The 243,391-nt window shown below is 43.6% G+C and overlaps 2 protein-coding genes across 4 annotated transcripts; both read left to right on the top strand.

The window, feature by feature from the left end:
* Window positions 1-88,537: 88,537 nt before the first annotated feature.
* SGIP1 (SH3GL interacting endocytic adaptor 1) lies at window positions 88,538-218,308 on the top strand. The gene is made up of 25 exons (XM_066597670.1): window positions 88,538-88,678; window positions 129,321-129,384; window positions 130,678-130,702; window positions 134,675-134,731; window positions 135,264-135,321; window positions 140,102-140,277; window positions 151,161-151,172; window positions 158,077-158,088; window positions 160,554-160,578; window positions 165,695-165,746; window positions 166,779-166,846; window positions 166,975-167,067; window positions 168,620-168,694; window positions 169,595-170,290; window positions 171,295-171,416; window positions 171,856-171,982; window positions 176,135-176,191; window positions 177,056-177,115; window positions 193,757-193,868; window positions 195,798-195,953; window positions 198,756-198,888; window positions 207,135-207,337; window positions 210,728-210,792; window positions 213,154-213,318; window positions 217,541-218,308. Exons 1-25 carry the CDS (start codon window positions 88,669-88,671, stop codon window positions 217,561-217,563), a joined length of 2,646 nt encoding a protein of 881 aa, XP_066453767.1. The 5' UTR covers window positions 88,538-88,668; the 3' UTR covers window positions 217,564-218,308.
* Window positions 218,309-225,525: 7,217 nt separating this feature from the next.
* DYNLT5 (dynein light chain Tctex-type family member 5) lies at window positions 225,526-236,041 on the top strand. Of its 3 annotated transcripts, none has more exons than XM_066597668.1 (5): window positions 225,526-225,651; window positions 229,604-229,750; window positions 229,900-229,991; window positions 232,159-232,283; window positions 234,662-236,037. In XM_066597668.1, the coding sequence occupies exons 2-5, from the start codon at window positions 229,629-229,631 to the stop codon at window positions 234,863-234,865; spliced, it is 543 nt and encodes a 180-aa protein (XP_066453765.1). In that variant the 5' UTR covers window positions 225,526-225,651; window positions 229,604-229,628; the 3' UTR covers window positions 234,866-236,037. The 3 variants fall into 3 exon arrangements, with proteins under 3 accessions (XP_066453765.1, XP_066453763.1, XP_066453764.1); XM_066597666.1 differs by having other exon boundaries at window positions 225,563-225,651; window positions 229,627-229,750; window positions 234,662-236,041; XM_066597667.1 differs by lacking the exon at window positions 225,526-225,651 and adding an exon at window positions 225,723-225,747 and having other exon boundaries at window positions 229,627-229,750; window positions 234,662-236,040.
* The last annotated feature ends 7,350 nt before the right edge of the window (window positions 236,042-243,391 follow it).

The following is a 243,391-nucleotide window of genomic DNA, read 5'->3' as shown; positions in this document are numbered from 1 at the left end:
TTTCTCACGGCACTCAAGCTACCGACGGTCTCACTACCAGAATGGCCAAAAATGGGGGCCCCTTCACTCACCCCCCCCTAGGGGGCAATGGCAACCAGTGAACAACAACCGCAAAAGGTCAAATGCGAACAACCAGGAACACCCCCTAAAGACCCGCACTTAATGAAACAGAAACAGTACGTACCCAATACGGGTCCCCCCCGAGGAGCACAAGGCAGCCCTGAAGAGACATAAACAAAGGGACATATATCTCAACAACCACTCCACAAGAAGCTACTGACTCTGGGTGAATGGGACTTATATCCCGCTTCAGAGTTCGGGACACACTACGAATTTGGCATCGGAGTAGACGGACTCTCTCACCAGGGACAGTCAGACTAGCAGTGACAGCATACCCTCATATCCTGAGATACTTAAATCCCTTTCACCTCTCGAATGTTTAGTCTGGTTTGGCTTCCCTCCTCGGGGGGGGTCCTCCCCTATATTTCGTTACTTTGTCTTCTCTCTCCCATCGCTTGAGTTTTTTCTTTCCTTTTTTTCTCTCCTTTTTCTTTTCTACAAAGGGATGGATGCCCAACATGTTGTTTTCAGCCGCCGTGGGGGAGGGGAGCGGGACTCAGATTCGACCGGACCCAGTCACCCCCCCCACTAGGGACTACAGCCGCACACGGCTGTACAGACGATAGTCGTTTGTTAGTAACCAAATCTTGTCCACCCATGAGACCAAAGCCGGCAATGTTAATGTATCTTCAAAAGTGGATGCTTGTTTTTTATGTTTCCCCTCACCCCTTTACCCTTATGTGTGATCCCTTCCCCCCCCTATTTCAGGCCACCCTCCGAGGTGAGATATTACCTCCAAGAATTAGAAGACCACCAACACAACCTCCTCATACTATGAGATGGCCCGACTAAATGTCTGCTCGTTCAACACAAAGGGTCTGAACTGCCCTAATAAGCGTAATCAGGTGTTGTACAGGCTCCACAGGAAAAAGGTAACAATTGCTTTACTCCAAGAAACGCACTTCCCACGTACGGGTCCCCCGGACTGTGGGAGGAACAAATTTTACCCGGTATGGTTCCATTCCACACACCCAGAAAGCAAAACCTGTGGAGTCTCCATAACATTCCATAAATCCCTGAACCCCGTAATCTTGTCACAAGAGATAGGGGATGACGGGAGATACATTTTCCTTAAGGTATCCATGGCCAATAGAAGTCTCACAATTGCTAACATGTACTTCCCCAACCAGGGTCAAGTGGGCTTTGCTTTGGAGACTCTCCAGAGACTACAGGAGTTCGCGGAAGGTACACCAATCATCCTGGGAGGTGATTTTAATATGTGTATGGACCCCCGGCTAGACTCCTCCACGGGACGCTCCGCACTCACAAGAGCAGCTATACGTAAAGTTCAGAGAACACTTGTGAGTATGGACCTGATCGACTTATGGCGCACTCTCCATCCGGGTAAGCGTGATTACAGTTTCCATTCCATGGCACACAATACATATAGTAGAATTGATTATATTTTCATATCGCATAGTTTACTCGATGGGGACCCTCTATGTTCCTTAGATGTATTTTTGTGGTCAGATCATTCACCAGTGTTTGCATCCATGGGCCCGGGAGAGGGGGAAAGGGGCATACCTACATGGCGTCTCAACGACAGCTTACTCAGGGACACCATATGCTTAAATGAGATAAAAAGAACAATAGAAAATTTTAGAGTTGATCACGCAGTGGACCCCACACCAGCCCCAATAAAATGGGAAGCCCTTAAATGTGTGTTAAGGGGCGTGTTCATCTCCCATGGAGCCAGGATCAAAAAAGAGCAAACAGCTAGACTCACCGAATTAATAAGGGACCTAAACGCCAAAGAAACATCAAATAAATCACGGGCTACTGCTGCCCTACAAGTCGAAATTTCGGAATTGCGACATAAAATATTAGACGTTCTAGATCAAAAAGCCTTGGGGAGGAAGGATAAACTTAAAGCGGGTTATTATGAATATGGGGATAAGAGCGGTAGATGGTTAGCTAGAGCGTTACATCCTAGGACGGCACACCCACATATTCACCATATCAACTCAGCGGAGGGCAGACGGTTGCATTCTCCGAAAGATATACTAGAAGAGTTCCGCCTTTATTACTCAAAATTATATAATATTCCCGAGACACAGGCCACATCAGATGCTCAACAGAGACAGAGGATAGAGGGATATCTTGATCTCCATCTATCGAGGCATCTCTCCTCGGAGGAAACTTTGGCGCTGGAAGGGGATATGGAGGCAGAGGAGCTCAAACAGGTGATTCAAGGAATTAAAACTGGGAAAAGCCCGGGACCTGATGGGTTCTCACCGGGATTTTACAAGGTTTGCGGAGACTTACTTTCAGACTTACTCTTGAGGGCCTTCAACACTATTTCCCGGGACCATCCCTTACCACCCCAGGCTCTTCAGGCCCACATTGTACTAATCCCTAAACCCGGGAAGGATCCCTTGGCGTGTGGCAATTACCGACCGATCTCGCTCATTAACTGCGACCTCAAAATCTTCTCAAAGATCATAGCCAACAGAATAAATACCTTGATACCACGACTCATACTTGGGGACCAGGTGGGTTTTGTCCCAGGAAGGGAGGCTAGAGATAATGCGGCCAAGACCCTGTCCTTGATCGATTGGGCAAAAAAGAAAAGATCTTCACTCTGCCTGCTTTCTGTCGATGCAGAGAAAGCATTCGACAGGATCAGTTGGAGATTTCTAGAAACAACGCTGGAGAGGATAGGTCTGGGGCCTAGAGCCCTGGCTTGGATCATGGCGCTTTATAGGAACCCCTCGGCCCAGGTCAGGGTCAACGGCAAGCTGTCTACTTATTTCAGGATTAGGAATGGTACACGGCAAGGGTGTCCCCTTTCCCCCACGTTATATATAATGGTGATGGAGTCTTTGGCCAACGCCATTAGGAATAATCCCTCAATAAAAGGGATGCGGGTGGGAAGGGGAGAACATAAGGTCTCACTCTACGCAGATGACCTACTAGTTTACATCACAGAACCACGAATAGGCCTCCCTAATATCATGCAAGAATTTATAGCCTTTGGCAAATTGAGCAATTACAAAATTAATGCCCAAAAGTCAGTGATCCTCAATGTGTCGATTCCTAAAAGGGAAGCGGATGAACTGGCCTCAGCCTTCCCGTTTCTATGGAAAGATGATTCATTTAAATACCTAGGGATACAAATTCCGACGGATTTGACTAGGATATACGAGCTAAATTATAAGCCAATCCTACGGACATTAGCAAGAGATTTAGAGAGATGGTCGGGGACGCCTATGACGTGGTTTGGGAGATTGAGCGCAATTAAGATGGACATACTCCCGAGACTGTTATATATTTTCCAGACCGCTCCGTGTAACCCCCCGAGCACCTTCTTCGATAAACTGCGAGGCCAATTGCTTAAGTTCATCTGGAAAAGTGGTTCTAAAAGACTTAGTCATAAAAGTCTAACCAAACCAAACGGGGTTTCCCGATTTTCGCTGGTATCACAAAGCGACAATTGGAACTTTCATATTGGATCTGTTCCATCACAGGGAGGATAAACTCTGGGTGCACATAGAAAACAATAACAACATTTCTGAAACCAGAGGGGTGTTCTGGATTCCGGGTAAGGTACACTGGGAGAAGGTAGAGATATCATTTATGATGAACACATTGATAAGGGCTTGGAAAGGGGGATGCAGGATCTCGGTCCCGGGGCCCCTTACCCCTCTGGCTGGAAACCCAAATCTACGGGCAACTCTAATGACACGAAACCTGGAGTTCCTACCCCCAGGAGTAGAGGCTAGGGTGGGGGAAATAATAGAATCAGGGGACACACGGGATCTGGGGTCCCTGAGGGGACCTGGAGGGGCGGCCCCGGGCTCATGGATGCAATACCTACAGATACGTAGTTATATGGGTGGGATTAAACCCTCCCAGGGTTGGAACATGACGCATACTCCCTTCGAGAAACTTTGCTGTGCCTCGGAAACTCCTAAACACACGGTATCAATACTCTACAATCTACTAGTAGAGGAACATCTTGGAAATCACCAACCCAGATGGATAGGCGCGTGGGAGGAGGCACTGGGCAGGTCTTTCCCGGTGGAGGCATGGGGTAAGGCATTTCAGCTTACCCACAAAATGTCAATATCCAGCAGGCTTCAGGAGCTAAATTTCAAGATCATCTCAAGATGGTACCTGACCCCGGAGAGATTACACTCCTTCTTTCCCGCAACTCCGAACATCTGCTGGCGTTGCAGAGCTGACACCGGTTCAATGCTCCATATTTGGTGGGACTGTCCCATGGTCACACCCATATGGCAGGATGTGAAACACCTATACGAGAGAGTGTGTAGAGAGTCATTTTCCCTGACACCCGAGTTGGCACTTTTGTCCATCGCTCACGAGAAAGTTCATTTGTTCAAAACAGGTTTGCTAAAATTCTTTATCATAGCCACAAGGCAGGTGATTCCTAGATTTTGGAAACAGAGTGTAGAGATTCCCAGAAGTGCATGGGTGGGAGCGATGGATGAGATTGAGAGATTGGAGAGACTCAGAGTGGCGGAAGATCCAACAGGATATGATAAGTTCTATCGTACTTGGGCAACCTGGATAGATATACGAAATACACCTAGGTTTTCGAGATGACTAGCAACAGGCAATTGTGAGTGAACGTGTGGTATACATACAGTACATGTATATAACAGCTGATACAATTAAGAATGGATCCTGGATGGCCTCCCCCCCCCCCCCCTCCTTACCCTTCTCCCCTTTTCCTTTGTTGTCTTCCACCCGTCGGTGTGTACCCAACCCCCCTTGGTTATCGTTAATTATGAGTATCAATACACATAGGAAGTTTATTCAGTTCAAGAAGGTTTATTGGTGATTTTGTACAAGATATCTGAAAACGTTAAAGGTTGCTTTTTTATATGATTGAGGTGTACAATATCAGAAAGCCTTCCTTTATGTGTTATAATCTTACGTGTTATGTTTATGAAAAAGCAATAAAATGTCTTGGAAGAAAAAACTTTCTGACAGTCAAGGTGATAAATGAGTGGAACAGGTTACCACAGGAGGTAGGGAGTTCTCCTTCAATAGAAGTCTTCAAACAGAGACTGGACAGACATCTGTCTGGGATGATTTAGTGATATTGTATTGAGCAGGGAGTTAGGCTCGATGACCCTGGGGGTCCCTGGAGGTCCCTTACAACTCTACCATTCTAGGATTATATGAGTCGGAGTCCCATTTTGGTGGAGTTGGAGTCAGTAGAAATGTACTGATTGTGGTTTATAAAATATATTATTATTATTATTGTATAATTAATCCAATGTAGAATTTGTTGCATAGTTTCTTTCATAGAAATTTAGGAAACTTTTGAAATATTCTATAAATATATGTTTTATTCATAAAGCCCCTTATTACCAAAACATTAATACCTATGATGTGGAAACAGCAATAGAAAATTAGTCATTGCCTTTCCTCTCTATAAGGGCAGCTTCACACAAGTGCAATTCGCTGTGTGCCACCCACATGAGACTGTCACGTAGCACGCAGCAAGTACGCAATGACATTGCGTACTTGCTGTACGCCGCTATTCGCCATGCACTATTCTGCAATCTTTATTGTGTGTGTATTTCATGCAATATGTGTGAGCAGTAACATGGGAGCCTAATGCAATTACAGCGTATTACAAGCAAAACCTATGCAAATAATACAATATCACCACGCGTTCATGTGAAGGAGCTATTCGGCTACGTATCCTTCTGCTGCTTCTTCAAGGCTTTTAGTTGAGATGCATCTGTGCTGCACTATCTGCACATGCTCAGTAGTGAAGCTCTGCCTCTACAGAAGAAGGGTCTGCCTGCACTCATCTCAGAACTGCTAGGGAGAACAGCAAACACGTACAAGATAGAGGAGGCCATATTTTTTTGTGCCCATGAAAATAGCGGGTGCAAAAAAAAAGTGAGAAAATTCTTATTGAAATCAATGGGTTTTATTCTCCGCGTTTTGCAAGCTGTTTTTTCCCGCACGCAAAATCGCGGTAAAACCCGCTTCTGTGTTTAAAGGGGTTGTCCCGCGGCAGCAAGTGGGTCTATACACTTCTGTATGGCCACATTAATGCACTTTGTAATGTACATTGTGCATTAATTATGAGCCATACAGAAGTTATAAAAAGTTTTTCACTTACCTGCTCCGTTGCTGGCGTCCTCGTCTCCATGGTTGCCGTCTAATTTTCGCTGTCTAATGGCCAAATTAGACGCGCTTGCGCAGTCCGGGTCTTCTTATCTTCTCAATGGGGCTCCGTGTAGCTCCGTGTAGCTCCGCCCCGTCACGTGCCGATTCCAGCCAATCAGGAGGCTGGAATCGGCAATGGACCGCACAGAAGCCCTGCGGTTCACCGGGTAAGTAAGAAGTCACCGGAGCGCGGGGATTCAGGTAAGCGCTGTGCGGTGATCTTTTTTAACCCCTGCATCGGGGTTGTCTCGCGCCGAACGGGGGGGGGGGTTGAAAAAAAAAAAAAAAACGTTTCGGCGCGGGACAACCCCTTTAAGCCCTGAAAGTCGGACTGAGAAGTCAGAGTTAGAGGTTTGGCCCTGTGCTGAAGGTATGTTCTATCACGATTCAATGACATATCCCAAAACGAAAGCACATCCACATATTTATGCAACGCTGTGATTACGCAAAACTGATTTTAATAAAGTGATGTTCATTTAAAAGTACGTTGCATCATTCTAGAAACTTACCAGATGAGTTAATTCGATTATTTCATCATATATGTACAGTCCATGTTTTGTACGCTGTATTTACAAAAAGTGCCATCATTAATTTTCCGTCTTTTCGGCTTTGTACGTGCCCCCTGCCTGTGTTTACATATACAACATGGGATTTGTACTCTACAGTGTAAACACAAGAGCACGTTTGACTTCTGTGAGCGAGGAGTCTGGGTTGTGTCACTGACAATCTGTAGAAGCAGATCCGAACGCTGGAGCCTGTCTGAAGGGACCCGGGATCTGTGATTTTCTTGTGTTTATTTTGCATTCCTCCAGATTTACCTGACCTGACCCCGTCTGTCCTCTCTCAGCCCCCCCACATTTACTACCGCGGTTTTGGCATATTTGGAAACATAAGCTGCAGGTTTACAATATAGTTCTTTTTACTTCACGTTGAGACAGAAATCTACTTAATGTGACATATTTGATATATGTTTTTTTACGCCAAACTATTAGAGATTGATGCCGGGCATCACCCTGTGTGCTAACAGCATAAGGCTGACTGTCAACGGGCGTTGCGGTATCTCGGAGCAGGAGCCGGCAGACCGATCTCCGCTGTTAGCCTATTTGACAGATAGGCTGACCGCGGAGAATCGCGGCAATTCGCGGAATTGCCAGCCGTGAGCGGAGAATCGCTATGATTCTCCGCTCGTGGACAGGGGGAACTATGCTGTCCATAGCAACGCTATAGAAAGCGTGTATCGCTGCAGGGAACGCAATTCAAAAACGCTTGTGGACAGGCAGCCTTAGACCAGTGGCCCAAACTCATTTAATACTTGCAGGAATGCCGGAGAGCAGCAGCAGGGACCCAGACGGCGCCTGCTAAGTGAGTATTCCTTTTTTTTCCCTAGGTAGTGTGGCTAGGGCATTTAGCGCTGTCAATAATGCGGCACCAAGTTGTGCCGCATTTTCTGCAGCACTGAAAACTCTGCCCATTCATTTCAATGGGCGACGCACAGCATTTAAAAACGTTGAAACGCCCAAAAATAGAACATGCACTGCTCGAAATTTGAGGCGCTGAAAAGCACTGCGATCATGCGTCTGTCTGTGCCTGTGAAAGCGGTCCTATTGAAAAGAATGGGAGCGTTGTACCGCAATTAGCGTGGTGCTGAAAGCACCACGCTAATTGCGGTAAAAAGAGGCCTGTAGGGGAAGGGCCTAAGTTGAGTTGTGCAGTTTGTGGCGACCGCAGGTAATACCTGTATACTGTAAAAAGGAGTATATATCGGTTTTCTGTTAAAGGTGAGGTTCCCTTTTTTGCGGTTCATTACATGCCCTGGACCTCTATAGTCAACATGAATATACTTACAGTTTCTCTTCTATGAGGTTACATTTTTGGGGTTGCTTCATCACCAATTTTTGAAAAAGTTTTTTTAGGTTACTACAGTCTGTTTCTTTTCTGTTATATAATCTGTTGATGTTTTTTTTTTTCGCTGTTTATGTTCCTTTGAGATAATTGAAAAAATGTATAAAATAAAGAATTTTAAAAAGCGCTTAGTGAAAGTGCTAGAGATTATAAAGAGCATTTGTTCTCCTGTATTAGCATAGGATAGTGGGAAGCAGCAAGATGCTTTGTGATTGGTTAAACCAATGAAGGTCCTGATTGGCTAGTGATGGATGTCTAGAAAGACTTAAAGGGGTTGTCCCGCGCCGAAACGGGTTTTTTTTTTTTTCAACCCCCCCCCCCCGTTCGGCGCGAGACAACCCCGATGCAGGGACGTACAGACAGCTTACCGGAGCGCTTACCTTGATCCCCGCGCTCCGGTGACTTCTATACTTACCTGTGAAGATGGCCGCCGGGAACCTCTTGCTTCGTGGACCGCAGCTCTTCTGTGCGGTCCACTGCCGATTCCAGCCTCCTGATTGGCTGGAATCGGCACGTGACGGGGCGGAGCTACACGGAGCCGCTCTCTGGCACGAGCGGCTCCATAGAAGACTACAGAAGACCCGGACTGCGCAAGCGCGGCTAATTTGGCCATCGGAGGGCGAAAATTAGTCGGCACCATGGAGACGAGGACGCTAACAACGGAGCAGGTAAGTAAAAAACTTTTTATAACTTCTGTATGGCTCATAATTAATGCACAATGTATATTACAAAGTGCATTATTATGGCCATACAGAAGTGTATAGACCCACTTGCTGCCTCGGGACAACCCCTTTAAATACCTGACGTTGCAGGAAGTACGCCTCTTTGACCTTCTTCAGCAGTGAAGAAGCTTAAAGCCAATCTACGCTCCTTGAATGCTCCAATTGTTAGGTCTTCTGGCTTAGGGTACCTTTATATGGGGTGATTATCACCTGAATTATTGCTGGAAACAGCAAATTCGGGAGCTAGTTGTTCTGTGTATAAATGGTTGCCGATAGGTGAGCGATTTCTCGCTCAGTGTCCTATCGGAGTTGCTTGGTCTTTAGCAGAATTAAAGACTAAGTGACAGTCAGTCCGTGTAAACGGGAGACACTTAATCCTTGAGCAACTCCTGCTCACTGCGAATGGAGGTGTGCAGCCGTAAGGATCCCCAGCCTGCTCCGCCTCCATTCACTTGAGCGCTCTTTTGTAAAACAGTAGTTGGGCAGTAGTCCATACGACGTCTTCCAGGCGCTTATGTGCCCGACAGTCCGCCCATGTAAAAGTACCTTTAGTTGTTTGCTTTCTTGTCTTGCAGATGTCACCACCTGGCAGGAAGACCGGCCCTGAAGAAGGTGTTGGGCACTACAACTACATGCCCATTACCTGGCAGCAGCTCGGCATTCCAGTATTTTGCAATAAAGGTTAAAGCAGGGCAAGCTTAACTAAAAAGAGTTGTTTCATAATGGATAATAAAACTGTCCAAAATACAATTGTTGAGTGCCTTCTTTACAGGTATGTGTTTAATAAGGCCGGCTTCACGCCAGCCTATACGTATTGTGTTGCTCCTCTACGCGTTTCACAGACTGAATTAAATATAATTTGATTGATATTTAATTTAGTCTGTCAGCCTCATTTAGGCTCCCATATCTCCTGAAGATCCGCCATATTGGCGGTGAAACGCGTAGAGCTAGAGGAGCAACACAATTAGTTGGCAGAGTTAGCAATCGAAACTATGAGCTAGAGGAGCTGCAACAAGTTGGCAGCATTGGTAATCACAATTATCCGAGCCATTGAGTGGACAGTACTATAATCTCGGTGTCTCTATAGTAGACACCTTGAGTTTATCAGGGTTCTCACCTCTCTATCTCAGCTGAGAGCTGTTGCTCTCCCCTTTATGTGTGTCTGAGTTTTCTTGCGGTTTCCCTTACGTCTGGATACCCCACCCCAGCTGTCCAGCCCTAGTGTATATGTTTTTAGTAAGCTCTAATAAAGAGTATCAATAGTGATCTTTTAACAAGTCTAACCTGTGAAGGGCTATTAATTACTATTTAGGCTTTCTGCACTCTGTGAATTCTTCTTAGATTATAACAGTGGTTCAGTCTCTGCAGTGCATGAAACTGATGTGTGATACAGAACATGTCCCAGTCTGTCCAACTTCTGTAAATACTGGCTCCTATGTCTAAGGCTGTGTGCGCCTCAACAAACATTTTGCTAATACTCAATTCATCTACAATGAAAAATGAAGCAACTATAAATTGCAAACAGTCTCTTTCAGCTTCATATACTGTGTTTCTCCGAAAATAGGTCCTACCTCGACAGTAAGACCTATTGGGTTTTCGAGGCCTCCCAAAAAAAATTGGACCTAGCTAATGTGCCCGTAAAAAAAAAAATGCTCGCCTGGTCCGCGGCGTCCCGATTCCTCCCGATGGTGTCCGGCGGCGGCGCAGCGGCCTCCTCATCTCACAGCTGATCTTCTGCTGGTGACAGGGCTTTGAATACCCCTTCTTCTAGGCATACTTATACAAAGTCAGGGATTTGTAGGATTGCAGTCAGGGGTTACAAGATGTGCTGTACAAGCTCTTTTGAAGAGGCACAAAGAAATGAGCAACGTTTGGGACCGCAGATCCAGTGTGGTCGGCTAAGGAAACTTAGTGCAGCACATGAAAGGTGCAACATAATTACTTCTCTTTGAAACTGGAAGATGTCCAGCGGTGCCATCCCCTCAGAAGTACAACCATCTACTGTTCAGAGAAGTCTGGCCAGAAGATGTTTTCATGGAAGAATTGCATTCTAAAAACCATACCTTCTACATAGAAACAAGGCCAAGCGACTCAGCTATGCACTAAAACATAGGAACTGGGGTGCAGAAAAACGGCAGCAGGTGCTCTGGGCTGATGAGACAAGATGTGAAATATTGGACGGTAAGAAATGGCAGTTTGTTCATTGAAGGGTCCAATAAGGACTGTCTGCAAGCAACAGTGAATTCTGGTGGAAGGTCCTTGCAAATATGGGGCTGCATTTCAGCACATGGAGTTGGGGATTTAGTCAGGATTAAGGGTGACTACCCACTAAAGTTTTTTTTTCCCTTCGAAATTCGCAGCATTTTTTTTCTGCAGGGGTCTATGGGACTTGTAATGTTAAAATCGCGATCGCGCAAAATCGCAATTTACCGAGAAATCGCAGTCCCATAGACCCCTGCAGAGAATAAAATGCTGCGAATTTCGCAGGGAAAAAAAAACTCTAGTGGGTAGTCACCCTAAGGCCTCATGTCCACGGGGAAAATCAGATCCGCTGCAGATTCTCCATGGAGAATCTGCAGCGGGTCCCTCCTGCCCCGCGGACATGAGCGCTGAAAATAACAATAAATAATAAACTCACCTCCCATCCGCTCCGTTTCTTCTCTTCGCTGCGGCGTCATCTTCTCTGCGTCGCGGCCGGATCTTCTTTCTTCGGCTCGGCGGATGTGCAGGATGATGTCGGTGACGTGCCCCGCGCATGCGGCGGCCCGAAGCAAAATGATCCGGCCGCGACTGAGAGAAGATGGCGCCGCCGCGAAGAGAAGAACCGGAGCGTGTGAGTAAACTCTGATTTTTGTCTCCCGCGGATCCGGACGGCTTCCATAGGCTTCAATAGAAGCCCGCGGGAGCCGTCCCAGCGGGAGACCCGCACGAAAATGGAGCATGGTCCAGATTTTTTCATGCTCCATTTTTTTTAAAATTCCTTTTATTGACGATCCGCGGGTATTTATCTACCCCGCGGGTGGTCAATGCATCCCTATGGGATGCGGATCCGCGGGCAGGAGAAGAGTTAAAATCCGCTGCGGATTTTAATTCTTATTTTGCCCGTGGACATGAGCCCTAAAGGTGCCCTCAATGCTGAGAAATACCAGCAGATACTCCCAGTATCTATCACACAATACCATGAGAGAGGTGTCTGATTAGCTCCAAATATATTCTGCAGGACAACAATATAGCAAGAAAGTGTGGCAGCATCAATGGGTGTAGAGAATAGCAATGAGTTTTATTCTCCCATGCTACAAAAACAGGCGGCATTTCGGTCCCCGATTGGACCTTTGTCAAGCTCAAGAGGATCCAACCACAGGAGTAGTATAGTTTATGTGCTGCTGGGACTTCTATTTATACATGAAACATCCCGCCAATGTCATTAAGAAGTATCTTCAGAGTAAAGAGGAAAGTCCTCAAAATGATGATACGGCCCCACAGAGCTCTGATCACAACACTAATCTGTCTGCAATTACATGAAGAGACAGAAGGATTTGAGCAAGCCGAAATTCACTTAAGATTAGAGATGAGCGAGCGTACTTGCTAAGGCAAACTACTCGAGTGAGTAGTGCCTTATACGAGTACCTGCCCGCTCGTCTCTAAAGATTCGGGTCCCGGCGGGGGCGGGGAGCGGCGGGGAGAGCAGGGAGGAACAGGGGGGGAGATCTCACTCTCTCCCCCCAGCTCCTCCCTGCTCACTCCCGCAACTCACCGCTCACCCCCGCCGGCACCCGAATCTTTTGAGACGAGCAGGCAGGAACTTGCATAAGACACTACTCGCTCGAGTAGTTTGCCTTAGCAAGTAGGCTCGCCCATCTCTACTTAAGATCTGTAGTTAGCTCTCCAAGATGTTTGGAAAACCGTCCTACCGAGTAGCTTCAAAAACTATGTGCAAGTGTACCTAGAAGAATTGCTGCTGTTTTGAAGGCAAACGGTGGATTAAACCAAATATTGATGCGATTTATATTTCTCTTTTGTTAATGCCCTTTGAATTTTTCACTTCTATTTTTGAAAGCATTCTTACTTGGCTTTTTTTCCACACCTGCCTAAAAGGTTTTCACAGTATTGTATATTTAGTAGGTTTGTAAGTTGCTTCTCCACAGTCTGGACCTTTAAGTATTCACTATAGTGGACTGAAAAATATAAAACTCCATGCTGTTTCACATTTTTATCACCAGGTGACAGCAGAGTACACAACTCCTTGCATTTTGCTAGAGGATTATGACTAAATAAGGCTCTGTCCATATCACAATAGGGACATACGGTTGAGATATGCATAAAATATATTGCAGAAAAAAAGGACACAAGCTCGGATTGCAAACAGGAAGAAAAAAGAGAGGAAATACCCAACGACCTCTACAACCCATCCCAGGATAATACAGTCTACATTCTTCTTATAGTGACCTCTGCTGTTCATCCAGTGTGATAACTGAACCACAAGGAAATTTTGTCTATAGCGATGAAGCATCACTTGACCACACTAATTGTCCCCCCCCCCCCCCCCTTCTAATACTGTAGCCATCGTAGTTTTCCACTGCTCATCTGGACTTTAGCTATGGGACCACAATAAGATGTGATGATGCAACTTACTGTATGTCACTTCACATCTCCTTCTCTAAATACAGCCTACAGAATAATGCCCATGCACATCACAGGCCGCACTTATCTATAGAGCTGTTTCACACTGGCTTTGTACATGGTACCTATAATAGTAAGCAGTTTATATGTACTGTAGAACAGTATTTGTAGGATTACAGTCAAGTGTATCGTTAACCGATTATACTAAATAGGTGATAATGATCATCATTTTCAAATGTAGGTTGTAATACAGTCATTTACTGAAACAGAGTTGCGTAGGAAGCTTTAAACTAGGTGAGGAACAGTAAACTCTGCTGCAAAGGTGAGGGTGTGGAAGACAGTTACATGTCACAGGTCATACACCATGGGAGGTAATATAGTAGTTATATTCTTGTACATAGGGGCAGTATTATAGTAGTTATATTCTTGTACATAGGGGGTAGTATTATAGTAGTTATATTCTTGTACATAGGAGGCAGTATTATAGTAGTTATATTATTATACATAGGAGGCGGTATTATAGTAGCTATATTCTTGTACATAGGAGGCAGTATTATAGTAGTTATATTCTTGTACATAGGGGGTAGTATTATAGTAGTTATATTCTTGTACATAGGGGGCAGTATTATAGTAGTTATATTCTTGTACATAGGGGGCAGTATTATAGTAGTTATATTCTTGTATATAGGAGGCAGTATTATAGTAGTTATATTCTTGTACATAGGGAGCAGTATTATAGTAGTTATATTCTTGTACATATGAGCAGTATTATAGTAGTTATATTCTTGTACATAGGGGGCAGTATTATAGTAGTTATATTCTTGTACATAGGGACAGTATTATAGTAGTTATATTCTTGTACATAGAGGCAGTATTATAGTAGTTATATTCTTGTACATAGGAGGCAGTATTATAGTAGTTATATTCTTGTACATAGGAGCAGTATTATAGTAGTTATATTCTTGTACATGGGAGGCAGTATTATAGTAGTTATATTCTTGTACATGGGAGGCAGTATTATAGTAGTTATATTCTTGTACATACGGGGCAGTATTATAGTAGTTATATTCTTGTACATAGGGGGCAGTATTATAGTAGTTATATTCTTGTATATAGGAGGCAGTATTATAGTAGTTATATTCTTGTACATAGGAGCAGTATTATAGTAGTTATATTCTTGTACATGGGAGGCAGTATTATAGTAGTTATATTCTTGTACATGGGAGGCAGTATTATAGTAGTTATATTCTTGTACATACGGGGCAGTATTATAGTAGTTATATTCTTGTGTATAGGGGGCAGTATAATAGTAGTTATATTCTTGTACGCAGGGGGCAGTATTATAGTAGTTATATTCTTGTACATAGGAGGCAGTATTATAGTAATTATATTCTTGTACATAGGAGGCAGTATTATAGTAGTTATATTCTTGTACATAGGGGGCAGTATTATAGTAGTTCTATTCTTGTATATAGGAGGTAGTATTATAGTAGTTATATTCTTGTACATAGGGGGCAGTATTATAGTAGTTATATTCTTGTACATAGAAGCAGTACTATAGTAGTTATATTCTTGTGTATAGGGGGCAGTATTATAGTAGTTACATTCTTGTACATAGGAGGCAGTATTATAGTAGTTATACTCTTGCACATACGGGGCAGTATTATAGTAGTTATATTCTTGGGTATAGGGGGCAGTATTATAGTAGTTATATTCTTGTACATAGGGGGCAGTATTATAGTAGTTCTATTCTTGTATATAGGAGGTAGTATTATAGTAGTTATATTCTTGTACATAGGGGGCAGTATTATAGTAGTTATATTATTGTACATAGAAGCAGTATTATAGTAGTTGTATTCTTGTACATGGGAGGCAGAATTATAGTAGTTATATTCTTGTACATAGGGAGCAGTATTATAGTAGTCATATTCTTGTACATACGGGGCAGTATTATAGTAGTTATATTCTTGTACATACAGTGCAGTATTATAGTAGTTATATTCTTGTACATAGGGGCAGTATTATAGTAGTTATATTCTTGTACATAGGAGGCAGTATTATAGTATTATATTCTTGTACATACGGGGCAGTATTATAGTAGATATATTCTTGTGTGTAGGGGGCAGTATAATAGTAGTTATATTCTTGTACGTAGGGGTCAGTATTATAGTAGTTATATTCTTGTATATAGGGGACAGTATTATAGTAGTTATATTCTTGTACATAGGAGGTCGTATTATAGTAGTTATATTCTTGTACATAGGGAGCAGTATTATAGTAGTTATATTCTCGTGTATAGGGGGCAGTATTATAGTAGTTATATTCTTGTACATAGGAGGCAGTATTATAGTAGTTATACTCTTGCACATACGGGGCAGTATTATAGTAGTTATATTCTTGGGTATAGGGGGCAGTATTACAGTAGTTACATTCTTGTACATAGGGGGCAGTATTATAGTAGTTATATTCTTGTACATAGGGGGCAGTATTATAGTAGTTATATTCTTGTACATAGGGAGCAGTATTATGGTAGTTATATTCTTGTACATAGGAGGCAGTATTATAGTAGTTATACTCTTGCACATACGGGGCAGTATTATAGTAGTTATATTCTTGGGTATAGAGGGCAGTATTATAGTAGTTATATTCTTGTACATAGGGAGCAGTATTATAGTAGTTATATTCTTGTACATAGAGGGCAGTATTATAGTAGTTATATTCTTGTACATAGGGGGCAGTATTATAGTAATTATATACTTGTACACAGGGGGCAGTATTATAGTAGTTATATTCTTGTACATAGGGGGCAGTATTATAGTAGTTATATTCTTGTACCTAGGAGGCAGTATTATAGTAGTTATATTCTTGTACATATTGGGCAGTATTATAGTAGTTATATTCTTGTACATAGGGGGCAGTATTATAGTAGTTATATTCTTGTACATAGGGGCAGTATTATAGTAGCTATATTCTTGTACATAGGAGGCAGTATTATAGTAGTTATATTCTTGTACATAGGAGTAGTATTATAGTAGTTATATTCTTGAACATAGAAGACAGTATTATAGTAGCTATATTCTTGTACATAGAGGCAGTATTATAGTAGTTATATTCTTGTACATAGGGGGCAGTATTATAGTAGTTATATTCTTGTATATAGGAGGCAGTATTCTAGTAGTTATATTCTTGTACATAGGAGCAGTATTATAGTAGTTATATTCTTGTACATGGGAGGCAGTATTATAGTAGTTATATTCTTGTACATGGGAGGCAGTATTATAGTAGTTATATTCTTGTACATACGGGGCAGTATTATAGTAGTTATATTCTTGTACATACGGGGCAGTATTATAGTAGTTATATTCTTGTACATAGGGGCAGTATTATAGTAGTTATATTCTTGTACATAGGGGCAGTTTTATAGTAGTTATATTCTTGTACATAGGGGGTAGTATTATAGTAGTTATATTCTTGTACATAGGGGGCAGTATTATAGTAGTTATATTCTTGTACATAGGGGGCAGTATTATAGTAGTTATATTCTTGTACATAGGGGCAGTATTATAGTAGTTATATTCTTGTACATAGGAGGCAGTATTATAGTAGTTATATTCTTGTACATACGGGGCAGTATTATAGTAGTTATATTCTTGTGTATAGGGGGCAGTATAATAGTAGTTATATTCTTGTACGCAGGGGGCAGTATTATAGTAGTTATATTCTTGTACATAGGAGGCAGTATTATAGTAATTATATTCTTGTACATAGGAGGCAGTATTATAGTAGTTATATTCTTGTACATAGGGGGCAGTATTATAGTAGTTCTATTCTTGTATATAGGAGGTAGTATTATAGTAGTTATATTCTTGTACATAGGGGGCAGTATTATAGTAGTTATATTCTTGTACATAGAAGCAGTATTATAGTAGTTATATTCTTGTGTATAGGGGGCAGTATTATAGTAGTTACATTCTTGTACATAGGAGGCAGTATTATAGTAGTTATACTCTTGCACATACGGGGCAGTATTATAGTAGTTATATTCTTGGGTATAGGGGGCAGTATTATAGTAGTTATATTCTTGTACATAGGGGGCAGTATTATAGTAGTTCTATTCTTGTATATAGGAGGTAGTATTATAGTAGTTATATTCTTGTACATAGGGGGCAGTATTATAGTAGTTATATTCTTGTACATAGAAGTAGTATTATAGTAGTTGTATTCTTGTACATGGGAGGCAGTATTATAGTAGTTATATTCTTGTACATAGGGAGCAGTATTATAGTAGTCATATTCTTGTACATACGGGGCAGTATTATAGTAGTTATATTCTTGTACATACAGTGCAGTATTATAGTAGTTATATTCTTGTACATAGGGGCAGTATTATAGTAGTTATATTCTTGTACATAGGAGGCAGTATTATAGTATTATATTCTTGTACATACGGGGCAGTATTATAGTAGATATATTCTTGTGTGTAGGGGGCAGTATAATAGTAGTTATATTCTTGTACGTAGGGGTCAGTATTATAGTAGTTATATTCTTGTATATAGGGGACAGTATTATAGTAGTTATATTCTTGTACATAGGAGGTCGTATTATAGTAGTTATATTCTTGTACATAGGGAGCAGTATTATAGTAGTTATATTCTTGTGTATAGGAGGCAGTATTATAGTAGTTATATTCTTGTACATAGGAGGCAGTATTATAGTAGTTATACTCTTGCACATACGGGGCAGTATTATAGTAGTTATATTCTTGGGTATAGGGGGCAGTATTATAGTAGTTACATTCTTGTACATAGGGGGCAGTATTATAGTAGTTATATTCTTGTACATACGGGGCAGTATTATAGTAGTTATATTCTTGTACATAGGGAGCAGTATTATGGTAGTTATATTCTTGTACATAGGAGGCAGTATTATAGTAGTTATACTCTTGAACATACGGGGCAGTATCATAGTAGTTATATTCTTGGGTATAGAGGGCAGTATTATAGTAGTTATATTCTTGTACATAGGGAGCAGTATTATAGTAGTTATATTCTTGTACATAGAGGGCAGTATTATAGTAGTTATATTCTTGTACATAGGGGGCAGTATTATAGTAATTATATACTTGTACACAGGGGGCAGTATTATAGTAGTTATATTCTTGTACATAGGGGGCAGTATTATAGTAGTTATATTCTTGTACCTAGGAGGCAGTATTATAGTAGTTATATTCTTGTACATATTGGGCAGTATTATAGTAGTTATATTCTTGTACATAGGGGGCAGTATTATAGTAATTATATTCTTGTACATAGGGGCAGTATTATAGTAGCTATATTCTTGTACATAGGAGGCAGTATTATAGTAGTTATATTCTTGTACATAGGAGTAGTATTATAGTAGTTATATTCTTGAACATAGAAGACAGTATTATAGTAGCTATATTCTTGTATATAGGGGGCAGTATAATAGCAATTATATTCCTGTACATAGGGGCAGTATTATAGTAGTCAAATTCTTGTACACAGGGGACATTATTAAAGTAGTTATATTTCTGTACATAGGGGGCAATATTATAGTAGTTATATTCTTGTACAAAGAGGACAGTATTATAGTAGTTATATTCTTGTACAAGGGGGGCAGTATTATAGTAATTATATTATTGTAGATAGGGGGCAGTATTATAGTAGTTATATTCTTGTACATAGGGGACAGTACTATAGTAGTTATATTCTTGTACATAGGGGCAGTATTATAGTAGTTAGACTCTTGTACATACAGGACTGTATTATAGTAGTTATATTCCTGTACATAGGGGGTAGTATTATATTAGTTACATTCTTGTACATAGGGGGCAATATTAAAGTAGTTATATTCTTCTACATAGGGGATAGTATTATAGTAGTTATGTTATTGTACATAGGGGCAGTATTATAGTAGTTATAATCTTGTACATAGAGGACAGTATTATAGTAGCTATAGATAGTGGATAGGAGATAATTGTAATTGTGATATAAACCCTTTAAGGAATTTCTCTTACGTGTTTTTGTACATAGGGGGCAGTATTATAGTAGTTATATTCTTGTACATAGAGGACAGTATTATAGTAGCTATATTCTTGTACATAGGGGCAGTATTATAGTAGTTATAGTCTTGTACATAGGGGACAGTAATATAGTAGTTATATCCTTGTACATAGGGGCAGTATTATAGTAGTTATAGTCTTGTACATAGGGGACAGTAATATAGTAGTTATATCCTTGTACATACGGGGCAGTATTATAGTAGTTATATTCTTGTGTATAGGGGGCAGTATAATAGTAGTTATATTCTTGTACGCAGGGGGCAGTATTATAGTAGTTATATTCTTGTATATAGGAGGCAGTATTATAGTAGTTACATTCTTGTACATAGGGGACAGTATTATAGTAGTTATATTCTTGTACATAGGGGGCAGTATTATAGTAGTTATATTCTTGTACATAGGAGGCAGTATTATAGTAGTTACATTCTTGTACATAGGGGACAGTATTATAGTAGTTATATTCTTGTACATGGGGGCAGTATTATAGTAGTTACATTCTTGTACATAGGGGACAGTATTATAGTAGTTATATTCTTGTACATAGGGGGCAGTATTATAGTAGTTATATTCTTGTACATAGGGGGCAGTATTATAGTAGTTATATTCTTGTACATAGGGGGCAGTATTATAGTAGTTATATTCTTGTACATGGGGGCAGTATTATAGTAGTTCTATTCTTGTACATAGGGGGCAGTATTATAGTAGTTCTATTCTTGTATATAGGAGGTAGTATTATAGTAGTTATATTCTTGTACATAGGGGGCAGTATTATAGTAGTTATATTCTTGTACATAGAAGCAGTATTATAGTAGTTATATTCTTGTGTATAGGGGGCAGTATTATAGTAGTTACATTCTTGTACATAGGAGGCAGTATTATAGTAGTTATACTCTTGCATATACGGGGCACTATTATAGTAGTTATATTCTTGGGTATAGGGGGCAGTATTATAGTAGTTATATTCTTGTACATAGGGGGCAGTATTATCGTAGTTCTATTCTTGTATATAGGAGGTAGTATTATAGTAGTTATATTCTTGTACATAGGGGGCAGTATTATAGTAGTTATATTCTTGTACATAGAAGCAGTATTATAGTAGTTGTATTCTTGTACATGGGAGGCAGTATTATAGTAGTTATATTCTTGTACATAGGGAGTAGTATTATAGTAGTCATATTCTTGTACATACGGGGCAGTATTATAGTAGTTATATTCTTGTACATACAGTGCAGTATTATAGTAGTTATATTCTTGTACATAGGGGCAGTATTATAGTAGTTATATTCTTGTACATAGGAGGCAGTATTATAGTAGTTATATTCTTCTACATACGGGGCAGTATTATAGTAGATATATTCTTGTGTGTAGGGGGCAGTATAATAGTAGTTATATTCTTGTACGTAGGGGTCAGTATTATAGTAGTTATATTCTTGTATATAGGGGACAGTATTATAGTAGTTATATTCTTGTACATAGGAGGTCGTATTATAGTAGTTATATTCTTGTACATAGGGAGCAGTATTATAGTAGTTATATTCTTGTGTATAGGGGGCAGTATTATAGTAGTTATATTCTTGTACATAGGAGGCAGTATTATAGTAGTTATACTCTTGCACATACGGGGCAGTATTATAGTAGTTATATTCTTGGGTATAGGGGGCAGTATTATAGTAGTTACATTCTTGTACATAGGGGGCAGTATTATAGTAGTTATATTCTTGTACATAGGGGGCAGTATTATTGTAGTTATATTCTTGTACATAGGGAGCAGTATTATGGTAGTTATATTCTTGTACATAGGAGGCAGTATTATAGTAGTTATACTCTTGCACATACGGGGCAGTATTATAGTAGTTATATTCTTGGGTATAGAGGGCAGTATTATAGTAGTTATATTCTTGTACATAGTAAGCAGTATTATAGTAGTTATATTCTTGTACATAGAGGGCAGTATTATAGTAGTTATATTCTTGTACATAGGGGGCAGTATTATAGTAATTATATACTTGTACACAGGGGGCAGTATTATAGTAGTTATATTCTTGTACATAGGGGGCAGTATTATAGTAGTTATATTCTTGTACATAGGAGGTAGTATTATAGTAGTTATATTCTTGTACATATTGGGCAGTATTATAGTAGTTATATTCTTGTACATAGGGGGCAGTATTATAGTAGTTATATTCTTGTACATAGGGGCAGTATTATAGTAGCTATATTCTTGTACATAGGAGGCAGTATTATAGTAGTTATATTCTTGTACATAGGAGTAGTATTATAGTAGTTATATTCTTGAACATAGAAGACAGTATTATAGTAGCTATATTCTTGTACATAGGGGGCAGTATAATAGCAATTATATTCCTGTACATAGGGGCAGTATTATAGTAGTTAAATTCTTGTACACAGGGGACATTATTAAAGTAGTTATATTTCAGTACATAGGGGGCAATATTATAGTAGTTATATTCTTGTACATAGAGGACAGTATTATAGTAGTTATATTCTTGTACAAGGGGGGCAGTATTATAGTAATTATATTATTGTAGATAGGGGGCAGTATTATAGTAGTTATATTCTTGTACATAGGGGACAGTACTATAGTAGTTATATTCTTGTACATAGGGGCAGTATTATAGTAGTTAGACTCTTGTACATACAGGACTGTATTATAGTAGTTATATTCCTGTACATAGGGGGTAGTATTATATTAGTTACATTCTTGTACATAGGGGGCAATATTAAAGTAGTTATATTCTTCTACATAGGGGATAGTATTATAGTAGTTATGTTATTGTACATAGGGGCAGTATTATAGTAGTTATAATCTTGTACATAGAGGACAGTATTATAGTAGCTATAGATAGTGGATAGGGGATAATTGTAATTGTGATATAAAGCCTTTAAGGAATTTCTCTTACGTGTTTTTGTACATAGGGGGCAGTATTATAGTAGTTATATTCTTGTACATAGAGGACAGTATTATAGTAGCTATATTCTTGTACATAGGGGCAGTATTATAGTAGTTATAGTCTTGTACATAGGGGACAGTAATATAGTAGTTATATCCTTGTACATAGGGGGCAGTATTATAGTAGTTAAATTCTTGTACATATGAGGCAGTATTATAGTATAGTCTTGTACATAGGGGGCAGTATTATAGTAGTTATATTCTTGTACATAGGGAACAGTGTTATAGTAGTTCAATTCTTGTACATAGGGGGCAGTATTATAGTACCCTGTTTCCCTGAAAATAAGACATAGCATGATTTTCCAGAATTTTTGAGGATGCAAAATGATTTTTCAGGCTTTTTGAGGATGCTTGAAATATAAGCCCCACTCCAAAATTAAGCACTGCTAGCAGTTAATTAAAAAAGTCAATTTAAATAGTGTCCAGGCAGCTATACATGTAAATAAATTAAACCTTTTTGAACAAAAATTAATATAAGACACTGTCCTATTTTCAGGGAAACATGGTAGTTATATTCTTGTACATAAGGAGTAGTATTGTAATAGTTATATTATTGTGCATCGGGGGCAGTATTATAGCATTTATATTCTTGTACATAGGAGCAGTATTATAATACTGCTCCTAAGTCTTCAGGAGACAATTGCTGCATTGAAACTTATTAAAGAAGGTGAGGATTTCCTTGACAGAGTAGTAAGTCTTCAAAAAGCTAAAGGAAAAGAAATGTCCAGTGTACCTGCAGAAGCAAAGGAATGGAAGCATGTTACCCAAAAAGGTAAGAGGATCAGAAGTCAGCCAGCATCTATACTGCTTGGGAAACCAGTACAAGGTTCTCATGCAGGGGGGCCTGGTACTGGTTTCTGAGCAGAAGGAGAAAGAGGTACAGCAAGATATTACTCTACCCACAAAGAACAGAGCAGAGGAGAAAGAGATACAACAAGAAATGACTTTAACCACAAAGAACAGAGCAGTGGAGAAAGGGATACAGCATGAAATGACTCTGCCTACAAAGAACTAGTAAGCACACAGAGTACTCTTGAATGGAGAAAAGGAAGTGCTGTTGTGAAGAAGAAAAGGAGAGTAGTGGTTGTGGGGGGTTCCTTACTGAGAGGAACAGAGACCACTGTCTGCAGACCTGACACCTAATGAGAGGTGTGCTGTCTTCCAGGTGCACAAATCAAAGATGTGTCTGATAGGCTGTCAAGGCTCTTCAGTCCGACAGAACACCACCCATTCCTACTAATACATGTAGGGACAAATGACAGTGCAAAAAAGGACCTTGCAACTATCTGCAGAGACTCTGAAGACCTCGGAAAGAAGGTGAAGGAACTAGGAGCACAGGTGGTCTTCTCATCCATCCTCCCAGTGGATGGCCATGGAATAAGAAAATGGAACAGGATTCTAGAGGTGAACAACTGGCTACGTCGATGGTGCCATCAGCAAAGATTTGGATTTCTAGACCATGGAGTGAATTACATATATGATGCACCTTACAAAAACAGGTAAGCATATATTTGGTGGGCGCCTTGCTTAACTCATTAGGAGAGCTTTAAACTAGAATAATATAGGAAGGGAAGTGAAAGGCCAGGTATTATACAGCTAATTAATACATTTGAGAACCTTGTTATTGGAAGTGGAAAGAAAGAACACAGACAAAAAATTCAGAAAGAAAATAGAGGAGCAAGAGACACTGATCACAAACTAAAATGTTTTTACACAAATGCACAGAGCAATGGAAACAAACAATGAGAATTGGAGCTCCTAACACAGGAAGAGAAATATGATGTCACAGGCATCACGGAAACTTGGTGGAATGATACACATGACTGGAATACAAGGCTTGAAGGATATAGTTTATTTATACGAAACAGACCAAGAAAAAGGGGAGGAGGTATTGTGTTGTATGTTAGGAAAACATTCATCTCCACACAGATTCAAGCTTCAGAGCTGGGAGTTCTGTAGAAACTGTTTGGGTAAGAATACAAGAAGAGAACAACAGAGAGGACACCATTGTGGGCATTTACTATAGGCCGCCTGGACAAGCAGAAGATATGGATGAACTCTTTCTACATCAGATGGCCAAGCTCTCAAAAAAGCACAACATAGTGATCATGGGAGATTTTAACTATACAGACATTTGTTGGGAATCTCACTCAGGTAAAAGTAATGGATCCAACAAATTCTTATCCGCTCTTGCTGACAACTTTATCTTCCAAAAGGTAGGAGAGAAAACAAGGGGATCTGCTATCTTGGACCTAATTCTTACCAACAGGGAGGAAATGGTTAAGGAAGTAAGGGTCGTTGGGACCGTAAGAGGCAGTGATCATGCTATCCTTGAATTTTAGATAAAAAAGGGGAGGAAGACCTGAGAAAACTCAGACCTCAAGGTTGGATCTCAGAAAGGCAGATTTTAATGAACTCAGAAAGAGGGTAGAAAGAATCCAATGGCTGGATGTTCTTAAGGACAGAAATGTCCAAGAAGGTTGCGAAATATTGTGAAATGAGATTCTCAAAGCACAATCGTTAACAATCCCTAAAAGAAGGAAGAATGGGAAGAATTTAAAGAGACCAAGATGGATGAACACAGAACTTGCACACATGTTAAAAACAAAGAAAAATATGTTTATCAAATGGAAAGAGAGCAGAATATCTAAAGAAGAATATAATGCAGTATGCAGAAACTGTAGGGCAAGTGTCAGAAAAGCTAAAACTGATAATGAATTGATGCTTGCAACAGAGGCCAAAAGCAATAAAAAAAGGAATTGGGGGGGGGGGGGGGGGTATGTCAAAAACAAAAGAAAAGTCTAAGATGCTATTGGATGCTTGCAAGGTGAAAATAGTGAATTGGTTAGGAATGATGTTGAGAAGGCCGAACATTTAAATTCCTATTTTGTATCTGTTTTCTCTCAGAAAGTAGATAGAACATCAACTGATTTTCCTTGTGCTATTGAAGAGATAAAAGAATGCACGCTATCTATAAATAGAGAGATGGTGAGCGAACACTTAGCTAACTTAAATGAATTCAAGTCTCTAGGTTCAGATGAATTACTTCCCAGGATACTGAAGGAAGCAACAGAGGTAATTGCTGAATCACTTGCCATAATCTTTGAAAATTCATTGAGAACAGGAAAAGTCCCAGAAGATTGTTTCCCTATCTTCAAAGAAGTGAAGAAGGTGAACCCAGAAAACTACAGACCTGTGAGACTGACTTCCATACGGGCAAAGATCTTTGAACAAATTATATTATTATTAACAGCAACTATGGAAGTAATTGGATGAGAATGGAGTAATTAACTAGAGCCAGCATAGGTTTGTAACAAACAAGTCATGCCAGACTAATTTCCTTCTATGACAGAATCACTGACTGGGTTGATCAAGAAAAAGTGCTAGATATAATATATCTTGGCTTTAGTAAAGCATTTGACATAGTATCTCATACTATCCTTATTGAAAAAATGACCAAATATGGGATTGACAAGGCAACTGTTAGGTGGATTCAGAACTGGCCGAGTGATCGTATTCAAAGAGTGGTCATAAATGGCTGCACATCCAAGTGGAAGAATGCATCAAGTGGGGTACCGCAAGGTTTTGTCCTAGGCCCAGTGTTGTTCAACATTTTTATAAATGATCTGGAAGAGGGAATTAATGGAAAAGTAATCAAATTTGCCGACGACACAAAGCTAAGAGGGATAGCTAACACTAAGGAAGAGAGAGAGAGGATTCAAAAAGATCTAGAAAAACTTGAACAATGGGAGGTGACTAAAAGGAGAAATGCAAAGTCCTACATCTGGGCAAGAAAAATGAAAAAAGCACATACAGAATGGGAGGAATTGGGCTAAGCAGCACATATGAAAAAGACTTGCGTATACTAATAGATCATACACCGAACATGAGTCAACAATGTGATGCAGCTGCCAAAAGGCAAACACAATTCTGGGATGTATTAAGAGAAGCATAGAGTCTAGATCACGTGGGGTAATTATTCCCCTCTACTCTTCCTTAGTCAGACCACATCTGGAATCCTCTGTGGGAGGTGTGAGGGCCGCTAGCGCAGGTGGTGCAGCGGACAGTGGAAAGCAGCCTGGAGATTTCTTCCTCTGTCGTTTGTTCTAACATAGAAAGTGAGTAGGTGCTGGATGCAGTGCTGAGGAGACTGGAATCGGGGCTAGCCATGCAGGTTTAAGAGATTTCTCTTTGGATGTTGTCGATTTTTTCTTTGAAATAGGCAGCCAGTTCTCCAGCAGTCATCCATCACGGGGGGCCTGTTCTTTGGGGCTGAGAAGGGAGTGGAAGGTCTCGAAGAGTCGTTTGGGGTTGTGGGATATTGAGGAAACAAGGGAGGTGAAATAAACGTGTTTGGCATGGTGATTGGCTAGGTTATAGGTTTTAAGCATGAATTTGAAGTGGAGGAAGTCTGCAAGCAGCTTTGATTTTCTCCACAGCCGCTCGGCCTCCCCTGAAAACCCGATAGGTCTTACTATCGGGGTAGGAGCTATTTTATATATAACACGGTATAATACTGCCTCCTATGTACAAGAATATAACTACTATAAAACTGCCTCCTGTGTACAAGAATATAACTACTATAATACTGCCCCTATGTACAAGAATATAACTACTATAATACTGCCCCCTATGTACAAGAATATAACTACTATAATACTACTTCCTATGTACAAGAATATAATTACTATAATACTACCTCCTATGTACCAGAATATAACTACTATAATATTGCCCCCTATGTACAAGAATATAACTACTATAATACTGCCTCCTATGTACAAGAATATAACTACTATAATACTGCCCCCTATGTACAAGAATATAACTACTATAATACTGCTCCTATGTACAAGAATATAACTACTAAAATACTGTCCCCTATGTACAAGAGTATAACTACTATAATACTGCCTCCTATGTACAAGAATATAATTACTATAATACTACCCCCTATGTATAGGAATATAACTACTATAATACTACCTCCTATGTACAAGAATATAATTACTATAATACTGCCCCCTATGTACAAGAATATAACTACTATAATACTGCCCCCTATGTACAAGTATATAACTACTATAATACTGCCCCCTATGTACAAGTATATAACTACTATAATACTGCCCCCTATGTACAAGAATATAACTACTATAATACTGTCCCCTATGTACAAGAATATAACTACTATAATACTGCCTCCCATGTACAAGAATATAACCACTGTAATACTGCTCCCTATGTACAAGAATATAACTGCTATAATACTGCCCCCTATGTATAAGAATATAACTACTATAATACTGCTCCCCTATGTACAAGAATATAACTGCTATAATACTGCCCCCTATGTATAAGAATATAACTACTATAATACTGCTCCCCTATGTACAAGAATATAATTACTATAATACTGCCCCCCTATGTACAAGAATATAACCACTGTAATACTGCTCCGTATGTACAAGAATAGTATAGATATTCTGTATGACATATAAATGGTGCATCATATAAACTTTAATCTGTCAACTTTTGTATCTTTTTCATTGTAGTCTTCATAACCCTCCAGCTGCCTCCCCATTCTTTGGCAGCATCCACTGTAGATTGTCAGCTCTTCTTAGTCCATTGTTCTGTCTCTACATGTCTGGTATTTTCTTCTCTCTTGCCCAAGCTTTTTTGGGTACTGACCATGAATTTCTGTCCAAGCTATCCCAGCTGTGGAAATCAGATTGTCCTTGGTAAATTGAAGAAAGTCCCTAATGAAATCATTTTGAAATCCCCTAATGAGATTTCTGCAACTTTCCACCTATATAAATATCCAGAGCTGCCAAGTGAAATAATGGATTGATGTCATTTTGCGTTTCGTCTTGGACGCAACTAAGAATCTATCAGTCTAGACAGAACTTCACACTGGCCTCTTACAATTAACCCTGACAGCTGCACGTATTGTGGAGACATTTTGGTGTCTATTCAACACAGTCTGTCTGCAATAGAACTGGGACAACCGATGCCTAGATGAATGCAGAATATGGGAGAAAGGGCAAAAAAACTTAGATAGCAGGAAGCACTTTGATACAGAAGGCAGCAATTGTTGTAGAGGAGAGATGGAGAAAATACAGTAGAAATTCTGGAGGTCACCTCATGCAACACGCTGTGTGGTCATAACTTTGTGTTTCGTAGGGAATTACTTAAGTTATTTACAATCCATAAACTCTACAAAAATCCAAGATTCACAATATCACTCTGTATAACTTGATTACAGCATTGTTCAACTAGCATAAGAAATCATTGTACCTCCACCTGTTCTACACGTAGTGCTGCAGTCTGTGGGCCTGGCTACATATGCTACCTTTTCACCCCCTACAGCAGGAGTTTCGAATCCATGGCATGCATGCCAGTAGTGACACATAATCTTTCTGACACATGCCACATCATTCAGTGTCTGAGACTTCAGGTGAGTGGTAATGAGGGCAGGCACTGACGTAACTATAGGGGACGTAGAGGATGCGGGTGCCTTAGGGGCCCATAAGGCCTCTCTTCTCAATATAGGGAGCCCAGGACTATGAATAAAGTATTATAATTGGGGCCCTGTTACAGGTTTTGCATTGGGGCCCAGGAGTTACGCCTCTGCGTTAAGGGGTTAGGAGAAGTTGGGGGGGCCCCTAGATAAACTTTTGCACCCGGGCCCATGAGCCTTTAGCTACGCCCCTGAGGGCAAGTACTGCAGCACTGAGGGATATCCAGGTTGCGACTGCTCTGACTGCTCTGTTCCTGTCTTTTGCATCAAACCACATGATAATTATGATAATTAGCTTAAGTCATGATATTTTGTCATGATCACATTTATTGGGGTACAGTGTTTGGCACTGTATTTCAGGGGTCCTCTTTTTGTCACTATTATGTGGGTTCTATGGCTGATACTGTATTTTAGGGGTCTTCTTGCTACCACTGTTATGGGGGCCTCGGGTGTTTCATTGTTATGAGGCTCCTGTAGCTGTCACTGTTATGGGGGACCTGTGGCTGTAACTGTTATGGGGAAATATGCTTTAAGTTATTTTTTTATGTTCATTTTAGGTATACCATGGAGGTAGACAATCTTAGCAAATGGCTGTAAGATCCTGTTGGGAATTTTTGCGGTTGGCGATTTACAAAAATTTACGGTCACCATGTAGTTTCAGGACTGGAGTTACATGTTGTAGCCGGGAAATGTGGTCAATGAAGAAGCCGGGGTCTGGTACACAAGAAAGATGGTGCAGCACAGAGGGTTTAAGCAGTAACGTAGTCAAGAGGAATAGCCGAGGTCTGGTAAACAATATGGACGGTGCAGCACAGAGAGTTTAAGCAGTAACGTAGTTGAGAGGAATAGCCGATGTCTGGTACATAAAATGGACGATCAGTTGTAGAGGAGCAGGTATGTGGGGGTATAGCTTGGTTAGAGACACAGGTCACAATAAACACGTAAGGAAGGAGGGAACGGGGCCAGGTTTATACAGGAGACTAATTGGGGAAGGTACAAGACATGGGGTGGACTAGAAAGGGAAGACATGGAGCCAGGAACAAGGAACAGGAGACAAGGGAAGAAGCACAAGGTATCAGTACTCAGGGGAGCTATCCAACATGCTGAACAACTCAATCGGTTGGGCTACTCGAGGTGCAGGAGGTTGCTGGTTCGAACTCTGACAATATCCCCCTTCTTCCAGGATAGCCTTAGGACGTCCCAGGGGCTGGGTATCTTTGGTGAAAGTTTGCAGTAAGTTCAATAGCGTGAACAACCCCAACCAGCTCCCACGAATTCTCCAGCACTTTCCATTGCCCGAGGTACTGTAACAACCCTCTCTGGATTCTGGAGTCCAAGATTTTCGCTACCTCATACTTCTTGTCTCCTCAGACCTTCACTGATTGAGGAGCTGCTTAAGATCTTCCAGGAAAGGAATATTCTTTAAATGGTTTTAGGAGGGTTGTATGAAACATCAGATGGATCTTTGGATTGCTAGGGAGGCCCAGACGGAATGCTACTTGGCCCACCTTTGCCGTGATTGGAAATGGCCCCATGTATTTTGGTCCGAGCTTGGAAGAAGGGACATGGCTCTTCAGGTTCTGTGAAGACAGCCACAGCTTGTTCCCTATCTGAAAGGCAGGTGCCGCCCTGCAATGGTGATCGGCAGCTCGTTTGTAGTTCGCTTGAGCCTCCTGCAGTATTTCATTCAAGTTGTCCTGAGTTTTCTGTAAGGTTACTAGTCTGTGGTTGGCCGTGGGGACAGGGGTCTCGACCAGGAAGCCCGGAATGAACACTGAATGTAATCCATAGTTTGCAAAAAATAGACTCTACAAGGTAGAACAATGTTTGGCGTTGTGAACTCAGCTGTTGGTAGACAGTTGGTAGACAGTCCATCCAATCTTCCAGGAGATGGGAGATGAAGCACTGGAAATAATATTCCAGAGTCTGGTTGGTCGGTCTGATCATTGGACTGGGGTGAAATGCCGAAGATAGGTTTACAGTGATGCCCAGGGCCATGCAAAAGTTCTTCCAGAACTTTGATGTGAACGGTACCCCACTATCAGAAATTACATTAGCTGGTATTCTATGCAGTCTGAAAACTTCTCTGATCACCAGTTCTGCAGTATATTCTGCTGTTGGGATCCCTTTGGTGGGGGAAAAATGGACCATCTTAGTAGGCCGGTCTACCACCACTAGAATGGTAGTCATTTTTTTTGACGAAGAGACGTGCACAATAAAGTCCATAGATATGAATCTCCACAGTCTAGATAGTACTGAAAGTGGCTGTAATAGTCCCAGTAGACAGGCTCAGGGTATTTTATTTCGTGTACATGTATCCCAGGAAATGACATACTCCCTCACATCGTCCTTGCAACTGGCCCACCAGTAGAAGCGAAGAAGGAGCTCCAAGGTCTTTGTAATCCCGGGATGGCCAGCAAGTTTGGAGTCATGGATCTGTTTTAGGACTTCGATTCGGCCCCCATCTGGAACGTACAGTCTGTTTTTTTGCATCCAGAACCCCTTTTTCTAAGAAAGATGTGTTTCCCTGGAAGGTTGTTTGAGGAAAGGGTCACTTTCATACATTTTGTTTAACTCTTCTTAGCAATTCTCTAGGATTAAGAATTCCCAAAACATTTTTAGGTAGCAGAATAGTACTATCCATCTCAGCCTCCTCCCCTGATTCACTCAGAATCCTCAACAAGGCGTCGGCCTTACTGTTCCTGGAACCTGGTCAGAGGGAGACAATGAAATTAAATTTAAAAAAGAATAAGGCCCATAATGCTTGTCTCTCTGATAGTCTTTGGCTATACAAAGAAACTCTAAATTCCTATAGGCCGCCTGCAGACGGGCAGAAATTCCGCGGCGGGATTTCCGCCCCTGGAAGCTGCCATAGGATTGCGTTAACAAACGCAATCCTATGCAGACGGCCGCGATTTGGCCGCGCGAGATTGCTCTATTTCTGCTCTATTCCGCACAGAAGCGTCACTCACCGGCCGCCTACTCCGCTCTGCGCATGCGCCGGCGCCCCGGCAGCCGGCACATGAAAGAGCCGGGGCCGTGGGAGCAGGTGAGTGTCACACTGATCTCTGCAGACACTCGAGTCGTGTCCCGCTGCGAGAATTTTGCAGCCGGATCCGACCCGGCCGTCAGCAGGCGGCCATAGTCTGTGAAAACAGTCACCGGATGATGAACTCCCTCCAGAAGGTGTGTCCATTCAGAGAAAGCTAAAAGATACTTTGATGACTGGAAGTTCCTTATTCCAAATGTCGTAGTTTCTTTCCACAGGTGATAAGATGTATGATAAAAATGCACATGAATAAAGCAGCATTTTGTCTCCAACTCGTTGTGACAGAATAGCACCCACTGACACATTCGAGGCTTCAACTTCGATGACAAAGGGCAATTCTGGATTTGGATGGACCGGTACTGGTGCAAGTGTAAAGAGAGTCTTTAATTTTTCAAAGGCATCCTGTGCCTCAGGGGACCATGAAAACGCTTGTGTTTTCTTTGTGAGAGCGGTGATAGGCAAGACGTTTATCTTAAAAAGTCCTAAATGAATTTTCTATAAAAGTTTGCAAATTCGACAAAGCGTTGTACGTCTTTTAAACTTTTGGGAATGGGCCAATCCACAACCGCCTTAATCTCGCTAGGATCCATGCTCAGACCACTTGGAGAGATGACATACCCCAGAAATTGCATCCAAGTCTACTTAAATTCACATTTCTCCAATTTGATATAAAGACAGTTCTTTCAGAGTCGCTTCAAAACCAACCAGACGTGACTACTAGAGATGAGCGAGCACCAAAATGCTCGGGTGCTTGTTACTCGGGACGAAATTATCGCGATGCTCGAGGGTTCGTTTCGAGTAACGAACCCCATTGAAGTCAATGGGCGACCCGAGCATTTTTGTATTTCGCCGATGCTCGCTAAGGTTTCCATTTGTGAAAATCTGGGCAATTCAAGAAAGTGATGGGAACGACACAGCAACGGATAAGGCAAGCGAGGGGCTACATGTAGGGCTGCATCTCAAGTTCCCAGGTCCCACTATTAAGCCACAATAGCGGCAAGAGTGGGCCCCCCCCCTCCCAACAACTTTTACTTCTGAAAAGCCCTCATTAGCAATGCATACCTTAGCTAAGCAGCACACTACCTCCAACAAAGCACAATCACTGCCTGCATGACACTCCGCTGCCACTTTTCCTGGGTTACATGCTGCCCAACCCCCCCCGCACGACCCAGTGTCCACAGCGCACACCAAAGTGTCCCTGCGCAGCCTTCAGCTGCACTCATGCCACACCACCCTCATGTCTATTTATAAGTGCGTCTGCCATGAGGAGGAACCGCAGGCACACACTGCAGAGGGTTGGCACGGCTAGGCAGCGACCCTCTTTAAAAGGGGCGGGGCGATAGCCCACAATGCTGTACAGAAGCAATGAGAAATATAATCCTGTGCCACCGCCATCAGGAGCTGCACACGTGGGCATAGCAATGGGGAACCTATGTCCCACACACTATTCATTCTGTCAAGGTGTCTGCATGCCCCAGTTTGACCACGGTTTTTTATAAATAGTCACGGGCAGGTACAACTCCGCAATGGGAATTCCGTGTGCACCCACAGCATGGGTGGCTCCCTGGAACCCACCGGCTGTACATAAATGTATCCCATTGCAGTGCCCATCACAGCTGAGGTAACGTCCGATTAAATGCAGGTGGGCTTCGGCCCACACTGCATGCCCCAGTCAGACTGGGGTTCTTTAGAAGTGGACACATGCAGTTACAACTCCCTGTGGACCCACAGCATGGGTGGGTGCCAGGAATCCACCGGCGGTACATAAATATATCCCATTGCATTGCCCATCACAGCTGATGTAACGTCAGCTTTAATGCAGGTGGGCAAAAAATTAATTGGATTACACTGTAGGCGAGGGCCCCAAAAAATTGGTGTACCAACAGTACTAATGTACCTCAGAAAAATTGCCCATGCCCAACCAAGAGGGCAGGTGAAACCCATTAATCGCTTTGGTTAATGTGGCTTAATTGGTAACTAGGCCTAGAGGCAGCCCAGTTAAAATAAAAATTGGTTCAGGTGAAAGTTTCAACGCTTTACTGAGCATTGAAACGTATAAAAATTGTTTACAAAAATTATATGACTGAGCCTTGTGGGCCTAAGAAAAATTGCCCGTTCGGCGTGATTACGTGAGGTTTCAGGAGGAGGAACAGGAGGAGGACGATGAATAGAATACACAGATTGATGAAGCAAAAAGGTCCCCGTTTTTGATGGTGATAGAGAACGATGCTTCCATCCGCGGGTGCAGCCTACATATTGCTTACGTATCGCTGCTGTCCGCTGGTGGAGAAGAGAAGTCTGGGGAAATCCAGGCTTTGTTCATCTTGATGAGTGTAAGCCTGTCGGCACTGTCGGTTGACAGGCGGGTACGCTTATCCGTGATGATTTCCCCAGCCGCACTAAACACCCTCTCTGACAAGACGCTAGCCGCAGGACAAGCAAGCACCTCCAGGGCATACAGCGCGAGTTCAGGCCACGTGTCCAGCTTCGACACCCAGTAGTTGTAGGGGGCAGAGGCGTCACTGAGGACGGTCGTGCGATCGGCTACGTACTCCCTCGCCATCCTTTTACAGTTCTCCCGCCAACTCAGCCTTGACTGGGGAGCGGTGACACAGTCTTGCTGGGGAGCCATAAAGCTGGCAAAGGCCTTGGAGAATGTTCCCCTGCCTGCGCTGTACATGCTGCCTGATCTCTGCGCCTCCCCTGCTACCTGGCCCTCGGAACTGCACCTTCTGCCACTAGCGCTGTCGGATGGGAATGTTACCATCAGTTTGTCCGCCAGGGTCCTGTGGTATAGCATCACTCTCGAACCCCTTTCCTCTTCAGGTATGAGAGTGGAAAGGTTCTCCTAATACCGTGGGTCGAGCAGTGTGTACACCCAGTAATCCGTAGTGGCCAGAATGCGTGTAAGGCGAGGGTCTCGAGAAAGGCATCGTAACATGAAGTCAGCCATGTGTGCCAGGGTACCTGTACGCAACACATGGCTGTCCTCAATAGGAAGATCACTTTCAGGATCCTCCTCCGCCTCCTCCTCCGGCCATACACGCTGAAAGGATGACAGGCAAGCAGCATGGGTACCCTCAGCAGTGAGCCAAGCTGTCTCTTCCCCCTCCTCCTCATGCTCCTCCCCCTCCTCCTCAACGTGCTGAGATATAGACATGAGGGTGCTCGGACTATCCAGCGACATACTGTCTTCCCCCGCCTCCGTTTCCAAGTGCAAAGCATCTGCCTTTATGCTTTGCAGGGAACTTCTCAAGAGGCATAGCAGAGGAATGGTGACGCTAATGATTGCAGCATCCCCGCTCACCATCTGGGTAGACTCCTTAAAGTTTCCAAGGACCTGGCAGATGTCTGCCAACCAGGCCCACTCTTCTGTAAAGAATTGAGGATGCTGACTCCCACTACGCCGCCCATGTTGGAGTTGGTATTCCACTATAGCTCTACGCTACTCATAGAGTCTGGCCAACATGTGGAGCGTAGAGTTCCACCGTGTGGGCACGTCGCACAGCAGTCGGTACACTGGCAGATTAAACCGATGTTGCAGGGTCCGCAGGGTGGCAGCGTCCGTCTTGGACTTGCGGAAATGTGCGCTGACCCGGCGCACCTTTCCGAGCAGGTATGACAAGTGTGGGTAGCTTTTCAGAAAGCGCTGAACCACCAAATTAAAGACATGGGCCAGGCATGGCACGTGCGTGAGGCTGCCGAGCTGCAGAGCCGCCATCAGGTTACGGCCGTTGTCACACACGACCATGCCCAGTTGGAGGCTCAGCGGCGAAAGCCAGCGGTCGGTCTGCTTTGTCAGACCCTGCAGCAGTTCGTGGGCCGTGTGCCTCTTCTCTCCTAAGCTGAGTAGTTTCAGCACGGCCTGCTGACGCTTGCCCACCGCTGTGCTGCCACGCCGCGCGACACCGACTGCTGGCGATGTGCTGCTGCTGCTGACACATCTTGATTGGGAGACAGAGGTTGCGTTGGAGGAGGAGGAGGGTGGTTTAGTGGAGGAAGCATACACCGCCGCAGATACCAGCACCGAGCTGGGGCCCGCAATTCTGGGGGTGGGTAGGACGTGAGCGGTCCCAGGCTCTGACTCTGTCCCAGCCTCCACTAAATTCACCCAATGTGCCGTCAGGGAGATATAGTGGCCCTGCCCGCCTGTGCTTGTCCACGTGTCCGTTGTTAAGTGGACTTTGGCAGTAACCGCGTTGGTGAGGGCGCGTACAATGTTGCGGGAGACGTGGTCGTGCAGGGCTGGGACGGCACATCGGGAAAAGTAGTGGCGACTGGGAACCGAGTAGCGTGGGGCCGCCGCCGCCATCATGCTTTTGAAAGCCTCCGTTTCCACAAGCCTATATGGCAGCATTTCCAGGCTGATCAATTTGGCTATGTGCACGTTTAAAGCTTGAGCGTGCGTGTGCGTGGCGGCGTACTTGCGCTGGTGCTCAAACAGTTGCGCTAGCGACGTCTGGACGCTGCGCTGAGAGACATTGCTGGATGGGGCCGAGGACAGCGGAGGTGAGGGTGTGGGTGCAGGCCGGTAGGCACTCGTGCCTGTGTCCTCAGAGGGAGGTTGGATCTCAGTGGCAGGTTGGGGCACAGGGGGAGAGGCAGTGGTGCAAACCGGAGGCGGTGAACGGCCTTCGTCTCACCTTGTGGGGTGCTTGGCCATCATATGCCTGCGCATGCTGGTGGTGGTGGCTTCCCAGCTGATCTTGGCGCGACAAAGGTTGCACACCACTGTTCGTCGGTCGTCAGGCGTCTCTGTGAAAAACTGCCACACCTTAGAGCACCTTGGCCTCTGCAGGGTGGCATGGCGCGAGGGGGCGCTTTGGGAAACAGTTGGTGGATTATTCGGTCTGGCCCTGCCTCTACTCCTGGCCACCGCACTGGCTCGGCCTGTGCCCACACCCTGACTTGGGCATCCGCGTCCACGTCCTCTAGGCCTACCCCTACCCATCAGCATGCTGTATTACCAGTAGTGCAGAAACAGAACGCTGTAATTAAATGTGCCGCTTATTGGCCTGTGGTTGGAGGCTGGAAAGAATTTTGAGCAAGCCTGCTGTAACACTTAGCTGGCTGCGTATGAATTAGGACAACTACCCCCAGCAGAGACCCAGTACACTTGTGGACAGGAATACAGCGGTGATGTAAGAGGCAACACAGAGGCAGGAAAGAATTTTGAGCAAGCCTGCTGTAACACTTAGCTGGCTGCGTATGAATTAGGACAACTACCCCCAGCAGAGACCCAGTACACTTGTGGACAGGAATACAGCGGTGATGTAAGAGGCAACACAGAGGCAGGAAAGAATTTTGCGCAAGCCTGCTGTAACACTTAGCTGGCTGCGTATGAATTAGGACAACTACCCCCAGCAGAGACCCAGTACACTTGTGGACAGGAATACAGCGGTGATGTAAGAGGCAACACAGAGGCAGGAAAGAATTTTGCGCAAGCCTGCTGTAACACTTAGCTGGCTGCGTATGAATTAGGACAACTACCCCCAGCAGAGACCCAGTACACTCGTGGACAGGAATACAGCGGTGATGTAAGAGGCAACACAGAGGCAGGAAAGAATTTTGCGCAAGCCTGCTGTAACACTTAGCTGGCTGCGTATGAATTAGGACAACTACCCCCAGCAGAGACCCAGTACACTGAGGACGGTCACAGGCAGCCCAAATAGATTTTTTTTCCCAAATGTTTTTGGAAAGGCCCACTGCCTATATACACTAAATATGTCTTCTGTCCCTGCCTCACCACTACTGGCCCTGGACAATGTAAAATTACTGCAGGACGCAATGCTCTGCACGGCCGATATACAAAAAAAAATGTGCAACACTGCAAAAAGCAGCCTCCACACTACTGCACACGGTTAGATGTGGCCCTAAGAAGGACCGTTGGGGTTCTTGAAGCCTAAAATAACTCCTAACGCTCTCCCTATAGCAGCTCCGGCACCAGCAGCACTGTCCCTGATCTCTGTCAGAATGCATCTGTGGCAAGCCGCGGGAGGGGCCGATTTATATACTCGGGTGACACCTGATCTCACCAGCCACTCACTGCAGGGGGGTGGTATAGGGCTTGAACGTCGCAGGGAGAAGTTGTAATGCCTTCCCTGTCTTTCTATTGACCAGAAAAGCGCGCTAACGTCTCAGAGATGAAAGTAAAAGTAACTCGAACATCGCGTGGTACTCGTCTCGAGTAACGAGCATCTCGAACACGCTAATACTCGAACGAGTATCAAGCTCGGACGAGTACGTTCGCTCATCTCTAGTGACTACGATGTTCCTCCAAGTTGTCGGAGAAAATAATGATGTCATCAAGGTAAGCCACCACAAATTGATCCAACAGATCAAATAAAATATTGGAATAAAATAAAGTGTTGGAAGGTGGCAAAAGCATTGCAGAGCTCGAACGGCAAAACTAGAGATTCGAAGGGTGTCAATATCTTCTTCTGAAAGCCGTTTTCAATTCATCTCCGGAGTGGATTCGTACCAGATTATAAGCTCCTCCGAGGTCCAATTTGGTATAGACTTTTGATAGTGATTGTTAATAGTAATGTTGTTAAGTTCCTGATAATTAATCAATCTACGGTCAAAGAGTGGAATCTTTCTTTTCAACGAAAAATATGGGTGGAAAGGAAAAGGACCGGGTGAAGCCCTTCTTCAGATTTTCATCTAAATACTCCCAAAGGGTTTTTAACTCTGGTTCCGAAAGGTTGCAGATGCGCCCAAATTTAATAAAAGATCCAGGGAGCAGCTCAATCGGACAGTTATACGGCCGATGAGGGGGCAGTTGATCGGTGTTCTTTTTGCTGCAGACATCGTTGAATGACTGGTATTGTGGTGGCAACTTCTCATTTTCTAGAAGAGTACTTTTGGGGTTTTGCCCCTGACTTGAAGGGGGCAGTTCGTATCGGCAATTCTCCTTACAATGCTCTGAGGGGAAGGTGATAGTTCTTGATTCCCAGTTGATGGCCGGATTGTGAGTAGAGAACCAATGGATCTCAAGGATAACTGGAAATTTCAGAGGGAAGATAGGATGAAAACTTATGATCTCATGATGATGTGACTCTATGTGAATATCCAGTTCACTTGTCTGCTGGGTGACAGACCAGAAACCGGGGAGGGGGGGGGGGTGAAACCATCCACCATTTCCATGTGAACAGGTTCAGTTTCAGCTCTGGTTGAAATACGGTTATCAGGAGCATATTGACAGTCCATGAAGTTCCGTCCTGCTCCTGATTCTAGCATGGCAGTGCCTAACATTTGCGGCTCCCCATCATGTTCCTGATAGGGATAAAGAAATGGAGCGATGGGTTATGCCTCTATTTGTCTTCTTGGGTGACGAATGAAATGCAGAACAGTATCTGCCTCTTTGGGATGGCAGATTTAGTTATGGTCTTAGCATTTGTGAGGGCAATGGTCCTCTGGGACTTATTAGAACAGTTTGTAGCATAATGACCGGACCGTACGCAGTATAGGCGTAAATTCTCAGAGCGGCGCCTCTCTTTCTCTGCCATGGAGAGGGGTTTGCGGATAGTGTCGCTCTGCATTGGTTTGGTTGACAAGTCTGTCCTTGGTTGAGGTTTGGTGGAGGGACTGAACGAATAGGATGGGTGATTTCTGCACAGCTGTAACTTCTCCTTTCACTGGTCTGTAAACCTCTGATCTATGTGGATGCTTAGTTGGATAAAGTCTCCTAAATCATCCAGGGTCTCCACTCTGGCCAGCTCATCTTTAACCCCTTAGAGTCTTAGAATGGTAGAGTGGCTCCAACCCACTACTCAATGCAGGATTTACTAAATCATCCCAGACAAATGTCTGTCCAGCCTTTATTTGAACACTTCCATTGAAGGAGAACTCACCACCTCCCATGGTAACCTGTTCCACTCATTGATCTCCCTCATTGATAGAAAGTTTTTCCTAATATCTAATTTGTGTCTCCTCCCTTTCAGTTTCATCCCATTGCTTCTAGTCTTTCCATGTGCAAATGAGAATAGGACTGATCTCTCTGCACTATGACAGCCCTTCAGATATTTGTAGACAGCTATTAAGTCTCCTCTCAGCCTTCTTTTTTGCAAGCTAAACATTCCCAGATCCTTAAACCATTCCTCATAGGACATGATTTGCAGGCCGCTCACCATCTTGGTAACTCTTCTCTAAACTCCAGTTTGTCTATGTCTTTTTTAAAGTGGGGTGCCCAGAACTGGACACGGTATTCCAGATGAGGTCTGACTAAGGAAGAGTAAAGAGGGATAATTACCTCACGTGATCTAGACTCTATGCTTCTCTTAATACATCCCAGAATTTTGTTTGCTTTTTTGGCAGCTGCATCACATTGTTGACTCATGTTCAGTCTATAATCTATTAGTATACCCAAGTCTTTTTCACATGTGCTGCTGCTTAGCCCAATTCCTCCCATTTTGTAAGTGCTTTTTACATTTTTCTTGCCCAGATGTAGGACTTTTCATTTCTTCTTGTTAAATACCATTCTGTTACTATTTGCACCTTGTAAGTAGCCAATAGCATCTTTGACCTTTTTTTTTGCTTTTGACATACCTCCCAAATCCTTTTTTATTGCTTTTGGCCTTTGTTGCAATGCCTCCTCCTCTATATCATAGTTTGGCTAACTACATTCTATTAGGGTTTACAGCGATTGCGCCTGCCCTACGACGATTGTGCTCGTGGTGATTGTGTCTGCCTAATGGCAATTGTGCCTGTAGCTACTGTGCCTGCTCTGTGGCTACTGTGCCTGCTTTGCAGCCTATCAAGCATTGTATTTTTGGCTTTTTCAGTGAATGTCTTTGTTTTTTCTCTCACCTCTGTGATTTTAATGTAGTTAATAGTGAGTTAGTGTAGGTTCTGACGTACGCATGGTGGCCTTGCCGTTGGCCCGTCAACTTATGCATCTTGCCCAAAATGCAGTACTACCACCCGCATTTATTAGTGTGTATCAGTATTTTTTTGCATGCGTTTGCCATAGATTTTGGGGGATCCCAAGATGTCAGCCAGTGCGTCCCAGTGAAAGTTGATATAGTGGGCCACCTTCATCTCTGGCTGGCCTCTTTGGTATTGTTCACATGTGAAGGCTATGTTTGTTTGCACTTGCTGCTCTCCAATCTGGGCTGGGTTGAGTGGGTGACTGCACAGTAGTCTGGATGTCAGCCAGTGCGGCCAACTTTGGAGATACAGGGCAACACACTGCTATATCAGTGAGAGTTGATAGGCTGTATGGTGGGCCATATCCATCTTTGGCTGGCCTCTTTGGCATCGCTCATATGTGCAGGCTATGTTTGTTTGCAGTCGCCCCTCCCTATTCTAGGCTGGGTTGAGTGGGTGACTGCACATTAGTCTGCAGTGAACAAGTAGCTCCTCCATATCATAGTTTGGTTAACTACATTCTACTAGGGTTTACGGCAATTGTGCCTATGGCAACTGTGCCTGCTCTGCGGCTATTGTGCCTGTCTTGCATCCTATCAGGTATTGCATTTTTGGCTTTTTCAGTGAATGTCTTTGTTTTTTCTTTCACTTCTGTGATTTGAATGTAGTTAATAGTGAGTTAGCGTAGGTTCTGACGGACGCATGGTGGCCTTGTCGTTGGCCCGTCAGCTTAGGCGTCTTGGCCAAAAATGCAGAACTAACACCCACATTAATTAGTGTATATCAGTATTTTTTTGCATGCAGTTTGCCATAGATTTTGGGGGAGCTCAAGATGTCAGCCAGTGCAGCCGACTATGGAGATACAGGGCAACCCACTGCTATATCAGTGAGAGTTGATATGTTTTATGGTGGGCCATATCCATCTTTGGCTGGCCTCTTTGGTATCGCACATAGGTGCAGGCTATGTTTGTTTGCTGTCGCTCCTCCCTATTCTAGGCTGGGTTGAGTGGGTGACTGCACATTAGTCTGCATTGAAGACGTAGCTCCTCCATATCATTGTCTGGCTAACTACATTCTATTAGGATTTATGGCGATTGCGCCTGCCTTATGGCGATTGTGCTAGTGGTGACTGTGAATTTTTGGCTGTTTTAGTGAATGTCAAATCATTATTAGCTTTAGCCCTGTCACATTCGCCCTACAGTTTCTGCAGACCACATTATATTCTTCTTTAGGTATTCCTCCCTCTTTCCATTTGATAAACATATTTTACTTCGTTTTTAACATGTGTGCAAGTTCTGTGTTCATCCATTCTGGTCTCTTTAAATGCTTCCCATTCTTCCTTCTTTTAGGGACTGTTAACGATTGTGCTTTCAGAATCTCATTTCGCAATATTTCCCAACCTTCTTGTACATTTCTGTCCTTAAGAACATCCAGCCATTGCATTCTTCCTACCCTCTTTCTGAGTTCATTAAAATCTGTCTTTCTGAAATCTAACCTTGAGGTCTGAGTTTCCCTTTTTATCCAAAATTCAAGGATAGTATGATCACTTCCTCCTAAAGTCCCAGCCGTCCTTACTTCCCCAACCATTTCCTCCCTGTTCGTAAGAATTAGGTCCAAGATAGCAGATCAGGTGTCAGCAACAGCGGATAAGAATTTATTGGATCCATTACTTTTACCTGAGAGAGATTCCCAACAAATGTCTGGATAGGTAAAATCTCCCATGATCACTATGTCACGCTTTTTTGAGAGCTTGGCCATCTGATGTAGAAATAGTTCATCAATATCTTCTGCTTGTCCAGGCGGCCTATAGTAAATGCCCACAATGGTGTCCTTTCTGTTGTTCTCTCCTTGTATTCTTACCCAAACAGTTTCTACAGAACTCCCATGCTCTGAAGCTGGAATCTCTGTGGAGATGAATGTTTTCCTAACATACAACGCAACACCTCCTCCCCTTTTTTTAGGTCTGTTTCTTATAAATAAGTTGTAACCTTCAAGCCTTGTATTCCAATCATGTGTATCATCCCACCAAGTTTCCGTGATGCCTATGACATCATATTTCTCTTCCTGTGTTAGGAGCTCCAATTCTTCTTCTTTGTTTCCTATGCTCTGTGCATTTGTGTAAAAGCATTTTAGTTTGTGATCGTTGTCTCTTGCTCCTCTACTTTCCTTCAGAATTTTTTGTATTTGTTCTTTCTTTCCAATTCTAATAACAAGGTTCTCAAATGTATTAATTAGCTGTATATGTTTACCTGGCCTTTCACTTTCCTTCCCATATTGTTCTAGTTTAGAGCTCTCCTGATGAGTGAAGCATTCTGATAGTCCTCTTCAGAAATGACTCAGCTGCGCAGCGGGGTTCCACGAGGTGTCATTGGCCCAACACCGAAATTTCGCTATATACTCTGCAACCGAATGCAACCATGTCAGTGTTTATGCAATCTTCTTTTGGTCATTGCATAGCGGTTGAGGTCGTCGAACACTTGATCCATAGCCCCAATGAAAGTGCGGAGGTTATCAAGGTGCTGTCATTTTCCACATAAGGTGAGGCCCAAGCAAGCGCCTTTTCTTCCAGCAGATTAATAATAAACATTACCTTCTTTTGGTTGTTGGTAAATGTAGGAGGTATCATCTGGAAATAGATGCAGCATTGGTTCAGAAATCCTCTGTATTGGAGGCAGTCCGCACCAAATCTTGATGGTAATGGTAAGCGAACATCGGCCTCTAAATTGTGTGAATCACATACTTGTCGCTGTAACAGTTCTACCTCTTTTTCTATGGTAGAGACCTTCTCCTGGTACGTGGTGCAGAACTCTTGTAATTCCACAACTTCTTTTCGTAACGTGTCTACAATGGACTCCATTTTTGTGATGTTTATTCTGTAAAAATCTGGTATGGGACTGGAGTCACTTGTTGTGTAGCCACCGCTGGAGGGAAACATGGTCAAGGAGGCAGCTGGGGTCTGGTAGACAAGATGGACGATCGGTTGTAGATAGGCAGGTATGTGGGAGGATAGCTTGGTTAGAGGCACAGGGCACAATAAGCACGCAAGGAATGAGGGAACAGGGCCAGGTTTATATAGAAGACTAATTTGGTAATGTACAAGACACGGGGTGGACTAGACAGGGAAGACACGGAGCCAGGAACAAGGAACAGGGGACAAGCAATGAAGAACAAGGTATCAGGACTCAGGGGAGCCATCCAGCATGCCGAACAGTTCAATAGGTTGGGCTACCACTCAGGGTGCAGGAGGTCTATGCAATGTGATTGCTGTGATTGGTTCCTCAAGCGCTGCATTGATCGGCTGAGTCACGGTGCTAAAGAAGCAATCAGAGCCATTGCTTGCTGGAGGCAGGGTTTACAAACTCTATTACCAGGAAGCGATGTTCTGCAGGCGGCTTAGGACTGAAGCAAGAGGGCCGGAACTCCGGAGACCAGCGGGAGGGACCTGGACGATGCCTGCTAGGTAAGTATAAGACATCCCCCCAAAAAAGGACCCTTTGCCTCTTTTGTGGCAAAAATTAATATAAAACAGGGTCTTTTTTTGTGGAAACATGGTAGGAGATAGTATTAGAATAGTTATATTCTTGTACATAGGAGGCAATATTTTAGTAGTTATATTAGCTGTCCACAAATATCTGAAGGGCTGTCACAGTGCAGAGGGATCAGCCCTATTCTCATTTGCACAAGGAAAGACTAGAAGCAATGGGATGAAACTGAAAGGGAGGAGACACAGATTCGATATTAGACAGTGAGGGGGATCAATGAGTGGAACAGGTTACCACAGGAGGTGGTGAGTTCTCCTTCAATGGAAGTGTTCAAACAAAGGCTGGACAGATATCTGTCTGGGATGATTAAGTGAATCCTGCACTGAGCAGGGGGTTGGACCCAATGACCCTGGAGGTCCCTTTCAACTCTACCATTCTAGGATTCTATAGGCAGTATTATAGTAGTTACATTCTTGTATGTGGGTGGCAGTATTGAGAAGGTACAGGCTCATAAAATGGAAGAATCTGTCTCAAAATGGCCGCCAGATACAAAATGGAGCATTATAATATATAAATAAGCTTGTGCGTAGTGAAACAATAATTCAAGCAGAAATAACTTTAGAGCATGAGATTCGGTGCAATGTCTAATGATTTGTTTTTATTCTTCCGAGAACCAAGCCTGGAACAATCCTTATCAGAAGAAACTCCTCCACGCCATGAGGTTTGGAAAAAAAGAACAAATTGTGCTAACGAGATATTACAACCGTCTAGAAGCACAAGGGAGGACCAAGGAGGATGAGATAACGCCGGGAGAAACAGACATTTGAAGGATATTACACATATATTCTCACGTTACGCTATTACTGAACAATGCATGATTCTTAATGTTTGTCTAAGCCAATGAGATTAACGCTGTGACTAATGACGTATTCCTTTCCTGTATTAGAACTATACCAAAGTGAATAAACTTTCAGAGTACGTATGCCTTAAGCAGAGTGAGCTATATACTTGCCGGGGCTCTCTCTACGTATCTGAGGAGAACTGGAAACCGACTCTTTGTGTGGTTCTTGGCCTCCGTGGTGCACCAGATACAAATTAATTTGGAACCCAAGGCTTGAAAGGTTAATGTAACCGGTCATGTGTAACGGTCCTTAACAACTGGCGTAGTCGGCAGGATTTATTGATTGACGCTGATGATAACCATTGGACTACGACACAGACCTGGGTTGATGATATCAGCCGTGCCAAAGGCCGGGGACTGATCAACCCCATACAGCGCGGTAAGTCACATATATACATATATATGATGTCTACCGTGGTCTGTTTTGGTACGTTTGATTGTAGTCTGTCCTGCGGTCAGTCGTTACTCCAATGTACAATTGTTAAGTTGTCATCAATAGACATTGTTACCTCAGGTCTTGGGTAATCTTAAGTGACACCAAGGGACAGAATCGATAGATATAGGTACCTAAGTTGTTGTTGCACATTTATTGTGTATTTAAAGATATCCATGAGTATAGGTTCCAGGGGGCGATTCTGACCTCCAGTGGAAAAAGGGCTCGGATATTAGGTGTATTTAAAAATATCCATGAGTATAGGTTTCAGGGGGCGATTCTGACCTCCAGTGGAAAAAGGGCTCGGATATTAGGTGTATTTAAAAATATCCATGAGTATAGGTTCCAGGGGGCGATTCAGACCTCCAGTGGAAAAAGGGCTCGGATATTAGGTGTATTTAAAAATATCCATGAGTATAGGTTCCAGGGGGTGATTGAGCATAGGGCATTAGACGTGAAAGTCTTTGAACATCACGTGATTGAGCATAGGGTGTCAGACCTCCAGTGGAAAAAGGGCTCGGATATTAGAAACATGTTGAAGTTCTTTAAGAAGAAGTCCAGTGTTACTGGTCTCCTGGATCCTGTCCACTTGGTGTCATGTAGAGGAGGGAAGGAGTATGTGAAGAAGGTTAAGAAGTTATGTGAGATAGTGGGTATTCCGTCTGGTGGCAGGCTACAACCTGGATTGTGGTCAGAAATGTTGATTAAGTGCAGAGGGTCAATGAATGATGCTGGTTTATTGAAAGACGCTGAAATGTGGCATAAGGTTTCTGTACAGTTGAAAGCTGAAGGTTATGAGGAAGCTGAATGGATTGAAGAACATGTAAAGTCTTACAAGTACCGTAAGCCTGTCAGACCGCCTCCATATGAGGGCTCTGATAAGACTGATGATGTTCTACATTGGATGTGCACAAGGTGTGGAATTCAAAACCCAAAACGGAGGGAAACTTGTTTTAACTGTGGCGCCCCCAGACCCTGCGCCACTGACACTGTCCCGAGTGAGAAGGAGTTGAAAATGCAGAACATGTGGCGTTATCAGAAGGTGCCAGCATATGTGTTATTTATGAGTCTAAATGCAGGGAATAGTTCATATTCAAACATACAGCTGTTCTGGAAAGGTGGGGGCTGACGGTTTTAGACTTCACTCCTTGTTCAGGCCCACAGACAGAGAAGGAAAAGTGTGTTAGCTGATAATGAAGGAATTTTGGTTGATAGACGATTGCTCAAGTTTGCAGAGAAAAATGTTTCAGTAAGTGACGTAAAGTTGAAGTAAGAAAGTTGCAGTTTCAAGATGGCGATTATTCATATGCTTTGAGTTGAAGACAAAGGAAGGCAGCCCTTCTTCACCATCTGAGGGCACCACCCCGGCCGTGTCATGGATGATGTTTTTCTCCCTTTTGCCCTGCCCCTAGATGGCCGTGTTGTTATTGGGGCCAATACCAGTCGGTATATCTTGATACGTGTCTAGTATGTAGTATTCCTGGACCCTCCCGTCACCATCGCCCAGTCAGGCCACACCTTCGGTGGCCATTTCAGTGCCAGCCATAGCCCAGCAGCCATTTTAGCATATGTTGCAATAATACCTTCAGCTGCCGCTCAGGTGTCATCTTAGCTCCGCAGCAGAAATGAGCTGGCCTCTGACCTCCCATCTATGTATGTTTTTACCCGGCATACCAATTCTTTGCACTGCAATGACGAGTGCCTTTTCTGAATTTTGCATAGGGATATTCAAGTTCCCTCATCGCGCCTGCAAATAGCCTCCTCCCGATTATCTGTTCTGCAGTCTGTGTTTAGCACCCCCATCCAAAGTAGGTTTGTGCTTAAAATTGTCCACAAATGTAGTTGTTGCTGAAAAAATCTTTTCCACTTTGCAAGGGGGAAAATGGAGAAGAAAGGGTATCCTCTAGTCTGTGTCCCCCTATGACATGAAGCAAGTTCATGCAGAGTCTGCAGACAATTATGTGACAATTAACCACCGTGCTGTTTGTCCTGTATGTCTTAATGTCCTAACATTGTGTCATTGCTGTACGTGTTGTCCATATCTCATAAATCAGATACTGCTGAGAAGAAAGGTCACTATAGGTGCTAGGATCACAAACGGCAGTAGAAAAGCTTACAGAAGGAAGGAGAGGGTCAATACGTGATTATATATATATATATATATATATATATATATATATATATATATAGATATATATAGGAATAGATAGAGGGTTAACACTTGATTTGTGTAAAGCTCTGTTCCCCCTTGTCACCCCCCCTTCCCTTCAAAGTTTAATGAGATTGAAGTGAAAGCCTTGACTTCTCAGAGAAGGAATGTGTGCTTCTCAAGGCCAAAGATTAGAGCTGAGAACCCTAGACAGTAGCCTTGTTTGCTTGAACAGAATTGAATGCATTTGTATGCAAGATGAGGACAGTTGCATCATACGCGTTATCTCCTGGTGTGAACGGTGTGCATCCTAGTGCAATGTATCCACAATTTCCTGAACTCTGTAACACAAACATTGTGTGTGTGGTGAATCATAGGCATTTGACTGAGAGAGCCAGATTTGATCGCATGAACAGATGAGTTAGTGACCCGTGTTCAGACTGTGATGAATGTAAGATGTGTGATGCAGATATTAACTGGGGATAGAAGTGTCCTTCTGCATGAGACTTTACTTGTTTGTGATGTGGATGGGAAGACTGGAGTTTGAACGAAAGTGTGAAGAAAGATGCAATCGGCCAGTATCAAAGGGGTGGAGCTGATGATGTAAAAGTACGTAATGGGAGGGGTTGAGAATATTGAGCAGCTAGTAAAAGTTTTTTTTTGTTTCCTCAAATTTGATGAGACATTGCAAGCAGGACCAGATTAATAATGAATTTGCTTGAAGAATATCACATTCCAAATATTAATAGTTGTTTGTAGATTATTCTGCCCTGATGTAATTCATGTCTCTGTTATTGGCACTGATATCTTACAAGCCTTATCTGCATCCATCAAATTCTCACCGGATGGATCGGTACGGGTTGAGACCTCAGGTGCCGGTTCAGAAGAGTCTTGTAAACTAACTGCTTCAACAAACACCCCTCTTTTTCCAGACCAGAAAAGACGCTGAAGGGTCAGCCAGGCGCCTACCGCATGTAGGCGCTGTGTGCTGTCGGCGCTGTGTGATGTAGGTGCTGTGTGCTGATGAGGTGTCAGTCAGCCACCTACCGCATGTAGGTGCTGTGTGCTGATAATTTGGAAGCCTACCAACAAGCCACAATTACCCTGTTAATTTTTCTTGCAGAAAATGTCTGTAAAGCCTCTAAAGACAAACTCTAGTTCTGCAAAACACAGGTTGTTCTCTTGGGTCATTGCTTAGCCCAAGGAACTGGTCATCTGACAGAGGAACAAAAGGCTGCTGTCCCGGCCATACCTGTACCTACATCTGTTGCCAAACTCCGCACCTTTCTGGGCCTTGTTTCATACTGCCGCCCATGAATGCACTCAGTTTCCTCTCTTATGCAACCACTCTATGACTGTCTTTCAATCATTCTTTTCTCTCTCACCCCTGAAGCAACTCTCTAGTCTTGGGTATTCCCAACTACACTTTACCCTTTACTCTTTTCTGTACTGAACTTTCTAGCCTTTTCTGTACTGAACTTTCTAGCCATGTAACGGCAGTGTTGACACAAAAGCACGGAGGACAACCACAGCCACTTGGATACTACTCCATGAAGCTGGATCCAGTGGCTCGAGGAGCTCCCTCATGTGTTTGTGCGGTGGCAGCAGTACAGGCAATGGTTGACAAACCTTCTGAGTTGGTATTGGACTACACCCCCCCATTCCTTAGTGGTCCTCACCCCTCATGTCATCCGGAGCATACTCACGCAAGTGCAACCCAAGAACTTATCTCTGGCCTGTCAGATCCGGCTACAATGTGCTCTTTTGAACCTGGCTACTCTTCTTTCAATTGAGTATCCTGGTTCACAGGGGGGAGGAGAAGGCATAGGTGATCTAGGTATTGCAGATCAGTTATTTTTAAATTGTTTGCAACAAGGTTCTGATTAGAGATGAGCGAACACGTTCGGCCCCGCCCCTTTTTCGCCCGAACACCGAACTTTGCGAACACCTCGGTGTTCGGGCGAAAAAGTTCGGGGGCCGCCGTGGCAGCGCGGGGGGGTGCGGCGGGGAGCGGGGGGGAGAGGGAGAGAGAGAGGGCTCCTCCCTGTTCCCCGCTACTGCCGCCCGCGCCGCCGCGCATCTCCCCGCCCCCCGGCGGCACCCGGACACTTACGCGCGAACACTCCAGTGTTCGCTAAAGCCGGTGTCCGGGTGCGGATGTGTCCGTTACGGACACGTTCGCTCATCTCTAGTTCTGATCTATTTGAAATAGAATATCATCATGATTGTTTAGCAGTGATGCAACAAGAAAATGTAAGTTTTAAGAGGTTACTGAAGCCCCTATTAATAATGCATATTTTGAGTTGTTTTTTATAGATGGTCCCAGGGTGAGGATGAACGACTCCACATCGGATATGCTGTAGTCACACAACAAGATGTCCTAAAAGCAGAATGCCTCCGCATGTCTCAGCACAAGAAGCGGAACTGAAGGCCCTCACTGAGGCGTGTAGAGTGGCGAGAGGTAAAATGGCAAACATTTACACTGACTCCCGGTATGCATTTGGCATAGCTCATGATTATGGCCCAACATGGAAGGCCAAACAGTTTTTTACCTCACCAGGACTGCCAATTAAGAATGGTGCAGCGGTACAGAGTCTCTTGGAAGCGCTACTTCTACCTGACAAAGTGGAGAGCTCACACCGATTCCTACGCCGGAAAAGCAAGAGGCAACGCCATCACAGACCACACAGCAAAGGCAGTGGCCCTCAAGCCGTGGAAGAAAAGAAGAAAAGAAGAATTTGACAAAAATCTTGGACATTGACTAAACTTTGGACTTTGATAAAAACTTTGGACTTTGATATGCTAAAGACTTTACAGTTACAAGCCAGCAAGGAAGGAAAAGACAAATGGACTTAATATGGGAGCAGCAGAACAGGGCGGCGTATGGCGGACAGTCAACAGAACTTGCCTACCACGGTCCCTGTGCCCCATGATGGCCCAGCTGATGCACGGAAAGACGCACCTCCCAAAGCAGCAATGACGTCGACGCTTGAACAAGGACGGGTGGCTCCTGGGTTTTCTGTAGCTGCTGCATCATTTGTCCAATTTTGCACGATCTTTGTGCCGTAATCAGCAGGGCAGAAGTAAAATTTGCCACATAACACTTGCCTAGACCACTCTACCCATTTCAGGGATTGCCAATTGGCTACATTCAGCTCCCACTTGTTGGGAAGTATGAATATGTGCTTGTTGTTGTTGATTTCTTTTCAGGTTGTAGACCTACCCTGTTACCAAAGTAAATAAGCAAGTAACCGCACAGAAACTCATGAATGAGGTAATCCGCAGATACGGGGTACCGGAAGTGATTGAGTCAAACAAAGGTACACACTTCACAGGTGAAATAATGCAATACATCATGTCTGCTTTGGGTATATTCCAGGCTTTTCACACACCCTACCATCCACGGATTAGTGGGAAAGTAGATCCATGGGCAATGAAGGAAACGGGCAAATCTTGAATTGAGTGTCTTCTATTAGTTTTTCTTTTCCTCAGGAGGGTACATGCCGCAGTAGCCGAGTTTGGGGAATGATTCTCTTGTTAATTTTGTCATAGGTCTCTCTAAGGAATTGTCAATAACGCATTCTGTGGTCTCTGCTTCTCTCTCAGGTCCTACAGACGAGTGTCACAATCTGAAACCAGGTGGCAGGTTTGATCCACATGTGTATATATATAGATGCAATCAGAGTGCCAAGGGGGGGTGTCAGATGAGTTTAAAGCCAGGGATCAAGTTAAGGCCGGATTTGAGTCCCTGTTTGGAATAGTAACCATCAATAAAAATGTTGATATATATTACAACTAACAAAGGTTTGTGAACTATACAAGAGATGCACTTCAAGGGCTTGCTGATCAATTAGGCCCCACAGCCACCATGACTTTCCAGAACCGAATGGCTCTGGATATGATACTAACCGAGAAAGGTGGTGTTTGTAAAATGATTGGTGAGACTTGCTGTACATATATTCCAGATAATACAGGCCCCACAGGTAAAGTGACTAATCGCAATAAAGAAATTGGCCACATTGTCAGAAGTGCTGAAGCGTAATTCTGGGATAACTAACCCCTGGGATGAGTGGTTTGCATGGACCGGACAATGGAAACAATTCTTGATGCAGATAGGAATAGGGATTCTGGTTACTCTTATCATACTCCTGCTACTTTCTGTCTGTATTGTGCCCTGCATAAAACGCTCCTGTGCTAAGCTTACAGATCAAATGGTGCCTATTGTTCCCATATATGTTGATAAAGAGACCCCGGGCAATACAACAGAGCGATTTGTCCCCTTATGGATCTGTCTCAACAGAAGCAGGGGAGACCACTCTAGTTTCCCAGCCATTAGAATAGAATAGCATGTGTGTTGTAGATCCCTTCTGTGTCTATTAGGTCTTCGCGTTTAGTTAGTTAGGATTAGATGTCGGGGAAGGGATTAGCCCTTGAACAGCTGACCAACAATGATAGGTAGGGCATAGATCATAAGCTAGAGATAGGGAAAGCAAACCTTACTCCGTCCTGTAGAAGTTATAAAGTATTGTTTATTTAGAGACAGTTTCTAGGGGGGATTGAGAAGGTACAGGCTCATAAAATGGAAGAATCTGTCTCAAAATGGCCGCTAGATACAAAATGGAGCATTATAATATATAAATAAGCTTGTGCGTAGTGAAACACTAATTCAAGCAGAAATAACTTTAGAGCATGAGATTCGGTGCAATGTCTAATGATTTGTTTTTATTCTTCCGAGAACCAAGCCTGGAACAATCCTTATCAGAAGAAACTCCTCCACGCCATGAGGTTTGGAAAAAAAGAACAAATTGTGCTAACGAGATATTACAACCGTCTAGAAGCACAAGGGAGGACCAAGGAGGACGAGATAACGCCGGGAGAAACAGACATTTGAAGGATATTACACATATATTCTCACGTTACGCTATTACTGAACAATGCATGATTCTTAATGTTTGTCTAAACCAATGAGATTAACGCTGTGACTAATGACGTATTCCTTTCCTGTATTAGAACTATACCAAAGTGAATAAACTTTCAGAGTATGTACTCCTTAAGCAGAGTGAGCTATATACTTGCCGGGGCTCTCTCTACGTATCTGAGGAGAACTGGAAACTGACTCTTTGTGTGGTTCTTGGCCTCCGTGGTGCACTGGATACGAATTAATTTGGAACCCAAGGCTTGAAAGGTTAATGTGACCGGTCATGTGTAACAGTCCTTAACAGTATTATAGTAGTTATATTCTTGTGCATAGGGGGCAGTATTATAGTAGTTATATTCTTGTCCATAGGGGGCAGTATTATAGTAGTTATATTCCTGTACATAGAGGGCAGAGTTTTAGTATAGTCTTGTACATAAGGGCAGTAATATAACATTTATATTCTTGTACATAGAAACAGTATTTTATTAGTTACATTCTTGCACATAGGGGGCAGTATTGGATCCGTTATAGTATTGTTTATATGTGAGAGCATTATACTAAACAGTAATTATTTTGTTTGCTACAAAGGAAAGCCTGTCAGAACAATGAGTGAATAGAATAGAAAAGTGACAACTACTTATTTAAACCAGAACTATATTCAGAATACTTGTCACTTCCATCTACATAAATGGCTAAATAGAATGTATAACAGCACTACAGAAGTACTGCAGATTAATGAAGGACCTTGCAATTACTGATGATACTTTTGTAGTGACCATACTCTTTACGGCTGCCTGTCTTCTCCATCTGTGAATCTTTAGTTAAGTATGGACACTTCAATACAGACTGTGGAGAGGATGGCAGCTATATAGAAAGGAAGACCGAATACTACAGTGTAACATGGTTGATGCTTTTTTCAGCAAATGTCATTGGAAAAATGCATGTGATGTCAGCATCGGCAACCTTTCTCCTGTATCCTGATAAAACACAAAGCCAGGAAACTGCTGGAATTCTAAGTATCTGTGTGTTCCACTTATCAAAGTAAAGCACAGACACATTTAACTCTATGACCAGGCACACAAGGCACAGGGCCGTGTCCAATAATTAGATGCTTTTGGCATTAACATAGGAATATATCATGGAAATGCACTGCTTATGCTACTGTCAAAATGCTAATGACTCCCTGTCTGTGGGTCATGAGTGACCATGTGAGATAAATGTGATCAGTCACCAGGGCTCTGATCTCCGCCCCTGATCACATGATGGTGATGTCATCACAGGTCCTAAAACATGCAGAGCCTGACAGCAGCCGCATGCTTACAGAACCTGTGATGATGTCACCATCATGTAATCAGGGGCAGAGCTCAGAGACCCAGTGACTGATCACATGACAGCGACATCATTACAAGTCCTGTAAGCATACAGCTGCTGTCCGGCTCTGCTGGTTTAGGACCTGTGATCAACTCCAATCCCTTTCACTATTTTATATTAGTAAGTGGCGCGTCACACCACCAGAAACACTAGTATTAGTATAATGAGTGTAGAAACTAAAATTTGCAGTGTATTGTAAAATATATAGAGGATCATTAAAGAGACTCTGCCACCTACTTTAAGCCCCATAAGCTAAAAGCATTATACCTACCTACCCTGTGTCAGCGCTGGAAGCTGCTGCTTAGTGCATTCTAGTCCTAACTAGTCTGCCAATTCTAATGTTATAATGGGAGAATTACTTAGCAGTGCTGCTCAATGCACTGGGGGTGGCTTGTAGCGCTGACACCGGGGAAGCGATAGGGAGATAAGTATAACACTTACATCCCTGGAATCAGCGGGTCACCTACCTTTAGCCCTTAAGCTTAGTTTATAAGGCTAGAAGTAAGTAAAAGTCTCTTTGATTTCAATGTGTGGAGCAACTGCCAACTGCAGCTTGGATCCGTTAGAAAGTGACTCATACAACTAAAGGGTAATCAAAGCTACTCTTCTTGTATTCATTGAAATCAGTTGCCTAAACCTGGAGCTCTCTGTCTATTGTAGCATTTAGTACTACAACATCCAGCATGTCTTCACTTAAAGACCAGAGCTGGGGAGCAGGAGTAATGATCATCTGCAGCTTTAGTATGATCTGCCTGCCTACTTAGAAATTTTATCTGAAGCAAATGATCACTGTTACCTAAATCCACATACATTTAATATTATGAATGATTATAGCATCCCCTAGTGGAAAAAGAAAGAATTGCTAGGTTTGATTAAAAAAAAAATTGATCATAGTCTAATAAATTTGTGCTTTGCCAAGTAAGATGCACTTTACTAAGTAGCCTCCTAGCAATCTGCAATATATAAAGTAACATTGCAAAATGTAGTATTTCATATATATATATATATATATATATATATATATATATATATATATATATATATATGATGAATCATTTGAGATATATTTCCACCTTCAATGTGACCTGTTATCTGTAAACTCAAATAATTTATTAATAGGGTGGAAAAATAAAAATAACGAAAGTAGAATGATGTGGTTGCATAAGTGTGAACACCCTCTTATATTTGGAGATGTGGGTGTGTTCAGAATTAGCCAATCACAGTTAACCTCATGTTAAATAATAGTCAGTCCTCCGCTGCCATTATTACAGTGATTCTGATTTACCCCACATGAGGTTCAGCTCTTCTAGGAGGATTTTCCTGACATTTTCTTAGTTTGTAGGTAAAGATCTGATTGTTGGAAGGGATCAGTCAGGAGAAGGGGAACAAAACATTTCCAAGGCATTACATATACCATGGGACACAGTGAAGATGGCTATCAATAAGTGGATTACATTTGGCACAAGAACTAGATGTCCCTGAAAACTTGATGAAAAGACCTGGAATGTTCAGGTGCTGGTTCTGAGCGTTGTGTTGCAGCCCCCGAGCGGACAGAAGGCCTCATCAGTAAAGCCAGAGGTTGGTACCAGTAGGACTCTGTCGCAGTACAAAGAAGCAAGCAGGTGGCGTAGCCAGTGGAATGCCAGGCGTTGGTAACGGCAGGTATCAGTTCAGTTACAGAGGACCAGGTGGTGGAGCTTAACTATGGTGCAGTGAAAGGGCCAAGTTTATATAGAAACTCTAATCAGGAGCAGGGCAGAGCCAAGACAGGGAACTGGATCATGGGTATCAGAACCAGGCTAAGGTTGAAGAAGGGAGCTGTCTAGATGGCTGGATAGCTCAGCAGGGAGAGTTGCCACTTGGGGCACAGAAATTCCTTGGTTCGAGCCCTGACAAGACCGGAAGAAAATTGGTCCGGGAGTTGCAGGAGTTTCTGGCAAGTCCTAGTTGTGTAGTGCATGTGAACCATCTCCTGTATTCATATGTCTGGGCTGTGGGGTGGGAAGATGGAAGCCTTTTCTAACAAAAAATAACATCTAATGTTGTGCCAAAACCTACATCAAGTCTACAAAAAGTATGTGTGAGAACGTGTTATCGTCTCGTGAGACCAAGGTTGATCTTTTTGGCCATAATTGCAAAAGGTATGTTTGGTGGACAGCGAACGCTGCACATCACCTAGAGAACCCCATACCTACAGTGAAGATGGTGGAGGCAGCATTATGCTTCGGGGCTGTTTTTCTGCTGCTGGAACTGGAGCTTTGGTCAAGATGGAGAGAATTATGAATGGTTCCAAATATCAGTCCATTTTGGCACAAAACTTTCAGGCCTCTGCTAAAAAGCTGAAGATAATGCCACCTGGTAAAAATGATCAGTTTCCCAAGACTCCTATACCCACTACAAACAATCCCGCTTTTGCTCCAAAGCTGAGATCTGGCAAAACTACACAAAGCATTCACGGCTTTTGTGTGGTTGCGGAAAAGACCACACATTGCCCTGAAAAAGAATAGAGGAGGCCTAAATTTCCCTGACATCAGATTATACAATGTTGCCAGTCTTATGAGGCATGCCCTGGACTGGTTGAAAGAATCCAACGAATACTCAAATTTAACACTGGAGACAGAACTGTTCGAACCATGGAGCATTAATGCCCTCATACACACAACTTACACTAACCTCCCTAAGGAATGCAAACAATCTATAATGGCAAGAGACACCATAGCGGCCTGGAAGATAACCCGCAAATCGCTCGGTCTACCATTCAAAATCTCGAAACACATGGATATATGGAAACACCCGGAATTTAAAGAAGGGAGGGAAAATAAAATGTTTAAAATATGGAGACATAGAGGAATCACAAAAGTTCAACACCTTCTTCACCCAGAAAACCCCAGGTATAGAACCTTTGAAGAACTTTGTAAGGAATACAACCTACTGACAACACACTTTCTACCCTTCGCACAAGTGCGAAATTTTCTGAAAGAAAGATTAGTAGACATTTCAAAAGAAAAAATATCTAACCCAATTGATAGAATGATAAATAACCAGGCAGGCAAACAATCAATATCTAGCCTATACAACGGATTAAGAGAAAGGTGGATGAAGGATAACGACATGGGACTGTTTAAAAAATGGGTGAAAGAATTAAGTGACCCAGAAATTCCGGAAGGAATAATTAAAAGCTGGAACGCAGTAAGGCAAGCGACATCAAATGAGCGGTGACGAGAAACGTATTTTAAATTAATACATAGAGCAATATACGGGTTTGATAAACCTCAGAACCCCAACGGCCCAGACAGAATTCAAGCATGCCCACGATGCTCCCAGGCACACTCAGATTTTCTGCATGGAATCTGGCAATGCCCTAAAATCAAGAAATTCTGGGAAGAGATCCAAAAGCTAACCAAAGACATGGGGTGACAGAATTTACACTTAACACCGCAAACCTTTATACTCCACCAATTACCAGACAGCGCGAGAAGGACCAAAATGACCCATAACATCCTATTAATAAGTAAAAGATGTATTCTAAACAACTGGTTGATAGCCAGACCACCAGAAACAAAAAACGTCATACAACAGCTAAAATACCTATTGAAAATGGAAAGGCTAGAGATAGAAAGGTGTGCAGAATCTCACACAAAGAACTTCTTCAAAAACTGGAGAGAATTCATAGAAAAGTTTCTTGACTCTAACGAAATCAAAGAATGCATGCACCAATTTACCAATACGACGTGGTACCACGAGCAAAACCACATGAACAAACTGGGAATTCTTAAAATCACGTGACAGAATGCGGTAGGAAAATGATGCGTCCTGCGGATCAACTCAACAAAATAATAGTTAACTGCATTTATTATGTTTTCACAGTAAAGTATTAAGATTTGGGGAGTTGAGGGGGGGAGGGAATAAATAAAAGGGGAAAAAATGAGGCATCAAATTGTTGTGAACAGAGCGTAACAAATAGAAAATGTCAAGATGAGAAACAAGATGTATGTAAAACTGCTAACTGTCAACTTATGTTTCTACTATGTACAAAAATTGCCAATAAAAAAGAGTTATAAAAAAAAAAAAAAAAGCTGAAGATGAATTGGAATTTCACCTTTCGCCACAATAACGACCCAAAGCAGACCTCCACATCAACAAAACAATGGCTTTGCCTAAAGATCAAGGTTTTGGGATGGCCGAGCCAAAGCCCAGACTTGAATCCCATTGAATATCAGTGGGATGACCTAAAGAGTGTGGTACACAGTGTGACAGATTTGGAGCTGTTTTGCGTGAAAGAGTGGACAAAGATTGCCAAGTAAAGAAGTGCCAAGCTGATAGACACCTACCCAAAAATACTGCAAGCTGTCATAAAGTCAAAGTTTTCGTATAGGGTGTGTATATATTTATGTGGATATATAAATAATCTTTTAGAATGGAAAAATAAAATAAAATAATGTAGTTGCAAAAAAAACCCTAAAACTACCGTATTTTCCGGATTATAAGGCGCACCGGATTATAAGGCGCACTTTCTATGAGCGCCTTATAAGCAATCTTGATAGCGATGAAAAAAATAAGAAAAAATAGCTCTTGCGCCGTCTCAACAAACAACTGGAGTTGACAATTTGATATTGTCTAAAAGATTTAATGAAGTACAACGCGTTTCGTCGCACAAAAACGACTTTATCAAGTACATCTTGATGTACTTGATAAAGTCGTTTTTGTGCGACGAAACGCGTTGTACTTCATTAAATCTTTTAGACAATATCAAATTGTCAACTCCAGTTGTTTGTTGAGACGGCGCAAGAGCTATTTTTTCTTATTTTTTTCATCGCTATCACGTTTCCGTGGGTCCAATTTACCATTTGGACACAGAGGCTCTGCAGCAGACTCCAACAACTCAGGAACCAGGACGACACCAGAGGAGTAAGACCCTTTAGAGGTCTGACAAGCCAACTTGGACTAGGAGGTGTTGGTGGGACCCCTCTCCACAGGGGTTTCCACCAGACACCGGGTAAGTCCCATTTTATTTTATTTTATTTTACTTTATAGTATTATACCTTTTAAATTCACTTATTCGGATCACCCAGTGACACACCCCCCAGATAACCAGTTGAAGCGCCTCCCTGACCATCTTTTTATAAGCAATCTTGTTTCATATATAAGGCGCACTGGATTATAAGGCGCAGCACATTACCGTTAAATAAACCATTGCTCAGACTGCAAGTCAAAATTTATTACACTTTTTAACAATAACTTGCAACTGGTTCAGCTGTAATTGCAAATCAAAACGTTTACCGTACTTTTTCAGTTCATTCCTCCACCAGAAATCCATCAAATCCGTCATCTTCAGTGTCGGAGTTGAACAGTTGGGCGATTTCGGCATCAAGCATGGGGTCCTCCTCTTCATTATCCGAGTCGGTCTCGTTGCTGCTGCTAGGCTCTTCAGTGGTGATTCCAGCCTTCCTGAAAGCTCGGATGACACTGGAGACTGATACATTCTTCCAGGCATCCACGATCCACTGGCACATAGTGGCATAACTCGCACGGCGTTGCCTCCCTGTGTTGGTGAATGTGTGGTCACCTTCTGTCATCCAATGCTCCCATGCAGCTCGCAATTTAACTTTAAATGACCTGTTGATGCTGATATCTAGCGGCTGGAGCTCTTTGGTTAATCCACCAGGGATGACAGCAAGCTCCGAATTAGTTTTCTTCACTTGGGCTTTGACAGTATCGGTCACGTGGGCGCGCATCGAGTCACAGACCAATAGGGATGGGAATTTGTGAAAAAAGCCACCTGGTCTCTTGACGTAGACCTCCCTCAGCCACTCACTCATCTTCTCCTCATCCATCCAGCCCTTTGGGTTAGCCTTAATGATGACACCAGCAGGAAAATTTTCTTTAGGCAAAGTCTTCCTCTTGAAAATTACCATGGGTGGTAGTTTCTGGCCATTAGCCTGACAAGCGAGAACTACAGTGAAAGATGACTTCTCATTTCCTGTGGTACGTATAGATATCGTACTGGTCCCTGTTTTCTCAACAGTACGGTTTACGGGGATATCGAAAGTGAGGGGAACCTCATCCATGTTAATAATGTGTTCTGGCTGGATATTTTTTTCATTTATCTTGGTTATGCAGTAGGTGCGAAAAATGGCCAGCTTCTCTTCATAATCCTTTGGTAATTGCTGGCACACAGTAGTTCTGGTGCGAATGGAGAGATGACGCCTTTTCATGAAACGAAAGCACCATGAAGGACCTCCTCGAAAGTCCTTGATCTCCATGTCACGTACTAAAGCAGTGGCTTTGAGTCGAATAGAGACAGTGGAGACGCTTCTACCTGCGTTTCTCTGTTCCATAACCCACTGTTCTATTTTGTCCTCCAACTGTGGCCACCTTGCTTTGTTTCCTCGGAAACTCATTTTGGTCTTCTTTACTTGGCGGAGGGCATCTTCTTGTTTTCTCCACTTACGCACCATGGATTCATTAATGTTGAATTCTCTTGCAGCTGCCCTATTTCCATGCTCTACTGCATAACTTATAGCTTTAAGCTTGAAACCTGCATCATAAGCATGTCTCTTAACAGGAGGCATTTTTTGGGGTAGTGGGTATAGTTAACGCTAAAGCACAGATATATTGCAAGGATCCTGCGCACAGAGCTGTAAGTATCACTCAGTGTGGCTCCTGACTACGGTGGCCGTAATGCTCAATCCATTTATGGATACTGTAAAAACCCAAGTGAAGAATAAATTCATAGGCGCACGGGGGGGGGGGGGGGAGGAGCATGGTGTGTGCTGTGGTATGCCGCCCACGATAGAGGTAAAGGATCCTGTATGAACCCCTTTCTTTACTGTCGGGTTCATATATAAGGCGCACCGGATTATAAGGCGCACTTTCTATTTCTGAGAAATTCTCAGCATTTTATGTGCGCCTTATAGTCCGGAAAATACGGTAATACTTTTACTTTATGACAACATTCAGTCTTTTTTGGGTGGTGTCTTCAGCATGGCAGATCTTGACTTGGCGATCTATATACACAGTACTGCAGAATGTGCAGATAATCTCCGTGATTCTGCCCATATAAGGCACAGTTTATCTGGACATGCGTCAGTATCCAACCTCATGGCGCAGGTGTGACAATTTACAAAGATGTGTGAATGATGTTTCCAACATTATCCACGTCAGAGAAGGCTAAAAGGGTGGGCTTTTTGGTTTTACATGCAGCTAGTAGAGACAGTCCGGCCCACCCACCAGACCTATGCCGTGCAACATTTTTTCAAAGTTCAAATTTTTAGGTAAGTTTGCACCAGGGGCATAACTAAAGGCTCAGGGGCCCTGATGCAAAACGTGAGCTCGGGCCCCCCTCTATCTGTATCTGTACCCGTACCCATACCTAATTCATGCTGCACAGAGACATAACTTGAAGCTTCTGGGCCCCAATGCTGCTAAACCTGTAACAGATCCCCCAACTATAATGCTTTATTCATAGTACAGGGCTCCCTATATGGAGAAGAGAGGCCTTATGGGCCCCCTAAGGCTCCTGGGCCCGGGTGCAACCGCATCCCCTGCACCCTCTATAGTTACGCCCCTGATTTGCACACACGGTCATTGCAAAAACATTGTTGTAAAGATACATGCTATATTACTGGTAATTTACTGCTATTATTGGTCCACATGGATAAAAAATACTAACAGCTTTTTTTTTTAGAAAGGGTGAAAAATGCAAGTGTGCCATTGTGTTCTGGATTTTGTTTTAAGCGATCACGGTGTGTTAAAAGTCACATGATCACTATATTCTGTTATTTTTTATGTAGTTGTTATTGGTACGATTTCAGCTCGCTTACAATATTTTAAGAGATATTGTTACCAAATAAATCTACAGTTCTGACACTGTCTACTTTTTTCTGATGGCGTTCACTGTTCAGTGATACCAATTATGTTCACATTTTTTATTGCTTACATTTTTTGTGGTAAAAATTAGAAAGTGGGGAAAAAGTATTAAACACCTTCTTATGTTTTTTAATCATAGTTTGTATAATATCCTGTAATACATCTGTACTTCAGTATATTGTTCTTTTCATTCTTACCTATGTAACAACTTAAAGGGGTTGTCCCGCGCCGAAACGGGTTTTTTTTTTTCAATAGCCCCCCCGTTCGGCGCGAGACAAACCCGATGCATGTGTTGAAAAAAAAAACCGGATAGTACTTACCCGAATCCCCACGCTCCGGTGACTTCTTACTTACCTTGCGAAGATGGCCGCCGGGATCTTCACCCTCGGTGGACCGCAGGTCTTCTGTGCGGTCCATTGCCGATTCCAGCCTCCTGATTGGCTGGAATCGGCACACATGACGGGGCGGAGCTACGAAGAGCAGCTCTCCAGCACGAGCAGCCCCATTCAACACGGAGAAGACCGGACTGCGCAAGCGCGTCTAATCGGGTGATTAGACGCTGAAAATTAGACGGCACCATGGAGACGGGGACGCTAGCAACGGAACAGGTAAGTGAATAACTTCTGTATGGCTCATAATTAATGCACAATGTACATTACAAAGTGCATTAATATGGCCATACAGAAGTGTATACCCCAACTTTGTTTCGCGGGACAACCCCTTTAAGGGTTTTTTTTTGGTGATGGCAATCATGAGGATTGCCATCTCCAGAGTAAAATGGTTGCCAGAAGGAGCAATACTCTTAGGACTGATCATCAATGTCAGATCAGTGGAGGCCGACTACCCTGCTATAATCAGCTGTTTGAAGAGGCTGCAGTACTCAGGCAAGTGCTGCGGCATCTTCATTTGCCTGTGATGTCAGATCCATTAGTCACATGGTCTATGTGCAACTTAGTCCCATTCGGGTGATTGGGACTGAGCTGCAATATCAGACAACGTTGCTAAGAATTGTATGGTGCTGTGCCTGGTAAACAGTGAAGAGGTCACAGTCCTTATCCAAAATGTCTTGGCCTCTTCAAACAGTTGATCGCTGAGGGGACCGGGAATTGGTGTCCTACCGATCTGATATTTTCAATATTTTAGTCCCAGAAATCCTTTTAAGGCCTCTTTCACACGGGCGTTGCGATTTTCGGCCGCCTGCATTGCAGCCAAAAATCACATGAACAGAAGAAAGCCACGATCAAGTCGCGGCTAAATCTCCTGTTTTCTCGCCTGTTCACATGGCTGGGCTGCAGTGTATATACGCCGCAGCCTGGAATTCTATGGCCCGGGGGAAGAGACCTCAGCGCTGCTAGAAGCCTATGGGAGCTGCTGGCAAGAGGAGGGGGAGGGACTTTGACAGCCCTTGCCACTGCTATACTCCTTCCCCCTTCCCTTTTCTAACGGCTCTCATAGGCTATGGGAACAGCTGGCATATTTCAGCAAAAGATAAAACAAGTCCTATCTTTTCTGACCATGCGTAAAATTGGCCAGCTGGAATGCGCACCATATGCGCTATCTTTTCTGGCAGGCCGATTTTACGCACCGAAAAATCGCCATCTGAACAAGTGCATTGCAATCCAATGCTTCAGATGGTCGCGATTTTCGGACGGCGTTTTATCATGGCAAAATAGCCACTCTAAAACGCTCATGTGAAAGAGGCCTCAACAGTCATAACTCAGCAGCCATAACAGTTTAACATTCCTTAATGTATCCCACTGGCTCACAATGTTTTTGTCAGGAATCCATTTTTTTACAGCAAGAATAGTGCTCCACTCAGAACCCTGACCCCCTAAGTTAATTAGAACCTAGACCAGTCATTTAAGCTCCAAACCCCTAAACTCATTTAGACCCCAGACCAGCCCTATAAATGAATTAAACCCTCAGATTAGAACCCAAAATTATTTAAGACCTCAGATCAGACCCCTCAATTTATCAGACCCTAGTGCTGTGATAGACATGATGATTATTTATAAAATGTCTATCGATTAATATAACCCAAATGTATTTTGCTGTTGTAATGACTCTAAGCTCTGAGGAGTTTAAAGGACACACACACAATCTAATCATAGTATTTGCTAGACAATGGATGTCTGATGTAAATGTTAGTTAAGTACATAGAAGTTACACAAGAGACCTCTAAGAGTTAAGGGCCATAGTGTCGTGTATATCCTGTGTTTAACACTGAGTGTTTACCTAGCCCCCTTCCACTCTTTCACACAAGCTAGTTAAACAATGATTCATCACTACACGGAGCTGACTTCATGCTAAAGAAGACAAAGTCCATACTATGGCGGACGTGAGAGAGGGTGGGCAGAGAGGTGGGCAGAGAGGTGGGGGATTCTATATGATCCGACAAATGAGAATCTTATATGTTACTGATGTAATCTGTTGCACGCCCATTGAAGGGCGGTTGTCATGTGTTATAATAAAAGGCTTGAGCCTCTACACATTGTAGAGACTCTCCTGGTTTTAGACCAGCATTTGTGTCTGATTCTGGTCGACGATGTGTGCACACAATACTCAATTTGGAAGCGACAAAATACCCCAAAGCCTGCTGGAGAAAACCGTAATCCAGCACAATTGGCGTCCCTGGGTGGGCCGAGTTAAGAGATTTTGATTTCTTTCATTCTGGAAAAATACAGAGATCGGCAGACGGCACGCAGAACTCAGGGGCCCGAAAATCTACAGAACACGGTAAGATTGCTTTATGTAAATCTACCGATGTGATCTGGGTTCTGACTGCTTTTCTGCCTGTTCCTGATCCAGAGTGATAAATCAATGAAAGGCAGGTAATATAGTTCTTTCTTACTCGGAAAAAAGACCACCGTTTTAACCTGCTCAAGGGGTATTTTGTATGCTGTGTATATTATGTCTGAGACGGTTAAAAATTGTGTATACAAGACCAAGAGATAAATTCTGTGAGGGTTAATGTGTCGGGAGGGCGGACTCGGCTGTTTAAGTCTGAGGGAACACGCCAGTGACACGTGCTCCTAGGTAAACTAGTGTGAGGTTAGGAAGATTTATGATACGTATACTTACATTTATGATTGAGCGTGTTATGTTCTCATATGTGGAAAGGTATATACGCGGGAATATAGCCGTGGTGTCTCCAGAATATTGTTGAAGTTTTGGTCATTGAAAATAATCGTCAGTCTCTGTGTATAGCTAAATGTCCTGTCTAGATCGTGTACAAGGAGTGCTCTTGGGGATTACTAGTATACGGTGGGCTGTTATAAAGGTAGATGAGATATATATATACCCTGAGCCGTTGTGGGTATTCTCCAGTAATCCCGTCTGTCTGGTACTATAGAAAGAATGTGCAGTGTTTATTGTTGGGGGGAGGGCTGCTGATAAGAGTGAACTGAAAGCTTTTTCCAATTAACCCTTTCTGTTTACTTTGTCGTTCCCTGTGTCTTGTAGAATTAATGTGCATTATAATTCTGAGTGGGAAAGAGAGGTTATATGGGAAGGATTTGAAGAAAGCAGATTTTACAAGAGAAACACTACTGTGTCTTCGAATAGAATGAATAGAAACTTCGAATAGAATAGAGTTGAGCAAAGTGAGCAAGGACAAAGGTCATAGAGCTTGTGATTTGGTTGCTGATGGGAAAGGATCAGGGAAAGTTGCAGAAAGAAATGTCAGGTCATGGACAGGTAAGATAGACTGTAGAAAGTTTTCAGAAGATGAGCAGGAAGCCCAGCAGAAAGAAAGGTGTTTTTAGATTGCTAGGAGGAGGTATAACGTAGTTAAGAGATTGAAGAGGGGAAAGCATGTAGTGGGGTATGTGTATTGCTTATGAACAATGTAATGTCTTTGTGTTGACTACAGCCCCTCCCTGTAATGGCGGCCGTGCTGGCAATGTTTACAATCCAACATAGTGTGACTCTGCAGTAAAGGTAGTGAGGCCTGCCCCCACCCTGAAGTTACTTCCCCCCATGTGCTCACTTTCAGGGTGTGTGATGTTACTTCCGGTCCCTCCCCATCCGGGACAGGACCTGGCCCCGCCCATTCCTCCAGCGGCCATTTTGCCTCACCTGGGAGATCTGTAGCCCCGCCCCTTTCTGCCTCTGGCGGCCATTTTGCTGCATTTGGGAGGCCTATATTCCCCCAATGCCACTGTATCCAGTGCTAACATCATGATTGTCTGAAGTAAGGTTTTGTTTGACCAGACTTTGTTACGCTCCAAGATGTGGCCACTTTGGATGTGTGATAAGTTCAGGGAAACAAACCTTTGTGAAGATGCAGCTTGGGACATAGTAGATGACTAAGCTGCTTTATAGTGCATGGAAGATTGGAGTTGATGCATGGGGGGCAGAGACCAGGAATACATGACAGGGGACGCTCTCTCATGTTCCCAGGGGCTCTGTTTTCCACTGCCCGCTTCTCCAATGGATACTCAGACCGATGATGTTATGGAAGGCTCCTACAGATGGAATAATTTCCCTATAGTCACCCAGCAAACTTTTTCATGCAATTTGGTGAAGTAATTTAACTTTTTATATGAAGAAAGAGGGATTGAATTGCCCAGAGTAGGATGTTAAGTCATCCGTATTCTTTAGTTTTTCTTTAAGTCTTTTGTATATTCTAGTGTCAGTCTACACTGAAGCTATAATTATATTTCGACAGGAGAGTAAAAGCTAAACGCTGGCCATACCCTGAAATACTATTACACTGGGTGACGTAAAATTTGAATTGTGTGGCGCCCCCTTGTGTTAAAAAATACTAACTGCGACCTGAAAGGAAAAAAAAAACAAAACAATTTTTTTGTAAGGAGCTTTTCGCTCAGACTTCGTTGCATACAATGTCACCTTGACCTACAAAGTGCTTGTTTTTGTGCCTCTTGGTTTACTAGTTTGAACGCAATGACTCTTTTTCCATTGAGTATTTCTGTTCAAAAGGGGGGAGGCAGAGGTGATCTGGGCCATAGATGATCTAGGTGTTGTAGATCAGCTATTGGGTTTGGAAAAAAAAATAAATAAATGGAATAAGATAACAAGATTCCGAGCCATGTGAAATAGAACATCAGCACGATTATTTAGTACTAATTCAGTAAGAAACTGCAGGTATGCAAACAGTTATCAGAACCTCTGTTGATAATGCATATGTTGAGCTTTTTGCAGATGGTACCAGGGTGAGGATTGATGACTCCACATCGGATATGCAGTGGTCACACAACAAGATGTCCTAGAAGCAGAAGCTCTGCCTCCGCATGTCTCAGTACAAGAAGCGGAATTGAAGGCCCTCACTGAGGCGTGTAGAGTGGCGAGAGGTAAGACGGCAACCCTTTACACTGACTCCTGGTATGCATTTGGCATAGCTCATGATTACGGCCCAATATGGAAGGCCAGACAGTTTTTTTACCTTAGCAGGACAACCAATTGAGAATGGTGCAGCGGTACAGAGTCGCATGGAGGCCCTGCTTCTACCTGACAAAGTTGAGAGTTCGCACCGAGTCCTACACTGGAGAGGCGAGAGACGACACCCTCGCTGACAGCGCAGCAAAGGCAGCGGCCCTCAAACCGTGGAAGAAAGAAGAAAGATACTGACAGCATGAGTCAGTGGTAAAAAACTTTGGACATTGACAAAAATTTGGACTTTGATATGCTAAAGACTTTTACAGTTACAAGCCAGCAAGGAAGGAAAGAATAAATGGACTAATATGGGAGCAGCAGAAACAGGACAGCGTGTGGTGAACAGTCAACAGCACTTGCCCACCACAGTTCCTGTATCCCATGATGGCCCAGCTGATGGATGGAAAGACCCACCTAGTAAAGCAGCACTGACGACGACGCTTGAAAGAAGTTGGGCGACTTCTAGGTTCTCTGTAGCTGCTGCATCATTTGTCCGGTTTAGCATGATCTATGCCATGGGTAAGTCAGGGCAGAAGTAAATTTGCCACACCACACTTGCCGGGACCACTCTACCCATTTCAGGGATTGCAAATTGACTACGTTCAGCTCCCACTTGTTGGGAAGTATGAATACGTGCTTGTTGTTGTTGATGTCTTTGCAGGTTGGAGGCTGACCCTGTTACCAAGGCAAACAAGTAGGTAACCGCAAAGAAGCTCATGAACGAGGTAAACTGTGAATATGGGGTACCAGAAGTGATTCAGAGTCAGACAGAGGTATAAACTTCGCAGGTGAATGTAACATGTCATGTCTGCTCTGGGTGTATCCCAGGCCTTTTACATACTGTACCACCTTTAGAGTAGTGGAAAGGTGGAGAGACGTAGTGGCACGCTAAAAAGTAAGATACTTAAAAATGATGCCACTTTGGAAAGACTGTCATCCAATAGCCTTATACAGTGTTAGATATGAACCCAGGGGGGAATATACATTATCTCCCTACGAGATTGTTTGGGCTAGCCCCAAGGCTAGGTCTTTACTATCCTCAGTGGTTACAATTACAATCTGATGTGTTGACTGAGTATGTGATTTCCGTTGTTAAAGAACTAACCAAAGCCTATGCACAGGTGTTCTCTTCCAGACTCAGAGGCAGACACTGGGACACATATCTTGCAGTCTGGGGATTGGGTGTGCGTCAAGAAGTTCCTCAGGAAGCACCCTCCTGAGCCCCGATTTGATGGCCCCTACCAGGTGCTTCTGACTACTGCCACAGCTGTGAAACTAGCCGAAAGACTTACATGGATCCATGCTTCATACTGTAAGAAAGCTTCAGATCCGGGAGACCAGTCTTAGTTGTGCCAAAGACGTTACTCTGGTTAAGGCTAGTGAGAGAGGAGGGTGGCAACTGGAATCCTTAGTCGGAAGAATATGAGGGTATGGTTACCTTCTAGTATAACTCGTCCAATGCTCAAGTAGCCGCATATTCCTTCGACTATTGTACTGTGGTCCCGTGTCTAGGCGCAAGATCCCACCGCAGGCCAGATTTAGCTCAGTCCAGCTGGTTATATGACTTATATACCCGGGGAATACAATACGTTTGCACCACTGATAACGTCTGGGGAGAAGACTGCCGTTATCGGGGATTAGTGGGATGTAACACAGGAATAGACTGGTGCTATAAACCGCGAAGTGCCTTAAATAAGAAAAATAAGAGCGGGAAATCCCTAATTAGTCGTATAACCCTCCTTGAGAGTAATAAGGACAGCAGGTATTGGAAGGCTGAACTTAGTATGCTGCTTGGTTTTAATGCGGTTGTTACACTAACCATGGGAGATCCAAGCCCGGGGGGACGGGGGAGACTTATAGTCTGGGGACATACCGGTACGGGAGGATAGATCCCTTAGGGAAGTTTAAAATAAGGGGTATGGTAGATGCACCCGAATGGAAGCCTTCACTTAGTCCCGTGCCCATAATTAACCCCCTCCGCCGTAAGATAAAGACCTTGACGAACATGATGATCATAGCCGACCCTACCTTTTGTGGACACCTTGACAGTAGCGACTGGCTACTCTGACCAGAATCTCTGGTTGGAGTTGATGAGGTACAATGCTAACAGGAGCAACAAGTCTAACTGTTGCGTGCGCGGTAGTGCCCGACTACACTCGGGGATGGTCCCCCTAAATCTCCCTGTAGATGCTGAAGAGTGGTTTATTAGTCTCTTCACGAACATTTCCGCTAATTACACTGTCCGTGAGAAATGGAAGAAGGAATACTCTATAACTACTTAAGTGTTTTGCACTGGAGAGAGTATTACTGACTACCCTGGAAACTACACCTGCCAGGCAATTAGGCAGGGTGGAGGGAGATTTTTGGGGAACTCAGCAATATTTCCCTTGTTTAAAAAAGATGAAGAGCCAGTTCCGATAATGCCAACCACATACGCTACCAAAGAAAAGGAGAAATGTACTAGTACTGTGCCTGCCCCGATCTCCTAAGATGGATTGTCAGTGGAATTCCCATTTGCCAAGGGATAGTGCAGAAGACCTTAGGTTCCGGCGAGGGCACACCCTGTGGGGTGTTAACTTGTACAGATAGAGGGTATGGATGCCCGGAAATGAGCCCAGGGAATCCATGGCCTCCCTCTGAGGTGAGGTAGGGATCCCCCCCTCCTAGGAGTAGGGACTTACGGGCAGTGGGAAAACCCTGACGCAAGGGTGAGGCGACTTGGACGTGTTCACCATTAGGACTATCTCCAGGAGGGACATTGGTGTGAGTGAAGATTAGGGAGTCCCACGCCGTGCGTACCAGTGCACGCTACTAGTATTGTAACATTATGCTAGAGCGAGAAGAGAGACCCCTGGTGGTAGTTTTGATCTACACGTGTACATTGACGTCATAGGATAGCCAAGGGGGGTACCTGACAAGTTTTAAAAATTAGAGACCAAGTTAAAACTAGAATCGAGTCCATTTTCCTGGTCATTATGGTAAAATAAACGTTGACTGGATTAATTATGTTTATTATAATTAGCAGTGGTTTATAAATTATACTAGAGACGCCTTATAGGGACTAGTCGACCAATAGGACCTACCTCGACTATGACTTTTTCAAAATAGAATGACCTTAGATATGACTTTAGCTAAAAAGGGGGGTGTCTGTAAAGATGATAGGGGAGACTTGTTGTACCTACATCCTAGACGACACGTGACCCGCGGGTAAAGACACACTTGCCATTAAGAAGCTGACCGCACTGACTAAAAAGAGCTAACTTTTGGGACCAGCACTCGCCATGGATGAGCGGGTGGTAAAGGATCCTGGCACAGACGGGCGTCGCTGTTGTATGTGAACTGATTATCTTTTCTGTTCTAGTCTGCTGTGTTATCCCCTGTGTCAGAGAGACCTGTGAAACTGATGCTGGAAAAGCCGCCCCCACCATGAGTTTGCTGAATGCATCCCCAGAAGGAGTGGACAAGTCCTACACCCCCTTGAAGACTCTAAAACGAACCTTCAACGCGCTCCAGTTATAGGCTCATGCGCAGAAAACTGTGAAAATTAGATAGAGAATTAGAGGATAGACATTTTAAGGGGGGATTGTGATAGACATGATGATTATTTATAAAATGTCTATCGATTAATATAACCCAAATGTATTTTGCTGTTGTAATGACTCTAAGCTCTGAGGAGTTTAAAGGACACACACACAATCTAATCATAGTATTTGCTAGACAATGGATGTCTGATGTAAATGTTAGTTAAGTACATAGAAGTTACACAAGAGACCTCTAAGAGTTAAGGGCCATAGTGTCGTGTATATCCTGTGTTTAACACTGAGTGTTTACCTAGCCCCCTTCCACTCTTTCACACAAGCTAGTTAAACAATGATTCATCACTACACGGAGCTGACTTCATGCTAAAGAAGACAAAGTCCATACTATGGCGGACGTGAGAGAGGGTGGGCAGAGAGGTGGGCAGAGAGGTGGGGGATTCTATATGATCCGACAAATGAGAATCTTATATGTTACTGATGTAATCTGTTGCACGCCCATTGAAGGGCGGTTGTCATGTGTTATAATAAAAGGCTTGAGCCTCTACACATTGTAGAGACTCTCCCGGTTTTAGACCAGCATTTGTGTCTGATTCTGGTCGACGATGTGTGCACACAATACTCAATTTGGAAGCGACAAAATACCCCAAAGCCTGCTGGAGAAAACCGTAATCCAGCACAGTGCCGTCAAAAAAATAAAAATTCAGATCCCAGACCAGACCCAAATATAAGTCCTCTTCACATCAGGTCACTTCTTCACACACACAACACTGTCTGTGCAAGGCATGGCGCCCTGTGGCTTGGAGCTTCCCCTCCCCATCCATGCACACTTTGTACTATATATGCTACAACTCATATGAGTAGCTAGCCAGCGACTGTTCACATGTAACTTCGTCATCAAATATTATCAGAAGGTCAGTATAGGAAGAGGAAGATACATCTTTGGGGTGGGAGATCTGTACTGACGGTTCCTTCTGATACAACTACATCAGTACATTTCTGAACATCATCTATACTTCTTCTATGTCCAAACTATATTATATTTCACCTAAACTAAATACAAGCTCATCATCAACTGGAATTTCATGTATACTTCACAGCGGAGTCACTTATGTCCATTGATAACAACTGACGAAAAATAATGGATTTACTTGTGGCTTAAACCATTAGAGGAGTAAAATCAATATGATTTCCTTGTGGAAACTCCCTTAACAATAAACTAGTTGCAAACCATTAATGGGCTCATGCAGGGAATGCAGCCTGCTGAGATACAATGTATCAGCGCCTGGTTGTGTCTTAGTAACGTAGAGCATCTACTTACTCTGCAGATAGTGGAGAGTCAGACCCGGCATGTGCAGATTACCAATTAGACGGCTTTCACAGGTTTCTATTTTTAGATACAGAAAAAAAAACTTTCAGGTGGAAAAAAAACTGAAAAAAAAGAAGCGAAAAAAATAACAGCTGGATTGTTGGAATGAATCATCTAACGAGGAGCCCGATGCACATTCTGCAGGTAATGACCATGCAATGTGTACAGATTATACAGCAGAGACATGACTGAGAATGACTGAGTATACGGTACATCTGGATGCCACTTACTCACCGGACAGAAAACTGCAGTCTGCTACTTTTTTTTGTCCTGGCAGCATCACCGGATGAAATGGAAAAGACTTTATTGCCCCATCACCATGACAACAACGTTTCGGCCATAATGGCCTTCCTCAAGCTTAGCAGGGGAGGAGGAGGGCTACTCAGTTTTATTGCCCAATGTGCCCATCCCAACCAGGCCTCTATAATTATCCCACTTTTGATACATACCACACAGCTTTACATTATTACTTTTATCTACGATTTAGGGAATGCCAAAAAGGTAGGGGGGGATTCTTTTTAGGGAGTCGATTATTGTATTTCTTTCTGCACAAGTGTGCAATGGGGCCTTGAATTTATTCAGTACCCTGAAATCCAATGGGTGTTCCCTCCATTATAGGCCTACCCATGTGTTCTAAAGGTAGAATGGGGCTATAATTGGGGGTATTGTTGAACAGAGAACAACTAATTTTATAAAATTTGGGCATATTTGGAAAAAAATGCAATTTTATTTATTTTTCACCTGCTTTATAAAAATGTTTGCAAAAAAATCTGTGAGGTCAGAATGCTCAGTATACACTTAGATATAGAGACTAAGGGGTCTTGATTTCAAAATGAGTCATTTCTGCGGGCACTCTTGTGTTTTGGCAGCTTTATGGCTCTACAAGTGAGAAATTGAGCCTGGAATTTATTCAGTTGTGCCCTGAAAGTTGAAGGGTGTTTTCTTTAATATAGGCCTAGCCATGTGTCTTGTAAGCAAACTGGGGCTACAATGGGTATGTTTCTGAACACAGGATGAACAGGAGTATCCACCTCTGGGTACAAGTCTTCATTCGTAAGTGTGCTGTACAAAAAACTTATTTTAAAATTACGCAGTTGCCCAAAAAATTAAAAAACTTAATTTTTCCTTTCTGCTTTGCTTAGATTCATTCAAAGACTAGGGGTCAAAATATGCAGTACACTGCTAGAGGAATTTGTTAAGGGGTCTAGTTTTCAAAATGGCATCATTTGTGGGGGATTCTCTATCATCTTGGCAGTTCAAGGGCTCTACAAGTGTGCGATGGGGCATTAACCCATTCCCGCTGCAGGGCGTAAGTTTACGTCCTGGGAGCGGGGTACTTCCCGCAACAGGGCGTAAACTTACGTCTTGGAGATAGCGCTGGATCATATGTGATCCAGCGCTATCCCGCAGCGGGAGCCGGCTGTCAGTCACAGCCGGCGTCTCGCTGCAGCAGCGGGGGGACATCGGAGATGCGCCCGCCACTTTTAACCCCTTCCCTGCCGCGATCTAAGTAGATCGCGGCAGGGGAAGAGTTCACAGCGGGAGCGCGGCTCCCTCTGTGTCTCCGGCCGGAACTCGCGATGTCATCGCGAGAGCCCGGCCTGTCACCATGGCAACAGGACGCCAGACACTGGCGTCCTGTATTGCCTATGCCTGAGATCGCTGTATGAGCGATAAGGCATGGGAGAGCAGTAGCTCTGCCATGCCTTATGACAGCGATCATCAGGGCAGTGATTAAAGTCCCTCAGAGGGACACAAACAGTGTAAAAAAAAGAAAGATTTAAAAAATTAATTTAAAAAAGTGTAAAAAAAAAGAGTAAAAAAACATTTTTTATGCTTTTTCTCAGATTAGCATAAAAAAAGGTAAAAAAAAAATTAAACCCCACATATTTGGTATTGTCGCGTCCGTAATGATGCGTACAATAAGTTGCACATGCTTTTGACTGTGCACCGAAAAAAACGCTAAAAAAAAAGCTAAAAAACTGAGGCAAAATGCTCATTTTTAGCATTTTGCCTCACTAAAAACGCAATAAAAGTGATTTAAAAAGTCGTATGTACGCCAAAATGGTACCAATAAAATCTACAGCTCGTCTCGCAAAAAATAAGCCCTCATAGAGCTCTGTACATCAAAAAATAAAAAAGTTACGTGACTTTGAATGCAGCAATTTAGAATAGAAAAAAGATTTCCAAAAAAAAGGGTTTTTATTGCAGAAAAGTGGGAAAACCTAAAAAAAATGTTAGAATTTTGGTATCGTTGTAACCGTACCGGTCTGCAGAAAAAATGGAAAGTCTCATTTATGCTGCATGATTAACGGTGTAAAAAAAAAATAAATAAATCTATGGCAGAATTGATGTGTTTTCTCTCTCTGCTATCATTAAAAAAAAAATAATAAATTTACAATATAGTCTATGTACCCAAAATTGGCATCGATAAAAACTACAGTTCGCCACGCAAAAAACAAGCCCTTATACGGCCGCGTCCACGGAAAAATAAAAAAGTTATGGCTTTTGAAAAATGGAGATGGAAAAATACCAAAAAATCGCTTGGTCCTCAACGCCAAAATAGGCCATGTCATGAAGGGGTTAAACACCTTCAAGCAAAATTTCTGTTCTGAATGCCACCGGCTCCTTTAGTTTTGAGCTCCGTTGTGCATAGAGACACACAAATAGGGCTACAATTGTTATATTTCTGAACAAAGGACAAATCGGGGTATCCTTTTTGGAGTGCAAATCCTCATTTGCATGTGCACTATAGGAAAAAATGTCTTTAAAATGACATATTTGCAAATATATGATATTTTACTTTTTCTTCTCTAAATTGCATTAACTCCTGAAAAAAAATTATAGGGGCAATATACTCATGACACTCCTCAGTGAATACATTAATAGGGGATTTCTTAAAATGGGGTCATTTGTGGGGGTATCTATCATTCTGACACTTCAAATATTCCTCAAAATGTAAATAAGTAATGTTACATTTGTGCGTTAAAAAAAACTGAAGTTTTTCAAATGTGCTTCCAGAATAAAGTAAACAGATGTATATATTTTATCAAAAATTTGTACAGTATGTTTGCACATATTTGACATATTGCAGTTGAAAAAATGACAGTTTTTTCAAAATGTTCCCAATTTTGGCGCTTTTAGTAAGTACACACAAATTCTATCAGTCTACTTCTACCACCTAAATGAAGTACAATATGTGGCAAAAAAAGACAATGTCAGAATTACTTGGATATGCAAAACCTTTACAGAGTTATTCTATGTTAAAGTGACACATGCCAGATTTCCCAAATTTGGCCTGGTCATTAAGGCACAAATAGGCTTGGTCACTAAGGGCTTAAAGGGAAAATGACGTATTGTGTAAATCCGGTTTATATTTTAAACATGTTATTTAAGAATTTGGGGTGATTTTTATCAATTTTCACTGTCACAATCTATATTTAAATAATCCTAAAATCCTGCAGTTTTTAAGGGGCATTAACTTTTAAGCCAATTTATGCTCATCTAATAGCCTGTGTGGGTCTCAATTTTGTTACATACTTTCAATAAAACGTTCTGTGTTTTATCCATGTCAATTAAAGATGAAGTGGCTGCCACTAGGGGTCTCCCTTTCAGCTATGTTGCAATCCACTGACTGTTAGTTATTAAGCTTCTGTAGTAACTTGAATGCTTTATTAGCTGTGGGGGAAGGGGTTATCTTCACAGACTGCTTCCGTGTGCTCACAGGCTGACAGATCTGCAGACACTGTGTAAATAATCTCTGCATTATCCGCCTCTCCTGCTGTTACAGGATGTGTGTGTGTGCACATTACTTTGGATTTACTAATCATTTGGTCAGTATATCTCTAAATGTCAAACTTCCACAATTGTCCAGGGACAGCAGAGGGGTGGGCATTCAGATACTGCCTACCTGCTGACTGGACCAGAGACTGTGCAATGCAGCATAGGAAGTAAGGGAAAGGAAGTACAGGACAGTGAATTACTGGCAGAATGATCGGCTTGTGACACGCTCCCTGCCTGAAAGTGGATTGCAAACAGCAGGGCAGCAGAAAAATGGGGAAGACCACCTAAAAAATGAGAGCGCAAAAACATGAAACAGGGTGCACACTGTGGCAAATGAGTAGTTAAGAGAACCTATTATATTTTAGAAAACTTGTTGAAAACTCAGGTACGCTTTCACTCTGCCCACTGAGCCTAATAAGAATCTGACACTCCTCATTCTGTAGGGAAAACTTCTTAGCAGTCACCTTATTATCATTACAGGCAGGATTACAGTGAAAGGTGACACCTATTTATACGTAACACAAGATCTACCATTCACAAAAGGTCATAGCCACAGCTCACCTCCTACCCTTCCTGCAATATAAGCTCTTCACAGGTCACAGAACATGCCTGGAACAATCTCCCATAGAAGTCAATGGGTGCCTTGTCCATTGTGTGAATGCCCCATAAGGCTGCTGTAAAACATATCTCTAAGGCTGCATTCCCACGAACGTATATAGGCTCTGTTTTCACGCCGAGCCAATATACGTCCTTCTCATCTGCAGGGGGGGGGAGGATGGAAGAGCCAAGAGCAGGAACTGAGCTCCCGCCCCCTCTCTGCCTCCTCTCCGCCCCTCTGCACTATTTGCAATGGGGAGAGGTGGGACGGGGGCGGGGCTAGGTTCCGAGAATTAGACCCGCCCCTGTGAAAACCGAGCCGATATACGTTCGTGGGAATGCAGCATAAATACTGCTATAAAGCATATATCTGCAGCAAAAACAAGATGGCCACCCCGATACTCATGTGCAGAAGACAGAATAAAAATTTCTGCAATCACAAAATAAAATATTATAAAAATTGAATAAATTTCACCTGGTTTTAATTAGTAAAATATATATACGTTAGGTGATACATTCCCTTTAGAGCATATAGAGGAGACAACCAGGATGTCTAAAAAGAACTATTCCTAACAGCGTCCCTTAAAAATAAGTGTCCATAAGATGAGATAGATCATCTGCCCTGAGAAGGGCAACTCTATACAGGATCCTCACCGTAGAGCACTAGATCATCTGCACTGAGAGGGCAACTCTATACAGGATCCTCACCGTAGAGCACTAGATCATCTGCACTGAGAGGGCAACTCTATACAGGATCCTCACCGTAGAGCACTAGATCATCTGCCCTGAGAAGGGCAACTCTATACAGGATCCTCACCGTAGAGCACTAGATCATCTGCCCTGAGAAGGGCAACTCTATACAGGATCCTCACAATAGAGCACCCTCACATATTCCTCATAAACACAGAAACAAAAACTGTTCTGAAAACAGTGAGAAAATACTCATTGTGGTGGAATGAAATAAAATAAGCTTCAGACAGCCTTCACACAGGCGAGAAAATCAAGCGACTTTCTTGCGATGCGAGACTGAGTGAAAACGCATGATTATGAAACCAATGCATTTCAATGGTTTCAGTCTCATTTGCGATGTTTTCACTCCTGCAATGCTGCATGAAAAAAAAATTGCAGCATGTCCATTATTTTGCAATATCACCCATTGTTCCCAAAGGCAGCAGCGCCGGCCTCATTGAAAGCAATGGGAGAAGATAGCGATCCCCTGCTGCAGCTGTAACAGCTGCAGCAGGGGATTCTTACAGCCGCAGGGGGATGAGAGGTTGTCGCATCCAGGGGTTACAACATGCTCTCATTGCAGCAACAACGCCAGACCCATTGAAAACAATGAGAGAAGATTGCAGTCTCCTGTCGCGGCTGTGACAGTCACGGCGGAGACGGAGGGAACTTCCGCACGGATGTGAGGCGGTTTCTTTGAGAAAATGCCTGACATCCAGGGGTTTTCAGAAGGACTGGGAGTGCGGTATCGGACCGTGATTCTTGCAAGTGTGCAAGAGCCCTTACTCAACTCACTTCATCAGATCTTCCACCACTACCGCTCCAATAGCGCCAAGTGCCCCACTGCTCTCTACTTCTGGCTGCAGTGGTGATTACATCCTGACACAGGGACTTGGCTGAAGCGATCACATGTCCCTGGCATCTGTGATATCATTACTGGTTTGATGCAGCCGTAAGTAGAGAGTAGCATTGAATCAGGCACCAGTGAAATTGGGGCGGTGGGGAAGAATGGCTCTTTTTTTTCTGTTATTTTACCACAATGAGCAGCTTTGCAATACATAGATAACTATAGTAACATAGTATGTAAGGGCTCCTTTACACGGGCGCTGCGATTTTTGGCAAAGGGAGGGGGCAGGATGGGGCGGGAGATTAGCAGAGCTAGTCCCTCCCCCTCTGCTTCAGCTTATGGGAGCTGCCAGCAATGGGGAGGGGGCGGGACATTAGCACACTAGCTCCCGCTCCGTCCCACTCCCTCCCTTTGCTGGCAGCCGGCAAAGGGTGGATATGGAAAGGAAAGGGGGAGGGAGTTTAGTAGAGACACTGCTAAACTCCCTCCCACCTCTCTTTTCCGGCAGGTCTAATAGGCTCCCATAGGAGTCTATGGGACCGGCCGGCGTATTCCGGCAAAAGATAGGTCCAGACCTATCTTTTTTGGTCAGCGTAAAAGCGGACGGCTGGAATGCGCACCGTATGCGCTATCTTTTCCGTCCGTCCAATTTTACGCACTATAAAATCACGCATCTGAACAAATGCATTAGAATCCAATGCATCAGATGGTCACGATTTTCAGCTGGCGTTTTATTATGGTAAAATTGCCCATGATAAAAGGCTCCTGTGAATAAATCCTAAGGCCTCCCTCACACAGGCATTTGCAGAAACGCAGCGTTTTTCAACACTGCGTTTACTGTGGTTTCAGCAGCACTGGCATACGTTTTGCCAGCGTTTTGAGCATAGCTGAAAAAAAAAGCAACACTCACCTAGCAGGCACCGTCTGGGTCCCTACTGCTGCTGTCCGGAGCTCTGGGCAGGCTTCCGGGCACTTGTCAGTGCCGACAGATCATCTTTTGCTAGTAACAGAGGGACCGGACGGCGCCAGATAGGTGAGTATTGCTGTTTTTTTTAGGTAGTGTAGTTAGGGCTTCCCATTAGCGCTGTCAAAAACGCGGTACCAAATCGTGCTGCATTTTCAGAAGCGCTGAAAGTGCTGCCTATTCATTTCAATGGGCATCGCACAGCTGAAAATGGCCAAAAATGGAACATGCATTACTGTCAAAGTGCAGCGTTGAAGACGCTGCGTTTTGACGCTTGTGTGAGCAGCCCTATTGAAATCAATGGGAGTGTTTTACAGCGTTGCCACTGAAAAGGCAGTGATAAATGCAGGATAAAAACGCCTGTGTGAGGAAGGCCTAAGGGCGCATTCAGACGACCGTATATCAGCCGGGTATTCACGCCGACCGATAGACAGTGTCTCTCTCTGCAGGGGGAGGAGGCTGGAGGAGTCAGGAGCAGTGCTCTGAGCTCCTGCTCCCTCTCTGCCTCCTTTCCACTCCCTTCACTATTTTCAATGAGGAGAGGTGGGGTGGGGGTGGAGCTAATTCCCAACACTTAGCCCCCCCCCCCTCCTCTCATTGCAAAGAGTGCAGGCGGGCGGAGAGGAGGTAGAGAGGGGGCGGGAGCTCAGAGCACTGCTCCCAGCTCTTCCAGCCTCCTCCCCCTGCAGAGAGAGACGCCGTATATCGGCTGGCGTGAATACCCGGACGATATACGGTCGTCTGAGTGCACCCTTAATGAGCAATGCTTATAAGGACGGGGGTAACAACAGATGGATGAGGTGAACAAGGCTTTGCATATAAGCTGAAACACGTACTCTGCGTTATGGATTTTAATCTTTGTAACAAGCACTGAATAAAGGCATATAGGATTTCTTCATAAAGTCCGAGCTCCCGAATTTCATTTTCCTGTATAAAAAACACACCCTTTTGCCATATTTGTAATAAAAGAATCTAAATAATAAAACAAAAATACATATTCAGTATCGCTGCATCCGTAAAAGTTTGCATTATTTACCCCGCACGATGAACGCCGTCAGAAAAAAAAAACAAAGAATGCTAGAAATGCGCTTTTTTGGTCACCCTGTCTCCAAGAAAAATTACAATAAAAAGCGATCCAAAAGTTGCATGTATTCCAAAATGATGCCAAAGCAAACTGCAGGACGTCTCGCAACGAACGAGCCCTTGCACAACTATGTCGACGGAAAAATAAAAAAGTTACTGCGTGCAGAAGATATTTAAAAAATTAAATATCATTTAACAACACAAGTAGTATCCCCGTTCCAACCTGTTGATGTTATTTCTGCCCGTAGTACATCGGCGGTCTATACTTCCAATTGGCTGTTTATGCATTATAAATAAATCATATAATTGTATAACAGTCACTTATATTTTACCACTACCTATGGAACAATAGATGATGTATTTAATGGAGAATTTAAGCAGGATTTTTAAACTAATTATTCTAGGAGAGAATTACGGTACACATATAAAAAAAATGTATGTATTGTGTAAGACCAGAATGATGAATGGTCTTTTAAATGATTTTATGTATTGCTATTTATAATGCATTAACTGCCAATTGGAAGTATAGACCGCAGATGTACTACGGGCAGGCAGAAATAACATCAACAGGTTGGAACGGAGATTCGTTGTTCCATGGTACTGCGTAGAAATAGATGCTCTGAGCCAACAAAGACGATGGTTAATAAAGTTTAGTGAAACATTGGAGCGCATGATGAGCTCCACTACTAGGTCACGTGATGTTCTCAATCTGAAGCAGGAAACTCCCCTCCACTAATTACGTCAGTATGCACCGAGGAGGACACATGACGGGCGCTCCAATGTCATGTATTGTGTTTTTAAATATACTTGAAAAAGGTACATTTGTATAGTGCCGAAACGCGTAGCAATAAAATGGTTGTATGGAACTAACCAATGTGTGGTTCCACATATTGCAAGCTACTTGTAGCAAGAAGCAGCTTTGTATTCCACTGAGCGCAGGGCTTTTTTTACATTTCATCGGTTAGTATACGAACCGTCGCGCATGCGCAGTCTCGGCATTAGCCCGACATAGCATCCAGCGGGTCCTGCTAGGCAGTGAATGCTACGTTGCCTACATTGACCTGCAGGAAGAAGACTGCACGGGCACTTTGTCACCAGAAGACGAAGAATCGGTTGGCTGGAGGTGAGGTAAGCCGGGGGTCTGCAAGAGCCAGGAGAAGATCGGCGGGGAGGAGGTGCGGTAAGTAAACTGTCTGGTGGGGAATAGGTAAGTATTGATTTTTTTTTTTTAATGACAGAATTCCTTTAAGTTTGTTCTTTGTTTAAAAACTATACATACACATGTCTGTCAGATGAATAAAAGGATTTCAGTGGATTTCACCAATGCGGTGTGACCTGTAATTCTTCGAGCAGCTCGAACACTTAATATGAATTTGGAACAGCAAGCATCTATATGTATATAAATATATAGCGCTCCCTTCTCGCTAACATTGGTGTAGAAACCTTCTTTCTTATAAATGTAGAGGGCGCCCCCTTGTTAAACTCACAGTCCTGGGTATAGATAATGGCATATATCTATGTATTGACTCCTGATTAGAGATGAGCGAATATACTTGTTTTGAGTCATTAATCGATCGAGCACCGCAATTTTCGAGTACTTCTGTACTCAGGTGAAAAGATTCGGGGGGCGCCGGGGGGCGTGGTGGAGCGGGGGGTAGCAGCGGGGAACAGGGGGGAGCCTTCTCTCTCTCCCTCTTCCCCCCACTCCCCGCTGCAACCCCCCACTCACCCACGGCACCCCCCGAATCTTTTCACCCGAGTACGGAAGTACTCGAAAATCGCGGCGCTCGGGCGAAAAAGGGGCGTAGCCGAGTAGGTTCGCTCATCTCTACTCCTGATATATACCACTTATACATAACTATGCAGGGCATCCAAAAACGGAGCTCCGACTGCTATAAAGATATTTTAAGAAAACAATCAGCAGAACATTTTAGTTCTATTTAAAATAGTGGTGAACGTCTGTATCATGTCAATGGAGAACTATAAATTGAAACCGAACTAGACATTTTGAAGCATAGAGAAATGGGAAATAAAAGCCCATCACTTACCTGCATTCCCACAAAACCATTAGTTTATCTGTTAGTCAGTAGATCTTCTCTCTTGCTTGGAACATGAATGTTTTGTTTTCCGACATCTAAGTGCACTGTCGCCAGTCTTTAGTCATGATCACCACATTGTTTCCATACAAGCTTGGGTGACGTTCTCCTAAAACCAGAATGACAATGCGGTTCCTGTCAAACTGATGTGGAAATATTCTGTTGTGATCTGAAACAGAATTAAAAGGAACCTGTCAGAATCGAACAGCACCATAAGGTAAGTTATGCTGCTCTTTCAGAGGGTGACGGGGAGCCGGCAGACGTATTTGTTATGGTCCTCCGTTCCTGCGCAGTCTACCGGTGAAGTCTGTGCACGGTCTGAAAATCTGACTCTTGCGAGAGAGCGTGTGCAAAGCGGTCTGAAAAGAGCCTGATTTTTAGACCACAGGCAGACTTCACAGTACAAGAATAGGGGAGAGAATGAGTGAAAAAAATACATCCCCCGGCTGCTAGAGATGAGCGAGCACCCAAATGCTCGGGTCCTCGTTATTCGAGTCGAGCTTTTTTGTAAAACTCGAGAGCTCTACTCGAGTAACGAACCCCATTGACTAGAATGGGAGACTCGATCATTTTTGTATGTGGAACGCAGGGTCCCGATCTTTCTCTCTCTTCTCCTTTTTGCCAGACCAAAAATTTTCAAATCACGCGCACTGCATCGTGGTGAGGAGGGGCCAAAACAGGCACGTCACAGCGGGGAGGAGCCAAAAGCTGGGGCGGGGTCGAACATGATTTGATGCTCGTTCGAGTAACGAGCACCATCGAGTACGCCAGAGTACGTTCGCTCAACTCTACCGGCTGTCCATCACCTTCTCGAACAGCAACATTAGTTTACGCTGCTTGGTGGCAACAGGTTCCCATTAGGCCTCCTTCACACGGGCGACAAAGTCGTGCGATTTTGTAGCGTTGCTATGATGCTACAAATCGCATGTATGAGAATCCCATGGTTTCCTATGGGTTCCTACACACATGAGATATTTTGTAGCATGCTACAAAACGACACACAAACCTCGCAGGTCCGGCGATATGCCCGCGACACACGAGGTTTTGTAGCCCATGTTTCTCTATGGAGCCTTCCTCTCTGTTGCGTCGCATCGCACAGAAACGCGGTTTGCATGCGATGCGATGCAACTTTGACAGTAGCAGATGCTACATAGTCGCGTGATTTTGTAGCATCACATGCGACTTTGTAGCGCTACAAAATCGCGGTATTGCTGCGAGAAAATTGCAGCGATATCGTACGGTGCAGCGATGCGATATCGCTGCGATTTTCTCGCAGCGATGCGGTGTCGCCCGTGTGAAGGAGGCCTTAAAGGAGTTGTACTTAATTTTAAGTGTACCCCCTCTCCACAGGATAAGAGAAGTGTCAAATCAGGAGAGAGCTGACTGATCATGAAACCAGAGGTGTGTGTCCCCCATTTGAATGCAGCAATGGTCAAGCATGTCTGTTGCTGCTCTTTTCCTGTATATGAGACATCCAGGGGAAAAGTTTAAAACTTGGTACAACCCCTTTAATTCAACAACAGTGTTTCTTTTGGGATGAAACAAAAAATCTGCAGTACACAGAACCACATACAAAACTTTCCATGAAGATAAGCTTTGCTAATATTCCCTCTTAAGGGCTTTTTCAGACGACCGTATATCGGCTGGGTTTTCACGCCCAACGGATATACAGCGTCTCTCTCTGCAGGGGGAGGAGGCTGGAAGAGCCGGGAGCAGTACTCAGAGCTCCCGCCCCCTCTCTGCCTCCTCTCCACCTCCCTGCACTATTTTCAATGAGGAGAGGCAGGGCGGGGGTGGAGCCAATTCCCAGAACTTGGCCCTGCCCTGTTCCGCCTCCTCTCATTGCAAATAGTGCAGAGGGGCGGAGAGGAGGCAGAGAGGGGGCGGGAGCTCAGAGCACTGCTCCTGGCTCTTCCAGCCTCCTCCCCCTGCAGAGAGAGACGCCGTATATCGGCCGGCGTGAATACCCGGACGATATACGGTCGTCTGAATGCACCCTTAATGAGCAATGCTTATAAGGACGGGGGTAACAACAGATGGATGAGGTGAGACGTTGTATATCAGCCGGCGTGAAATCCCAGCCGATATACGGTCGTCTGAATGCACCCTAAGACATATGGACATCTAGACAGTAGTCTATTACACTTCGGAGGACTCAGCCCGGCTGTCTGTTACATGCTTGCCAATTCATTTGAATGGACACCATGCATTGCTACATTTTCCATTTCCTCTACATGAGGGCTGCTTTTTTAATGGTACCATATAATGTATTGGAAGACTTTTAAAAATCTCTAAATGGGTTGAAATGGGAAATAGATCTGCAATTGCACCATTTTTAAGGGAGGGAGGTATTTTTATGGTGTTCATAGTGCAGTAAAATGACATGTCTTTATTCTGTGGGTCAGTACAATTACAGCGATACTAAATTTATATACGGTAGCTATATTATATAATGCTCACAAGTAAAATACCTTTAAAAAAAAAGAATTTCTTTCTGCTTGCATCTTTTGACAGTCACCTTTTTTTTTTTCCATTGATGGGGATGTAAGAGGGCTTGTTTTTTTGCAGGACGACCTGTAGTTTTTATTAGTAGCATTTTGGGAAACATACAAGTTTTAGGCCTAATGCACACGGCCATATTTGCACTGTGGGATCCGGAGCTGAGGATCCCGCAGCAAATACAGCCCATAGGACATACATTGAAAAATGCATTTGCGTGCTCACGAGTGGCAATCAACTGCGATATTCCGCTCGTGGGGTGGAAATCCCAGTATGTCCTATTTCAGTGTGAGCCTCACACATCGCTGATGTGCCGGCTCTTCACTGCGCATGTACGGCTGTGCGCCAGCCAGCACATTCGCATATCAGAGCGAAGACGCCGGACAGATAAGCCAGAGGTCACTGCAGGAACACAGGGTCGCATCCCGCTGTGAGAATCTCGCAGTCAGAATCCGACCCGGCCGTCTGCATTCGGACTTAGATCACTTTTTATTGCATTTTTTCTTAGAGATGAGGTGAGCAAAAACAGCGCAATTCTGACATTGTGGTTTCTTTTTTCTGATCGCGTTAACCATGTGGACTAAATAATGTAACATTTTAATAAATTGGACCTCTGCAGTGATGCCTATTTTTACATTTTTTGATATGACCTTCAGCAGCAGACACCACAAGAACCGGGAAGCGGTGAGTAACCTAACAACACCATGTTAGTTTATGGTGCTCTAGGTAGGTGACGGGTTTTCTTTAAATCCTGATCAATCGGGACATTTAAATGCTGATGTCAGAACTCACAATGGCATTTAACGAGTTAACAATTAGAGTTAGGGCTCATACCCACGACCATATTTTCATCGTATATCACACGTGCGTTGCACGTAGTCATCATATGCGGTGAATGGAATCAATGAAAGTCAACGAACTTGTGTATGGGCAGCGTTTTCATATGCATCCCCGCTCTAAAACGAAGGGGGAATTAAAAAAAAAGAAGTCACACTGTGCGTGTGATACGTGGGCATGCGCAGTGCCATATGTGGTCTCTGCCGGCAAAGCGTGTGGTTGAAAAATGGGTAAAACACTGTGGGGAGAGCGTGTTTTATGCATACGCCCGTGGGCATGAGTCCTTCTCTCCGATCGCAGCTGTTGCGATGAGGTGTCAGATGTCAGAGATAGGCGATAACAGCCGTGTGTGGTGCAGGTTTATCTCCTGAGCCCGCTCCATGCGCAGAATATGGGTTTTATTGGCGCAGGGAATTGCGTATTGTTCCATTTTTGCATGCGAATGAACAGCGTATTTTACGCACGCGATCACGCACTGGCTCCTGGTTTATTTTTTAAAATTATTTTAACTAGCAACACGCGTAAAAAACGCCGTATATTCCAAACATATAGTAGACAATAGGGCCGTATGTGCGTAAATACGTGCTGTGCTCTAATTTACGCGTGTAATTTATGCAAGAAATATGCCCAGGTGTGAATGATCGATGCAAATCAATGTACTTTCATTGACTCCATTCACCCTGTATTAGGCCTGCGTAAACGCTTGTGTGGGCCCGGCCTTTGGCAGAGGCACTTGTGGGGGCATTTACTGTATTGCAGGCACTAAAGGGAACACCTATTAAGGCACTTATGGGGCATCTATGGCCAAGACACGAGCGTGGGAAACTATGGCTGGCGATGAAGGGTGCACTGATGATTTTGACACTTAAAAGGGCACCGGTGGAAAGAAACAAAACAGGCACCTATGGTTGAGGCACTAATGGGGGCACGTTTGGCTGAGGCAATTATGGCGCCATCTATGGCAAGCACCTATACGGCTGAGGGACTTATGGCTGCACCTTTGGCAAGACCTAAAGAGGGCAACTTTGCGTGCACCTATAGCTAAGGGAATTTATGGGGTCACCTATGGCAGGTAATAGAGGGTGTACCCATAGAGCTGAGGGACTTATGGGGTCACCTACGGCAAGTAATAGAGGGTGTACCTACTGCTGACATATGGGGTCACCTATGGCAGGTAATAGAGGGAGCACCTAAAGCTGAGGGACATGTGGGGTCACTTATGGCAGGTAATAGAGGGTATACGTATAGCTGAGGGACATATGGGGTCACCTATGGCAGGTAATAGAGGGAGCACCTAAAGCTGAGGGACATGTGGGGTCACTTATGGCAGGTAATAGAGGGTATACGTATAGCTGAGGGACATATGGGGTCACCTGTGGCAGGCAGTAGAGAGTGTACTTGTAGCTGAGGGACATGTGTGGTCACCTGTGGCAGGTAATAGAGGGTGCACCTATAGCTAAGGGACTTATGGGGTCACCTATGGTAGGTAATTGACCATGTACCTATAGCTGAGGGACATATGGAGTGACCTATGGCAGTTAATAGATGATGCACCAATAGCTGAGGGACTTATGAGGTCACATATGACAGGTAATAGAGGGTGCACCCATAGCTGAGGGACTTATGTGGTCACCTATGGCAGGTAATAGATGATGAACCTATAGCTGAGGGACTTATGGGGTTACCTATGGCAGGTAATAGATGATGCACCTATAGCGGAGGTACTTATGGGGTCACCTATGGCAGATAATAGATGATGCACCTATACCTGAGGTACTTATGGGGTCGCCTATGGCAGGTAATAGATGATGCACCTATAGCTGAGGGACTTATGGGGGCACCTATGGCAGGTAATAGAGGGCGCACCTATAGCAGAGGTACTTATGAGGTCACATATGACAGGTAATAGAGGGTGCACCTATAGCTGAGGGACTTATGTGGTCACCTATGGCAGGTAATAGATGATGCACCTATAGCTGAGGGACTTATGGGGTTACCTATGGCAGGTAATAGATGATGCACCTATAGCGGAGGTACTTATGGGGTCACCTATGGCAGGTAATAGAGGGTGCACCTATAGCAGAGGTACTTATGGGGTCACCTATGGCAGGTAATAGATGATGCACCTATAGCTGAGGGACTTATGGGGGCACCTATGGCAGGTAATAGAGGGTGCACCTATAGCAGAGGTACTTATGGGGGCACCTATGGCAGGTAATAGATGATGCACCTATAGCTGAGGGACTTATGGGGTCACCTATGGCAGGTAATAGAGGGTGCACCTATAGCTGAGGGACGTATGGGGTCACCTATGGCAGGTAATAGAGGGTGCACCTATAGCTGAGGGACGTATGGGGTCACCTATGGCAGGCACTAATGCTCGCTGACATATTTAGGACATTATATTACCTCACACTTCGGATTTTACTGCACAGAAAGGCATTGAGGTAAGAAATGATGCAACTATGGCGACACCCCGAGCCTATGTGACTGAATGGACTAACACCCGGTGTATAGGGGCTGCAGCGGCCCGCGGTGGGTGCCGTTACCGGGGAGCGTGAGGGAAGTGCGTCAGCGCCGGGCCCGGTGTGTGTGTATTGTGTGAGGAGACGGGTCACGTGACGCGCGAGGAGGGCGGGAATTGGCCGGCTGCTGGCAGCGGTGATCCTCCGTCTCTCCTCACAGCATCCTCCTGAGCCGCCGCTGCTGCCAAGCGGGGCCCTCAGCACCGAGAGCCGGGGCCCCTGACTCCTCACACTGCCCCCTCAGCCTCCTGGGAGATTAAGGAATGATATTGTGCCACCATGATGGAAGGTAAGGGTGTCTTCTCCGCTCTGCACCACGCCGTGCCCTCACCCCTCCTCCCAGATCTGGGCTTCACGTTCACCCCCTCTCTTCTGAATGTCAGGTCACCCGCCCTCCGGCTCCTTCATTCATTCATCCTTGCCCTTTTCATTCATTTCTTCACATTGTGAATTAATGAGGTCAGCCCTGCCCCCTCAGCCCTGGAGGATGGAGGGGCCGGTATGTGCCATTGTAGGATGACCCCCTCTGTGCCAGCCTGAAGACCCCCAATGCCCACCGCTCAGGTTGTGCTGTAGGACTGCCAGCCTAGAGGAAAGCATTGGACATGTCCCCGGGCCTGTATGTCCAAATATCCAACCCCCCCTCCTAGTATATAAGCCATATGCGGGGTGTGCAGCCATTCACAGGCTCTTCATGCCTGCCATCACTGGCAGCACTAGAAAGTCCTGTCACCCTGTTATACCAGGTGCCTTATGGTGCCTTGGCCTGAAGGGGTTAAAGAAGCTTGACATAGATTATATATATATATTCAATAATTGTATCTGTTGTGGCAAATTCACATTTTTTTTTCTATATTTGAGGCCTTTTGTATGTGGAAATGTCACATTCCTCCCTCTTCCCACTACGGTATATAATCCCCATCATGCAGGGTGTGCATACTTATGCAATTAGCAGAACATGAGTTATCAACCTGTTATACAAATTGGCTCATTATCCCTTGCCTGGCCTGAAGGGGTTAAAGAAGCTTGCACTATATATATATATATATATATATATATATATATATATATACACCGTGTTTCCCCGAAAATAAGACAGTGTCTTATATTAATTTTTGTTCAAAAAGGTTTAACTTTTTTACATGTATAGCTGCCTGGACACTATTTAAATTGACTTTTTAAATTAACTGTTAGCAGGGCTTAATTTTGGAGTAGGGCTTATATTTCAAGCAACCTCAAAAAGCCTGAAAAATCATTTTGCATCCTCAAAAATTCTGGAAAATCATGCTATGTCTTATTTTCAGGGAAACAGGGTGTATATATATATATATATATCCCCCTGAGGTCTAGATCTCTGCACTGGTGCCAAAGGTTCTATCCTGCTTGTTGGCGAGTCCGGCCGCGGACGTACCAATGATCCGTCCTGATGTTGGCACCTCGTTGTTTCTGTCGTTGGGAATCTCAATAATTTGTGCTGAATATCTCTTTTATGGAGTTTACGCTTTTTCTGCTACTTGTTGGCATTGTACAGCGATTATTAAATATCCACGCACTCCCTACGTGGGACAATGCAGAAGTCAGTTGTAGCAGTTTTGGTGTCATTGTTTCAGTTTGGCAGAAACTCGTACTAGAAATCACTAAGGTAAATCTTGAGTCCTGGAAGGCTTGTACAGCTCTAACCTGTGTGGGGGCTAAGTGAAAATGTCAAAAGACCCCCTTAGGCCTCCCTCACACAGGCGTTCGCAAAAACGCTGTGTTTACTGCATTTTCAACAGCGTTGGCATGTGTTTTGACAGCATTTTATAAGCGCAGCCAAGCTAGCTGCCAATGCCAGAACTGAAAAATGGCAGCTGAAAGCGCAGTCAAAAACGCAGCAACCACATTCTACCGTGTTTTCAGCAGCGCTGAAAACGCACTCCATTCATTTCAATGGGCGACGCACGGTGTTTAAAAACCCTGAAACGCTCAAAAATAGAACAGACGGTGCTTCCAAATCGCTGCGTTTTAACGCTTGTGTGAGAAGCCCCATTAAAAATAATGGCAGCATTGTACAGCATTTAGCGCAGCGCTAAACGCTTAGAAAAAACCTGCCTGTGCAAGGAAGGCCTTATGGCCTATGCATGAACCTTATCTAGGGGTGTGTACATTTATGCAATCTATATTTTTTTGCATTGTACATAAATTATTTCCTTTTTGCAAAACATCACTTTTTTTCCCCCTCCTCCCATGGCTGTGGTGGCTCCATGACACGAGGAGTTAAAGAGGCCGGGTGCACGCCGCTCCGGTAATGAATGACCTCCCCTTGAGGTCTGTTCCAGGCTAAAATCTCAACATTGATTCCCGACAGGATTATTCCCTTAGATCGCTCACAAGTCTGCCCTTAGGATGTGGATAGCTGGTTGATTTATTAACCCATTGTGAACACATTTCAATGTCATGCGTGATACGATGGAGGTTTTCTGTTTTGCGTCTTCCATAGGTGCATGTGATATGTACATGCCAGATTCTTGCATCCACTATGGCTTTATTGACCTGGTTGGGCCTATATAGCACCGAACGGATCCCCAGCCTTTGGCGTCTCGCTCGCTCCTGGCTGAGATTGTTCTCCTTGCTTTGCATGTCAGCGGGAGCTTAATTCACTTTGGGCATGTTGTATACCAGGATTAAAAGGCGGCCTTTATCGGCAGTGAATGAATCACACATGATGTCAGCGGGAGGACCCTCGGCTTCCTATCCGTGTCTGCAGTGCACACACCGAAAGATGGATCCGACCTTCCCACCAGAGCAGAAGTGTCACAGGATGCAGCATTGCCTCGTCTTCATAGATATGGTGCACTTCTGGCATATGCTTATACCCCCCTCCTCCCTGGGAGTGCCGATCCACCTGAATATGGACATTTTGTAACAACTTTGTGATCTACATAGCAGTTATAGAAAATGTTACATGCTATCAATCTCATATCTGTCTGCTTTATAGATGTTTACCTGATCTTGTCTCCCTCCCTATGAGATTAAGAGATAAAAGTATTCGACATGAGATAAGCACATATATAGGATGATATTACACGAGTGCCGTAATGCTCACAATTTACCTGCAATTGTTGCACTGAAGTCTAGGTGCAGCTCTGCAAGTAATGATCAATTCAATGTATTAGCGGTGCCCATGTAATGGCACCCATAGGCCACCTGCAGACGGCCGGGTCGGATCCCGCTGCAGGTGGTCTATGCTCCCCCTGCACAGGCCTGCGGCTTACCCGCTCCCTGTGTCTTCTGTCTCTACTATGTGCCAGCCGGCGCATGCGCAGAGTGGAGCTGGCCTGGCACTGCTGACATTTCTGTGCGGGCCTCTGTGAGACCCGCACATAAATAGAACATGCCGTGATTTGTTTTCTGCGTGTGTTTTCATGCGGACAAATCGCGGCTGTGTGCATAGGATTGCGTTTTGCAAATTCTGCGGGAAATCCTGCTGCAGAATTTCCGCCCGTGTGCATGGGGCCATAGAGATATTATCTCCTTAGCCCTACCAAAAGTATTTGGAGGCCCCTATTAGTTGAGTGATCATGTCTTATTAGAATATCATGCGTCCTATGCCATGCTACATAAGATGCAGACCATTGGAGGTGTCCGCCATAGTTTGTGATGGGAACTGCACGCTATTGGATATATGAGTTATGCCACTGCACATAAGCAGTCCATCGTGAAGTGCAGTGTATCGGCCTATCTACAGTGGTGCAAAGAGTGTTGTCATTGGACAGTTGAGCAATGGAAGAGCGTTCTATGGAGTGACGAATTGTAGTACTCCATCTTCACATCAGATGGGTCTACCAGGGTGTGGAGGATCCTGGGGAATGCCTTCTGCCGGAGTGTGTTGTGCCAACAGGTAAGTATGGCGGAGGTTTCATTATGGTCTGGGGATATTTGACGTGGTATGGTCTTGGTCTATTGGTTGTAGTGACAAGAATCAAGAACACGGAGGTGTACCCTGACATTCTAGACAATAATGTGCTGCCGACAATGTGGTAATACTTTGGAAATGGTCAGCAATACTTCCAATAGAACAACGCCCCTGTCACAAATCCAGTGCTATTTTATGTTGATTTGAGGATTTTGATGTTTCACAATTGGACTGGCTTGCACGGAGTACTGAGATGAACCGTAACATCGGGTTAGGAAATATGAACAGCCTCCATCTTCATTGAGAAGACTCGCCAGACATTTGCGGGTTGAATGGAGGGAAATACCAGCTGAAGTGTATCAGACGTTATTAGAAAGTATGTCACGAGAGTATCTGATGTCATTAGGGCCAAAGCAGGCCCCACTGAGTATTAACATCTGGAAGTAAATACAACTTTTTGATTCTTGCTCAGATGTCCAACTGTTTTTGGTAGCATGAAAGAGTTCAAGTTTTTTTTGTTTTTTTTTAAATCATCTGACATGCCACCGTCACATCCAACCACTCTCACTGAAGATGGCATGCCTGGGATGGCACAAGGTTACCACTAATGTATATAGTAAAATTCCTTTCACTGAGACTTGATGTATGCTGGATTTTCAGATTTCTGGATTATTGGACTGCCATAGAAAACCACCCTGTAGACTTGGGCTCTTATCATACCGTGTCTTCCTTGTGCAGCCAAAGTTACCATTAGGAGGATTTCTGATTTAAATGTATACTCCTAACATTTAATAGAGTTTGAAGGGGTTGTTTTAACACCCCAGCCCCATACCCCACACCAAAAAAACAACAAAACACACTTCTCGCCTCTTCCATTTCCCAGGATCCCATTACTGGTGCTCCAGCGATCCTTGTTTGCACGCTATCAGTAATGATGAACTGGGGTTGCATGTGATTACTGCAACTAATCAGTGGCTTCCTCGGTTATGCCTACTTACTGGCATCACCGCTTACGATATTGAAAGGAGCGCGGCTATGACTGAAGTGAGAAAAGCAAAGTGGCCTCCTTCCTCTACAATACAAGCCGATCACCACTGCAGTTCAGGGCTGACGCCATCATTATCGGACCGTGTTGATGAACGTTTAAGTGCAGATGCAATGCAAATTGCTAGTAAGAGCCCGACCCAATCAGAAGACTATGCAAATTTCAGTGTGACCGCGTGGATTGGAATTTGGTGCTATCGCCTTGTTGTTCATTCCAGGGACTCTCAACGCGGATCGGTACCTGAATCTCCTGTAGACGACAGTAGGTGACTCCCTGGATGATCTGCCCCTATCGTAGCTGATGACCACTTTGAGTACACTTTCCTTACTTCAGCCATTGCAGCTGCCCCATGGGACTTAGAGATAAGGAAAGTGGATTTCTGCTTTTTACATTCTACTCTTCAACCTTGCAATTGGGTTTTACTCTGCCTCTCAGAGCCATTACACAAAACTGAAAATCTATGTTCCCAGGGGCCGTGCATCATACCATCGTGTAGCGCATCCATGCCTTACCGTTCAAGTACACTATTATTTCCATATAGACCACCAGTAATGAGCTACAGTGCTGAATCCATCTTTTTGACTAAACTCTCTAGTAATGAGCTACAGTGCTGAATCCATCTTTTTGACTAAACTCTCTATATAAGAAGCCTACACAGGTGGGCTACATGCGTCTACCAGAAAGTGCTGCAAATCCTCTGACAATGTATGGAAGCTCCAGCCTTTCCTCACAGAAACACAGGCAAATGTATGGAAACACAAGCTTTGTACCTATGATAACACAGACGTTCATGGAGCTCAATCTATATTTGAACATTAAGTGCACTTAAAATATTCGCCCCCGCAAGCCTAAACATTATGACGGTTTATTGCTTCATATCAATAATGCCTAATAATAATCTCCGGCTTCATCTAGAATTACATAACATTACATAGCATGGCAACATTTATGATTGCATGACTTTACTGTTGTTCGTTTTATGGCTGCTTGCATTATTGTTCAAGATTAAAGGCGTTTTCTAACTTAAATAATCCGGGGGTAAAAGTGGTTATAAAAGAGAAAGCTACAAGAAACACTTCTTAAATAACCTCCAGCTCCTGGACCTCCAGTCTGTGTAGTGTGCATCCCATAGTCAGAGAAGCGGCGTGGCCATCTTTGCTTGTCAAGGCCTGAAGGCTCACTACAAGAGGTGAGTCTTGATATATTTTTTTTCTTCTCATTTTAGTCACTTGTCTACCCATTTCTGATTTTTATTTTTTTAAAGGTAGAAAATCCCTTTTAATGTCCTCTTAAAGAGGATCTGTTGTGTCTTCTGATAGGCTGATTTCACGCTGGTGAGCGCGATATTGGGAAGTGAAACTTGGCCTGACATCACGCCAATGTGTGCAGTACCTGCGCATGCGAGGCGTTTTTGTGTCAAAACCACCTCCCATCACTTCAGTACATTTGCAATCCTTAGGTGATGCTTCAATGGAAAACCTCATGGTAAACTCGCATGCACCTTGCCGTGCTGTGTGTTCTGTTTCCATTGAAAACGATAGGCAAGGTGTTCCGAGGGAATGCCCAAAGATAGGACATGCTGTAAAGGGGGTTCAAATTAATCTGAGATTTGTGCTTCTCGCAACACACGAATCTCGCACAATTTTTTTGGCCGTGGGAAAGCGGGCTTAGTAAACATTTGTATCCTCCACAAAATATCAATGATGAAGCAATTTGCCATAGGACTTTGTGCTGTTCCATTCGTCTGCTATTCCTGCTGGAAATGTATCAATAAATTGACATCTGGGTGTTACCTTTCCCTCTGTGAATGGGGAGTGTCCCTACAAACTAAGACACAGGCCAACCACCGCTGACAATATCAGATGGTGCAGGGATACGCCTTATAGACAGGGAATGGCAGCACTCAGTTGACAGTTTAGTCATACATTTCCAAGAGGAATAATGCAAGTTCTAAGAACAGTTGCTCCACCATTGACATTCCATGGGATAATACAAGTCTTCTCTCAGAAAAATGAACTGTTTGTTGCTGGTGTCAAGAACCGAATCCATGAAGATCGTCTGCAACCTAATAAAGGTTATTGCATTATTGGTGGGGATGACTAAAGGGGTGTTCCTGGACTTTTAATGACTGATATCCTATCCTCCGGTTAGGTCATCAATGATTGATCATTCGAGTCCCGCTGATCGCTCAGCCCTCTGTCACTGCAGTGGGCTGGATCTCATCATAAATGGTCGGGGAGGAAGTCTACACTCCCATTGAAATAAATAGGAGCGATGCGTCCTATTTCACTTCTAGCTCCTCATTGCGGTAGGGATCGGATGCCTGGTCCTGACCACAATGAGGAGCCGGAAGCGTTACAGGATGCATCGCCCCTATTCATTTCAATGGGAGTGTAGCAAGCTGTACAGTTCCTTGCCTGATCACCTATGACGACGTCCAGCCCACTGCGATGAAAGCAGGCTGAGGGATCAGCTGATCGGCGGGAATCCTGCACGTCCCATTTGACTAACTAATGATGACCTATTCTGAGGATAGATCACCAATATGTAAAATCCCCAAAGACCCCCTTAACTATCACAGCTGTAATCCCTTATTTCCTAGTGTGCATTTCCATTCTTTCATAGTATAATTTAGAATATCCCCATGTATTGTACTAAGTAATCTTTAGCAAGGATCAGAGACAAAAAAAATAACCCCCAGTGAGCTCCCTCCTTCCTTGGCCTCTTTTTTTTTTTTTTCACTTGTCATTGCTGTAAGTTGAAATTTGCGTTTGGCTCTGTGATGACAGGAAGCCAGAGGGGATCGCAGTCAGAGCCGGAGAGAGACAGATCGGGAGAGCACGAAAATCAGGGAAGTACACTATACAAGACTTCTATACCGGGAGCTCGCAACCCCTACGTGAAGGCCAGAATCCGAGGAGATGGCCTCTAAGCCGTTATTGATATTGGCTGGTTTTCATGGGAGGCCTTTGATATCTGGCAACAGTTTTGGAAATTGTAGTATTTGGGCTGCATGATGGCTTGCGATCATTCTTAGCTGTAGTAATATTTTGCAAGTGCTGGATTTCTTGTGTCCATGGCTTTCTCCTTCTCTGCACCTTCTTGTAATCTACAAGTATTGGATTAGGTGATCTACCCCTTTTTTCTTATCGGGTTGATGATGGTTTTCTGTTTCTGATCTACAAGCTCCAGAAAATATGAAGCACGTGGGGATTTTGTAAGCAGCTTTTGCATGGAGATGGCTTCAGCACCACGGTCAGCTCCGCTGCGCAGAAAGTGGCTCCATACATACTTTCATTCACTGTATCAGTTACCTAATGATAGTTTGTGACAGTTTAAATAACTTTGGAGCATAATATGTTTTGTTCTTTAAAGCTACAGTATATTCTATAGACCTGTGTACAGTGTGTAATACTGTCATAGGTGATTGCATGCAGCAGAGCTCATACATTAATCTCCCTATTTTACCCAAACATAGTTTAGGTCCTTTTTCATGTGATACTAGTGGGACACTTCAGTGTGTTTTAGAGATAAAGAAGAAACTAGATACCAGTAATAAATCCATACAAGCTTGTGTAGAACATAAAGAATTGTCCCGGCTTTAAAGCCCTAGTACTGCAATATACCTTAAGGCCGAATGCACACGGCCGGGTTGGATTACGCATGCGGGATCCCACAGCGGAATCCAACCCTGTGCCCGGCCGGTGACCCCTGCGTACCTGTCCGGATTCTTCATAATCTGTGGATGTGCTGTCGCTAGGCAATGATCCGCGCTGAAACAGAACATGCCACGGTTTTTCCCTCCGCGAGTGGAAAATTGCAATTGATTTCCATTCGTGGACAAGGAAAAGAGATTTTCAATAGCATGTATTTGCTGCGGAATCTGGAGGTGGACGTAACTCTTTCTAAACCAATTTCCCTGCCACCTGAACACTCCTAAAGCTCTTATTTCTTTTGGGTGGAAAAATTTGTTGTGGATTCCTTGGAATTGCTCCACAAAAACACATAAAGATGACTTGTCACGATGGGTTTATTAGCATTTTTTTTTTAATAAACAGTTTCTAATCCAGTGTTGGCACTTGTCTGACATTAAAGGGGTTGTCTCGCGCCGAAACGGGTTTTTTTTTTTTGTTCAATAGGCCCCCCGTTCGGCGCGAGACAAACCCAAAGGATGGGTTAAAAAAAAAATATATATATTACTTACCCGAATCCCCGCTCTGCGACAACTTCTTCCTTCCTTCTCCAAGATGGCCGCCGGGATCTTCACCCACGATGCACTGCGGGTCTTCTCCCATGGTGCACCGTGGGCTCTGTGCGGTCCATTGCCGATTCCAGCCTCCTGATTGGCTGGAATCGGCACACGTGACGGGGCGGAGCTACGATGACGACGCAGGACCAGCTCTCCGGCACGAGTGGCCCCATTCACCAGGCAGAAGACCGGACTGCGCAAGCGCGTCTAAAAACGCCAGAAGACAGCGAATTTAGACGGATCCATGGCGACGGGGACGCTAGCAACGGAGCAGGTAAGTGAATAACTTCTGTATGGCTCATAATTAATGCACAATGTACATTACAAAGTGCATTAATATGGCCATACAGAAGTGTATAACCCCACTTGCTGCCGCGAGACAACCCCTTTAAGGTTTACCTGCATCGCTCCAATGTCGGATGAGGTCAGACACGGGTCTAACAATATGCAGGACAGCCCTCCGATATGTTGTTACAGCTCATGCCCACAGTGTATGCGTTAACGTATTGCGTATGGACAGTGTATAGAGCTCATGCTGCGATTTATTTTCCTTGCGTAGCGATTCGCGGTGTCTACATGCCGGTGTGCATGGATTGATGCAAGTCCATTGACTTTCATTGACTCAATTTAGCGCGTATCAGGCGTCCGTGCAACACACGCATGAGACATGGTGAAAACACGATCGTGGGCATGAGCCCTTAAAAACATGTGTCTGACCTTGTCCGATATGGGAGTACACGGGGAAATCTTAATGTCGGACGAGGGCCGACACTGGATTGAAAAGGGTTAGCGGTATTAAGGGGGTTATCCATCCTTTAAAAACTGATGGCCTGTTTTCATCCATAGGTCATCAATACCTAATCGGTGTGGGTCTTCTATTTGGGATCCTCACCGATCAGCTCATTCAGGGGGTTGCAGCACACGATTTTTTACGTGGCCAAAAAACACGCATGATATTTGTGTCTTGCAAGGCGCACAAACCTTGTGCGAATAGGAACTCCATATTTTTTTTTCTTTTATGGATTCCTATACACCAAAAAATAGTGACATGCCCTATTTTATTGTGTTCCTAGGAACGCAATACCCATTGATTTCAACGGGACCTTTAATGCATCGCATGGCTCTCACATGCCATGCGAGTGTGATGCGAGGTTTCCCATTGATTTCAATAGGAAACACTTCCAATCCTCAGAAAAATCGCAGCATGTGTTATATTTTCGAATTCCTCGTAATGCGTTGCCCATTGTTTTCAATGGGACAGTAAAACACATCACATGGCATGCGATGCAAGGCTTCCCATTGAAAACAATGAGGAACACAAGCTGATCCTCTAACACGGCTGAAAGCTGCGCTGGAGGATCGCTATTTCACAGAAGTGATGGGAGGCGTTTTTGCCAGAAAAACGTCTCACATCGCTGTGCAAACGCACTCTGGTGAGTTTCTTGGCCTGGTATCGCGCTCGCTTGTGTGTAGGAAGCCTTAGATGTAAACATTGAAACGGCTAATTCCTTCAATCAGCTGATCTGTGGGATCCCCAACGGCAGACTCCCACCAATGATTTGGCCTATATTGAGGGTATGCCACTGACCGATTTATTTATTTATTTTTCCTTAAAAAGCCTGAATAACCCCCTTAACATCTTTGAACAGAAGGAACCCTGTTATAGTAAACTTAGTGTTTCCTGCTGATGGGATTCAGGCCTCTTTCACACTGGAGACAGCGATATCGCCACAAGAAAATAGGAGCTGTGTTCCTGCGATTTCTGTGCGATATAGCTGCATTTTCTTGCGGCGATGTCACGATTTTGTCATGCTCCTTGGCTAGGATTTGGGGGGGGGGGGCGGTAAAATATAAGTCCTACCCTGGCTGCGTTAAAGCAAAAAAACAATACATTAACAGGAGCTGTCGGTCTCCACCCGAAGCTCTGGAACACTTGGAGTCTTCAGCTGCCACTTCCTGGTTAGAGGGTTCATAAATCCCGCCTCCAGGAAGAGCTGGCTCTGATTGGTTCTCGAGCGCTGCTGTTCAGCCAATCACAGCCATTCAATGCTAATAATAGGTAAGATCCTCCCTCAGAGATAATTTGGTGTATGTATGTAATGAATTGGACCACATATGGCCGGCTGGTCCAGGTGGGACTAATGGCTGAGCGCTGGACGGAGCTCCTATATATCAGCCGCAATATTTGCAGAGCTGTGCAGCCAGTGATTTGCACAATGTTTGGTCACTGCAGGAAGATCCTAATCATGCTGGACATTCACATATAGATTCTATTTAGGGGCAATTTACCAGTCCCTCAGTCTAATATGTAAAATGTGTTTACTGAGCATTAGAGGAAACCACATCTCCACTGGCCATCTGCCAAGGGAGCAGGAAAACATTTCTCATTCAACCTGAAATTAAATTCACTTTCTTAATCAGTGACTGCGGCTCTAATTTCCATCCCAGATGCTCTAATATCAAAGTTGTTTTCAAGCCCTTGTCCAGTTGTGACTTTAATAATTTATTACCTTTGGGCCGATGCATTCCTGGTATTTATTTCATGCTTGGCTAATTTTTAGTTCTTTCCCTTTAAGGCAAACCTCTGATTAATGGGCCCAGCACAGCTATCTTAAAGCAACACGAAGGTCTGATTTACACAAGTGTATACGTATGTCCACCGCATTTCTGCAAAATGGGAGTTTCATATTTGTGCGCAACTGCTTTTTACTGTACTTTTTGCACGTACAAAAAAATTATGCAACGATGCTCTCGGCCATTAAAATAAAGGAGTTTCATGACTGCACAATGTTCTCATTTCCTGCGCAAATACTCCGGAAAATAGGACATGCTGCATTTTTTTTCTTGCGTGGACGAAATGCACACACAAAATATGCACGTCAACAAATTTGCGCACAAAAAAGAAAATAGAACCCTATTATACCAATGGGTCAATTCAAGTGCTTGTATTTGGCGTGTGCGCAGTTTGGTCGGACAAAAAGATATGCCGAATGCTTTTATTTTCCTGCGCATTTGTGTTGGAAAAGAGAACATTTTGGACTCGTGAAACTATTGGGCTGAGAGCATTGGTGTGTGTGGTTTTTTTTTTTTGCTTGCGCAATTGCGCTTGACTTCAAGCAAAGGTTACAGTAAAATACGCTGATGTGTTCAGATACACAACTCCCAGTTTGCAAAAAACGTATGCAAATACATGTTTGTGTGAATCAGGCCTAATGTGGATGCGCTGTAGGAAAAATTGCGGCATGTCCTATCTTTGGGCGTTCCCTCGCACCACCTCGCCCATTATTTTCAACGGGGCTGGAACAAACATTGCACGGCGTGCGAAGTGCACGTGAGTGTCATTCGATTCGAAGGTTTCCTATTGAAAACAATGGGAAAAACTTGCCGATCTCCGGAGGATCGCTGCTTCCCTGAAGTGATGCGAGGCGGTTTTGATACAAAAATGCCTTGCATCCGCCGGGATATCGCACTCACCCGTGTGAAATCAGCCAAGGGCCGGCGATTGACTGCAGCGGTCATTTTTTGTATGTGGAATGTCACTGCTGCAGCCAATGTAAAATAAGAGCGGTGTGAGGACGGGGGCGGTGGCACTCGACCAGCGGGGAATCGGAACAGTGAGTATGGCTTACTTTTATATGTTTAACTATTTCATGCCTTCTGTAAGTCAGAAAACCCTTTACGTTTAGCCTCCATCTCTTCGGAGCCTTATGCTGCTGCTCTGTTTTACCTCCATGCTTCGCTGCAGGTGTGCTTGGGCAAACTGGCCCTCCAGTAAGCAAGTGCAAGAGTGGGGCTATTTCTTGAAGATAGCAGTCATGTCTTTCTTAAGACTTCTTCACACGGGTGTATTTTCACATGCAATAGCAGAGAATAGAACATATTGATTTCAATGTGTTCATTCACACTTCCTTTTTGGCGCGCGCATTTCTCGTGTGCACTAAAAATAGAATATGCTGTATTTTGTATCCATTTGTGCACCAAAGGGTCCCATAGAAGTCTATGAGGATGTGCGTGATATGCATGGGGATGCGCAAAATACAGCGTAAAACCGTGGGGAAAAGAACACACATGGACCTCATTAGGCTAAATAGCCTTTTAAATCAGGACAGGGTGTGTTGTGTGCATATATGAACGTGCAAAAAAGGACATTAAAATGCACAGCGCCTTGTTCATAGTGTAAATACGTACCGCTGAAGTGTGCGCATTTGCGCATACGCCTGTGTGATGAAGGCCTTAGGGTGGTTTTTCATGGCCTGATAGTCGCCCGAGTATCGTATTTTTTTTGGACTATAAGACACACCCCAGATATAGACAACAGAAAATGGGGAAACAAAATCACAATAACTTCAACGTCTCTTGGGGTCTAACAAAGCGGAGGGGCTACTGTCATAAACATTGGTGTTTGTAGTGTAGATAAAGGTAAAGTCCCTTGGTGCAAGCACCGAATCGTGACTGACTCCTAGGATGACGTCACATTGTGATGTTTTCTTGGCAGACTGTTTTTGCGGAGTGGTTTGCCATTGCCTTCCTCAGTTATCTTTACCCCCCCAGCAAGCTGGGTACTGATTTTACCGACCTCGGGAGGATGGACACGGAGTCAACCTTGAGACGGCAACCTGAACCACGCAACCTTCAGGTCATGAACAAGAACTTAAAGGGGTTGTCCCGCGCCGAAACGGGTTTTTTTTTTTTCAATAGCCCCCCCGTTCGGCGCGAGACAAACCCGATGCAGGGGTTAAAAAAGAAAACCGGATAGTGCTTACCTGAATCCCCGCGCTCCGGTGACTTCTTACTTACCTTGTGAAGATGGCCGCCAGGATCTTCACCCTCGGTGGACCGCAGGTCTTCTGTGCAGTCCATTGCCGATTCCAGCCTCCTGATTGGCTGGAATCGGCACGTGACGGGGCGGAGCTACGAGGAGCCGCTCTTTTCGTCATGAGCGGCCCCATTCAGAAAGGAAGAAGACCGGACTGCGCAAGCGCGTCTAATCCGGCGATTAGACGCTGAAAATTAGACGGCACCATGGAGACAGGGACGCTAGCAACAGAACAGGTAAGTGAATAACTTCTGTATGGCTCATAATTAATGCACAATGTACATTACAAAGTGCATTAATATGGCCATGCAGAAGTGTATACCCCCACTTTGTTTCGCGGGACAACCCCTTTAAGACTGCATCCGGCTGTTCTAATGCTCTGTGCCACAAGAGGCAGTGCAGAGAAGGGGTTAATAATTAGCAGCCAGCTGATATTAAACCTAGTTTGTCCATTCAAACAATGGTACAAACACATAAGTTCACATTATAAAAAGCACTGCTGCATGCACATTGTACATGCACACCCACAGCTCTGCTTCACACACCTGCCACAGGCATGCTAAACACTGATTTTATTAACACTATATCCCCACATACAAGTGTAGTAATCCGTGACCCCCTCTAGCTGCTTCCCGCTCACATGGTTATGACCTCATCAAAGGTTCTGCAGCTACTGCAAGACTCTTTGATCTTTTTTTCTGTCCCTGCACCCTGGGGATGATGTGAGTGATAGTAGTAAACTATCATTATCTGCTGGAGGGGACTGATTGGGCAGGGAGAGGGAGGACTGTGCAGCCGTGGTGTGTATGGCTGCAGAGTTCTCCCGATGGTCGGGCAGCGCACTCCTGGATAATTAAGTCAGGGGTCTCTGGATCTACGAATTGCATATTCCGCGAGCAAAGGAAAAATCGCTGCATTTTCTATTTTACCGTGAAATCCACACGGATGGCCAGCATCAATGTCAGTGGAGGTGTGCAACCTATAGGACTGCGAGTACCCGCATCATCGCTAGATCTGTACTGTGCATGACCGCCTGCGTGCCTCCGCGGTCATATGCAATGCAGTTACTTGCTGGACACGCAGCCAGAATCCACTGCAGCCCTCCTATATGCAGAATGGGACCGACTCGCATGAGCCCAACCTGAGGCACAGACACTAATCAACAAGATTGTCTTGCTGAAAACAGCGTCTTATAATCAGAAAAATACGGTAATCGCCTCAAAGAGTGATTATGGTCGACATCCCATATAAACACAGGACCCCACAGCACAAGTATCACTCACTTGTCTGAGTCGCTTGCTTTTTAGCTCCCCTAAAAACGAAGCAGCTATCGGACCATGTAAACAGGTAATCGTTTGCCTATGAATGGAGGCAGGCGGCCAGAGGGGGTTTCCAGCACACTCCGCCTGCATTCATTGAGCTAGGAGCTGTCATTGGCGGAGCGACTGTTAGGCGCTTCAGTGCCCAACAGCCTCATGTGAGGCCTCATTCACACAAGCCTTTTTACATGGCTATTCAGCCACGATAAAACGTTGGCTGAAAATCACAAACCCCCTGAAGCATTGGATTCCAATGCATTTATTCACATGGGCGATTTTAGGGTGCGTGAAAAAATTGCACCCTAAAAATGGTCACCGATTTTTCTCGCTGCGTGAAAAGATGGGCCTTGACCTATCTTTTTGCCAAAAAACGCAGGAAGCTCCAATAGACTCCTAAAGAAGTTTGGGGGAGGGGGGGTGGTGTTTACCTGCGTTCGGCGCTCGGAAAAGAAGACAGCTGGATTTCTACCCACCGAAGAATTTCCGCACGGCGGTGTATTTTTCCTGCTATACAAAAAAACGCTAATTAAGCTCAGGACACAATCACGGCTATTCATTAATGTAATTTTATGGCGCCTGCAGGTGGCTGTAAAAACGCATATGCTTATATGAATGAGGCCTAACCCTGTAAACTGATGTAACAGGACTCCCTTCAACTTGCTGATCGGCAGTGGTTGAACTTTTGGGACCCTCGCTGTCCCTGGAGCAAAGGGGCCACCGCGAGTAAAGCACAGCAGTTCCTTGCTATGTTTCCCTGCTCAGCGCCCGGTGACCCAATACTGTTCTACAAAACAACCCCACGTCATTGGGAGAGGCACTAGGAATATGCTGCGGGGCCTCAGCCCCTTCTTCTAGTTATCCGTGTGAATCCTGGCAGTCGGACTGTGGCTCAGTAGCAGTCCATGGACTTCCTTGGTGATGGGCCATCATGCACTACGGCGTCAGATATCCCAGTGACGCTTAAATCTACCTGAACACATAGGTAATTATAAACTGCAGAATAAAAAGATAGGCCGACGTCAGAACTTGTTCTCGTAGCATTGATGTTCTCGGAAATACATATTTGCCATTGTTTTTTTTTTTGTTGTCCTCAGCGTTTCCTGTTACCATGACGATAAGACAAGGTCTTCTGTTTTGCTGTACATACAGTTGTGTAACGTACGGGAATTGTGGATTGTAAAGGACTGATGAATAGAGATGAGCGAACGTACTCGTCTGAGCTTGATATTCGTGCGAATATTAGGGTGTTCGGGATGCTCGTTACTCTTAACGAGCACCACGCGGTGTTCTGGTTACTTTCAGTTTCCTCTCTGAGACGTTAGCGCGCTTTTCTGGCCAATTGAAAGACAGGGAAGGCATTACAACTTCCCCCTGTGACGTTCAAGCCCTATACCACCCCCCTGCTGTGAGTGGCTGGGGCGATCAGATGTCACCCGAGTATAAAAATCGGCCCCTCCCGCGGCTCGCCACACATGCCTTGTGACTTAGCTGAGGGAAAGTGCTGCTGCTGGTGATGCTGTAGGGAGAGCGTTAGGAGTCAGTGTAGGCTTCAAAAACCCCAACGGCCCTTCTCAGGGCCACATCTACTAGTGTGCAGTACTGTGTTAGCACAGTATTTTTTTTTTTTTTTGTCCAAAATTGGATCTGCAGAGCATTGCGCCCTGCAATAGGGACAGAAGTGGGGGTTAGGCAGGGAGAGTGTTAGGAGTTAGTGTAGGCTTCAAGAACCCCAACGGTCCTTTCTAGGGCCACTTCTATCCGTGTGCAGTACTGTCCAGGCTGCTGTTAGCAGTGTTGCATATTTTTTTTTTTTTTCTCAAAACCGGCTGTGCAGAGCATTGCACCCGGCATTAATACTACAGGGATAGAATTGTGTAGGCAGGGCCAGAAGACATTTATTATTCATTGAATATACGCAGTGGGTCTTCCCTTTGCTAAAAAGGAAAAAAATTATATTTGGCCTGCCTGTGTCAGTCCTAAGGTCTCCGTGTACGTGTGTGCTGCGTGTACAACGTACAAAAATCAGACGCAACCAGCTACGCTTTACTGCAGCCTAGCGCCATTGTCTTTCCTGACTGGCAAATACCTGCTCTGCTAGAGTTAATAACTCTGCTACACTATACTTGTGTGACACTTTTTGAGGGCCACACCACAAATATTAAACTTCTTGTTCATTGAATATACGCAGTGGGGTCTTCCTTAAGCTAAAAAGGAAAAAAATTATATTTGGCCTGCCTGTGTCAGTCCTAAGGTCTCCGTGTACGTGTGTGCTGCGTGTACAACGTACAAAAATCAGACGCAACCAGCTACGCTTTACTGCAGGCTTGCGCCATTGTCTTTCCTGACTGGCAAATACCTGCTCTGCTAGAGTTAATAACTCTGCTACACTATAGTTGTGTGACACTTTTTGAGGGCCACACCACAGATATTAAACTTCTTGTTTTTCATTGAATACACGCAGTGGGGTCTTCCCTAAGCTAAAAAGGAAAAAAATTATATTTGGCCTGCCTGTGTCAGTCCTAAGGTCTCCGTGTACGTGTGTGCTGCGTGGACAACGTACAAAAATCAGACGCAACCAGCTACGGTTGAGTGCAGCCTTGCGCCAATTTCTTTCCTGCCTGGGAAATCAAATCACTGGTAATACAGCATGCTGAGGGGTAGGGGTAGGCCTAGAGGATGTGGACGCGGCCGAGGACGCGGAGGGCCAAGTCAGGGTGTGGGCACAGGCCGAGCCAGTGCGGTGGCCAGGGGTAGAGGCAGGGCCAGACCGAATAATCCACCAACTGTTTCCCAAAGCGCCCCCTCGCGCCATGCCACCCTGCAGAGGTCAAGGTGCTCTACGGTGTGGCAGTTTTTCACAGAGACGTCTGACGACCGACGAACAGTGGTGTGCAACCTTTGTCGCGCCAAGATCAGCTGGGGAGGCACCACCAACAGCATGCGCAGGCATATGATGGCCAAGCACCCCACAAGGTGGGACGATGCCCGTTCACCGCCTCCGGTTTGCACCACTGCCTCTCCCCCTGTGCCCCAACCTGCCACTGAGATCCAACCCCCCTCTGAGGACACAGGCACTACCGTCTCCTGGCCTGCACCCACACCCTCACCTCCGCTGTCCTCGGCCCCATCCAGCAATGTCTCTCAGCGCAGCGTCCAGACGTCGCTAGTGCCACAGTTTGAGCGCAAGCGCAACTACGACGCCACGCACCCGCACGCTAAAGCGTTAAACATGCACATTGCAAAATTGATCAGCCTGGAGATGCTGCCGTATAGGCTTGTGGAAACGGAGGCTTTCAAAAGCATGATGGCGGCGGCTGCCCCGCGCTACTCGGTTCCCAGTCGCCACTACTTTTCCCGATGTGCCGTCCCAGCCCTGCACGACCACGTCTCCCGCAACATTGTACGCGCCCTCACCAACGCGGTTACTGCCAAGGTCCACTTAACAACGGACACGTGGACAAGCACAGGCGGGCAGGGCCACTATATCTCCCTGACGGCACATTGGGTGAATGTAGTGGAGGCTGGGACAGAGTCAGAGCCTGGGACCGCTCACGTCCTACCCACCCCCAGAATTGCGAGCCACAGCTCGGTGGTGGTATCTGCGGCGGTGTATGCTTCCTCCACTAAAGCACCTTCCTCCTCCTCCTCCTCCAACGCAACCTCTGTCTCGCAATCAAGATGTGTCAGCAGCATGTCGCCAGCAGTCGGTGTCACGCGGCGTGGCAGCACAGCGGTGGGCAAGCGTCAGCAGGCCGTGCTGAAACTACTCAGCTTAGGAGATAGGAGGCACACGGCCCACGAACTGCTGCAGGGTCTGACAGAGCAGACCGACCACTGGCTTGCGCCGCTGAGCCTCCAACCGGGCATGGTCGTGTGTGACAACGGCCGTAAGCTGGTGGCGGCTCTGCAGCTCGGCAGCCTCACGCACGTGCCATGCCTGGCCCATGTCTTTAATTTGGTGGTTCAGCGCTTTCTGAAAAGCTACCCCCACTTGTCATACCTGCTCGGAAAGGTGCGCCAGCTCTGCGCACATTTCCGCAAATCCCACACGCACGCTGCCACCCTGCGCACACTGCAACATAGGTTTAATCTGCCAGTGCACCGACTGCTGTGCGACGTGGCCACACAGTGGAACTCTACGCTCCACATGTTGGCTAGGCTGTATGAGCAGCGTAGAGCTATAGTGGAATACCAACTCCAACTTGCGCGGCGCAGTGGGAGTCAGCCTCCTCAATTATTTACAGAAGAGTGGCCCTGGTTGGCAGACATCTGCCAGGTCCTTGGAAAATTTGAGGAGTCTACCCAGGTGGTGAGCGGTGATGCTGCAATCATTAGCGTCACCATTCCTCTGCTATGCATCTTGAGAAGTTCCCTGCAAAGCATAAAGGCAGACGCTTTGCGCTCGGAAACAGAGCCGGGGGAAGACAGTATGTCGCTGGATAGTCAGAGCACCCGCCTGTCTATATCTCAGCGCGATGAGGAGGAGGGGGAAGAGACAGCTTGGCCCACTGGTGAGGGTACACATGCTGCTGGGCTGTCATCCTTTCAGCGTGTATGGCCTGAGGAGGAGGAGGAGGATCCTGAAAGTGATCTTCCTAGTGAAGACAGCCATGTGTTGCGTACAGGTACCCTGGCACACATGGCTGACTTCATGTTAGGATGCCTTTCTCGTGACCCTCGCGTTACACGCATTCTGGCCACTACGGATTACTGGGTGTACACACTGCTCGACCCACGCTATAAGGAGAACCTTCCCACTCTCATTCCGGAAGAGGAAAGGGGTTCGAGAGTGTTGCTATACCACAGGGCGCTGGTGGACAAACTGATGGTAAACTTCCCATCCGACAGCGCTAGTGGCAGAAGGCGCAGTTCCGAGGGCCAGGTAGCAGGGGAGGCGCAGAGATCAGGCAGCATGTACAGCACAGGCAGGGGAACATTCTCCAAGGCCTTTGCCAGCTTTATGGCTCCCCAGCAAGACTGTGTCACCGCTCCCCAGTCAAGGCTGAGTCGGCGGGAGCACTGTAAAAGGATGGTGAGGGAGTACGTAGCCGATCGCACGACCGTCCTCCGTGACGCCTCTGCCCCCTACAACTACTGGGTGTCGAAGCTGGACACGTGGCCTGAACTCGCGCTGTATGCCCTGGAGGTGCTTGCTTGTCCTGCGGCTAGCGTCTTGTCAGAGAGGGTGTTTAGTGCGGCTGGGGGAATCATCACGGATAAGCGTACCCACCTGTCAACCGACAGTGCCGACAGGCTTACACTCATCAAGATGAACAAAGCCTGGATTTCCCCAGACTTCTCTTCTCCACCAGCGGACAGCAGCGATACATAAGCAATACGTAGGCTGCACCCGCGGATGGAAGCATCGTTCTCTATCACCATCCAAAACGGGGACATTTCTGCTTCATCAATCTGTGTCTAATATTCCTCCTCCTCCTCCTCCTCCTGCTCCTCCTCCTGAAACCTCACGTAATCACGCTGAACGGGCAATTTTTCTTAGGGCCACAAGGCTCACTCATAATTTTTCTAAACAATTTTTATAAGTTTCAATGCTCTTAAAAGCGTTGAAACTTTAACTTGAACCAATTTTTCGTTAAACTGGGCTGCCTCCAGGCCTAGTTACCACTTAAGCCACATTAACCAAAGCGATTAATGGGTTTCACCTGCCATCTTGGTTGGGCATGGCCAATTTTTTGGATGTACATTAGTACTGTTGATACAGCAATTTTTGTGGGCCCTCGCCTACAGTGTAATCAAATGAATTTTTAGCCCACCTGCATTACAGCTGACGTTACATCCGCTGTGTTGGGCAATGCAATGGGATATTTTTGTGTATCGCCGGTGGGATCCAGGGAGCCACCCATGCTGTAGGTGCACACGGAGTTTAACCTACATGTGTCCACTTGTAAAGAACCCCAGTCTGACTGGGGCATGCAGTGTGGGCCGAAGCCCACCTGTATTAAGCACGACATTACTACCTCAGCTGTGTTGGGCAATGCAATGGGATATTTCTATGTACCGCCGGTGGCTTCCTGGCACCCACCCATGCTGTGGGTCCACAGGGAATTATAAATGCATCTGTTTCCACTTGTAAAGAACCCCAGTCTGACTGGGGCATGCAGTGTGGGCCGAAGCCCACCTGCATTAAGCACGACATTACTACCTCAGCTGTGTTGGGCAATGCAATGGGATATTTTTATGTACCGCCGGTGGCTTCCTGGGACCCTCCCATGCTGTGGGTCCACAGGGACTTCACAATAGGGAGTTGTACCTGCCTGTGTCTATGAATTAAAAACCGCTGTCTGACTGGGGCATGCAGACACCTTGACAGAATGAATAGTGTGTGGCACATGGGTTCCCCATTGCTATGCCCTCGTGTGCAGCTCCTGATGGCGGTGGCACAGGATTCTATTTCTCATTGCTTCTGTACAGCATTGTGGGCTATCGCCCCGCCCCTTTTAAAGAGGGTCGCTGCCTAGCCGTGCCAACCCTCTGCAGTGTGTGCCTGCGGTTCCTCGTCATGACAGACGCACTTCTAAATAGACATGAGCGTGGTGTGGCATGAGGGCAGCTGAAGGCTGCGCAGGGACACTTTGGTGTGCGCTGTGGGGGGAGAGGGGGGGGGGTTGGGCAGCATGTAACCCAGGAGAAGTGGCAGCGGAGTGTCATGCAGGCAGTGATTATGCTTTGTTGGAGGTAGTGTGGTGCTTAGCTAAGGTATGCCATGCTAATGAGGGCTTTTCAGAAGTAAAAGTTTTTGGGAGGGGGGGGGGCCCACTCTTGCCGCTATTGTGGCTTAATAGTGGGACCTGTGAACTTGAGATGCAGCCCAACATGTAGCCCCTCGCCTGCCCTATCCGTTGCTGTGTCGTTCCCATCACTTTCTTGAATTGCCCAGATTTTCACACAAGGAAACCTTAGCGAGCATCGGCGAAATACAAAAATGCTCGGGTCGCCCATTGACTTCAATGGGGTTCGTTACTCGAAACGAACCCTCGAGCATTGCGGAAATTTCGTCCCGAGTAACGAGCACCCGAGCATTTTGGTGCTCGCTCATCTCTACTGATGAACAATAAGCCGGATTCGTCATGCGACAGAAACAAACGGGCACCAGATGCATACAATTAGCTATAATGGGGTTTGCCGGGCTTCCATCATGTCCTCCAGCGTGCTGCGCTACTTTGTCTGGGATTTCTGGATGGATGTGCGCTGGAGGCCCTAAATGGAGCCTTTGATGGAGACGTGAACAGAGCCTTACTAGATCTGAAGTCTGTGAACAGAGTAGCAAATCTCTTTGCATTCCTTATTTTTGTTGATTTCACTTATTTTTTAGTTTAATTGCATGTAGTGTAAAAATAATTGCTAGTTGGAAACCAGCAGCTGTCCTGTGTGTCTGTAATTGGGGCTGTGGAGTCGGTAAGTCAAATCTCCGATACTGACTCTCTCATATATATGGTATACAGTGATAACCTTATATATACACTCATTGTAAAAAAAACAAACATCCCTCCCCTAGAAATAGTCGGAATTAAATTAAACTATCTCTGTGATTATAACGTTGATATAAATGATTACAATATCAGAGCAAAGGAGCATTTATTGCAGAAAACTGATCCCTTGAAGGGAGGCTCTAGTACCCTGTTGTGCCGGCTCTAGCTTGGATACATGATGTGATACAGACGGGTATGGAGGCTCTAGTACCCTGTTATACCGCCTCTAGCTTGGGTACAAGATGTGATACAGGCGGGTATGGAGGCTCTAGTACCCTGTTATACCGCCTCTAGCTTGGGTACAAGATGTGATACAGGCGGGTATGGAGGCTCTAGTACCCTGTTATACAGCCTCTAGCTTGGGTACAGGATGTGATACAGGTGGGTATGGAGGCTCTAGTACCCTGTTATACCGCCTCTAGCTTGGGTACAAGATGTGATACCGAAGGGCAAGGAGGCTCTAGTACCTTGTTGTACCGGCTCTGGCTTGGATACAAGATGTGATACAGGCGGGTATGGAGGCTCTAGTACCCTGTTATACCGCCTCTAGCTTGGGTACAAGATGTGATACCGAAGGGCAAGGGGGCTCTAGTACCTTGTTGTACCGGCTCTGGCTTGTATACGAGATGTGATACGGAAGGGCATGGAGGCTCTAGTATCCTATTGTTCCGCCCCTACCCTGGATTCCAGTTATCATACGGGGGGCATGGAGGCTCTAGTACCCTGTTGGGCTGACTCGAGCTCGGATGAAAGATGTGATACAGGGGGGCATGGAGACATACAGGTTCTGTATGGTGTCCTGTGGCATATCGCTCCACACATGCTGTAACTGAGTCTCTAGATCGTGTAAACACGTAGGCTGTCGTAGTTGGAGTCCTAGATGGTCCCATAAATGTTCTATTGGTGATAAATCTGGTGACCGGGCAGCCACAGAGATGTGCCAATGTTGTGGAGACATTTCTGTGACCCCCTTGTGTGTGCGGCCGGGCATTATCCTGCTGGAAGCCTCTTGGAAGCTACGAGAGGAACACATGGCTGCAGGATGCCCTGACCATATCACTACTAGGGGTGACTGACTGTCATATGCGATGGCCCCCCAGAAAATCACACCAGCAGGGGGAAATGTGCCGCTCCACAGCAAAGGCAGGATTGAGGCTCTCACCCCGAGGTCTCCAGATACGCACACGGACGTTGTCAGTGCCCATACTTAACCTGGATTTATCGCTGAAGACAATCTGATTCCACTCCATAGTGTCCGGTTTTGTTGTTCACAACACCATTGCAAACAGAGGCGACGGTGGATGTCAAAGGCCGTACATGTAATCTGTCCAAATGTCCTTTAGCCAAGTGTCTGGAAATGGTTTCAACAGACACAAGGGTGTAATGATGGTGCCCGCTGTCTTTGAATGGTGGACAATGAAACAATTGGAGCTGTTCGTGCTTGTCGGACGATCAGACGCTCCTCTCTATTGGTGGTCTGTAAGGGGCGTCCTGAGCCCGGTCCCCTTGTGTGCCCTCCACTGGTCCCAACACCTCCTAACAGTCTGGTCAGACGCTCCTCTCTACTTGTGGTCTGTAGGGGGCGTCCTGAGCCCAGTCCCCTTGTGTGCCCTCACACATCCACTGGTCCCAACACCTCCTAACAGTCTGGTCAGAATGGCCCAGTTGGGGACAATTCAGCGATACGACCATCCAGCTTCCATCCCAGTAATGCACCTCTTCTCAGACTCTGGTAAGGGGTGAAATCTCTTCTCTGCTTCGTAGAGGCGTCCAGTGGTCAACAAGTGGAAGAAGAGGTCACTGCACACAAGGAGCCTCCGAGAGCCTTTTATAGGCCGAGGGGGGAACCACTTTTAGGATCTCCAGTGACAAGACCGTTCATCTAATCACCACAACTCTCATCATTTACATATCTGCCTGAGATGGAACTGCAGGACGGGTCTTGCAGCAAAACAACAATTTCTTCTAGGGGCGCGATTTTTTTTGTTTTGTGTTTTTTTGTTTTTTTTATACAAAGGGTGTAAATATTTACAGTGATACATTTACTGTAATAAAATGGTAACATAAGTCTTTCCATCAACATTATGATAAAATATAATCAAGGTATTTAGATAGAACATAAAATATATTTATTGGCATACAGAACAGAAAACCTCACTATGAAAGCAAATATGCAACAAATTCTGCATTTAATTAATTATACCATATTTATAATACAGACTCCACCAAAATGGGGCTCTGACTCCACGACTCTGATTACACAGCCCTGCCTGTAATCGGCTGCCTCTTCCTGTAGTGCTTGCACCTATGCAAAAGGGATAAAATCGATTTTTACAATTTTTTGCAAAAATCTGAATCGTGCAGTAATGAGATGGAGAAAAATTGAATCAATTTGATTCATAACCTAGCCCTATCGGTCCATATTACCCAGTAGGATGTATGGATGCCATAAACTGGTAAACATGTATTACATTCATTTAAAGGCGCATTCCCATCTGAGACTTTTAAGTGGTTAAGCCCACCCAGCTGTTTCCAGACGTCCCACTGGCCACCCTACTCAACCGGCTGGTCGTGGCAGGGGTCACAACAAGAGATGGATGCGGACCCCAGAGGTGCAGTTTGGAACTATCAGACTTCTATAACATGTCCTGTGGATATGCCATGAAAGTCTCCAATCAGAATACCTCTTAAGAACCCAGGACGTTGGTGTACATCCTGGGTGCATCGAACTTTATGCAACCGGATATAAGCTTACATTCTGTGGATAGCACATGCTCGGAAATGAGCCCGCACCATCCCACAGTGGGAGCCAGCTATGACTGACAGCTGGCCTCCTGCCGCAACATTGCAGAAGTACTGCAATGCATTATCATAGCGATCATAGCTTTTCTGGTTAAAGTCTCCTACAGAGACCTAAAAAATGTAAATAAAATAGTATAAAAGTTATGGGACTTTGAATGCAGTGATGCAAATAAAGCCCCATAGCATAGTTTATGGGGCTCAAAAGTGCTGACAGATTCCCTTTAAATGGGCACTATGTAGTAGTACATTGCCACTGCCAACCAGGAACAGCAAACCACTATTCCTCATGCCAACTATTAAATAGATGCACATAATAAGATCAGATAAAAGCTGCTTCTTGACAATTTCCAGTTACCAACATGGCTCAGAACAAAAATCACACGAAATGCATTGCAATAATCAAGTTACATTTACCTAATGTATTTGTGTGGTGAGTCAGAGCATGAAGGTAAATGTTAGAGCTTTGTGGTCGGGCGCCACATCCTCTATACTCTATAGTTACATTTGCACCAAAGTTTATTGGTGCAACTTTCTGCTACAACATTGCAGCAGTCGTGCATGCCGCATCCGCGCATACCTATATTTTCTTCTTGGATGGTCCGCACGCCTCGCTGCCAGACATGCGCAATACAGATATATATTTTTCCCGCGGCCCGTGTGCAATATCCATTGTGGACGGGCCGTGGCACGGGCGGCTTCCAATTACTTCAATGGAAGACGTCTGTACAGAAACCGCAGGAAAAGTGACCATGTGATGACTTTTTATCCACAAGCTGAAACTGCAATTGGTTTCCGCCCGTGTGCCTGAAGAATCCCGTTTGATTGTATTTTATGGGCGGGGTTTGCTGCGGAATGCGGATGCCTACTTCAGATTCCTGAATTCAAATCCGCCCGTGTGCGTGAGGCCTTTAATGGAAGCAGCTGAAGTGTCTTAAACTAATGGTGCATACTAGTACACACTGTATCAGGGAGTCAGAGAAGCTGATGCTGCCATTTTTGTTTGTCCAGACCCAGGGTCACTTTAATCTGCCAAATAGATATAGTGATGTAGAGCCCTAGCACAGGGCTGGACAAATCCCAGGTAGCCAATTGCCACTTATACCTAACTTTTTGGGTTGGTTTTTTTATATCTTATGCCCTTAGAACTTGATAAATATTTTAAAGAGGCTGCCTCTAATTTGGGAGTTACTTAAAACTAGTTAATCACAGGGGTCTTATTGGACTGGGAGTCTTTAAAATCAACTGTTTCGGGCAGTGGTCCATTAGAGCAGAGAGCCCTGTTCGGTGTAGCTTCTAACTTAAAGGGGTTGTTCAGTTATAAACTGACGTCCTATCTGCAGAATGGACCATCAATAGTAGATCAGCAGGGGTCCCCCACCCAAGAGCCCCTCTGAACAGCAGTTCGCTGGGACGGTGTACATGTGCACTGAGTGGATTTCTGCAGACAGCTCTGTTCCCACTTCAGTGGTCATGCTTGGTATTACAAGGAAACTTCAATGAGAACTTTGCAATACTAAACCTGGCCACTGCAGAGAGAACGGAGCTGTCTTTTTTTTTCTGTAGAAGGATACTTGCACATGTAGCACATTTTAGTGCAGATATGCACCCAAAACCCCTATTTGTTTTGGATTTTGAAGCGTTTTTTAATCCGATCCGCAGCAGATTTTACCCCTTCAATTGAAGGGGTAAAGTCTGCTGCAGATTTGCATCAAATGGTGTGGATTTTGACATGGTTTTGGGCGTGAATTAGGCGGGCTTCCCACATGATCTAACATTACTACACAAAGCACGGACACCCTGGGTTCCCCCGATTTTTGTCAAGAGCAGACAAAGTCCTGCAAAAATAATAAGCACAAGGTATTAGTTGATATTTTGGCTAAGATGCATAAGCTTGCAATCCGCATCAAGGGCCGTCATTATCTTATTAGTCGCTACATTAACTTTAATAACTAATTACTAGATCAATAGGATCAAATCTACTTAAACTCAAACAAAAAAGCCACAAGGGTATAAAGGCCTCAAGCTGTTCTAGAAGGCAAAAGCCCCTGCATACATGGAGCTTAATACATCATAGTCTGTGTGATGCTGTTACATGCACCCACCATAGAAACTGCCTACAGCGGGACACTAACACTTCTATCACAGTTACTGAAGATGATTACACAGCTCCTGTCACACAGTCATAATAGAGGAGATCACAGCCAATTCTCCTGACTGTATGCTCATGGTTATAAAGCAATTATTAACCGCTTTTTGTGTTCTCCTCCCTCAGCTGTCTTCTCTGACCACCCAATCTTCTCCTGCTGGATTGCAGGAGCTTTAAACCCCCACCGTATATTTACAGTGGTGCAAGGCCTAAGCCCAGGACCATGTGCCCTATATTTACAGCACTTGGTCCCTATTGGGTTAAAGTAATGCCGGAGAGACGCATCTGACAACGGTACAGATAATGGTCAGCCAACACTGTGTTAAGAATCCTACCTGATACAACCCTGCCTGGAGATTTGCTACACATGGTGTCCTCTGTTAATGAAATATAGGCTTGAAGTCTATCCGAATCCTATAAAACAGTCAGCAGGGGGTTTAAATGACATTTTTTTGACTAGGGTGCACTGTTTATAGAAACATGGAGGACGTGGGTCTATATTATCAGAGGAGTTGCTAGGGAAAATGTATACAATGTCGATAAATCTAAAAATCTTTGAGAATCCATTAATATGCGGCATAATTGGAGCATGTTATGTCATATAGAGTATAATGTGTATCTCCCATATATACTATAATGTGCATCCCCATTGGGCAGCGAACCTGGTGTTACATATGTCATCCCATCACTGGATCCATCCACACAGAAGATGTGACAAGTGGTGATGTCATTCATGTGTGATATCATCAACCAACATGTCACTCACCAGTGTTGTATCTTCTCATGCAGACCTCTCTATACCTCTCAGGGCTCTCTCACAAGCGTATCCTACTGCGTATTACACAGTACCAATCTCACACTCGCTATCAATTGTACTTTTCACACACAGCGCGCAAAATGTGCCTGCAAAAAAGAATGCGGCATGCACTATCATGGCGCATATTACAAGATAGTGTATGAAGATTAAAAGCACGCAGCAAGTACGCAATTTGCGAGTTATCGACCTAGCCACAGGATAAGGGAATAACTTGCGGATCAGTGGGGGTCTCTGTGCTGAGACACCCATCAATCTCGAGAATGGGATCACCATGTCCCACTCTAACTGTAACTGCAGGAGTCGCTTCTCCTCCCCCTCAGTGACATCACTGTGAATACAGCGCTTCCAGAGCATGCACAATCAGCTCTCCATTCATTTCAGTGGGGCTGACGGAAATACCCAAGCAGGTGCCACTTGGCTACCTCCGCAGTACCGTTGTAAGTGAATGGAGCCTAAGGCTGGGTTCACACTGGGCGGATTTGCCACGGAAATTCCGTCCGGAATTTCGCCGCGGCAAATCCGTCTGCAGCCGCTAATTAGCCAGCCATGTGGATTGAGATTTCTCAGAAATCTCGTCTAAATGGGACGGCAAATCTGCCGCGACAAAGCCGGCGCTGCGCCGCGGATTCGCTGGCCGCAGCATGTTCATTTTTTTTCCTTCCACTACGCCCACGCTCTCCTCTATGGGGAGCACCGTCCGCAGCGGAAGAGCGTGCGACCAGGCTGCTTTGAAACCCGCGGCTAAGTGCCGCGGGTTTTGAAGCAGCAGATTCCCGGCGGAAATCCAGCGGTTTTTCTCTGCAACCAAACTGTAAGATTTCTGCCCGGAATCCACCCAGTGAGAACCCACCTTAGGGCTCTTACGTGACCAGCGCTCTCTTCAGTCTCCTCCTTACTGCAAGGAGTGCGGTAACCCCGCAGTGAGAAAGATGCAGGACATGGGATCCCCTTTCATTGCCTCCATTCACAGTGTATCAGGCGGTGGAAAAACTACTTTGGACAGTAGACCTTACCTGAAATGTCGCAGTTCTCGCATTTTTCTGACTTTCTTAGCTAAAATACAACAAATTATCGCAACTGACCTTTTCTACTTTCAAATTCAAATCCAATGATGCAATTGGCTGCTCTGGAATGCTGTTACCATGGTGAAAAAAGATTTGTGTGTGTCTTCTATTTTCTGTGTATATCTAAATAATGGGCCATTTATAAAAGTGTTTACGCTAGATTTCAGGGGTAAAAAAAAAGCAGCAGATTTTCGAACAAGGGCTTCTTGCACAAAAGTTAACTACTGAATTCTCCACCTGCATCACCACATTTATGGGGGGAAATGGGCGGGGCTTGACTGGAGTGGGCGTGGACTGCAGGGAGGGAGCTCTCTGAATTTGATTATCATACTACAGGTGACAGCCTTGGATCTGAATATTATATTACAAAAGGGGACACTCTGGATGTGATTATTATACTGTGGGGTAAGGCTCCGGATGTGATTATAATACGAGAGGGTTCTGGTTTTGTATATAAGGGTGTGCACTCTATATGAATACTGGGGGCCTTACTCTGGATGTGTAGATTACTGGGACGAGAGCTTTTTATTATCTATTTAGATTATTCTTGAAGTTGCCATTTATAGTACAGTAGGGCCCTTTCACATTCACCGCTTTTTGCCGCACTAACAGCAGTCGTCATTGATTTCATTGGGGGCTTTGCATATCCGGGCTGCAAAAACGCTGCGATTTTTCAAGCGTTATCTGTTCTATTTTTGTGCATTTTTTTAAATGCACCTCATCACCCATCACAATGATAGGGTGTGTTAAAAAGCACTGTCAAACTCTATACAATGCGTTTAAAAACACCGCTCGAAATTGTGGTAGAATGCCGCGACTTTGTGCTGCTTTCTCTGAACACGTGAGACTGGCCTGAGTGTTTGTTAGAACATTTAAAGAAACCGGAGTTATTCCATGACAAGTCACCCAAGGATTAACACCTGAATATCTTTGATTTTTCCGAAACTTTGCAGATTTGTTACTACAAAGTATCTAAAAATTTCAATTTTCACACCCATCTGGTCAAGAATTACTGGGGAGTCAATTTTTCAAGGGTCACCGAGAACCATAATTTGTGATAAATCATATGTTGGAAAAAATTGGATGTAGGAAAACGTGCAAGGTGTCATTCTCTTAGCAATAATATGTAGATTTATAAACTGTTGTTGCAATAGAAGTTAAAGTAAAATTGAAACATTTTTTGGAACAGAGCAATATTTGCCTGAGTATGAGGCCTCCCTCACACAGGCGTTTACAGAAACGCAGCATTTTTACTGCGGTTTCAGCAGCGTTGTCATGCATTTTCTACGTTTTGGCTGCGTTTTGAGCGCAGCTGAAAAAAGCAGCCAAGGCTGCTGAAAAAGAAAAATCCGTACTCCCCTCGCAGTCACTGCCCAGGTCCGTGCAACTGCTCTCCGGAGCTCCCGACGCTTGTCATGGCTGACAGGATCTTTTGCTAGTGACGGGATTTGAAGACTCCGCCTCCAGCAAGAGATTGCTCTGATTGGCTGAGCGCTCTGAGTGTCAGCGGGCTCAGCCAATCACAGCCAGCACTGGATGCACCAATCACAGACATTCATTGAATGGCTGTGATTGGTGCATCGAGCACCGGCTCTGATTGGCTGAGCCGGCGCTCCTGAACCAATCAGAGCAATCTCTCACTGGAAGTGGGGATTTTAATCCCCGTCACTAGCAATAGATGCTTTGTTGGCCTGACAAGTGCCCGTCAGCCTGTACGGAGCTCCAGAGAGCAGTGGCGCGGGGCCTTGACGGTGCCTGCTAGGTGAGTATTTTTTTATATTTTTTTTAGGTAGTGCAGTTAGCGCTTGCGTTTAGCGCTGCCAAAAACGTGGTACCAAGGTGTGTCATGGTTTTTAGCAGCGCTGAAACCGCTGTCCATTCATTTCAGTGGGCGACACAGTACTGAAAATAGCCAAGGATGGAACATGCATCGCTGTCAAAGCACAGCGTTGAAGACTGTTTTGACACGTGTGAATGAATGAATGGGAGAGTTGTGCAGCTGAAAAGGCAGCGCTAACCGATGTACAAAAACGTGTGTCTGATGGAGGCCTAAGAGCTCACCTGGGCGTATGTGCCCAGCGTATTACGTGCATACAGTACACAGTAAATATGTGTGCACATGGGGTTCCCTACAGTTCTTTCCTGGCAGCACGGGACAGGAATATCCAGTAACATCTCTGTATTCTTTTTGGCCTTTTCTGAAGAAGGGGCTGCATTCCCAAAGTGCGTTATTTGTGCTGGCTATCAATTAATTAATAAAGAAGAAATTGGGTTCATCCATTTGCTTTTATGTGCTTTACATTACAAGGCTTGCACAGTGTCTCATTTTCTCCTTTTATAAAATAGGCCCGTGTGCCTGAACCCTTAAAACACATTTTTTAGTAAGAGTAAGTCTTGCTAAAGTGTCCGTGCGTCTTATACTGTGAATGGTCTTCCCCCCTCCCTGTCTGTTCTGTGTCCAGCCCACAGAGCAGTGATAACATGGCTCCCCTCTCCGCAGCGAGCTGAGCTGTCACCTTGCTTAATCCTTGGGTGACTAGTCCTTGTCAGCTGCAGGTATTGTCAAAACTTTTTCTTCTCCATCTCTCTCCTAATTCTTCACTTTCATCATTAGTCTGCTGAATCGTGTCTCCATTCCCCAGAACATAGGCAATCTGCCACACTGAGATGAGGCTGAACTTCTAGACAGAGTGTAATGAGAGGATCCTATGCTGTTTAATGTGCAGTTATTTGGGCCGGAGCAATATTGAGGAGGGGGTTAAGCACTGAGAGATGATGTACAAGTGAATGGAGAGTAAGTGGTGAGAGGACATAACTACTCCAATGTATCAAGAATGCAAGTGTCCAGTTTCACAGTGAACTCTCAGTGCACAGAGATGGCAGGGGTGAACGTACAAGTGTGCAGGAAGATATATACTAGTATGTGGTTCTCATTTCCACGCTGTTTGCCAGTGCAGTCCGCATGAGATTTGAAATTCGGACTTTTCTCAAACCGCTGAGCACGCGCACTCCTATAGCAGTCGGAAAAGAGTCAGGTTTTCAGATTGCGCTTTTATTTAATCAGCAGGAACGGGTGCATATAAAAAATACGTCCCCTAGGTCCTGTCACCTCCATAGACAGCACCATAACTTAGTTTATGGTGCTGTTCAGCGGTGACAGGTTTCCTTTATTTGGGGATGTATGTATTTATATGCGGCAAGGAAAAATTTCATTTTGGCTCCTAAAATTTTTGGATTAGGGGCCGATGGCTTCTAGGTAATTTTTTGAGCCTGGAGCACTGGCCGTACCACAGATTTTGTTGAATGTTATTCTGCAGATTGTGTTTGGCAAACTTTAAGGCCTCATGTCCACGGGCAAAATATGATTTAAGATCCGCAGCGGATCTCCCGCATGCGGATCCGCATCCCATAGGGATGCATTGACCACCCGCGGGTAGATAAATACCCGCGGATGGTCAATAAAAGGGATTTTTTAAAAAATGGAGCATGAAAAAATCTGGACCATGCTCCATTTTCGTGCGGGTCTCCCGTGGGGACGGCTCCCGTGGGCTTCTATTGAAGCCTATGGAAGCCGTCCGGATCCGCGGGAGACCTAAAATAGGAATTTAAAAGTATTTACCCATCCGGAGCGGACCGGGAAGGTCTTCTCTTCCTCACGGCCGCATCTTTCTTGCTTCGGCTCGGCGGATGTGCCCGGCGCATGCGCGCGGCACGTCGACGACGTGCCGCCGGCGTGATGAATTCATCCGCCGGCCGAAAAAGAAGATCCGGCCGTGAGGAACAGCAGACCTTCCCCGCCCGCTACGGATAGGTAAATTCTTTAAAATTCTTATTTTCAGCGCTCATGTCCGCGGGGCAGGAGGGACGCGCTGCAGATTCTACATGTAGAATCCGTAGCGGGCCTGATTTTCCCCGTGGACATGAGGCCTAAGCCAAAACACCAGTCAGAGTCAAAACGAGAAACAGCTATGGCTGAACTGCTTCTCTGACTACCTGATGCTCACTGTGCATAGTATGCATTGGTAGGCTAAGGTTGGCTTCACACGGACGCAGAGAAGGGAACCCATTGATTGCAACAGTTTCATCAATGATGTATGCTAATACACAGTGGGCATCAGGCGGTCCGTGAAGCTGGTGTGGCCATCTTTGATTCTCCAGGACTGGACAGTCTCTTTTAACGTCCCCCAAAAAATCGACCTGGTGTGTTTGATGTAACTGGAGAGCATGAAGTCACTTCCATACGTCTCTCCTTGTGCAGAACCCGCTCACGTCACCATTTAACCCCACGGTGGAGCATCAAGTCTGTCAGTCCTGCAGCTTAATCCAGCTAAAATATTGATGAAGGGATCGTGTTTGCTTTTCTTGCAAGTATGCTGGAACGGGTCGTGTTACCTGCATTAGTACACAGCAGTACGCCACCGCTTTCCCCATTTACCGCTGCAGTGTGTTGGCATCGGCGTCCGGGTAGCAATTACAACTTTTATTGGAAAAGAAACATGCTGGGGAATCCCTTACATATATAGAGTATGTGGAGAACATAACGATCGATCTAGATTCATTCTACACGAATGACTCTCTTAAAGGGTATGCACCTTTTTGCAATATTTTCTTATTGCTCCAATCAAAAATAAAAAGTGAAGCCACTTTGCATGTAATCTTACATGAGAATCTCCTACCGTGTTGTGTTTACAGCGCCTATGCAGATCTGTTGGTCTCTGTAGTAACATGCTGAGCTGATTTCAGCAGGAAGCAGGCGGCTCCTGCCGGTAGTCCATCAATAGTTTACAACTGGACAACCCTTTTAAAACGGAAGGGCATTTTTAATCAAGACTATTTGGAAAGTTGCTTCATTATTATTTTAGCTGCATTGGAGCAGTGAGAAAAAAAATGGTTGCAAAGTTAGGCGTACCCTATAAATATTCAAAATCCTTCGGTACCAGAAGAATCTATGTAAGTAGAAGTCGACCTCAATGAGCCACACAAGAACTTGCATTGCTGTTGAAGTCACCAATACTTGTTGCTCGCAGCCACCCAAGCCGTTGTACCTAGTAAGTGTTGGGATTGCAGAGAGTATGGAGGTGGAGCTAAGCAACCCACCCGCCTCCTCCCATTGATGGCTATGAACAAGGGGCGGGGAGAGGGCGGTAGCTTGCCTCCACCCACGCCCCACCCCTTGTCCATAGCCATCAATGGGAGGTGACGGGCCAGCGCTTAGTCCTGCCAGCTTCCATTGTACAGAACGAGCTGGGAGGAGAAGAGAGTGAGCCTGCACCTGAGAGGGGGAGAGGAGAGCAGAGGGGAGGGAGTTTAGCAGCCACACTGCTAAACTCCCTCCCACCTACGGCCGCTACTATAGGCTCCCATAGGAGCCCATGCAGCAGCAGACGTATTCTGGCCCAAAAGATAGTTCCAGGACTATCTTTTGGGCCCGACGTGCGCTTTTACGTTTCAGTAATACACCCATGTGATCTGATGCATTTTAATCTAGTGCATCAGATCACAGCGCATATCAGCCGGCCGTAAAAAAAAGGCCGACCGATATGCGCTCGTGTGAAAGAAGCCTTATGCTGTGGCTATTTTCTGCAGGGAAAATAGAGGATCTTGCGGATTTTCAAAATCTTGTCAATGCTGTATTGGATTGTGTGAGGTTTTGTTGCGAATTGATTTCAGTAGGAAAGGGAGGAAAAAAAATACACAATCGGTGTGGTGTTGCAAATTTACGATGAATTAGGCTATTTTAACATCTGTGTTAAGAACCTCCGTTCTGAGCTTCCATCGCAGATCCAGCACAAAATACTGGAAGAACCGTCCTGCATGACTGGCGGACAGCTGAGCAGAGACCCAATGGACAGTATTAAAGTCAATAGGTTCCGTTTGGTTCCGACATAAGACGGAGCAGGAAAACAATAAAATCCGAACACAAGTTTGAACATGGACTTACTCGTAGCTCTGCAGGAAAATCTGAAGTGGATCCTTTTTTTTTTTCTTCTATCTTTAATCATGCACAGAAATGCCTGCAGAAGCAAATCCACACCAAAATCTGCACATAGCCGGGAACCCTGCGTACCTGTTTAAACTGTATTGCAGATGATCACAGAAGCTCGCCGCCAGTCATGCTCAGTACAATTTTCTTTTTTATTTCTTTGTTTGTGTTTCCCGTGCATTCACTTAGCGATGACGTGGGCACCCGCAGCCCGTATGCAATGTTAATTACTTATAGGCTACAGGTCAGACACCGCCATTGATTTTAATGGAGGTCCTCTGAGCGGAGTCCGTGGCAAAATAGAGCATGCTGTGATTTTTCTTCTGCTTGCAGAATACACCATTCGCATCCACGAGTGTAAAGGAAAAATCAAAACAACGCGCCTTTCAATGCCTGCATGGAAAGTCCGTGTGGGCGGTGATCACGGATTCCACAATTAGAGACCGTTTGTTTGAGGCCCTTCTGAATTCTGTGTGTAATTTCTTCCACATTTTCTGGTCCGTTTTTTGCACAAATGATCCGGTGAAAATCCAATCCATGTGAGCTTAACTAAAAAATGCAGTTTAAACACAACATGGGAATGCACTTTGAATGGCATATAAATTAGCATTTTCATGCAGACTTAGGGCGTCTTCAGATGACTGTATATCTGCTGGGTGCCAATATATGGCGTCCCTCTCTGCAGGGGGAGGAGGCTGGAAGAGCCGGGAGCAGTGCACTGAGCTCCCGCCCCCTCTCCGACCCTCGCCACTATTTGCAATGGGAGGGTGCGGGGCGGGGTAGGTTCTGCAACTTAGTTCCGCCCCCTCCCATTGCAAATAGTGGCAAGGGGCGGAGAGGGGGAGGGAGCTCAGTGCACTGCTTCCGACTCTTCCAGCCTCCTCCCCCTGTAGAGAGAGACGCCGTATATTGGCACCCGGCCGATATATGGTCATCCGAAGGCGCCCGTAGAATGCCATTATATGAGGCAACTATTATCCAAATACTCGCTTGATAGAGAGACAGTTGTTCCATGTAAACATGGCCCCCAGTTAGTTGACAAGCATGAATTCATCTACTAGTCGCCACTTTTCAGCTCTTCTGATTACCTATCATCTGGCGTAAACAGGTACTCGTTTGTCTTTCAGCGACTGGCCAACAACCTTGCAGGGAGGTGTGCCCTTGCTCGACGTGCGCCTACCACCAAATGCTGATTGGCTTCTGCTGTTTTTTTGAACATTTTGGCCTTCCACTTAACACTCATTGGTTCCCGAAAATGCACAGATACGTGCGAGCGATCCTCGACTGAAGTTTCCCGGCCGCCCTTCGAAAAAACACTCCCTGCTATGGTCTCTGTTGTGTGCGTTCCCATGACTCGACAACCGATGAGCGTGTTAAGGAATTGGAATTTCGCATACACTCCCACCAAAGATCCTACACCCTAATCCTTGCTTCTAGAACAGCTGGGCCTACGTAAATATCAGTCATTGCATTTTCTTCATGAAGCAGGTCTTTGGGGGATTCGATGAATATATTTGTATTTCACTTCACTTCTGGTTTTGTAATATTGTAACACTTGTATTCTGAAAACAAGTCAATAATGTGCCATCTGTCATTGGGTGATGTCTTGCATCATCCCAGAGGTCGGGCACCATTGATTTGCTGTGTGAGAAGAAGGGGCATATAGTAATGTAAAGACAATATTTGTCTTCCTGCCGGGCCCAATGTGTGTCCCCCGGGGCCCGGGCCACAGACAAGCTTTTTCTCTGTCCTAGATAGCAAGTAAATTGTAGCTCTACAGCTGAGCTCTGTATTCTTCATTGCTCAGCCACAATAAGCTGCGTAATTAGCATATGCCAATAGAAGTCAGGTACCTGATTGTATCTCAGAGGTGGGACCTGCAGCCACCAGGCAGCAATGAATATGCAGTAAATGTGTAGGATGGAAATACGCCATTAAGACTCATCAATTAAAAAAGGGAAAAGTTGGATTTTCAACCATACAGATGTTGGTGCGCTTCAGGCCTTAAAAATTAAATGTCACGTGTGAAATTTATAATTAGTAATTGTAGGCAGAGTCTCAGTACCTCCCATGCTTTACACTGCAGCTATGTTTGGCTGTTGCTTATAACACATAGAGCCTTTTTGAAATTTTGTCTACGAACTTCACTTAAAAACTGAGCTTCATTGTTGTGTTGGCTACTGTTGCAGAGTAGTGTGGAGGGAGCAGATTGCACCTCATTAAAAGGGATGTAGCACAAACAACTGTTATCACCTCTCCATAGGATAGGTAATAAAAATCTAAATGGTGGGGGATTCATGGCTGAGACCACTACCTGTTTTAAGAAGGGGATCCTTTGTCGCCCTCTTCTCATCCCTGTGAGATCAACTGCATGGACCTGTAGTGACGTTCGTTTGAATGCAGCTGTATTCACATATGGAGACGTGCAGGACAACATTCATCGTCCATCGTTTATGCTGCAAAAACGATGGATGATGAGCAGATCGCCGATCGATCAGTGTAAATAGCAGCCGTTCAGTACTGAATGGCCATTATGTTAAGTCAATGGAGAGGGGTGGTGGGGAGCGTGAGGAGAGAAATCTCTTGCAGCCTTCGCGCTGTGAGCCAGCGATACTAGCTCCCGTGCAGGGGGCTAGTCTAAATGGGCTTTAAAACTGGTGACATTTACTGGAGAGTTTACTTGATCACTCTGCATCTCATCTGACATTGCATTTTCCTCTGTGAATACTCTGGAGAAAAAAACTTTAATATATTTGCTTTCTCCTCTTCACGCTCTACAATTTCTCCTACATTATTTATTAAACGGCCAACACTTTCTGTATTAATCTTTTTGCTATTTACAGTGGGGGAAAAAAGTATTTAGTCAGATCCCAATTATACAAGTTCTCCCACTTAAAAAGATGTGAGAGGCCTGTAATTGACATCATAGGTGGACCTCAACTATGAGAGACAACATGAGAAAACACATCCAGAAAATCACATTGTCTGATTTTTAACGCTTTTTTTTTTTTTTAATTATGGTGGAAAATAAGTATTTGGTCACCTACAAACAAGCAAGATTTCTGGGTCTCGCAGACCTGTATCTTCTTCATTAAGAGGCTCCTCGGTCCTCCAGTCGTTACCTGTAGTAATGGCATCTGTTTGAACTTGTTATCAGTATAAAAGACACCTGTCCACAACCTCAAGCAGTCACACTCCAAACTCCACTATGCTGAAGACCAAAGAGCTGTCGAAGGACACCAGAAACAAAATTGTAGCGGTCCTGATAAGCAGGAAAGACAGTTTTCAAGCTGGCTTGAAGTCAGCGATGAATGAAAAGTGCACGATGGGCGTGTTTAAACCCAGCGATTATCGCTCAAAAGATGGCTTTTGAGCGATAGTCGTTGTGTCTAAATGGGCCTTTACTCTGTTTGGCAACAAGTCTCTCCCCACCTTTGCTGCTTTTATCTGCTTTTTACATAATTGATTTTTATTTCAATGGGGCTGATAGAATTAGCCAAGTACAAGTTCTAGGCGATTTCTGACAGTTCCATTGATGAAGCTGCTCTGCACATGTGCAGCCGCACCATTCAATCTCCTTCTCACTGCAGGAAGTGTAGTGAGACCACAGTGAGGAAGAGGGGGAAACCTGGGACCTATGGATATGTCATAGCTCCCATCGCCGAGTGGTGATGCCAACAATACTGCACTTAACTGCTGAAGCCAGTGAATCGTTGTAGCAGTCACTTGATGCCTGCTTGTAAACAAGGAGCTGGAAAAAGGGAGCACAGGATCGCTGGGGAAGCCAGAGGGGAGTACTGGATATTTTTTCTTTGTTTGTTTTACACCAATGGAATTTTATATTTTTTGTTTTTGCTGAGTTGGCTGACCTCTTTTTAAACTCTGTACGGTCACTGGGGATACAATAAAATATTAATGGGGTTTTCCGAACAATTTCTATTGCTGACCTATCCTCTGGATAGGTCATTAGTAGTTGATGGTAATTTACAGTTTCAGCTGTCATTGATTTTAATGGGAGTTACCCACGGGTCGGAGCAATCAGCTTCCGCTCCGTAAATTGTCTTGTGGGGCTGACAGCAGGCGCCTAAACAGCTGATCGTCTGGGGTCTCAAGCGACGGACCCCAACCGATTTAGCTATTCATGACCTATCCTGAGGATGGGTCATCAGTAAAAATTGCGACCAAAAAAAAGCACATTTCTGGTATTTTTTTTTCCTGACAACATTCATCATGCGGACTAAACAATGCATTACTTTGATAGATCTGAGTTTTCCGGACGCGGCGATACCAAATACGTATTTTTGTTCTATTTAGATTCTTTTATTATAAATATGGCACCAGAGTTTTTGTTTTTTTTTACTTTTATAACTTTTTTAAAAATAATTAATAAAACTTTATTCTTATTTTTGCTTTAGTTTTTTTTTTGTTATTCCTCAGAGCGGACAACAACTTGTGCAGCTTTGATCGCTCCTGCAGTATGATGTAATGCCATAGCATTACATCATACTGCGATAGGCAGGCAGTCCATCTCTCTTCATACATGGACCGCCGATACAGGCCGTCAAAAAGCATATCGGCGGTCGTAAAGGGGTTAACCCTTTCCAATCCAATTTGTAACCTGTTTTGTTTGGGTGGCTTACTCTTTTTCTGCCATTATACAATGGCGCTATATGCTGGCTAAAGCCAGTACTGCATGAGGTGACACGTTGGATAGGCTCCGACAGCAGAGAGGCTGGCAATATACAGTAAGAGCACCCCGACGGATGTCTTATAACATCGGAGCTGTACAGCCTTAAATCATAATGTCTTTAGACGTCAGACAGTGGATTGGAAAGGGTTAAGGCCTTGGAGCCTGAGAGCTAACAGAAAGCCAGCAGTATTCTCTACACAGCTCTTGAATTGGATGTATATTGTAAGCCACTATAATTCGAGGTCAGCGCAATATAAAAAAAAGTGAAGAATAGTGCAAGGTTGCTGAGCCTCCTATGCAGATTATTTTGCGGTTACATGTGCCATGTCTCTTCCATCTTCTAGCAGTAGCTGCAATTAGAGGTGAAGTGTTCGAGCCTCCTGACCCAGGTGACTGACATCCGAACCTCATCCAGTCTGTTCACAGATGTCTGTAACAAGAATGAGTAATTATCTTATTGATATTCTGACAACCTTTTCAGACACCGACCAGACACTCGGGGCATATTGCCAGGATATATCATCAATATCTGATCATTGGGGGTGGGGCTGCTTATCTTTAGAATGAGTTCATAGATAAAATGTTAATACTACAATTTTATTTTATTTTTTGTAGGACTGAAAAAACGTACCAGGAAGGCGTTTGGCATACGGAAGAAAGAAAAGGACACTGATTCTACGTAAGTCTGTCCAGCAGTCGCCAGTATGGTACTTTGATAGTTGTGCAATATTTGCTCTTGACTCTTAGTGGAGAATGAAAGGAAGTCACGTGGCTGGAGATGAGAACCATAGAAGATTTGGTTCCCCAACTTTGGCTTAGATTTCACAACTGCGGTCTTCATTCTGCATAACTGCAAAAGAGCAACATCCTAAGGTCTCATGCACTTGGTTTATTAAGTGCATGGGACTTGTGCAATTGCGCATGGAATCCCTCAGACATATTACACAGAACTAGGAGAGACTATATCCAGTATACGGCATCTGAGGAAGCATTTTATGATTTCTATCAGTTTTCAAATCTAAAAAATTGGATGCAAATGGAGGTACAGCGTCGCACCTCAGAGTTTGTACTGAGCTATAACATGCTCCTGTGTCACTTCTACCCACTGCTCAGATATTCAAGGAAACCATGCATGTGTGCCCAATGTTCTTGGGAGTCTCCTAAGGATGAATGAACATATTTTGGATTTGCTGTGGATTTTACCTGTGGCTTTGCGCAGTTAAAATCTGCAGCGGATTGCAGATTGAGGCAAATGATTATAGGGGTTAATCAATACTTGATCATCTGGGGTCTGCCACTTGAGACCCCAGCCGATCAGCTGCCTGCTGTCATTGCTGCTAGATACTGGGTCACTGAGCAAAAGCTGCTGCTCCGACCCCTGTGTAGTGGCCAGTGCTTTTTAACTTGCTCCTATTAAAATCATTGAGCGCTGCGGCTACAATTACCAGCACCAACCACTAACGGGGCGGAGGAGCAGCAGCTTTCACTCTGTATCGCTTTGTGTTATGGTGCGGACAGCTGATCGGCCAGGGTTCTGAGCCGTGGAACCCCAGCTGATCAACTATTGAGGACCTATCCACCTATCCTGAGGATAGGCTGAAAAAAACTCTAGAATCCATGTCTGATGCTGGGAATAAAGACGCTTCAGTTAGGATATATCTAGAGGAAGCGCAAAATTTCCATTGCGGATGGCACCAGAAATCTGATTGTGTCACGTGGATTTTGCTGCAGATTCATTGCAGATCTCACTCTTACTATATTAAAAGCGGAGTAACCAGCAATGAAAATCCACGGCATGCTTCTAACCCCCCGCAAAAAATATTTGCAGCATGTGAATGAAATTTGTAAAACCCCACAGGGCTTTTTCAGAGAAATACATTTGATGATCTGTTTTACTTAGTGACAGGAGCTTTTGTAATGAATTTTGCCTTTGTAGCAATTACTACTTAACTTCCTCTTTTCCATCCTGCAGGGGATCACCAGACCGGGACGGCTCTGTAAGTCTTCCGTATTCATCTTTATTTTGTTATCGTTTTGTGTAGTTTTTGAATATCCACCAAATGTATTTTACGTCTTCCGTACAAAAGTAAATCTGCTGCAGAGACCAATACAGCAAAAATATTACCGGGGAAATGTATCCAAACCGGTGCCAAGGTAAAGATGTGCACCTAACAACAATTCGGAGCCTAGCTTCCATTATTAGAGGACTTACCTTAGCCCCTGAGCAACAACTGCTGTACCTGTATGTCGGATGGGTGTGGGATTTGCATGGAGCAGGCTCAGGAGCTGGGCCCATTCCATACGCAGAGGAAGTCAACTGTCAAAGATGGCTAACAGCTGGGAATAGGGATAACCCTTCAGATAGGGTTATAGGGAATAGGGATAACCCTTCAGATACTCACCTCAGCATTTAAATGGTTTGACAAAAGTAGGGGGCTTCCTCGGTTTCCCAAAGTACCTACCCACTACAAGATTGTGTCATGCTGTTAGATTACTATGGCAGCATGGGGCATTGTTAAGGCTTCAAGGCCTGCCATGTATTTCTTCCTTTTAAGCCCTGCTCTGTATTTCAATATAATCAAACAATCATAAGTTAAAGTTCTCTATGGGGACTAAAAAAGTAAAAGTTAACTTTGTCAATAAAAACATATCAAAAGACATATGTACTCAAAAATGGTGCCAATAGAAAATACAGATCGTCCTTTAAAAAAAAAAAAAAAAAAGCCTTTGCATAACCCCATCGATGGAAAACTAAAAGTAATGAGTAGAGATGAGCGAGCGTGCTCGACCGAGCTTGATGCTTGGTCGAGCATTAACATACTCGGAACTACTCGTTACTCGAGTGAGCATCAGGCAGTGCTCTGATGCTCGATCAAATTTCGTGAGGGAGAAAAAAAAATGCTCAAGTCTCCCATTGACTTCAATGGGATTCGTTACTCGAACAGAGCTCTCGAGCATTTCAAAAAGCTTGGCTCGAATAACGAGCACCCGAGCATTTTGGTGCTCGCTCATCTGTAGTAATGATGTTTGTTTTGTTTTTTTGTTTTTTTAGATCAAATTTTTTTAAAGCTAGTACAATAAAAAGACTAGAAATTTGGTATTGTAGTCACACTGACCCAGAGAAATTATCGTGTCATTTTTGCTGCACCCCGTTGGACATAAAAACAAGACCCCTCCAAAACAGCGGAATTGTGTTTTTTATTTTCCATTTCACTTTGAAACTTTTAAAAGTTTTTCAGTATATTACACTCATTGGCAAAAATAATCAAGCAGCTAGGAGTTGTTGGAATCAAATGAAACATTCTCTGTGTCTGAAGGTGCACTTATACGCTGGAACAACATGGTAGCATTGTATTTTTACCTGTTTAAAAAAAAAATAGGTAAAAAATGGATGTGCGGGAGTGGCCTTAGACTTGATTGTCTGTAAATGTGCCAGATGTATCACAGGGACTCTGCTGAATGATAAATATATGGTCTCTTTAGACTTTATCTTCAGGATAGGATATAAATAGTAGGTTATCGGGAGTCTTCCACCAGGGACTCCCGGCAATCAGCAGTTCACCAGGCCAGTATGCTGGTGCACATAGCTGATGTGTGCAGGAAGCAGACAGCTCTGTTCCTACTGACGTGGCTCAGCTTGGAATTACAGGTAAAATCTAAGACGGTCCACAACAGTGTGAATTGAGCTTTCTGCTTCCTGCACACATTGGCTCTATGCATCGGCCCAGTGAACAGCGGATCAGCACACGTCCCTAGCGGCAGACCCCCAGCGATCTACTATTGATGGCCTATCTTGAGGATGTGTCATCAATAGATTAAAGCTAGACAACCCCTTTAAAGAGTGAATGCACTTTTGCAAACACATTTTTTAATTTCTCAATGCATGTAAAATGAAAAGGGAAGCAACAAATTAATTTCTTACACACTTAGGTCTGCATAGGATGTATAGACACGTGTCTCCATGGTAATAGACAATAAACAAGCCCTGAATACTGTAATCCTGAAGTCCAACTCCATTCTATCTGTTCCTAAATTAATGTGCACCTACAATCGGTGAGCTCGGAGAAAGTACAGGACAGATAGACTCTGACTATTCAGGGCTTATGTATTGAATGTCACCATGGAGATGCATAGGTCTGCATAGGAGCTGTAGAAATCTAATTATAAAAAATGTGTAATTTAAGCTTATTGCAAAGTTTTGCATTTTTTGGCTTAGAGAAAAACTTGGTTGTGAAAGTGGACAGACATTGGGTCCCCTCCTTTGTTACCCAGAGTTGTTACTTTAAGCAATTCTTGCTCAGGAGAATCTGTACATTGATCCCAGCAGGTTCCATTTATTCCAGTGTTAACGGTTGATCATGGAGTTTTAAGCAGTGATTACCTCCCTCACCCCAATGATCAGTTAGTGACCCATGGACCAGAATGTATGTATAAAACTTTTCCAGTGACCGTGCACAGCCCGCAGTCATGTAAAAAAATCAATCTTTGCATAAATTAAATACCGTAATCACTTAGTACAAGTGAAAGTGTTAACACTAGAGATGAGCGAACACGTTCGGGCCCGCCCCTTTTTCGCCCGAACACCGAACTTTGCGAACACCTCGGTGTTCGGGCGAAAAAGTTCGGGGGCCGCCGTGGCAGCGCGGGGGGGTGCGGCGGGGAGCGGGGGGGAGAGGGAGAGAGAGAGGGCTCCCCCCTGTTCCCCGCTACTGCCGCCCGCGCCGCCGCGCATCTCCCCGCCCCCCGGCGGCACCCGGACACTTACGCGCGAACACTCCAGTGTTCGCTAAAGCCGGTGTCCGGGTGCGGATGTGTCCGTTACGGACACGTTCGCTCATCTCTAGTTAACACTCTACTTGTAGATCTTACAACATAATGGAAAGTTTTTATTGTGCCCCAATTCGGACTTTTACAGTGTATCCACAGGATATGAGATAAACGTCTGGTAGATGCAGGTACCACTTCTATCTCTAGATCTGACCTTCCCTGACCCAGTCCCATCTGTGTGCAGTGATTGGGAGTACGGAAACAATAGAGCGAGCTGCCTAAACAAAGGCCAATGAGCTGTGTGTAAATAGTGTAAATAGTAGCCGTTCAGTATTGAACGGCCACTATGTTATGCCAATGAAGAGGGGCGAGGGAGCGCGAGGAGAGAAATCTCCTGCAACCTCCCCGCTGTGAGCCAGCGATACTAGCTCCCATGCAGCAGCACAAGAGCTAGTATGTGCTGGAACGAGTGTTAGGTATCATTTGCCCGACGCTCGTCCCGTCTAAATGAGTCTTTATGCTGTTTCTGTAACTCCCATAGAAGCAAAGTTATGGACACGGCATAATGCAGCCAACTCGTAATCCTGTCCACCCACACCATGGAGTACAGAAAAGTATATTTGGCCACGATGGACCAAGATGCGAAGACCCCTTTAAGGGGACACACTATTGTTGTCAGTGAGACGGCACCCCCTACGGCCACCAATGCTCAGCAGCAGTTGGTAACAATATATTTATTATAGATTGACCCGTCGCTACGCAAACCTACAATGTTTGGAAAAAATAATTGTAAATGTTTTAAGAACTGTCGAGCTGAGGATTTGGCTTAACCGTTCGCCATCGATGATTTGGTCTTTCACGTTTTGGGGATGTGGCAACAGTCAAACTGGTAAGCACTTAATATGAACGTCGCTCAGCAATGCTTGACTCTCCCTAGCGACGCTGTTGGCTGAAGCACAGCAGCGCCGCTAGGCTTAACAAAGGAACTTTGACCTCGCCTGATGGGTCACTCCATGTATCAAACTCACATCTTATGATTTTACGGTGGTGGTGAGGATATAATAAATCTAATGACTCCAAAATCATCCATCAAAGGTCACGCTAAGGGGTCAAAGTGTGGTGCAGGAAAACACTTGTAGGCTTTTTTTTATATTAGATGTTCTGTCTAACTGTAAGATTTTTATTTTTTTTTTCATTTTTAGAAGAAAGCGAATGGAGCACCAAATGGATTCTATGCAGAGATTGACTGGGAGCGATATGTAAGTTGATCCAATGAGGTATATACTTGATACAATTCCATATTGGGCTCTGATTTGATATCCTCACGTGATTATGGCAAAAAGAAGGGTAGAAACTAGAGATGAGTGAGCACGCTTGTTTAAGGCTGATGCTCCAGCGAGCATCGGTCTTTTCGAGTAACTGATTACTCGTCCGAGCTGATCTCTCTCAATCTCCCCCTGCCGCCCCCGCAATTGCTTGAACGTGTAATCAGTTACTCGAGAAGACCGATGCTCGCTCGAGCATCAGCCTTAAACGAGCGTGCTCACTCATCTCTAGTAAAAACCAATGTGAGCTTTTACGCAGTTTCTGACTGACTGTGCTTAACACTAGGGGGCACCCTATAAGACCTCTGTGTTGGAAAAGTCACCGGCTGGACTGATGACATCTGTTACAGTAACGATCATGAGATGGAACAGTTATTATTACATGTTTGAGTCTTCTCTAGAAATTGCATAATCTACAGCCAAATTAAGAGACAAACTGATAATTCATTGCATTTCTGTTTTTCAGACTTGTCCGGAGCTGGATGAGGAGGGCTACAGCATCAGACCTGATATGGAACCTGGCTATATCCTTTTGTTGCATATTCTCCAGAGCTGAAATCTGAGTATTTCTTGCTAGCTCAGTATCTATAGAACTTGCTCTAGTGATTGTAGCTGTAAGGGCGCTATTATATGGCAGCATTTTAGTCACCGAAAAACGCATGCAAAGACGCATTTGCTTTTGAGAAAAGAACACATTTTGCATTTTTAAAAATTGTTTATTATTCTCTGAGATATAACTCAAAAAGCTTACATTCTTCAAAAATTTGCATTTTTCGAAGCACATTTTGGTACCTTTTTTTAACACACACAAAACTTCTGCCGTGTAATAGCAGCCTTAGGTCTCATTTACACGTCCGTATATCGGCCGGGTTTTCACGCCCGGCTGATATACTGTGTCCCTTTCTGCAGGGGGAGGAGGCGTGCTCCCACCCCTTTTCCGTCCTACGCCACTGTTTGCAATGGGAGGGCGGGACAGGGGTCGAGTTAAGTTCCGCCATGTCCCGCCCTCTCCCATTGCAAATAGTGGCAAGTGGCGGGGAGGGGGCAGGATCACTGTGCACTGAGCTCCCGACCCGCCTCCTTCCCCTGCATAAAGGGACACCTCATATTGACCAGGCGTGAAAACCCGGCCGATATACGGACGTCTGAATAAGCCCTTAGGCTGCTTTCACATAACCAAGAAAGATGTGAGACATTGGTGAGTTGCGAGAAGCACAAATCTAACGCGGAGATGAACGCCAGATGTGTCTCCTCCTTTTCAGTTTCATCCCATTGCTTCTAGGCTTTCCTTGTGCAAATGAGAATAGGGCTGAACCCTCTGCACTGTGACAGCCCATCAGATATTTGTAGACAGCTATTAAGTCTCCTCTCAGCCTTCTTTTTTGCAGGCTAAACATTCCCAGATCCTTTAACCGTTCCTCATAGGACATGACTTGCAGACCGCTCACCATCTTGGTAACTCGTCTCTGAACTTGCTCCAATTTGTCTATGTCTTTTTTAAAGTGGGGTGCCCAAAACTGGACACGGTATTCCAGGTGAGGTCTGACTAAGGAAGAGTAGAGGGGGATAATGACCTCACATGATCTACACTCTATGCTTCTCTTAAAACATCCCAGAATTTTGTTTGCCTTATTGGCTGCTTCATCACATTGTTGACTCATGTTCAGTCTGTGATCTATCAGTATACCCAAGTCTTTTTCACATGTGCTGCTGCTTAGCCCAATTCCTCCCATTCTGTATGTGCTTTTTTTCATTTTTCTTGCCCAGATGTAGGACTTTGCATTTCTCCTTGTTAAATACCATTTTGTTAGTTGGTGCCCACTGTGCAAGCTTTTCTAGATCTTTTTGAATACTCTCCCTCTCTTCCCTGGTGTTAGCTATCCCTCCTAGCTTTGTTTCGTCAGCAAATTTGATCAGTTTCCTATCAATTCCCCCCTCCAGAGCATTTATAAAAATGTTGAACAACACTATGCCTAGATCAGAGCCTTGTGGTACCCCACTTGATACATTCTTCCACTTGGATGTGCAGCCATTTATGACCACTCTTTGAGTATGATCACTCAGCCTGTTGTGAATCCTCCTAACAGTTGCTTTGTCAATCCCATATTTGGTCATTTTTTCAATAATTATGGTATGAGATACTTTGTCAAATGCTTTACTAAAGTCACGATATACTATATTCATCGCATTTCCCTGATCAACCCAGTCTGTGATTCTGTCATAGAAGGAAATTAGATTAGTCTGGCATGACTTGTTTGTTACAAACCCTTGCTGGCTCTGGTTAATTATTTCATTTTCATCCAGGTACTTGCATACATGCTGTTTAATGATTTGTTCAAAGATCTTTCCCGGTATAGAAGTCAGGCTCACAGGCCTGTAGTTTCCTGAATCCAACTTCTTGCCTTTTTTGAAGATAGGGACAACATTTGCCCTTTTCCAAACTTCTGGGACTTCTGTTCTCCAAGAATTTTCAAAGATTATGGCGAGTGGTTTAGCAAGTACCTCTGCTGCCTCCTTTAGTATCTAGTACTAGGATGTAATTCATTTGGACCTTGAGACTTGAATTCATTTGTTAGCCAAGTGTTTCCTCACCATATCTCTGCTTTATAGATAGCCTGCATTGTTTTATTCCCCCAATAGCACAGGGAAGATCAGTTGATGTTCCTTCTACTTTCTGAGAGAAAACAGATACAAAATAGGAATTTAGGCTCGGCTTTCTCAACATCATTCTTAACCAATTCACCATTTTCATCTTGGAAGCATCGAATAGCATCTTTGGCTTTTCCTTTGCTTTTGACATACCCCCCCCCCCACCCCCCCCCAATCCTTTTTTATTGCTTTTGGCCTGTCTTGCAAGCCTCAATTCATTATTAGCTTTAGCTTTTCTGACACTTGCCCTACAGTTTCTGCAGACGGCATTATATTCTTCTTTAGAAATATCCACCCCCCCATTCACCCCTTCCGTTTTTAACATATGTGCAAGTTCTGTGTTCATCCATCCTGGTTTTCATTTAGGGATTGTTAATAATTGGGCTTTAAGAATCTCATTTCGCAATATTTCCCAACCTATTTGGACATTTTTTTATATTTTGCGTTCTTCGGAACGCATCGGCCATTGATTTCAATGGAATTTTTAATAGATCGCATGGCTTTCGCATGCCGTACGATGTGCATGTGAGTGAGCTACTAGGTTTTCCATCGAAATCAATAGGAAACCCTTCCAATCTTCTAATGCGTGTGAAACTCACGTGCAGAGATTGGAATTTCACAGATACAATGCATTTTTGCCTGAAAATCGCCTCCCATCCATGGGCGATTCACACTCGCCCATGTGTAGGTAACCTTAGGCAAATGTCCGTTAACAAGCTTGTTGACTGTTTCCAATAACAGCTAGGAAATTTCACAGCTTACCTGTAACCCCTTAACTGCCAATGTACCTTTTTGCCATGACCATTAAGGGGCCTTAGGACTCATTCACATAGACTTATGCAGTTTTGGTCCATAAAAAAGTCTGATTTCAATGTGTATGTGCTTGTTGCATGTTTTTTTTTTGCGTGTATGTGTTTTTTAATGTGTGCCATCCAAATGTCACCGGTTTTTCACCTGCGCAAAAAAAGAAAAAAAAATGCAAGAATGCTCATTTGATGTTACTTTTTTCACTGTCTCCTGACAATGCATGTAACATGCATGTTAGCTGCATATATTTACACTCCCATAGACATGAGCAATTTTGGTTCAAGAATATGGACCAGAATAGGACATGCAGCAATTTATTTTTTTACCCCAAACAATCCTTGTAAAAAAATGTATTTGAGTACAAAATAGAAGAAAAGGTTCTCAGCGCTCTAGTAATGACCCAGGGTGAAAGAATGGATGTAGGTAATAGAAGTAAGTAACTTCACGGAGGTGCCTGTGCTCAGGCGTCCCCCACTCCAGGTAGATGTATCAAAGAAATCGGCAGCGGCAACAAAGATTCCAAAATTTAATGGTAGTGCAACGCGTTTCGGCCGTTTAACAAAAGGCCTTTCTCAAGGATGTTCAATTGAATTTCAAGTATGTACTTGAGAAAGGCCTTTTGCTAAACGTCCGAAACGCGTTGTGCTACCATTAAATTGTGGAATCTTTGTTGCCGGTGCCTTCTTTCACCCTGGGTCATTATTAGAGCGCTGAGAACTTTTTCTTCTATTTTGTACCCATCTTCCCCTCTCCATCATTGATATGATTGGAGCTTTCTCCAGCAGCTCTCCTACATTGCATAGGATGTCCAATTGAATCGATCCATTAAGAGAATCCATTAACAGTAATATACTCCTCTACCACACATGCCAAAAATCCTTTTGGTCATCTAACTAGTGAGCGCCACCTGTTACCCTCTCTTCAAAAAAATGTATTTGTGAATAGCCCAATTTACTTTAATATGTCCCAGCGCTGTTCATATTTAGTCATTAGCAAAAGCACCCAAATGAGCCCTAATTCTAATAGGGACCTCCCCTTCATTCAGAATGGTGCAGTCAAGGACAGGGGATCCCTATGCAGTTCTTGTTGTTCTAACAGCAGTTGGAGTGACACATTAAATATGCCAATACATGGTAAGTTTAAAAAAAAAAAATATATATATATATATATATATATATATCTATAGCTCTGTGTATGACCTGCGGGAAAAAAGCCTGCAAAAAAGTTACATAATTACACAGTAACATGTATGCACCTCTGATTGATTAAAACTCCCCAAAAATTACAATTTCTTCAAATTCAATAAGGCCTTGTACAGCCATTTCAGTGAAAAACTAAAGTTCATGTAGAGAGGAAAAAAAGTTTAGTTTCTTATTAAGGTCCAAACTGGCCTATTTATTAAAGGCTTGTCCGATGAAACTGTTACTCCCTATCCACAGGATAGGGGAAAACTAGCTCTTAAATTGGGGTCCAACTGCTGGGACTCCCACCAGTTTTGAAGGCACTCCGATGAATGGAGTGACAGTTGAGTATGTGCACCGCTGTTCCATTCATTTCAATGGGACTGAAGGAGATTGCTGAGCGCTTGAACTCTGACAATCCCATTGAAATGAAAGGACTGGCTGTTCACATATTCAAGCAGTGCTTCATTTTTTGGGGACCTTTCCTCTGGATCACTGGGGGTCACACTGTCATCGATCAGATAGTTATCCCTTATCCTATGGATAGGGGGTAATTTTGGTTCATGGGACAATCCCTTTAAGGGGTTAACATTATTAGTATGTGGTGTATTCTGGTGACTTGAATGTAGTTCCATCCTAACATGAGTGATCTTTAACTGTGATTCACCTACCAAAGGAAAACACTTCTATTCATCCAGTGAATCTGAGGAAGAACAAGAGTCTCGCAAGAAGTTCAATATCAGGATAAAGCCTTTACAGGCCAAGGATAGTCTGAAGAGTGCGGCGACTGTGGATGAGCTGAAAGCCTCGATAGGAAACATCGCACTTTCCCCTTCCCCTGTGGTGAGTGCCTTTATGCTAACAATACTATGAATGACTAATGATATAAATCCCCAGCGCCAGTTACATCTTCTGTCCTGTGAAAAGCTTAAAGAAGTTGTTGGGTTAGAAATTAACTTTTAAAATTTAGAGCAATATCACTTAAAGCACTAAAACAAAAAGATACTTGCCCTCCTCAGCCCCGGCGATCCAGCTCTGCAGCACTGCGCTTCACCTGATCTCTGACAGCGGAAATCAGGCGACCCTCTGCCAATCAGAAGCTGGAGCATCACTGTTCGGAACTCCTGGCATTGTGGCGCCCAGAATGAGCATGCTGATGCCTGCACAGCAGGCGGTGATGCTGTGGCCTCTTACTGGCAGGCAGCAGTCATGTGACCTCCGCTGTCAACTGAGACTGGGTGAATGGCAGGGCTGCAGCGCTGGATTGTCGCGGCTCAGGAGGGCAAGTACCCATTTGTTTTAAGTTATGTGGCTCTCTATTTTAAAAGTTAAATTCTAATCAGGCATCCCCTTTATAACTGTATTTTCTCTGCCACTAGTTTTATTTTCTGTGCTCCTAGAATGGACACTAAAATCTGCATAGAAAGGTGCCGTTTGTTGGGTTTGCTGTGCTTTTGGATCATTGTAGGTGATATGTTTCTGTGTAGGTTTATGTAGGAAGTAGTTTGTAGCTTGTTAGGTTTGTGTAGTTGAATAGAGATCTGTCCTTGTTCAGCGCTCTTTATGTCATGGCATACAGTATAATAACCTTACGCAGCACTCTACATCACTTGATATTGATCCAGTATATTACATACTCTCACATGCATCTCTGTTGGAGGTTCTGTGCAGAAACCTCCGTTGCAGATTTCCGCTAAATTATTGGGGGGGGGGAAATAGCACAGCATGCAGCGCTTTTTTCCCCCCCCAGTAAATTGTCAGACGCTATGACAGAATCCAGACGGACCCTGCCATTAGTTTCATTGTTCTGCTTGTAAATCAGATCAGTACAGTAGGAGGTACCACCAGACCCTCAATTAGGGCCATGCTACATGTACAACAGGCCTTCACGATTGGTCAGTTGGTCAAAAGAAATCGCATAACCAACTTCATAGAGCTGCTCAGAAATTCAGGGGAGAAGGCACTTATCAGTGGGTGCGGTTGTGCCCACCATCATATTAGTTTTAGTTTATTTATCATAGATTGTGTTCCTAATGTGGCTGCAAACTATACTAGGACCCTATGGTATACAACATTACATTACATGACCAGGGTATAGTTTAAGGGATTGTCTGCCGTCTGTTCCACTGATGATCTGTCCTCTCTATAGGTTATTAGTAGTTTATGGATAAAGGGGTCCACTGCTCGGGACACCCACCCATAAGCTGATTGTCTGACCAGCTGTCCAGTGTAGTGGACCTGACATTGTCATCAGCGAACAGGGGAGAAAGTGCGGGCGCCGGTTTCATTCCCTTTGGGAGTGTCGCGCTGCACTTCTCCTGGTCAGATCAGCGGGCCAGACAATCAGCTAATGAACCACTCAGACCCCCGTCCATCAACTACTGATGACCTATCCAGACAACCCCTTTAATGGAAGGCAACGATGGATCAAATGGAATAGCAGCAAGTAGAGATCTTGGCTCTTTAATTACCAACTATTTTTCGGGTTTTTGTTTTCATCTTTTTTCTTATTTTCCTATTGACATAGCCATTTTCTGGGGTTTCTTTTTTTGCAGAGGAGTTGCATTTTTAATGGTACCATTTAATGTATTGAAAAACGTTTATAAGTGGAAATTTTTGTTTAAGCGTAAACGTAAGTGGTGTGAAATGGAGAAAAAAATTGCAGTTGCGCCATTTTGCTTTTGTGGCATTCATGATGCAGTAAAAATGTTGACTTCCTTTTAAGAAAATGCTTTTTGTTGTCCTATTCAGAGCCACATAACTTTATTTTTCAGTCAATAGGGAGGTGTGAGGGCTTGTTTTTTTTTTTATGATGCGACTCGAAGTTGTTACCATTTTTGAGTACACAGCTTTTTTTTTAATTTATTTTATTTGACCAAAAAGGGGTTTTCCAAGACTTAAAAGTTAAATGGCATTGAAATAAAGAAAACTTAAATACTGACCCGCGGCTTCCAGTCCAGTTCTGTAGCCCTGGTGCCCACCACACAGAACCTGGAAGAAGTGGCTTGTGGTCACATGTGCTGTTCATTGTGCACATAACCATTCAGTCACTCGCAGGCTTCAGCGGTGATTCTTCTACGTCCGCTGAAACCTGCAAGTGACTGAGCGCTTACGTGTACAATGAACTGCACGTGACCGCCCACTGCTTCTTCTGCTTATGTATCTCATAAATTTGATACAATGTATATTGCAAAAATGTATAATTTTTCATTGTATTAAAAAAAAATGTTAAAGCTCTAATATCCCTTTTAATAAGCATCTGCTTCCATATTATAGCTAACAGTTATGGTGGGATCTATGGGCACCGCAGCACAACAGCATTTAAATTACCGCAGTATACATTGTATCTCCCCGCGTCAGCTTTCTCTCTCTTGCATGCTGGCGTCCTAATACTGTTCCTGTGCTCTTGCTAGAACAGAGATTAATCCTTGTGCCCACACACGGAGGCCTAACACCCACTTGTCACAGCTGTGTCACTGCCTGTCCGCTCCAAGCCTGGTGCACATCTCATTCCTGCCAGTCTCCAGTGATATTGCTGCTGTATTTGCCAATGGGCAGAAAGATCATTCAGACAGAATAATTTTTTTTTGCTACAGGTCATTTTCTCTATTTTTGGAAATGCCTGAAGCTCAAAATTTTATATCTGTTAATATTTCCTCATATATATATATATAATTTTTAACTGCATGTAAGACCCCGGCGGTCCAAACCCACCATTGATTTAAATGGCTGGTTAGTATACCTTCCCCAAGAACATGCTGTGCAGCACGAGCAGCAATTCAGCTCAAGGCCGGCTCCACGCAGGTACATGGTATGTTTGCAATGTTCCGGCCCCCATCGTAAAATACCTATGTCCCTTTTGTTACAAGCTCCAAGTTTCTATGGTAACTACTTTGACAAATGCAGTTACTATGGTTACATCAAACTTGTCATTTAGTAAAAGGGTCAACTGCTACGAGGAAAAGTTGTTAGGAGGGTGTATAAAGACAGACACACTTGAGGTTAATTGAAATTCATAGTAAAATTACAAGTCGCTACTATTTACTCCTTAGTCTCATTGGTTGTCATTTAATTTGCTCTATTCCTTGAGCATAAAGTAGCAAAACGGCCACCGAGGGGCTTTTAAGATTTCACCAATCTCAAATTATGTATGATGCGTCAGTCTGGAGAACTCGCAGTAGAGGGTAGACCCTAAGGGCCCATTCACATGGGCGTATTTTCTGTCCAGATTGGGCTGTCTGTACGCTAGCAATTTTTTAAAAAATTATCTTGAAATATTGGTCTGATTTTCATGTGTTTTTTGCAATTTTTTGCACAATATACATCCGTTATTTTCACACTCGTATAAAAAAAAACCAGAACAATGTCCAGGCTCTGTACTTTCTGGTTCTCTTTTTATGGTTCCCATGGTTACATGTTTTAAAGATGGATCGCACTTGCATCCTTGTTGGGTTTTTTTTAACGCACCCATTGACTTGAATGGGCAGTTTTCATCAGAGAATCATACAAGCAGTGAAAATAAATAAATAAATCATCATGCCCTTAACCCTTTCCAATCCACTGTCTGACGTCTTCCTACATTCTGATTGAAGTTTGTACAGCTCCAATGTCAGAAGATGTCCGACAAGGTATTCTTACCATTTATTGCCAGCCACTCCACTGTCGGAGCCTCTCTGGTGCACACACATTGGCTTTAGCCAGCAGATGGCACCGTTGTATAACAGTAAAAAGAGAAAGCCTTTTAAGAAACCCTGAATCCAAAATTGGATTGGAAAGGGTTAAATCAAGGCCAATTTCAGCTCCTTTTAGTGAAGAGGATGTCATTAAGTCCCCTTACAGTGTAACATCTGGCTCCTACAGACACTGTAAGGTGCTATAATGCCTGAAACGCCTTTTGGAGAACTACAAGTCTCATTGTGCTCTGATTAGCTGTTCGTAAGAAGATAGATGTACAGGACAGCTAGTGCAAAAGAATTAGGAAATGGGTAAAACAAGTCAAATAAGGCACCACAATTTGCAATATACTAATTTTGTGATAATGTAGATATTGCAGCGTCATATGCAGATCAGAGCTAGTCGTCCTTCAGCATTGCACCATTTACCTTTAAAATATATGCCTCCAATACTGTCAGAATCTGACAAGAAAATTTGTGTCTTGCTCCTTTTGGATACTGTCTTACGGAGGTAATGCTCCTTCTAAGCCTTTTTAGCTAGTTAGCCAGGCAGTAGAGACTTGAGCGCTGCTCCTTATAAGGTGGATTATACAGAATCGCATCAAATTATATATTTATGTACAGTGTCAAAATATTTAGCTATAAAGCAGACAAATGTACAGAGCCACACAGCATTCATGGCAATAGTATTAAACCGCATTGGCGCACTGAAGGTTATTGTTTATATATCTGGTGGTCTAGGGCAGCAAAGGGATTATTGTGTATATAACTGGTGGTCTAAAGCAGTAAATGCGTTATTATCAGTACCTTTGTTGATCTAGGGCAGTGAAAGGATTTGTGATAATATTCCTGGTGGTCTAGGGCAATGAAGGGATTAATGTCAGTTTGTTTGGTGCAGTAATGAGATTAATGTCAATATACTTGATAATTGAGGGCAGTCAGGATGTTAATTCTAGAATCCATAGTGGTCTTGGGCAGTGAAGGGGTTAATGTATGTATCCCTGGGGAGTAGTAATTGGGTTAATGTCAGTATATTTGGTCTAGGGCAGTGAAGGCACTAATTCCAGTATCTCTGGTGGTCTGGAATGTCAGTATATCTGGTGGTCTAGGGCAGTGATGGTGCTTTTGTAAGGATCCCTTGTGGTCTAGGTCAATGAGATGGTTGATCTTAAGATTCCGGGATTAGTACTGCATACCTTTTGGTTCAGTGGTTATTCACCCCTCCAGTATTCTCCTGATTGCAACAGGAGTCTGAACTCTGATTGTGCAGCTGCTTGTTTCCTCTTTGCACTGATCATAGACATGAGTGCAGGGAGAGGATGGCTAGGACTGTGCAGCTCTAACTACATGGCTGTACAGTTCTCTTCATGATTGGGCAGAGCACTGAGCGCCATTAGAGATGAGCGAACGTACTCGGTAAGGGCGATTTCGCAATCGAGCACCGCGATTTTCGAGTACTTCACTACTCGGGTGAAAAGTACACGGGTGCGCTGTGGGTGAGTGGGGGGTTGCAGCGGGGAGAGGGAGAGAGGGCTCCCCCCTGTTCCCTGCTGCTACCCCCCGCTCCGCCGCGCCTCCCCCTGCCCCCTGGCGATCCCGAGTAGTGAAGTACTCGAAAATCGCGGTGCTCGATTGCGAAATCGCCCTTACCGAGTACGTTCGCTCATCTCTAAGCGCCACCATCTTTCCCTTGGTGATAGGCAGCCTACTTCCGCATCACCTGAGCAGCAGTGGCATTCAGTAGCGGTTGTTGAGTGACGATGTGCGCTGCTCTCTTGGTGCCAGCAGTGAGCGCTCACCGCTCAGTATTCAGAGGTGAGAGGAGCGCTATTATGTGATGCCAGTGAGCGGCTATTTGTAGGTGTGTTTAGCTGCTCATGTCAGGTCCTAGCGGTAGCTGAAGGGCTGAAATCTGTTACATATCCGCAACTGAATTTTGATGCGGTAATGATGCGGTTTTTGACATGAATCTTCCGCTGCAGAAAACCCGAAGCATTTTCGCCATGTGTTAACTTACCCTAAGGCCTGGCTCACATGAGCGGGTCGGATTCTGCATGCAGGAGACCTGCAGTGGATACCATCTGTGAGCCCGGACGGTGTCCCTGTGCACCTGATCAAACTGTATTGCGAATGACCATGTTGGCTCGCCGTCGGTCATGTGCAGTACTTTTTTTTTTTTTTCCTCTCCTCTGTACCTCCTGCTCCATTGCTTAGCGATGGTGTGGGTAACCGCAGCCCATACACCTCCATGGACATCAATGCAGACCGTCCTCACGGAGTCTGCAGCAAAATTGAGCATGCTACGATTTTTCTTCCACTCGCAGAATACGCAATTCTTATGTGTGAGTGTGAAGAAAAATTTTAAATTACATGCCTTTCAATGCCTGCATATTGCCTTGGAAAGTCCGCATGGACGGCGATCGCGGATTCCGCAATTCTCGCAGCGGGATGCGGATCTGTGCCCCTGCACAGCCCTGTGGCTCACCTGCTCCCAGCCTCTCCTCTCTGCGCTGTGTGCCGGCTGCAGGCCAGCCGGCCCATGCGCAGAGAGGAACCAGCCCGTCACCACTGACATTTCTGTGGGGGGCCTCTGCGAGACCCGCACAGAAATAGGACATGCCGCAATTTGTTTTACGCATGTGTTTTCCTGCGGACAAATCACAGCCGTCTGCCTAGGATTTTGTTATCTAATGCAATCCTATGGCAGCGGGCACGGGCGGAAATTTTGCGGGAAATCCCACTGCAGAATTTCCGCCCGTGTGCAGGGGGCTTAACGGAGAACCCGAGAAGCCTGTACAGGTGCGCGATTTTTTTCCTAGGTGAGGGCAGCTTCCGAGCGCTGTTGCTGCACAGCATTGCATTACTTTTTATCTCCATTATACATGGACCTATGGAGGCTCAATATAATGGCAACAGGACTCTGTGTGCCTCTATACGGCTTCATTCACAGAGCTCTGTACGGTATGAATGTGCTTATTCCGTGTGCAGACAAAAATCACATGCTTTTACTATATTAATATTGGGGTTTCGTAGCCAAAGGCCTGCACTCTTGTGAGGGTAACCTACTAATATGCACCATCGCTCTGTAATGGAGTCCCTTGTTATAAGAGGAAGCTCGGGCCGTCTTATTACACAGGAAGCCAGTCAACAGGATTACAGGATTTTCTTGTCCTCTAGAACATCTTGTCTGCTTTGAACAATACTGAATAGATATTACTGAACTCTGTGACTCCCCAGATTATTCTCTTTTTTGCATGTAAAAATGTTTACATTATACAACATATTGTCCTAAATCGCAGACGATCCCTTTAACTATGAGTGAACATTTCACTGTTGTGTTGGGAGCTCTAATTTTAATGGGATTATGTTATGTATTTAAAGTATGTCTTACTCATTATATGTAAGTCTGCAGAAGAGAAATCATAAGTTTGTTAGAGGAAAAAAAAAGTTTTAAAAACTTTTCAGGGGCGACCATATTGGAAATTTACACATTATTTTCTATATCGTTTCTCTAGACAGCACAGCAGGATGTATGTGGCAGCTGCAATAAATTGGAGCGGATGGACATAGGCTAATTACAGTTACAGACCCATCCCAGTGACAAGAGAGTCGCAGAAGAGCTGCATACAAAGCCTTTTTTGTGTGTAGTATTGCTATCCTGCCTTATCTTGGCCACTAGTAGGGCTGTTGTCTGTCATTAAAGGGCTTTTCAGCTACACCAATATTGAGGACTTATTCTCAATATCTGATTAGTGGGGGTCTGCTACTCTGATTAGCTGTCTGAAGTGTCCGCGGTGCCCAGGAGAGTGCTACTGTCACTTTATTGCATAACAGGTACAACGCCGTATATTTCAATGTGAATGGCCATGCAGGGGTCACAATCTCACAGATCCACACCAATCCGATATTGATGACCTATCCTGAGGGGCTCTTACATTAGCTGATCGGCAGGGTTCACAAGCAAGTTTACCACCTAATGTTGAGATATTGAGGATAGGTCAATAATAGTTTAGTCCCAAAAAATCCCTTTTAAACTCCTTGAGTGGCACAGCCGGAAATTTTCCTGGACGAACTCCACTGCCTGGATTTCCGGGCTATGTATCACTATGGAACCTGCAGAGCACAATGCCATAAGCTGTGGCATTGTGCTCTGCACAGTTCCACACAGAACAGTGCAGGACTTTGAAATAAGAAGCATTAAGATATTACAGCTCTACCGGCAATCTCCCGCTTCTAATTTCAAAATCCTGCACTGCTTTGCTTACAGGTTGCCATGGAGACCACCGGCTGACAAAAATTATAGAAAAAATAAAAACACTTTTCTCCCTTTAGGGCTCCTACCCACTAGCGTTTTTTTTCACTGCGAAATTCACAGGGGGGGTTTTTTCTACAGGGGATCTATGGGACTTGTAATGTTAAAATCGCGAAATCGCGATTTTAGCTTTACAACTCCCATAGCCCAAAGACCCCTGCAGAAAAAAAAAACACTGCGAATTTCGCAGAAAAAAAAACGCTAGTGGGTAGGAGCCCTTACTTTGCAAATAATTAAAAAAAATATTACACATGTGGTATCCCTGCATCGTAATGACCCAGGGAAGGAAGTAAGTACATTATTTAACCCCTTAATAAAGTGCCTCCCCCCTTTCTTTTTTTCCTCCCCCCCGTTTAAAAAAATCATAACTCCTTTATTTATCCATCGACGTCCCTGTATGATGGCTTGTTTTTTGCAGGACGAGTTGTATTTTTCAATGGTGCTATTTAAAGTACCATATAATGTACTGAAAACTTTTACAAAATACTAAGTGGAGTAAAATGAAAAAAAAAGACATTCCACCATCTTTCAGTGCGTTTTGTTTCTACGACGCACAAATTGCAACAAAAACGACATGATAACTTTATTCTATGGCTCAGTACGGTTACTACGATACCAAACTTGTATAGTTTTTCTTTTTACTATAGTGCTTGTATTTTTTTTCAGACATTTAATTTTTTTAAATTATTTTCTGCTGCATCTTCTGCGTTCAATAACTTTTTTTACTTTTCCATCGACGTAGTTGATCGAGGGCTCATTTTTTGCGGGATGTCCTGTAGTTTACGTTAGTACCAATTCGGAATACATACGACTTTTTGATCGCTTTTTAAAGCATTTTTTTCTGGAAGACAGAGTGACTGAAAAAGGGCATTTCAGGCAGTTCTTTATTTCATTTTCGGACTACGTTCACCGTGCGGGGTAAATAATGCACCACTTTGATAGATCGGATATTTACGGTCGCGGCAATACCAACTATGTATTTTTCTTTTATGATTTTAGATTTTTTCATAATAGATATGGCAAAGGGGGGGGGGTGATTTAAATTTTTATTGTTTTTTTTTTGTTTGTTTTTTTTAAACTGCGAAAAAGTCGCAAAAAAGAAAAAAACTATTAGCAGTTGGTATTGGCATAATCGTACTGGACTGTACAATTACTCTAATATATCATTACCGCTCAGAGAATGCGGTGAAAAATAAAAAACAAGCCAGAATTACAGATTTTGTTAATCTTGCGACTAAAAAATGGAATAAAAAGTGATCAAAATTTTACATGTTCCTAAAAATTACATAAATGTATAAACTTGGTATCGCTGGAATCGTGTTATCACATTATTTCTTCTACACGCTGAATGCCGTAAAAATGAAATCCAAAAAACAAATGGCAGAATTTCTTTTTTCCCCCAATCTCCCTACACATTTTTTTTTACAAAAGTTATGCAATACATTATATATACCCAAAAATGATGCAATCAAAAAGTGCAACTTCTCCAGCAAAAAACAAGCCCTCATATGGCTGAGTCAATGGGAAAATGAAAAAGTTATGGCTCTTGGAACGCAACTGCAAAATTAGTTGAAATTAAATGATTAGACCATTTAAAAAACCTGCCCTGATGGGCACGACAGGGTGGTAAGAAACCCGCCACGTAAGGGGTTAAAAGAGTTGCCCACTTACAATTTAACCTTTTAAAATTTGAGCTGAGTGGGTCCAAACAATAAAACAAAGGGTACTTACTAGAGATGAGCGAGCGTACTCGGATAAGCACTACTCGCTCGAGTAATTGGCTTTATCCGAGTATCGCTGTGCTCGGGGCTAAAGATTCGGGTGCCGGCACGGAGCGGGGAGCTGCAGGGGAGAGCGGGGAGGAACGGAGGTAAGATCTTTCTCTCCTTCTCTCCCGCCCGCTCTCCCCTGCTCCCCGCTGCGACTCGCCTGTCAGCCGCAGCGGCACCCGAATCTTTAGCCCCGAGCACAGCGATACTCGGATAAAGCCAATTACTCGAGCAAGTAGTGCTTATCCGAGTACGCTCGCTCATCTCTAGTACTTACCTGTCCTCAGCTCCGGCGATCTATTGCTGCAGTCCTGGGATTCTCCCTGTCTCTGAGAGTGGAAATTATGTAACCAGTGCCTGCTAATCAGAGGCCATAGCATTACTACCTACTCTCTTGGCAGCAGTGCTCACATATTGGGCACCATGATGCCAAGAGTTCTGAATGGTGACGCTGCAGCCTCTGATTGACAGGCAATGGTCACTTGACTTCTACTGTCAACAGAGACTAGGAGAATCGTGGAGCTGCAGTTTTTATTACTCTAACTCATGTGGCTAAACTTTTTAAAAAAAAGTTAAATTGTAACCTGACAACCCCTTTAAATCCCCTGCCCTCTAATGGTAATGAGATGACACTGTTGACCTTGTCCCATGTTAAACAGCAAAGCCATTAAATGAATAGCAGGAAATGTCAGCCAATTTCTCTGTGCCCCAGTGTGAAAACGGAAATGCTTCAGGATTTATCTTTTTAAATCTGGTTGGTAATGCAGTGTTATTTTCTGCAGATACTTTCCAGTTAAAGTGCCAAATACTTTGTATATGTATAGAAGTGATTTGTTGATTGACAACGTAACTCCATACCTCAGATATGTCATTCGGATTAGGTCTTGTCTGCAGGTGGGGTTGCTAATTAATGAATCATGTCTAATTTTGTGTGCTTATTTTTTCTTTATTTTAATATGCTTCATTTTGTAGAGGAAAAGTCCGGTAAGCTATAAAATCTTTGGTTTTCATTCATTTTTAGAGTAAATCTGTCTCAACAAAGTGTAACTTAATTTTGCCCACATTGTGCACCTACAGCACTGCTTTGTATTTGAGATTTTGTTCACACTTCCCTACAAAATCACTTGAGGAGAAAAAGAAACACTCTGTACAAAACTGATACATTGTGTTATGCCTGGTGCAGGGCCTGAGGGGGCGGAGCCTGACATGAGTTATGCTTTGCCCCTTTAGGTCCTGTACCAGGTATGAAACAATGTATCAGTTTTGCCTAAAGTGTTCCTTTTTAATGTGTGCACAAAACAAGCATGGGATAATTCTAGTGTTCTGCCAAATGATGCAAAGAAAGCTGGCTAGGAGTCTTAAAGGGGTTTTGTATGGAAATACTATTGATAACCTGTCATCAATAGCTGATCGTCTGGGGTCCCCCACTCAGTATCCTGACCGATCAGCTGATCAGACGCCCGCTGTAAGCACCACAACACACTGGAGTACAGAGCAGAAGCTGTTGCTCCGACCCCCTATGTAGAGGCCGACACTTGTAACTGCAGGTGCAGTTTCCATTGGTTTTACTGACAGCTATGCCTGTCATTACAAGTGCCAGCCACTACACAGAGGTCAGCACAACAGATTCCGCTTCGTACTGCTGTGTGCTGTAGCGGACCCCAGACGATCAACTATTGATGACCTATCATGAGAACAGGTTATCAATAGTATTTTTATGGAAAACCCCTTTAAGTTGACGTGAAGTGATTCAAAAAATAAAAACACAGCTATATTTCATGTCCTATTTTTTTTTTCCATTGGCAGAATGCTATCTAAATATAAATCTGTGTATTGATGTGGAGGGGTGTTGGTTCTGCTCCCCTCAGCTTTACAGATCATCCTTAGTGCTCTCATTGAGCCTTTATTGTAAACAGTCTACAGAACTTTGGTGTTTGCTTCCAGTGTATCAGACATGGCCGAGTGATTCTCAGGACAGATAAGTTACAGAAGTCAGCAGATATATTTGCAGGGAAAATGAGAGGCTGGCCATGACTTCCCCTGCGGCAGAATGAGCTGTTTGCCAGGAGCAGGACGCAAGCAGATCAACTGATTTTTGAAAGGGATTGTCTCAAATGATGCAACCCCTTTAAATCTACACAATATGTTGAATTTTTTTTTTTGCAAATACTTTGTTTGCCTTGATATGATGATTTATTCTCCATTTACATAGAAAGCTCCCATCAGGCTTTTGCAGGATTGTGTGACAGTCAGAGCTCAGCCCTGGTCACATACTCAGTAGCGCTCAATCGAACAAGAAGGACCCAGCAGATAATTTTTAAAGGGCCACTTCAAAGATCTTTTTATGCATTTGCTATGTAGCTATGCCCCTAGTATATGTTAGTTGGCTAGTGTTACCTTGGTTAGTTATTTCTTTCTATATGAATATCTCAGCCTCTTTTTATTTTTTTTTCTCAGATGGCCATGTGATCTCAGTTCTGACCAGCTCAGATCTACTTGGGTATTATGAATTTGCAGTTACTGATGATGATCACATAGCTTATGTCGCACAGTTATAATAGAGGAGATCACAGCTCATACTCTTGACTGTATACGTATGGTCTTTAGCTTATATAAGTGAATATAGAAGGTAGTGAAGGTAGTGATAATTAAAATGCCCCTTCCCCCTGTAGGTAGAATGGCATAACCTTAGCTAATGTTTGGCATGGGATAAATGTGAAACTGAGAGTAAAAAAATCTAACTCTCAAAATGGTGTCTGATAAACATCAGACAGGGAGCTGCAGTTCAAGGAAGTGACTGGAATACACAGAGGAGACCCCAAGAGTGTGACCGACAAGGTCTGGGGAAGCATGGAAAAATGTGTTTTTGCCGGAGTGGCCCTTGTCTAGTTGTAGAGCATTAATGGCTATCCTTGGGAAAGGCCATCAATAGTAGATGCACGGGGGAACCACTGCTGCTCTGCAATTTGGGAGGCCAGTGCACTCATGCACTAAGCTGATTTCTGTAGGAAGCCAATGGCTTCATTCCCACTGCAGTGTCTAGGCTTAGTATTATTGGCAGAGTTCCTATTCACTTTAGTGGGAACTTTGTCTGTAAATACCAAGCCTCGGCACTGCAGTAGGAACCAGAAATCGACTTAGTGCACAAACACACTGGCCCAAAGAATACCTGAGCAGTGGGGAACCACTGCTGATCTATTGATTGCCTTTCCTGCGGATAGGCAATCAGTAGTTTGCAACTGGACAACTACTTTAACTTGGTTGCGAATGGAGAATGAAACATTATGTAGCTCAAAATCGGCAAAAGAAAAGTTTTATGAAGTTACTCAACTTTTTATGTAGAGCCTAACTGTAAACATTACCATTATTACAGTATATTTTAGATGTTTTCTTCACCAGTTGTCTCCAACCTGTGGTTGTTGTGAAACTACAAGTCCCATACCATGGCACACTAGATATTGTTGTTTCTTACAGGGGTTTTCCAGGGAAATACTATTATTGATCCGGCTGGGGTACACCGCTCTGGACCCTTCCGATCAGTGAATCGGGTGCCCGCTGTCAGCCTCACAATATACAGAGGTACGGAGCTAAAGCTGCTGCTCCGACCCCAGTGCAGGGGTTGGTGCTGGTAATTGCAAGCTTATCCCCCCCCCCCCCTTGATTTTAGTGAAAGCTGCACCTGCAATTACCGGTGCCGGTCACTATACAGAGGTCGGAGCTAACTGCTTCCACTCCTATCCCTGTGTGTTGTGGTGCTGACAGTGGAACCTGATCAGCTGGGATCCCAAGCGGCATATACAAGCTGATCAACTATTGATGACCTATATTGAAGATGGCTTATTCATTGTATTTCTCTGGAAAACCCCTTTTAAGAGCTGCAAAAAAACTGGTTAGAGGTCACTGGCTTAAACTAATAAGCACACTGAATATAACTGAAATCACTGTATGTAGATACACCTTCAAATATTGGTAAGACCCCATTTACACTGACAGATGACTGCTTAAAAGTTGCTCAAACGATAGTTTGAGTGACAGATTTGAGCAATCATCTTTGCATAGTCTATTGTAGCTAAGTAGCTACTAAAGAGCTATGCAGGCGGAGCGGAACACCAACGCTATCATTCGGCTAACAATACAGCTGTTCTGCATAAGCAATCAGCTGCATTCTTCTCCGCGATTATAGATCGCATCCCGCTGTGAACTACCAGTGGGATACGAGCTGAAAGAATCTTATCAGCGCTGCCGACTGTGATAACAGCCTGCACTGCTGATAAGAGTTCATTGCTCAATTCAAGAAAATTAGCATTAAACGATGAACAACTCATGCACGAAAACTGCACAATGTCCGTGCATTTAGACACGACGGTTATCGCTCAAAAGACTGCTTTGAGCGAATTTTGAGAATCGTTGGGTCTAAATGGGCCTTAAGACTAGTAAATGTGCAGTTATTTATCTGAACGGCTTTGGAATGGCGCGTGTATTCACCCCTTCCACTGAGTCTTCAGTATAAAGAATCACTGAATATCATATGCAGTAATATTCCAATAGTCCGGTACTGTAGATTGTGGGCATTTTTAAAATAGCCATTTTATCTACAGTCCCTCCAGCAATGCTGCCGATCTATCCTAGTCTCTTTACTTCTCCAGTAAGACACTAAAAATTCCAGGATAACACACAATGACAGCTACTTAATCCTGAATTGTAACCGCAGATCCTGGACTAAGGTTTTATCGTAAAAGTTGTGGTTAAAGGAAAGAATCTGATAATTCAAGAAAAAAAAACTGTGGGGCAAGTTTACTAATCCTGTCAGACTTTGTAAATTTAGACCAGACAATCTAAAAAGGTGCTAAATTGATCACAGTGACTCATGCTTAATGAAAATTTGGCGCATCTTGATACAGTTTTGTCTATCTTCACATCTCTTGGTTGGCTTAAAGGGGTTGTCCGGTTACCACACAACCCAGTTTCAATAGGCCTGGCTGTCTAGTAATACAGTAGTGCCTTGGGTTAAGAGTTTAATTTGTTCCGTGACAAAGCTCTTAACCCAAAACACTCGTAAATCAAATCAATTTTCCCCATTGAAATGAATGGAAAAGCCATTAATCCGTTCCGGATCGTGAAGCTCCCCCACTGATTTCAATGGGGATGGCGTTGCCCTGTTGAAATCAATAGGACGCCGACATCCTTGCAGTGATTTTCGGGGAAGGGCTTTAAATATAAGCCCTTCCCTGAAAATCTTCCCTAGCTGTAGTAAAAAAAATATATACTCGTCTGCCGGGACTCAGGCGCGTCTAGCCGCCACTTGTTCTCGCTGCACTGCTCTGAAGCTTTTTAACAGGCGGTGATTAAAAATGCAGAGACAACAAGCATTGGCTAGACACGCCTGAGCCCCCGCAGCGGTGGACAGGTGAGGATATATTTTTTACTACAGCTAGGGAAGATTTTCAGGGAAGGACTTATATTTAAAGCCTTTCCCCTAAAATCACTGCAGGGGTTGCCAGAAGGCTATTGCTTTCAATGGGGCCACCATCAGCAGCGGCAGCCCCATTGAGAGCAAGGCTCTTATCCCAAGCTTTTGCTCTTAAATCAGAGCAAAAATTTGGGAGAGAGCCTCCTCTCAAGTCAAAAAGCTTGTAAGCTGAGGCACTCTTAACCCAAGGTATCACTGTATGCTGAACTGTACTTGCCTCTCCACGGCCGCCGGGATCCAACGCTGCAGCCCCGCTGTTGTCAGGACGATTCTTGTGAATCCAGCAGATAAAGCGGTGACTCTGCAGCCTCTCATTGGGTGCAGCAGTCACCTGATTTCCATTGACCTCATCTGTCACAATTGCCTGCACCACAGTGGGGCTGCAGCGCTGGATCCCATCAGTGACCGAGGGGTAAGTATAGTTCAGTATGTTATTTTAACACTGCCAGCCCTAATGAAGCAGGTTTGTTCAGTAAGGGGACAACCCCTTTAATTAGCCAAAATTATGGTGCTCATTGATGCATTTAAGACCCTCCCTCTTTCCCATTACTGCTAAACCCATGCCTCCTTGTCAAGCAAGAAACTGTGGTTTATTCTTTTTGCTGGATTTGCTTTATAAATACATTTAAAATGTAAAGCAACATTAATGCGCCAGAAAAGCGACAAATTTTTACCACAACTAAACCGCATAGTATTTACATGTTATCGCTCTGTGTTTAATCTCTTCTGCACCATTGCTGCCTCCTGTGAATGTGCTCTAAGGTCGCTATTACATAAGCACCAACAGCACGTTTTACAGGTAATTGCCGGGTTGATCTTGCAATTGTTGGTGCAGCCTGGTAACTAGCTTTAAATTGTTAGGGTTAGCATGCTGTTTAATAGCGTCCTTAGGTTGTGGTCCCACAGTGCAGAAGCTCCACTTACCCAAGGGGCAGAAGGTTTCATCTATACGAGGACAGTATTGTCATCAAAATCTGCAGCCATTGACCGCTGCGGTTGGGCAGGGCTTTGGCGGCATTGTGCGACTGACCTATCCTAAGTGTTTGAAAGCAGTGTCCCGTCCCCACCTCCCCTCCCGACTGTAATATTGATTGGGTGATTGATTCCAGATTTAATATCTAATGGCTTTTAACCTATTATTGCCCATACCTGTTATGATTTTTATTTGATTCTGTTCTTGCTTTCTAAAGAGCAATTTCACCAAAATGTATAAATTCTTACTAATGCCCCACCACCACCACCTCCTATTGTATACTGGTTTGGGGAGGATGGACTTAAAAAGGCACAAACTCTGCACTGAGTGAAGGGGAAGGGGACTTGAAATAGTTGTACTTAATTCTATGAAGTCCTGAATCAAGGCAGTTCTTCTTTATTTTGCCTCTACTGTAATGCTGATGATAGAAATACATTTGGGTGAAATTGCCCCTTAAGATGACATACAAATGTGCATTTTCAATAGGAGAAATCAATTACCCATGTCACCAGAAGTCTGTCTGTCTGTGATCATATCTACAGCGAATAGATCTGCAGAACGGATCATGGCAAATGTTCTAATGTTTTCTTTGAATCCTTACAGTAATGTCATTATGTAATTTCTTCTCTATAAACCAAGAAAAGCCGTTTAGGTAAAGGCAAAATTCCCCAGAGTTGTTATAGTGTCCAGCAGCCATAGTTCTTTAGGATGCAATGCCTAAGAGAAGTAGTTTGGGGTAACCACTAATACTGCAGTCGAGCTGAAAGCTAATGTACCCACTATAACATGTAAGGCAAAAAGGACGAATTTAAAGGGGATTTCCTGGCATTTACTATTGATGACTTATTCTCAGGATAGGTCAGCAATAATTGATCGTTGAGGATCCACCCCTAGGGATTCCGGACGATCAGCTGATCTTCCAGCCCACAGTGCAGCAGGGCCGGACGTTTCATTGGGGTTGGAGCTGGAAGCATAATAGAAGGCATCGTTCCCATTGATTTAAGTGAGAAGTAAGCCTTTATATTACACTTAGAGTTCGGACCCCAAAAGTATTGGTGGTCTATCCTCAAGATAAGTCATCAAAAGTAGATCAGCTGGGGTCTGTTGCCCGTGACCTCCACCAATTAATTGTTCGCCAGATTGGTACAAATTCTTCAAATATACCCTCAGGTCCAGTCTGGTGGCAGCCCCACTCTTAGACATATCCAGCCTGCTACCATCTATGTTTCTCCTCAGAGTTTCATTTACGGTTCTCCTGGTTTGCAGCAGTATATGATATGCAGGTCTGGATAAGAATAAATGATGCTCAAAAGCAGGCATACACTTTTTACTCGGATACTCATGTGTTATTGCTGGTAGAGACCCAGTGGTTTGTGTGTTAGTGATCACTCATGTATCACTCTTTGACTAGGTCTGTCTTCTCTCTTCCCTTGTGCTGGCCGCAGAGACGTAGCCCGGTAAGATAAGAGTTGCTACATATCTCTGATATTTTAATTTCTTTTGTGTCTTTTACTTTCTTTAGCCGTTAGTTTAGAATGTTTCACTGAACGTTTTGCTTGACTATGCTAAACCAGAGTTTGATTTCCTTCCTTTGCAGCATCTGAAGTGCAGCTTCTTTCTGCCTCAAAGTCAAAATGCTTAAAATGTTTTCAGGACACTAAATAAGCCTCATAAGCCATGCTCCCAGCTGTATATATGAATGGCTTCATCTCACGTTACCAGTTATACCTCTGTATAGCTTGACAGTAAGCCACCATTTAGCAAATGACTGTATGCTCCCAGATTGCTTCACATATGACCAGTTATAGCTTCAGATGCATTAACTTGCGTGCTACCATGTGGACCATTAACCCTTTCCAATCCACTGTCTGACGTCTAAAGACATTCTGATTGAAGGCTGTACAGCTCCGATGTCAGAAGACGTCCGGCAGGGTATTCTTACTGTATATTACTGGCAGCTCTGTTGTCGGGGGCCTCTCCAGCATGTCCCATACCGCAGTACTGTCTCTAGTCAGCAGATGTCGCCATTGTATCATGGCAGAAAGAGAACGCCCCCTAGGAAACCCTAAATCCAAAATTGGATTGCAAAGGTTTAAACTATTTCCCATGTTGCCTCACAGCCAGTCATATCTCTTTATGGGTTCTTGATACCCTTTCATCAGTTTTGCCTCCACTATTTGGAAGGCTACACATAGGACTCATTCACACAAGCGTATACTACTTATGCCCGAAATTCTCAGGCACAACCCGCTTTGGACAGCAGACGGACACATGTCCATGTGCTGTCTGATCCTAGTGGGCAAAGGACATTGCATGTCTAATTCTGGTCCGTGATGCAGGACCATCGGATCCTGGATAAAACCTCTTTAGTGCATAGCCTAATTGGCTATAATGGGTCCGTGTGCTATTCGTAAAATACATGGATCTGTTCCGACCACCTTCCCCCATTCATAGTGAATAGGCAGTCTTTCAACTATGAACGACTGCCTGTTTGCACTGAGTGAGAAGTCACTCGTTGGTTGCTTCGTTGCAGTGAGCTAAAGCCACTAGCGACTAATAAGGGATTTCTTGCTCAGCATCCTGCCGGGTCCTGCTTTTACTCGGTCAAAATTGCTCGTCTGAGCAATTTTTCAGCTACTAGTCGGCCCGTGTAAAAGTACCCTCAGAAATAACATAACACCTGATCATGCAGCGACTTATATCTCTAGATGGATATCCTTCATACCATGCAGCCAGTTGTAACACTACATAGCCTCAACTGTCCCCAGTCATGCTAGTACAGTATTGTCACCATTATACTTCCAAATAGCTTCACATATTACGCTAGTTATACTTCCAGATGGATTTTCTCTACACCCTGCCACCAATGACACCTGTAAATGGCCTCCAGACACCATTTATATCTGTCGATAGCCTCCTAGCACCAGTTCTACCTGTAGATAGCCTCTTGACACCCTGGCACCTGTTACAATCCTCTTGAGACCCTTATACACCAATTAGGCCTTGATCACATGGTTTAGTTTCACTGTGGATTTGCACATGGAATCCACACCTGAAATTGTGGCAAAATCCACACAATTTTATCATTCTTTTAAATGTTATCAAAATCCTTTTTTTCCGCACGTGGGTTTTAAAATGTATCTCGTTCACAAACGTTGTCAGGTTAGTTCTTGGCACGGTTTCTTCACGGAATCCTAATCGGGCACTCATTCAGATTTGCCCCATTGTCAACAGCTAAATCCGTGTATGGATCCACATAAAAAGTTGCATCAGAACTCCAACACTCCACAGTTCTCCCACGGATTAATCTGTCAGATCCAAATTGGAAAAATCCTACAGATCCAAATTGGACAGTTTTAGCCCATGTCGCATACCTTATATATTCATAAGTGTAATCTCGTACAACACTAAAAAGATACTTCTATTTTAAGGGAGAACTTCTATTAAACCAGATTGTCCTGGAAGATGCATCTAACCCGGAATATAGTCTACTGTAATGGGCAGCTCTTCATTTAGTTCGGACCAGTTTTTGGTTCTGTTTTGCAGCGTCCGTTCTGCTCACTGTATGCAAAGTGACTTATAAAACTAAGATGCTTTAATTTCCTCATGTTGCAAATACTCATAATTCTGCGTTTGCTAACACAAGCAAGCTATCCTCTTGTAGTTCTTTATGGTTTAGTGTGACGGTAAGAGTTGTTATGTGTCTTAATAACCTTGTACTCTGCTTCCGTCCACTAAATAATCAACTGGTTTTACTAAAATGTAGCGCTTGGATCTAATGTTTCTTCTGTCACAATAATCTTTACTATTCTGCGCTGCCTAATATAACAAGCTTGATATTGCAGTAATGCGTGTCTGTGCAGAGTGCATGTATAACCAGTGCATGCTGTGTGCCTTAACAAGTGTTTGTTTTTATTAATAGGGCTCAATTAAGAGAAACTTGTCAAGTAAGTAGAAGGATCTAGTTGAATATATTGATAGAATTGTATCAGCATAGCTTAAAGGGGTTTTCCAGCTCTAAAAAAAATAATTAAAGTGACCCTTTAGTTTCAGGACAAAATTCTGCCCTAGGATCCCGTGAGGGTAGATGATATATTACCTGTAGTTTTTTTGTTTGCCGCCTCTCCAGTCTGCCTGTTCTAAGCTCATTTTCAGCTGTTGAAGATGGCTGCAGCACATTTCTAACTACCTACAGCACACTGTGCCTCGGTTCCTTGATTGGCCAGAGATGATCATATGATCAACTCTGGCCAGAGATGATCATATGATCAACTCTGGCCAATCAGAGAGCAGCTATAGTGCATTGGTAGTCTGACACTACCAATGCACTGTGTGAATTAGTTAGGCTGCATGTCCACTGGCGTGAATCATCGCCGGCGGATCACGCTGTGTGAAGCTTTTCATAGCACAGCCGCAGCGTCCACAAGCAGAGAATCATAGCGATTCTCCGCTCACAGTATCTAAATTGCGGCTTGCCACTATTCTGCGCGGTGAGCCTATCTGTTAGATAGGCTCACCGCTGAGACCTGGCAGTGCCCCCCCTCCACCTCGTCTTCCGTGCCAGAATATCGCTGGCAATATTCCACAACAGCCATGGACTGGGGGCCTAAGTGTGAAAATTGTGTTGGGCATCTTGGATGGCCAAAAATGGGACCTGGAACCAGTGGGTCAGAGGTACAACAGAGATGAACAACTGCATGTAATATACCCCACTCCGGTCCTGGACAGAATTTTTTCCTGAAACCAGAGGGTCGCTTTAATGACCTATTCTCATGATATTTCATCAATAACTGTTCAACGAAGGTCCAACACCCAGTGCTCCGTCAATCGGCTGTTTGCCAGAGTCACTGTCACAGTGTATGGGGTAGGAAGCAAATAACTTGGTACATTGTGCAGTGGCCTGGCATGGTATTCCAAGCGCAACTCCCAGTGAATAGGAGCTGTATCTGCAATAGCTTGCGGGTCCACTACGTAGTATACAGAGCTATCTGCTTCTTGCTCTGTACACCATGACAGTAGCTCCTGAAAACCGTTAATTGGCTGGGGTCCTGAGTCGTGGACCCCAACAATGAACTATTGGCGACCTATCTCAAGGATCGCTCATCAATTTCTTAGAGCTGGAAAACTCCATCAACTATTATCATAGTATATAGTTATCCTAGTGTATTACCGTAATACTGTATATACGGAGTGTACAGAACATTAGGGACGCTATGACACATTTATTGAACACTCAGCATGCTATGCAGTGTCATGCCCAAGCGAATGTTTTTCATAGTTGTATGGCACTTTCTAGTGGTGGACCTCTATTACATCTTATCCCTGCATCCAGGTCGGTTCATGAAAGCATTGATTGCCAACCTTTTGATTAAAAAATACCATTTACCAATTGCAATCGCTCTATTTTTGATCTCTAGGACTCTTGGGGACACTTGAAATTTTACCGACCCTATACTTAGAAAGTATCTAGAGAGAAAGTGAAAACAAATCACCTGCATACCCCACTGAGGGGAACAGACAACCTAATGAGGTCTTCACCAATTTATACCCATATGCTGTGGGACAACCTACTCCTACCACGCTGGACATTGTTATTTCAATGGAAAAGTCAAAATGTGCAATAAAATGTATTGTTGCAGATTATACTCTGGATTTCCCTGGAACTACAGAAAGATCTGCAATTCTAAATTTCAAACCGTTGGATTTTTTTTTTTATATTGTTCTTTTTTTTTTTTTCTTTGCATAATCCGCTAAAAGAATCCTCAGCATAAACCCGCACCAACCTTCTCACAATTTGATGCATATTTTGTCTTTCACGTGTGCCTTTTGTGAAGAAAGAAAGCATTCTTCAGGGTACTTTCACACGCTGCTGACTTTCTGCAGATTTCCTTGTGGATTGCAGATCTACAGCAGATTTCAACCCTTCAATTTGAATGCAATGAAACTACATGGTTTTGTGAGGTCTGCACTTGAAGCGCCTTTTTTTATTTCCTAAGGGTGCCCACCCACTAGCGTTTTTTTTCACTGCGAAATTCGCAGGTTTTTTTTTCTGCAGGGGCTCTATGGGACTTGTAATGTAAAAATCGCGATCTTGCGCGATCGCGATTTTAGCTTTGCATGTCCCATAGCCCAAAGACCCCTGCAGAAAAAAAACCCGCGAATTTCGCAGTAAAAAAACGCTAGTGGGTGGGCACCCTTAGGGTGGATTTACACGAGCGTGTTAATGTGTGTACAGTTCTGCGCACAGAAACACTCTCCTATTAGAAACATTGGTTCCCTATGGTGTGTTCACATGTCCGTGTTTTACAGGCGTGCAAACGCAGTGTACCCGAAAAACATAGGACATGCATGCACCATAGGTCCTTGGTGCATGTCAATATTGCCCGTGGGGAGTCCCCTTGTCACTGAACACTGTGACAGCACTGTCACATGATCAGTGCCAAGACGACTCCACACGGGAGTAAAGAATCCCCTGCCACAGCTGTGATGGCTGTGGCAAAGGATTTCTTCATCTCCGCGGGGAGCAAAGAATTCCCCGCCACAGCTGTGACAGGGGATCACAATGTTCTCCCATTGCTTTTAATGGGACCTGTACTTCTGTAGTCCCATTGAAAGCAATGGGCTGCTAGCAAACCCTGCAGGGACTTTCAGGGAAGGGCTTTAAGTATAATTCATCCCTAGAATGTGTAAAAAATAAATAAATTACACTTACCTCTCCTCAGCTGCTGGAGCTCAGGCGTATCTAGCCTGTCTTCTCCCTGCACTGCTGTGACTAAAAATCCCTGCCTGCTGAAAGGACTGTATCTGATTTGGCTGAGTGCTCAGCCAATCACAGGCAGATCTCAGCCATTCATTGAATGACAGCTGAGTGCTGCCTGTAATTGGTCACAGCACTCAGCCAATCACAGGCAGTGCTTGGCCATTCATTGAATTCAGATACAGCCCTTTCAGCATGCATGGATTTTAAATTACCCGTCTGCTGAAAGAGCTTCAGAGCAGTGCAGGGAGAAAGACAGGGTAGATGCGCCTGAGCCCCCGCAGCTAAGGTGTGTATATATATTTTTTTTTAACAAATTCTAGGGATGGTTTTCAGGGAAGGGCTTATATTTAAAGCCCTTCCCTGAAAATCCCAGCAGGGTCTGCCAGCAGCCCATTGCTTTCAATGGAACTGCAGAAGTGCAATGGGAGAACATCGCGATCCTCTGCCACAGCTGTGACCGCTGTGGCGGGGGAGTCTTTACTCCCCACAGAGATGAAGAAATCCTCTGTGACAGCTTTATTTTTACACAAACAGGGATGATTTTCAGGGAAGGGCTTATTTTTAAAGCCCTTACCCGAAAATCACTGCAGGGGTTGCTGGCAGCCCATTGCTTTGTAATGGGGCCGTCTGCAGCAGCCGCAGCCCCATTAAAGGCAATGGGCACGGACCTGCATTCACACGTGTTTGTGCATGTACATGCACATGCTCGTGTGTAGCCACCCTTATTTTGCACGTGCTTCAGGAAACTGGCATCCCTAATGTTTTGTTCATAGAGTTTAGCTAAGTAGATTGATGGGGGTTTTTTTTGATACATTGTAGAATTGAGTTTTTTCTCGATACTGAAGTCTTGTATTAATACATTTGTATAACCCGTAACAATAACAACGGCTAACTCAGTACATTGCATCTCATTTAAAGAGTAAGGAAAGCCAGGTTTTGTATTGTGAAATTTTCCAGATGCCCGAGTCAGCTGAAGTTCCAGTATCACTGACTGTTTCATGCATCTAAAGCTTTAAAAAATGAAAAATCTGTTGTTTTCTGCACAGCAGTCTGGCTGTGCAATCTGGACAGCCAACACCTTTAAATACCCTGAAAGAGCTGAGAGGGGGCAGTCCATACTGCGCTAGTCAGCAGACTCGGGCTGTCCTGCCTGCAGCCTTACTTAGGTATTGATGCTCTGCTTACCCCTATCGATTCCTGAATATGAAGGGGTCATGGGGCTAATTTAGTACTGCATACCCTCTAAGTTTTCCCTGTACAGTGACACTCCATCCAACTATGCCGTGACTTACTACTGATCCCAGCCAGGAGGGCCACTGTGCAAGAAAAAAACGTGAAGGGGACATAGCAGTAAATCAGCGCTGTATCCCCTTCATTCCTAGAATATTTCAGACCCTCCCCAATCATAAATTGATGGCATTTTCTAGCGATCCGCATGCCTTTTGTAAGATTGGAAAACCCTTGAAGTGACTTTTCCTTTAAGTAAAACAAAAAAAGGTTTGGTACGGTGTTAGCCAGTAGAGCAATGTGTGATTGTTCTCAGTAAGAGAAACCAAGTAATATTGTAGATATGATACCTTTTAATGGCTAACAAAAATACATGATGTTACAGCAAGCTTTCGGGGATATCTCGCCCCCTTCGTCAGACTAATGAATGAAACTAGTTTGGATGGCAGATAATTGCAACATGCAACTTCATAAAAATTCAGAACTTAACTTGTAATAATATTGCCATCCAATAGGTGGTGCTGCAGCTCCTTCCATGTGTAGGTTGAAGGAGAGATAAGACACATCATAAAACTGTCCTGAGCTCAGTGGACTGATTGAGGATTTATGGCTCAGCTCAGTTTGTCTGTTTTAGGTTTTGAGCGCAAAACAGTCTCAAATTTCTGTCTGTGAACATTTATTTAGATCAAGAGGAGTGTGTTCCCCTCTATATATTATAATTATGTACCATCCAAACTAGTTTCATTTATTAGCCTGACGAAGAGGGCGAGATATCCCCGAAAGTTTGCTGTAACATCATGTAAAAGGTATCATATTCACAAGATTACTTGGTTTCTCTTACTGAGAACAATCACACATCAGTTTTTCCTTTCACACTATTCTTTAGCCAAAATTCGCATCAAATAACATGCTGGATGGAGGAAATCACTAATACCAAAAAATATTGGGTAAATTATAGCAAATGTACAGTAACCTGTTTAGAGTGTGTAGGGATATTGGGTGTGGACATACTGCACACCGGCTGAAAGGGAAGTGTTTCACGTCTATCAAAACTGGATAATGTTTAATTTCTACAGGTGAAGAGATAGCAAGGCCAAGGCGCTCAACTCCCACCGCTGAGATTGCAAGGTTAGTGCTAGAAATGTAGAATATACAGTGCGCCAAGCAAAGTGCCAATGATTGCAGACTAGAGCCAGCGAAGTTCATGTTAAACACCATCCATACTTCTTGTACAGTTCTTGTCACCTCTCCGTACTTCAACCTCCAAACGGTCACATTAAAATTTGAAAGACCCCTCTTGAAAAATGTCACTTTTTTTTTTCTTTTAACTTTACTATAGAGTTTGAATTTATGTTGGGTACATATAATCTATTATATAACGTTTATTATTTTTGTTTTTTTGGTTTTTTTTTTTACAGAATTTAACATGCTAAATAAATAATGTAATAATGTAATTGGTATAGAATGTTATGGATGCGCTGATTCCAATTTTGTGTAGGTTCCCCCCCCCCCCCCCCTCAATATTTAAAGCATTGTCTTAGGGGAGAAAATGTTTTTTAAAAACAAAATTCTGTAAAAATGTTAAGCTGCTGTGGTCAGTAATGACTGTGGCATTTTGCAGGCTTAAACAGCATAAAGGAGTGATTAGATGAGCAAGTGTTCATCTTCTTAATCCTTTTCTGGGATGAAAAAAGATTCCCAATCTAAGACAATCAGACAGCTAATATGTCTGAAAACAGTGGTGATTACAGGAACAAAACAACATGTTACCCTCTCCAGGGACTGGGAGAGGCAAGAACAGAACTTTTTTACCGCCTGCTTGTGCACTTCCCCTTAGCTTTGTACTCACACTGAAATAACCATTGTAAATTCAGCATTCCCATCCCCACTTCAAATGGCTGTAGCTACAGTCCGTTCAGTGCTATAGACAAGACTCTTGCGTTTAAAATGACCCCAACAGCATGTCGGTAGCACTGACAGAATGAGAACTACAGCCGTTTGAGGTTGAATTAACCTCTTTGTGTCCAAAACTGTAATGTCATTTACAATTTACAACAAGCTCTGTTCGTTCTACAAGATAAGGGTATTGGGGGGTCAAAGTTCTAAGCTGTTTCAAGTGAGTAAAATAATCAATTTTTATGTTTTCATCATAAAATGTAGTAAGAAAGCTCAGACTGAATTATTCGGTCCTCCCTTGGAGTCTGCCTTTGAGGATCCAAAATCTGAAGGTAAAATTAGTCTTTTTGACCCTAAAAGAAAACAATGACTAACTTTTCATTGCATTTATCGTACTGCTTGGAAACCTCTTTAAGTAGTAAGAATACTTTATCATTTTTATTTTTCCTTTTTCTTCCAGTTCCTCTAGAACAATCTGAAATATGGGGAGCAACTCAAATAAGTACCACAACTTCAGAATCCCCGAAGCTGTCAAGACCATTCCCAACTGGAAGTAAGTAGTTCCTGCATGCCATACCACAAGATGATTTTATAGGGCAAGTGAAGGGAAACTACAAACTTCAGACTCCCTTATGCATAACGTTTTCTCTTTACTTTCATTGATGACTTTTCATTTTTTAGAATACCTCTTTATCGTGATGCATTTTTGCTTGTCGGAGTAAATTTGACTGGTTTCTATTAGGCCTTGTTTTTGCCAAAAAGAGCCCCTTCCTCATGTGCTGTACTTGTATGACGCTGTGCAGAAAAGGGCGGAAAGTGTTGAAATTAGAAAAATGCTCACATGAGGAAAAGTGAATGGGTCCAAGTTGCAGTACTGTGTAATGCTATGGACAAGAGTGACCCTGTCTCCTGATCCCATACATTGTCCTGCCAAAAGTAAGCATCTGAGCAAGAATCAAAAGTAATAATTATTCCAGTATGTTAATTAGCAGCCCTTCTCTGCTCCTAATGACCTTGGATACTCTCTGTGGCATACTTTCTATGAACGTCTAATATGCTTCAGATAATATTTCCCTCCATTCATCCTGCAAACATCTGGCGAGTTCTCTCAAGGGAAATGGCTGCTCTTTATATTTCTTGATGCCTCAGTTTGTCCCAAGGATGTTTAAAATGTTGGAACTTTGTACTGGCCTATCCAATTGTGGAACATCCATATCCTCAAACTAGCGTATAACAGTGTTGGATTTGTAAAAAGACACTTTCTCTTGTTGGTCGTATTGATGACCATTCCCGGAATACTACCACATTGTCCGCAGCACATTATTGTCTAGAACAGTGTTTCCCAATGCTAGTTCTCAAGGCACCCCAGCAGTCATGTTTTCAGGATATTCTATAGTAAGAACAGCTATGGCAATGTCTGAGGCACTGAAAATAATTATATTGCCTATGTAATGCTGAGGAAATCCAGAAAACATGACCTGTTGGGGTGCCTTGAGGACTGGAGTTGGGAACCATTGGTCTAGAATGTCCAGGTACACCTACAAGGTTGATGTCGTTACACCCAACGAACCAAGGCCATGCCACAGAAAAAAAAGAATCCCCAGACTATAACAGAACCTCCACCATACATAACTGTTGGCACAACACGCTCAGGCAAAAGGCGTTCCCCAGGATCCTCCACACCAAGATTTGAAGATGTAGCAGCGTGATTCATCACTCCATAGAACATTCTTCCATTGCTCAGTTGCCCAATGATGACGCTCCTTACACCATTGCAGATGGACTGATGCATTACACTTTTGATGGACGGCTTGTGTGCAGCGGCAGAGCCCATTTATCCAATACCGCGCAGTTCCCATCACAAATTGTGGCTGACGCCTTCAAGAGTCTGCATGTTGCATAGCATGGTTTAGACATGTTATATGCTAATAAGACACAATCCATTATACAGATAGGGGTGTCCAAATATTTTTGATAGGATAGCGTACAACAAAGAAATAGTTGGAACAGCATTGTGTAAAGATAAGAGTCCTACATTGTGGTCATAATTTGGTTGGTTATGGTATATCAAGCCTAAATACTTTCTTCATTCTCTCTGTTTTTAGCACCTCCACCCATCCCACCAAAAAATATTCCAGCCACGCCACCTAGAACTGCTTCACCATTACCAGCTGGCATTGGTGAGTACTAGAACTCTTTATTATTGTATTTTTATATCAAACCTCAAAAAAAATCTGTAATTTTGAAATAAAAATGTTTGAACTATAGGAGTACTTATCACCTAATCCCAGATAGCTCAGTTCTTTTTTGATCTTTGAATCCAAATGTATACAGTAAACTTAATATCTTTTTACCCACTTCTTCCACAGTTCATCTAAGCTAAAAGGAAAAACCGTGCACAATTTATTACTCGTTTCTGCAGCTTTGATCCTCCTCTGTGTCTTTGCAAACACGAAAAAAAGTTTGGTACCGTGTTGGGCAGTAGAGCAAAATGTGATTGTTCTCAGTAAGAGAAACCAGGTAATCTTGTAGATCGGATACCTTTTAATGTCTAAGAAAAATACATGATGTTATTGCAAGCTTTTGAACTTCTCAGGGAGCGAGATAAATACATAAATAGTCCACTGATCAAGATGTGAAGGGCTTTATGGTCCCTGAATTAGTGTTAGGGGGTCACCAGGCCAGCAGTGTTATCTGTGCTATAGATGTCTTATACTTCGCAGTCATGCATGAATCCTCTTGATGAATTTAATCCTCTGTTGTGTCAAAAGTTATTAAACGTTTTCAGTTTTTGTCCTGTTTCTCCAACATAAAGGGCCCCAACAGGACCATTTACTGCACAGGATCAGGTATATAAGCGAGGATGAGATTTCATCGCCACACAATTAAAGAGAGAAAGACAGAATTACCTGTGGCCGAGCACTTTTCTAGTCACAGACACAACATCATGTATTTTTGTTCGCCATTTAAGGGATCATATCTGCAAGATTACTTGGTTTCTCTTGCTGAGATATTGCAAAAACTGAAGTCCTCTTGCATTTCTGCATTGTGATGTATATTATATATTTTATCATTTGCAGATCAAGGATTGGCTGCAGGAGGAGAGCAGAAAGAAACCGTCACCTCAGAGGAGCGACCTGTTTCTATCAGTGATGTGGACAGTATTTTCGGCCCTATTTTATCCCCCAAGTCTGTGGCTATCAACTCTGAAGAGAAGTGGATCAGATTTAGTGACCACTCCCCCGAAAAGATTTACTCCTCTTCTCCGCCTCTTCCTGCTTCACCACGTCCTCCTCGCTCCCCCCCTCCTCCTCGTTCGCCACCTCCTCCTCTGTCTCCTGCTCCTCCTCGTTCGCCACCACCTCCTCTTTCTCCTCCTCCCCCTCGTTCGCCTCCACCTTCTCGTTCTCCTCCTCCTCCTTCTCCTGCTGCTCCCCCTTCTCCACCTCCACCTTCTTCTCCACCCCCCTTTCTTTCTTCACCTCCCCCAATTTCCACAACAATTATTGAATCAACGCCTCCCGAAGAACCAGCGAGCCCCTGTGAATTACTGCCTCCTGTTGAAACTTGCCGAAATATACCTTCACCACTCAACTTGGAGGAGGTCCACAAAAAAATTGCAGAACAGTCATTCATTAAAGATGAAATACTGGAGACTGCTGCATCCCCTAAAGATTTTGGCCTTGGTCAAAGAGCTACACCACCCCCACCTCCACCACCTACATACAGAGCTGTGGTGTCATCTCCAGGACCCAGCGGCACAGGAAGTGCAAGTGGTATGTTGTATCTCTGGTCATTAACCGAGATTGACATCATTGAAATTCTAACATTGTAGAAAAAAACAGTCACATCTACGGGCTGTATCAATTATTATACTGTGGAGAGGGGAGGAAACCTGTGTATAGGGTTACACTGCAGGGGAGGGGGAAAACTGTCCATGTATATAGAGGGCAGTATTATAGTAGTTATGCTTTTGTGCATAGGAGCAGTATTACACTAGTTATATTCTTATACATACTGATTGCTTTTGAGCGATAATCGTCTAAATGGGCCTTTATATATTATAACATTAAAGGAGTCGTTCAGCTGTACAATAAAAAAAAATGGCTGTGAAGGTGTTAAAACAATAAAAGAAGCATTATTCACCTGTTCGTTCACCTGGCAATACAGCACTGCGGCTCCCTTGGTCCTCCTAGACTTTATTACAAACTGCTACCACCTGATTGCTGCAGCGAATCAGAGGCCGCAGCAGTCATGTACTGTTTTCCTGGCATGTTTGCCCCCAGAATCTGGGTGTTGATAGAATGGCGCCTGACTGCAGCTACCTCTGATAGGCTGCAGCGGTCAAGTGCTAGCCGCTTGTAAACAAAGACCACAACGGCCGCAGGAGCTGGAGCTCTGGAGAACAAACCAGTGATTAGGATTTATAGTTTTAACGCGTTTACAGCCATTTCTCAAAAATATTCTACAGTTGGACGACCCCTTAAATTATTTAAGTATTTAAATTTGTTGACCACTTGTATTTGGCTCCTGAATTTGAAAGTTTAGCAGCCAATAGCTCTTAGGTAACTTTTTTTTATTCTGGCCTGATCCATATATAAACTAGGGGATAAACGTCCTTGATCTTCACTACCGTCCACCCAGTAACAATATCAAGTTCTAGAATAAAAAATATTTGTACAAATGTTATATATTATTTAGGAAGTGATGGTACCACCACAACATGAACTCGTGGCTGTTACAGCAGCATTTCATTTTGTCTAATTTCTTTTCCTCTAAGGAACGTCGTCTCCAGCTCGCCCTGCCACGCCTCTTGCCGCGTCCAGTACAACCCCACCACCACCACCTCCTCGTCCACCATCTCGGCCTAAAGTTCCCCCTGGAAAACCTGCAGTAACAGACGTGAGTTTTCTCCTTCAATGTATTTTAAGGGGCTAACCAGAAATAAACATTGATGAAGATTAGAGATGAGCGAGCTCGCTCGGTTAAGGCAGATACTCGAGCGAGCAAATGCGGGGGGACGGCAGGGGGGAAGGGGGAGAGTGAGAGAGAGATCTCTCTCTCACCCCTGCTCCCCCCCCCCCACTTCCGCATTTGCTTGGACGAGTATGCAGCTACTCAAGAAGAGCGATGCTCGCTCAAGTATCTGCCTTAACCGAGTGTGCTTGCTCCTCTCTAATGAAGATCCATTGATAAACTGGGAATATGTAATAATTTGAGTCTGACTACCGATGCTAAAATAGGGTTTTATGACATGACAATAGGGGCCTAGGAGAGCAGCTGGGTGATCGTCTGTCGTGTGTGTGTGTGTGTATCAATAACTTTACTTTTTCTTCTGCAGTCACGACCGTTCAGTCCACCCGTCCATTCCTCCAGCCCACCTCCAATCGCCCCCCTGGCCCGAGCCGAGAGCACTTCCTCTATTTCATCAGCAACATCCTTGAGTGCAGCCACCACACCAACAGTCGGTAAAGACTTTGCTTTTGTTACATTTTTCATGTTTATTTCTGTGCATTTCATTCTAAACATAGTAAGAACATTTTACAAAACGCATCCATTCATCATAAACCGCAGTAGAAATGGTTTTATGGTGCTTAGATGGTTGTTTAGATTGGTAGATCCTCCTTCCTGAACAGATTGAACCTAGTGAGCATATCTTCTTATACTAAACCGCCCCGAACTTCACAGTATTAAAGAGCAGTGTGCAAATAGCTGCTGCCTTTCAATGCCTTCAGATTTTCCACAAGGGTTAGGCCACCTGCAAACGAACGGGTCGGATTCCACATGAGACAGTATGCGAAGTCCGCGACCTGTCCACACTGTCAATTGCAGTTTGGCCACGCATCGGACGGCTTCTGTTGACTTCAATGGAAGCCGTCTGTGTGGACACCGCATAATAATAGAGCATGCTGGGATTTTTCCTCCTCTCGCGGAAATCACAACCGCGGATACTGCAGTGCAAATCCGTTCGTGTGCAGGCGGCCTAATTGTGGCAGATTTACTTTTGCTCGCATGACAGATAGATAGCCATAAACTTCAAAGTTTTTGACTGTAAGTGGTAAATTTACTTTGCTAGAATTACCCCCGCCCCCTCATTCCCCCCCCCCAAAAAAAATAATTCATGTGTGGGAATTGAAATGCATATTTCCTTGAGGTGGTCTGATTTGCCCTATTTAAGACCAGACACCGGTGTGTAGTCCTGGACTTTAAATCCGCGTCATTGAAAAAATGCAGCACACGTTTAAAGCTTCCTGTCCTGCAACCTAGGAAGGCCGGGTCAGGTGCCCAGCTGTCACTAACTGCCCTGACAAGACCACGCAGAACAGTTGTCTTCTCTTTTGCCGACTGCATACATATTAATTACCGAAGGAGTACTATGTCGTGAGTAGAGACAACACTGCTGCCTCTTGGACCCAGCAATCTCATGATGCCCCCTTCCTTCAGCATGGCTGAGCTGCTGGGTCCTAGCAGACGTAGATCGGCTGTGCCAGTGCTGAATGGCACCACTGTGGAATCTGTTTTTTGCCCAGTGGAAAATGAAAGCAAATGCTGATGAAATATGGATGCAATTTCATCTGTAATACGGCCGTATACAAGTACATTCATGGGAAACTGGCCTAATTAATATACCAAGTAGTCCATGTGTTTTATGACCGATGACTTAATTCACTTTCCATATGACACTTATGGTCTTGCTTCGATTTTATTTTTTGGTTGCTGCTTGGACCTTGAGCAAGTTTTTCTACTTTCTTTTCTTGCTTTCTTTTAATCATTTCGTATTTTGCTTTGGGTTTAAGGTGGTCTTGCTCGGCTGACAGGACTTGTTCTTTCTTTTCAGTCACACGTTTAACAGCTTCTTAAAGGGTTAGCTTTCAAGCAGAAACTAGTCAGAGGTTTAATATGATTTTACATTGATCCTTAGGGTGGCCATCAATGTATGATTGGCAAGGCTTCCGATACTGTTTGCATCCTCTTTAGCGCAGCACCCAACATAGCAATGCTCATACACGAGTGTCTAGTATTGTAGCTAAGCCACGTTGATGGGTTGAGTGGAACTGAGCTGCATTATGACACAGCAGGACCATGAGGATCCCTATGGGTGAGATTTACTAAGCAAAATGCTCCAGAATTCAGGCTCAAATAGCACCAAGAAACTGACATACATGCAATGCACCAAATTATGTATTTATGGTACTTTTCAATATTTTCTAGTGAGATGTATAAAGTGTCTAGACAAGTGGAATTGTAAAATGCACCAGGTTTATTAATGACATATGCTATTGCTTTGGCACAAAATACTGGCATAAAGCAAGCCAGACAAGAAGTGACTTAAAGGGGTTGTCCCACTTGTAGCTGTTTTGCTGCAGGAAGCGGACACCTCCATACATTCCATAGTGGCCTGGGTTGGTACTGCAGGCTGAGCCCTATTGAAGTGAATGCAACTCCGTAACCAACCTGGGCCACTGTGCAATCTACGGAATTGTCTGTTTCCTGCAGAAAAACAGACAAACTTGAGGCAAGCCCTTTTACGGAATAAGAGAGAAGTGTCCAACATGACCAGCAAAATGCAGGAAATTCATTATGAAACTTGCGCCAATGGGATACATTTGACGCAGCTTCTGCCAGTCTAAACTGGTTTTATGCTATTTTTTTTATATAGGATAATATTTATAAATCTACGCCATTGTGTCACAGATTGCAGTGAAGGGGCCTTGATAACCCAGCAAGTGGCTATGCGCCTTCATTCAGCTGATCCTTAGGGGTCGGACCCCCACCAAGCATACCTTGATGGCCCTTATTGTTTATCAGTGTAAAATTAAGACAAACACTGACATCAATGCAACAGATTCTGCCATTTCATTGTAATTCACTGACTATGTGATGCGTAATTAGGCTCTCAGACATCATTGGATGGCAATCGTCACCCATTGCTGTAATAAAACAATGCAGATGACACCCTTTTAGCATAGACTGGATGCATGAGGACATGGAATGTAATAGAAAAATGTAATGTCAACGACTGTCACCAGACCTTAACTTTATGAGGGCCTGGACAGCATTGGATAATTTATCTTGTATTGTGACCATGCCCCACTATGTTACTTTATGGTCCCTGTGAATGGCTAGAGTTTTATCTTTCTCTCCGTTTCCATTGTGATGATAGAGGCTTTTCTTATCACTGGGTTCCCTCGGCTTCTGAGCATCATTGGGCTCTTTAGTGCAAACGGACAACAGTCCCAAATTTTTCTCAGATTTTTCCAGTCTGTCTTATCACTCAGTCTGTATTACAGTGTGATTTCTTGTAGCTGCATACAGTACAGAGACCCCTCATACCAAGGTGAAAAGGGGCCTCTGCAAAGGTCTTGGATAACATATTGGCAGAGGCTTAACCGAAGGTTATTGTTACTAATCAGCCTTCATGAGAATATGTTATCATCTGAGATGAGCATTAGATAAGTCCTTCTGTCGTCTTCTTCTGTCAAGTTGATGCTAATCCTATTAATCCATTTCATATGTTTCCTGGAAAGTTGGATGTCTACCAGTAAAGTTTATTTTATATAGTCTCCAGTTGTTCTTAATTAACATGCTGTGTTATTTTTACCTGTTAGCATGCTTTGCTATTCTTAATGTCCAGATGTAGAACTTGCTATATTTATTTAAACCAATTACGGTTTTCATATATAATTAATCTACATCTCAAGTTGAGTTACTTTGTAAATACATTGCATTACTTATTCTGCAGTGATCCTGTATTATACTCCAGAGCTGCACTCACTATTCTGCTGGTGGAGTCACTGTGTACATACATCACTTATCCTGTACTGATTCTGAGTTACATCCTGTATTATACCCCAGAGCTGCACCGACTATTCTGCTGGTCGATTCACTGTGTACATACATTACGTATCCTATGCTGATCCTGTATTATACTCCAGAGCTGCACTCACTATTCTGCTGGTGGGGTTACTGTGTACATATATTACTTATCCTGTCCTGCTCCTGAGTTACATCCTGTATTCTACTCCAGAGCTGCACTCACTATTCTGCTGGTGGGGTCACTGTGTACATACATTACTTATCCTGTACTGATCCTGAGTTACATCCTGTATTCTACTGCAGAGCTGCACTCACTATTCTGCTAGTGGGGTCACTGTATACATACATTGCTTATCCTCTGCTGATCCTGAAATAAATCCTGTATTATACTGCAGAGCTGCACTCACTATTCTGGATGCTTCACAGCTAAAACAATTATTATTCCCTTCTGGTTCAATGTCTGCATATGGGGATTTGCAGCCTGTACATCAATCACTTTACAGTACTGCAAAAAGCATGCCCACCCTTGCATTATTTCAGTTCAATTAAACTGTCAGATGTGTGTCTGTTAAATACATTATACTACTTGAACTAAGTTTTATATGTAGATTATATGTATATAATGTATAAACTGTATGAAGTGATAAACTAGGCTATATAATACAGTTGGTATAAAGTTCAATGTTGCTGGCATCTTTCTCTCTGCTTATGTGATTGATCATAGTATGTTATCACTTTATTGCATGGCTTGGCTTTTCTTCTTTGTTTTTACTTACCCCTCGTTCTTTTGATCATGATATCAGAAGGCGATGCGTTTGCTGACAAACGGCCCCCGTTTGACAGACGAGAGACTCCTGCAGGTACTGTACTTTAGCGAGGGTGACTTTGGAGGTCATAGACTGTGCGCTGTGTTCTGTAGTAGAGACCAGATCTAGAATGTACGACTCTTCCAATATTACAGACCTCCTTATGCCGACTGGAAATGAGAAAGGAAAGATCTTGTTAGGGATGGAGAATCGGGGAACACAGTAAAATTACTTTAACATAATCTATCTTAAAATTTTTCATTTTTCTCCTGATATTTGCTTTATAACAAGACTCTTGATACAGTAGTTGGGAGCCTGACTTATTGCCACAGGCTCACCGGTGCATCAGTAGAGTATTGTTCATTGCATGACAGTTTCTCTGTTGCTTTATAGGAATTCACATGTTGAGTTGTCGTATACCCTTACAGGTCATGCAATCAAAATACTGCCTTGTAAGGCCATGTTTCAAAAATAATTGGGTTCGGTTATGCAATACTGAATATAAAAACTTGTTGTTTTCTCTATAGCAGTCAATGAAAATGTTAAATTGGAGCGTTTTGGGGTGGTAAGATTGTAAAATGAAGCTCTGGTGGTTGCAATACCAATAACCACCTGTGGTGGTGCTGTATACTATGGTATTCCATATGCGGTTTTTGACAGTAATGAGAACTCTTCTCAGGGACTGAGAGGGATATTGCCTTTTGCAGGTGGATATAACATGTGCAGGACTAAAAAAAAAAAAAAAAAAAAGTAAAGTAGCTTTTCAATGAGTTGTCACACCTCACACCAAACATGTAGCACACATGGCTTGCAGTACCATTTCCCTACCCATTATTGTAGTTTTATCCTGCTCTGACTGTTATGTCCTTCTCTCTCCTCTCCCAAAACCTTTTCCCGACCCGCTTCCAATCCACACAGAGAATGAACAGCCTTCCCTCATTTGGTTTGACCGAGGAAAATTTTATTTGACTTTTGAAGGTAAGTAGTACATAGCATACAAACCAATATGCCCCCTTCCCTCTCACCCACCTGCCCTGGCAGTTCCCGCCTGCATAGTGTAGATGCTGTCTAGCTGACCCTACGCTGCTGTTGATGGGGCTGATAACGGCTTTGCAGTCACAGCACATGGACCACTTTGGCTAGCCACTAAAGCCAAAGCTTACATTGCTGCTACACTTTCCCCTTTCCCATACAGCATCCAGTCTGCATGTCTAATTGGTCATCTCTCAGCTCCATCAGAAATGATATGACTTCTGCTTAGAAGGCCCTGTGGTAATCTTGGTATCTTTGTAGATTCGGTGAGGGGAATGCATATAAATGCAAAATGCTAATAAATTCTAAAAAGAAAATGCCAGTAAATATAAGCTGGATGACAACTGCTATGGGAACCGCTTCGGCTTTCCCAGTCTTCTGAATGTTTTAAAGGTTCCATAAAAAGTAATTTGGAATAAAAGCGGTCTCAGATTCTGTATGGTATGGTTGCTTTTCAGAAAGTTTATTGACCAAACTAAGTGAAGCCATTTTGTATATAAACCCAACATTTAAAAGCCATGTCCACCTTCACAACTTAGTTTTATTTTATTGCCATAATGCATGTAAAATTAAAAAAGATGCAGCTTTAGAAACAGTTTTCATTAAAAATTTCCTATCGTTTTGTGTCTTTATGTCTTCTCCATGGTAACAGACTACAAACAAAGCCTGTCTACTTTAATTCAAAAGTCGAACTCTCTTCCATCCATCTCCTGCTTTTTACTAACTGACCGAATGTGCAGTATGTTAGTAAGAAGTAAGGGGAAAAAATTAAATAGAAGGGATCATGACTGCAGGGTCAGACTACACACAGTTTGTTTGCAGTCTGTTACCATGGAGACTCTTAAGTCTGAATAGGAGCTGTAGACACAGTAGGACTTTTCTAAGTAAGACTATTTGAAAGGTTTAATTTTAGATGCTTAAGGTAAAAGAAAAGTTATAAGATGGACAACCTTCAAGATTGCCATGAGGTAAGGGAAAAAAGCCACCGTTAGGCCATTCTCACATAGGCGTTTTTTACAGCGCTTTAGTGGACGTTTGGAACTCCTGCTAAAGACACTATACTGAGCCTCCATTGATTTCAATAGGGCTTCTCAGACGAGTGTTTTAGCTAGGTGTCTCTATATCTGTTCCATTTTAGTGCTTTGCAGGTCTTTTTAACACGCCTCACCACTCATTGCAATGATGGGTTGCATTAAACACACTGATTAACTCGTCTGGAAACGTTGTAAAACGCCTGCGTGAGATTGGCCGTAGACGTCTCTGTCAGCTGCTTATCTCTTACATCTATAGATCAGATGTACTGAAATCCAACTTGCCTGATTCTTTCACATACCATCCAACTGTAAGGACAGCTTTAACCACCTAAGGTTCATTATACTAGAAAACTCTAATTTCAAAATTACATAGACAGTGATAGGAAATTTCACATAGCAAATTTTTTATTTGCACTATTAGTCTCCTGTAGAAGAATTGCTTACTTGTGATACTCAGGAGCTGCACTTGTTTGCCTTTCTGTCCTGCTAGAAGAGCAAGGGAACAGAGTTCAACTCTGCTACTCTTTGAAAAAAGAAATGCCATGCTGAACAAGGTCCTGTAAACTTCACCCATGTGTTTCCAATGTACCTAAAGGCCCAATTAGGACACAACGATTATCGCTCAAAATTCGCTCAAAAGCAATCTTTTCAGGAAAACAGCTGATAATCAGGACCGCATGCTGTGTTCTGCCGGGGGATTGCTGCTAACAGCTGATTGCTGTGTCTCAGCTGTAATCCTGGCCGGCAGAACAAAGAGAAAGTAATCGGGGAACAGCAGGAGGTCTGTTCCCTGATTACAGCTACAAGAATATAACTACTATAATACTGCTCCTATGTACAAGAATATAACTACTATAATACTGCCTCCTATGTACAAGAATATAACTACTATAATACTGCTTCCTATGTACAAGAATATAACCACTATAATACTGCCCCCTATGTACAAGAATATAACTACTATAATACTGCCCCCTATGTACAAGAATATAACTACTATAATACTGCCCCCTATGTACAAGAATATAACTACTATAATACTGCCCCTATGTACAAGAATAGAACTACTATAATACTGCCCCCTATGTACACGAATAGAACTACTATAATACTGCTCCTATGTACAAGAATAGAACTACTATAATACTGCCCCCTATGTACAAGAATATAACTACTATAATAGTGCCCCCTATGTACAAGGATATAACTACTATAATACTGCCCCTATGTACAAGAATATAACTACTATAATACTGCCCCCTATGTACAAGAATATAACTACTATAATACTGCTCCCTATGTACAAGAATATAACTACTATAATACTGCCCCCTATGTACAAGAATATAACTACTATAATACTGCCTCCTATGTACAAGAATATAACTACTATAATACTGCTTCCTATGTACAAGAATATAACCACTATAATACTGCCCCCTATGTACAAGAATATAACTACTATAATACTGCCCCCTATGTACAAGAATATAACTACTATAATACTGCCCCCTATGTACAAGAATATAACTACTATAATACTGCCCCTATGTACAAGAATAGAACTACTATAATACTGCCCCTATGTACACGAATAGAACTACTATAATACTGCTCCTATGTACAAGAATAGAACTACTATAATACTGCCCCCTATGTACAAGAATATAACTACTATAATAGTGCCCCCTATGTACAAGGATATAACTACTATAATACTGCCCCTATGTACAAGAATATAACTACTATAATACTGCCCCCTATGTACAAGAATATAACTACTATAATACTGCTCCCTATGTACAAGAATATAACTACTATAATACTGCCCCCTATGTACAAGAATATAACTACTATAATACTGCCTCCTATGTACAAGAATATAACTACTATAATAATGCCCCCTATGTACAAGAATATAACTACTATAATACTACCCCCTATGTACAAGAATATAACTACTATAATACTGCCCTCTATGTACAAGAATATTACTACTATAATACTGCCCTCTATGTACAAGAATATTACTACTATAATACTGCCCTCTATGTACAAGAATATAACTACTATAATACTGCCCCCTATGTACAAGAATATAACTACTATAATACTGCCTCCTATGTACAAGAATATAATTACTATAATACTGTCTCCTATGTACAAGAATATAACTACTATAATAATGCCCCCTATGTACAAGAATATAACTACTATAATAATGCCCCCTATGTACAAGAATATAACTACTATAATAATGCCCCCTATGTACAAGAATATAACTACTATAATAATGCCCCCTATGTACAAGAATATAACTACTATAATACTGCCTCCTATGTACAAGAATATAACTACTATAATACTGCCCCCTATGTACAAGAATATAACTACTATAATAATGCCCCCTATGTACAAGAATATAACTACTATAATAATGCCCCCTATGTACAAGAATATAATTACTATAATACTGTCTCCTATGTACAAGAATATAATTACTATAATACTGTCTCCTATGTACAAGAATATAACTACTATAATAATGCCCCCTATGTACAAGAATATAACTACTATAATACTGCTCCTATGTACAAGAATATAACTACTATAATACTGCCCTCTATGTACAAGAATATTACTACTATAATACTGCCCTCTATGTACAAGAATATTACTACTATAATACTGCCCTCTATGTACAAGAATATAACTACTATAATACTGCCCTCTATGTACAAGAATATAACTACTATAATACTACCCCCTATGTACAAGAATATAACTACTATAATACTGCCCTCTATGTACAAGAATATTACTACTATAATACTGCCCTCTATGTACAAGAATATTACTACTATAATACTGCCTCCTATGTACAAGAATATAACTACTATAATACTGCCTCCTATGTACAAGAATATAACTACTATAATACTGCTTCCTATGTACAAGAATATAACCACTATAATACTGCCCCCTATGTACAAGAATATAACTACTATAATACTGCCCCCTATGTACAAGAATATAACTACTATAATACTGCCCCCTATGTACAAGAATATAACTACTATAATACTGCCCCTATGTACAAGAATAGAACTACTATAATACTGCCCCCTATGTACACGAATAGAACTACTATAATACTGCTCCTATGTACAAGAATAGAACTACTATAATACTGCCCCCTATGTACAAGAATATAACTACTATAATAGTGCCCCCTATGTACAAGGATATAACTACTATAATACTGCCCCTATGTACAAGAATATAACTACTATAATACTGCCCCCTATGTACAAGAATATAACTACTATAATACTGCTCCCTATGTACAAGAATATAACTACTATAATACTGCCCCCTATGTACAAGAATATAACTACTATAATACTGCCTCCTATGTACAAGAATATAACTACTATAATACTGCTTCCTATGTACAAGAATATAACCACTATAATACTGCCCCCTATGTACAAGAATATAACTACTATAATACTGCCCCCTATGTACAAGAATATAACTACTATAATACTGCCCCCTATGTACAAGAATATAACTACTATAATACTGCCCCTATGTACAAGAATAGAACTACTATAATACTGCCCCTATGTACACGAATAGAACTACTATAATACTGCTCCTATGTACAAGAATAGAACTACTATAATACTGCCCCCTATGTACAAGAATATAACTACTATAATAGTGCCCCCTATGTACAAGGATATAACTACTATAATACTGCTCCCTATGTACAAGAATATAACTACTATAATACTGCCCCCTATGTACAAGAATATAACTACTATAATACTGCCTCCTATGTACAAGAATATAACTACTATAATAATGCCCCCTATGTACAAGAATATAACTACTATAATACTACCCCCTATGTACAAGAATATAACTACTATAATACTGCCCTCTATGTACAAGAATATTACTACTATAATACTGCCCTCTATGTACAAGAATATTACTACTATAATACTGCCCTCTATGTACAAGAATATAACTACTATAATACTGCCCCCTATGTACAAGAATATAACTACTATAATACTGCCTCCTATGTACAAGAATATAATTACTATAATACTGTCTCCTATGTACAAGAATATAACTACTATAATAATGCCCCCTATGTACAAGAATATAACTACTATAATAATGCCCCCTATGTACAAGAATATAACTACTATAATAATGCCCCCTATGTACAAGAATATAACTACTATAATAATGCCCCCTATGTACAAGAATATAACTACTATAATACTGCCTCCTATGTACAAGAATATAACTACTATAATACTGCCCCCTATGTACAAGAATATAACTACTATAATAATGCCCCCTATGTACAAGAATATAACTACTATAATAATGCCCCCTATGTACAAGAATATAATTACTATAATACTGTCTCCTATGTACAAGAATATAATTACTATAATACTGTCTCCTATGTACAAGAATATAACTACTATAATAATGCCCCCTATGTACAAGAATATAACTACTATAATACTGCTCCTATGTACAAGAATATAACTACTATAATACTGCCCTCTATGTACAAGAATATTACTACTATAATACTGCCCTCTATGTACAAGAATATTACTACTATAATACTGCCCTCTATGTACAAGAATATAACTACTATAATACTGCCCTCTATGTACAAGAATATAACTACTATAATACTACCCCCTATGTACAAGAATATAACTACTATAATACTGCCCTCTATGTACAAGAATATTACTACTATAATACTGCCCTCTATGTACAAGAATATTACTACTATAATACTGCCCTCTATGTACAAGAATATAACTACTATAATACTACCCCCTATGTACAAGAATATAACTACTATAATACTGCCCTCTATGTACAAGAATATTACTACTATAATACTGCCCTCTATGTACAAGAATATTACTACTATAATACTGCCCTCTATGTACAAGAATATAACTACTATAATACTGCCCTCTATGTACAAGAATATAACTACTATAATACAGTCCTGTATGTACAAGAGTCTAACTACTATAATACTGTCCCCTATGTACAAGAATATAACTACTATAATACTGCCCCCTATGTACAAGAATATAACTACTATAATACTGCCTCCTATGTACAAGAATATAACCACTATAATACTGACCCCTATGTACAAGAATATAACTACTATAATACTTCTCCTATGTACAAGAATATAACTACTATAATACTACCCCCTATGTACAAGAATATAACTACTATAATACTGCCTCCTATGTACAAGAATATAACCACTATAATACTGACCCCTATGTACAAGAATATAACTACTATAATACTTCTCCTATGTACAAGAATATAACTACTATAATACTACCCCCTATGTACAAGAATATAACTACTATAATACTGCCTCCTATGTACAAGAATATAACCACTATAATACTGACCCCTATGTACAAGAATATAACTACTATAATACTTCTCCTATGTACAAGAATATAACTACTATAATACTACCCCCTATGTACAAGAATATAACTACTATAATACTGCCTCCTATGTACAAGAATATAACTACTATAATACTGCTCCCATGTACAAGAATATAACTACTATAATACTGCTCCACTATGTACAAGAATATAACTACTATAATACTACCCCCTATGTACAAGAATATAACTACTATAATACCGCCCCCAAAATATACAAAATAATGAGAAAAAGAATATGAAATTATCTTTATTCAGTGGCTTGTGTTTTCTTTATCTGCCAGTGATATTTTTAATCGTCACACATGCAGTTTATATAGTTTTGTAGTCCAACCTCTCAGTAATGCATTGAGTCATTTTGGACCCCATGTTTAGACCTATTTTTGCTGCCAGGCTTGTGTCATGATCTTGCAGACTTCAGCACTTAGATCTCCTTTGTTCCAGAATAAAAACATTGAATTCTACATAACTATAACGGAGAGGCCTTCGTCAATGAATAAGGGAGCGTCCATAGGAAACCACTGAAATATATCAAAGCATAGACTACACAAATTAAGTCTGTTGTGTTAGCCTGGCCAAGGGAGTTCTGGGAAGACTCCTCTTAAATGGAAACTTCAGGGCAAGTTTCAGTAACAATGTTACAAATCTGGAATATCCCATCATAAGTTAAAGGGGAAACTCTTCTAAATCTGGTATGGATGTGCAATAAATGTCTATTATTTGAGTAACCAGGGGAAGCTGTGGCCTTGCAAAGAATGGCAATAGACTCCTCCTATGGCTGAGAATGTATAGCAATTTTTAGTTTATTGAAGTTGGGGCGTATGTGAAATGTGAAGTTTATAGGTAGTAGATTTGTCCATTTCTTCCAAAACAAAAGCAAAAACTAACCATGTATGTCATGGCATAATGAAAATGACATATAAATTATTATGTCTGTGTGCTCACGAAAGCTGTTGCCACGGATGACATACATAGCTATGTGATCTATACTGGTAAGGACTGAAACTTTCTTAGCATGCCATATGCATCCCCCAGAATGTACGGGGCATACACAGCATCTTATTTGCATTTCTTCAGTTTCATAAGCCCCCGACACGTGTTCAGGCCTTGTTCACACTGGTACTTTGCTATTGTTTTTTGCTTTATCAGATACCTACAGTAGTTTTACCAAAAAAAAGTGTTACTGTTTGTCATCAGTTTTGATTCATTGCGCTGGAGCCCTGTTTATTTTTTAAGTAGTTATGGTTTGGACAATTGGTGCAAAAAAATCACATTTTGCTGTCCCTTTCTCAGTGCTTTGTGCATTAAGTTTTGAAAGGGGTTGTCTGCTTTGGATTATCCCTTTATGTTATACGGGACCCCTAAAAATAAGCTGTGGGAACCCTCAACAATTAGCTATAATCCGTAGTGCCACCACAGGCGAAATGAAGCATTACAAATGGACTGCACACATGCTACATAGATGTGGTCGGCTCTCCACAGTGAGAAACACTCTTTGTAACCAGCTTCCAGTCTTTCTAACTGGTGAAGATCTTTAGTGAGTAGCCCCTCTCTTGAAGGGGTTCTTTCGTGAAGACAACCCTTCTCTGTCTTTCTTCGTAGGACATATAGACATCACGGAGGGCAGTCCACTCAGGATCTCCCCTCTAACCCATTATCGAGAGCTGCTTTGCATTTATCACATGGATGGCTATTCATCTAAATAGCTACTATATTCCGTTGCACAGGCTCCTAGTTGGCTGCAGCTTGTCCTGCTGCTTGCTATGGGTTTTGGTTCCAGGAGCCAGCCTCGGGAGGAGATCAGCTGATTTACCTCTGAGAGAACCTGTGTAACTCAAGATCACCTGATAGGATTTAAAAATTAATTTTCTAAACCAGACAACCCCTTTAATCCTTAATTTTTTTGTATTGTGCTGAAAGTCAGGTGACCTTTTTATCAATTGGCCAATCCATCTTGATCATTTAATATAAGAAGAATATGTTTCCAAGTAATGCAAGTGTGAACCTCGCCTTACACACCCGCACACTTCTACCTTGCTGTGCCTTGATCAGTTTGCGCTGCATAGCCATATCTGTACACATGGAACCCTGAAGATGGGCATACAATTAAAGGGTCACTCTGGTGGAATTTCTTTTTTCATTCATTATGTAACTGGTCGTTTTTCTACCTGAAAATCCCTGGAATTCTTCTCTTCAGGTGGGTCATGGGATCTTATTGTGAACGCCTGAGAGTTTCTTAGTTTTGTGTTTTTCTCCAGGATGCTAGGTGGTCATTAGTATTCCATAGTAACTGAGGCCGCAGAGGTTTGTAGGGGATGTAATGATGTCCTCGTCATGTGATCAGGGGCGGAGCATGTAACTCAGTAACGGACAGGTGGTTGTTAGTATCTGCACAGGGATGAAAGACCTGTTATACCATCATGTGATCAGGGGTGGAGCATGTAACTCACTCAGTCACGGACAGTTGGTCGTTAGCATCTGCACAGGGATTAAAGACCTGTGATGATGTCACTGTCAGGTGATCAGGGGCGAAGCATGTAACTCACTCACGAACAGGTGGTCGTTAGTATCTGCACAGGGATGAAGGACCTGTGATGACGCCACCGTCATGTGATCAGGGGCGGAGCAATTAACTCACGGACGGACAGGTGGTCATTAGTATTTTGACTATTCATGATTATCGTTCAGTTTCTTGATAGTTTGTGCAAAAACTTGAATGATAGCAGTTCAGTGTTAACACTGCCAGCAACTAAATGACAAACCCATTTGCTTATTTTTCATCGTTCAGTTTGTGAATAGAAATCAAATAACAGTCGGCCCAAATAAACAGGCAGTAGTTCAACTTTGAATGACTGCTTGCTCACTAGGAATGGAGGAGGACAGCCAGAAGCAATCTGAAGGCACAGGAGCGATAATCGTTGGGACGACTGTTGGGCATTTCAGCATCTGACAATCGTCTGGTATAAAAGAACCCTAACTGGTGATGATTTGAGACCCCTGTCTCACCGTTATAATAAAGCAGATGACCGTTCATTCTCCATGACTGTGTACTTATGGTTCGTAGCTTCTTTACGAAAACATAGAAGGTAATGATCATCACATTGTCCTTCCAGCAATCGGAGATGGTACTACCTCTGTCTGGTCATGTGATGCTGTGTTGATGGAAAAATGCAGTGAGAAATCTTTAAATCAAAATGGGGTCTGCTAAGCATGAGACAGGAAGCTGCGCTGCAAGGAAGTGACTGTAATATAGGTAGGAGACAGCCAGAGTGTGACAAGCAATCAGAGGAGGGGGGTAGGGGTGGGAAAATGTGTTTTTCACTGGAGTGCCCCTTTAATAGTGGATTAACACAGACCAGACCTATGCAAAATAATATCAGTTTCAATCTTCACAAGCATGCAACTGGTGGAGCCGAGGCAAATTGTTACAATGTCATTCCAATGAAATACAGAATACCTATTCTTGTGATTGGGTTAGTCAGACAGCACTGCTCCTCCAGTATAAGATCCACACATCAGAGAAGAGCAGCCGCTGTCGTTAAGGTAGTCACAGCTCCAGCCACTCACTATCCTTACAGACTAAGGATAATTCCATCCAGACCAACTATTTCTTAGGGAAATCAGGCCCCCAAATAAATGCACAATAATATTCTAATGTGAAAAGGTTGGATGAGGCCCTAGACCTTTCATTCACGTGAATGGGACACACTAATGTGTGGAATTATTCTCTTGCTCTCAAAGGCTGAGAGTTTGGATGTCGTTGACCTGAGATCCCTGCATACATCCCATTATGCATGAGACCCTGGGGAATCTTTTAGGTCACATCCGGCTTTTACAGCATTCTACACTGCCAGCTTTTTTTTTGCCTTGGAGGTTTTAGACAAGAATGTTGGACGGCTAGTCTTGATTTGTCAATATCAGACCTTTGACCTGAGGAGCTGTATTATATAAGCCATACATGAGTTCATGCTATTTTACTTCATCACTGTAGAAATAATCTATGACCAGAGGTGGTCATATTCACGCCCTTATTGCTGGCATCATTGGCTAGTGGCATGATCTTGCTCTTCTCTGGCTGCTCTGCCTTTCTGCTTCTAGTCCCTATCTGTAATCCTTCCTCTCCTGTTCCTTCCTTACTCTTCTTGCCTTTCATGCCCTGCCTAAAATAACGTGTTAGCCAGAAAAATCTATGTAATGGTAAATACTCTTGTATATAGGCGATTCTCGTATAGGCCAACCAGAAAAATGATATTTGCATTATGACGCCTTACATGGATACTTCACACCCTTCAGGCTGAGACCAGATCTGTGACCCGAGTCTTCGCCCTTTCATCTTTTTGATGCGGAATAGTGTGTTAGCAAGAAAAATCTATGTGATATGAAATACTCTTGTATTAAAAAGATTAATGTGTATATTGGTGATACCTTTATTGGTTAACCAGAAAAATTATATTTGCAAGCTTTCAAGCCTGATGAAGGGGTCTAAGCAGCCTTGGAAGTTTCCAAATATCATTTTTCTGGTTAACCAATAAAGATACTTTTGTAGCTTTTATGCAAGAGTATTTCACATCACATGCTTGAACTACAAGTTTGTTTTTCAGTCATTTAGTTATTTTATCAGTGCAAGGCATCATTGGAGTTCTTATGATGCAAGTGATTAGTTAGTTTTAGCAACTTCTTAACTAAGGGCCCATTTACACAGGAGGACTGTCGTCCCAGCGATCATTTACACTGAAGATTATCATTCAGATTCTCGCAATCTGGCAAGAGTCTGAATGATGATTGTTCAGTATTAAAGGGCCCTTGGTTACATAAGTGTTTGCTTATCTCCTTCGTGCTGAAGCTTGCTTGCGCCTTAATGGCCAACTAATTTTTTCAGTTTTTTTCATCGGCGCAGTCCAGGAGCCATAATTTTTCCGTCGACCTAGCATTATGAGAGCTTGTGTTTTGCGGGACAAGTTGTATTTTTTTAATGGCATCATTTTTGCATACATATATAGGTATTATATAAATTTTTTTGTGTTCTTTTAGGGGGATTGGGTGAAAAAAAAAAAAAAAGAAATTCTGTCATTTTTGTTTTTTTGGACTTCATTTTTATGGCGTTCAGTGTTCAAAAAAAATAATGTGATAAATGTTATTCTCTGGGTCAGCACAATTCCGGCAGCACCAAGTTTATACAGTTGTTGTTTTTTTGTTTAATGTTTTGCTATTTTTGTCCACAAAAAACACTTATAATAAAAAATAAATAATAGATTTGCTTTTGTGTTGCTAAATTCCAAGAGCCATAGCATTGTTATGGGGTGGGCGAGCGTACTCGGAAAAGCACTACTCGCTCGAGTCATTTGCTTTATCCGAGTATCGCTGTGCTCGTCCCTGAAGATTCGGGTGCCGCTGCGGCTGACAGGTGAGTCGCAGCGGGGAGCAGGGGAGAGCGGGCGGGAGAGAGGGAGAGAAAGATCTCCCCTCCGTTCCTCCCCGCTCTCCCCTGCAGCTCCCCGCTCCGTGCCGACACCCGAATCTTCAGGGACGAGCACAGCGATACTCGGATAAAGCAAATTACTCGAGCGAGTAGTGCTTTTCCGAGTACGCTCGCTCATCTCTATTATTGTCCCATCGATGGAGCTCTATGGAGGCTTGTTTTATATGCAATGAACTCTAATTTTCATTTATTTAATTTTTGGGAACATTAATCATTTTGATTGCTTTTCATTCCATTTTTTTTTCTAACGGCAAGACTAACAAAATCTGCAATTCTGGAATCTTTTTAAATTTTTAACAGCGTTCACCTTGCAATATAAATGATTTGTTAATTTAATTCTGCAGGCCGGTACGATTTATGTCAATACCAAATTTATATAGGGTTTGGTGGGGGTTCAACTTTTTTGCACTTAAACTAAAAATGCATTTTTTATTTATTACCTACTTTCAAAAATCATTTTTAATCGCACAATTTGTTGATCCATGCAAAGTTTTGATCACTTTCAATTCTGTTTTTTGTAAGGCGAGCTATTTTCACCATGTTTTTTGCATTTTTTTTTTCATGGCATGCACTGTGCGAGTTAAATAATGTACTAACTTTTTGGTCTGGATCATTAAAAATGCAGTGATACCACATGTGTGATTTTCGATTTTTTTTTTTTTTTTATTTATTTTTTTTTCATAATAAAGGGAGAAAGGTGGGCTTGGATTTTTTTTAATTTTTATTACTTTTTTTACTTTTTTTTTTCCCACTAGGGAACTTGAATATCTGCATCTTTTTTCATCTAATACACTACTATACTTCTGTATAGTAGTGCATTAGAAAGCCCATGGGTCAGCCAGTGGCTGAGCCTAATAGATCACTGTAGCTGGCAGACGCAGAGGCTATATCCAAGCCTTCAGGTGCCATAGCAACCCATCAGGACCCCGCAGTCACATTGCAGGGGTCTGATGGATGACAGGGAGAGCCTCTTCCCTCTATCTGCTTTCTACATGCCACGGTAGCACTGACCGCGGTGTATAAAGGGTTACGTATTGGGAATTGAAGGTTTCTTCAGCTTCCACTGTTAGAGCAAGTACCCGACTGTCATCTGGCCTTCTAGTGCAGGTCCATCTTTTGACGATCTGTCAAAAGTCGTATGGGTGATCGTTAAGGGGGTTAAGAAAACTGATTAACATTGTGACAAACTGAGTGGTATTTTACTTCAACAAGCAATTTGCTCCATATATCTTATAGAACCAGAATATTTTCTACTATTATACAGTGGAAAACAATTGCGAAAACATTCTGGGCAAATCGAATTCATGGCGTTAGACCTGAAGCGGAGGAGGATGACACAGTTGGTCACTTTTCGTTGCTCTTTGAATCCTTGTATGTTATGCAAATCCTCTGTGTTTTCAGGCTTTGCACTAAACAAAGCACATTGGGAAGATTTATGAACTGTGTAAAAGGACAGCTATCGTTGATGCCCATAGTAACCAATCACTATGAAGCTTTCATTTGTTAAGAGCACAAAAAAAATAAAAGCTGCTTCGTGAATGGTTGCTATGGACAACAAAGGCTTTTTTCTTATGGACAGTTAAAGGGAAGCTTTACGATCTATTTGCACATAAAGTCTAAATGGCCATTAACACTTTTTCATCTTCATTTGCATGTAAATGGGCCTCCAGGAGCTGTTTGCAGAGCCCAGTGAGTGATTAATCGCACGCCCAGCTGTGCAAACAGCTGCATTGTTCTCTTCATGGCTGCCTGCAGATTACAATGTTATCTGCGGGCTGTTGTGGACATAACCGTGGGCGTTCTGTTGAGAGATACTTTATCTCTCACTAGTGGAATGATAGGTTTTAAGTTCCCTTAAATGCCTGCGTTTACATGTAACGATTAGCACTCATTTTCGGTCATTTGAACAAATTTTGAGCGATAACAGTTACATGTAAATGGGCCTTAAGGTTATGGGTTCGTAGGACAGGAGACACTGAGTGTGGGGGGGTGAGCTTCACTGTGTGCCCTGAAAGTCACCACTCTGCACATTGAGTGGATGTCTTCTCTGCACAGCGTGTGCACACATTCCTGCCCTTAATAAGTGTACACACTGTCCTCACTCACACAATGAAAAATGGAGTCCACTGAGTGGCTTTGGAGGTAGACAAAGAGGGAAACGGGACACGGGTGAGTATAAAAATTTACACCACCTCCCCTTCCCTTGGACTCAGCAGCCCCTGTCCTATGAGCCCATTACTTTAGTTTATTGGGCTCTTAGTGTGTGATAGGCTCTCTTTAAATAATGACCCTCCTCTATTAAGCAGTTTAAAAAAAATAGCAAATGATTAAATAAAACAGAAAATTTAAATTTTTCTTGTTACTAGCCAATTTTAAAATATTAGAAAAGTGGTCTCCACGTAGTTTGATTGAAACATAATAGAAAGTGGCGCAAATTTTGGTGCAAATATACAATTGTTCATAGCAGCTTAGGGAACCTTTTGCCGGCTTTGAGCACCATAAACTATGTTATGGTGCTCATTGGACATATTCCCAGGAGCCCAGGGAGGTATTTTCTTTGTACTTACACCCCTCCCGTTGCTTGTGCGGTCACCCCTGAAAGTAAGCGTGGCAATAATGGCACATCAGCTCTCAGCTTGCAGCGGGCTTGTGCTTCTACATAGGTGCCAGTCTGAAGAAGCAGAGCTGCAAGGTAGAATGGGTGAGCAACAGAGTAGCAGCACGGACTGCCAATAGACAATGCACCTAAGCTGCAGTCACTGGTCATAGCTGACAGCAAGGTAGTGACTGGATGTACCCTTCACTGAATCATGCATTCAGACTTGATTTTTTGGATCTGTATAAGGCAGGGCAAATGGAACATAAATGAAGTCTGTAGCATTGCATCTGATGATCATTATGCCTTCACTTCGCTTGCAAAAAGTGAGATGCAGGTATGCAAGACCCTAAGGTTTTTCGAAACGTGAGCGGGCCTACAGGTCCCACCTAGTACTTCCAGCTGGGAGACAGATCATGGCACACATCTATAAGCTAAATTTTCTCTGAAGCAAAAGGAAACTGTCATGCAATTGTAACTTACAGAAATGCAAAATATCTTAGAAGCGATTTCCCTAAGTGCTTGGGGGTTGTAATATGGAGAACGGTCTGCCATAAGAGCATGTGAAATATACAGTATGTCAAAGGAGGATCAAAATATTTGTAAGCAAAGTATTGTGCATGTAGTTGTTATAAAACATTCAGGTGTATTTAAAAGTCTAGTACATAGTTATTTGCAGGTCACATTGGTGGGGTTGTACAGCAGAGGCTACTGATGATTTGAACAAGTGGGTCCTAGTAGGTTTTTTTTTTTCCCTGTGGAAAAGTACCCCCATATACTCATCCTCCGCTCCATTCATTATGGAAATTGGAGTGTGTGATCATCTCTCTCTCACTAGGATCTGCTTGTACAATGCATTATCAAAGGATGTTTCCTCTATCACTACGATAGCTTATGCCGCCTCTTTATGGTCAGTAAAAGTCCGACCTCGTGAGACCCCCACCAATCCTGAGAAAGAGGGGGCTACAAAACTGATTTAGTGCTGGGTCACCCTCACTGGTTTTCTTTGCACAGCGGCTCTCCAGTCACCCATTGTGCAGGGAACTGCAGCACGGCCCCATTCAAGTGATTAACCCTTTAGTTGCTAGTTTATAGTTGTTCTTGTTCATTTAACCTGATTGTTCGGGATTAATTTAAAAATATGGCTGCAAACAGCGCCACACTTGTCCATTGTCTCTATCTGGTATTGCAATTCAGCTCCATTGAAGCTGATGGGGCTAGTTGTAATACCACACAACCTGTGGATAGGAGTGTGATGTATCTAAAAGAAAGCAGCTATATTTTTCTACTTTCAGACAACTTTAATACAGTTTTACAACTTTCTATTACACTTCTGTGTTTCAGCTCTTCACTATTCACAAGATCTCTACTTGCTGTAAGTGAATAGAAACCGTAAGCGAATATTTATATTCAGATACTGGAAACCTGTATAGGCTTACTATTCACAGCCAACAGTTTGTTGCATCCAGACAATCCTCTATGAGCAAATTAGACCAAATTTCGGGCTGATACATTTTACCTGCACTGATACATTGTACATCAGGAATGAAGAGAGGTTTGGCCAATATTCAGTTAGAAAATTGTCCATACTGGATACAATTAGGGCAGTTTTAGCATGAGAACCTCAAGGTATGTACTGATGATCAGGCTCGGGATGTTTTCTTTCACTGACAGCAAGTAGAGATCTTGATAATGGTGGGAATCTGAACATCTAATTTAAAATGTATTTTGGACTTTAATGAGAATTTGGACAAATGTTTTTCAGTTAGCATCTGTCTTGTTACTTTGTGTTCTATACATTGTAAGTGTAATATTCTATGAATATCCCCTTATTGTGCATTCTATTTAAACCCCCACTTATGTTACCATTATTGTATGTCTTGCTTGCAACTTGATATTTCTACGTCCATAACAAGAGATCAGCTGCCCCTTGTTTTGCAGGATCTTCTAGAGGACCAAGCCCCCTAACCATGGGGGCCCAGGATACCCTGCCAGTGGCAGCCGCCTTCACGGAGACGGTCAACGCTTACTTCAAAGGGGCTGATCCCAATAAGTGAGTTTATAGCTGTGTAACATGACGCGGTCTAGTAGAAGGATCGTATGACATGGCACTCTGCCAAACCTGTAACCAGGCCTCTGCTTTTTCCCTCTTTCCATTTGGGTCATAACAGTCAAAAGGGCAGAGAGATGTATCAATGTCCGAGGAGAAAAGATGTGCAAGATGATAGTGCAGCTTTATCAGGGGCTTTCCACTGTTTAGATGTATTTGGCACACTCGGCTTCCTTTATAAAATGTAAGGAAACCTCGTAGGCTTTTATCAGCTGCATACATGTTTAGAGGGAGAGGGATACTTGTAGAGACAAAGTTTCCATTTGTTGATAGAATCTTGTTAACTTTTGACACGTGAGAGTGATGTGTCAAAAGTTTTGATAAGTGGACTGTCATCCAAGAAATTGGACCAGAAGAGGACATGCTGCAAAGTGATCAGAAAGAAATTTAAGAGTATTCCCATGTATGACTTTTATGGCATATCAACAGGGTAGAGTATGGGATAAAAGTCTGAAAACGGAAAAAAAGGTTTTGGTATGGTGTTAGCCAGTAGAGCAAAGTGTGATTGTTCCCAGCAAGAGAAACCGAGTAATCTTATAGATATGATACCTTTTAATGGCTAACAAAAATACACGATGTTAATGCTAGCTTTCAGACTTACAGTCCTTCGTCAAGGCATAATGAAATGGATCCAAAGAGGCATGCGTATATATACACACCTACTTATGACAAGGAACAGACGGTGGGATAAATTTGCACTTAAAAGAATACCACAACAGTAATACAAACATAGATGTGAAGGTTTTATGATCTCATCACCACACAATAAAACCGAGAAAGACAGAATTCCCTGTGGCGGAACACTTTTTTATTCATGTACACAACTTGAAGACATGTAAGTTATTGTATTGAAAGGCAATTTCAAGTCACAGCGGCACAGAACAATTTGGGAATACAAATTTATAACAACTTTTGACACTTGCAACACTTTCAACAGAGGGTTAACTTCTTCAAAAGGATTTATACGTGACTAGGAAGTATGAGGCCTCTATAACACTGATGACCTGATGATCTCTTAACACTAATTCAGGGACCATAATACCTTTACATCTATGTTTGTACTTCTCTTGTACAATTCTTTTAAGTGCAAATTAATCCCACTATGTCTGTGCCTTGTCATAACTGTGTGTGTGTGTGTGTGTATGTGTGTGTGTGTATATATATATATATATATATATATATATATATATATATATATATATATATATATATATATATATATATATAATAATGCGCATGCCTCTTCGGATCCATTTCAATTAGCCTGATGAAGGACCCTGAGAGGTCTGAAAGCTTGCATTGACATCATGTATTTTTGTTAGCCATTAAAAGGTATCATATCTACAAGATGACTTGGTTTCTCTTATTGAGAACAATCACACATAAAAGTCTGATAGATGCGGGTCCCACCTCTGAGACCCACACATATCTGCAGAACAGTCCCAAGAGACCCATCCCACCTATATGCAGTGACTAGGTGTGGTCACAGTTGGGGCTGTCTTAGGGTGTATACACATGGTAGATGATTTGGTGTAGATTTTAGTGTAGGTCTGATGCAGACTTCACCCTTTCAATGAAATCTACTGCAGATCTACATGAAAATCTGCACCCTTGCTATATAGCCGTAACTCCCATAGTAGGGAATAGGAGTTACGAAAATGGCATATTTACTGCAGTAGAATTTTAAAATTGGCTTTCAATGTGGATGGAGAAAAAAAATATATAAAATATGTAAAACAAAGATACTCTTGTTACACAATGTTATTTTTATACTACAGTAAGACAAATCAATTCATGTGAAATTTTGGATATTTCTGAAATAGCCAAAGTGATGGCCAAAAACATTTATATTGTCTTCTCTGTGTGTTTCAGGTTGATAGTGAAAATCACAGGAGAAATGGTCTTGTCATTCCCAGCTGGAATCACCCGTCATTTCTCCAACAACCCAGCACCAGCCGCACTGACTTTCCGCATCACAAACTACAGCCGGTTAGAACATGTTCTGCCAAACCCACAGCTCCTCTGCTGGTCAGTGTCAGTACTGCATCCTCTCTGCAAAACATAGACTTTCCTTATGATCCTGCCCTTGACCCTTACTTGTACTCTCAGAATCACTGTGTAGAGTTAAAAGCAGAAATGAACTGCAAATAGAGCAAGATGATGACGGTGGAGAAATCCGTTTGCCGCAGTTGTCCTACAAGTCTGTCAGAAATATACAGGTTTACATTATGTGTATAATAGCAGACCAGGAGATCATTAACCCCTTAATAACCTCCGATGGTAAATTTCTGTCTGGAGGTCATGAAGAGTATATAGAGTCGGGCTGAGGACAGTAACTGCCTCGATTTAGAGTTGGCTTTGATCGCAGTAGGTAATTGATTATATGCCGCAGTCAAAGCCATCCGCATGTCTAAACAGTCAGCAGGAGGGAAGTGGGGTGCCGATGGGCTAGCATGGCAGCCTAAAGCCTACTGAAGGCTTCCAGGGCTGCCATGCATAGATGTCTATCCAACCTTGCCCGCAGCAAGACTTGATAGGCAATATCAAAAATCGCTATATACTATTCTGAAGAAGAATTGTAGTATATACTACAAGCAATCAAATAAATGCAAGTTCAAGTCCTCTGTGGGGATTAAATAAAATTAGCAAAAATGGTTTGATAAAGTTTTTTTTTAAGAGTTAAAAAAAAGAATGTTAAATATTATAAGTACACAAAACCCTTGTTATCCCCATAGAAACCTAAACAATTAAACCCCACTTATTTGGGATCGCCATGTACGTAAAATTCCAAGGCGTTAAAATATCACAATATTTATCCCGCACAGTGAATGCCATAAAAAAAGGCTAAAATTGTTATTTTATCTATTTTTTATTTTTGTTCTCCCACCTCCCAAAAATTTGAGTAAAAAGTGATCACAAAGATGTTTCCCAAAATGGTGGTAATAAAAGCCACAGCTTACCCTGCAAAAAATGAGCCCTTATAGAACCCAATTGACGAAAAAGTAAAGTTAGAAGTCTCAGAATATAGTGACCAAAAGCAATTTTCGTTTATATTTTTAAAAAAAACAGAAAAACATCAAAAATAGAGATGAGCGAACCTACTCGGCCACGCCCCTTTTTCGCCCGAGCGCCGCGATTTTCGAGTACTTCCGTACTCGGGCGAAAAGATTCGGGGGGCGCCGTGGGTGAGTGGGGGGTTGCAGCGGGGAGTGGGGGGGAGAGAAAGGGCTCCCCCCTGTTCCCCGCTGCTACCCCCCGCTCCGCCACGCCTCCCCCCGCCCCCGGCGCCCCCCGAATCTTTTCACCCGAGTACGGAAGTACTCGAAAATCGCGGCGCTCGATCGAGTAATTACTCGAAACGAGTATATTCGCTCATCTCTAATCAAAAAGCTATATAAATTTGGTTTTAACATAATTGTCCTGAACCATAGAACAAAGTTCATATGTTGTTTTTACTGCGCTGTGAACACAGTAAAAACTGCTTTAAAAAAAAATTTACATTTCCCCACTTAAGTTTTAAAACCTTTTTCTGTACATTAAATGGTACTATTTAAAAAGTACGACTCATCCTGCTTTAGCTCTCATACGGCTAAGTCAATGGGAAAATTAAAATCTCTGGTCCCGAAGGGGTGAAACAGTCTGTGTATTCTTATGGCCTAATAGGGAAGCAGCTTGCTCAATTTGGTTATTGCTGCCCCTCAAAAATAATGCTAATATACTATAGAATTGCTCTATGCAATTCTTGAATATTCATATACCAATAACCCTATTCTTTAATATACGACGTGCGGTCCTGATTTTTAAAGGGCATCTGTCACCTACTTTTAAACCTGTAAGCTAAGCTTATGGGCTAAAAGTAGGTGACCTGTAGAGTCCAGGGATGTAAATGTTAGGCCTCTTTCACACGGGCGTCAGCGATATCGCCGCTGCGATATCGCAGTTTTGTAGCGTCAGTGATGCTTCTTTTTTCTTTTGTTAAAATGCTTGAATCGCTGCTGCCCGCGATTTTGTCGCGAGAAAGTTAATAGCAGTTTCTAATTTTAAAAATTTATCGCATTGCAGGAAAATTGCAAGTTTGTGCGATGCAATAAACAAGGAGGCTCCATAAGGAAATGTGAGCTACAAAAAATACCACATAGCAGAAAGACAGGTCATGTCACAATTTTTTTTTCTCGCAACATAGCATTAGTAAAAACATAGCTAATGTGAAGGAACCCATTGGAAAGCATGGCTTTCACAAACATGTGTTTTGTAGTTCTATCGCATCGCCGGAAAATCGGGAGATTTTGTAGCTCGTGTGAAAGTGACCTTCTCTATCGTTACCCTGGTGTGAGTGCTGAAAGCCGCCATTGCCAAGTAGTCCGCCATCTCTAAAATTAGAATGGGTGGACTACTCAGCAGTGCCTCTCAATGCATTCAGCCAAGCCTTCCAGTACTCACACTGGGGGATCAATAGGGACCATTTATAAAAACTCTTGCAATAAGCACTTTGGCATTGGTTTCGTTTAAAAAATGAAGCAAAAAAAACTGTCTGCCATTTCTCAAAGTTTAATGTATGCAAAATGTTATAAAGCAAGTGCAACATTTCCTACAGTAAAACCTGCAACATGTAAAGTTTTTTCCTGAAGAAGAAATCCTGCAGATGCCATATAGCAATCACTTTGCAAAATTTCTAGCTTGAATGAGTATGCTCCAAATTTGTAGTGCTTGCCCCAAATTACCAGACATGCGCACCCGATACACATAATGTACAATTTGCACTATTCTTGCAGACAGAAAGCTTAAACATTGCAGGTGTCATTATTAACTCTTTGTTGTTTTTACTTACAGCGACAACACGCAGCCCACCCCTAATGCAAAAGAATTTTGGGTCAACATGCCAAACTTGATGACGCATTTAAAGAAAGTCTCAGAACAAAAGCCACAAGCAACGTATTATAACGTAGACATGTTGAAATATCAGGTAATGACGACAGTTACTGATAATAAGTCTATCTCCAGCTTTGTACACAGTTTTCCTGTCTGATTATTGGAGTCACCGTGTAAATCCACTGGGTTGTGAAACGGCACTAAGATTAAAGCCATAGGTGCACATCTAGAGATGAGCGAGCACCAAAATGCTCGGGTGCTCGTTACTCGAGACGAAATTTTCGTGATGCTCGAGGGTTCGTTTCGAGTAACGAACCCCATTGAAGTCAATGGGCGACTCGAGCATTTTTGTATATCGCCGATGCTCGCTAAGGTTTCCATTTGTGAAAATCTGGGCAATTCAAGAAAGTGATGGGAACGACACAGCAACGGATAGGGCAGGCGAGGGGCTACATGTTGGGCTGCATCTCAAGTTCCCAGGTCCCACTATTAAGCCACAATAGCAGCAAGAGTGCCCCCCCCCCCCCCAACAATTTTTACTTCTGAAAAACCCTCATTAGCAAGGCATACCTTAGCTAAGCACCACACTACCTCCAACAAAGCACAATCACTGCCTGTGGGACACTCCGCTGCCACTTCTCCTGGGTTACATGCTACCCAACCCCCCCCCCCCCCCCGCACGACCCAGTGTCCACAGCGCACACCAAAGTGTCCCTACGCAGCCTTCAGCTGCCCTCATGCCACACCACCCTGATGTCTATTTATAAGCGCGCCTGCCATGAGGAGGAACCGCAGGCACACACTGCAGAGGGTTGGCACGGCCAGACAGCGACCCTCTTTAAAAGCGGTGGGGCGATAGCCCATAATGCTATACAGAAGCAATGAGAAATCCAATCCTGTGCCACCGCCATCAGGAGCTGCACACGTGGGCATAGCAATGGGGAACCCATGTGCCACACACTATTCATTCTGTCAAGGTGTCTGCATGCCCCAGTCAGACCGGGGTTTTTTATAAATAGTCACAGGCAGGTACAACTCCGCAATGAGAATTCCGTGTGCACCCACAGCATGGGTGTCTCCCTGGAACCCACCGGCTGTACATAAATAAATCCCATTGCATTGCCCATCACAGCTGAGGTAACGTCAGGTTTAATGCAGGTGGGCTTCGGCCCACACTGCATGCCCCAGTCAGACTGGGGTTCTTTAGAAGTGGACACATGCAGTTACAACTCCGTGTGGAACGACAGCATGGGTGGGTCCCAGGAAGCCACCGGCGGTACATAAAAATATCCCATTGCATTGCCCAACACAGCTGAGGTAGTAATGTCGTGCTTAATGCAGGTGGGCTTCGGCCCACACTGCATGCCCCAGTCAGACTGGGGTTCTTTAGAAGTAGAAACAGATGCATTTACAACTCCGTGTGGAACGACAGCATGGGTGGGTCCCAGGAAGCCACCGGCGGTACATAAATATATCCTATTGCAGTGCCCAGCACAGCTGAGTAACGTCAGGTTTAATGCAGGTGGTCTTCGGCCCACAGTGCATGCCCCAGTCTGACCGGAGTTTTTAATACATAGACACTGGCAGGTACAAATCCCTAATGTGAAGTCCCTGTGGACCGACAGCATGGGTGGCTCCCTGGAACCCACCGGCGGTACATAAATAAATCCCATTGCAGTGCCCATCACAGCTGAGGTAACGTCAGGTTTAATGCAGGTGGTCTTCGGCCCACACTGCATGCCCCAGTCAGACTGGGGTTCTTTAGAAGTGGGCACATGCAGTTACAACTCCGTGTGGACCGACAGCATAGGTGGCTCCCTGGAACCCACCGGCAGTACATAAATAAATCCCATTGCAGTGCCCATCACAGCTGAGGTAACGTCAGGTTTAATGCAGGTGGGCTTCGGCCCACACTGCATGCCCCAGTCAGACTGGGGCTCTTTAGAAGTGGACACATGCAGTTACAACTCCGTGTGGAACGACAGCGTGGGTGGCTCCCTGGAACCCAGTGGCGGTAAATAAATATATCCCATTGCAGTGCCCAGCACAGCTGAGGTAACGTCAGCTTTAATGCAGGTGGGCTAAAAATTACTAGGATTACACTGTAGGCGAGGGCCCCAAAAAAATTGGTGTATCAACAGTACAAATGTACTAAAGAAAAATTGCCCATGCCCAACCAAGAGGGCAGGTGAAACCCATTAATCGCTTTGGTTAATGTGGCTTAATTTGTAACTAGGCCTGGAGGCAGCCCAGTTAAAATAAAAATTGGTTGAGGTGAAAGTTTCAACGCTTTATTGAATTGAGAATTGAAACGTATAAACATTGTTTACAAAAGTTATATGACTGAGCCTTGTGGGCCTCAGAAAAATTGCCCGTTCGGTGTGATTACATGAGGTTTCAGGAGGAGGAGCAGGAGAAGGAGGAGGAATATTATACACAGTTTGATGAAGCTAAAAGGTCCCCGTTTTTTATGGTGATAGAGAACGATGCTTCCATCCGCGGGTGCAGCCTACGTATTGTTTAGGTATCGCTGCTGTCCGCTGGTGGAGAAGAGAAGTCTGGGGAAATCCAGGCTTTGTTCATCTTTATGATTGTAAGCCTGTCGGCACTGTCGGTTGACAGGCGGGTACGCTTATCCGTGATGATTCCCCCAGCCGCACTAAACACCCTCTCTGACAAGACGCTAGCCGCAGGACAAGCAAGCACCTCCAGGGCATACAGCGCGAGTTCAGGCCACGTGTCCAGCTTCGACACCCAGTAGTTGTAGGGGGCAGAGGCGTCACGGAGGACGGTCGTGCGATCGGCTACGTACTCCCTCACCATCCTTTTACAGAGTCCCGCCGACTCAGCCTTGACTGGGGAGCGGTGACACAGTCTTGCTGGGGAGCCATAAAGCTGTCAAAGGCCTTGGAGAGTGTTCCCCTGCCTGTGCTGTACATGCTGCCTGATCTCTGCGCCTCCCCTGCTACCTGGCCCTCGGAACTGCGCCTTCTGCCGCTAGCGCTGTCGGATGGGAATTTTACCATCAGTTTGTCCGCCAGGGTTCTGTGGTATAGCATCACTCTCGAACCCCTTTTCCTCTTCGGGTATGAGAGTGGAAAGGTTCTCCTTATACCGTGGGTCGAGCAGTGTGTACACCCAGTAATCCGTAGTGGCCAGAATGCGTGTAACGCGAGGGTCACGAGAAAGGCATCCTAACATGAAGTCAGCCATGTGTGCCAGGGTACCTGTACGCAACACATGGCTGTCCGCACTAGGAAGATCACTTTCAGGATCCTCCTCCTCCTCAGGCCATACACGCTGAAAGGATGACAGGCAAGCAGCATGGGTACCCTCAGCAGTGGGCCAAGCTGTCTCTTCCCCCTCCTCCTCATGCTCCTCCCCCTCCTCCTCCTCAACGCGCTGAGATATAGACAGGAGGGTGCCCTGACTATCCAGCGGCATACTGTCTTCCCCCACCTCCGTTTCCGAGCGCAAAGCGTCTGCCTTTATGCTTTGCAGGGAACTTCTCAAGAGGCACAGCAGAGGAATGGTGACGCTAATGATTGCAGCATCGCCGCTCACTATCTGGGTAGACTCCTCAAAGTTTCCAAGGACCTGGCAGATGGCTGCCAACCAGGCCCACTCTTCTGTAAAGTTGGTATTCCACTATAGCTCTACGCTGCTCATAGTGCCTGACCAACATGTGGAGCGTAGAGTTCCACCGTGTGGGCACGTCGCACAGCAGTCGGTGCACTGGCAGATTAAACCGATGTTGCAGGGTGGCAACGTCCGTGTTGGACTTGCGGAAATGTGCGCTGAGCCGGCGCACCTTTCCGAGCAGGTCTGACAAGCGTGGGTAGCTTGTCAGAAAGCGCTGAACCACCAAGTTAAAGACGTGGGCCAGGCATGGCACGTGCGTGAGGCTGCCGAGCTGCAGAGCCGCTACCAGGTTACGGCCGTTGTCACACACGACCATGCCCGGTTGGAGGCTCAGTGGCGAAAGCCAGCGGTCGGTCTGCTCTGTCAGACCCTGCAGCAGTTCGTGGGCCGTGTGCCTCTTCTCTCCTAAGCTGAGTAGTTTCAGCACGGCCTGCTGACGCTTGGCCACCGCTGTGCTGCCACGCTGCGCGACACCGACTGCTGGCGACGTGCTGCTGCTGACACATCTTGATTGCGAGACAGAGGTTGCGTAGGGGGAGGAGGAGGAGGGTGGTTTAGTGGAGGAAGCATACACCGCCGCAGATACCAGCACCGAGCTGGGGCCCGCAATTCTGGGGGTGGGTAGGACGTGAGCGGTCCCAGGCTCTGACTCGGTCCCAGCCTCCACTAAATTCACCCAATGTGCCGTCAGGGAGATATAAGTGGACCTTGCCAGTAACCGCGTTGGTGAGGGCGCGTACAATGTTGCGGGAGACGTGGTCGTGCAGGGCTGGGACGGCACATCGGGAAAAGTAGTGGCGACTGGGAACCGAATAGCGCGGGGCCGCCGCCGCCATCATGTTTTTGAAAGCCTCCGTTTCCACAAGCCTATACGGCAGCATCTCCAGGCTGATCAATTTGGCTATGTGCACGTTTAACGCTTGAGCGTGCGGGTGCGTGGCAGCGTACTTGCGCTTGCGCTCAAACACTTGCGCTAGCGACGGCTGGACGGTGCGCTGAGAGACATTGCTGGATGGGGCTGAGGACAGCGGAGGTGAGGGTGTGGGTGCAGGCCGGGAGACGGTCGTGTCTGTGTCCTGAGAGGGGGGTTGGATCTTAGTGGCAGGTTGGGGCACGGGGGGAGAGGCAGTGGTGCAAACCGGAGGCGGTGAACGGCCTTCGTCCCACCTTGTGGGGTGCTTGGCCATCATATGTCTGCGCATGCTGGTGGTGGTGAGGCTGGTGGTGGTCGCTCCCCGGCTGATCTTGGCGCGACAAAGGTTGCACACCACTGTTCGTCGGTCGTCTGCACTCTCAGTGAAAAACTGCCAGACCTTTGAGCACCTCGGCCTCTGCAGGATGGCATGGCGCGAGGGGGCGCTTTGGGAAACAGTTGGTGGATTATTCGGTCTGGCCCTGCCTCTACCCCTGGCCACCGCACTGCCTCTTCCAACCTGCTCTGCTGCTGCACTTGCCTCCCCCTCTGAAGACCTGTCCTCAGTAGGCTTAGCAAACCAGGTGGGGTCAGTCACCTCATCGTCCTGCTGCTCTTCCTCCGAATCCTCTGTGCGCTCCTCCCTCGGACTTACTGCAATTACTACTACCTGAGTGATAGACAACTGTGTCTCATCGTCGTCGTCCTCCTCACCAACTGAAAGCTCTTGAGACAGTTGCCGAAAGTCCCCAGCCTCATCCCCCGGACCCCGGGAACTTTCCAAAGGTTGGGCATCGGTCACGACAAACTCCTCCGGTGGGATAGGAACCATTGCTGCCCATTCTGGGCAGGGGCCCGAGAACAGTTCCTGGGAGTCTGCCTGCTCCTCAGAATGTGTCATTGTAATGGAGTGAAGAGGCTGGGAGGAAGGAGGAGCAGCAGCCAGAGGATTCAGAGTTGTAGCAGTGGACGGCGCAGAACTCTGGGTGGTCGATAGATTGCTGGATGCACTTTCTGCCATCCACGACAGGACCTGCTCACACTGCTCATTTTCTAATAAAGGTCTACCTAGTGGACCCATTAATTGTGAGATTAATCTGGGGACGCCAGAAACGTGCCTCTCTTCTAATCCCGCAGCAGTCGGCTGCGATACACCTGGATCAGGAGCTCGGCCTGTGCCCACACCCTGACTTGGGCCTCCGCGTCCTCGCCCGCGTCCACGTCCTCTAGGCCTACCCCTACCCCTCAGCATGGTGTATTACCAGTAGTGCAGAAACAGAACGCTGTAATTAAATGTGCCGCTTATTGGCCTGTGGTTGGAGGCTGACTTCGCTTACGGAACGCACAGCAGAGCCAGGAAAGAATTTTGCGCAAGCCTGTAGTGAGACGTAGGTGCGTATGACTGAGCTAGTGGAATTCACAGCGCAGAAGCAGTCAAGTGTCCAAAGGCCACTAGTAGGCCTTAAGTATTTTGCTTCTATTTTTTTAAAGGCTGAGCTGAGACAGCAGACAGATACTGTAGGCAGCATATATATATGAATACTGTTTCCCTCTGGACGGGATGACGGCGGTGATGTAACGGGCAACGCAGAGCCAGGAAAGAATTTTGCGCAAGCCTGCTGTAACACTTAGCTGCGTATTAATTAGGACTACTACCCCCAGCAGAGACGCAGTACACTGAGGACGGTCACAGGCAGCCCAAATAGAATGTTTTTTCCCAAATTTGTTTGAAAAAGCCCACTGCCTATATAGACAGTATATCTCTTTCACCTTTCCCACTGTCCCTGCCTCACCAGTACTGCCCCTATACTCTGTACAATGACTGCAGACTGAGGACGCAATGCTCTGCACGCCCGATATACAAAAAAAAAAAAAGTGCAACACTGCAAAAAGCAGCCTCCACAGTACTGCACACGGTTAGATGTGGCCCTAAGAAGGACCATTGGGGTTCTTGAAGCCTAAAATACTCCTAACACTCTCCCTATAGCAGCTCCGGCACCAGCAGCACTGTCCCTGAACTATGTCAGAATGCATCTGTGGCGAGCCGCGGGAGGGGCCGATTTAAATACTCGGGTGACACCTGATCTCCCCAGCCACTCACTGCAGGGGGGTGGTATAGGGCTTGAACGTCGCAGGGGGAAGTTGTAATGCCTTCCCTGTCTTTCTATTGGCCAGAAAAGCGCGCTAATGTCTCAGAGATGAAAGTGAAAGTAACTCGAACATCGCGTGGTACTCGTCTCGAGTAACGAGCATCTCGAACACCCTAATACTCGAACGAGCATCAAGCTCAGACGAGTACGTTCGCTCATCTCTATGCACATCTCTTCAAGAAGCTTGATCCAAAACTTCAGATGTAGCCAACCATCATAGAAGAATCACTGAGACAGTACATCCCAAAACGACCTGTTTATTCACCCATTGCAATATTTCAGTTCTCTTGAACCTTTCTCAAGTGCATTCAAACATATATAATATATATATTCCATGTAAGGGATATTTAATACACGCTTCAATAGGCATAAACGTGGTCATGAAGTAATAACCTACGTATTAACATAATTAAAAACACCTTTACAATATTTAATTAATAACTGTAAAAGATTACTTAGAAGTAGTTGGACCTGTTTCTTCCCGCCTTGATCTTGGTGTGTTCTAAACTCATAGCTAGAGATGAGCGAACGTACTCGGTAAGGGCGATTTCGCAATCGAGCACCGCGATTTTCGAGTACTTCACTACTCGGGTGAAAAGTACTCGGGGGCGCTGTGGGGCGGGGGGTTGCAGCGGGGAGTGGGGGGGAGAGGGAGAGAGAGAGGGCTCCCCCCTGTTCCCCGCTGCTACCCCCCACTCCCCTCTGCAACCCCCCACCCCACAGCGCACCCGAGTACTTTTCTCCCGAGTAGTGAAGTACTCGAAAATCGCGGTGCTCGATTGCGAAATCGCCCTTACCGAGTACGTTCGCTCATCTCTACACATAGCGCATGTCCATTCTCCTCTGACTTTGTGTCATAGCACTAGAACCTCGGTATCTAGCACAAATGTGCAAGTATATCAGCGCTATTTTTAAAACTGACAAACCCACATAATCATATATAATATAAATTAGATGTTGAGTTGCCAGTACATATATGTGTGTGTGTATATATATATATATATATATCTGCAGGTATAGCCTACTACCACACTGGGCATAAGGGAAGGCGGTGTCAAACAAATTATCATTCATTGTTCAGTTGCTGCGGGCATGTACATGGCCCGATCACCGTTCAGATTCCTGTAACCCAGCAAAAATCTGAACTGTGATTGGGCCATGTAAAAAGGCCTTTTATTCTGTATTATACAGGGATCAGTACACGACAAGGGGCTAACCACACTGTCTTTAGCTCCATCCGTTACACGGATGGAGTTCTAAAGTGTGTCCCGGCCAAAGTGCGTATTTAAAAACAAAATATACCCTGTTTCCCTGAAAATAAGACATACTCTGAAAATAAGACCTAGCATGATTTTCCAGAATTTTTGAGGATGCAAAATGATTTTTCAGGCTTTTTGAGAATGCTTGAAATATAAGCCCTACTGCAAAATTAAGCCCTGCTAACCGTTAATTTAAAAAGTCAATTTAAATAGTGTCCAGGCAGCTATACATGTAAAAAAGTTAAACCTTTTTGAACAAAAATTAATATAAGACACTGTCTTATTTTCGGGGAAACACGGCAGTTACTAGTGCTGTTAAATTTCAGCATCTCCTGAGAGGTCAGGTTAGTAGTGACACTCTCTTCTGTTGAACCAGGTATCTTCCCAGGGGCTCCAGTCTACTCCTCTGAATATTGCAGTGAACTGGAGGTGTGATCCTACCAGCACAGATCTCCGGATAGACTACAAGTACAACCCTGATTCCATGGCCTCACTGGTAGCCCTCAACAACGTCCAGTTTGTTATCCCTATAGATGGTGGAGTAAAGAAACTCCAGGCCGTCCTTCCTGCTGCTGTATGGTAAGCTTAACATAGTAAAGGACCCGGAGTTGTTTAATTGCAAAATTAACACCTTTTGTTTCAGACTGACTCATCTGCATAATAATGGGGAACATTTTATAGGGTCAGAACTGTAAAAAAAAATACTAAGCACAGGAGGATTATGGTAATAAATGCCTGAGCGGTGTCACTACTGCGTAATAAAGTAATAGTGTCCACCTTGGAGATAAATATAATTTGAAATAACTTCCAATTTGTTAAAATAAAACAAAAAGTTTAGTACTGCGTTAGCCAGTGTGATTGTTCTCAGTGAGAGAAACCAAGTAATCTTGTATATATGATGCTTTTTAATGGCTAACAAAAGTGCATGATGTTATAGCGAGCTTTCAAACCTACTCGAGGTTCTTCCTCAGGCAAATCTAAAGATGTATTTTAATATATACACATGATCACATGGGAGGGCACTAGCATGGTGCACTTATTTGGCACTTAAATACCAGAGACAGGATAAGAGAGCACAGACAAGTTGTGATTAATAGCACTTCGATAAATACCAGGGAGGCATGAGCATAACAGCAAATAATTAGTCCAGTAATAAGGAATGTCAAAGTTTTATAGTCTCTAAATTGATGTTAGGGGGTCAACAGGACAGTGTGTTACCTCTGCTCGGTTTCTCATATCTCATAATCTCCACTGATGTAGAAACCCACCTCTGAGATTGATACAGTTTCTGATAGTACCAAAGGTGGTTTATAAATTTATATTCCCAAATTCTTCTGTGACGTTGGGACTTAAAATTGCTTTTTTAATTATAATCCATGGGGGGGGGAGCTAAAACTACTCACCTTCATCCTCCGCAATGTCCCACGGCGTTCTGGTCCTGCCAGGACCTGAGGCAGTCTTCTGCAGATGCGCGCCAGACGTAAAAATGTTGAGCGCATGCGCAGAAAGCCGGAGGGCCTGGGAGAAGTCTCCCTGCTCCCGGCTGTCAAACATAGCCGAGAGCAGGGAGAGGTCATTGCGACCCCAGGTCACGTGATCGCCGTTATCCAATGGATAACAGTGATCGCATAAAAGTAAAAGCAAAAAACTAAATACATTTAAAGTTTCAGCTCTCCTCACAGATCAAATCTGTGAGGTGAGATGAAACTACTCACCTCTGTCCTCAGTGATGTTCCCTGGCGATCTGGTCCTGCCAGGACCTGCTGTGGGCTTCTGCAAATACGCTGATGTGGCGCGCATACGCAGAAGGCCAGATAGCCTGGCAGATTTAAAATCTCCCGGCTATCAAAGATAGCTGAGTGCAGGGAGATGTCACCGGGGGGGCCACTGTATGCAGCCCCTGGTCATGTGAACGCCGTTATCCATTGGATGACACCGATCATGTAAAGTTTTTTTTTAAAAACTAATAGAGATGAGCGAGCACGCTCGTTTAAGGCTGATGATCTCTCTCACTCTCCCACCCCCTGCATTTGCTCAGACGAGTAATCAGTTACTCCAGAAGATCGATGCTCGCTCGAGCATCAGCCTGACGCGAGCGTGCTCGCTCATCTTTAAAACCGAACTATCACCTGAGGTCCCCGGATTTGTCCCCCGATGGGATCTTTATCCGCTGTCCTTTCCCAGCTTCTGCACATGTGCCAGTAAGCAAAATGGCGGGCGCATACCCAAAAGTCAGGGATTGCCCGGTAAATTTAAAATCTCTTACCAAAAGTAACCAAGAGCCTAGAGAGATGTTATGGGGGGCTGCGGTATGCGGTTGCTTGGTCACTTGATCCCCGTTATCCAATGGATAATGGCCATTACGTAAAAGTTTTTTTTAAAAGTTGACGTTTCATCTCCCATCACCGATGCAATCGGTGAGGGGAGATGCAACTTCTTACCGGACGTCTCCGCATTTGAACCCCGATGTGATCATCCTCTACAGACCTTCCCCAGCTTTTGCGCATGCGCCCGCTGACAAAATGACAGACACATGCACCGGAGCCGGGGAAGGCCCGGGAAATTTAGAATCTCCTTGCTCTTGGCTGCCAAAGATAGACGAGAGCCTGGAGCAGTGACCGGAGGCCGCGGTGAGCGGTTCCTGGTCATGTGATCACCATTATCAAATAGTACAAAAAGGTAGCGCTCTACCTTAGGCCGGTCTCAAACCAGCGGATGGGAATTGCAGTTTACGCATGCGTTTGATTCTCAGTAATATGCGGATCATTCAAATGCATTGGATTACGCAATTCTGCTCACATTAGCGGGTCGGAATTACGTAATCCACTCCCAGAAAACAGAACGCAGCATGTTCTATTTTACCACTGATATCCGCAACATAGAGCCCACTTGCTTTATACTGTGGGGTCAGAATGCTTGGTACGCACCTAGATAAATGTGCTAAGGGTTCTAGATTTCAAAATTCATTTGTGGGCGGCATTCTAATTGTTTTGGCAGCTTAATGGCTCAACAAGTGAGCAATGGTGCCTGGAATTTATTCAGTTGTGCCCTGAAGTCCAACGGGTGTTCCCTCCATTATAGGCCTACCTATGTGTCCTGTAAGTAGATTGTGGCTAGAGTGGGTATGTTTCTGAACACGGGACAAACAGGGGAATCCATTTTGGGGTGCAAGTCCTCATTTTAATGTGCAATATAGAAAAAAAACTGTCCCTAAAATGACATATTTGCAAAAATAGGAAATTGTGTTTTTTTTCTCCTCTAAATTGCATTAACTCCTGAAAAAAACTGTGGGGTCAAAATACTCATTACACCCCTCAGTGAATACATTGAGGGGTGGGTATATTTTTTAAAGTTAGGTCTTTTGTGGGGGGTATCTATCATTCTGACGCCTATGAGCCTTTACAGTCTTGGCTTAGTGTAGGAAAACAAAGTGTTCCTCAAAATGTTAATAAGTAATGTTAAATTTGTACTTCTCCTAAATGGTTAAAAAAAACTAACGTTTTTCCAATGTGCATCCAGAATAAAGTAAACAGATGGAAATATATATCTTATCAAAAATTTGTACAGCATGTTTGCACATATTTGAGATATTGCAGTTGAAAATGTGAAAAAATTGACAATTTTTTGAAAATTTTCCCAATTTTGGCACTTTTAATAAATATACGTAAATTCTGTCAGACTATTTTTACCACCTAAATGCAGTACAAGATGTGGCGAAAAAACAATGTCAGAATCACCTGGATATGCAAAACCTTTACGGAGTTATTCTATGTTAAAGTGACACGTCAGATTTCTAAAATTTGGCTCTGTCATTAAGGTGCAAACAAGCTTCGTCACTAAGGGGTTAATTACATTACAAGTTTAAATGTCACAATCATAAAGACAATGTCAGGTAACACTAACCATACTGTAGATGTTAACGCTGCTGTGAGTCTTGTCTGTTCCATTAACTGATTTTCTCCATTGCAGGAATGCAGAACAACAGAGGATATTATGGAAAATCCCTGATATTTCCCAGAAATCTGAAAATGGAGGTAAATTTAGAACAATTTTACACTTGCTTTCAGTGGAAACGTTTTTTTTCATGTATCTAATCAATAAACACAATATAATTTTTTTTTTAAATAATCTTTCTTTACAAATCAATGAAAAATACTTAAAAACGTGGACAGTGTCCATACAACTTGATGCTCACATCATTCTACATTAATTGAATTATACTGCAAAGACATAATGCGGAAAGATTATACGCATTAAAGGGGTTGTCCCGCGAAACAAAGTTGGGGTATACACTTCTGTATGGCCATATTAATGCACTTTGTAATGTACATTGTGCATTAATTATGAGCCATACAGAAGTTATTCACTTACCTGTTCCGTTGCTAGCGTCCCCGTCTCCATGGTGCCGTCTAATTTGCAGCGTCTAATCGCCCGATTAGACGCGCTTGCGCAGTCCGGTCTTCTTTCTTCTGAATGGGGCCGCTCGTGCCGGAGAGCGGCTCCTCGTAGCTCCGCCCCGTCACGTGTGCCGATTCCAGCCAATCAGGAGGCTGGAATCGGCAATGGACCGCACAGAAGACCTGCGGTCCACCGAGGGTGAAGATCCCGGCGGCCATCTTCGCAAGGTAAGTAAGAAGTCACCGGAGCGCGGAGATTCGGGTAAGTACTATCCTTTTTTTTTTTTTTTTTTTTTTTTTTAAACCCCTGCATCGGGTTTGTCTCGCACCAAACGGGGGGGCTATTGGAAGAAAAAAAAAACCCGTTTCGGCGCGGGACAACCCCTTTAAATCTCCTATATACAAAGTACAGCAATGGTCAATTGCTTACAGATATTCATACCATAACAGATCAGGGAACACCTTCACCCCAACATGCGTTTCACGTCCAGCTTCATCTAGGAGTCATTGGATAAAGCACAAAACCTGTCTATAATATTCTGTACAGGTATGTATGTAAATATATATCTACAACCATATCTGTACATATTAAACGCTGATTAGGTTACTGCCCTCCTAATCCGATCCCATTCAGCATATGGCTCCATACCGCTAGTGCTAACACCATCATGCCATAACGTCCTTATCAATAGCCCGCAGAATCGGAGTTTATTATGTACCGGTATGCATGTAGATAATCTATAGATAGTTTTTGTGCTCTATCCAATGACCCCCAGATGAAGCTGGACACCAAACACACGTTGGGCTGGAGGTGCTCACTGATCTGTTAATATGGTTCGAATACCTGTATGCAATTGTCCATTGCTGCACTTTGTATATAGGGAATTTAATGTGTAGAATCTTTCAGCTTCATATCTTTGTAGTATGATTCAATTAATCTATAATGATTAGAGATGAGCGAGTATACTCACTAAGGCACATTACTCGAGCGAGTAGTGCCTTAGCTGAGTATCTCCCCGCTCGTCTCTAAAGATTCGGGGGCCGGCGCGGGTGACAGGTGAGTTGCAGCGGTGAGCAGGGGGGAGACGGAGAGAGAGATCTCCCCTCCGTTCCTCCCCGCTGTCCCCCGCTGCTCCCCGCCTGCTGCCGGCCCCCGAATCTTTAGAGACGAGCAGGAGGATACTCGGCTAAGGCACTACTCGCTCGAGTAGTTAGCCTTAGCGAATATACTCGCTCATCTCTATTAATGATTAGAGATGAGCGAGTATACTCCCTAAGGCACATTACTCGAGTGAGCAGTGCCTTAGCCGAGTATCTCCCCGCTCGTCTCTAAAGATTCGGGGAGCGGCGGGGTAACGGAGGGGAGATCTCTCTCCCTCGCTCCCCGCCGCAACTCACCTGTCACCCGCTCCGGCCCCCAAATCTTTAGAGACGAGCGGGGAGATACTCGACTAAGGCACTACTCGCTCGAGTAATGTGCCTTAGCAAGTATACTCGCTCATCTCTATTAATGATGCATACTATTATGGTTTGTGCATCAGAGAACCAATGCAGCCATCTTTGTTTGTCCAGAACCGGAGGATCACTTTAAAAAGGTTTTCCAAGACTTACATTATGATAGGTCATCAATATTACATTGGTGGAGCTTGATCTCTCAGCATATCCACCCAGTTCATTAAAGAGGTCATGATTTCACCAGCAGGCACTGCGCCCGCTCTAGACTTTTAGTAGTGGCTGTGCTTGCCATTGCAGCTGCCCATCAGAGCAGAGAGCGCTACAAAGAGTATCTTTCATTCTGGAGGTCCCGGACAAACCATACAAAGACAAACCATTGATTTCAATGGGCACCATGTAATGACTTTCCAGTTTTTGAACAGGTTCCTCCATGGTTTACGGCTGATTGTCGGAGAACCCTTTCCACAAACCATATTTTCCAAAGTGGTCACCGCTTTGGATGGACTCTTCCTGCTCACTGATGCTCTTTATCTTTTATTGCAGGTGTCGGCTCTTTGCTTGCGAGGTTCCAGCTGTCAGAAGGCCCAACTAAACCAGCACCCTTAGCAGTACAGTTCACTAGTGAAGGAAGCACTTTGTCTGGATGCGACATCGAGCTTGTAGGAGGAGGATACAGGTTCTCACTTGTAAAAAAGAGGTTTGCAGCAGGTAAGTGATATGTTATGAAAAAAAAATAACGAGGCAAATTTTGTTTGTTCCGGAGACACAAATTGTCTTTACATAGTTGTAGCTGAAGGTCCAAAAAAAAAATATTTTTAGCTTAGTATTTCGAAGCGTTATTGCATGCCAGTGTAATACTGACAGGCAAGTTTATGCCATACCTCTGGATTGGCCTAATAGACTTTACCCTTGGCAGACCTCTTTGTTGGCCTCCAGCTGACATGGTAAGCGGCCACACCGTTTCAGGACAAAATTTTGTATCGGAACAAGAAGGGGAAAGGTGTTTTATTACCTGCAGTTTTTCTTCTCTGTTGACCCTCCGATCTGCCAGTTTGCGGCCATGTTTTTTCTGCATGGAAATGGCCGATGCAATCATTTGGCTTCCTAATCCCCACGGTGCGTTGGTAGTGTTAGACCACTAATACACTATATCTGCGTCCTCATTGACCAGAACTGTTCATGTAATTAGCATTGGCCAGTCAGAGGGCAGTGCACGGTGTGCATTAGAGCTAGAAAATTGCTGCAGTCATCTTTGATGACCAAAAACAGGGCCCGAAAGTGGCAGATCAAAGGGGCGACATAGAACAATTGCAAGTAACATACCCCCCTGTCCCTCCAGTCCCAGGACAGACAGTGGTCTTGCAGGTAACCCCCTCTCTCTAACAAACTCAAACATTTTCGATGTCACAGTCTGTATTGACCCAGACAGCTAAGGAGTTAAACTGCTGGGTGAAGCCCTGAGTCATGAAAACACTAAGGGCTTGTTTACAAGAGCATATTTGTGCAGTGTATTACGAATGCAAATTGTGCATGTGTAAAACGCATTGATTCCAGTAGGTTCATTCATATAAGCGTATTTTTTCATGTGATGTGCGACCGCGTGAAAAAAATACAGGGCATCACTTATGTCAGTGTGCATCTGCGCACCGCAACAGCTCATTGCAATCTCTGGGCTTGCATAAATGTGCACGAAATACGCAGAAACCCTGTGTATTCACTGCATATATACGCACAAAATCAATGTGGAGAGGGTGAAATACACAGGCATAAGGGCATTTCAATAGCGCAAATATGTGGCATATCTGCGCTGCCGAAATGCACTTACGCCATTTTGAACACGCCCTCAGGCATTACTGTGACTCGCACATCACTTCTATGTTACCTTTATGCAGCATGAACGATGAGTGTAACTATGACAGTGCAGAGTAAATAGCAGCCGTTCATTATTGAACAGCCGATATGTTAACTGAATGAAGAGGGGCGGGGGAGCGTGAGAACTAAAATCCGCTCCTGCCGCCCGCTGTGAGTCAGTGATACAAGCTCACGTGCAGCAGCACAGGAGCTAGTATATCCAGGGACGAGTGTCTGGCATCGCTTGCCGACATTCGTCCCGTCTAAATGCGGCTTTACTTCTGCAAAAGTTCCTTTTAGTAGGAATATACAGGATTATTACAAATGATCTTCCTGATCTGAAACTCTGAAAACCCATGTTTAATTACACTCTGATACATTCGATATTAATGGAAACAGAAACTCAAAAATTTTCATTTAGCAAAACTATAAGTCTGTCCTTGTTGCCCATAGCAACCAATCACAGCACAGCTTTCATTTCACAAGCCGTTGAGGTAAAATCAACGCTGCGCTGTGATTGGCTGCTATGGGCAACAAAGTCAGTCTTACTGTTAGAAAGTTTTGCTAAGTGAGGCCCAAAAGGTATTCTTATTCTCTATTGGTTGCTAGGGAATTATGAGACGAATGGCTGCCAACCAAGACAGGAGAGCGTTTTGTGTTCTTGATTTTATTAGTGTGCAGTGTCATTTTAGAATAACGTTTGGTTAAGATCCACTCAGTGGGCGCACAATGCGTAAATGATACTCCACTTTTAAGGAAAAAGGTTGCATCAGTAGGCGAAAATCATCCGTCCGTCCAACAGTAAGCATGTAAACACCGTAGTGTCTGGAAATTTCACACAAAGTCCACACAAATCCACTGTCAGACCTAGCAGAGAATTGGACCCCCTGCAGCTGGCTGTGAGGAAGATTTTGCGCACACGCTTGCGATGGTATCCCTACCGAATGCAATTGTTACCGGCCCTGAAACTGGATGACAAAACAAGCCAACGTTCTTTCTGTAAGAATATGCGAACCGTAGTGGACAGCGATGGTGTCATGGAGTCTTTAACCCCTTCCCGCTGCAGGGCGTAAGTTTACGTCCTGGCAGCCTGGTACTTCCCGCAACAGGGCGTAAACTTACGTCCTGGGGATAGCCCGAGCTCACATATGATCGCGCGCTATCCCGCAGCGGGAGCCGGCTGTCAGTCACAGCCGGCATCCCGCTGCAACAGTGGGGGGACATCGGAGATGCACCCCCCGCTGTTAACCCCTTCCCTGCCGCGATCTAAGTAGATCGCGGCAGGGAAAGAGTTCACAGAGGGAGCGGACTCCCTCTGTGTCTCCGGCCGGAACTCGCGATGTCATCGCGAGAGCCCGGCCTGTCACCATGGCAACAGGACGCCAGACACCGGCGTCCTGTATTGCCTATGCCTATGCTCGCTGTATAAGCGATCATAGGCACAGTGCTGCAAGTCCCTCAGAGGGACTCATAGTGTAAAGAAAAGAAAAGAAAAATGTAAAAAAAGAAAAATGTAAAAAAAAAATGTAAAAAAACCCCTTTTTTATGCTTTTTTTCAGATTAGCATAAAAAAAGTTAAAAAAAAAATTAAACCCCACATATTTGGTATTGTCGCGTCCGTAACGACGCGTACAATAAGTTGCACATGCTTTTGACTGTACACGCAAAAAAACGCTAAAAAACTGAGGCAAAATGCCAATTTTTAGCATTTTGCCTCACTAAAAACGCAATAAAAGTGATCAAAAAAGCCGTATGTACCCCAAAATGGTATCAGTAAAAACTACAGCTCGTCTCGCAAAAAATAAGCCCTCATAGAGCTCCATACATCGAAAAATAAAAAAGTTATAGGACTTTGAATGCAGCAATTTAGAATAGAAAAAAGATTTCCAAAAAAAGGGTTTTTATTGCAGAAAAGTGGGAAAACCTAAAAAAAAGTAAGAATTTTGGTATCGTTGTAACCGTACCGGTCCGCAGAAAAAATGGAATGTCTCATTTATGCTGCATGATTAACGCTGTATAAAAAAAAAAATCTATGGCAGAATTGATGCGTTTTCTCTCCCTGCTATCATAAAAAAAATAAAAGTTTTACAATATAGTCTATGTACCCAAGAGTGGCACCGATAAAAACTACAGTTCGCCACACAAAAAACAAGCCCTCACACGGCCGCGTCGACGGAAAAATAAAAAAGTTATGACTTTTGATAAATGGAGAAGAAAATCCGCCAAAAATTGTTGCGTCCTTAAGCCCAAAATAGGCCATGTCATGAAGGGGTTATTGATGAAGCCGCCTTTCACCTTTTGGGCACAGTTAACAAACATTGTCAGAATGTGGAGGAGAGAAAACCCATCTGTCTATGTCCTATGTGTGACTCCCCCCAAAGTGAATGTATTTTGCGCTGTAACCTGTAGGAAAGTGTGCTTTGGACATGAGGAAACAATGATGAGGATTTTGTACCCTGACGCTACAGGTATGGCTTCTACCGCAGCCAGAACAGGAAATCTACCCCCCTCCCTCCTTTCAGAAGTTAGCTCTATAGATGACTACCAAACTGCAGGCCGTGGCAATAGTAAATTCTTCCTTTGCCTCCACGTTCCCCGGATCGTGCACCGTGTGTTTTTTTTTTTTCTCTCTCTCTCTGTAGGAGTGGTAAAGACAGAGTCTACATATCACCCACCATGCATGATCTGCAAGTACACGTCACACAAGCCATCGCATCAATCATCGGGATACTCTACAGCGTGTATTGCAGGAACGTGACTACAAGCTCGATGTCTGTCGAGTGACAAAAGGGGCTCACATAGACCACCTCTGATGTAGAAAACATTTTTGATGTTATGCCACAAAACTTTTTGAGTTTCTCTTTCCATTGATATCAAATGTATGTTATGTTGAGTGTCCTTAAATGTGAGTTATGAGGGTTTCAGATCGGGAGGATCAGTTTAATAATCCTGTACATAGTCTAAATGGCTGTGAAGAATGGAAAGACTGTCTGCAAAAGTGCATTATTTATAGAAATGCGCCTCGGGTATCGCTACTCCTGCAGAGCTGATTATGTGTCTTCATTTCTTTTTCTCTAAGGGAAGTACCTGGCTGACGTCTAATGGAGGATTAGGCCCCAATTGGAGCAATGTTCCCAAACAGGTTGTAATTTTAAAGCTCATGAACATGAACTCTACTTGGAGCATGGGAAAGTTCTGTTGGAAGTTGCGTCAACTTCTGTCCGAGCATTTTCCACAGAAACCTTCGTGTTGCCCCCTTCTGCAGTATTTATATCTAGGTGTAACATTGTTGATGGTTTTAAAAAAAAAAAAAAAAAAATGTAATTATCGTATTTGTAAATTGTACTTAATTCAGTAAGGCTGTATTTTGGCAGTTAGACTCTCGTTACAACATTTTACCATTGATAAATGGATGTAATTTATGCGGTTATACATATATATATATAAAGAAAAAAACAACTGAGTAGTACTGTTGAATGGCACACTGCTTATAAGGAGATTATTGTGTATATATAAAATAGTGGGCTGCAACCTGTCACCCTCTAGCTGTTGTAGAACCACAACTCCCAGCACAAAGTTGAAATTCCATAATAGTCAGATGGTCACAAGTTGCAACCCACCGATATAGAATCAAATGTATAGTATCAGTAGCTATGATAGGGGGTGCCTAAGGTTTAATCAATGTCTTGAATCCTTGTCTATGCACATGACAACAATCTCCAAACATGCAAACCATTTGGACATGACATTTGCATGATGACATCAGAAGGATGTCACAGGACAAAGAAGAAAAAAAAACACAGAACAAGGTTTGTGAAATAAATCAATAAAGCTTTCAAATACAAAATCAAGGACCTTTTAAAGCGATTGTATTATTTTATGAACCTGAATCTGTATTCATGACAGCAGCAATGCATTGTGGGACAGCTATCTGATTTACTAAAGCTGACCGCATACATGTACGTACTGGAAATTATGGATCTGTAACTCCTATTCCCATATTCATGAGAATGCAGCCTTGTAGGGGGTCTCGGTGCGGCACACAGCTTTGACCTAATCGGTGCCATTGGTTTTAGTATACTGTTACATCTAAATAATACGGTTAAAGGGGTGGTCTCTTTTAGAGAGATCCCCTTTAAGTTTGGAGTTGCTACTTTTGTCAACTGATCACCACGGGTTCACCAGTACTCCCAGCAAACAAGTGATTTTTGTATGAGGAAGCTCTTTCCTAATTAAAAATGAAAGCAGCACCGTATGTAAATGAAGGCGGACATGTTTTTTCCTACTAAGTCGAGAGAGAAAATCTGCAAAAAAAAAAGTGCAAAAGTTTGGTACAAAGACACAGTGCACTACCAAACTGTATGATGGGAAGTATTACTCCTTAATATGTAGCTGGTGCTATGTCCTTATATGTAAAATACCAACCACAACACAAATCCTTTACGATCCAGGCTCGAAGTTGGGGTTAGGCACACTCGGGTCAAGGCTTGCCCATGCTTTTATTTCCCATAGAGGCTGATCTTTTTTTGCGCGACAGTCGCATGAAAGTTTGCAAATCTTGCATATAGGAGAAAAAGTTGCACAACTGTCACCTATGCATACAATTGTTGGGCAACTGAACGTATTGCAGTGGACTGATGCTTCACAAAGCTGCCCTCACCCCCGGGGAGTCACAGGCCATATTCTTCAAGACAAAAGCTAGTCTAAATACGGTATAAGGGTAGTTTTACACTGGCTGATAGTCAAGTGATTGCTCAAAAGAGCGATTTACGGCTGGCTCGTCCTGTCTTAACACAAGACCCAACATGGCAAGTGAGGGAGAATTGCTCACTTGTCAAAGTCTCTTGGTTATTAAATGACCTAAAAACGAAGTGACTATCGGCTCGTGGACGCAGTCGTTCATCTATGAACGACTGCCTGTTTACTCTGAATGGAGGCGGGCGGCCGGAGAAGATCTCCGATCCGCTCAACCTACTTAGCAATTATCGCTCCAGTGTAAAATCACAGGCGCAATAATCACTGGGAAGGCTGTTGGGCGCTGTAAGAGTATCCTAACATTGAGTGAACAGAGGAAGGCACTTGGCTTTATTAAAAGCAGTGGTAATTTTTTGCTACATTTCATTTTAAATTGTCATAAGACAATGCAGTTAAAGGGGCTGTCCTGGAAGGCAAAATCCTTACTTGCACCTATGGTGTCGGTACCTCCACTTTAACCAGTGGGTCACGTGGTTTGGACTCACTCTGTTCCTGTTATGGTCAATGCAGGAACAAAGAAGGGAGCTAGTTTAGTTATTAAAATGAGCTGAACAGCCATCCCCGTGCAATGATGTGACGGACACACAGAGAGTCCGTACTATGCTCTCTGGGCCAGAAGTGGAGTTTCCAACACCGCAGATCTGGGTAAGGGTTTTGTGACTCTAAACAATCCCTTAAAGCCAGGTTCCAATGGAGGCACATTGAAAGAAGACAAAACTGAAGAAATAAGCATCAGGAAGTCACGATCTATAGGAGGTAACTCGTATATACTCATTAAGCACCTAGAAGGAATTGTCAGAATCATTTGAAAGTTTCTGTGTGATTGTAACGTTGATATAAGTAAGTGATCACAATATCAGAGCAAGAGGATAATATATTGCAGAAAACTGAATACTTGAAGGGAGGCTGTAGTATTCTGTTGTACCGCCTCTAGCTTGGATACAAGATGTGATACTGATGGGCATGGACGCATACAGGTTCTGTATGGTATCCTGCAGCACATCAGTCCACATTTGCTGTAACTGAGCCTCTAAATCTTGCAAACTCATAGGCTGTCGAAGTTGGAGTCCCAGATGGTCCCATACATGTTCTATTGGTGATAAATCTGGCAACTGGGCACCCGCAGAAGTGTGACAATGTTGTGGGGACATTCCTGTGACCGCCTTGTGTGTGCGGCTGGGCATTATCCTGCTGGAACATGCCTCTTGGAAGCTACAAGAGGAACACGTGGCTGCAGGATGCCCTGAACCACTACTAGGAATGATCGACTGTCGTAATTCATGGTCCTCCAGACCATCACACCAGCAGTGGGGACTGTCATCAGCGCCCAAACTAAACCTTGATTAATCACTGAAGACAATCCGGTTCCACTCTATAGCAGTCCAGTTTCGATGTTCATGACACCACTGCAAATTGAGGCAATGGTTGGCTGTCAGAGGCAGTACATGCAGTAGGCGCCATGAGACCAAATGTCCTTCAGCCAAGCGCCTGGAAATGGTTCAGACAAACACAGGGGCCTGTAATGAAGGCGTCACCTGTCTCTGGATGACGGACAACAAAACAGTTAAAGATGCTGGTGCTTGTCAGACGATCCTCTCTACTGGTGGTCTGTCAAGGGTGTCCTGAGCCCGGTCGCCTTGTGTGCGAACCGTTACAGCCCGGTGGTGGGAAATTCATGAGTATGCCTATCCAGTTTCTCACATCCCAATAATGCGCCCCGCTCAGACTCTGGTAACGGGGTGAAATCTCTTCTCTGCTTCGTAGAGGCGTCTAGTGGTCAACAAGCTCCACACAAGCGGAAGAAGAGGTCACTGCACGCAAGGAGCCTCCGAGAGCCTCTTATAGGCCAAGGCAAACCACTTTTAGACCCTTGGGTGGCAACGCAGTTAATCTAATGACACCACAACTCTCATCGTTTGTAGATCTGCCTGCGATGCAACTGCAGGGCGCGTTTTGCAACAGAATGACAACAACTTCTAGGTGCTATAAAGGTGTATAAAGCCGCACTTCTAATTTTGGAAAAAAGCATCTGTAAGTCATTGCTGGTCCTTGTTGTATATATTTTTTATTTTTAACATCAGATTTGCAAACTATTTTGTGCTGTTTTAACTTATCTCACTAACAGCAAGAAGACCTGTGGCGCCTCCCTAGTGGTGAGAGTGACACTCCTAGTGGAAACCCCATATGGGGGGGGGGGGGGATAACTTATATGCAGATTGTTTGATTTACCCTTGAAACATCCGAATATTGAGGCATATTTCAATCACTGCTCTTCTGACTGACAGTTTATCAGATGGCAGCAGTTATGTTTTTATTTCATGTCGCCTTCAGTAAATCTCTGTCCATCATTTCCCAGGGGCCCGGAGAACGAGACATTTGTTTCCACTTACTTTTACGCAATCAGTTTGTCACCATTTTCGGTGAATTCACCGCTGTAATGTTTGCTGTGAGGTCTCCCTGTTCTGGTCTGCTGAGTTTCATGCTTGAGATCTTCGTTTCTGTCTATTTAATGCATCCCAATTATTTTATTAAAAAAAATAAAAGAAAACCTCTCTGGTTTACCGCACATTCTTTGGCTGGTCAACGTAACTTTATTGCAGCATCCAGACACTGAGGAGACAAAGGAACATCAAGCTGGTGGGTCTTATAGGATTTATCCTTCTGCATTATTATTTCCCACTTTGACCGGTTTCACACGGCCGAGAATCTCGCGCAAGTTCGGCAAGTTGCGGGACGCACAAAACTCGCGCGAATATGAACTCCACTCATTTGTATGCCTCCATTCAAAAGAATGATGTCCTGTCTTTTTTGCATTCTGAGGAATACATCGCCCATTGTCTTCGAGGGAGGGTAAAACACATCACACGGCGTGCAATGTGCACTTGAGTGCGATGCAATGATTTCCATGGGAAATGCTTGCAAATCCTCTAATGCACCTAAAAGCCACGCCGGAGGAACGCTACTTCACAGAAGTGATGGAAGGCATTTTTGCAAGAAAGACGCCTCACATCTGTGTACAAATGCACGTTGGCGAGCGCGATATCAGGCCGAATGGTGGTCATATTGGTGCGAGAATGCGGTTCACTTGTGGGGTTCATATTTGTGCATCTCTCAACACACAAATCTTGTTGAGAGATGCACAAATCCTACAGCCAAAATATTTTTTTCTTTTTTTTTAGAAAAAACATTTATTATTGCCATTTTTGTTAAAATTTTGCACTATTTACCTTTATTTTGTACGGCAAATGCCATAAAAAAAGTGCAGAATGACAGAGTTTGCAGGTTTTTTTGTAAGTCTCTAAAATAAATATTGATCAAAAGGTCGCCTGTACCTCTACTCTAATAAACATTACAGCTTACTCTGCAAAAAACAAAACCTCACACAACCCAATCGCCACAAAAATAAGAATGTTCTGGGTCCCAGAATGTGGCAACCGAAAGCAATTTTCTTGTAAAGAAAATAAAAACTTCTTTTAAAAGTAGTAAGTCATAAAAGAAAAACTGAATGAAAAATCTCTGGTCATGAAGAGGTGAAATAGTTGTGCGGTTTCAGGGCAAGTCACAAATAACATCCACACGTTTTTTTTTGGTTGTGGGTGATGCAAACTTTCAGACAGTTGTGCAACCAAAAACATTTAAATAGAAAGGTGAAAAAAAACAGAAATAGGGGTGGAGCTACCTGAGAGGGTAAGTGATTTGGAAAAATTCTAGGAAGAGGAACGCGCAGAAGATGTGATTCTTCCCTTTCGTTAGGATGGTGGGTGGTGGAGAAGACCTAGTTGTTCGGGTGCAGCCAACCCAATGATAGTCGCACTGGCAGGTGAGACTATTTTGATGGATTAGTGAAGAACAAAATGTGATGGGTGTAGGCGCAGCTGACCGAAATATAAAGTTCAGTACAATACAGGAGGTAAGCTCAGCTTCTCTATTTTATTTTAAGCCAGCATAAAGACGCGTTTTGGAGCAACGCCCCCTTCCTCCGTTATAGCTGGGGGATACACCTTGTGTCGGCTGTTGGTACATTGTTTTCCTGAAAATAGGACCTACACCGGTAGGCTTGAAATATAATCCCCACACACACACACCAAAAATAAAACCTAGCTAACCTGCATATAAAAAAGAATTAATACTCACCTGGTCCGTGGCGTCCCGATGGTCTCCGGCGGCACTGCGCCAAACTGCAGTGTCCTCCACGTCTGCCATCTCAGCTTCTTTCTGGTGACAGGGCTTTGAGTACCCCACATCCAGGAAAGCGGGCACTATGATTGGCTAATCGAGTGCCAGCAGCTAATCACAGCCAGCGTTCGATGAGCCAATCACAGCCAGCGCCTGATGAGCCAATCACAGCCACTCAATGAATGATATCACTGAAATCACAGTTTTCATTCGATGCAACTTTAAATTAAAAGGTCCTATTCTTTCCCGTGAAAAAAATTGCGAGTGGCAGTAATATCGCAGCAAAAAAATGCAGCAATAGTGCAAACAAATTGTAGGAACACGGCTGCGATATTGCCGCGATTTTCTTGCTGCAATTATCACTGTCGCCCATGTGAAAAGGGCCTTATGTCCGACTTACTGTCAGGCACATATTTTAGATTTCTGATTTGGCGGTACAAAAATAGCCAGACTGTGGACAGGCCAGCCTCTCATGACGTGCTTTGTGGTCTCTGCTGGGACCAAATATCCAAGAGCATTACATTTTTAGGCCAGGGCTCCGTGGCGACTTTGACTGTGCAACACCTCATGCAGCCAAAAGCATCACTAGAGCCTTGTGACATGTCCTATTGTAAGTAAATGTGGTTGTGTTGTAACTACCAAGACGCCACGACCCGACAATCTCAAGGCATCCTGTAGATTTAATTTTCTTGGGTTTGTTGAGTCTCGGTAACTGCAAGATGCAGCAACAACTGCAGTCACATGCATTAGATTGTAGTGTAGAAGGGCATTATGCAGCCTTTGATCTCAACATGGACCACAGCCAATGTTGCCACATAGCCCTAGCCTTTAGGCTGGGTTCACACGAGACGGATTAGCCGTGGAAATTCCGTGCAGAATTTCTGCTTGGCAAATCCCCCCGTGGCTCCTAATCCCGGGATTAGCCAGCCATGTGGACGAGATTTTGCAAAAATCTCATCCACACGGGACGGCCAATCCGTCGCGGCAAAGTTGGGCGGAACTGGAAATGTGACGCGGAATTGACAACCACAGTGTGTCAATTCCTCCCACCCCTCGCTGCGGCCTCACTCCTCTCTATGGGGAGAGAAAGCCATAGCGAAATACTGTGGGTTTTGAAGCTGCGGCTCTCCCATGAAAATCTCGCATTTTTTCGGTGCGGTTAAAACTCGAGATTTCAGTCCCGTGGGAACCTATCTTAAAAGAGGTTTTCCAGGAAGTGTGCGCTGTCAGGGCCAGGATACATAGGGGTTGGAGCAGAGGCCGCTACGCCAATCCTTGTGTAGTGGTCGTCGCTTCTAATTGCAGGCGCAGCTCCCATTGATTTCATTGAGCCTCCAGCCTGCACTTACAAGCATCGTCCCCTACACAGGGGTCAGCGCAGCGGCTTCTCCTCCAACCTCTATGTATCCCGGCACTGACTTTAAGATCGTGGGCTGCAACTCAACCCTATTGACAGTCGGTCGATGCTTGTTGCAATGTGACACTACAGTCTTCATATTGTGCAACCCAAGTTGTCATGTAGCCCTGGCCTAAGAGCGTAATTCATGAATGTAATACGGCTCGCAGTACGACGCCATTGATGTATTCAGATGAGCGGGTTTTTGCAGGTTGATCGGTCGAATAAAAAACCCGCCGCCTGTTCTGTTTTTGTGCATTAGTCGAGTGGAATCGTGTAAAGATACAGCAAAGGTGCAGTTTCGTGTACAGTCACTGCATTTTTTTTTTTTTTTACAGATGTTGCTAAGAGACCGTGGAAAAAAGTGAACGTGAAAAACACGCATACGTATCAAAACCACATGCAACGTGCACATACATAGCCCGTGACAGTGGGGCACTTGTCATAGCCCCAAATTCTTCATCCCCTTGTGAATCTACCACCCAAGTTGCAGTTCTGTCCCTGTTCTATTTACTTGAGGGGGTAGTGTGCGACTTTTTGTTGTGCAGCAGCGATGCACCTACAGCGCATAAATGGTTAACACTTCACTGGGAATTCTACTGCAAAAACTGCAGTGCAGCACTGAGAATGGAGAAAACAATCAGACGGGGGCGTGGCATATAAGTCACTGACAACACCGCGGCGCTAGGACCCGGCTGCCAGATATAAGATGAAGACCAGCCTCGATTACGTCATCGCAGCTGACCTACTGGCTTCTGTGATGTGATTCGCCGGCGCAGAAGGAAGTCCGGCCCTTTCATCGGAGTAGATGGTTGCCGGGGCAACAGAACGCTGGCCTGGATCTCATCGTGGAGGAACAGCAGGTAACTCTAATCGCTGCCATCGTTAGAATAGCCAGCAGGGGGTTAAATAATGATAAGGCCGGAGATATAAGCAATCCTGAGCTGCCATGGTAACCAGTATGTATCTATCTGTAGAAGTGATACATTGTAGCAACCAATGTCTGTAATGTATGTATCCTTTTCTGATACGGTGGTCTGCAGCCTCTTTAGCTCTTGCAAAACTACAGCTCCCAAAATGCCCCCACAGCCACATAAGATGCTGGGAGTTGTAGTTTTGCCCAAGCAGAAGAGGGCCACCAGCCTGATACAATGTAGCAACATACAAATTGTTACAAAGAATCAAAGGTATATTTGCTGCAATGTTCATTCCTTCACTTGGGATGAGAAACTAAGCTGGGACAGTGCTGCCTAGAATGGTCTTTCCTTCATCCCGTTCACTTCTATGGGTGACAGCATGGCAAGTCAGTGGTAAGGCGGCGTTACAATGAAACCAATGGGACCACAGAGGAAAACAAAGCCGTTGTCATGAGTGACGACATTGAAGCCTCCTTCCTGTTTTCTCACTAATGACAGTGTTATGAAGAAATGGAAATTGTGCAGTCTCCTAAAACTGAAGGGGGGGGGGGGGGGGGAGAATGAGCGGCTCAAATTGCAAGAAAGTACCGTCACATACTGACACTGGGCGTTGTACGCCTCAAGTAGATGTAAGGCGTAGTCATCATTACACTGTTGGGTTGCTCCAAGAATAATCCATGACGTCATAGAGTGAATCATGTGACCTGCTATAGCGCTCGTGCTCCAGCAGATGCAATGATGAACAAAGTGATCACCAGCAGCCAAATCACATCATGTGACTAGAAGCTTGAAGCAGATGTAGGACGGGTCCACTTCTGCTCTGCAGCTTTCGTTTGGTGGATCCGTTGCAGATCCTGCACAAAATACACATAATACATCATATCTGATTAGTCTTTCCCCTGATGTCTTCAGGGCTCATTCACAAGGGCGCTGTCAGCCCGCAGTGTAGCCGCATGCAAAGATCACGGCTATACTGCACTAAAGTCGGGTGCATGGGTTAATTCCAGTTACTTGAATTAGCCCGAGGTGTGTGCTGCGTGCTTTCCAGCTAGATGCAACCTTGCAGTCGCATGTCCTATCTTTGTTAGGTGCGCTAATTTAGCACGTCTAACATCTTCTCATGCGAATGCTTCTATAGGAGACCATTGGTTCCTATTAAAGCACTTTCTGCGCACTGCTATACTGCGCGCAGACAGCGCTCGTCTGAACGAGGCCTAAGATAGCGAACCACACGAAGATAGCCCCCATACATATAAGCTATCTTGACTGGGCCCTATTTACCCCTAACACTGAAGGTCCAGTGCCTAGGGCGGCTCCTTCCATGAGGCATATATCTATATTACTCCTCAAATGCACACCATTCGCAACCTGATTGGTTGTTTGGATTTACTCATTCCCGGTGATTGGTTATTTGGTTTTCCTGATTCACGGTGATTGGTTGTTTAGGTTGGCTTGTGTAGAAGTGGGGAGTAAAAGGCTAATATGCTTCCAGGAGGTGGCTCCAGGGCACCTACTTTTAAAACAAAAGTTTTCCTTTCGTCTTAACCCCCTCCTCGACGGACTTCCTAGCAAAATTACCAGTGGAGCAGGAGGAGAGGGTTGGCTCGTGGCCACGACGACAGCACATCATCCTGGTACCTTGCAATTCTAATCTCTGCTCCTGTGATCAGCACGGCGTTGCTGCATGGATGCACTGACCAAAGTGTGCACCCTGGATCCTCTTCTCCTAACCTATCCTTTTTGGTTCCTCTGATACTCAGAGGTGCGTGGAAGTAGAGGAGACGGGAGAAGAATCCAGAATGCACACTGCTGTCCCTGCAGCAGCACCATGCTGATCACAGGAGCAGCAATTATAACTTCAAGGTACCGGGATGGTGTGCTGTCAGTGTGGCCGCGAACTACCACGGCGGGGAAAGTGTTAAAACACAGAAAAAAATTGGTTAAAAATCTGGAAAGCCCAGTAAAGTTTGCCACAAAGGGGCCACCATTACTTGGGGAGGGGGTCAGGCTAGAGGCACAGAGGCACCTATCTTAGTGAATGTTCACATAGCATTATTTAATACTCTGCGTGTTCCTGTTTGGGGTTCTGTGACGGCTGCAGGAGACAGCGCTGTGATGGAATCTCCAAATGGAGTCATTCACTTGTATTGTGAAATGGGCACCACCTGGGTGTATATTTTACAAGCATTCCATTCATTTTCTTCTAATTTGTATAGAATAATATAGTCAACTGCTCCTTTGGATACTCCAAATAAAACAGAAACTAACGGAAACCTTTTAAAACTGGCATTAAAGTGGTGTCCGTTTCGCTATACAAGTCAATGGCCCTATCCCTTTCCATTCAAGTGTTTAGTCACAGTGATTTTTTTTTTCTGCAGCCGTCATGGAACCCCAAACAGAATGATCTAATATGCTTTGTGAACACTCCGTTTCTTAGGGAGGGGTCAGAGTGACAGAGGGTCCACCGTTACTTGGGGAGAGAGTCAGGGGCATAAAGGGACCACCCGTACTTGGAGAGGTGGGGTTAGGTGTGCAGAGGGCCCAGCATTACTTGGAAAGGGTGTCAGTGGCACAGAGAACACAATGTTACTTGGAAAGGAGGTTAGGGGCACAAAGAGACCACATGTACTTGGGAAGGGGACCAGGGCCACAGGGGAAACAATGTTATTTGGTGAGGTGTTCAGGGGCACAGAGGGACCACGTGAACTTGGGAAAGGGGACCAGGGGCACAAAGGGAACAATATTATTTAGTGAAGTGATCAGGGACACAGAGGGACCACCATTAGTTGGGGAGCATATCAGGCACAGAGGGACCACTGTTACTTGAAAAGGAGAGGTCTAAGATACAGAGGGACCACTGTTACTTGGGGACGGGGGCAGGAGAACAGAGGGTCCAAAGTTATTTGGAGAGGGGGTAGGAGGATGGAGTGACCATTGTTACTTGTCAAGGGTCAGCGGCACAGAGGGACCACTGTTAGGCTTTGTTCACACTAGCCCTAGGGCTTTCCGTCACTATTCTATTTTTGCAGCAAAGAAACTGAAATAAAATGGAAATAACATTTCCATTTACCCCACTGATTTTAATTTCAAAAAAGGAAAGGTTTCTGTTTGCTTCCATTCTGTTATGTTTCCTTTTTTTACAGGACAAATAGCGCAGCATTGTTTAGACATTTTTTAGTGATGTCACCCAGTCGTAGAAGGGTGATATATATATATATATATATATATATATATATATATATATATATATATATATATATATATGAGGCGTAACTAAAGGTTTGAGGGCTAAGGTGCAAAAGTTTAGCCCTGCGTTGGGTGAATGCTGTGAGAGGCACTGCAGAAGTCAAGGGAAGGGGACACGTTGCAAAGCCCTTGGTCTGCATGCCGACAGCAGAGTTGCTCTCACTAGGTCCTCTGCTCAGCGCGAGCGGCTTCTCCTGCACGCTAGCGCTTCCTCCCCAACCTCCACTTAGTTTCCTTCCTTGTCTTTTTCTCCACCACTGAGATCATTAGAGGGGAGGAGACTGAGTGGAGGTCCAGGAGGAAGTGCTAGCGTTTAGGAGAAGCCCACTATGCGCAAAGGACCTAGTGAGAGTAATTCAGCTGCCAGTTAGCATTAGTCTTAGTGTGGAAAGGGAGCCCTCCGGGCCCCCCTAGATTAGGGACCAGGTCGCAATTGCGACCCCTGGGACTCCTACAGGTGCGCTACTGTATAATATATACATATATATATTATTGTTGATCTTTTATTGGAAGAACATACAAAATGCAGAATGCTCCATGGTCATCAGAGCCATGTCTGCTATTTTGTTTCTTGTGTTTATTAGTAATTTTCTCGTAATGTGTTTCACAATTTATAGTTTGATTTACAAGCCATTTCCTTACTGCCCTCCAGTGACCTCACCCTAATATTTATAGCAATGTCCGACACAGCAAGAGACAAAGCCGCTCGCCTGCTGAAGAAGAGAGGAAGCGTTTCATCTCTGAGCAGCCATGAAGTCAGACTGCGGGAGAGCCTCAATAAAGCCCGGGAATGCAGAGAGTACGTACATCTGATGGTATTTATTAGGATAGAAGTAGGTGTGGGTACTCTGCCCATTCATGACTATTGGTAAAGATAATACAATTTGAAAACTTGTATGTCCTCAACTATGACACAATTAATCCTGTTGACATTAATCTTCCTTGTAGTTCTATGAGTACAGTGTCTTATATTGATGAACCAGGACATCATGATGACATCACTCGTCCAGCAGTGCAGATGGAAAACACCTACCAGTTAGGTACTGAATATTATTCAAGGACAGCTTGCAATAATACAGCTAATGTAATACTGCCCCATATATGCAAGAATAGAACTACTACAATACTGCCCTATATATACAAGAATATATCTACTATAATACTGCTCCCTACGTACAAGAATATAACTACTATAATACTGTCCCCTATGTACAAGAATATAACTACTATAATACTGCACCCTATGTACAAGAATATAACTACTATAATACTGCACCCTATGTACAAGAATATAACTACTATAATACTGCCCCCTGTGTACAAGGATATAACTACTATAATACTGCTCCCTATGTACAAGAATATAACTACTATAATACTGCCCCCTATGTACAAGAATATAACTACTATAATACTGCTCTCTATGTACAAGAATATAACTACTATAATACTGCCCTCTATGTACAAGAATATAACTACTACAATACTGCCTCCTATGTACAAGAATATGACTACTATAATACTGCTCCCTATGTACAAGAATATAACTACTATAATACTGCCCCCTGTGTACAAGAATATATCTACTATAATACTGCTCCTATGTACAAGAATATAACTACTATAATACTGCTGCTATGTGCAAGAATATAACTACTATAATACTGCCTCCTATGTACAAGGATATAACTACTATAATACTGCCCCCTATGTACAAGAATATAACTACTATAATACTGCCCCCTATGTACAAGAATATAACTACTATAATACTGCTCCTATGTACAAGAATATAACTACTATAATGCTGCCTCCTATGTACAAGAATATAACTACTATAATACTGCCCCCTATGTACAAGAATATAACTACTATAATACTGCCTCCTATGTACAAGAATATAACTACTATAATACTGCCGCCTATGTACAAGAATATAACTACTATAATACTGCCCCTATGTACAAGAATATAACTACTATAATACTGCCACCTATGTACAAGAATATATCTACTATAATACTGCCCCCTATGTACAGGAATATAACTACTATAATACTGCCACCTATGTACAAGAATATATCTACTATAATACTGCCTCCTATGTACAAGAATATAACTACTATAATACTGCCCCCTATGTACAAGAATATAACTACTATAATACTGCTCCTATGTACAAGAATATAACTACTATAATACTGCCGCCTATGTACAAGAATATAACTACTATAATACTGCCCCTATGTACAAGAATATAACTACTATAATACTGCCACCTATGTACAAGAATATATCTACTATAATACTGCCTCCTATGTACAAGAATATAACTACTATAATACTGCCCCTATGCACAATATAACTACTATAATACTGCCACCTATGTACAAGAATATATCTACTATAATACTGCCTCCTATGTACAAGAATATAACTACTATAATACTGCCCCTATGTACAAGAATATAACTACTATAATACTGCCACCTATGTACAAGAATATATCTACTATAATACTGCCTCCTATGTACAAGAATATAACTACTATAATACTGCCCCTATGCACAATATAACTACTATAATACTGCCACCTATGTACAAGAATATATCTACTATAATACTGCCTCCTATGTACAAGAATATAACTACTATAATACTGCCCCTATATACAAGAATATAACTACTATAATACTGCCCCCTATGTACGAGAATATAACTACTATAATACTGCCCCATATGTACAAGAATATAACTACTATAATACTGCCCCCTATGTACAAGAACATAACTACTATAATACTGCCTCTATGTACAAGAATATAATTACTATAATACTGCCTCCTATGTACAAGAATATAACTACTATAATACCGCCCCTATGCACAAGAGTATAACTACTATAATACTGCCCCCTATGTACAAGAATATAATTACTATAATACTGCCCCCTATGTACAAGAGTATAACTACTATAATACTGCCCCCTATCCACAAGAGTATAACTACTATAATACTGCCCCCTATGCACAAGAGTATAACTACTATAATACTGCCCCCTATGTACAAGAACATGGATCTGAACAGAATAGTAGAATTTACCAAGAGTTGCTCTTAAATCAGTAAATAATCACCTTTGTTGCTGCCCCCCCATAATAGGGGTTTTCTGGCCGGTCATGCATTTAATATACTTTAATGGCTTCTTAGGTCCAGCGCGCCGTTTTCCTGTGGCCACAGTGAATAATATATTAAAAGATGTCCTCACAAGTTATCTGCAGGAGGAGAGGTACGAGGCTGACCTCTGCAGACAAATGACAAAGACAATCTCTGAGGTAAGTCATGAAGTGGATCTTCAGATTCTGTGACAGCTGCTGATGGATCTTACTTGTTTATGACTCAAATTACATGGAATAGTTCGACTAATAAGTGAATACGTAAGGTGGCTTCTACAGGAGCGCTGGTGAGCGCTGCTTGCACTCGTGTTCTCCACAATTGCTGGGCTAAACCTGCAAGCGCAGATGTAGCCCAGCAGTTAACACAAGAAGACTTCACAGAAGCGGTTTTATGCAGCTACGTAGCCACATTTTCATGCCCGGCCAAACTATGCAACCATCTGAGGCATTGGATTCCGATGTATTCATTCACATGGGTGAATTAGTGGCATGTAAAAACGGCACACCGTAAAAACAGAACATACACATCCAAAATCGGCTGGCGCTTTTACGCATGGACGGAAAAAATAGTTCTGCAACTATCTTTTCAACCGATATACACTGGCGGCTCCCATAGACTCCTATGAAAGCTGGAAAAAAACGGAGGGGGAGGCAGTTTAGCAGCATCCAACGCCGCGAAAAGCTTACAGGCGCCTCTATTTAGACATTTGAAGTCATTCAGAGGATTTATGTCGAGCGAGGGATTCCCGGGCTGCGGTGTATTCTTTCGCTAAAACATCACTGTGTGAATGGACAAGAAAACGCAAATTAGGCTCGGGATTTGATCACGGAAAATCATCCATTCATGCGGATTAATGTCGCACACAAGCAAACGTCAAACCGCATACGCTCGTGTGAAAGAGCCGTTACACGAGCGTTAACAGTACTCTTGTAGTAGCAGCCTCATACCCTCATACTTGTTAATCATCAGTATGATGACAGAGCTCCACCCCCGTCCCACCCCCCTCCCATTGCAAATAGTGCCGAGGGGCGGAGAGTGAGCGGGAGCTCAGAGCACTGCTCCCGACTCTTCCAGCCTCCTGCAGAGAAGGACAGCGTATATCGGTCAGGCGTGAAAACCCAGCCGCTATCCGGTCATCTGAATAAGCCCTTAGTATTACAGATGAGAGTTGTTACAGTTGTATCCAATTAGACAATCCTCTGTGAGCTGAACAGAACAGCAGCACTAGTGTCTTTCCTGTTGTGATGGTTTGCTACAATATTATCCACGCAGGTAGATTGTATCATTATGGAGTCCAGGATGTTTAGCTCGCAGAAGATTGGCTAGACTGGATACAGAAGGGTTTTAGTAACCAATCTGAATTGATTTGGGCAAGTGACCCCTTTTACTGTTGTCCAGTTGTAAAGTATTGATGGCGGACCAAGAGATCATTGTTAAGGTTCTTTTTATTGGCGACCCGACAAGTGATCCCACTGAAATGGAGAGAGTCAGTGACTCCCTCCAGGTTGATGTGGATAGAAAAGCTAGACGAGATCGGGTACATGGAGGAACTATGTGCCAGAGACGAAATGCGTCTCAACAAATACCTAATGATGTGGAGTGCCTGGACCTCGCAACGAAAGACGGTGGAGATCTCCAACTGGGTCCAAAATGGAGTAATCCCCGCCCCCAGGATTAACATACTTCAAGTTAACTAGAGACAAACAGAATAGATTTGAACGGAAGAATTGACAGGTCAGTCAACCCCTCCCCCCCCCCTCTTTCTCCGACCATTCTTCCCCCCCCCCCCCCCTCTATACTACTTTCTTTACTATTTCTTTACTATATCTTTTCTCTATCTGTTACGCGATTCTAGATTTTATTAGAATATTATTTGTTAATTAGACTATTTACTTATATACCAAGTAGTTAATACTAAATGGCTTAAAGATTATTATTAGGTGTATTGTATTGATTGCAAGCAAGAGCCAGATAGATAGCAGTTAATAACAGTTTATTGTCAAAATACAAAATTGATTTGATGTTGTAATGTGGCCAGAGTTACTGGCCCCTGATGATATAATGCCATATTTCTGTTAAAATGAAAATGAATAAACACATTTTGAACCATAAAGTATTGATGGCTTGTTCTGGGGATAAATCATCAAAAGTAGGTCAAAGGGGATCTGCCACCCAGGAACACCATGGATCTGCTGTTCGCTAGTTTGGTTTACTAAGCTGATTTCTACAGGAAGCAGACAGCTCTGTCCCCACTACAGTGGCCAGGCTTAGTATTGCAGGCCATGTTCCCATTGAAATGAATAGGAACTCTGCCTGTAATACCAAGCCTGGCCACTGCAGTGAGAATGGAGCTCAGTGCTCAAAAGTAGCAGCCCAGTGAACAGCTTATCGTAAGAGGTCAATAGCAGCTGAATCCCACCAATCTACTATTGATGACCTATCCTGAGGTTAGTCCATGATTGACTTACAACTGGATGACCCCTTTAATTAAAGGAGACCGTTTTCTACTATCTATTGTATCTTGTGTCTTTTACAGGTTGTGAAGGCCAGAGTCAAGGATTTGATGATCCCAAGATATAAAATCATTGTTCTTATTTACATCGGACAGCTGAACGATCAGAACATGCGTGTGGGAAGCCGATGTATATGGGACCCAGCTTACGACACCTTCTCATCCTACACGTTCAAGAACAGCTCCCTGTTTGCCCTGGCCAATGTCTATGCTGTATATTATGAGTAGGGGACAGTCGGACAATGTGCCTCGTCAGGGTTTCCTTTGGCTTGAGGTTTCTCATCGGCTACACAGACACAAATTTCCTACAACTACACTAGATCAGGTTCAGTTTTAAAGAGCATTCGCCTCTTATCAGAAAGTCACCAGTAACGTGAGTCGCCATCTGTCAGATCGTTAAGATATTTTATTCAATTTTTTTTAGTATTTGTTGCTGGGAAAGCTGAGTGATCTGCCATATGGCCCCTATTATGACTGTACCCAGCTTATCCAGACCCTTCAATGACAAATCTTAGCTGTACAGTGTTACATCCTCCTCTCATCTATGGCTTGGGCTATACGGCAACTTTGGTCACACACCTTAGTGTAGTCCTGGCATTTTCTAATAGAAGTCACTGTGACTCGCAAGCAATTAAAATTGTGGCCCGCAGATCACTAAAAACCCAGGAAGGTTGGAATTTTTTACATTTGCAGTCATGTTTTTTTTTTTTTTGAGTGGCAACATGAGCCGTATTGCTTCTATCATGAGATTGCAGGGCTACATCTTTGGTCATGTGGCCAAAGTCGCTGTGTAGCCTTTGCCTATTCTTGCCTATTCTGTGTAGACAGAGCTGCCTTGCAGGAGTCTAGAAAAGCCAAGTGACAACTGCATTGGCTGTCACCCAGCTTTCTAAGAACGGGATAAATGCTAAATATAAATCGTTAACTAATCGACAGCAGGGAATGTGTCTAGAATCTGATCACGGGGGTTTCTTTAGTTTACAGGTAGGCTTTTTAAAGAGATGGAAAAGTGCGGTCACTTCTGCGCTGACTGTCTGTGTCCAGCATGTGTACCCGCTGGATTTGCATATACTGAGTGTTGAGGTTTTTGTATACAAATATTTATTATGTCATTTTCTGGATGATGGGAAGAAAAATATGAATTTGTATAATTATATATCAGTATAATAAATATGTTTTGCTGCCCTAATTCTACAAAAAGGAACAAAAACATTACCTGAATTTTGCAGTAAAAAGAATGCAGTCCTGTGGCTCACAGCTCTGCTGCGGTGTATTTGTATGTTTCCAGTGAAGTATCATCCTGTCATCTACAGTCGGCTCTACTACCGTGTTTCCCCGAAAATAAGACAGTGTCTTATATTAATTTTTGTTCAAAAAAGGTTTAACTTTTTTACATGTATAGCTGCCTGGACACTATTTAAATTGACTTTTTAAATTAACTGTTAGCAGGGCTTAATTTTGGAGTAGGGCTTATATTTCAAGCATCCTCAAAAATCCTGAAAAATCATTTTGCATCCTTAAAAATCCTGGAAAATCATGCTATGTCTTATTTTCAGGGAAACAGGGTAGCTTTGAATGTGCGATATGCTGGGATTGTAGTGACACTTGGATCTTGAGTTCCTGTCCCCATTAGTTAGCGCTCACAATCTAAATTCCAAATTGACCTAAGTATGTTTTGGGGTGTAAGAGAAAACCAGAGTACCTGGAAGAAACCCAAAAGCCAGTTGTTTTTGGTAGGATTCGACCCCAGTGCTCCAAGGCTACAGTGCTAACCACAGTCAATTGTGCTGCCCCTATAACTCCAAATGACATGCCTATGGAGGGGTTTGGTGCAGATTTTGCATTAGGGCTTATGACCTCCTTACTATGCTCTAGGTATGTGAACTGCTGACTCATGAGGAATAGAGATGAGCGAACGTACTCGGTAAGGGCGATTTCGCAATCGAGCACCGCGATTTTCGAGTACTTCACTACTCGGGTGAAAAGTACTTGGGTGCGCCGGGGGGCGGGGAGAGGCGTGGCGGCGTGGGGGGTAGCAGCGGGGAACAGGGGGGAGCCCTCTCTCTCTCTCCCTCTCCCCCCCACTCCCCGCTGCAACCCCCCGCGCCGCCACGGCGACCCCCGAATTTTTTCGCCCGAGTACGGAAGTACTCGAAAATCGCGGTATTCGGGCAAAAAAGGGGCGTGGCCGAGCACGTTCGCTCATCTCTAATGAGGAACCTTTCTCACCTGTTGGGAGAATGAGGCTTTCAACTTCAGTTCTTCCAGTAGGTGAGGGCCCAACAGGTTAAACATTTGGGCATTTATGAGTACCCCATGAGCAATGAATAAAACAGGAATATCCTTGACCTTCACCTTATACTGACTTTTTTTTATTGTCTGCGATCAGCTTTTTGATTCTGTAGAGACAAAGATGTATGATTTGGTGTGGAGTTATTTTGTAGATTTCTCTGCAGATGTGTGGACTTAGCATCAAAAGCGGTGTATCCTTATCATCATTAGAAGTGCTGCCCCCTTCTTCCTTGGAACACTGGGGTCCTCGCTTTGAATCTGACCGGAGGCAACTACTCCTTGGAGTCTGTGTATTTTGTGTGGGTGTACTACTCTATAAAAACACACTGATAGGGGGCGATATTGCGGTCAGGCACTCATATGAATGACACTAGTCTGTCCAGCAAGTGTAATCTTTATTAATCATACTCTATGTACACCGCTGTAACCTGAGGTCTTAAAATTCATTTTTAGGCTACTTGCTCACGGGCTGTTATGTGGTCCGCTGTGCGAACCAAAAAATCAGTCCAAACATCGGATGGAAATAGCATCCATTCATTTGAATGGCTGTATGCACACAGGCTTGGGCAATTTTCAGATGAGAATAGCACATGTTGTTCAGCACATTGGACAGCACACAGACAGGATGGGATGTCCGATGTGAGTCCGAGAATCTTGGGCGCAACTTTTACCCGTGTGCAAATAGCCTTAACATGTTCATAAATCATTAGCACCAACACAATGACATCACATGTTCATGGAAACTGGTGGGCAACTATTGATTACTAGCACACCAGCTATACATGTACAGTATATCTACATTCAGCTCTAGCAAAGTGAATTCAACTCCTTCTTTTTGCAGCCGGTATTGCAGCAGGAAGATATCAGCAATTCATTGAGGTCGCGCCTCTCTTGAGCTGGATTCTTCTTTGCCCCCAAGAACTCTTCAGAAGACTCTGTTTCCTGCTGGTCCTTTAGGCGCTGAGACTTTATTTTCTGCACATGATATTCCACCGGTCCCACCAAGTCTTCGTTCACAGTGTGCATAGCAAAGAAGGCTTCTTTGTCTAGAGAAGAGATAGGTGTTACACAGCTTTCCTCATACTCTACATTACTTGTGATTAGATCTTCGATACATTGTACTAGACTGAGCAAAGTTAATAGCAATTGAATACTGATCTGGAATGTGGATTCACTCATGACAGCTATTATTGGTGGGCATGAAACTAATATCTAAACTACATGAATGCTACTGATTCATCCAGGCATGGAAAATGTACCATAAATATGTGACTGTGGGGTTATGACCACTAAGATCTTCACCAATCCACAAAGGGGCCTGAATCCCGTTCTCTGAGGAGAGTCACTCTGTATTGCAATGAACACTCTGAGCAAAACTAATAGACTGTGAAGGACCTGAGAGGGCTGTAACAATTCAGACAGCAGTACTGCTCACCAGACTTGACTTCACTCCAATCAGTTAGGTCTCTGAAATCTGGTGGTGATAGATGATCCCATGTCAGGAGCCGATAATAGCACTAAATTCAAAGTAGAAAAATCCAGCTTTCGATCCAGTTGAAAATATAAAACCAAAGCTTTATTGTATAAGTTCCCAAAGTAGTAAAATCATGACATCCTGGTTAGCCTACTAGTTTCAAAGCACACTGGGCCAGAGTAAGAACCCATTGTGGTTTGAAACTAGTAGGCTAACCATGATGTCCTGATTTTACTACTTTTGGAACTTATGAAATTAAGCTTTAGTTTTATATTTTCACTGGATCGAATGCTGGACTTTTCTACTTGGAATTTAGTGCTATAAGGGCTCCCACCCACTAGCGTTTTTTTCTCCACTGCGCTGCAAGAGTAAGTGAAAACTCTCGCAGAGCAGTGCGAGAAAATCGCTGCGATGTCGCTGCGACAGTCTTTTCAATGGGGCCAGCGGCAGCAGCGCTAGCCCCATTGAAAAGATATGGAGAATGCCGCGGACTTCTGCCACAGCTGAAGGAGTTTCCTTCATCCCCGTGGGGGCCGCGGGGATGAAGGAATCCTCTGCCACAGCTGTCACAGCTGTGGCAGAAGTCCGCGGCATTCTATTCTATTGCTTTCAAAGTGCCGATCCCATTGAAAGCAATAGAATAGAATGCCGCGGACATTGTGACAGCTGTGGCAGAAGTCCGTGGCATTCTCCATATCTTTTCAATGGGGCTAGCGCTGCTGCCGCTGGCCCCATTGAAAAGACTGGCGATGTCGCAGCGATTTTGGGATATCTGCCTGCGTTTTTCTCGCACTGCGATGCGAGACTTTCACTTTAGAATCGCATCGCAGTGCGAGAAAAAAATGCCAGTGGGTGGGAGCCCTTACCTGAGAGGGTTGTACCTGATAAGGGGATTGTCTCTGGTGTTCCTATGAATTCCTATGTCAGGCGTGGTCCCTTCAGACCCCACACTACGAGTAACGCAGTATAAGTAGTTTGCCCAGAGTGTACCCTTAAGACAAGTTGAACCTATCACCAGGTTTAACCCTTCTATACCATTCACACGCTAGTATTAGGCTAGAATAAATAATTCATAACATGTAACTACTAGTAGGAAGCGCCCATCCTAGCACTATGACTGTAATATAAAATACATCCACTTAAATGCAGAGTTAGTTCAAATGATTGCAATCTATATATACGCCGGCCACAAGTTGGTGAAGCAGAAGCAGCTGAGTCAAACATGCAGACTAGTGGAGCAGCAGCCGCTCTGCGCTACACTGTTCAGTGCAGGGCACAGTAGAGTGAGCTTGGATGAGATGGCTCGCTCACCTTCCCCCCACCCACTTCAGCAGCAACTTCAGAACATGAAAAGTTTAGGATTATTTTGGATTCCCTAACGCACAGAGCAAAATTATAGCACAGGGAGAACGCACATAATGAAGTCACAATAGTGTAATAATGAGCACAGTGATGTCACAGTACAGGAATAACGAGTGCAGTGATGTCACAGTGCAGGAAGAATGCACACAGTGATGTCACTGTACTGGGATAATGCATACAATGATGTCACAAGGGTGGATAATGGACACAGTGTATACAGTGTGGTTTGTGACTGCAGATGAAAGAAAAACAATGTCACCATGATGACATGATGTCAGAGAACAGAAATAATGCAAAAAGTAGTGACCCTTTCCATTGTCCACAATCATCATTATCTGCACTTTCTGTCCCAGTAGAGATGGGCCCTTTCAGTACCTGCTATGCCTAATACCTTAGTACCATGTTTCCCCAAAAATAAGACCCTGTCTTATATTCATTTTTGCCACAAAAGAGGCACTAGGTCTCATTTTCAGGGGATGTCTTATTATACTTACCTAGCAGGCTCGGTCTAGGTCCCTCCCACTGCTCTACGGAGCTCTGATGCGAGTCTTTCAGTCCTTGGCCGCCCATAGAAGATCACTTCCTGGATACGGGATTCATAAATCCTGCCTCCAGGAAGCGATGGCTCTGAGTGGTTCTCGAGCGCTGCTTAGCCAATTAATGCAGCACTCGATGAACCAATTACAGCCATCACATTGGTTCGTCAAGCACTGCATTGATTGGCTGAGCAACGCTCGAGAACCAATCAGAGCCATCGCTTCCTGGAGGCGGGATTTATGAATGGGTGGCCAAGGACTGCAAGAAGTGCGTCGGAGCTCTGAAGAGCAGCGGGAGGGACATAAAACAAGCCTGCTATGTAATGCATTCCTCTTTTTAATGTAATGCAGCTAGGGCTTATTTTTGGGGTATGGCTTATATTTCAAGCCTCCCCCAAAATCCCAGAAAAAAATAGGGTAGGTCTTATTTTCGGGGAAACAGGGTAGTTACATCCATGACTAACACTGTCATGTTGACGGTTTAGAAGGGTTAAATGTGGTGAAAGGTTCTCTTTAAGTAAAAAAAAAAGTCCTTTAAATATAACAGCCTGCATTTTAGACAAAAAGAAATGCATTTGGGACAATGTTTTAAAAAAATATTCCCTAATATTACATTTCTATGCACAGACTGCTTCTATGTATAAGAAGAGAGAGGGACTCTTTCCATTTCATGACACTCTTAAATTGCTTTTTTATAAATAAATTGCCCCACAGGTAGCATCTTTGTTACTATACACTATTCTGTGATAACAGATAATAAAACACTGCAATACTGTATATGAATCCTGCCTTGTCTAGTCTACAAAGTATAATCTGCATAGAAGTATGAAAAAACTGCAGCCCTGCTTTGCCATCTAGTGGTTATAAGTGGTACTGCAGCTTACATTACAGTCTACCAGGAGTCTATACATTTACCAGTCATGTCTTGGGGCTGTCCAGACAAGTGTCTTCTCCAGCGGGATCCTCCACAGGTGTATATCACGGCTCTGATGAATTCCCTGCCGCAGAGTTTCACAAATTGTCCATCTGCTGTTACTTGTTCAGCCGCTACAAAGAGAGCGAGCAGGAGACAGCAGACCAGTAGGACTCTCATGGTGAGAATGAAGGATGTCTGATAAGTGGGACGAGATAGGCTGGAGATGGAGAGAACTGAAAATTCTGGACAATTTATACGCAGAACCTTAACATCCTATTGGCTGGAATTTTCTGACATATTTCTGTAATACTTAATGGCACGGAATAATTCCCCATAATGCAACAGGTCATTTCGGATAGATCCCAGGGTCATAGAGTCGTTAAACTGCTATTTAACACATTACACTTGCTTCAGAGATTTTAAGGTGCCATCATCCCTTTGTGTAAACAGAGAGATGGGGACATTTTCCTCCTTTCACATATTTGCACCGTTTATATGGAAAAACCTTTAAAGTAAATGACCCCGGACAAATGCAGACTTTACTGACATTACCGGCTGTGGAGGACAGTCATCCAGTATAATATTATCAGGTACTGAAAGTGAACTTCAGAGGACAAGATACAGTGATACTTCTTCTATGACTTTAGATGTGGAGGGTTCTGAATACAGAGAGATGTATTTCTATTACTGTTCCTTGTCTGTATTTATCCTCATTTTTCTCTTTATTCTGCATTGTTTTGTGATGTTGGGGGTAGTAGTCTAACAATACAATAACTCTAATATACATGATGGCATCTTTTGGTCCCCGTATTCACTAGGCACCTTGGGCCACTGTCCATTTATGATATCCGCATCCATTCTTATATACTGTTTATGTGTCTCCTGAATTCAAGGTTGCAGAATTATTATGACTGCTTGAAGAAGGGCAATCGCCCAAAATGTTGCAGTTTTTGTACATGTATCAATCTGGAAATCAATAACAAAACTACAACAGCAATTCAAAAAGACTTTGAAGTGTTTGCTGCCCTATTTTATAACTTTGAGTATGGCAGAGTCCTGGATGGTGGAACCCTTGGGAATTGCACCTTGTTTTACAAACAGGACAGTGTGCTCCCCCCCAGTTGTTGTTAACCCTGTCAGCACCACAACACACAAGGGTATGGAGTGGAAGCAAATCACTCTGATCCTGTGTGGTGGCCCGTGCTGGTAATTGCAGGAGCAGCTCTTATTGATTTTAATGAGTGGCGTCTGCAATTACCAACACTGCCCACCACACAGGTGTTGGAGCTATCTGCTTCCGCCCCATACTCTGTGTGTTGTGGTGCTGATAGCAGGTGCCCTAACAGCTGATTGGTCAGGGTCCAGAGCAGTGGACATCACTGGAGGGTGCCTGAGCAATTAGTTATGTCTGGTTTGCAAAGATGCTTTCTAGTTCTGTCTGACTCCTGGTTTGACGCTTGCTAGTTCTACTCAGCTTTCCCATCTTCTTCATTCCTAACCTAGGCTTGTATTTGAACCACCCTATATCTGTCTGCGCTGAACCATATCCAGTCTTATCGTTATACAAGATTTCCATCTGTCGTGACCTCGGCTTTGAATCTTGATCACATCCCTACCTGCTCCTCTAGTACTGCGCTATGGTTACCCTGACTAGATTGTGCCGTATGCCACAACACAGAAACTACTCTTGGGGGTCCCTGCAGCAAAAATCAGATTCTGATTGCTGGGGTTAAAAGGTGAAAACCACAGCACCCCAGGTGCTGCCCTCAGAGACAGTTCCAAGTCAAGTTGGTTGGTGGCACAGTGGGTTCACAGCCACTGTTCTGACACTGAACTCCACGGTTTGTACAAGCAGCATAGGTTAAATGGTAACATTCCAGCTGCCTGTAGCCACCACTAGAGGGAGCTTAGTAAGATATTATCTAGTAAACTTCCTTAGTGCTGGATGCAGATAACAGAATGTTATCATCTACACAGGGGATTTAGAGCTCTGTATTAGAAAAAGGTCGCTGCGACCGCTATAAAAATATTTCTAGAATTAGCACAGAAATGTGGGACACTAAAATTCACATTTACTTGCAAAAGTTGTCAACTTTTATCTTGCAGTGATCAGAAGGATTTACCAAATATATTTAATTGCAGTGTTAGCAAAAATCAATGTTATCAAAAAAGCT

The sequence above is a fragment of the Eleutherodactylus coqui genome, chromosome 3, assembly GCF_035609145.1.
Source record: "Eleutherodactylus coqui strain aEleCoq1 chromosome 3, aEleCoq1.hap1, whole genome shotgun sequence".
NCBI lineage: Eukaryota > Metazoa > Chordata > Amphibia > Anura > Eleutherodactylidae > Eleutherodactylus > Eleutherodactylus coqui.
This window is presented reverse-complemented; position numbering and strand designations above follow the sequence as displayed.

Coding starts and splice junctions, on each gene's coding strand:
- SGIP1 (XM_066597670.1), top strand. Junction 130,703..134,674: donor CACCAGACCGGGACGGCTCT/GTAAGTCTTCCG, acceptor TTTCATTTTTAG/AAGAAAGCGAATGGAGCACC. Junction 171,417..171,855: donor GAAAACCTGCAGTAACAGAC/GTGAGTTTTCTC, acceptor TTTCTTCTGCAG/TCACGACCGTTCAGTCCACC.
- DYNLT5 (XM_066597666.1), top strand. CDS start 225,597: ATGGTTGCCGGGGCAACAGAACGCTGGCCTGGATCTCATCGTGGAGGA. Junction 229,751..229,899: donor AAAGCCCGGGAATGCAGAGA/GTACGTACATCT, acceptor TCTTCCTTGTAG/TTCTATGAGTACAGTGTCTT. Junction 229,992..232,158: donor GGAAAACACCTACCAGTTAG/GTACTGAATATT, acceptor ATGGCTTCTTAG/GTCCAGCGCGCCGTTTTCCT.